This window comes from Haliotis rubra, unplaced genomic scaffold (genome assembly GCF_003918875.1).
Source record: "Haliotis rubra isolate DU_JTF1 unplaced genomic scaffold, ASM391887v1 Scf6, whole genome shotgun sequence".
NCBI classification, from domain to species: Eukaryota; Metazoa; Mollusca; class Gastropoda; order Lepetellida; family Haliotidae; genus Haliotis; species Haliotis rubra.
In genome coordinates, this window is record NW_025767301.1 from 3,376,841 (window position 1) to 3,639,358 (window position 262,518).

The following is a 262,518-nucleotide window of genomic DNA, read 5'->3' on the forward strand; positions in this document are numbered from 1 at the left end:
ATAAGGTCACTCAAATTGAACATGTTTGTACTGATGCATATCAGCTTAGCTGGTAAAAAGATATCCTTTCAAATGTTATGTGTTTAAAGGCAAAACTTGTCATCCTATGACAGATTAAACAGAGTAATTTATAAAAAGTGGGTGTTGCTATATATATGTAGCTGTCTTCCATAGACTGATGTAGTGATGTTGTAATGACTGATTATTAAGCTCACAAAAACTCCAGTGATCCATCAAAAATCTCCATAATCTGTTGTCAGGAATGTTTTACTTAAAGAGTTCAATCAGTCTGTGATGTAATTTTTATTTAATAAATTAAATCAAACAGAATTAAGAAATAAGCAAATTAAAAATACTAGAAACATCTTAATCTATCTTTCAACCTTAATGCAAAGGGATTAGATGCATTAAATTAATTATAAAAATTAAAATGCTCCCCATGCTCCATATTGTAGTCTGAATACAGATATTGGAATACAATCTTAAAAACTTATTTAAATAAGTCTGAAGCTCTTAATCAAGTAGGCCTAGATTCTACCTGAATCTCCCATTTCACTAGAGCTTGTTTTCAAGTTAAATTTAGTTTGTTTTCGTAATCTAAACTCGTCAGTACCGGCTGATTGAAGCCTGTCCAAATGCAGAGACATGTACAACAATACTGGTGATGTAAGATAAGAAAACAGTTTAGATAATAGGGGTTTTTTGTAAAGCAGAAGGAAAGTTGATAAGATATCAAAAACTATTATGAAAGACTATTAAACAGATAGAGATCGATAGCCTGATAGAGTGATAATGATCTCGAAACCATTTCTACAACTACAGTGTCACAGCGGGTCTAAATGAATGTGTTGCTGGAAGCTATGTTTGTTGGGTATAGCTATATAATTGACATGAGATTAGTGTCATGATTGGAACACTGTCACGGAGATGATAGCCGCATGTCACCCCAGGCATGTCATGTCCATCAACCATGACGGGACGAGTAGCAGTCCCATGGGTACTATAAGGACTAAACTTGCCAAAGTTTGTCAGGAAATGTTTATTTGTACAAACAAATTCTGAGATTATTTAAATAATCAAAACATGTTGTCCCTACAAACAAAAACAGGTGTCCTTATTGTCGACTTATCGTAATGTCCATCAAATGTAAACAAATAGAATTACTATATATCCATGGATATTCAGCACAGCCTTGCAGTAAAGCAATACAGACACCTATGAGTGAGTGAGTGAGTCACATACTTCACATTGAAATTGGGGCTGAATTCAACACGTAATTTATTCATAGGAAATTAGTAATGAGTGACTTAGTTTAATGCTGCTTTGAGGTATGGTGTATATACTGCGGAACCTGCTGATACTGGGATATAGCTGTCCCAGACCCCCCGAGAATACATTGAAAAAGCAATGCAACTCAAGTCAAGAATGACCTGTCATGTCTAGACTACTTCAGCTCTGAAATGAACAGTTGTTCTGGTGACCTATTGTATTCTATTTTAGAGATATATATATTTTAAATGGGATAACTTTATTTCTTTCTCATTAGGCCAGACCAGTTTTATTTCTTGTTTTACGGATCCGTCGACCGTATAAAAAGTTAATTTTCCCTGCTCAAAAAACAAAATTCTATGTTTTTATTATCCAAAAATGTAATCTTACAAGAAATTGTTGGGAGATTTTGGGGATTTTTGGTTTTCTGAGGACAAAAATCTGTAAAACAAGAAATAAAATTGGTCTGGCCTTATGGTAGTATATTTCTTGGATTGTGTGAAGTCAAGTTGAAAAAGCTTTGATTACTTTTCTGTTATATCAAAGCTTTGTATTGTCCTGTTCAGTTTAACTAATGTTAGGTTGCTGAAATGAGTGAGTGAGTGAATTGGGTTTAATGCCTCTTTGAAAATTATTCCAGTCATATCACAGCATGTCTGCTTGATGGGGCAGGAAAAACTGAAGTCAGTCAGGTCTTTTGCACTTTGGTGAACCCCACGAGCATTTATATGGTACGGACAGACCTAGAAACGAAACCTGGAAACAGGTGTCTGCCATACCTAAGGGAAAGAACTCTGCACAGTGAGCTGTGGCACCTGAGAAACCTCGGCAACACCTGACCGAGAGAGCTAGAAGAATATATTTGTTGTGGCAGTTCTAGTTTGTAAACCTTTCGGACCAAGTTACACCCAATTTAATACTTTTTAATTTTGTGTTAATCTTTAGAACCGAGGTATCAAAGACAAGAACAAATTTGCTTTGTTTGAAATATGTGGTTTAGACTTAGGTGACTTGTAAAACATACAGCTTTCAATTCTATAAAGATATAACAAAAGAAAATAAAAATCTTTTTTTTTCACCTGGGTACTAAGATAACTTTAGTTTCACAAAAGCATGATCCAGGTTTTCTACTAGACTAACGCTTAGTCTCTGAATATATAATTTTGATTGTAACAAACCCATTTAAATTGAAAAGGATCCCAAGGGAGACCAGAGATTCAGATCTAGACATGCTTCATTTAGGGCTTTAGCATTGCAGAGAGGGCTAGGCAATAGGGAAAATAATGTGGTTCAGGGACTGTGAGACAGACTAGTTTTTTACTATCATGATTTGGGGCGGTGGGGTAACCTAATGGTTAAAGCGTTTGCTCGTCACGTCGAAGACCCGGGTTCGATTCCCCACATGGGTACAATGTGTGAAGCTCATTTCTGGTGTCCCCCGCCGTGATATTGCTGGAATATTGCTAAAAGCGGCATAAAACCAAACTCACTCACTCACTATCATGATTTATTGGAATGGATCAGAAAAACATTTTCTTCTCAAGAAGGTACATAATGCAGCCTATGGCAGCAGGCTGGGAGAACACATTTAATATAGTCCGGGATAAAATATGTGAAATTCTTTGTGTTCCCCTATCATGATACCGGAAGAATTTTGCTGAAATCAATGAAAAAACCACAACCTGCCTACACTCTGCAGTCTGCAACCTAAGCAATTCTCTTGAGACCTAAGGCGAGTTTTGTTAAGGTCGTAGCTTTGCTTGTAAGGTCAACATAGTAATGCAGCAATATGCTGAAAATATAGCTGTTGTACTTGTGAATCCAAAACAGACAAGGATAAGGCAGTTCAGTTCACCACTGGGTAAGAATGAATGTGTGTGGCATCAAGAACCCTCCCTAAAAACTGTTCCATGGATTAAATATGTCTCAATCAAAATATACAATATGCATTGAAAGTACATGCCAATCGGATACCATATTATTGATGTGATCAAGTGTCATAATACTCAGAACGAATTTCCACTACCTAATTGTTCAGTCGAGCGGGTATTTTCATAGGCTATTTCTAAACAAGTTCCAACACATTAAGTCATAACAAGTGCTTTTGTAAACCACCCCTTCACTACATCATAATCCCTGGCACTAAAGCCATTGTTTGGGTAGTTATTATAGGCATAGCAATCTCTCATTATTTTGTAAACAAAGTGACAGCTGTAATGGGTGTTTATTTACTGGACAAATCCAGGTTGTGTAAATGTCTGTAATATCATATATATCTGGGCAGCATGATTCTTGTTATGTGGAGTGGGACAAGGTGAAGACTGGCACATTGAGGCTGGAATATTGGGCATAATGGCATGACACATTAATGACAAGGATAATTCTAGATAAGTTCTTGGGCGGTGGGGTAGCCTAGTGGTTAAAGCGTTCGCTCATCATGCTGAAGACCTGGGTTCAATTCCCCGCATGGGTACAATGTGTGAAGCTCATTTCTGGTTTCCTTCGCCATGATATTTCTGGAATATTGCTAAAAGTGGCATAAAACCCAACTCACTCACTCATTCTTGTATGTGGACTGGGACAAGGTGAAGACTAACATTGAGGGTGGAATATTAGACTTATAACGTGACACTTTGATGACAAGGTCTGGTATTTAGGATAGTTCTAGATTAGTCCTCTATGGAAGTTTTGATCAGTAATCACGAATGTTCCCGCTTTATCAAGTTAGCCTGTAAACATATAATGTGGGTCGGAAATGGGTACAATGTGTGAAGCCCATTTCTGGTGTCCCCCGCCGTGATATTGCTGGAATATTGCTAAAAGCGGCGTAAAACTAAACTAACTACCTCACTCACTCACTGTGGGTCGGAAAACCAGGTGTTGATAGCATGAACAACAGTCCACACTGTTGAGGGTCAGTGCCACACATATCTGCTTATAGGTATTTAAACCACTCCTCGTGTTCATATCTTACACCAAGCATTTGACTTCAGTGGGTGGAAGGATATCACTTATAGGAATAAATATTAAACATATTTCTATTATGTATAAGAGCTTGATATCAGTTTAAAGAACAAAAGCAGCATTGAACCTCGTTCACTCACTCACTCACTCACTCACTCACTCACTCACTCACTTCAACATAAACAGGTGCTTTCTTTTCTTCTTGACGCACACAAAACCAAACAAGTCTACAGGGAAAGCATATGTGATTGTTGGTTTTTTTTCAAAAATGCAAGGAATATGTAATTCTCTTTCAGTTCAACAGGGACTTCAGGAAATTGAAACAAGAACATTATATTTGTCCATTGAGATGAAACTGAAACTAATATACAACAAGCAAAATAAATTAATTTTATTAGTAATATTCAGATGGTTTAATTATGAGGAACCGTTGAACAAGTTAGAAACTGAAGTGTGGGGTGTTGGGGGCTGACTAGACCAACACTGAGTCTCTAAATATCTATAAATTGATAGTAACAAATAAACCCATTTAAATTGAAAAGGAGCCCCAGTGAGATGGTAGATCCTGAACCTGAGGAAATCTAGACTTGCTCCATTTAGAGCTTTAGCATTGCAGAGAGGGCTAGGCAGTAGGGAAGATAATGTGGCTCAGAGACAGTGAAACTGTCTAGGGGTTGACTTGCAGGGTGGTGCTTGTGTATGCTTCAGGAAATGTGAGAGTCTGTATGGGACCAAACAGTGAAGACACCTTGACATTCATCTATTTTCAACTTTCTGTAACATGTCTAGCTCTATTCCTGTAACATGATACTCTGAAAACTGAATTTTCACGGACACTATCAGACCCCCAACCAGCGAGACTGGCTGAATACATTAAATATCAATAATCAAATAATTATCGCAAAACATGAAATATGTCTTTGATGAGTTTTTAGCCTTGCCACAAAAAAAGAAAAAAAAGCTTTTGAACCTTATCTCTAAATAGAAAATATATCCTTGAGTTTTGGAATTTAGCACAGAACAGAAAATGTATGTTTAAGTTTTAAACTTTTGTAAGACAGATGGGCTAGAACTAAGATGCGGGATATTCAAGTATTTGTTAAGGCAAATCTATTCCATTCATTGTATAGAGCTGTGTAAGCCTTGCCTCAAGCCTATTAAATAAAGTGATGGTTTCCATGGAAACAAATTCCTGTAAAGTGTCATGTATTTGTCCTGTTTCTGCAAGAGATTTTTATAGCAACTATATTTAAACCCCATTTGCAATATTATACTGAGAGAAATAACTTCTCGTACTATGGAACGGAATTTACAGAAGTATTGACAAAAAGTAATAAATACTTTGATAAGTTGCCAGACCAATTTTGTCCTCTTGAAAACCTAAAGGCAGGAGGGAAAAAATCCAAAAAAAAAATCACTAGTCAAAACAAATTTTTCTTTTAAATGCTGAAAGAATTTATTTTATTTTTTGCAATTTATGAAGTTTTATATGGTGCAAAAAACAACCTAAAAATATTATTTTTTGTAAGTTTACATTTTTGGCCAATAAAAACATGAGGATTTTAATTTTTGATTGGGGAAAATTAATTTTTATTTTTTTTCTTATTCTTGAAAAATAATACCGGTGGATCTGTAAAACAAGAAATAAAAGTAACTTGCCTTTTGACCAGAAAACATATCCAAAAGGGTGTATCTTCACTTCTTCAGTTAGTATCACATGTTATATTTGGAATTCCACTTTCTCAGTAAAGTACAGGTTCTAGAACTTTTGCAGTTGAGTCATCTGGGATTCGAACCCACACTCTCAGATTGAGGCACCTAATTGCCAGCACACAAAATCAGCTATCTAACCCACTCAGCCACCATGGCTTCCACATAAATGGATGACTGCCAGTCTTGATCCCATGTTTTATGGACCTCTCTGACAAGTGTAAATTGGCATTTGGCCCATGGCCTATATCTATGAATGTAGAATGCCTTTTAGAAAGTGGACAAATGTCACATATATATTGGCATTATACTTTATTAGTTAAAGGACTTTCTGAAAGGCATTATGTATTCACATTCTTCAGTTAAAAACTAAACAGTAGTTTATTTTCCCTTTTGATCAAACTGACAAAATTATTTTTTCATATTCCTGCTTGCATAAAATAATTCTATGAACTAAACACATCTGACAATTTCAAGCTTTACTTGGTTTGTTTCTTCCTTGAAATCACTTCATAAGGACTACGTGTTTTGAAGTGTTTATCATCAGATTTTATCAAACGTGATAAATATTCAAAGAAGTCTTTCAAGTCAGAATTTCTTTGGAAGTAATAGTTTAAATAAACATTCTTATGAACAGTGGACTTCAACAGGAAATGTTATTGGTTTGGTTGGTTTACTCAACTGCATTGTTAGAGATTTGCATATTGAAACGAATAAGCAATGAACAACTATACTTCCTTTTGAATAGAAATAGAAATCTACTTTCCGTTACATTTTAAGAATGATTTGAATAATCCAGTCATTTTCAGTATGACATGCATGAAAACAAGTACATCATTAAGTTCAGTATGAACTGCTGTGAAGTTAATTATCTTTTTATATTTTATTTATACTTATGAATAGTGAATACACTATGATGAAGGTATGTTTTTTATTATTAAGTATACGGATAGATATTAAAAAATACTTTTAAAAGGCATTGTGGTTAGGAGTCTTTTGTACAACATTTGTGTGGAACCCAAGTCTAGAAACAAATTCATTATAATGAGTCTGAAGTAGGCTAGCTACATTAGCAGGGCTGTTTGACACGGATCTGATTGTGCTGCTGTAGCTCGTGGTTTTGTGTAACAGATATTACGTCATCCACTCAGCACTTATGATAGCTGTTACACAACGCAGATCATCAGAGGTCTGAGGCATTGCACACGCTTGAACATGGGATGTTGCCATGTGCATCCTTCATTACACAGCGACTAACTGGATTGGGTGGTCAGGCTTGCTGGCTTGGTTGACACTTGTCATCGGTTCCCAGTTGCGCAGATCGATGCTCATGCTGTTGATCACTGGATTGTCTGGTCCAGACTCGATTATTTACAGACAGCCGCCATATAGCTGGAATATTGCTGAGTGCGGCGTAAAACTAAACTCACTCACTTCATTACGCTACCTGTCCTATCTCCATTCAGTTTTTTAAGTACCCATTACTCAAGAATACAAAATCCTGGATGGGACTCAACCCAACAAAAGTACTAGAATCTGTAATAAATTGAGAAAGAGTAATCCGAAAATATCATGTGTTACACTGGACCCATTTGCCAACATAGATTCATTTTGTTAGTGACATTAGCACCTCAAATGCTGTCTGTCACTCTTGATTGTGAGAATGATTTGATTTGCTGATCAGGCTCAAATACAAACTGAATCTTTGGGTGCAGTGTTTGTCATTATATGGCAGAACAATAAATCACTGGAAATATGAGGATATGTCATTGACTCAGAGATTAACAGAAATTTGTGTCTTATCATTGTGGAGAGTGTTACAAGGGTAAAGCAATGCAATAACAATAATCAGATTCATAATACAGTAAAACCTAGGATGATGTACACTATATTCAATGACGTTGAAGATGTAAATAATGGACTCAACAGAAATTTGTGTCTTGTCATTGTGGAGAGTGTTACAAGGGTAAAGCAATGCAATAACAATAATCAGATTCATAATACAGTAAACCTATGATCAGGGGTTCAATTTGTTTTTAAAAGCCACTTGCCACAGGGCAAGTGACTTTAAGAAAGTAACTTGTCCTGACTAATTTTCCACTTGCCCTGATTTTATGACATAATTATGATGATGTAATTATGAAAAAAGAAATCAACATGGTATTTGATGTTAATGTTTACTGGACTATTTATTGAAAAGTGATAAATAGCAAAGAAAGATAACTCTACTTTATTATCATTGCAAAATTTAATAGGTACATTTTGAGCAGATATGAAATTAAATCAAAGTTTATTTGCAGTTTGAAACCATAAGTGGAAATTATCTAGTAGCCCACGGACAAGTAAGATACCATTATTTGATTGCCTGAAATGAAAACTGACTTGTCCCAGGCGTCGGGCGATGGGATTTTTGAACCCCTGATGATGATATACACTATATTCAATGACATTGAAGATGTAAATAATTGACTCAACAGAAATTTTGAGTTTTATAATAAAATATACAATGACAGTGTTTTAAGCTATATCATCATAATAATATATACTATTACATTGATACAACTGCAGAAAATATGCAACATATAAAGTTATATAAATAGCAATACCATTACTTATGAACTGCATGCACAAATAAAATAAGGGGACTCTCAAGTAAGTTGTTATCTTTCTTAATTCAATTATATTTATTTATGAAAGTTTCAAAGGGCAGGGAAAATACCTGGAACAATAAAACCAACCTTCACAGGATCTTTGTTGTCTGTGATTATTTTAGTTTCAAGGAGAAATATTTGAGTTTATTCATTTCACAAGAGTAGAATTTTCAGGATCTTATTTACAGTAATAACATGCTTTATCCCTCATTATGGTAAATATTCATGTAAAACAACAGCTCTCTCATGTTCCGTGGGCTAAACAAATTTACTGTCACTTTCAAACAGCAAAACAGCCCCAGGTATTGAATCAGCGTGATGTGTGCTTGCTTCATAAAGTTGGGCACAGGACTAATAGATAACAAATTCAATTGACACACTTTCAAATTAGATAGATTTCCAGGTGTGATTGGATTAAGGACTTAAACAGCAAGAATTTACGTGTCATAGTCTATTTCAGCCATCATGAAACTTTGATTGGCGAAATACTGGTACAGTAATAGACTCACAATGAACAACCATTATGTGGATTTTCAGCTTTGCAGTATTTAGAGAGCACATTTCAATTACGAAAGCCTGGGGCTCGTCATGATCTAGCCTTGGGCAGGATTGAGCTTTGGTTAAGTCTATCAATATTCATTATCACTGTCCACAGCGTACCCACTTGGCAACAGAGAGAGTTACCACCATGTACTGTGCTAGGAAGATACCAAGTGGATGATGCCAGTTCTTGTCTTGTGTGTGTGTTGTGGAGGAGTAGAAAGATTGTCTTGTGAGACCTGCAACTAGATTCATGGCGTGACTCACTGAGGTCTATGGATTTATCAATGGAGAATTCTAAAGATGACTTTTTGAGGACAGCTGATATTAATAACCCTCCAAGCTGCCTGTGTGGTTTAGAGAGAGACAAACCTGTTGATAGGTGGACTGCTGAACAGCTGGGGAATAGCAGTCAGGTCAGAACTGAGAATCCTGCTCATGATGGTGCAGAAACATTACAGTCTGAGGATGTGAGTAGTGCTGGTGCAACAGAAATCAGTGAAAGATGTGGTGGAAAGGATGAGGTGGAAATGTCAGTGGAATTAAATCCAACTGCAAACTCATTTACCGAACATGGTCAAAATTTGTTAGAGCAAAAGACGCAATGTGATTCGCAGCAGATGACAAATTTTGTTCCAGCTGTTGAGAAGAATATGCTTGTTGGAGAGAAGAAACCTGGCAAGTGCTGTAAACGTCTAAGGGATAACAATATGGCTAATGTGACCCTACTGACGGTCGAAAGACATTCGAATAACAACGAAGTCTTCAAAAGGACAGTAATCAAAGTCATCTTATTTCTGCAAGTGACGATGCAGAAAGTGATCAAGTAGACGAGTTTCAAGAGAGATCACCTCTCCCCAACAAACTTTCCCCAAGACTGTCGTCTATAGCTGAGGATCAACTACTGAGTAATCTGGATACTGAAAATGAAAATTATGCTGTCAATGTTGAGTTTAATCCTGATTCCACGGTGTCTGTGGAGCTTCCCCCCTGCGACTGTGATATGTGTGTTCTCACAGAGGGAGAAGTCAGTGCACAAAAGAAAGGGATCACCATGCTTAAGAGGGTAATTGTTTTTTCCTTTCAGAAAGTTCCAGTTGCCAATTTTTACTATATTATCAATTTGCATTGTAGAGAAATCATCAAGGGAACATGTTCAATTTCCTTCCTGAAAGCAAATCTAATCTAGTCAGTTTTACATTTCAGGATAGACATAAATCATATTTTTTGTAAGGCAGAAAATATTAGTTTCTAGAATTGCTGAAAGGCATAGAGAAAGTTCTTTGTGCAAAAAGTTGCAAATGGATTCAGAAACATGTCAAGTCTTGGCTGATTCCAAAAAATTTCCTCAACAGAAAATAATAACATGCATTAAAGTGTTATGTCAAGTGATAGTTAGCCCCAAATCATCATGTGACCTATATGTCTCATTTTACCCCCCTGCACAGATAAAAATACCATACAAAGATAAAACAGTCCATGATACCACAACATTGTTGGACCTCCTAATGACAGAAGTTGGCATACTTTTGTCTCAACGTCAATCCTCAAACTCTAGAGGGAGGTCTTACTAAAGGTTTGAGGTTCATATCAGATTTTGTTCTCGGTGCCCTATGCGTTAGGGCTTGGATGAGTTTCCCAAACCCTTATTTCCCAACCTTACTGGTTCATCTGAATTTACTACCTGGTGCCAAACCCCTTTTTGCAAAAGCCGACCCTAAGCTGTGTAGGTCACAAGAGTTGAGTACAACGCGTCTGAATTGTTTTTATTGAGCCCAAACCAAAACAGTGTACATATCATGTAAAATAATGCAATGAACTCTACTGAAACTTTACACTGAAATGTTTACTCAAACATATAAAAGTCAGAAGGAATGGTGCAGTCAGAAACAAATGCAAACATTAATGAATTGTGATGTAGCCAAGGATGTTTTATTGTGATTATCATCAGAAATATATCACGTGTCATCATGTGTCTGGGACGTCAAGTGGATACCAGGGTGTTACTCAGATCTCGATCAAGTACCACTTTACCGTGTCATGACTACCATGTGTGTTGTAAAAGACCAAATTTGTGTTGATTACCCTATTCATGAGACGACTATGCAATGCTGTTGAAGCCATTACAAGCGACCTGTCTGACTGTGTACCATCGTATCGTGACGGTTAGACTGTTGCTAATGCACACACCTGAATTGTTTACCCGTCAGACTCTTTACTGGCTGAGGGGCGGTGGGGTAGCCCAGTGGTTAAATCGTTTGCTCACCAACCTGAAACCCAGGTTCTATTCCCTACATGGGTACAATGTGTGAAGCCCATTTCTGGTGTCCCCGTCCCGTTATTGCCGGAATATTGCTAAAAGCGGCGTAAAACTAAACTCACTTTACTGGCTGATGATATAGCCAGAACTACTGCAGCAGAAAACAATATTCACTCACTCAGGCAAAGGGAAATATAATCACTGATCGTCAAAACAACCAGGTGAATGAGTCCATGTATTTTGTAGCCTCAGCAATATTCCAGCTGTATCGGGGTGTTGGGGTAGCCTAGTGGTTACGGTGTTCGCTCATCACGTTGAAGACCCGTGTTTCATTCCCCATATGGATATTTCTCATGTCCCCCGATGAAATCTTGCTGGAATATTTTAAGTGTCGTAAAACTAAATTCACTCACTCACACCTGTATCACACCTGATCACAGATTTAGACAGTTGTGAAACGATGACACACTGTCACACAGGTCACAGATTTAGACAGTTGTGAAATGATGACACACTGTCACACAGACACACTGTCACACAGGTCACAGATTTAGACAGTTGTGAAATGATGACACACTGTCACACAGGTCACAGATTTAGACAGATTTAGACAGTTGTGAAACGATGACACACTGACACGATGACACTGTCACAGGATGATTTATGATGACACACTGACAGTTGTGAAATGATGACACACTGTCACAGGTCACAGATTTAGACAGTTGTGAAATGATGACACACTGTCACAGGTCACAGATTTAGACAGTTGTGAAACGATGCGGACTGTCACACAGGTCACAGATTATCGTCACTGGATATTACGATATCAGCTGTTACACCATGGAGACTATATAACATCTGACCTCGAATATCAGCCCATAAATCTCTAACTGGTTGAACTTTATTCAAATTTCTGGAGCATAAACTACATTGAAGACTCAGATTAATAATTTTTAGATTTTGGCATTCATCACATGTATGTATGTTTCTCATAGAATCAATAAGATAGATGAGGTTTGTCCATGTTTGTGGAGCACGGTGGTGTAGTGGTTAGCTTGCTGGCCTCTCACGCCAAAGGCCCGGGTTCGAATCCCGGTGGAGACACCAACATTTGTGACCTGGGTCTCATACTGTGTTGTGTCCCTGGGCAAGGCACCTCGTCCACATTGTACTCAGTCCACCCAGCTGTTCAAAATGGGTACCTGAAAAGCAGATGTACGGACCTATACGGTCGCGCTTAGCGCTTAGTAGCAGCTTTGAAAGTACAATTCCGTCAGGGTAATAATGTAACGCCAGAGAACAGCATCGCGTTGGATTCTAGGAGCTAAAATTAGCATTATTATTTATTATTATGTTGAGAGGAGAGCTTGACGGAGTAATACAGGTTATATGTGGATCCCAGTCACATCAACCAATAACACTCTATAAATGGTTTCAACATATCAGCCTTGACAGGGTTTTGCTATTTCTGTCGTCATGATTACTTATCACTTGGTAGGTGTAAACTGTTTCTAAGACTGTATTACCTAGTGCTAAATATACTGCTCAGTTCATGACAGGGATATTTGGAGTGCTGGATGTCATACAAATCAGATGATATCGCCATAGAACTAATCCGTTTCCGGTTTCATTTGTGTTTACAATAATAATAATAAGCTGATTTCCATAGTGTGTGAAGCTTCATATCCTTTTCAAAGTGGTTTCTTTGTGAGCCAGAAAAAGTTTTAAAAATGCAAGCGTACATTTCAATCTGATCTTTATCGCCAAACATGCTGTTTCAGATCCATGAATGGGGTTGAACATGTCAAGGGCGAGAGATGAATATTTTTGACTTGAGTATTCGTGTAACGGAATCTTCTCTGTATGCTCTGCAATCCTTACTGTCTTTACCTGTCAACATTATTCTGAGGAAGATTATTTTCCTCATACCCATTCAGGACCCCAAGTCTTGCCTTCAGCCGACTATAAAGGGTGATCACAAAGATCCCTGGCTTTGCAATGACTTGGATCTTGGCTTGTGGTGGCAAGCCCTGGTTCACTTCACCCAGAATCCCGTAATCAAGAATCTCATCATCGATAATCTCTCCATCCAAAAATCAGCCTCAATATACTCTTCACCCTGAAGTCCATCACCTAGAATCCCATCATATAGAATCCCAATATCTAGAATCTCACCCACCACATCTGACCAACCTCAATCCCATCACCAAGACCCAATTTTACAGAATCTCATATTACAGAATCCCAGGATCCAAAATCCCATCAGGATGGTTCAATAAAGATGTGATATTACTAACAATTAAAATAACTTTCCCTTACTCAGATGGTCCTGCGATATGGCTTGCATATTGCTGAGTGTGGCATTAAACAACAAAGTAAAATGCTCGCTCAAATGGTGACAATCATAGCCCATGAATGTTACTTCCTATTATCTTACAATGGGTACAATGTGTGAAGCCCTTTACTGGGCCATGATATTGCTGGAATATTGCTAAAAGTAAAACTAAACTCTCACTCACTCACTCACTACTCACTGCAATGTGTGAAGCCCATTTTTGGTGTCCCCCGCCATGATATTGCTGGAATATTGCTAAAAGCGGCGTAAAACTAAACTCACTCACTCACTCACTACTCACTACAATGTGTGAAGCCCTTTTCTGGTGTCCCCTGCCATAATATTGCTGGAATATTGCTAAAAGCGGCATAAAACTAAACTCACTCACTACTCACTACAATGTGTAAAGCCCATTTCTGGTGTCCCCTGCCATGATATTGCTGGAATATTGCTAAAAGCGGCCTAAAACCAAACTCACTCACTCACTCACTACTCACTAATGCCAACAGTCACATGCTTACCAGCTTAGCAGACTTTCAGACCTATGGAGGTATCGTCCTCAGATATTAGTGCAGAGATGTTGTATAAAAATAAACAATAATCATATTTTTATGATATCGTTATCCGATAGAATTCAAGATAATGCAATGTTATTTGACAGGTTGCCAGTAAGACATGACAATCTCATATCTGTAAACAGCTGGATGTAGGTTCTCGTGGCTTGTTCCAGGAAATTGTATAACGTTTTTATGATTACTGAAGATTTAGATTTGAAAGGAGGGCTGATTATTTATTCAATATCATATTTGACTGACAGGGAGGAATGGTAGTATTTACATAATTTTGGCCTTAAAATGAAGACATGTAGATCATAGTCTCTGACAGCTTTCCTGGGTGGTTGTCCTGGTTCAAGATTCCTCTAATCACCATGGTAACCAGGACTTCCTTGTGTTATTTTGACCCTTTCAGTTACAAGTGTCACATGTCCTACCATTTATTGACAGGTTGTAGATGATAGGTCTAAGGTTGTATTCTGCAAATTTCAACTCTGCACCTGTTCATGCACGGGTCATTTCAGAAAAAGGATTTTATATTCGCGAAAGATCTGTGTCTTATTTCATGGATCATAAAAGAACTCTGACACCACATGAAATGAAACAGGATATCTTTGTTGATCAATATCAATATACTAGAGAAACTGGGTCAGGTTTATTAGGGAAATACATCTTCAAATATCGGTAGCACTTTCGTTTACATAGCTGACATAAATACTTTCAGTGGGTATTGGACAATGTTCTAGTGTTATGATAAGGACACGGATGTTTCAATCAAATCATGGGAGGTTCTCTTATTAATTGGAGGTTTTGTAAGATGAGCACTTAGAAAATTTCCAAATTTCCAAATTCTTTTCAGTGGTTCGTTACTAAATTCATTTACATCTCAATTGGTGACCAACAATTTTCCATTTATTGGACAGTACAGTTTTTCGTTGAAGGAACGAACAATTTTGAATGTCCTTAATATAAGATTCTTGAGAGGCATTTAGAAGTTGGTGAATATGTAAGATGAGTACATGTATATGGATGGCAACTTCTTGTTTATTGTATAACACAACGTTTCTGGGCTACTTCTTGCCCCTTCTTCAGGTGATTGAATCTTCAGGGCAAGAAGTAGCCCAGAAATGTTGTGTTATACAATAAACAAGAAGTTGCCATCCATATACTCATCCTTAATATATATTTTTCTTGCCATTAAAATATTTTGGTACAGGTAGGATTTGTTTTTGACATTGAGAGAGCCATGCTAACATTCAACTGAGAAAGTGAAAAGACTTTCAACAGAAGAGTGGTAAAATACAGACATACTGTTTTGCTTACATAATATTTTGGCTTATTTTAATCATATAATGTAATCTTTCATTGACATTTCTTGAAATAATCTCTGTTGGTAGTCCATGTAAGCTTGTCGATCAACATTATGACAAAATACTTGTATTTTAAAAAAAGTCCACATTTTTGTGATTCATCTGGTTACAGTATCACTTTTCTTCCATCTGAAGTCAACAATAGCTTCCCTTCTTTTGTTTTATTGCCTTGAACTTGAAGTCAATACCTTCTCAGCAAATGACATGCCTATTATTGTTATGTCTGTATTGTAGGGTCTGTTACACAATTTACCTGTCAGACAAACTTGTTTTTGTTGTGAAGTGAGAAGTCAAGAGACACTTGATATTACAACTGTTTCTTATTTACAGTACATCCTAGAATAAACAGCTGATGCCAGGTCCAGCGACCTTCTATCTTGAATATATTCCTGCCTTCAGTGAAGGCCATATTTGAGGGCCACAAAATTTAATGCTCCATTTAAAGCATCAGTTTGAGGTATGGACAGTGAGAAAAACACAAGGTTTTGATGTAAGCATACCCTTTGGGAAAAAATTAATGCTTTCCTTGTATTAGACTGACATTCTCAGGGTTTTACATGGCGCACAAATGTGCGTTCAGTACGCACAAATGTAGAGAATGGACGCAGGAAAAAATCCATTGTGTCCTAAGGGATGCACAGTATTATTGACTGTACCCACAACACATCTGTGACTCTGGAAAGTGTTTGATTGTTTCTTTCAGAGCAGTTATGTGCATCATTTCATCCACCAGCTCGTACGATCATTCCAGGCTCTAAAGAAATTATCAAAACGTAAAGCTCTCTACACCGTTACTTCACAGGACCCACACATTGCCTGCAAGGACACCCAGGGCTCAATTTAAAGAAATGAAACCTACTTGCACCCGGTGCAACCTTAGGTAGAAACCTTGTTGCATCAGATAAAAACAGGTTGCACCTGCTGCTCAATATAAAATCTTGTATAAAATATGATGCTTGAGTTTTGGTAATGATAGTTTAGAACATTATAAAAAAAGAAATCTGGGACTGATAATATTAGTTATCTTAAATTACTTCCTAAAATTTCATGAACAGTAAGTCCTTCAGTCACTGCTCATACAGTCATTAGAGTCACTCTTCAAGGTCAGTTCCTCATTCTGTTTTCCAGCTGAAGTTTCAAAACTGCTGCAAGTTAGACTAATAACTAGGTTGCATTTTGTAATATTGGATTGCACCAAACAAAGCACTAAATCGAGCCCTGACCCCTGAAACTAATAATTGGGGATCCTCATATTTTTGAGTCGAGGTAAAACCCTGAATTCTTATTTTGAAATGTATATCTACATATAAAAACATCCGAAGGGAGCCTAGTACAATTCTTAAATCTTAGAGTTCAGGCAACCTGGACTTGCTCAGTCATTCTTGACTTGAGGTGGATTCCTGTTTGAATATATCCCCTGTGGTATTAATACTAATATATCCCCTGTCTCAGACAGTTCCTGAATAAACATTGGGTCTTGGGGCCTTCGAGAATAAATATATGTTGGGTGTTCATTCAGTTATTTATAGTATTCCCCACACAAGGAAACTGTTTCTTCATTGTCTTACTGCAAATTGTTTTGGAAAATTCCCACACGTTTATCAGATCATTACAAGATTATTTTGAACAAAAGGAAAGTGCAACTGTCACGAAGTGTATTGTTCCAGTATGTCAGTTTTCCCTTTGTCTAATCATCATGGAAAATCACAATCTTTACAACAGGGATGTAACTTTGTAACTTGATCAACAAGGGCTTCATCAAGGAGACACTTCTATTACGAATCTGAGTGGGGTCAAGGTCAATCTGCATTGTTTAAAGGAGAATACGAACGAAAACAAAACTTTTGATATATTGTAAAGGATATTCTAAAAGTCACATTCCGTGATTAAAATTGAACAAAAAGTTGTAAAATAGCAATAAAAACACAAAAACGTACTCATATTTCCCGAAACACCCGACAGTTAATGAGCAGAGGGGGTATCACATGACATGACGTCATAAGTGCCTGTTGTTGATGGCTTTCTCTTTGATTTTACCTCACAACTTAACAGTGTCCGTGGATTCTGAAGCAGTAAAAGCTGTTCCTGGTGTCATTTCTGAAATGGATGTTAGACCGTATCAATACGATCCGATTTACATCTTGCAAAACAATCTTCCACTGAAGATGAAGAAGAAGAATCAAGCGAAACGGAGGCACCGCTTGAGGTCAAAATAAATTTTAGAATAGACCATATCATTTAACAAGATTACTATTTGTCAGCAAAATGTCATACAGTTCCAGCCAGCAAACTCACCCCTATAAATATATGACCAGTCACTAAGAATTTTTTTTTTTTAAATGTGATTACAGTTCATTTTGTGTCAAATTGGTGACTGTAGGGTGTCTGGGATTTAAAAACAAAATAGTTATGCTTCAGACGAGGGAAAATAAAAATTATCTGCTTCAAAAATTACACTGGAATTATCTTGTTGAAAAAAATTAGGATCCTAGTTCTCATTAATAACGTATCAAGTCTCGATACAAGATCCCAGCCTGGTCGAGGAGAGATAATATTTGCGACGCAGATAAGTTATTCCCCAAAAACTGGTGAATTATGAAATACTAGTCAGGACAACGTATGTTTCCCCATTGTTTGGTTATGGAAATAGTTATGGTACTCGGTCATAGCCTTAGAATGGCATCTTGTCAGCCAATGAGAATACAGAACACCTTTCACGGCACACACTACTGACAAATAGCGAGTCTGATGCCGACGTGCGTAATTGGACAAAATGGAAAAATATGAAAGCAACAAGTACTTCATGATTTGCCGTTGTATTCGGCAATGTTTCGAGTTGACTGCATCATTTAGGGCTCCAAACCGAAAAGAACGTTATAGCGAAACATTTTCAAGCTCATGTGAAATCACTTACTGATTTTGATAATATATATCTCATGTGTACCAGTCGAACTGCCCCAGCAAATTTGGTCATTCATTCTAATTTGTTCAAATTTATTTATAGTGATTGAATATATGCCGTAAATGCATAGTTTTTGTCAACTTATTATGATATTATGTTCTTCATATAAAAGTTATTAGGAAGTAATATTTCTGGTAAATGTTTCATTAGTAAACTCATAACTATGTATATACTTTTGTATGAAGAACATAATATCAAAGTTGACAAAACTATGCATTTATGGCCTATGTTTATTCATTTTAAATAAATTGGGGCATTTTGACTACCCCACTGGGGCAATTTGACCAAATTTGATGGGTCATTTTGTAGCTGGGGCAATTCGACTGGCAACCGGACTTGATTTAATTTATGTTAAAAAATACCACTGACAGTAAGTTGTTACAGGGAATGATGGAGTATAAATGAATCTCGTGGATACTTTTTCCTTCTTCAGCCTAGCTTGGGGATTTCCATACCCCATGCGTGCATGTCTCTTTCATATGCGTCCGCCTCAGAATGATCGGCGCATTTTTCCTGCCGAAATCTGTCTTTTCACTTGGAAAACGGAAGAAATGGTGGTTCTTTCCCATGTTCGATGATGCCGTGCATGTCCAGGCAACGCAATACACCATCGTACCATTTAAAAGAACGACAGAAACAACATGATTTGTACTACTGTAGCGCTTGGTCTTTGGCAATATGGCGGACTCCAGGCACATTTGACGTCACGAGTGGAAAGGTCACCTGGGTTCCAGCGAAATATGCATATGGCCGAAGCTGAGATTTACAGAAACTGTTTTCGCTATTAAAACATAATTATACATAATTTTTAATTGAAAATTTGGGAATATGTTTCTGATGACTTTATCCTTCACCCAGCAACTTATTGCAATTCACTCGTATTCTCCTTTAAGCTCATTTGACATTCCACAATATCCCAAATACATGTATTACCCCACCATGTACTAATGTCATGGAAGTTTTAACAAAGGGTCATTAGATCAATTTGAACTGATTGTTCGTGAGAGAACATGATGAATTTTGGAATTGAGGCTGTGAATTGGAGGGGTTTTTTGGTGGCTGATACACAAGAAATACAATACTGACATATTGACACGATGATGCGCTAATTTATGTTAATTTCACTCACAGTCACAGTCACAGTCAAAGTCACGATGTGTTTGTTCTTCGTCGTCAGCCAGCAGCTGTTTTTGTTTGTGATTTTCAAAAGCGCATGGCGGTCCAAGGGAGATAACCCTTTTTTATGCTCATAGCATACCACCACAAATAAACAAGTCTCTTCACAACCTGGCAATTGTAGATTATGCCTCCACATATCAGGAAATGGCACAATGAAGATACTGGATCTGGGAAGTGTTCTACTACAGTGTGTGACACATTTGCTATGCTGTGCATGAGACAGTGTCACTGTATGGAGCTTGTGGAAATGTGTGTACACACATAATTTACATCGGTGTCAGTCATAAATTTGGTTGATGTATTTAACATGCCATTTAACATTTTTGGATTGTGTGTAAGTATATAATTTCCTAGCAACTTCATTGTAAGAGGATTGGGGGTTAGAATCAGAGGCCAGCTTGATTGCATCTTACTGTATCCCAACTGTATATATGGAATATGTCTGTGTATATCTATATCTTTGTACCTACTATGTTTATATCTGTAGTTTATAGAATATTGCCACTGTTCCTTCATGGAATGCTATACCCGTGAAGGTCTGGGTTAGAATATTGATCTTCAGTAACCCATGCTTGTCATAAGAGGCGACTAACGGGATCGGGTGGTCAGGCTCGCTGACTTGGTTGACACATGTCATTGTGCAGATCGATGCTCATGCTGTTGATCACTGGATTGTCTGGTCCAGACTCCATTATTTACAGACCTTATAGCTGGAATATTGCTGAGTGCGGCGTAATACTAAACTCACTCACTCACTCATGGAATGCTATGCAATAAATATCTGTGTTGGTATGCATATATCTTATCTATCTTATCTTATATTGATGCTCATGGCATCAGTCACTGGATTTTCTGAGTGGCATTTATGAAACTGACAAACAAAACTGAAAGTAGCAAATTTAAAATCCAGGGTCCTGCTCAGTTTTGGTTATCTTGAGTGGCCTGGCTTGTTGGCATGTGATTTTGTACACAATATCAATCACAGGTTTGTCTGGTCCTGACTCCATTATTTCAAGCCTTCCAGTGGATAGAATATTGCTGAATGGCCATCAAACAACAAACCTAACCATACCACAAAACCTAACTTTCGACTACCATTAAACTCAATATTTATTCCCAAATATGAAGTTTTAATGTGAGATATCTTTGTTGCTATGTACATATCATTAGTATTTAGATTCAATATAGAGCAAAAGTAGGTTATTTAAATCTATCCTATATTGAATCTCAATATAAAATCTTCAAATTCAAAGTTGAAACTATCTGAATGTAATGAAAAGTTGCATGGGCATCATCCAGTGTGATCAAACCGATAGGGGGAACAATACCACAGAAATGTTTTCCTTAACTGTTCATCGTTTCTTCGGGTAAAAGAGAAATAATCTAATTGGATCTCCTTCATCAAGGGAAAAGAAACAACCTTCAATTTAGAATAATGTGGTCTTTAAGAAGATTTACGATCGCTACATCCAGAAATCAATATCATGAGTGAAGAATTCTGCAATACGAAAAAGCTTTGGAGAACATTTCTATACACTTGAGAAAAACACTGAACTACAATTCTTAATTTTATATAGATTGTATCTATGTGTTTTCCAGTTTCATAACAATAGGAATGCATCAAAGCTGAGTAGTGAATGCTTTTAACTTTTGGAAAAGCTATTTAGGTTTGTGGTCAAGAAAAGGTTCCAGCTATTAAGGAATTAATGGAAAATGTGAAAGTGCTGACACTTCCATTGTTTACAGCCAAAGAAAGTGACAGGTTATTAGATAAAGATAGAGGATGAACAAGCAGCCCAGCAGACTTTCTGCAGCAATTTGTGTCAGGTTAGAGATAGCCTTTGTGCAGATGCAAGGGACAATCCTTCAAAGCAATTGAAGATTATTTTGCAAGTGTGAACTTTTACAAAACCATGTGGATGAGCTCTGTCAAAGTGGAAACAGGAAAATGATTTCTAAGATATTTGTGACAGGAGTCTTAAGGTATTGTGGATGACCTTGGTATTATGGCTGACCTTGAGTGGTCTAAGAGGCTGCAAATTGCATCCCTTAGATGCCAAGATTCCTGGCCATGGTTCCGGACTTGTCCTGATTATTGTCCTAAGTCTGTGAACACTATTACATTGCTCCTGAGATCCATCAAAGTGGTAAATGTCTGTGACCAGCGTCTCCATGGGCTTCCTATATATAGGCTTCCTCCCACATTAGGCAGTCAGACTGTGATAACACACAGATACTGCAGCACTGTTATCTTTTCTGCCTCTGGTTTCTTATCCCCCTTTTATATGAAAAACATGTGAGAAATACTCGCCCCTGCCAGATATATTTCTTCTGCTAGTTATGTGTCAGAATACACCCATTTACCATTGTCTATTGTTGCATACTCTGTACAGACCTTGAAACAAAACTATCCAAAACGTCAAAGCAAGTTTTCAAATGTTTGGTAAATATAGATTTCCTAAAGAGGTTTGCTGTGGTCATTTTTCTTTTATATACTGGTCAATGATTTGACAATAAACAAATCTTAAAATATACTACTTAAATAAATATAAGTTAATCTGTCAAGGCTTGCGGGTATTGCAACATGGCCTGTTCTTAAGCTTATTTTGAGTATTATTTATTTATTTAATAATGATAATAATAGTGTGTGTACTTACTAACATACACAAGGTGTTTGCTCAAAGCGCTAACAATATTACCCCAATCAATGAATCAGTATGTACTACAACCCAAGCTGCCTGTAAGGTATGAGAAGGTTAATATTCATATGATCATCTGATCTCATCCCACCGGGTACCCATTGTGCTTCGTTCTGGATCAGGATTGAAGTCCTAGAAACTCTACCTGCTAAATAGGGTCAACCATCCAACAACTTTCACACTGTTGATCCAAGTTACTTCACTTCAACTTATTTGTTGAGCTGTGTATTTGTTTCAGAGACTAATGCTCAGAAGAAATTCTTTAACTGGAGCTTACTTGGAATTTCAGTTCCCTAAATTGTCAAATCTGTTTGTGAGAGCCTGATTGAGGTATCTTTACCTTATTGGCACCAGGTTTGACACCTGTGAAGATCTGGGTGAGAATTGCTCTTCAGCAACTGATGCTTGATGTTGCGACTAACGGGATCGGGTGGTCAGGCTCGCTGACTTGGTTGACACATGTCATCAGTTCCCAATTGCATAGACCGATGCTCATGCTGTTGATCACTGGATTGTCATGTCCAGACTCGATTATTAACAAGCTTCTGCCCTATACTGAGTGCAACGCTAAGCAACAAACAAACCTGGTTTGACAATTTCCTTGACTAATCTTTTATCTGGGATCATTGTTACATTCTGTTAAAATATTTCATATTTTACTGTCATGATGTTATGGATAATTGATAATGTGAAGTCAGTAATTGGAGTAATTGAGGTGCTACCAAACCTGACCTTGTGAGTAGTCAGTGCTTTTTTGAGGCATGAGTTTCAGCAAACCCAATCTGTTTTCTATTCTGTGCGTTCTTTTATTGATGAAACAAGCACTGGTTTTCGTCAAAACGGAATCAAAGTTTGTCCACCTCAAACACCTGTTAACTAAAACAACAAAATGAAAGACAAATTGATTTTCTGATTAGAATATAAAATACCTCACAGGCACATTGTTTGAAAGAAGGGCAGAGTTGGGGAAGATTTTGTTTCTCGCTCAAATAAACAATTGTGTGGCTTGGAGGCTGTTACCTCACTTCACATTGTGGCCTTTACAACCCGCACCCTGAACATTTCATTAATTGTCAGAACTTCAGTCTGGGTGTATCAGCAATACAAATCTCGACCTTGACCTTGACCTTGACCTAGGGGCTATGAGGTAGCCTAGTGCTTAAAGTGGTCGCTCACAATTATGAAGACCCTGGTTCATTTCTCCACATGACTAAAATATGTGAAACCTGTTATTGGTGTCTCTCCTTCTCTCTCTTTATCTCTTTTACACACACACACCCACACACCCACCCAACACACAAACACACCCGATGCGATATTGTTAAAAGCATTGTTTTTAATCAATTCTCTCTCACTCATCTTGACCTTGAAAAATCAACATTCTCATGTCAAATTGATGAGTTTGATTCAAAAGGGAAAAGATACGTTTTGACTATTTGTTTGGTATGGTAGATTTGATGTAGGATATGTATGTATGGCTGTTGAGGTCAATGTTGATGGTTTGTCGACTAGATGATAAAATGTAGTGTTAGAATGTTGTTTGAAAAATGCATAGAAATTGCCCTTGTTTTACACTTATATAGTGAGACTGAGTGAACTTTACGCCACGCTCAGCAATATCCCAGCTATATGGCAGCGGTCTGTAAATAATCAAGCCTGTACCAGAAAATCCAGTTATCAACATCATGAGCATCGCTCTACACATTTGGGATATGATGACATGTGTCAATCAAGTTACCGTGTCTGACTACCCGATCCTGTTAGTTGCCTCTAACGACAAGCATGGGTTACTGAAGATCATATCCGTGAAGGTCTGGGTTAGAATGAACCTTCAGTAACCCATGCTTGTCGTAAGAGGCGACTAAGGGGATCGGGTGGTCAGGCTTGCTGACTTGGTTGACACATGTCATCGGTTCCCAATTGCGCAGATCGATGCTCATGTTGTTGATCACTGGATTGTCTGGTCCAGACTCACTATTTACAAACCGCCGCCATATAGCTGGAATATTGCTGAGTGCAGCGTGAAACTAAACTCACTCGCTAACTGAAGATCAATTCTAACCTGGATCTTCACGGGTATATAGTGACTGAGTTAAGATTTCAAATCACATCAGCAATATTTGCAGCCATATTTGTAATAACACAGTGGTTGTAGAGCAACAACTGATCATGGACAAACTAATTCCTCCGTCCCAAGGAAGAATCTGCTTTTCAAGGCTGCTACAAGTCAGTTTCCTACCATTTCCGAATAAATATTCCTGTCACTAGCTGGATAACCCACTTTATGGATAACAACTTAATTAATGTACAAAGTTGTCTGTCAATTGTGTCTACTTTGTCATCCTTTCTATGGAATGTCTATGGAACAACTCAATCAATGGAGTTCTGACATTGATAACTGTAAATATCTGTTTTGTTCCTATGAAAGTATTTACATGCTAACCCCTATACCGTCAGCATGTTCATGTGCTAATTTTCTCGATAGGCCGACTTTAGCATGACAGTGATGCATTAAATATATTTTCATGAATCGGGACAAACATTTCAGCCATAATCAGAAGTACTCACTCATAGTATATGAGTTGGATCGTCTAATGTTCTCTATAGTTCTGTAGAAGTTTATAAAATAGTGAATGCTTTCATTGTTGTTGCCAAACGTGATTTCACTGTTCCTTTCAACATTTGATGTGTATGTACTATTATAACATCAAAAAGATAGCGTTTTATAGTATTTCATCCATTTCATACCTTTATGTCATTCAATGAAATGAACAAAATTACTTTATTGTGCTCCCTATCAGGGATTTATTCTTCCATCAAGGTATATTCACAGACGTCTGTCTGTCCTTCCAACCTCACTAGCAGTGTGATGATAAGGCCAGACCAATTATATTTCTTGTTTTACGGATTGATTTCCTCAGAAAACCTAATGGCAGAGGGTTTGTTCATATCAACTAAAAATAATTTGAGTGAGTTTAAGTTTCACACTGATTTCAAGATTATTTCACGTATATCACATTAACATTAGGATTTTTTTTTTTGAGCGGGGAAAATCGTTTATTTATTTTTTCTTATTCTTGAAAAAATACGACCGGCCGATCTGTAAACAGCCTATAGAATTAGTCTGTCCTAACCTTGAAAAGTCAATTATGTGTAAACCTCATTCTGGTAAAAAAAAATCAAACTTTATTGTATATGATATATATAACAGAGAAGAAAGTAATTGATTATAAACCCTTTGTTGAGGGTTTGTGATGATATTATCATTGCCGAGGTTGACTGAAATTGAATGAGAAAGGTATGCTGTAGCAATAACATTTGTAAATGTTCAGGGAAACATGCTGTGTTATATCAGATGATGGTGCATGAATTGCATACAGTGTAAGGATTGTTTGTAGTGTCTATATGCGTGCTTGGCGCTATGACAGTCTGACAGTACACTTGTGTTGGGAATTGGTTTAAATCTCACAATTGATGATTGGTTCATTGCAACCGATCAATCATCGAAAATAATTGGTTAGCGTCATTTATGAAATGCTCATGGTTATGTTTGTTAATGTACCTAAAATATAGAAAAAACATGAAGTTCTTTCGTTTTTTTGCAAATTGCACAAAATACATTTACAAATTTCTCATCTTAAAGGATGACTAGTATGTTAGGAACATAAACTTCCTGGAGTCTTTAAGATAAATTCAATCATGACTTTGAATGAGCTTGTAGTGCATATGAAATGTAACTGACAAAACCTGAACCTTGTGAAAAATGTTGCTGATGCAAATAGGTGTTCTAAAATTGTTTGTGTTCGATTATGAGAAAACATGATCGATTGCTTGGTCGTTTAGTCATTGCAACCAATCTTGAATTATTTCAATTAATCGGACCACCACTACAATATACTAATTTTCATGGAGACTTCCCATGGTTTTAGTTGACTGAGTGGATAGAGTGTCTGCATAATGAGCAGAAGGTTGATGGTTCAATCCCACTGGATGATACAAAATGACATTAAGACCTGCTTAGCATTTGGGGAGCATCAAGGAGATGGTTAACCATGTGAGAGGGGAACGTCTGTTAAAGTGTGACAGTTTTTAAAATTTTAAAACATTAAGAGGCAGAAAACAAAAATTCCTAATGCCTTTTCAAGAAATCTAATTTAGTGTAATGTACGTCTATCTCACATTCACTCCTCACGCCGAAGATCTGGGTTTGATTCCCCACATGGGTACAAAGTGTGAAGCCCATTTCTGGTGTCCCTTACCATGATGTTGCTGGAGTATTGCTAAAAGCCGCGTAAAACTGAACTCACTCACTCACCCAGATCTGATGACACCATTCTGTGTCAGACTATCTTGTTGCCAAAGTGAGTATTTATGCTGATATGGTTTGTAATATTTTATGACTGCTTCATTGTATTGAATGTTCGAAAAGTGAATGACAAGGTTCATTATTAGTTCATGAAGAGTTGTGTCCCTTGTGCTGAGACATTTAACACTGCAGAACAATGTGTAATAAACTGTGTGATGGTTTATCTGGACCTCCTCAAACATCTCAAGTCTGCCTTAAATGATCGTGAAAATTCTCATACTGGAATTACAAATTAACAGTTCATGTAACATATGTTATATATGGGATTATACTTGTTCAGTAAAGTGCAGATTCGAGTACTTGCCTTAGGTTGAATCCCATCCGGGATTCGAACCCACACTCTGAGAGTCAGGCACCTAATCAGATCTCTAATCACCAGAACACTAAGTCAGCGATCTAACCCACAAATTCATGTCATGTAGAAATAACTAATGCTGTGGTCTTGTATAGGTGATTTCCCCCCAAATGTCTGCCAACAGCTCATGTTATAGAGTCCTAGATAAATCCCTGGTGAGTTTCTAAGGTATGCATGTAATTTCTTATGTTGACTGACCAGAGTGATCTTGAAGAGGGCCATATTCACTTGACTGGTATCCTGTCTATGTAAATAAATAGACAGACAGTGACTGATTTCTCTCAGTAGACTGCGATTGAACAACACTTCACATTACATCCACCTGTCCTGAAAACAATCTATGGACTGCCTGAAATTTGGGGTGAAGTAAACAATTTTTCAACAAATTAACTTCAGAAGAACAGTTCATTGTCATTTATGTCACCCCAAACAAAATTTTGATATGTTGACTTTTCACATTCGCAATTAAGATTGCAATTGAAACATCAGTAACCAGATATGGTACAGATTTGTTCCATGTTTTTGTTGTTCTAATCTATCGCTTTGATATTGGTCGATATTATTTCGAAATAATTCCAGAACTTTAATTAGTTGACTTGAAGAGTATGAAATTGGTGTTATTGAAAATATTCTTGACTCTGAAGAGTTGGCCAAATATGACTCATTATACTGTGTCTGTATAATGTAAGTAAAACGTACTGTTTATCAGTCTCAGAAATAAGTTTCTAACATCTTGTATATGTGCAAGTAGTATCATACCAGTTTTGCCTTGCAAAATGTAAAAAATTGGTAATTTGAACACATCTCATTTCTAACGTTATACTTTCAATAGATTTTTATTATCATACCCAAAGTAAATCCTGATAATTGTTTGGGGAGGTAGATGACAAAGAAACACACCTAGAGATCTACGTCACTTGATAAAGATTCACGTGTATGTTTTTCAGAAATTGAGATGGTAGTGACGTACAAAGAATAAAAATACTTGCTGTGACATCATGTTGCCATATGGAGACCATGCCTTGTCCAGTCTGTTTGTGTGGAGGAAGCTATTTTGGAACACACAGGTGGAAGTGTTGATTTTAGTGTGTATGACAAGACTATACTACAATTGTGAATCATTGATCGGTAGTGTGTGGGGTACCATTTTCTAAAAAATGATTGATTATTTTTATTATAAATATTTCAGATAATGCAGTCCTTATGATTATGCTGAAGACATTTGCAGTCGTGACATGCATAAATCTGGTCTTAAATGTAACCCAATTTGTTACAGGTGAAGTCAAGTGTTCATTAGCAAAAGAGCTTGTTACATTATTATTGTTATGTTATGTTATAAACTTGTTTTTTATCCCCCGCAACGCCTTTTGGGGGGGTATTAAAATGGACTCCGTCCGTCTGTATGTGCGTCCGTGCACATTTGTTTTTTCCGGAGCATAACTCTAAAACCTTTCAATATTTCTTCACCAAACTTGGCTCATAGATAGATCTGGTGGTCTACTGGTGCCTTTTGGTAGTTTTGGATTTCTGAATAAAATATTTTTTGCGTTTCCATGGCAACAAGTTTGACTTAGACTGAAATTGGTGGTAAAGTACTGTCGGAAATAGAAAAAAAACTATTTTCTCATTTATATCTACAATTTATGTAGTTGATGTGTGAAAGTGTGAAATATCTGTTAAACTAAGTTCGGCCTAACTACAGTCTCAGTGGTAGGGAGATAGGAAACGTAGAAAAAGGACTTTACTGAAGAGAGATTAGTACAGAAATGAACAATGTGTTTTTTTCTAAGTCCAAAACGACTTCTTTGGAACAGACCATGGCTTTATGCAAATTAGTGTGCGACGATATTGTATTACAAAGGACACTTTTTAAATGCCCAATTTGAAATTAGACGTAGCTTCATTATAAACGATTGCCGACGTAAAAACTAATAACTTTCATGCTGAAACTATTAAGGATGTAGCTACCATGGGGTCTCAGTCACTATAAAAAGAAACAGATAGGAGGGGTCGTCTCAAAAGCAAAAGCTGGACGGGTGCCGCAGACGATCGTTGGGGTCGGGCTGGGGGATAGAAATATCAGCTAAGATAAGATACTCCTTTAGGGCAGTTATACTGGGGAAGTACATAGCATGTCATAACAATTTACAAATAATATCCAGTCCTGTCGATCTTCGGGTGGTCATGCCACCCATATATTTTGAGACATTTAATACGATGCGTTTCTATGGTTATCAGGTATCATACTCTATTACATATCTCAACAAACTTTATGAAAGACAGACACGTAAGATGTTAATAAATAGATAAGACATAGTCAAGACACATGAAAAAGCACAAAATATCTTTGAGAAGACCCCTTGTACCCGTAGGCAGCACATGTATTTCATGCTAGGTGAGTCGACGGTCCGTCGTCATACCTGGCTGAGCGACCTAATTGTCATCTATAGTCTGATCTATTGTTTTCAGCAGCTATTCGTATTTTTTCTAAGTTTTGCCCGATTTTACATGTAAACATGCTTTTCTGGATATCCTATTACGCATCCCACTGAATGCCAAGTTAGGCCAAAGTGGGTTATTTCGACATATGCTATATGCAGTTGTGTAAATTTTAGGGATACAGAGTAACAGCCTAAAAACAGTTTTTTTCTATTTCTGACAGTACTTTAGTACTCTTTTCCGGAGCAGAACTCTTAAACCGTTCAATGTTTCTTCACCAAACTTGGCACATAGATAGATCTGGTGGTCTACTGGTGCCTTTTGGTAGTTTTGGATTTCTGAATAAAATATTTTTGGTGTTTCCATGACAACAAGTTTGACTTAGACTGAAATTGGTGGTAGTGCTCTTTTCCGGAGCAGAACTTTAAAACTGTTCACTGTTTCATCACCGAATTTCATACATAGGTAGATCTAGTGGTGAACTGGTGCCTTTTTGTAGTTTTGGATTTCTGCATAAAATAAAAAAAATTGTGTTTCCATGGCAACACTTTTGACTTCAACTGAATTTGATGGTAGTGCTCCTTTCTGGAGCAGAACTTTGAAACCTTTCAGTACTCTCCTTCCACTTATCTATATACACGCCAACACATTTGACATAACTCGTAGACATATTCATTATGAGTATTTTGCCACTGCGGGGGATATTGATGACTTTGTCTTCTTGTTAAATTTTCAAGGCCACATTTTGAATCCAAGATTTTGTATGGGCTCACCTTTAACCAGATATGGTACAGATATGTACTCATTCAAGGATGTATCTGATGCCAAGTAGTATTCATATGATGATGATGATGATGATGATGATGATGATGCTTCCAATGATTATGATAATGATATGGATAACTGCATTTGCTGACAATATTATGATAACTAACAATGGTAAAGGAATTAATATACCCCCATTTCTTTCTGAGTGCTATAGGAGCGGTGGGGTAGCCTAGTGGTTAAGGCGTTGGCTCGTCATGCCGAACACCCCGGGTTCGATTCCCCACATGGGTACAATGTGTGAAGCCCATTTCTGGTGTTCCCCGCCGTGATATTGCTGGAATATTACTAAAAGCGGCGTAAAACCAAACTCACTCACTCACTCACTCTGAGTGCTATAGTTAATCAGAGTCTTACCTGACAGATTGACCTTACCAATATGAAAGAATCAGGATTGTTTAACTTGTTTGGTATAGTATATATTGTTATGCCCAACAGCAAGTTCCTGGTTATATTGGCGTCAGTAAGTGGTTCAGGAAGTTCCATTCTCAGCTTCCTTGGGAGTATTCAAGCAAATATGTTTGTTAGTTACAAATTCACTGCACTATCTCACTCTATTGGGATCCCTTTTGCTGCTGGGGAAACCGTGTAGTAACTAGTAGAATGTTTTCTTTCTGATGAAATACCACATGTCATTTAACAACACAAAGTGTGAAGGCCATTTCTGGTGTCCCCAGCCGTGATACTGATCCAATATTGCTAAAAGCGGCGTAAAACCATACTCATTGACTCACTCTTCGAGCTTTTGGTGTAACTCACTGACTGTCTTTAGCTGCACCTGATTTGGGATCCATGCACGACTTATTCTACCTTCTTTTACTGATAGGATTGAATATTATGATGATGTATATTCAAGCAAGCACCTTTGTGACTGTTGCCATGGCAGCGTACACATGTCTGTAGTATTGCTGTAAGCAAGAGGTTTACGATATATGATATATCTCTTGAGATGTCAGGGTAAGTGTGAGGCTTATAGTTCCTTGTAGATACCTGTGTCATTGTATATATACAGGGCTGGGTATAAATCTTCCCTCACAGCACTGCTGTTGTTGAAGTCAGTGTGAATGTGTTTGTAGGTGGAGTGGGTGAAATTTTCACAACATTTTATGACCCTGTGCACTGTATATCATCACACAGCCCCAACCACCTTGTGTACTGTATATTATCAGACACCACCTTGTACACAGTATATCATCACGACCTTGTACACAATATATTATCACTCACCACCTTGTACACAGTATATCATCACCACCTTGTACACAATATATTATCACACACCACCTTGTACACAGTATATCATCACGACCTTGTACACAATATATTATCACTCACCACCTTGTACACAGTATATCATCACCACCTTGTACACAATATATTATCACACACCACCTTGTACACAGTATATCATCACCACCTTGTACACAATATATTATCACACACCACCTTGTACACAGTATATCATCACACACCACCTTGTACACAGTATATCATCACACACCACCTTGTACACAGTATATCATCACACGCCACCTTGTACACAGTATATCATCACCACCTTGTACACAATATATTATCACACACCACCTTGTACACAGTATATCATCACCACCTTGTACACAATATATTATCACACACCACCTTGTACACAGTATATCATCACACACCACCTTGTACACAGTATATCATCACTACCTTGTGTACAGTATATCATCATGCCCCACCTTGTACACAATGTATCATCACACACCACCTTGTACACAGTATATCATCACCACCTTGTACACAATATATTATCACACACCACCTTGTACACAGTATATCATCATGCTCCACCTTGTACACAGTATATCATCATGCTCCACCTTGTACACAGTTTATCATCACACACCACCTTGTACACAGTATATCATCACCACCACCAGTTATCATCACACACCACCTTGTACACAGTATATCATCACACCACCTTGTACACAGTATATCATCATGCTCCACCTTGTACACAGTATATCATCAAGCCCCACCTTGTACACAGTATATCATCACACACCACCTTGTACACAGTATATCATCAAGCCCCAACTTGTACACAATGTATCATCACACACCACCTTGTACACAGTATATCATCAAGCCCCACCTTGTATACAATATATCATCACACACCACCTTGTACACAGTATATCATCACCACCTTGTGCACTTTATATTATCACACACCACCTTGTACACAGTATATCATCACTACCTTGTGTACAGTATATCATCATGCCCCACCTTGTACACAATGTATCATCACACACCACCTTGTATGCAGTATATCATCACCACCTTGTACACAGTATATCATCATCCTCCACCTTGTACACAGTATATCATCATCCTCCACCTTGTACACAGTATATCATCAAGCCCCACCTTGTACACAGTATATCATCACACACCACCTTGTACACAGTATATCATCAAGCCCCACCTTGTACACAATGTATCATCACACACCACCTTGTACACAGTATATGCCATGATCACACACCACCTTGTACACAATATATCATCAAGCCCCCCCTTTATACAGTATATCATCATGCTCCACCTTGAACACAGTATATCATCATGCCCCACCTTGTACACAATGTATCATCACACACCACCTTGTCCACAGTATATCATCACTCAGCCCCACCTTGTACACAGTATATCATCACACACCACCTTGTACACAGTATATCATCACACACCACCTTGTACACAGTATATCATCACACACCACCTTGTACACAGTATATCATCAATCCCCACCTTGTACACAGTATATCATCACACACCACCTTGTACACAGTATATCATCACACACCACCTTGTACACAGTATATTATCACACACCACCTTGTACACAGTATATCATCAAGCCCCACCTTGTACACAGTATATCATCACACGACACCTTGTACACAGTATATCATCAAGCCCCCACCTTGTACACAATGTATCATCACACGACAGTATATCATCATGTACAATGTATCATCACACACCACCTTGTACACAGTATATCATCAAGCCCCACCTTGTATACAGTATATCATCACACACCACCTTGTATACAGTATATCATCACACCCCATCTTGTATACAATATATCATCACACACCACCTTGTATACAGTATATCATCACACACCACCTTGTATACAGTATATCATCACACCCCACCTTGTACACAGTATATCATCATGCCCCACCTTGTACACAGTATATCATCATGCCCCACCTTGTATACAGTATATCATCACACACCACCTTGTATACAGTACATGTGATGATCACACCCCACCTTGTACACGGTATATCATCACGTCCCATCTCAGCATGTACTATCAGTACGCAGTAGGTATGCACTTCAGATATTTGTGGTTTGTAGTGAAGGCCTGTAAACATGACCTATTAATGTAAGAGCGATAAAGACAAGGCTAGCTATTTGACAACTATAAATTACACTTCCCTTCACAAGAGCATTGTGTCACTGTCAGTGTTATCTTGTCCCGGAGCGTGGGCTTCTCCTTCCAGTTCACAGAGGACAGTGGTCACCCATCATGGCGTCCTGATTTCCTGATCTATCAGACCTTTACTAAATATATTAAATGTATGAATTCTACGTTTCTTGGTGTTAAATTTCCTTACTTCTATTTTTTAGTTGATTTCAAGGCTTGAACACAACTTGACAATGATTTATGACCAAACTGTGTCACACCCTCACACTATTTGTATAATGTGTGGTACTTGCATTTGCAATTATATGTTTGTTGTTAAACACTGCAGTCAGCAAAACTCTAGCCATATGACAGCAGTCTGTAAATGATCAAGTCTAGACCGAACAATCCAGTGATATGGGTTGCTGAAGACCAATTCTAAGCCAGATTCTCATGGTATGTGTCATCCAAAGCAATAAGCCTTTATACCACCCAATATTGTTAGGTTGCCTCCATGGCTCCTGCATGTTAGTCATGCATATGTGGATGAATACAGACACCTTATACATATCAATCAATATCAAACACTAACTATTCAGGCGTCACATTCCAGAGATGCTTGTTGATATTTCATTGCAAACATTTCTACCTGTCAGTGTGTTACTGATGGCATCTTTCTGAAAGGTCAAGGTCAAATCCCATCAAACTTCATCAACTAAAATAGTATTTGCCTTGTATACTGATATATTTTAGCTTACATCAACACCAAAATATTCAATAATTTATCATGTCATGTATGTTTTTCACAATCTGAGATAATGGAATGGTCTAATGGCTGGTGTGTTAGCTCTTTATGTTACGGACCGCCCCCGTGGTGTAGTGGTTAGAGCGTCCCCCCGGAGAGCGGAAGGACGCGGATTCGATCCCCGACCGCGTCATACCAAAAGACGTTAAAATATGGTACTTTTTGGTCCCTGCCTGATGCTCGGCATTAATGGGTACAACAAGGACTGGTCGGCTCGGAGTCAGTATAATGTGTCTGAGTGGGGTATTCATGCTTCACTGCGGCATGGTATCTCAGTGGGCTAGCACTATAAAACCAGCTTAAGTCTGGGCTAGTACAAGCAGCTGCAAATACACACATGCACGCCGGATATGAGCGAAATATTCTCAAGTACGACGTTAAACCCAATTTCACCTCACCTTTATGTTACGATGTATCAATGTCTTTCATTACTTGATCCTTCTGTCTGTTTTATGTCCTATAGGAGTTCACAGGTCAGAACAGGTTCCCAGCAATAGTGTTTGGTATAATTAATCTGGGTCCCCATCCACAAAGTGTTCGTAATGTTATGATATGTCGTAACTCTATCGTTTACTATAGGCTTACGATATGTCGTAACTCTATCGTTTACTATAGGCTCACGAATGTCGTAGCCCTACAAACTTTTTGTGGATCGGGACCTAGGCACTCAGTCTCAGACTGAGCATGGAGCATATCACATAGGAGGAAGGTGTGGTTTGGTGCTCATAATATCTATCATTGGTTTGTCTGATACAGATTTTATCAATAATTACTCATCATCATATGGTTTGAACTTTGCTGATGTGGAATTAACCAAGAACCACACAAACCTAATGCTGTGATTTGTTTATTAACCATTGATTTTTCATTCATACAACAAGATTTCACAGGGGCATTTGATTAGGCTAGTGGTGATAGTACTGGCACATCAAGCTAAAGGCCCGAGTTCTATTTTCAGGATGGGTACAGCATGTGTTTGCCATCTGTGGTGCTCCCCAACAGTTGTTAAAATATGTTAAAGATACTCACATCTTCCTTTTTCTGCTTTAATCTCTTATTCTGGGCAGTGGGTGGCCAAGTGGTTGAAGCATTTTCACATCACACCAAAGACCCAGGTTTAAATCACCACATAGGTACAATTTGTGAAGCCCATTTCTGGTGTTCCAGTCTTTGATATTACTAAAATATTGCTAAAAGTGGCATAAAACCATAATTACTCACTGATCATATTTCATTCTAGACAGCCATTGCTATTTTGTATTTTTCGAAAGACAGGGCACATTTTTCAACAGATACTTTCTTGCACACTGTCCCATGTATGAAGCACGTCAGTTGCAGCCTGGCCCAGCCAGATGATGATTATGACACTAGCTGATCTGTTTTCACCAAACAGGCATGGCCACATTCCTTTCCAACAACCTACAACCAACATCAGCATTTTCCTTTCAAGCAGACGCCAAAGTCAGTCCAGCCCTTTATCTCAGTGTGCTAAGTAGTGGAGGTGATATTACTTCTCAGGCCATATTTTACAGTTTTATTGCTATTGTAAGTAAACTGGATAGTTTACTGAGGTCAGCGTGTAAATACCTCACCAACATGAATACAGGAATTTTTTAATAAGGTTCTGAATTAATCTTTGGCTCAACTCACTGAACATCAAGTCATTTATTTGGTGTCCGTATTTGAATTTTGACCATGACACTTATTATGACCTGTCCTCAGCTGTTTCCTTTAAAATTGTGAAGATAGTTTGTGTAGCAGCACTCCAGACTGGCTGTATATCTCTGTAATATTCACATAAAAAAATCAAAGAACATTTTGAAGTATGTTTTGGAATACATTGTTACTTCTTCATCGAGGGAATGAAGGAGTAAGAACGCATTCCAAAACATTGTGTTCCTCATACTGCAGAAGTTGACATCCATGAATTTTCCCCTTTAGGCCAGACCAATTTTATTTCTTGTTTTACGGATCCGCCTGTCATATATTTTCAAGAATAAGAAAAAAAAACCCATTTATTTTCCCCACTGAAAAAATAAAATCCTAATGTTTTTATTGGCCAGTAATGTAAACTTACAAGAAATTTGTTTTAGGTTGTTTTTGTCCCATATACACCTCATAAATTGCCAAAAGTAACATACTTTGAGTATTTAGAAGGAATATTACTTGGACTGGTGATTTTATATTTATTTTTTTTGTCCCTCCTGCCTTTAGGTTTTCTGAGGACCAAAATCCGTAAAACAAGAAATAAAATTGGTTTGGCCTTATGAGTAAATTTACTTCTGAATGCCATTCATCGACTACAAGAACTTTTGATTTGTATGTGCACCTGATTACATGATAATTTACCCAAACCCAACTGGTAAACAATTCTATACGTTAATATCAGGGTACAGTATTTTACATGATTCATGAATGTTTGCCCATCAAGTTGAAAGTATTCTATAATAGTTTACTCTACTACAGGGTCTATTACTCTGTAGTGCTACCTCTTGCATGAGTAATCAGAGTTAGATCAGTGTCAGGAGTTTAGATCTCATCACATGATTTCCTGTTTTGTAAGCATGTGTGATGAAAAAATGGCAACATGCTTCAGTTGAAATCTTCAGTGATGATAAAGATTAATATTTCACAAAAGAATAATTTTTTCTGCCTGTAAAGGGAGAAGTAAGTAAATGGCAACATGCTTAAGTTGAAATCTTCAGTGATGATAAAGATTAATGTTTCACAAAAGAATAATTTTTCTGCCTGTAAAGGGAGAAGTAAGTAAATGGCAACATGCTTAAGTTGAAATCTTCAGTGATGATAAAGATTAATGTTTCACAAAAGAATCATTTTTCTGCCTGTAAAGGGAGTAGTAAGTAAAGCTGTTCTATTTGCTAGATTCGTTACTGACAATATTCTGTAACATGTGCTATATTGAGGATCAAACTTTTTGAGTAAAGTACAGATTCAAGTACTTTTGTCAGGTTGAGTTCCATCCAGGATTTGAACCCTTACTCTCAGGCATGATTAGGTGTGAGTGGAGGAAACAAGGAAGGTCCGGGCTAGAATTGATCTTCAGTAACTCATGCTTGTTGTAGGGTAGACTAAGGCTTAGTCTCTGAAAATATATAGTTTTGATAGTAACAAACAAGCCCATTTATATTGAAAAGGAGCCCTAGGGAGACCAGAGATTCAGAACCTGAGGAAATCTAGACTTGCTTTATTTAGGGCTTTAGCACTGCAGAGATGGCTTGGCAGTAGGGAAATTAATGTGGTTCAGGGACTGTGAGACAGACTAGTTGTAGGGCAACTAACAGGATCAGGTGGTCAGGCTCGCTGACTTGGTTGACACATGTCATCATATCCCAACTGCATAGATTGATGTTCATGCTGTTGATCACTGGATTGTCTGGTCCAGACTTGATTATTTACAGACCACCACCATTTGCTGCAATATTGCTGAGTGCAGCGTTAGTCAACAAACCAACCAATCAATGTCATTGGCAGATCCAAGGGGGATGGGGGCGGTGGGGTATTTGAATGTTCTGGATTTCTCTCTCTCCTCCCCCTTTTTTTTGAAAATTCCTGGATCCGCCCATGAATGTAGTGAATGTTTATATACAAGTACAGTAATCAATGAAGAGACCTTGTTCTCAATATATCAATATAGGACTCATGGTTACTGACAGTGGTCAGGAGATAATTGATTCAGGCTATAAATGACGTAATATATACAATGGTAATTAGCAAGAAGTCGTACCATGAGTAGTCCAAGTGGTTGCACAAATGCTGCTTGTAAAAGACTTTATGATTATAAGGATTGGCAATTGAGATCAGCATCATATGAAGGCAAATACTTCATGAGACATGGATATCTTGTAATTGGCCTTTGGAATTAAGTGTTCAATCAGACTGATTATTCTGCATCATTTACATTATCTTATATCAGTGAGCATGGTGAGAGATAAGTCTCTTAAGTTTAATAGTGAATGTTACTTTAGTCTGTAACTTTGAGTTGAAAACGTCTTCTAAAGATGACTATTTTTAAACATTTTCTGAATTTCAGAATCAACTTCTGTCACGTGTTGACTATGAATAGAACAGTTTACATTGCCATGTAGGATCAGAATAGAGTGTTTTGAGAAAACTGAGGATGATTTGAAGGATGGTTACATAGCTACTGTTTCGGTAATGACGTGCGTTGTTGTTTGCTTAGGCTGTCTTACAGATCCTGAAACAAATATATCCAAGAAAGCCTATGCAAGTCTAGAATATGGCAAGTCTAGATTCCCACTGTTTTTGAACATGAAGAAAGTCCCTAGGCTCCCTCTCAGAATATTTCATGATTATAATTTCTGTAAAATATGTTCATTTATAGACTAGATGTTTTTGTACTGTTTGCTGTATGAAACAGTTATTTATACTGACATTTAGAGTTTGAAATAACATTAATTAAAAATACCCAGTTCAAATTAATACGAATAAAAAAATAGGGTTTCTCAATCAAATATCCAATCAGATTGCATAGAAGCATCCCAAACAAGATTACCAGGAGGGTTGGTTTCTCTGTTCATGGCACGGGGTGCAGTATTAGGATCTTAATGAATGAAAAATCAAATTGTATTGAGGCAAGAATGTAAACTTCCCTGAGCCCCATCAATTCCCGCTTTCCATATTAATGCAGGTTCATTCCGTTACTTGATGATCGCTGTTAATTTGACGTCATCTGAGCTGTGTCTATATGAGTACCTGTGAAATTTATTACCATGGCACCTGAAGAGTCCAACTGCTAAAACTGTGAAAACAGTCAGCAGCATCACTGAAGTGTGGATTATTTCTTAGTACACCTGAGAAGAAGTTTTCAGGAAGTTCCCTTCTCTGTGTGGTGAAAAACTGACGATCCTCGTTGATCATCTTCAAATCCCCATCACAGGCAATCATCATTCACCTAGCGTACATGGTCAGATACAGGTAGAAGTGAATATCTGTGGTTAATTACATGCAACAGCAACGAGGTGACGGTATAAACAGCCGAATGGTGAACCTGATTGCTCTCAGCCATGTCAATGTGGAGAGAGATCCGCAGGCCATTGCTTAGCTGAATACCACACAAAGCTGCAGGTAGACTTGTAGCCATTGTAGTGAAGCTTACAATACAGGACTTATAACAGGTGTGTGTGTGTGTCCGTCGAGGTGGAAGAGATTACCACCAAGCCGTCTGGTCAGTCAATGCTGAGGGACTGTCAAGTATTTGGAGCCAGGGTTGTGTCGTGGGTGTACAGAAGATCACTGTTATGAAACTGGTGTTCAGCCTATAGCTGTGTACAGCCGACCAGCCATGTGACTCGACAGACGGAGCAGCCCACGCTTACCACTACCCAGTTGTGTTTACATTTCATGATAGTGGGTATTACCTGAACAGATTTATCCTGAGCTATGTTGTAGCTGCAGAAATACACACTTGCTGATTTATATTGTCTTCCATGGAATAAATTCCCCATCTGCAGATTTGGCTGTACGATGGTACAGTGAGTTGTTCATCCCGGATTCATTTGTGAGTGAGTTTTTCTGTGTGGTGTTGTAATGGAGAGTCAAACTGTGACCCTCCCAAAGACCAAACCCTCAGCTTCCTCACATGCGGTGTCCAGGCATCACCTGTGTGTGATGGACACACGGACAGGGGATGCTACAGACGATGACCTCAGCGACTGGGATGCACCTGTTGAGGTTGATCTAGCTGCACCACCCACACCACGCACAAATGATCAGGTAGTTACTGTACTTATACACAACTTGTCTACAATGTCAGTTACAGTATTTATATACAACTTGTGTACAATGTCAGTTACAGTATTTATATACAACTTGTCTACAATGTCAGTTACAGTATTTATACACAACTTGTGTACAATGTCAGTTACAGTATTTATATACAACTTGTCTACAATGTCAGTTACAGTATTTATACACAACTTGTGTACAATGTCAGTTACAGTATTTATATACAACTTGTGTACAATGTCAGTTACAGTATTTATATACAACTTGTTTACAATGTCAGTTACAGTATTTATACACAACTTGTGTACAATGTCAGTTACTGTACTTATACACCACTTGTCTACAATGTCAGTTACTGTACTTATACACATCTTGTTGATAATGTCAGTTACGGTATTTATACACCACCTGTCTACAATGTCAGTTACAGTATTTATATACAACTTGTGTACAATGTCCGTTACAGTATTTATACACAACTTGTGTACAATGTCAGTTACAGTATTTATACACAACTTGTGTACAATGTCAGTTACAGTATTTATACACCACCTGTCTACAATGTCAGTTACAGTATTTATACACAACTTGTGTACAATGTCAGTTACAATATTTATACACAACTTGTGTACAATGTCAGTTACAGTATTTGTCTACAATGTCAGTTACAGTATTTATGCAATAGTATTTATAGTCTACTATGTGCTGTTGATAACAACTGTCAGTGTACCTTGTCATGACGTATTTGTCAAACTTGCCTCCAGCAGTCACTGAAAAGATAAACATTCCAAAGAAATACCTGTTGTCATAAATGTTTTGGTAATCAAATATTTCAGATACAGTGCAATATGCACATATGATTTCTGTGTCATACATATAAGATGTTGCCAAGATTTTATTACCGTTATGATTTATTACTAGGTAAAAGATAAGGAGAAATAAAGGGTGTATCCAATAATTCCTGTAATGGCCACAAAGTATCTTTTCCAGAGCCCTAATTATGGAATAATCAATTTCTAATTCTATGCTGTACATGTTGTTTTTCCACAGATTATGGAGGTTTGCTAAGCAGATCAATAGTATCTGAAATCTGTCTTAGGATATATTATATAACGGCCTTCACAAGTTCAGTGTATGACAGGTGCTGATAGCTACACACATCTTTACTCCGATGCTTGGACAGAGATTGTTCTGGAATGTCATAGGCACCATTATTCTTGTCATGGATCAGCTGGGAAATGTTGCATTTTTTATTTGAAGTTTTCACTGCGTTGAAGCTGTGATGAAGTTGAAGGAGCGTTGAGCAAAATGTCGTTAGTGTAAAGTTCAAGCTAATGTCATGAGGATAAAAAAGTAGTTAATATCATCTGTGTGTAAAACTCAAACTAATGTCATTAGTTTAAAGCACTAACGAGGCAGGTGTTAAATACCATTATAGAGCGTGGGGAAATCCTGCTGCAGTTTTGGAGCGTTGGGTACACCATCAACTCTAAATCGGCAGTGTTAAGAGATTTTGTGTTTGTGCCCCAGGGCACCTCAGGGCATGTCAAGGCACCACTCTGTACCTGACGGACTAGTGTTGTTGTTGATTGTGTACAATGAGTACGACCTGAATCTCCACAGCTATTGTTGATGTGGCATTGTTTTCCCCAGTTAACATCCCGTACCAGATCTTACATCTCGACTCATTTCCATTTAGTTTATGGACTTGCTTAACCCCAAAAGCTGTAAAACAGATTGATTGTGGGTTTAAGGAATTGTTGTTGGTAGCATTGTAGTTAGTGAGTTTAGTTCTACATCGATTTTAACAATATCACGGCACGGGGACACCAGAAATTGGCTTCACACAATGTACTCATGCAGGGAATCAAACCTGGGACTTCACCATAACAAGCAGATGCTTTAACCACTAGGCTACCTCACCGGCCACATTGTAGGTGGCCAAACAAAAATACATTCACAAGGGGCATGAAAGTCTGTCGTACAGACCCTGAGGCAAATATATCCAAGAAAGCCCACGCAAGTCTAGAAAATGTGGCAAGTCTAGATTTCCTCAGCTTCAGGAAATGAAGAAAGTCTCAGGGCTCCTTTTCATTAATTTTTTTTTCATTTCAGAGACTAGTTGTTAGTCTAGGGGCATGATTGTTGCTATTTTCCCACTTAAACATATGTCACATGAAGTTGTTGTAATTATCTGCCATCTCCATCACTTCAGACTCAGCAGTAAACACTTCAGTATGATTTGTTTTGTATTTTGCAATGAATCCTCTTCTGAACAAGAATCAGAGTGATATTTCATGTAAACATATAATTTTATTTCTAGTTTTATACCATTAGAGTCAGCAGTATTAAATATCACAAGAGTATTTGGAATCATTTTGCTTTTGTTTTTGTTGTCAGATTCATACTCAAACAAAATTTAAATTCCATCACTTAAGCTTTCATCTACCAATATGCTTGTATACCAGGAAGTAGTCTGGTCGAACCTTTGTCATCGGTGTGATGAGCGAAAAGTTGAACCACTAGGTGACCCGTAAAGACCATTGGATGTGAGTATTGTAGGTCAGCTTGACAAACAGCACGGGGGAGAACCACCTTCTTCAGATATTTTCATTGTCATTCCCCACTGTTGTCTGTTGAAACTGATTCTAATTCAGTTGCATAATGCCCGCAGGCAGTGTCCTGATCCTTGTCTAGGTGACGGACATCCCAGCAGGTGAAACACTGTCAAGTATGTACATCAGACAATAAGGGCGGTATTGATCTCAGCTGTGTTAATCAGCTGCTATGCTTAGAGATAAGAATTATCTCGGTGGTCTGGAGGTTGTGGAAGAGTTTGTTAAAATAATTGATTGCTTGTTGTAGAGTTCGTTGGTAAAGGATTGCGGATGCCTCTTGTATATGGATGTAGTCCTGATTGATCTGGTATGGTGGGGGGTGGTGAGATAGCTGGTCTGGTTGATGTAGTGGTCTGTCATACTTGTCTTGATGAAGTGGTGAGATTTAGCTGGATGGAGTGGTCTGTCAATGTGATCATCTAATGAGGTAGTGAAATTTAGCTGGATGGAGTGGTCTGTCATACTTGTCTTGATGAAGTGGTGAGATTTAGCTGGATGGAGTGGTCTGTCAATATGTTCATCTAATGAGGTGGTGAGATTTAGCTGGATGGAGTGGTCTGTCAATGTGTTCATCTAATGAGGTGGTGAGATTTAGCTGGATGGAGTGGTCTGTCAATGTGTTCATCTAATGAGGTGGTGAGATTTAGCTGGATGGAGTGGTCTGTCAATGTGTTCATCTAATGAGGTGGTGAGATTTAGCTGGATGGAGTGGTCTGTCAATGTGTTCATCTAATGAGGGTGAGATTTAGCTGGATGGAGTGGTCTGTCAATGTGTTCATCAAATGAGGGTGAGATTTAGCTGGATGGAGTGGTCTGTCAATGTGTTCATCAAATGAGGGTGAGATTTAGCTGGATGGAGTGGTCTGTCAATGTGTTCATCTAATGAGGAGGGTGAGATGAGCTGGTGAGATTTAGCTAGATGGAGTGTTCATCTAATGAGGGTGAGATTTAGCTGGATGGAGTGGTCTGTCAATGTGTTCATCTAATGAGGGTGAGATTTAGCTGGATGGAGTGGTGGGTGAGATTTAATGAGATGGAGTGGTCTGGAGTGGTCTGTCAATGTGTTCATCTAATGAGGGGTGAGATTTAGCTGGATGGAGTGGTCTGTCAATGTGTCTAATGATGAGATTTAGGTGAGATTTAGCTGGATGGAGTGGTCTGTCAATGTGTTCATCTGATTTAGCTGGATGGAGAGTCTGTGAGATTTAGCTGGATGGAGTGGTCTGCCAATGTGTTCATCTAATGAGGTGGTGAGATTTAGCTGGATGGAGTGGTCTATGAGATTTAGCTGGATGGAGTGGTCTGTGAGATTTAGCTGGATGGAGTGGTCTGTGAGATTTAGCTGGATGGAGTGGTCTGTGAGATTTAGCTGGATGGAGTGGTCTGTGAGATTTAGCTGGATGGAGTGGTATGTCAATGTTGTAGTCGTAGTTGTGTTGTGTTGTGTCAGACGTCAAGTGAAGATCTGGTTTAGAATTGGTCCTCAGTAATCCATGCTTGTCCTAAGAGGGCAACTCATGGGATCGGGTGGTCAGGCTCACTGCCTTGGGTGACATGTCATCGTATCCCAAGTGTGTAGATCAGTGCTCATGTTGTTGATCACTGGATTGTCTGGTCCAGATTCGATTATTACAGACCACTGCGATATAGTTGAAATATTGCTGAGTGTTGCATTTTAATAAACAACAAACAAAGTTTAGCTCTACAAATATATAATTCTTAAAAATTCTTGATGGATCCAAATAACTCCATTTAAATTGAAAAGGAGCCCCATTGAGATGAGATGTTCGGAACCTGATGTTAATCTAAATTTGCTTTATTTATCAATAGAACTTTGGCATTGCAGAAATTGCCAGACAGAGGGGCAGCACAATGGTGCAGGGATTGTAGACTGACTAGCCCCATTCAGTAATAATGTACACACACAAAAGAAACTGTTCAGTTGAGTTTGTTTGACAATACATTCAGAACACAATAACAGAATTCTGTTTATGAAATGTGTTTTGACAACAATGTTTAGTTGAACCCAGATTATGGTAATGTGGACAAAATACAAAACCAGATATCACTGTATGAATCTGACACCGGTTGTCTGTGGCCATACAATGCCCCAGAAAGGTTTGCTCAGGGGCTTAATCATTATGCTATAACTCAAATATTTGCCATCAAAAGGTGAGCAAATATTGAACGGCTGTTTGATACCTCACTGTATCCCATTGCAAATATATATTCCTTATATATTATAGTATTATCAACTTGAAAGTAAACTTTTAACCCGAAATAGTAGTATTAGATTTTCATGCATATATTGCAAAACATTAAGTAGACAAAATAATAAAATTCCACCTATCTGTTTATGTTTGCTCATATTCTTATTGCTTCAGACTCAAGAAGGGGCTGTGAGGGTAGCCTTGTGGTTAAAGTGTTCACCTGTGATGCTGTAGGCTCGGGTTCAATTCCTCACTTGGGTACATGTGTGAAGCCCATTTCTGGTGGTTTTACTGTGATATTGCTTGATTATTGCTACAAGAGGCTTAAAACCAAGACTATAAGAAAGTATATACGGTGGTAATAATGTAGCGACAATAGGAGGAAGCCAATAGGCCAATAGGCTTCCTCTTATTGTCACTACATTATTACCACCGTGCCTTGTTGTTGTTAATCCCTTGATTCATACCTACATGTTGTTATTACTTAATCCCTGTTCATGTATATAAGTCTGTTCTGTGCTGTAGTACTTCACACTTGCTTGACAACAGTATAAGAATCCATACCGAAACGTCGCATCATATATAATAAAAGAAGTTGTTATCCATAAACAATCTTACTTTGTTATTAGTCACTAACTTCTAAATGCCAATCAAACAGATAATCAAGACTATACTTGATTAATCACGAAAACTTGTTTTTAATTCCATACATGAGTGATTCCTATTTTTTGTATCCCCTCTTTGATATGGAATAGACAATGTTAATACCAAACTTGATACCTTCAACTTCCGACAACTGGTAGTCTAATAATGTCATGAATTGAAACGGAATCTAATGCAACTCTGTGAACGAAATGAAGAACGAACATTTATCTACTGATGAATCCTGTCTATGTGTTAGGAATGGAGTGAGTGAGTGAGTGAGTTGGGTTTGACGCCGCTTTTAGCAATATTTTAGCAATATCATGGTCGGGAACACCAGAAATGGACTTCACACATTGTACCCATGAGGGAAATCGAACCCAGGCCTTCAGCATGATGAGCAAATGCTTTCACAGCTGGGCTACCTCACTGCCCTGTTAGGAATGGGAGGTGACCAAACATGTGTACATAGATGTGAAGTATTCTAAACAGTACATACAACCAGATGAACACATATAGGCTCTGTTTGAACAACATTGTGGTTTGGGGTGTTAGAGGGTACGGGTGGAGGGGGTTGAGGAGATGCCGACTTGGAGTAGTGGGATGTGATATCAGGGAGCAATATTGAGCCTCTCATACTTTGATAGCTGTTTGAACAGCAGGGAATATGTTGGTTAACCAATACAGGGTACATACTCCAGAGCACCTCTCTGGACATCTCATATAAAGGTTTTGTTTGTGTCACGCTCGGCTATTTTACCCAAGGTGAAATGTAAAGTTGTGGGCGGGTGATGTAAATGGTGTACTTTTGATGATGACAGGTGCTTGGTTGCCATGTTTACTTCAAGCATGACACATCGTGACGTGTGAATATTGTTGATGCTATGTTTGCATGAGATATTGAAACATCCAGGATCTGTTGCTTACCTGTAGTATATAAATACTTATTATATAAAACGTTATTGTGAGTCATTATTGTCCTATCATTTTTGCAAGATGTTTTTAAATACTTTAGGTCATATGGTCGTCAAATTTTCATCTTTATATTCATTCACATGTACAAGTTACTATGCACTAAAACCACCAAACATCTTGCGTAGAATTAGCGATACATAAGGGGCGATGGGGTAGTTTTGTGGTTAAAGCGTTTGCTCATCACACCGAAGACCTGGCTTTGATTCCCCATATGGGTACAATGTGTGAAGCCCATTTCTGGAATCCATTCTGTAATATTGCTGGAATATTGCTTAAAGTGGCTTAAACTTAAACTCACTCACTGTTTCAAGAACCTGAAGAAAATCATGCCAACTTAAGAAACAGTAAACCTTCTTTTAATTCAAATGACACTTGAATGCTACTTCAGTGGCTTATGTGTACCTGCACAGAGCCAGATGGTCAGCCCTTAATCCGCTGCAAATGGCAGTAAACATTCCAATTGGGAATTACCGGTAAGCCTCTCCTGTTCATGTTGACGGGGTTGTGACTATAGTCTGTTTGTAGTGAAAACGTACCGATGAATTTCACTCTAAACAAAAAAGTAAATCAATTAAAGCGAAATTAAGATTGCGAATCCTCATAATTTTACCTTGCAAATTGAACATTCAAATTCAATTCAACTTAGGATAAAAGTTGTTTAACAAACGATCATAGATTCAAATCGCTATTATTGGTTTGTATTACAAGGGGGTATGCACATTAAATGAAACACCGAGAACAAGTATGGCTGGTCTAAGTTAACGCTCATCACGTACAGCACGTGCATTTGTTTCACTGTTCCATCTACTGCACTTATACAAACCAATAATAGCGATTTGAATCTATGATCGTTTGTTAAACAACTTTTATCCTAAGTTGAATAAAATTCAGAGATTTAGATGTTCATTTGGCAAGGTAAAATTATGGCGATTCGCAATCTTAATTTCTCTTAATTTGTTTTACTTTTTTGTTTAAAGTGAAATTCATCGGTATGTTTTCACTGCAAACAGACTATAATGAGACGGCAAGGTCAGGGTGACTTGCATTTCATTGATAACAGAAGCAATAAAGAGAGGGAATGCTTCATTTGACTTGATTGCATGGAATACAAAGTTAGGATGCAATGTGAAAATACCTCTGATGATAAGAAATACCAATTCCTAACAAAATAATTTATTCTGAATATGCCTGCCAGACCAAAGACCATTCAGTACATGGTCTTAGCCAAACCAAGCCAGTGGAAGATGAGCAGGTTAGAATCACAGACAGGTTGTATTCCCTCGATAAGCTGTTATCTGGACCAAACTGATCAGCTGTTTAATGCACCTTGTCAGGCAGTGGACAGAAGTGAGTGGTGGAAGCTCCAAAGCAGGTGGTATCTGCATGCTTCATTTCCACATACTTCAGCCATTTAATGAAAGTACAGGTGTGTTGAAATAGCCAATGCATAGTTTGATGAAGTCACTGGCTGTTTTCTTTGAATTCGTTTCGGATGAAATAACATCCATTGATCTATATACTCCAGTGCAAATCAAACAAAATATCTGAAGGATCTTGTTTTAAAATACACCAGTCAAGAAGCTTTGGTCAGCAGACTTTCCCAGCTTCCTCCCCCACAGACATTAGCATCATATATCTACAAACAAATGGGCGGTGGGGTAGCCTTGTGGTTAAAGCGTTCACTCGTCATGCCGAAGACCCGGGTTCGATTCCCCACATGGGTACAATGTGTGAAGCCCATTTCTGGTGTCCCCCGCCGTGATATTGCTGGAATATTGCTAAGAAGTGGCGTAAAACCATACTCACTCACTCTATAAACAAATAAATCTTTCTGTCTAAAGTATAAGAGGAGCAAAGTTTGCATCACAACATGTTCTTCTCCAAGGTCAGAGTTAAGGTGTTTTGTATGTCCTGTGACAAAGCTTTGCAGTGGAAGGGCGGACACCAGGGTATCAGATTATCTCTCACAGTCCCTGAACCCTGCTGTTTTCCTTTTCTCCATGTCCTTACTGTAATCCTATAGCACAAAATAAAGCAAGTTGAGATTTCCACATTTCTGAATCTTCAATCATTTGGGACTCATTTTCAGTTTATTTAGATATTGAGTTTTGTTTTTGTTTATTTCAATTATATATATATTCTTATTTGGGTGTAGTGTTTGTTACTATCAAAATGGTTAGTTTGATAGACGAGGCATTAGTGTCAGGTACTTAGATTACTTGAGTTTCACACGCTTTCTGAGATTATTCATACCCACTCATGTGGCTTGATGAGCAGAATGTGGTCTGTGTTAGGAATGCAGTGAAATCACACGGTGAACCAAGGTCAGGGTTGATGGATGTGGAGCTGACACAGTAATCATCCCTCACCTCCATGACCGACAGCTATAGACATTTTCCCCAGGGCATGCTATGATGGCCAGGATGCCATGTGTTGAAGACCCTGGGGTCATCCTGCTGTAATATTTCGTCCAAGAAATATCTTTATCGTATTTATGAATATATATCCAAACCATGTAATATATTAAAAATTTGATTGAGGACAAAGCTTATCTTGATTTCCCAAATCATTTTAGACTAGGGTTGGGTGCGTTTCATAATTTAATCTGTTAGATGCGGGAGAGGTGACTTGTTGTGATACCTGCTTAATAGCAGATCCACTATATTTGCTTCATTGTGCTTTTCCGATGATGTTTGCCCAACTGCACAGATCGATGCCTATGCTGTTGATCACTGGATTGTCTGCTCCAGACTCAATTATTTACAGACCGCTGCTATATAGCTGGAATATTGCTGAGTGTGGCGTAAAACTAAACTCACTCACTCACTCCGATGATATTTGACAAGATTGAATGAGTTTAATTTTACGCCACACTCAGCAATATTCCAGCTATATGGCAGCGGTGGGGGACACCAGAATTGGGCTTCTCGGAGTATACCCATGTGGAGAATTGAACCAGGGTCTTCTGATTCCACTCTTTTCCTTAGGTTTAGAATATTGCCTTACCCACTGCATAGGAAATTTTCTCATATTCATCTGACCTCTTTTGACTGCATTCCCTTTTGTTATGTCCAGACATACTCTTACACACTGAAACTGGCATAATCTAGAGTTGCTTCCCTTTGTTCAAGGGAAATCACTCTGTCTGTCGAGCCGATAGATTGCCAAAATAAACGTCACCACCAATGTTTTTTGTGTTTTTAAAACAGTCTTTAAAAGCTTCTTTGCCTATGTGTAGTTACACAAGTTTAAAAACAAGTTTCTGTTGGAATTTTATTGCCTGTTTTCTCTTTTTATCTGACTAATCACCGAACTTGTGATGTCTTACATTAATTCATACATTCCAGGAAAACTTGCAGTGATTAGGTACTGTTTTCAGCGAAAATCATTTCACTACTTAGACATATACAAAGTTTCCTCACCTTGGTTGTCATATTAGAAATGTACACTTTGTTATACTGTATATTTACCATCCCAAAAAACATAATGGCACCTTTCTTCCTCACAATATATTTTAAGATTTGAAATGATTACAACATGAATCAAATGATTATCAGTGCTAGTGTTATTAAATGGCAATTCAAATACAGCGTACACCTTTAAAGTAAATCATTAACAGGATCCTGATCCACAAAGCGTTCGTAGCGCTACAACATTCGTAAGACTATGGTAAACAGTAGAGTTACGACAGGTCGTAACGTTACGAATGTTTTGTGGAACAGGGCCCAGGACATTTTAAAGCATATTCCTAACAACAGTGTGTATTTTTTTATAGTTATTATGGGATATTTATATAGCGCACATATCCACGCACTAGTGCATGCTCAAGGCGCTGGTATTTTTTGATAAAAAATACTTTCATTTTAATAAATGTGTACGTTAGCCATCATGCAACTTGCAGACGTATGTATTTTTATGTATAATTCTTCAAATGTCTGTGTTATGTACAACATATACAACAGGTTCTGTTCACCACTGCTGGTGCATGTCAATGGGTACAAGATTGGACAAACGTTTCATTGTGTGTTCCAACATAACAGAGATTTATGTTCATAGCTAATAAAATGGTTTGTGTGTACTACAAAGTTATTGTGCAGTTAAATGAACAGTCCTTATGGTTATATCGTGTGCATCGATGCATGATGAATGGGTGCTCGGGTTCACCAGTATCTGAGGCACCATATTTAGCTGTGCAGAGTTATGTCCCTTGGTCTTGCAAGGATATGATGATTGTGAGTTGACTGCCATCTGGCATAACTGGTTGCTGAAAATAGGCATAATCTGCCGTAGAATATTGATAAGATTTTTCCACAGGATACTTGTATCATTTATCAGAGAACTTCACGTTATTTTATCTCCAACATTTGGGCATTCAAAAAGAATATGGACATTATACATGCCATTACATTGCTTAAATATTGCTGTTATGCTGCCTGAGTATTGTTGTTAACATGATGGAATATTGTCATGTTGCAGGAATATTGCTGTTACATTCAGGGGTGGAAATAACTTTAAAATTAATAGTGTACTCCGGTACAATGGCACATGTAAAATCACTTGCCTTGATAATTTTTCCACTATACCGTCCGTTTTCTTGTTGATTTTTTAAAATAAACAACATCATTAACATTGGAAAGTCAACTGGACACCGGTACAGTGTGATATACAAATTTGCTTGCCCGACAGAAAAAAACACTGGACTCGGACGTCGGGCAATGGGTTATTTTCACCCCTGACATTAATTGAATATTATTGTTTTGTTGCTGGAATATTGCAATTACATTAGGTGAATATTGTTGTGTTCCTATAATATTACTGTGGCCCTAATTGAATTTTTGTCACATTTCTGGATTATTGCTGTGGCCTTATTTGTTCTTACAGTGCTGGATTATTGCTGTGGCCCACATTGAATTTTTTTGTTCCATTGCTGGATTATTGCTGTGGCCCTAATTAATTTTTCTTGTCACATTTCTGGATTATTGCTGTGGCCTTATTTGAATTTTGTTCTTACAGTGCTATATTATTTCTGTGGCCCATATTGAATTTTGTTCTTACAGTGCTGGATTATTGCTGTGGCCCTAATTGAATATTGCTGTTCCGTTGTTAGATTATTGTTGTGGCCTTATTCGAATATTGTTGTTCTGTTGTTAGATTATTGCTGTGACCTTATTCAAATATTGTTGTTCCATTGTTAGATTATTGTTGTGGTCTTATTAGAATATTGTTGTTCTGTTGCTGGTACACTGTCATCGTGTTCCTGAAAATAATGCTGGCTGCAGCAGAAGCCACGTTATCTGTGTGTCTAAGTATAGACAGCGTAGTCTGTTCAGGGTATTTTCTAGTCCATTTAACCTCTTCACCAGTAGCTGAGTATCTTATAATTCTGTATTTCTGCTTTATTCCTTCTGCTTGGGGGGCGGTGGGGTAGCCTAGTGGTTAAAGCGTTCACTCGTGACGCCGAAGGTCCAGGTTCGATTCCCCACATGGGTACAACTTGTGAAGCCCATTTCTAGTGTCCCCCGCCATGATATTGCTGAAATATTGCTAAAAACAGCGTAAACCATACTCAGCCAGCCTTCTGTTTGGATACCGCCGTTGTTGGTGGGGTGGCCCATTTAGTAAGCATTGATTCGTCACAGACCAAGGATCACCACAAGGGTAGATGTTTGATGTGCTACCTTGGTGTTCCTTGCTGGTTTATTGCTAGACCTTTGCTAGGTCTGCATAAGTCCCCCACAAAATCTTATAATTATGCTAACGGCATTAGATTACAGTACTTCATGACCTGAATGAGAGCAGTCACCTGTTTTTCCAATTATATCTTATTACAGCAGACATTGTAACATGATGTATTAGTTTTGGCAATTAAATTAATCATATTGAATCATTCCTTTTCAGCAAAGTTCATGGAAGATAATCCGCAGTATCGTGAGATGGTCGCCCTTTGTTCAAGTGTTCAAGAAAAACAAGTATCCTTGGATTCAGCTGGCTGGCCACCAAGGTGAGTTGGTTCAATGTTACTGTAGCTCAGTTGCCTGGATAAATACTCATGACGTCAATCTCTGGATTATCTGGTACAAACCAGATCACCTGCAGACCATCATCATATAGCTGGAATATTTCTGACTGTGCCATTAAATAACAAATGAACCTACTGTCCATGTACAGTCTATATTTGACTGGTGGTGGGGTAGCCTAGTGGTTAAAGGGTTCCCTCATCACACCGAAGACCGGGTTTAATTCCCCACATGGGTACAATGTGTGAAGCCCATTTCTGGTGTTGCCGCCATGATATTGCTGGAATATTGCTAAAAGAGGCATAAAAGCTAAACTTCACTCACTCGCTCACTGTATTTGACTGTATAAACTACCCGTCTGTCTGTGTGTCTGTGTCTAGGAAACTTCCAGGCAGGTGAAGCTGGTGCCGTGTTGAAAAAGCTGGACAGTCGTGAGAAACAGTGCTACCTCAAGCTGATGTCGGACTCACTCAAACCATTCGTGCCCGAATACCGGGGTGATACAGAGAAAGCTGGCGACAGTATCCTTTGTCAAAGGCTATATTTTGTATCATGATACAACCAAATCATTACGTATTGTAATTGATGAATTTGTAATTCTTTCATCTCACATCCAAATGCTATCTTCAACACCATATTCTAAATCAAGTTGACTTTCATTTAAAGTGTACCGGTACATTGAAAATGCATGTCACTGAGAGCAGATAAGAAATTAAAGATCTCATATCTAGATTATTCCTGTGAATGCAAAAACTCTATTACATTGTTGCCATCAATTACCTATTTTGGTTGTCATCACACTGTAAAATATGTTCAACAGATGTCCTCTTTACTGTCACGTATCTGTAATTAGTTGTGCATGTAATAGTCTCAGTATGGGTTGTCAGTGTGTTAGCTTGTTACAGCATAAACCTGTTCTATTCTGACAGCAGTATTTACCATGAAGCACATGTTTTTACATACTTGTGACATGACTGCAAGCGTGTTGAGAGTGTGTGATCCCAAGTCCTATGTGTATTTTGCCTTAAGTGAGCTACAGAATATATCCAGCTGCAGGATCTGCTGTGTGAGTTCAACACACCTTGTGTGATGGACATCAAGATGGGTTGTCGGACCTACCTGGAGGAGGAGCTCGAGAAGGCTCGCAGCAAGCCCACTCTGAGAAAGGTACGATCCCATTGGTTGATGAAGGTGACGATGGATGACGTCAACTCGCATTGACAAACTGTAATCTCATTGATATAACTGCAGCTGTTATCTCAGTAGTATAACATGAAGTCCTGTCTGACTGGTGTGGTTTAACATCAACTCTCCTAACTGGTCCATTATAAACACAGCAACTGAAATACAACAGTAATACAACATAGTGAGGTGAGGTGAAATTGGGTTTAATGTCGTGCTTGAGAATATTTCGCTCATATGACGACGTGCATGTATATGTATGTGTATGTGCGGCTGCTTGTACTAGCCCAGACTTAAGCTGGTTTTATAGTGCTAGCCCACTGAGTGAAGTGAAGTGCCGCAGTGAAGCATGTATATCCCACTCAGACACATAATACTGACTCCGAGCCGACCAGTCCTTGTTGTACCCATTAATGCCGAGCGCCAGGCAGGGACCAACAAGTACCATATTTTAACGGACGGTCGCTCTAACCACTACACCACGGAGGCGGTCAATACAACATAGTATTAATAATAATATTTAAGTGTGTGGGACCCTATTTTTGTGGTCCAGGACCCCTGAAAACTAAGTGTATGAGTCCCAGAGACCCTGAAGTACAGGACTTGAGGTCAAACCCTGGGCAACACTCCTTATTCCTTGCTACATCTCTACCAGTCTCATTTTAATAACAACAGACTTAAAGATCAGTCTGATTTAGACAAAGCTTCATTACACAGATCTGAAAAGTTACAGCCATCTATTGTGGATGTTATAAAATACTGCCTGTTTAAAGACCTCTACAGAAAATACTGCACAATTTTTGCCTGATTTCATTTTAAATAAGCCTATAAAGTTGTGTGACTAAGATTAAGTATGTCAGGTTAGACAGGTCGCAGCTCAATGCTCCTGCACGTCATTGTGTCATTTAAGCTTTGAAACCTGTTTGGTTGTTACCGTGACGTCAATGAGAATAGTGAGGTTAGCGTCACAGAGCATTCAACAGACAGGATTTTCCAGTCCATGCAATATATGTCACGACGAAACTGTACCCAGTCACATGATACGAAAATGCATTAAAATAGATAATGTAGGAGAGCATCATGGCTGGAGGATTAAGAACACAAAGGGTCGTTGTTAGACAGCAGAGATGCAATACTAGGATAGATCTCAGAGTCATTACATTGGAACAGCCAACATGTGTAGGTCCGGGTGTGAAGGCCCTGAGTGACAGTCAGTCATGATACCAGGCCCCGATTTCTCGAAACAAACTTAAGTTTTTACTCAAATTTCAAACTGATTTTGACAATTTGAAACAGCTGAATTTGTAACTCAACTGCATTTTTAAAATAAAAAAGCCCAAACAATTTAAGTAATCTTTCCACCAAACTCAAATTGTGTACTGTGTTTGAGTTAAACATTGATTTCTGGGAAATGCAGTTTCCTCCTTTTTCTCAAATTTGAGTAAAAACTCTAATTTAAGTCAAAACTCAGACTTAAGTTTTTTGAGAAATTGGGGCCTGGTGTAGAGATATATGAATACATAATGAGTTAGGACTGGAGACATTTGAAACAGTGGTCTTTAAAGATATAATACTCACTGTAACGAGTCATGACATAAGCATATATTCCTGGGTTTGAATCCCATCTTGGATTGGTTATGTTTCTAGTTTTACCTGTTTCATCCCATGTTTGTTAGTTTCATGTAATTGGTAAATATCAGAGATCTGCATCATTTTGTGCATTCCTACTGCTAACACGCCATGACATCACTGAAATACTGTTCAAAGCTGCTTTAGACCAAACTCACTCACTCACTCTGTCTCTCTGTTATGACACAGCTGATAAATAATGCAAGCAAGATGTGACAAGTAAGCCCCAAAATATGTGATTTCATGTCCCAATCTATTCTTTTGTAGTTCATACTTTTACAAATGGCACCATTCAGGAAATAGCTAATTTTGTTATATATTTTCCCCACTTCTTACTATCTTAGGATCAGCTGAATTAGTAAGCTATTTGCACACAGTCCTAGACATATTGGATTTTTTCATCATGTGAAATATCTTTCAACTGGGTTGGGCATAATCCCCTGCTCAGGACGTCATCCTGGCTTGAAGAAAAACTCCTTTCAAGGGCGAATATTGATTCATCGATTGATTCTCCAGATTACCAGCTACCGAGATATGGCAAGCATATGATGTTGTTGACATGGTTACGCAGATAATCTGGAAGTTGCCTGAGGTTCGTTACAGAGTTGTTGCCAATAATGAGCAAAACTTCCTGAATGCAGAAGTCTTCTGGGCTGTGTGGACATTGGGAGATTATTCTTTTGTCCTACAGTTTGTAAAGTATGACCAACAATAACTCAGAGGACATGATCAGTTGGGGATAAGCATAAGAAAATAATAATATATAATACAAGAAATGTTTATCAGCTATGTTCAGCTATGAATAATTGCCTTTGGTTGACCTTTGAAAAAGTCTTGTACTTGCTTGTGAAAAAGCTCATCAGAATTTTGAAATGAAATGGACATATGTTACATAAGGAAGAAGGGTCTATATGACATCAAGACATGTTATATACTTTTATCGTCCTATGATAAATCACAATGTAAAAGCTTATTAGCAGTTAGCCTGTGTATGCCAGTCATACCCGTGTTCATGGGTTTCAAAAAACGTGATAAACATGCATGAAATTCTAGATGTCCTCACACATCAGAGAAACATAAGACAAAGTAATATGTTTCATGGTTCATGGGATGTTGACTCAGAGACACCCACAGGGATAGTCTCACCGTATTGGAATCAAACCCAGGTCTGAGGCATACCAAGCAAACACTTTCCTACTGAGCTACCAACATACTTCAGCATTATAAGTTTTATGCACCGTGTAGTCAAGCTAACGTGATGATATCATATTAAGAACATTTGTTGTACTGTCTGCAGGGAAACATGTCCTTTATCACAAAGCTATTTGTGTGTTAATGACAGTAACACTCGGGGCAGTCCCTGGAGGTTCAGAAATGGGAAGGAAGTATAGGGAGAGTTCAACAACACCACAATGGAAGTGAAACTGAGATATGGCTTGACACACATTTCATTTTCCCCTGTGACTCTATTAGAATGGCTGATATGTCAAACACTTACACCGCAAAGAACAAACAGTGTTGGGTAGTTCACATGTCATTTTAACAAAGCTGTTTTGTACAGATGTAATATCCTCAGTGAATAATAGGGGGAAGTAGTAGAGTATATTTTTCATTTGTAAATAGTGAAACAAATAGTTTGTAACTTAAAACAGGAAATAATGGTCTTCAATATATGTTATGAAAATGAAAGGGAAAATCAGGGATGTGTTTCATAATAGGAACTAATGAAAGTATAATCGTTTTTGCTTTTAAAAAATGTCAGTGGCATCAACAGATTTCATATCAGATTAATAGCCTTGTGACCTCAGTTATGTTTGTGTTTGTTGTGTTGGGTAAATGGAGGGCTACATGAGTACAGTAACATCCACTCTGACCTACAAGCGCCATGGGGGCGGTGGGGTAGCCTAGTGGTTAAAGCGTTGGCTCGTCACGCCGAAGACCCGGGTTCAAATCCCCACATGGGTACAATGTGTGAAGCCCATTTCTGGTGTCCCCCGCCGTGATGTTGCTGGAATATTGCTAAAAGCGGCGTAAAACTAAACTCAGTCAGTCAGTACAAGCGCCATGGGGGCAGATCAGCTGATTGCTTCCTTGCTTACAGTAATATCTGGTTGAATGATGCAAAAATCATTTCAAAAATAATAAATAGACATAACTTGTTTTCAGAATAGGATGTGGCTGCTTTAAAACCTGTTCTAAGAGCAGAGGTCATTGATATCCGGATATGCTGGCTAGGATTAATTGAGACGTACATACCTGCAGGTTTGATATAATGAAAATAGTGGTCAGACATTATACTGGTAACACATCAAACCTCTACTATAATTATGATTCATGGGTTTCCCTTCCTTCCTACACCCCATCTGCCCCCTGTGTCCCTCAAGCTAATGCCCATACTCCCCATCTGCCCCTTGTGTCCCTCAAGCTAACGCCCCTACTTCCAATGTTCCCTGACTCCTCATGTTGGTCAAGTTGCTTTTAAAGCTATGCCTTGGTTGATAATGTGTGTCACTGTTATCCATTGTGTTTCAGGTGGATACAATGTGTGAAGTCCATTTGTAATGTACCCAAACCATGATATTTCTGGAATATTGCTAAAAGCAGTGTAAAGCCATACTTACTCACTCAAAGGTTTCATCAAAACAGTAAACATCCGAGACCTGCAACAATTGGGCTTTTTTCAAAATCATTCTGTTGAAAATGGCATCAAAGCAGAACAAAACAAAATAAAATCACTCACTCACTCACACACACAACCACCCACTCACTCACCCACCCACACAACCACCCACTCATTCACTCACTCATTCACTCACTCACTCACTCACACACACACAACCACACACCCACTCACTCACCCACTCTAGCCAACGTGTACATAAAACAACATGCGCTCACACTGATACACCCATAACCTGATTCCACCAATTCAATAATTTATTATGGCATATATCACATCATAACAACTGTATGAAAGTTCAACATACTTGAAATACTTCACCTGACAAATTCATCATAGGTTCTCATTTATGTACAAAGTACTCCCTGATGTCTCTAAACCTGTAATAGATTTGTAAGTACCACATCAATCACTTCAAGTCATGTTTTCTTTACCATTAACACATCCAAGAGCTCTTTGTTCAATAGACTTCTACTTCAGTTCATTTCGTTTGTAATGAAATTGATTATCATCAAAGACAACGTCAGTGAACCCACTCAGTAAGGCTGATTATACAAGCCCTGTTATCTGACCAGCCACGCTGTGGTCTTGTCTCATCATTGCTAAGGTTTGAATTAGGTGGTAGGTATACATGCCGTGTATACAGGTGATATCATCACTCATGGGGGTGTCTAATTCCTTGTTGACAGATCTTCGCGATTTCCTGTCAATGATATTGTCAATAATATTTCTAGGGTCATGATTACACACAAATATACCCAAGGTACCATTCTCAAAACACAAATATACACCAGGTACCTTTCTGTACACACAAATATACCCCCACGTACCTTTCTGCATGCACAAATATACCCCAGGTACCTTTCTGTATACACACATATACCCCAGGTACCTTTCTGTATACACACATATACCCAAGGTACCTTTCTGTATACACAAATATACACCAGGCACCTTTCTGTATACACAAATATACACCAGGAACCTTTCTGTATACACAAATATACACCAGGCACCTTTCTGTATACACAAATATACACCAGATACCTTTCTGTATACACATATATACCCCAGGGACCTTTCTGTATACATAAATATACCCCAGGTACCTTTATGTGTACACAAATATATCCCAGGTACCCTTCTGTGTATAAACATCTGTCTGTGTAAACACAAATGTACCACTGATCCTTTATGTATACACAAATGTACCACTGATCCTTTTTGTATACACAAATGTACACTGATCCCTTATGTATACACAAATGTACCCCCTGATCCCTTTATGTATACACAAATGTACCACCGATCCTTTATGTATACACAAATGTTCCACTGATCCTTTTTGTATACACAAATGTACACTGATCCCTTATGTATACACAAATGTACCACTGATCCCTTATGTATACACAAATGTACCAATGATCCTTTATGTATACGCAAATGTACCAATGATCCTTTATGTATACAAAATGTACCACTGATCCCTTATGTATACATAAATGTACCACTGATGCCTTATGTATACACAAATGTACCACTGATCCCTTTATGTATACGCAAATGTACCAATGATCCTTTATGTATACACAAATGTACCACTGATCCCTTATGTATACACAAATGTACCATTGATCCCTTATGTATACACAAATGTACCACTGAATGTTGGTGTGCAGAACAAGAAAGTTTTTTTATGGACAAACAACTTCTTTAGCACAACTGAGGCAACATTCTTTTACTTGCTGGTTGAAGATGTTAGAAACTACACCAAAATTTATAAATAATTGTAATGATTTAAACATATTTTTATTCATGAAGATGAATTGGGATTGGTGAACAAGCATTACTGCTTATATTAACACCGCCACATGCAACATATAATACAACATGAAAATGGAGGATTTGACGTCATCAATACTGACCATTGCATAAATATAATATTTTTAGAATGTATAAATATATACAGATTACATGAAATACAACTATTCTCTAAGTAGTCATAAGTTAGAGAGTTACAGTTGTGTGTAATTGTAATATGAATGTTGTCAATACAGAAGACCATGTCCCTGCTTATACTGTCATATCATCTGACATGAAATTCATCTAGAACATTACACACCGTATCCCCCCACCATGTGACTGCATTCCTGGTAATCTGATTGGAGAAAAGGATCTGTTCCCATCAAGCTGTGTCTGGTAATGATGGAGTGAGGGTTGTACCTAGCTGCTGATCTTTGACCTGTCACACCGCAATTGACGTCATACCTTTCATGTCCTCCATAATAATGTTAAATATAGCTCTGGATTGATAACTTGCTATTTTGATAGGAAGACAAGGTCAGTAACTTGAAAAGGGGAATGGTAGTATTTGGTCGTTACAGCTCATAGTTTTGTAAATCTTGAACTGCTACGCTTCAGTGCTTTATTACAGTCTGGATTGTCTTTTGAAGTTTTTTTTGAATGGCATCTATCTCCTTGCAGTATACAAAACACTGTTTATGTTTTATTTAGGGCAGAATTATCGTGATGGCACACATAGATAATGATGAAGATAATTTTTCTGTATCTGGCTCCAGTCTCTCTGTGCAGTGGTTTGATGGATTTTGTTATTTGCTAAAGGCTATATGTGACTTTGGTGAATAAAAAGTTTGGGTTTTGTTTATGTTGCGTTACTCAGGTGTGGAAGGTTTTCAAGAGAATTTGATTATTAGGGAACACTTGTATACATATCCCCTTCAACTGTGAAAAATCTTTGAGTCAGATCAGTGTGTGAAGAAGACATAGGCATTGCATGGTTATCTTAACTCTGACTGTAGGCAAGTTTAGGGATCAAATAAGTTCAGGGATCATAAATATTGTTGGTATTTTTTTATGAAATTATGCATTCAGTCTTTGCTAGAAAAAAAACCTATCCCCCAATATTTTCATGATCTGTAATATTTTTTGTTTAGTTTGTTTCAACTTCTGTGGAATAATTGCATTCAATCATTTTAAAACAGAAAAAGGGATGGATCTGGTCTAGAATTGATTATTTGCAGTTCGCCATTATATTGCTGAGTGCAGCAAAAAATGAAATTCTATGAATGACATCCTTTAAGACAGGAAAAGTCGAACATATCTAATCACTCTTGCTGATGACCTGGGAGAGTTTCACCACATGGACACAATGATATTACTGGAATATTGCTGAAAGGGGCTCACTATACTAAAATTAAAGCACTCACTCACTCTATCACAGGCAATAACTTTCAAAGCCTCATACTACCACAGAAAAATTCAACTCCTATTTAGAAATAATGAACCAAATAGTATAGAAATAATATGGTACCATATGTACAACTTTAAACAAATATAGAACATCTCTAGATTGTCTTAGGCCATTATTATACAAATTTGTATTATTATATGTTTTGTTACTCTGATTCATTATATATGTTGTTTATGTAGTTTATAGAATATTGTCACTGTTTCTGCATGGAACGTTTGAGCAATAAATATCATATCTATGACACAGGTCCTGTTAGTGTCAGTTGTGGGACCCAGCCACCAATTACTGCTTCAACCATGACACATTGCCTGATAACCTTGGACGTGACACGCACGGATTAGTTGATAGATATTCAAGGACATGGAATGTTCCTGACAACTATTTCATACATGTCACATTGATGTATCGATCTTTTGGATTACATGCACTCTCGCTGACAGATATGTCAAAAATGAATTTTTATCTGACAGTTATGTCCCTGAAAATAGTTCTTGTGTTTTGTGTGAAAACTGGTTTGGAGCGGTGGGGTAGCCTAGTGGTTAAAAGCGTTGGCTCGTCACGCCGAAGACCCGGGTTCGATTCCCCACATGGGCACAATGTGTGAAGCCCATTTCTGGTGTCCCCCGCCGTGATATTGCCGGAATATTGCTAAAAGCGGCGTGAAACTAAAACTCAGTCAGTCAGTCAGTCAGTCAGTCAGACTGGTTTCTTGTACAGAGAGCTACCATCTGCAAATGAACATATTTTTATAAGTTATATTTATGCTGTGTTTCTTTGATCATTCATCTATCATAAGCAGCTAGAACTAAACAAGGTTCGCAACCAGTGATCACTTTCCAATTGGTTCAAAACATTTGAATCTAATTTTCAGTTGGCCTCCCTGTTTATGGCCATTACTCAGCCATTTTCATTCAATATAGAATGGAATTTGGAGCAAGTAGTATATCAAGTTTTTGGCAATATTTTTTATTTTAACCTTGTTTATAAATTCTGTAAAAGTATATTTGATTTTAAGGTTTGTTTAAAGCCTCAAGTAATTGTTATGCAGAGAATACTTTTGAATATCAAGGCATACAACCAGTGTGTTTTTGACTGTTGATAACAAATGCAGGTGAACTACAGTACCTGTGGAACTAGTTTGAATCCAAGTTAATTAAGTTGCCTACCTCTGGGTATATTGTCTAAACAGATTAGTTTCTAGCATTTGTATGTTAAATATACCTCAGCAATATATCAGAACACTCTGTGGTCATCAAACATTGTTCTGACTGTGATCCGCTTATATCATATCAGACCGTCTGTGGTGTTCTGAGTAGATTGTCAGCCTGGAGAGGTGAAGGGTGGTGGCTGGATCACCTGGTCAGGTCACCCAATAGATGATAAATTGTACATTCAGTGGATAAATAGAGGACTGATCGGCTCAGAGTCAATATACCGTCTGAGTGGATATACCTGTTAAACAGCAACATGGTATCTCAGTTTTAGATATGTCCTGTCCACACTGCTGTGTACAAAACTCTGTGGTACACAAGACAGTATGGACTGTCATGTTCATTTTATATCTGACTATAGGGCACATTAAAAATTAAAAATTGATTCAGGGGTTGACAAGGGGGCATCTTTGGGTCTGTGATATGGTGAATATGCAGTAGAATGGACTGTGATATTGTGAATACGGCAATAGAATGGACTGTGATATGGTGAATATGGCAACAGAATGGACTGTGATATGGTGAATACGACAATAGAATGGACTGTGATATGGTGAATACGGCAGTAGAATGGACTGTAATATGGTGAGTATGTGGCAATAGAATGGACTGTGATATGGTGAATATATGGCAATAGAATGGACTGTGATATGGTGAATACGGCAATAGAATGGACTGTGATATGGTGAATACGGCAATAGAATGGACTGTGATATGGTGAATATATGGCAATAGAATGGACTGTGATATGGTGAATATATGGCAATAGAATGGACTGTGATATGGTGAATAAAATGGCAATAGAATGGACTGTGATATGGTGAATAATGGCAGTAGAATGGACTGTGATATGGTGAATAAGGCAATAGAATGGACTGTGATATATAGGTGAAGCTGAATGGACTGTGGCAGTAGAATGGACTGTGATATGGTGAATATGGCAATAGAATGGACTGTGATATGGTGAATATGGCAATAGAATGGACTGTGATATGGTGAATACGGCAATAGAATGGACTGTGATATGGTGAATATATGGCAATAGAATGGACTGTGATATGGTGAAATATGGCAGTAGAATGGACTGTGATATGGTGAATATATGGCAATAGAATGGACTGTGATATGGTGAATATGGCAATAGAATGGACTGTGATATGGTGAATATGGCAGTAGAATGGACTGTGATATGGTGAATACGGCAATAGAATGGACTGTGATATGGTGAATATGGCAACAGAATGGACTGTGATATGGTGAATATGGCAATAGAATGGACTGTGATATGGTGAATATGGCAATAGAATGGACTGTGATATGGTGAATACGGCAATAGAATGGACTGTGATATGGTGAATATATGGCAATAGAATGGACTGTGATATGGTGAATACGGCAATAGAATGGACCGTGATATGGTGAATATGGCAATAGAATGGACTGTGATATGGTGAATACGGCAATAGAATGGACTGTGATATGGTGAATACGGCAGTAGAATGGACTGTAATATGGTGAGTATGTGGCAATAGAATGGACTGTGATATGGTGAATACGACAATAGAATGGACTGTGATATGGTGAATACGGCAGTAGAATGGACTGTAATATGGTGAGTATGTGGCAATAGAATGGACTGTGATATGGTGAATATATGGCAATAGAATGGACTGTGATATGGTGAATAGGGCAATAGAATGGACTGTGATATGGTGAATAATCCGGCAGTAGAATGGACTGTGATATGGTGAATACGGCAATAGAATGGACTGTGATATGATGAATATATGGCAGTAGAATAGACTGTGATATGGTAATAAAAGGCAATAAAATGGACTGTGATATGGTGAATACGGCAGTAGAATGGACTGTGATATGGTGAATAAGGCAGTAGAATGGACTGTGACAAGCTGAATACGGTAGTAGAATGGACTGTGATATGGTGAATACAGCAATAGAATGTACTGTTATATGGTGAATATGGCAGTAGCATGGACTGTGATATGGTGAATACGGCAATAGAATGGACTGTGATATGGTGAATATATGGCAATAGAATGGACTGATATGGTGAATACGGCAGTAGAATGGACTGTGATATGGTGAATACGGCAATAGAATGGACTGTGATATGGTGAATATATGGCAATAGAATGGACTGATATGGTGAATATGCAGTAGAATGGACTGTGATATGGTGAATACGGCAATAGAATGGACTGTGATATGGTGAATATGGCAGTAGAATGGACTGTGATATGGTGAATATGGCAATAGAATGGACTGTGATATGGTGAATATGGCAATAGAATGGACTGTGATATGGTGAATACAGCAATAGAATGGACTGTGATATGGTGAATATATGGCAGTAGAATGGACTGTGATATGGTGAATACGGCAGTAGAATGGACTGTGATATGGTGAATATGGCAATAGAATGGACTGTGATATGGTGAATACGGCAATAGAATGGACTGTGATATGGTGAATACGGCAGTAGAATGGACTGTAATATGGTGAGTATGTGGCAATAGAATGGACTGTGATATGGTGAATACGACAATAGAATGGACTGTGATATGGTGAATACGGCAGTAGAATGGACTGTAATATGGTGAGTATGTGGCAATAGAATGGACTGTGATATGGTGAATATATGGCAATAGAATGGACTGTGATATGGTGAATACGGCAATAGAATGGACTGTGATATGGTGAATACGGCAGTAGAATGGACTGTGATATGGTGAATACGGCAATAGAATGGACTGTGATATGATGAATATATGGCAGTAGAATAGACTGTGATATGGTAATAAAAGGCAATAAAATGGACTGTGATATGGTGAATACGGCAGTAGAATGGACTGTGATATGGTGAATAAGGCAGTAGAATGGACTGTGACAAGCTGAATACAGTAGTAGAATGGACTGTGATATGGTGAATACAGCAATAGAATGTACTGTGATATGGTGAATACGGCAATAGAATGAACTGTGAAATGGTGAATACGGCAATAGAATGAACTGTGAAATGGTGAATACGGCAATAGAATGGACTGTGATATGGTGAATACGACAATAGAATGGACTGTGATATGGTGAATACGGCAATAGAATGGAATGTAATATGGTGAGTATGTGGCAATAGAATGGACTGTGATATGGTGAATACGACAATAGAATGGACTGTGATATGGTGAATACGGCAATAGAATGAACTGTGAAATGGTGAATACTGGCAATAGAATGAACTGTGAAATGGTGAATACGGCAATAGAATGGACTGTGATATGGTGAATACGACAATAGAATGGACTGTGATATGGTGAATACGGCAATAGAATGGAATGTAACATGGTGAATAAGGCAGTAGAATTGACTGTGACAAGCTGAATACGGTAGTAGAATGGACTGTGATATGGTGAATACAGCAATAGAATGGACTGTAGCATGTGAATACAATAATAAAATGTACTGTTATATGGTGAATACGGTAGTAGATATGACCTGTGATATGGTGATTACAGTAATAGAATGGAATAGAATGGACAATTATATAAACACCATCCAGAGCGCCCTGGAATTAGGCTTTCTTTATAAGAGGTTCACACTTACACTGGTCATCTGTTATTTCAGGATATGTACAAGAAAATGACGGAGGTGGACCCCAACACCCCCACACCTGAGGAACGAGAGAAGGAAGGAGTGACAAAGGCAAGGTATCTACAGTGGAGGGATGAGATGAGCTCTTCTGTCACTCTCGGCTTCAGAATTGAGGGCATTAAGGTAAGACTGTCCAAATCATCACCTGACATCTCACGTTAGTGTTGTATCATAGTCTGTCTCACAGTAACTTAAACACAGTATTTTCTCCACTGACCAACCCTTTCAGTACATAGAGAGAGATGTATTTTTGTCAGCTGATCATTGAACGACATTTAGCAAATTGTGATGTTATGACTTTGAATCAATATTCTTTTTATAAGTAACTTAAACACATTATTTTCCCAGCTATCTCTGCAATGCAAACGGCATAGATGAAGCAAGTCTAGATTTTCTCAGGTTCTGAATCTCCTTCTAGGGAATCTCCCGCTCTCACTAGGGCACATTTTCAATTTAAATTGAGTTATTTGTTTCTATCAGAATTATATGTTTTCAGAGACTGTAAATAGCAAATGAACATATAGGATAAACTGCTACTTTTGGGTACATAGAGGAGAGAGGATCTATTTTGGTCAGCTGATCTTTGAACGAGGATATTTAGTAAATTTTGATATTATGATGTTTTTATTAGAATGTTATTGATTCCAGTCTTAATTTCAAAATAAAAAATAGCAAAATTGAATGATTTTGGAAAATATTCAATATTTAACTTTGTCAATATCAAAACAATTCATCTGTTGTGTCGATGAAGTTCATTTATTTCAAGTATTAACAGCCAGGATCGGTGTGTTTGATTATTGATGGATGTTTATTTCCAGAGAAGTGACGGCTCATCAAGCAAGGACTTCAAGAAAACTAAAACACGAGAGCATGTCCTGGAAAAACTGAAGTCCTTTTGTCGGGGAAAACAAAAACATTGTGGTCAGTTCATAACAAAATAGTACAACAGTATATATAGTTCCAAAGGATGCCTTGGGCGGAATAAAGTAATATATCTCCCAGCTGATATCTGAAGAGATATTGCAGGAACCAGATTGCATCACAATGCTGTGCAGGCCTTTTTGACATTATTGGTTAACATGATGTCACAAACAAATGACATCACTAATCTTTCAGGTGCTGAAGATGGTTGGTTGTACTTTTTACACCCACACACAAATATATTTCATTATGATTTTGGATGATATAGTTTCTGGTGTCCCCCGCCGTGATGTTGCTGGAATATTGCTAAAAGCGGCGTAAAACCAAACTCAGTCAGTCAGTCAGTTGGATTGATGATATAGAGAATCTTACACTGCAATATGAAAAAATTAAAAAAACAAATATTCATTGTCACAAAACTAGTAACTACCTTTGTAATAATACTTGATATGATGAACAGAGTGCAGTCATCTGATGCTAAATCATCATGTTACCTGGTAGAAACATGGCCCTGGGTTTGTCCAGGTTGTCAGCACCAAACCCATGTTTATTGCTTTCATAAAGTGGTAAACGTCCGAGACCTGCATCCCTGCGGGCTCTCCTCTCACATTAAGCTGGCACTTAATAACAAATGGATATTTCTTGTGCGCCATAGTCCATCCAGAGCATGCAAAGAGCTACAGATAAAAGTCACTAGATTTAATGTGGAAATATATGACAGTTTGTCAAAGAGACCATCAGAATATTTGGCAGTTATTGTTTGTAGAATATTTTGAAGAAGTAGGTTTGAGTCCTGACTTGAATGCTTCTAAGGGCGGTGTGGTTGGCTAGTGGTTAAAACGTTCGTTCTTGATGCCGAAGTCCCGGGTTCGGTTCCCCACATGGGTACAACGTGTGAGGCTCATTTCTGGTGATATACTGGAATATTGCTAAAAGTGGCAAAAAAAACCATACTCAGTAAGTCAGTGAACGCTTCTAAAGATCAAGATGAGAGAAGGAAGACTGTTCCACAGGGTTAGTGGCTTAGTGCTGCAAATTTGAATGATCTATGTCCAAAGTGTTTGAGATGGACGTGGGGATCTGAGAGAAGATCTTGATTCTTGGAGTGGAGAGAAAGGGCATATAAGTTAACACTTGTACGGATTTGCTGTGTAAATTTTGTTTTCATTACGGTATGAATTAAAAAACCGATGTGCAAACTGTATGAATGGAGGATTTACATTGAACACAATACAGATTGAATTATTGTGAATACTGTTTAGCATTAACCCGTAGTAAGAATGGAGTATATACGCAGCTGATAGAGGAACATAAATCGGACACAATGACCAGATTATGCAGGGGTTGATTCAGATTGAGAAGGGGCGGTGGGGTAGCCTAATGGTTAAAGCGTTGGCTCATCACGCCGAAGACCCGGGGTTCGAATCCCCACATGGGCACAATGTGTGAAGCCCATTTCTGGTGTCCCCCGCCGTGATGTTGCTGGAATATTGCTGAAAGCGGCGTAAAACCAAACTCAGTCAGTCAGTCAGTCAGATTGAGAAAACATCCTAAATTATGACAAGGACTTTTTGTTTTCCATTTCCAATAACTAAATGATTTCTTCCGGTGAAGCGTATCCTTGAATCTTGATTGATTGAATTCAGATTGTGTAATTTACAATTTGATTTCCATGCAACTGACCAAGCTTCCATTGTTGACAGGAACAGTACATTGAGAGGTTAAAGGCTGTATGTGATGCGCAGGAAGCCTCAGAATTCTTCAACAGACATGAGGTAAGGGGAGATGATAAGCTTCTACAAGGGAAAGTGAGAGAGTGAGTTGAGTTTTACGCCGCACTCAGCAATATTCCAGCTATGTGGAGGCAGTCTGTAAATAATCGAGTCTGGACCAGACAATCCAGTGATCAATAGCATGAGCATCGATCTGTGCAATTGGGAACCGATGACATGTGTCAACCAAGTCAGCAAGCCTGACCACCCGATCCCGTTAGTCGCCTCTTACGACAAGCTTGGGTTACTGAAGATCAATATTCTAACCCAGACCTTCACGGGTTCTACAAGGACAAGGGTCAACATGATAAAGAGAACGTTACAAAAACATTTACAGTGGTAGATGAGGACAATTTTTATGAATATACAACTTCTTTATTCTGTATAGGCAACGTTTCGACAGATTCTAAACATCACCTATACAGAATAAAGAAGTTGCATATCCATAAAAATTGTCCTCGTCCTCATCTCAACTTCTGGAATGCCAATCAAAGAAGTCATTTACAGTAGTAGCCTAGATTAAAATAAAATATTTGCTTCTAGCTCCAGGGTCCCGGTATTAACCAGACTCACATTATTTTGTAATGTATCTTAATGTATTTTACTTTTTTGCCCAGGTGATCAGCAGTTCATTGTTGTTCGTCCATGATGCTGAGAAGGCCAATATATGGATGATTGACTTCGGTAAGACGGAGCCCCTCCCAACGATGGTGCATGTAGATCATCGTACAGAGTGGCAGGAAGGGAACCATGAGGACGGCTACCTTGCCGGCATTGACAGACTCATCTCCATCTTTGTTGACCTTTTGACCCAGACATGACCTTACGACCTTGGAAATGGTCATGTGACAAACTCTAAATGAAATGCTGTCGACGTCAGAAGCAGTATTTGTGTACGCAATAGTGTTCATTGGATGCCAAGACTGTCTTGGGTGAAATGCAAAGGGTTGTGTGAATTTGGTCTAAGTGAGTCTGTGATGAAGTACGGAAGAGGTATTTTCGTCATATTCACCTGAACAAAATGGACACTCAGTGGAAGCCGATCTGATTTTATTGACAAAGATATCTGGAATCTCTTCTCAAGCTCACTCCTGAACATGTAACATAATAACAGTTTGAAAATGAAACAGCATTTGGAATCTCTCAACACCTCATGTCATTGTCTTCACTGGTCTACATTTTGGAGGATAGAACAAAGGGAGATAACTCAAACTGCACACAAATGACTACTAATTTCATGGAAGGAATTAGGATCAGTGCATTATTACAAGGGTATTTGATGTTCTAATGTATTGATAGTAACCTCTTTATTTCTTGTCATGTTCTTAATTGACCTTTTTTAATTCTTGAACGTTTTTTTTCAAAACCCTATCCAAAAAGCAATATATATATTTTATTGTAATTCTTAAAATTTCCTTTTTGTTCTTGACCCTCCTCAAATATGTGTATAATTATTTGTTATGACCTTCCCCTAGAGATCATTGGTTTTTTAAGGGGGTGACATTTTCCTGGCCCTCCCCATATAAAATTACACACCCCTAATTTTAATAGATCGAAACAGTGGACATTGGACTTCTTATCGGTTAGGGAAGACAAATTGTCTGGAGAGTGTGGAAACATCAATCATGCATTCTCATGTACATCTTCTTGTGAAACCCAAATCTCACTGATGATGCTGTTTACGTGTCAAACAAGTGAAGTTTTACTCCTGACCTACTGTGGACAGAATCTCACATTTCCTGGATGTGTTCAAGGGAGATAACTCTTTCATTTTTAACTCCCCAGTTGAAACACAAATTAGACTTTACATATTTCTCGAATGTTTGTGTTTCCAAAACGTGCAGACTTTTAAGGAGGAACATTCTTCATTTCAAAGCCCGCTTCAATGTTTGTTGTAGGCCAATTCTTCATTCTTACAAACCCTAGAACATTTCTTCTGCTGGCATGTCTTGTAAACAAAAGCTCTTGTGGCAAGTTCCTAGGCCTCTTTCGGACTAGTTTTAGACTCCTTGATGTTGTCACTGCCTCATGGTCAGCTATTAGGTGTACCTTGGTTGTTTCCAAGTACTGACTAGTCTTACAGATATACATGCTCATATCGGCTGGATAGTGTCCATGTGAATCATTACTGCTTTCTAATTCTCCATCCTTGACTGGGACCAATTTTACAACTTTGTGATTACTGTTATCATCTTTGACAAATTTCTATTTTAAGAGGTTTTTTCTCTCACATCAGCATATTTTTATGTGAATGAGATGTGTTTTACTGTGTTGAGGAAATAAATTGCCTTTGTTTAAAGGGGGAGCTCACTCAGGAAAGATGGCAGATCCAGTGCATTTCAGGCCATTCAAAAACCAATTTATTTGTTGTCAGAGTTAAATTTCAGACGTAAACAGTTTAGCAGTTAGTGATCAGCCAATTAAGATAATGTTTAGTGCATGGTACAAATAAAGACTTCAGATAGAGACTTGAAATATGAACTTTACCACCATTAGTAGTACTTCATGGAGTAGTATACACTTTGTTCCTTCATCACCCATAAATACATATGGATGTTTTGTGTGTCGAGGCTAATTTCAACCACCAAATCAAGCGTCAGCTGGTTCATCCTAGAAGGAATCAGCATGTGATCCGACCAATGAACATTCAGATTACAATGAACAAATGAAAAAAATACCTCCTTCTGCAACAGAACCACGGCCATCCTTACTACACACTGCTCATCTCTCACACACACACACACACACACACAGAGAGAGAGAGAGAGAGACACACACACACACACAGAGACACACACACACACACAGAGAGAAGAGAGAGAACCACGGCCATCCCTACTACACACTGCCTATCACACACACACACACAGAGAGGGAGGGGTGTTACGCCGCTTTTAGCAATATTCCAGCAACATCACAGGGGGAACACCAGAAATGGGCATCACACATTGTGCCCATTTTCAGAATCAAACCCGAGTCTTTGGCATGACGAGCAAACACCTTAATGTGGTAAAAACATGACTGTGCTGTTTATCATATGTTGGTTGGTGTTGAATGCCGCACTAAAATATTCCAGCAATATGGCGGCAGTCTGTATATAATCGAGTCTGGAGCAGACAATTCAGTGATCAACAGCATGAGCATCGATCTACACAATTGGGATATGATAACGTGTCAACCAAGTCCGCGAAGCTGACCACTTGATCCCGCTAGTCGCTTCTTACGACTAGCTAGCATGGGTTACTGAAGACCAATTCTATCTCAGGTCTTCACGGGTCTTATCATCCATATGTATTCAAGGAGGAACATAGTGTACATCAGTGACTGTTCTATTACCAATTCTGTAATAAAGACTGTGGACAGAATATTTCCTGACCATGGTTTATATGAAAACTAGTTGTAAAAGGGTTGTAGTCCACGAACAATCCTATATTTCTAACTCAAGGCCAATGTATAACTTGTAGCAGTGTCACTCAGGGTTTGATGGGTGTCCCACTCATTCTAAAACCCATATGATGCTGCTACCGTGAGAATGTCTTGTCATCATATTTATATCTTGCATTGTAATAGAATTAAAACGAATTAAAAATTGGTAGAAAACGGTCGTTTGATTGAATTGAGGTCAACCTGTGTCACATGACTTTCGCTGATTCATAAGCAGTATGTAGCAGAGAATCGCGGAACCAGAAACTCTTCTCAGCCTGTTTCTTCATGATATAATTTATTCTTTTGCTCAGAGATATACTTCCCTCCCAGGCGATATATATATGGTATTATATCACGTTTCTGGGAAACAGTCAGATCTCCACATTCTGACATATAGGTTAAAAAGATTAGCATGCTGTTATGAACGTGTTATGTGGTTAAAATAAATGCCTACATATTCACACATATATTAGTGTGAAAAATAGAGAATATGTTTGAGAATGTCATGAAATATCCTTTCTGAAGCAATATGGTTTTCATGTTGAAAGTCTTACTTGGACATTCTTTAACTTAGACATTCCTGTATCTTGCTAACAAACTTAGGACACAATTCTCATCATGTAGTTATTCCTTACCTCTCCCCATTATTTAGTATTTTAGTATAATTCTTAAGACATCATTTTCTGAATACTGGTTTATTATGATTATATATATATATTATATTTTCTTATGTATTATCTATTACACTGGCGTTTCATGAGTTAGAATAATATTCGGCTGCTATTGAACAATTGTTGTTTATCTATTGAAATATTGGGATCAAGTTAGAAATTCTTTACATTTTTAGTTAGTAATTGATATTTTTCAGTAACATATTTCACATTGCTTGAATAAAAGCTAAATATTTTGTTTTTAACATTTTGCATTTTGATGTAAGATATATATAGATGTAGTATTTTAAACCAGTTTCTAGTTTAGGAACTCTAAAGTTGGAGGTAATATTTTTAATAGATTTAGAGTTACATTTTGGATTTGCTCCCCTTAGAAACAGTAATTCCAACACATGTGAGTGAGTGAATTGGGTTTGGCACTGCTTTGAACATAATTGAAGGTTTATCATAACGTGTCAGCTTAATGTTAGGAGAGAGTTTGAAATGATGGAATATTAATAAAAGTGGAATAAAACCATACTCACTCACTCACCCAGTGTAAACATGCAGCAATCCTGAAGTTTAAAGTTAATGGTACAATTGATTATCATTATGATGTGTGAAAGATTATGCCATTCAAAGTTAATAACATCCATTCCTATGAAATATATTTACCCAATACGATGTTAATGACCAATTGCTTCTTTCATATTACTGGGGCGGTGGGGTAGCCTAGTGGTTAAAGCGTTGGCTCATCACTCCGAAGACCCGGGTTCGAATCCCCACATGGGTACAATGTGTGAAGCCCATTTCTGGTGTCCCCCGCCGTGATGTTGCTGGAATATTGCTAAAAGCGGCATAAAAACCGAACTCAGTCAGTCAGTCTTTCATATTACTGTACTTAATCTTATTGAAAGAATTAGATTGTCCTTAAGTTTAATTTTTGTAGTACAGGATAGCTATTGTCGAAACGTCCGTAGCCCTAACACGAACTTCTTAAGCCCATTCTTAACACATTGGCTACAATCAAAGTTAAGAATTCTTAGGGCTACAAACGTTTCGAGAATAAAGGGGCCTGGTGAATAAGTCAAGTGTAAGTAGGTTGTCTTTGCATATTTGAAAGTTTCAGCATAATATTTGAAACTAATAATTTTGAAATGATGATGAAAATATGTGCAAGTAACTGCATTTACAGTAGGTTGATATACCGTAATCAATGGTTATAACAAACGTTTTTATTTTAGTTTGTTATAACCATAGTTAGTTATAATCATTGTTTACTATCGTAGCAAACATCAATATTTTCCAAAAATTAGAATAATGCAGATATTTTACTGTTTGATGCAAAGTGTTAAGCTCTTATTTTTCCGCTCTCTCCGTATGGACTTAACCTGTGCAATCGAGATCTATTTATATGTAAAATAGATGTTTAATACATCATAACATTTTGTTTCCGCTGTCTGTACATATGATTTTATGCCAGCAATTAGTGAAATGTTTCTTTGAATAATGATTTACATAATTGTAGCAAATTGTTAATCAGTGAACTAAGGATATTCTATTTCATATTTTGTATCATATTAATGTTTAACTCTGTGAAGTAAAAAATGCCAATACAAACATATTCTTGTGATTTTTTTTGCATTATCAGCTTGTCTACTTTATGCTGCTGGGCGGTGGGGTAGCCTAGTGGTTAAAGCATCCGCTCGTCACGCCAAAGACCCGGGTTGATTCCCCACATGGGTACAATGTGTGAAGCCCATTTCTGATGTCCCCACTGTGATATTGCTGGAATATTGCTAAAAGCAGCATCAAACCATACTCACTCGCTCTTTCACTTTACGCTGCTTCCTTGTAGGCCTCAGATTGTGTGGGTCCTGAGGAGGTCCCTTTTACCCACAGGACCACTCTGATCTATGGTTAGTCACGTGATACACTGTTATATGACAGTAACGGTTAGTCATGTGATATATTGTTGAAAGACAGTAACAGTAACAGTCACGTGATATATTGTTTAATGACAGTAATGGTTAGTCATGTGATATATTGTTTAAAGACAGTAACAGTCATGTGATATATTGTTTAATGACAGTAACAGTAACAGTCATGTGATATATTGTTTAATGACAGTAACAGTTAGTCATGTGATATATTGTTTAATGACAGTAACAGTCACATGATATATTGTTTAATGACAGTAATGGTTAGTCATGTGATATATTGTTGAAAGACAGTAACAGTCATGTGATATATTGTTTAATGACAGTAACAGTCATGTGATATATTGTTGAAAGACAGTAACAGTTACAGTCACTTGATACATTGTTTAATGACAGTAACAGTAACAGTCACATGATACATTGTTTAATGACAGTAACAGTAACAGTCACATGATATATTGTTTAATGACAGTAACAGTAACAGTCACATGATATATTGTTTAATGACAGTAACAGTTAGTCATGTGATATATTGTTTAATGACAGTAACAGTCATGTGATATATTATTTAATGACAGTAACAGTTAGTCATGTGATATATCAGTCAATGACAGCAACAATATAACTCCATGATTACATTACAAGTCACTTATGTTCTTTCACCCAGAACTTATGTCCTGCTACCTTCTTTCTGACCAATCTATAGCCTGTTTCTATAATGTGTATGATATATGAATGTATTAGTCACAATATTACTTCCATATGTTTAAGTGAATACGATTCTTCAGTGTATGATCACATTTTTCTAAACCTGTATCTAAATTGTTTTGGGGTTCTAGAGGAGTTAAGGAATATTCATAGATGTACTGTATACAAATATTTTAGGGTGGAGGACAGGGAATGTTGAATTTAATGGTATGATGAAAAGGTGATCTTAATTCTTTTCAGTGGATTCCCAACATAAATACATTTACACATGGAACTTAATTAAACACCCCCGTTGTTTTCATATTGACATGAAATTGAGCAACCATTACCATTAGTATGTATACTGGAAAGCTTAAACTCCATTGTTTCCTGAAAGTTGACATTTTGGACTAAACAATAACAACAAAATCATGAAAATTTGCAATATTTTCATTTACAAAATGACATGAAAACGGCAACGATGTTTTGTCAACAAAATGTATCCCTGTACAACTATGGGGCTGCAGAGTTCTAAGATGGGAGAGGTGAGTGTTTCTCAATCTGAAAATGTTCCCTGTCATCTTCAGACAACAAATCACAAGAATAATGCTAATAGCATGCATATCCACCTTGTGCACGGATGACTGCTTTGACCCTCCTCATGGTTGTCGTGAGTCTCTGGATTCGCTCCAGAGGCAGTTGCTGTTACTCCCGGCGCAAAGCTGCTTCCAAACATGCCAGATCTTGTACAGGCGGATCCAGTGCTTGCACTCGGCGTCCCAGAATGCCCCAGACAGGCTCCAATGGGTTCAGATCCGGGCTCATAGCAGGCCATGGAAGTCTGGTTACGGCGTTGTTGGAAGAAAAACTGTCACAAGTCGGAAACGATGTGGTCGGTCGTTGTCATCCATAAATACAGGGCGAGTGGCTAATGGGTGGTTATCAAAATGTGGCACAAGAAAAGGATCCAGAACGTCCCGGATGTCGTGGTCGCCATTGAGATTTCCACGAACAGTTATCAAGTCCAGTGTACAATCATGGGAGAGACAACCCCAGACCATGACAGATCCACTGCCGTAAGGAAGTGATGCTCTCATAGGCTCATATAGGCCCTGTTCTTGGTCCTCCTGACTCGCTGGCGCTCGTCTGTGACGTGCAATAAAAAGTGACTCTCATCCGACCAATGCACCTTTCCTTCATGACGTCAAATTCCAATGACGTCGGGGTAAACACCACTCCAAATGAGCTCCCTTGAGAAGATTGGTCATGGCTGGACGCTTGATCGCCCGACACAGTGTAAGAAACCGCATAAAGACACATGCGATGAGGGCAAGAAGGGCGATCTTGAAAGCGTTACAGTCATATTGCACAGACGTCTGTTGGGGAGCCATAGGTGCTTCAGGACGCCATTTGTAGTGAAAGGCTGACCTCTCACAAGGCTTGCTAAATCCCGATCCTCAACTTGAGACGTCTTTCGGGGTTGACCTGGCCTTGGTCAGTCCTTAACCTTGTTGGTTTGAGGGTGTTTTTTGAACAAGTCGACGTATGACGGTGTGGTAAATGTCAAGCTGTCGCCCATTACCCCTGCATGACATCCCGGTGTCGTGCATTCCAATAATTTGCCATCTTCTTGCTTCTGGTAGTCTCCTTCGTACCATTGTGACAGATGCTGGTAAAATCATTAAACATTTTGGCGTTTTATACAGTTAGCCGCATTGAGTTAATAGTCCTTTTTCAAACAATCGTGGACAGTGTGCTTCAACTGCATATTGGGATGTCTTTTGACGATTGATTTAGAACATAGCATAACATAGAATGTGTTTCAGTATCCCCCACAAAAGGCACTCGGCACACAAGTTATCCTGAAATTGATAGAAACGTCCATAGAATCACTACTCCCTTGTCAGTAAAGACCAGCAACACTGTTAAAACTGTTTGCCACCAACGCCTAGGATAAAATAAAACATAGAATTGTGAACATGTGTAAAATAGGTTATATTCTTCATATTTATCGCGAGTAATCATTCAAGTCGTGTTTAAAGGTCACATGCAACCAAACAAACATAATTAAAACACAATTATCATTTATTCATGACATATAATAAACATTGCTGATTATGAAAAAACAAATAAACAAAATGATAAGCGTACAATCGCAAATCAAAAGTGCAATATTTTGTACTTGGGTTTACTTCCCCCCGAAACGAAGCACCCGGGATACCGAACCCATCCTGAGCGGGTGGGCGTGCGCTTAAGTGTAACGAAGACTTTCATTGGTTGGTTCATTTGCTGATACACTCAGGGCTCTTTGTGTGTGCATAGAGATGTTGGGTTTTGTAAATACATGCTCATTTTTTATGCATAACATTTTGCAATCAACAGACATCATAGCATATCATGTATACAAGAATTACACCTACCTGTCTGTGTAATTACATAATGTGACAGAGACAGAACTCGGGGTGCATGAGCCATAAATCAATGCGTTTTGTTTATGGTGTATAGCCTGATAGGTGTTAAGTTCAAATTGCATGTGGTCAATGATCGAAGTTGTGTATTGCATATTGTCATTAGCAGACAGGCAGGCAGGCAGGCAGGCAGACACATAGGTGTCAATAAAACAGACATTGAGTTTTGTTTGTGACAGAGGCATATCTATATCACAGTTAGAAATTCTGACAATGCTAAATAATGACGTTGCTTTCAAGCATCGAACTGAGAAAGTGACTCGGTAAGAAGAACGTGTGGTGAAATAGTCAAATGAAATTATATATACAGTTAAGTCGGTAATCTACTGTCATAACATATAAAAAGCTCGCGCCTGTGAAATATTAAAAAAACATTAGAAAAATAGCTGGCATCAAAGCCTACTCCAAAGCGAAGGTTTTCCGTCTTGAAATGTCGAACGCCTCACTGGTTGACACATAGCTGAGTAGATCTAGATCCTTAACAAGGTTCTTTTATGTAACGAGTAGATTATTTACTATTTGTTGTTTGCGTACACAACCAATATAAGACTACTCCTGCTCATGACCTTACATCCCGCTTCCAAGCTGCGCGAATCTATTCACTGCGCATGCGCCATGAGTGCAGCTGTTGAAACCACTTTTCACCCCAGCTGGGGTGAATTTAGTGAATCGTTTGAACTCTGATTTTGCGGGGGGTTTTCATCGCGTTATCTTTCAACTTTATAAGTTGAATTTGCATTTTTGATAATTTGTTACTGTAAGTCCAAACCGAAAGGTATCAGAATCTGCAAAGTTATGTTTTACGTTGCATGTAACCTTTAAGTATGTATAGCGTAACGTCTTATAACAATTCCAATCGACATTTCCAGCGAATACAGAGGCGGTGGGGTAGCCCAGTGGTTAAAGCGTTGGTCACGCCGAAGACCCGGTTTCGATGCCCATGGCTACAATGAATGAAGCCCATTTCTGGTGTCCCTCGCCGTGATATTCCTGGAATATTTCTAAAAGTGGCGTAAAGCTAAACTCACTCCAGCGAACACCAAAAAGTATTCTTTGATTAAATGGGCCCGAGTCTATTATACAAATATTTTAGGGTGGTGAACAGGGAATGTTGAATTTAATGGTATGATGAAAAGGTGCTCTTGATTCTTTTCAGTGGATTCCCAACATAAGTATATTTGCACATTGAACTTAATTAAACACCCCGTTGTTTTCATATTGCCATGAAACTGAGCAACCATTACCATTAGTATGTATACTGGAAAGCTTAAACGCCATTGTTTCCTGAAAGTTGACATTTTGGACTAAACAATAACAACAAAATCATGAAAATTTGCAATATTTTAATTTACAAAATGACATGAAAACAGCAACGATGTTTTGTCAACAAAATGTATCCCTGTACAACTATGGGGCTGCAGAGTTCCAAGATGGGAGAGGTGAGTGTCTCTCAGACTGAAAATGTTCCCTGTCCTCTTCAGACAACAAATCACATGAATAATGCTAATAGCATGCATATCCACCTTTGTGCACGGATGACTGCTTTGACCCTCCTCATGCTTGTCGTGAGTCTCTGGATTCGCTCCAGAGGCAGTTGCTGTCACTCCCGGCGCAAAGCTGCTTCCAAACATGCCAGATCTTGGACAGGCGGATCCAGTACTTGCACTCTCGGCGTCCCAGAATGCCCCAGACAGGCTCAATGGGTTCAGATCCGGGCTCATAGCAGGCCATGGAAGTCTGGTTACGGCGTTGTTGGAGAAAAACTGTCACAAGTCGGAAACGATGTGGTCGGTCGTTGTCATCCATAAATACATGCAGTGGCTAATGGGTGGTTATCAAAATGTGGCACAAGAAAAGGATCCAGAACGTCCCGGATGTCGTGGTCGCCATTGAGATTTCCACGAACAGTTATCAAGTCTTTACAATCATGGGAGAGACAACCCCAGACCATGACAGATCCACTACCGTAAGGTATGCTCTCATAGGCTCATATAGGCCCTGTTCTTGGTCCTCCTGACTCGCTGGCGCTCGTCTGTGACGTGCAATAAAAAGTGACTCTCATCCGACCAATGCACCTTCCTTCATGACGTCAAATTCCAATGACGTCGGGGTAAACACCACTCCAAATGAGCTCCCTTGTCAAGATTGGTCATGGCTGGACGCTTGATCGCCCGACACAGTGTAAGAAACCGCATAAAGACACATGGGATGAGGGGCAAGAAGGGCGATCTTGAAAGCGTTACAGTCCTATTGCACAGACGTCTGTTGGGGAGCCATAGGTGCTTCAGGCTGACCTCTCACAAGGCTTGCTAAATCCCGATCCTCAACTTGAGACCACAGGCCCCCACTGTGGGTCAGATTCATCCAGCCCCCTAACTAAACTAAGCCCTGGTTTACTATCCAGCCCCCAACTATATGTACATATTATCGATTTTGGACCCCGCAGTGGGGCCTGTGCTTGAGACGTCTTTCGGGGTTGACCTGGCCTTGGTCAGTCCTTAACCTTGTTGGTTTGAGGGTGTTTTTGAACAAGTCGACTTATGACGGTGTGGTGAATGTCAAGCTGTCGCCCAATAGCCCTGCATGACATCCTGGTGTCGTGCATTCCAATAATTTGCCATCTTCTTGCTTCTGGTAGTCTCCTTCGTGCCATTGTGACAGATGCTGGTAAAATTATTAAATGTTTTGGCGTTTTATACAGTAAGCTGCATTGAGTTAATAGTGATTTTTGAAACAATCGTGGACAGTTTGCTTCAACTGCATATTGGGATGTGTTTTGACGATTGATGTAGCAAAACCCTTAAACAATATTGAAAGGGAATACAGTTCAAATAATAGTCCTCGTTACAATTCAAGATTTATCATTAGGTAAGTCAGCAACTTAAAATATGTTAGGGGGTGCTTAATTAAGTTCCATGTGTAATATTTAGAGAAAGTTTTAACTCCAAGTGTTATACCAACCAAAGTTAAATATGTTTGTGAAGGGAAGAAATATTAATCTAAAAGACTGTTAATCTAAACGTCACAGTGTATTAATTTTGTCAACCCAAATTAAGGACAGTAACACTGTGCAATCAAAATATAGCTGGTTTTGAAGGAACATTACATAGAATGTGTTTGAGTATCCCCCACTAAAGGCACTCGGCACATAAGTTATCCTGAAATTGATAGAAACGTCCATAGAATCACTACTCCCTTGTCAGTAAAGACCAGCAACACTGTTAAAACTGTTTGCCACCAACGCCTAGGATAAAATAAAACATAGAATTGTGAACATGTGTAAAATAGGTTAGATTTTTCATAATTTATCGCGAGTGATCATTCAAGTCGTGTTTAAAGGTCACATGCAACCAACCAAACAAACATAATTAAAACACAATTATCATTTATTCATGACATATAATAAACATTGCTGATTATGAAAAAACAAATAAACAAAATTATAAGCGTACAATCGCAAATCAAAAGTGCAATATTTTGTACTTGGGTTTACTTCCCCCGAAACGAAGCACCTGGGATACCGAACCCAGTCAGAGCGGGTGGGCGTGCACTTAAGTGTAACGAAGGCTTTCATTGGCTGGTTCATTTGCCGATACACTCAGGGCTCTTTGTGTGTGCATAGAGATGTTGGGTTTTGTAAATACATGCTCATTTTTTATGTATAGCATTTTGCAATCAACAGACATCATTATATGTCATGTATACAAGAATCACACCTGAGTGTCTGTGTAATTACATAATGTGACAGAGACAGAACTCGGGGTGCATGAGCCATAAATCAATGCGTTTTGTTTATGGTGTATAGCCTGATAGGTGTTATGTTCAAATTGCATGTGGTCAATGATCGAAGTTGTGTATTGCATATTGTCATTAGCAGACAGGCAGGCAGGCAGGCAGGCAGACACATAGGTGTCAATAAAACAGACATTGAGTTTTGTCTGTGACAGAGGCATATCTATATCACAGTTAGAAATTCTGACAATGCTAAATAATGACGTTGCTTTCAAGCATCGAACTGAGAAAGTGACTCGGTAAGAAGAACGTGTGGTGAAATAGTCAAATGAAATTATATATACAGTTAAGTCGGTAATCTACTGTCATAACATATAAAAAGCTCGCGCCTGTGAAATATCAAAAACATTAGGAAAAATAGCTGGCATCAAACCTTCTCCGAGTACTCACCGCTAGCGAAGGTTTTCCGTCTTGAAATGTCGAACGCCTCACTGGTTGACACATAGCTGAGTAGATCTAGATCCTTAACAAGGTTCTTTTATGTAACGAGTAGATTATTTACTATTTGTTGTTTGCGTACACAACCAATATAAGACTACTCCTGCTCATGACCTTACATCCCGCTTCCAAGCGAATCTATTCACTGCGCATGCGCCATGAACGCAGTGCAGCACAGCTGTTGAAACCACTTTTCACCCCAGCTGGGGTGAATTTAGTGAATCGTTTGAACTCTGATTTTGCGGGGTGTTTTCATCGCGTTATTTTTCAACTTTATAAGTTGAATTTGCATTTTTGATCATTTGTTACTGTAAGTCCAAACCGAAAGGTATCAGAATCTGCAAAGTTATGTTTTACGTTGCATGTCACCTTTAACTATGTATAGCGTAACGTCTTATAACAATTCCAATTTAATCGACATTTCCAGCGAATACAGAGGCGGTGGGGTAGCCTAGTGGTTAAAGCGCTGGTCACGCCTGAAGACCCGGTTTCGATGCCCATGGCTACAATGAATGAAGCCCATTTCTGGTGTCCCTCTTCGTGATATTCCTGGAATATTTCTAAAAGTGGCGTAAAGCTAAACTCTAAATTCTAACCCGCTGCTGCACGGGTCTCCAAAGAGGCTCTCTCCACTAGACATGGGCCGGGTCAATATCTCCCATATAGACCAGCCACAAACGCTTTGCCAAGATCACTTCGTGGAAGTCCATGCTTGTATATAATTTCATCCGAACGCTTGTGGGGAGAGTCAGGGGCAGTCAAGGGTGGGTCACGGAAAATTGGCAATCTTGAGGGCCATACAAATATACAAATATCTGTTTATGAGAATAGTGAATAATAACAACATGGGGCGGGTCTTCCAAAGATATGTCAAACATTTGGGGAGGGTATTATGTTTTCCGTTGATTTGTTCATCATCACCTCTGACCCACCACCCCCTAATGAATTCCAGTATAAGTTACGTGTTATTCATGCCATGTCATTGGAACTAGACCGAAACGACTTATGAACTAACACTAACTGGACAGAGGACATGTAGTAAAATATCATCTCTGATGTAGCGTACAAGGTTTGTAGCAATGTAGCAATCTTGTAAGTAGCAGATGTATTGGGTGAATGAGTGAGTGAGTTTGGGTTTTACGCCGCTTTTAGGAATACTCAAGCAATATCACGGCGGGGGACACTAGAAATGGGCTTCACACATTGTACCCATGTGTGGAATCGAACCCGGGACTTCGGCGCGACGAACGCTTTAACCACTAGGCTACCCCACCTCCCCCAGAACATTTCTCAGCGAGTATAGGTTGTCCATAATGTATTTTGGAGTCATTTACCATCTCATGACATTTGACTTATTTAATTTTGACAGCAACTGTCGCCCTTCCAGTTGATGGAATTATTTAATCATTCAAAACTTACATGCCGCCCTATCTGGAACTATATAGGGTATATGTTACATGTGTAGCGACCAGACAATTTCCGAGTCCCGTACCAGGATTCAAACCACGGACATTCTGATCCGAAGTCGGACGCCTTGTCCACATGACCAAAGTGGTTAATCCCGTCTGCAAACTGACAAAGTACGCATGTCATCTATGGGATGACTCCACGTCCTGTGTACCCAGCACGATTGGCACAATATAGTGAGGTGAAATATTGCTGAAAGATTATTACCCAGCACGATTTTATTGCGGTGATTGCTGAAAGATTATTATATTTATATAGTGAACCCGCGCGTTCTACCCGCATGGATACCCGCAATCAGGCACAGTTTACTATATCCTAACCACCGACTGCCGCTCTCCAGGCAAATTGGTTGGTTTGTTGTTGAACGCCGCACTCGGCAGTATTCCAGCTATATCGCTTCGGTCTGTAAATTATCGAATCTGGACCAGACAATTCAGTGATCAACATCATGATCTACGCTATTGGAATACGATGACATGTGTCAACCAAGTCAGCGAGCCTGACCAACCGATCCCGTTAATCGCCTCTTTCGACAAGCATGGTTTGCTGAAGACAAATTCTAACCCGGTGCTTCACGGGTCTCCATGCAGAGACTCTAGACATCCACTAGTCCCAGTCTGCACAGAATATCACTTGCTTGCGACAACGGCAGCTCCCAAGTCCCAGTGTGCTTTTGTCAAGTTAGAAATATCATAATATGGCAAACACATTTCACATTTTATTGAGTGGGGCATCCATACTTAACTGCGACACGGTAACCCTATGGGCTGGCACTATAAACCGTCAATAGTCTGGGTGCCGTTGTACAAAGCGATCTTAGCGCTAAGGTGACCGTACCTACCAGGCCTTAGCTTAGGCATGGATATATATATGCGGGGTACAAATATATTCTTATCAAAAAACATGTTATGTTTACACAGTGCTATTTAGAAAGTGGTAAATGTGATTCTGAGGGTGTGGGTTCGAATCCCGGATGAGACTCAAACAAAAGTACTAGAATCTGTACTTTACAAAGAAAGTGTAATCCCAAAAATAACATATGTTAAACAAAAACATGTTATTTTGGACATAGACTTTAGGTACAACGGCACCCTGGACGTGACTAAGCGTGCATGTATATATATACACACACACGTCGGCCATACGTCATTGAAACTGAAATCAGATCGAGGGATAACGTTTCCTTCCGTGTTTGAGATTGATCCACCAGTACAGGTATCCTTAACGTAGGGGTGACTATTGAGGGAGAAACAACTATTGCGATAGCGATAGTCTATTGCAAGTTACTATTGCGACCAACTATTGCAATACTATTGCAATAAATTTTTCTCTCCTTGAATTGTCTCATTTGAAGTCATTTCCCAAATGAATGTATAGTTTATATAACATACTAACACGCTGAAGTAGTCTCGGTCTCTATATATAACTGACAAGAAACGTCAAACCCAGATCAAGTTTGTTTGAGAGGTAACAGGGGCGGATAACTTTAAATCAAAGAGAACGAATCTGGTACTTCCTGTGTTTTATGAAATACACAATGCCATTTTAGAAAGTGGTCAAATGTAACATATGTTATAGTTGGGATTACACTTTCTCAGTAAAGGTACTGACTCCTGTGTTTTGCGCTGCGCATTTATCAACGGAAGTCAATTGCTAAACTATCGATAGCCACTCATACTATCGATGCATCGATAGTTTTTCGTTTTTACCATCGATTAGTTGCTATCGGAGACTCAACAATTGCAATCCATCGATAGTTCGATGCATCGTTACACCCCTACTAAAACGTCACTGTATGGGTGTTATAAACTATTAAAGCTAAATTCAACTTCACATAACAGTTAAAATGTGATGGGCATCAATCTACGCAATTGGGATGACGTGTCAACCAAGTCAGCGAGCCTGACCACCCGATCCTGTTAGTCGCCTGTTACGACAAGCATGGGTTACTGAAGGCCAATTCTAACCCGGATCTTCACAAGTATACATATATATATATATATTTTCACAAGTATATTACATAAAACACAGGGTTTAATTAATAGATATGACACTCTAATAAAGCGATAACTATGCAGCTATACACGTATAAGATGAATTAATTTGTCAGTGTTATCTGAGATGTTTGGATTCAATATCCAACTTCACGTTTTGTATTTTTAACTGACTTTGACAAACGGTCACCAAACAGAACTCGAGGTAATATGATCAGATTTAAGTTTGGCTCCCTCCACAGTTTGGCATTGTCATTTTGATTTATCATGGAGTTTCTCTTCGCCCACTCTCGTGTTGTCACCTCTGAATTAATGTTTCTTGATAATCAGACCACGACCGTTAGCCGTACAAAATGATGATTCAAAGATGAAAAATGGCAAGTTTTTAGTTTCATGTTATTTTGAAATGACGACGAGCAATGGAGTCAGTCAGTCTCATAATCCCTGTACAATATTTCTCCCCTTTCTCTCAGATTTTGCTGCAAAAGTTCTAAATGAAGTGAGTCCAGATTTTCCAAAGGAACAGTTTTCAATCTCCCATCTCTCTTGGACTCCTTTTCAATTTAAATTGCTATACATGCATTCATTTCTGTCAAAGTTATATTTTTAGAGACCAAACTTTGGTCGATCATGGCAGTGCGATATCGTAAAACCCACTCGCCCACTCCTTTCATTTCAATTACAGTCTCACCTTCACAATGTATAATGTAACTATCAACGACATAACGTGATAACGAGAAATTGCGTGGTTGTAACACGTGATGAAGAACGTGAATCGTCAGATATTCAGGAGGCGCCGCCAAACCACACGTATCCCTGCCCGAAGGTTACGCACATAATCACAGTCAAACAAACTCGACACACAAAGAGCCCATGATGAACAAGGCCATTGACAAACACACGAGACCAAATGTACAGACAAAGCCCAGTCGTTTGTTGACGAGACGTTAATGCACCCAGTGACCTCTGTTAGACAAACTAAACTGCTGTTGTTCTGATTTGTCCTGATTTCTCTCTCTCTCTACGAGAGAGCCCCACGTGAATAAAGTACGGAGTATTTAATTGTTCTATGGATTTAAAACTCAGTGTTGTTGTGGAACGTTGCTATATTTTTTCCGCTTCTCCGTTACACGTCAATCACCTTTCATAACATTTGCTAAAGATATTGAAATATTAACAAATAACAAATAATACTAGACCTCTCTGCAGTGTTCACTAATCTCTAGTAGGCGTGACACGATGGATCACAGCTAGATCACATTTAGGTCACATGGGGGTCACACGAGGTATCCTTGTCAGTTCTCCTTCCAGTAGGGGCGGTGGGGTAGCCTAGTGGTTAAAATGTTCGCTCGACACGCCAAAGGTTCGAATCCCCACATGGGTTCAATGTGTAATGCCAATTTCTGGTGCCCCCCGCCGTAATATTGCTGGAATATTGCTAAAAGCGGCGTAAAACTCAACTCACTCGCTCACCTTCCAGTAATACAGTTGACACATTTAGGATCATTAAATGTTAATCAATGTATGTATTTCTAAATCATAAAAACAGACATGTGCTAGTGGTTGATAGCATCAGTCAGGTCACTCAGTTTGACCACCCAGTTATATTATTAGTCAGTCCAAGCCAGGATTTGAACATTAGACATTTGAACCAGGTGAATCAAGCTTAGAGGGGCATTTAGTCCTTGAAATAATGTTATCTTATTTAGAAACAAAATCAACACACTAAAAATTGAAAGAAAATCATAAAACCCAAAGACAGCCCATAATAGTAATAGTAATAGTCCGCTTATATGGCGCTCATATCCAGGCGCATTGCCTGCTCACGGCGCTACGTACATTACTATCCACGGTCATAGGACACTATCGTACTTTCCGATACTTTTTCAACTCCCTGGGGATCATACAGCCATGCTGCCTGTTAGGCGCAATGAACTTAACACTCACATTGCCAGCACATCCTCACGGGTACCCATTTTACAGCTGGGTGAACTGAGACAATGTGGATCTAAGTATCTTGTCCAAGGATACTACGCAAATGTGCCCACCTCGGGACCCGAACCTAGGTGCCTCCACCGGGGATCGAACCCGGGCCTTCAGCGTGATAGACAGACGCCTTACCACTGCACTACTGCGCTCGACATAAGGGGCACGTTTGTCTCACACTCCCTGGACTGTGATAACTACATTTCCTGACAGCCCCTACTGTAATGCTAAGCAAGTCGGATTTACCACAGGTTCTCAATGTCCCTTCCCTCTTCGGTTCCTTTAGTTGTGTTGTTTTTGTTTTATGTAACTGCTTGTTTCTGTCAAAACATGTATTTTCAGAGACTAAGCGTTAGTTTAAAATGGGACGTGTCAACACAGTAAGCATTCAAATGCCAAGCCAGATCTATTCAGTGTATATCACAGACAGCCATGTTGGCATGGTAGCCCTTGATGATTGAACTTTGAAAGACGTCATTCATGATACTGTGAATATATTTACAACACAAATCTATTTCCTACCGCCACGATGTACGGCAGGGATGTGTCACAAAGCCTGCTGACGTTAAAGATGACCGACTTTGTCTTTGGAGTCTTAGCATTTGTATGTTTGTGATCAACATGTTTCAAAATGTCTGTCACCTTTCAACGCTCTTCTAATTCGATTATGCTTGTCGTAACTGGCGACTAACGGGATCGGGTGGTCAGGCTCGCTGACTTGGCCGATGAATGCCATCGTATCACAAATACGTAGATCGATCCCCATGATTTCAATCATGCACTGACCTTCACGGGTCTACAGGTGAGTAAGGTAGTATAGATTCGGTTGCTGATCAACCTGAATGCTGCCAAGGGTATCGCTCGTGCAGGTAACCGGTGGCCTGTCAGTCCCTCCTATCATTAATTTGCTGCTGGCGTCTCTCTCAAGTGATCAAGTTATTAATGTGATAAAGCGTTTGTCTTTGATGTTTTTGTGGCATGGATAATTTCCGTATATAAATTGTCTTCGTCCTTACATGCAATGCTATGTTTAAACCATTTGGTTTTAGTCAGAATATTGGACAACCGAAATGCTACAGGGAATACCTACAACCCACCAGTACAAGGGTATTGTTTCCTGAAAATGTTCCAGAAATCGTGTTTATTATGCTTTTACTGTTTGTCAATCTACAAAAGGTGGCATCAACGCCAGGCCAGGCATCTATTGTAACAAAGACTCGCAGTGAATGTTGGTACACCGACACCGTATCAGTTCTGGTTGTTTTCAACAAAGTGGAATACGCCTGTGACCTGCAATATTATATCGATAGCTATATCTCACGTTGAGCGAATCATAGAGAATTACAGCATCCCATTCAGCTCCTTATACTTATTAAAAGAGTTAATTTCTTAACAAATATTCGATTTGGGGGCATAATGGCCAGAAAAAAAGATTAACTTGTTCTGAAGATTTAGGCACAACAATGACGTTGAACGGATTTGAATATCATTCGGTCTCACGTGGAGACATATCTTTTCCGATTGCGAGTTAAAGTTAGTGGTGCCTTGATAACACTGTTTTGTATTGTTTACGTATTACATGTGCTGTTATACCAAAATGTATACACCACCAGTGGTTTCATAAGAAGTAAGTATCAGGGCCTAGATTATCGAAGCTCTCTTAGCGCTAAGGGGGCGGTGGGGTAGCCTAGTGGTTAAAGCGCCCGCTCGTCACGCCGAAGACCCGGGTTCTATTCCCCATATGGGTACAATGTGTGAAGCCCATTTCTGGTGTCTCCCGCCGTGATGTTTCTGGAATATTGCTAAAAGCGGCGTAAAATCATATTCTCTCACTCACTGGCTCACTCTTAGCGCTAAGATAGTCGTAAGTGCCATACATTAACATTAACTTACGACTATCTTAGCGCTAAGAGAGCTTCGAAAATGAAGGCCCAGAATCAGATGACTCCATGTTCTGGATGGGTGGCGTTCTACGTCAGTTAACCGACACCGCCCACATTTACGACTGTAAACACTGGGAGTTATTTATACCTCACAGCCCAGTTGATTATAACCAGTACAGCTGGTTGCGGCGGGACACAGGTATACTTCTGTAAAGTGTATGTTAACGCACTCTACCGCATCTGCTGCTTTGATCTGTGACAGCTGCAGTTAAGATGGCGAGCACAGGCAGCTCTGATGACGATCTCAGCGATTGGGAAGGTCCTGTGGACGTTGACTTAGACGATCCCCCTAGTAAACAGGTAGATACTTGCGTTTACCTTCTTCAGGTGTATCTCATGCCACGGTTATTCAATGGACTGTAATTCATTGTTACGTCATGTATGTTTATTGCATGTACATGTCACATTCCACCCCCTTCACTGGGTCAAGGCAGGTAGATGTCCGTGTACATTGCACGTAGATTTCAAACAGGTTTCATAAATGTTATATGTCATTGATACCGGGTATGTCATGTGCACACTGTCTTTGAAACCCAAGAGCACCTGTCTAAGACTTCGGCCTATTTAGGTTTGCCTTCAATGCTAATCGTTTGAATTATGTTAATTGTATTGACAAGTTACGCATGCTGGCTGCACAACAGCTCTCGCGATATTTATGTTACAGTAGCCTTGTTCCATACGACTGTCACACTCATAGACGCACAACCTCGTCCTTGTTTTATGGCGAAATGAAGACATGTAAATCTGAACTAGACTTTAGAGAGACTTGACAACTATCCTGCCCCGATAATACTCTCAGATACATGAACTTACACAAGCCAAATGGTCTCCAGAAAGAGGCTTACATACACTCTAAAATATATTGTCTCACCTCGCATCTCACCAGTGTGTTCATCTTGTTAACTATCAAAATACGCATATGTAAATGTTGCTAACTTACACACAGCGTATCTGCATAATGTATACAATAAATACAGCCCATTTTGACATACAATTGTAAGACAAGTGGTACAGGTGTTGTGTACATGCTGTGACCTACTTCTACCTCAGGGACGACGTAAATCAGAATTGACAGGTTACGTTTCTAGTTGAAAGGCTCTGTGGCGACGCAACTGTTGTCATTCTTGCAGTAAATATTGAAATATCTATAAATTGGTTCTAACGCTTTTGTCCATATATATAGGCTTACCCGGACTTTGCTCTGACAACTGCATGTGTCACCACTCTAGTTAGGCAAATTCATTTGGTCATCATAAGTCGGGAAACATCTGTCTGTACATACATTTAAACCTGATACAGAACTAGAATTATACTTATGTTGTACGAGGAACATGGATGAAGATAAATAATTCATAAGCATAAAAAATTCCAGAAACAGTCATGATAGACAGCGGAGGTAATAGAGAGAGAGAGAGAGAGAGAGAGAGAGAGAGAGAGAGAGAGAGAGAGAGAGAGAGAGAGAGAGAGAGAGTACCTCTCTCTGTACATATATATATATATATCATATTCTATGAATGAATACACTAAACGCTAAACGCCAAAAGAGTGAGTGAGTTTAGTTTTACGCCGCTTTCAGCAATATTCCAGCAATATCACGGCGGGGGACACCAGAAATGGGCTTAACACATTGTACCCATGTGGGGAATCGAACCCGGATCTTCGGCATGACGAGAACACGCTTAACTGCTAGAGTACCCCACCGCCCCTAAACGCCAAAAGAAACGTTACCCTCCTTCCTTGATGAATTTATTAAAATCTATTCAAGTGATGATGAAACCTTCTGCTGCATTTTAGCCAAACAATATGAATCAAATGATCACTAAAAGCTGTGTTATTAAGCATTCTTGTAAACTAATACCTTCTGAAATATCTTTGATAGTTTTTGAGTAATTCATAAAGGTAGGAGGGTAACGTATCTTTTGGCGATTAGAGTATATCATTGACTACAAATCACTGTAAATAGCTCCAGGTCATTTTGTATGTGAGGCCTGAGTCATCATCTGAATAGCTCCATGAAGGACTGGGGTCAAACCTTGGTCTCGGTACCAGTATGGCAGTACTATTCCCCTGGACGGCAATGTTCCTCAAACTAGTACACTGCCGCCTCTAAATCGGTTAACCTCACGAACATAACTCCGTACGTGACGTTACCCCTCATCCCCCTAACCCGTACGTGACGTTAGCCCTCACCCCCCTAACCCGTACGTGACGTTAGCCCTCATCCCCCTAACCCGTACGTGACGTTACCCCTCATCCCCCTAACCCGTACGTGACGTTACCCCTCATCCCCTAACCCGTACGTGACGTTACCCCTCACCCCCTAATCCGTACGTGACGTTACCCCTCATCCCCTCACCCGTACGTGAGGTTATCCCTCATCCCCTAACCCGTACGTGACGTTACCCCTCCCCCTAACCCGTACGTGACGTTACCCTCATCCCCTAACCCGTACGTGACGTTACCCCTCATCCCCTAACCCGTACGTGACGTTACCCCTCACCCCACGTGACGTGACCCTCATCCCCTAACCCGTACGTGAGGTTATCCTCATCCCCTAACCCGTACGTGACGTTACCCCTCACCCCTAACCCATACGTGACGTTACCCCTCATCCCCTAACCCGTACGTGACGTTACCCCTCACCCCTAACCCGTACGTGACGTTACCCTTCATTCCCCTAACCCGTACGTGACGTTATTCCTCATCCCCCAAACCCGTACGTGACGTTACTCCTCACTCCCCTAACCCGTACGCGACGTTACCCCTCATCCCCCTAACCCGTACGTGACGTTACTCCTCATCCCCCTAACCCGTACGTGTCATCGGCTAAGGGCAGTTTGCAGCGTGACTCGTCAATGAATCTAATCTTGTTCCACTGTTGAATTCTGGAAAAACTGCGTCAGAATAGTTCCTATGTACGGTCGTGTTGCTCGGATAGTCGTGGTGCGCAGTCGATTCCTGATGGTCTGTCCTGACTCTACCTCTGCACAAGAACAAAGTTTATGGATGAACAATTTCTTTATTTAGGTGACGCGACGTTTCGACACAGATCCTTGTATCGTTGTCAAGCAAGCAGTATACGGGTCATTCTCAAAAGTTGCAGCTATTTGGTGTACAAAAGACAACATAATTGAAATACAAAATCGTCAATCTTTATTTTCACAAATGGCAAGATACGTTGTTAAGGTTCACATATCAATAGTATTTGAGGCTTAATTATGTTCCATATTTTTATGAAGACTAATTAAACTAATTAGGACGAAAACACAATGTCTCTCCTGTAACAACAGTAATATTCACATTTTCTTAAAAATACATTGATATGTAAAGATATTTCATTGTAAAATTCTAAAATTTCTAAAATTGTATTTTTATTACATAAACCTGTTCTATACTATGTCAGATGAAAATGTGAAATCTGTTTCAGATTATGACACATTAACTTTAGATAGGAAACTAGATGTTAACACTTTGATGGTTTTGCAGACTGATCATTACGATGTCATATTTATTATAGTCACAGTCACACACTGTCTTTCAAATAACAGTCTTTAAAAAAGTGCACAAAAGCATTCAAAGTTTCTAGAACAGACTTCTTTGTGAAGCATAAGGTAATCTTATCTCATATATTTGATGCTCATCTGAATGAATCAGGAAAGAAAGACAAAAATGAAAGATAATTAGTATTAAACTGTCTTTGCAGTTACAACATAAGTCTTTTAAGTAACAGCGTTTTTTGAAAGACATATAGCATACAACCTTTTAGGGAAAATATGAATTGTTACTCAAAATATAATCTTAAAGGTCCTAATATGAGCACATAGCAAATCTAGATGAACAAGGACCTACCAGAGATAATGTTTATTTTCAAATTTGTATTAAATTGTCTTTGCAGTTACGGAATTTGTCTTTCCAATAACGACCTTTGACAAAAATTAGTATGATTGCATTCAGACAAGAAAGTGTAAAACATGTTTCAGCCTCAGCATACATAGACCTTAGATCATTACAACAAGTCAACTGTTAATGACATTGACATTAACATAAAATAAATATGTGACAAATCAATATTGATGTTTCTTTGAAGTAACTCTGAAGGTCTTTCCAATAACAAAATAGCTGTTACAGAAAAGACTGGTTATATGAAAGACAAATTGTAAGAGTAAATTAAGAGAAAAATAATGACCAGTCCCTTTCCCATTTCAGACAACATTCTTATGTTATAATTATGGTTCCAAATGCAAAGAGAAAAACATACTTGTGGGAAATTGGGTATTTTTTTGATAATTGGTGTTATCTAAAAGACACCGATGAAAAATACTCGCAAATGCTGACCAATTTAAACTTTATTTTCTTTCAAAATTTTGTCTTGAACACAACACCACATGTTCATCACTCTCAACCAGAAGTTGTTAATAAGCATAACATGTAGTTCCACTTTCACAGGATGAGGGATCATTAATTATTTCATAATTCTATGGAACTGTTGCAGCAGAGACCATATAATAGATATAATCTATTATATGGTCTCTGGTTACAGGAAAGACATTTTTCTTGTATACAAGAGAAAAAGGTTGTTTTTTATATCAAAATTCAGCTTGAAAATCATGAACATCTACCAGGAATGGGAAAAAGGTCTATTCTTTTCAACCACTCCAGAAACAATACCTTCTTAAATAAAATTTAGTGCACAGGAGACACATGATGTTAGGTTTTTGCACCTGGATACATGACAAAATGCATGTCCCTCGTTAAAAAAAAGGAAAAAATAAATATTATTTGGTCCTTTTGTTTGTGATAAAAAATTCCCAAGTAAGATTAGATATTGGCAATGAAGGAGAAATCAGATTTTTAACACACTGATAAAATTTGACGGTTTTATTGAGGTTTTAATCCTGATACGGGAAAAAGCTGCATCTTTTGAGAATGACTCATACCTGCCTGACAACGATAAAAGAATCTCACTCTCCAACTTCTAAAAATGCCACTCAAAGAAGAAACTTGAGTTTACGTCATCTTGGTGTGACGTACTGTTGCTGTGGTTCTGAGACTGCGCATTGTCTTACGGCCACAGCCCAGGGTTTGAGCAACTGCTGCAACGAACGGTACCCAACGAACTACCCAATATAAGCCTGCCCATTGCACGCTCACGTTGCTCATTTTAGTAGACTTACAATTTTAACGTGTCCTCCTGTTTATAAACGTCTGCGTGTCTGCATCCCAACGTACGTGCAGTCGCTAAGCTGATCACGCGATTGTTGTTCACGCTTTTTCATCAAGGCCATGATGAAAACGCACACAAATTATTGCAGTGTGTGTGACACGATAGGTGACTGAAAAGAATTTCCCTTCACATGCGTCGTTGAGTATATTGCCAATGTACAAGCCCGAGGTTATCCGATCCGATTCGCTGATTGATGCGTGTCGTATTCCCATTTGAACGTCGAGGACTTAACTGTGTAAATTTCACAAGCTGCTGTCATGAAGCATTAGAGTGAGTGAGTGAGTGAGTGAGTGAGTTTAGGTTTACGCCGCACTCAGCAATATTCCAGCTATATGGCGGCGGTCTGTAAATAATCGAGTCTGGACCAGACAATCCAGTGATCAACAGCGATCAACAGTGATCCAGTGAGTATCGATCTTCGCAATTGGGCACCGATGACATGTGTCAACCAAGTCAGCGAGTGAAGCATTAGAGAATCTGTTACTAAATATTCAGCATTCAGCCACAAACAGTTACCTTGCAACAGCTGCTATACTATTGTACCCTGAAGTTACAATGAAATTTGGCGGAATACAATTTTTTGTGGTTCCGATTACATGTCTTTAAAATTTAGGGTAGGTAAGTGGATTTTTATTTTATTTTTCACATTGTTTTTTGAAGTAAATTGTTTATTCAATCAAGCTTGAGGCCATCATGTCCACTTTCTCTATCAGAATGACCAATGTCCGTTGGTGCCGGGGAAAAAACAATGGTATCTGAAAGCTTATTCTATTCATACCGCTTAAAACAATAGGGTCGGCACCAGAATTCAAGGGTCGGTCGGGTAATCGGAACCACAACATTTCTTTTAGGCCTTTACGTGACGACAACCAAGTCACAATGACAAGCTGCCTTTCAAATAGCAATACACTGATATTTTCAAAAACAGCAGAAAAAGATAGACAGTTTCACATGCCATCTATGTGGAAAAGCAATATGAACATCGGGGCGTGTACATTATTTCGGATGTTTTTATACTAGGTATGAAGGGAAATGCCATTATTAAAATGTCTCCATAGTGAACCCAACATCCTCGATAACACACGCACACACACACGTGTGGAATAAGTGAGGGTTGCCTACTTGTGTGTGGTACAAAATAATTTAATTTGAGCAAGACTACCAAGTCATCATAGAAGCCTCGACCCTCTTCTTCAGTGCGCGACGACCCGTGAAGATCCGGGGTAGAATAGGTCTTCAGCAACCCATTCTTGTCATAAAAGGCGACTATGCTTGTCGTAAGAGGCGACTAACGGGATCGGGTGGTCAGGCTCGCTGACTTGGTTGACACATGTCATCGGTTCCCAATTGCGCAGATCGATGCTCATGCTGTTGATCACTGGATTGTCTGGTCCAGACTCGATTATTTACAGACCGCCGCCATATGGCTGGAATATTGCTGAGTGCGGCGTAAAACTAAACTCACTCACTCACTCAGTGCGTCGACACATCGACATGGTGTAATATCCACCCTTCAAAAAGCGGCCCTTATGACATGCATGAGACATGGGGAACAAATGCTGGTGAACCTAGTACGTATAGGTATACAGCAATTTCTTGAAAAGGAAACGGTGTACATGTGTACATGAAAGAGCTTTTCAAACGATCAGCACGCTTTATAACATATACTTAACCGAGTACGTTCCGACAACGGTTATGTCGTCTTCTCCCTGAATACCCAAACTGGTAAACTGTCTTGACAGCAGAGCGTAACCCTGGTATCTTTTATCCACGTGCTGATAATAAACATATACATTCCTTTACCTGATGAGTAATAAACTGATGTTTTAACTGCACGCGCGGAATATAAACCTGATTTTACTTATACACATGCATTGTCATGTCATTGAAACTGTCAGATAAAAGGAACAAGTCATTTGAAACTTGCTGTAACAACATATTGCACACTTTATTAAAAAATATTAGGCTGAAAACAATCGCCAAAACATTGCAAAGGTAAGGTAAAAACACAGCTATGATACGCGTATAAAATTCATTACCATCGGATATGAATGTTTTGTTGCAATATTAGCCGCCCTAAACATGGATGTGTACTTTCATCTGCCAGGAAGGTAATTGGTGGTCATTCAGCACTCATCGGCAACTGTTTCAGATGAACCCATGGAGCGTGGTGACTGGAGTGACAAAATGGATTGGGCTCGGTAAAAGCAAGAAGCTGTGGACACAGCTCGCTGGACACCAAGGTGCTGATAATACAATAGAGTGAGTGAGTGAGTGAGTGAGTGATATTAACTGTAAAAGTGCAATATACTGACAATACGCTGTTCCTGTGTATTCCAGGCAGTTTCCAGGCAGGAGAATCCCAGACTGTCCTAAAGAAGTTGCTAGACCGGGAGCGACAAGCCTACGTTAAAATACAGAGTGATCCCCTTAAAGACTTCACCCCTGGATATAGGGGGGAAGTTCAAAAACAAGGGGAAAGTATCCTTCTGCTGTGTTGATGAGCAAGTGATAGATCCGGCCAACTGCACATTTGTATCCAGTAAGACGTCTTAAATGTGACAACATCATTGCTAATAGTTTAGGACATTTCTGAGTGAGTGAGTGGTTGCTTGGGTCGACTCCGTTTCTAGCGATGTACCAGCAGCCAGGTTTCAGTGTACCAGTGAAGGCTGTTACTACTGAGCTGCCCCATCCCGGTCGTATTAGTTCGACAAATTCGGGAGTGAAATTAAACTGAACTAAATATGTGTCCGTACGGTATGTCTATAGTGTTTAACTCAATCTCGCTAAAGTAGGGACGGATACAGGGTTTTCAGAAAGGGGTGGTGCACATTTCATTTTTACCCGTTTTCTCGAGAGTTTCAATGGTCATTTAATAAACTTTCAGGACAAAGAGGGGTGGGAGGGAAGGGATGGGTGTCTGTGTGTGCGCACCCTTGCAAACCACCAATCACCCACCCCAACCCCCTTTTCTGGATCCGCCTACGCAAAGTGATACAAACCTATTTTCCGGGAGGAATATGTGTTTGGTGCATCATTTTAAAATGTCCAGAATTGATTTTTTTAAATGTGGAGTGCCCACATCATTACATCACCATACCAGTCCACCTTGATGGTCCCCAGCTTATATTCAGCTGCAGGACCTACTGAGTGGGTTCACCTGCCCGTGTGTGATGGACGTGAAGATGGGCTGCCGCACCTACCACGAGGTGGAGTTGAAGAAAGCCAGGGAAAACCCGGTTTTAAGAAAGGTAATTTCAACACCTTTTAACAAGCGCTGTCTGAAATTTACGCCCAGACACCTGACGCGTCGAAAAAATTAAACTACACATATTAATGTCATGCATTTGTGGGTGAGGGATTGGAAACTGTAAGCTTTGAATAGCGGCAGCGCCGCGATGTCAGCTCCATACACGAAAGTTACTTTCAACACGTTTTTAACAAGAGCCTGTCTGAAAATAGCAACCAGTCAACCGACACGTTGGAGTAATGAAACTACACATGTTAAGGCCATGGGCCGACGCACTGTCAGGTGAGTTATTTGAAATTGTAAGTTGCATCGGTCACGCAGCGTTGTCAGTTCCATACGTGAAAAACACATTACGCCTTTCTATAAATGTCGCAAGTGAGGCTACTCATTTCGATGTCACTCGTGAACGGTTACGCCTTTGCGTAACTGTCATGCCTAACTGTTAGGCCGCGCTGTCAGTCCCACAGAAGAACAGTTATATGTATATTATAGGCCCAAGACTCAGATATTCGAAGCTCTCTTAGTGCTAAGATAGTCGTAAGTGCCATACATTGACATTAACGTACGACTATCTTAGCGCTAAGAGAGCTTCGAAATTCTAGGCACAGCTACGCATTTCCATATTAACGTCACACGTGAATGGTTACGTAATTGCGTAAATGTCATGCTGGGACGGTGTCGCCATATTCTCATTGTCATACGGGAATGGTTACGCCTTTTGTCAAAGTCATGCATAAAATGTAAGGAACTTTATTCCAATGTTGGGTCAGGCTTCGGTCAGGGAGACATTAGTTCCACGATCAGCGCATGACTAAAAACGTGATTCATTTAGTCTCTATTTCGTCATTGCTCGTACATATATATGTTTCATTTCCTGTTGTTTTACCTTAAGGACATTTACAAGAAGATGACTAACATAGACCCAGATGCACCAACGCAAGAGGAGAGAGAAAAACAAGGCGTGACCAAGGCCAGGTATCTGAGATGGAGGGATGAGATGAGTTCCTCGGTCAACCTCTCCTTCCGCATCGAGGGAATCCGGGTACGATATTGTTTTTAAAGTGTGCATGGGTACGTTGAAATAATGGTTTACTGGATGTGAATAAAATATGGATGAAATGGTGATAAATGAATATGTAAATGAACGAAATCATCATCGTTGTCGTCGTTTTTCTTTTAATTATTATAACAAGCATTGATAGTATCCACGTATAGAGTTGCTTCCCTTAGTTTTGCCAGAATCCTGTGGTTTAAAGCCCAGATTTGCCCGAATATGAATTTTGGCAGTTCAAAGTCCATCCGTTTAAAGTGGTTAGCATATCTTTACTGCAGTACTTTACTATCACACTATGTTTACAGTGTACGTTGTAAATGAAATGATAGTATTCAACGCCCATGAAGATCCGTCAGTAACCCATGCTTATCGTAAGAGGCGACTAACGGGATCGGGTGGTCAGGCTCTCTGACTTGGTTGACACATGTCATCGTATCCCAATTGCATACATTGATGCTGTTTATCACTGGATTGTCTGGTCCAGACTTGATTATTTACAGACCACCGGTGGAATATTGCCCAGTGCGGCGTAAAACTAAACGCACGTGGCTTTACAGCCAATTAGTACACTATATCAAATGATCCTTAAGTGTTCACACTATCAGTTTTTTATGGACTCTTGCAGAAAGATGACGGCAGTTCCAGTAAGGGCTTTAAACAAGTGCATCTGCGGGACGAAGTTCGAGAGAAGTTTAGGTTCTTTCTTGGAGGAAATAAAATCGCCTTGGTAAGATGACGTTAGATCGTTGTACTGGTGGGGGAGGTTGATACGGTCTTTAACCTGTGTTTGATGGCTTGATTTGGGCGTTGTATGGGAGGCGTTAATATGACGGTACAGGGAAGGCTTAATAAGGGTCATCCTGGACAATGGTTAAAGTGACCAGTTGTCTGGTGTGGGAGGGGTTAGCGTGGCCAGTTGTCTGGCGTTGTACTTGGGTGGGAGGGACTGATATGGTGTTGTACTTGTGAGAGAGGGTTTGATATGGTGTTATACTTGTGAGAGAGGGGATGATATGGTGTTGTACTTGTGTGGGATGGGATGATATGGTGTTGTACTTGTGTGGGAGGGGATGATATGGTGTTGTACTTGTGTGGGAGGGGATGATATGGTGTTGTACTTGTGTGGGAGGGGATGATAGGTGCGTACTCTATTTGTTCATTTCTAACGTGTTTATGACGGTGTATTTACAGGAGACGTACGTTAAGCGGCTGGAGGCCATCAAAGCTGCTGAAGAATCGTCGGAGTTTTTCAGTAAACATGAGGTGCGGCGCTAGTTGTTTATGGTGTTGGAATATGTCTTACCATTGTTGATCACTCGCGAACAAAACTGTTAAACGATGGTGTAACCATAAAAACCCGTTTCATCTTGTATGTGCGTGTTGATGTCGTTATGAGTGTGAATGTATGTGTTGATGTCGTGAGTGTGGACGTCACTGTCAGTGTGGTAACCTAAGGCTTAGACCCTGAATATATATAATTTTGACAGTCACAAATAAACCAATTTATGTTGAAAAGGAGCCCCAGTGAGTTGGGAAATTCTCCTGAAGCTGGGGAAATCTAGACTTACTTCAATTAGGGCTTTAGCATTGCAAGGAGGGCGAAGCAGAATAATAATATGGTTCAGGGACTGTGAGACAGACTATGAGTGTGTTGTTGTTGAGAGCTGGCAGTGGAGATTAATAAAATATAATGAACGGGAGTATATAACGCCAAGCTTGCCCCTTGGTAACCGTTGATTTCACTCACACTTGTTTCAGTTGGTCGGGAGTTCCCTGCTCTTTGTACACGATTCTGAGAAAGCCAACATATGGGTCATAGATTTCGGGAAGACTCAAGCCCTGCCGGAGGGAGTGAAGATTGACCACCGATCTCCGTGGGTTGAGGGCAATCACGAGGACCAATACCTTCAGGGCCTGGATAATCTCATTGCCATCTTCACAGAACTGGCCAATGACACATAGAGGTCATGAGAGAGACATCTCGTTACCCTGTACAAACCGATAGCCAGCTTATTTCCCAATGTATTTCAGAATGGGACCGTACCTAAGTAATCTACACATCTACATATCGCCTTCTCGAATACCAATGGCCACCGGATCTTTTACTTAATGTACATTTATTTTCTAGAAATACCCTAATTCTGACTTGGTCTCTTAATGAATACGAACAAATTGTTAGAAGAAGGTATGGAAAAACGTTATTATCAATATTTGTAAAAATACTGTTTGAAGACACAGATGTACCTATTAAATTGAGCTTCTAACAAAAGAGTGAGTGAGTGTGGTTTTACGCCGCTTTTAGCAATGTTCCAGCAATGAACACCAAAAATGGACTTCACACATTCTAACAAAATAAGCATACATGAAGTTAAACTAGTAAACGAATATTGCATTCGAACAAGTACTTCGTATTCACGCTATCAGTAATAGTTCTCTCAAGTTTCAGGGAAAATAGGGGTTCACGGGTGATTGTATAGGCATTATTTGGATTTCAAATTTTGTCCACAATTGTATTTTCGTTCATTTCATCGCTGTATTTTTTATGAACATATTTTACAAATTATAGTTATTTTGTTAGTTGTCCCGTTTTATATTTAATAAATCCCCTCAAACCATAAAGCGTTTCGGAATTTTTGTCACAATAACGCGAGGAAGACATTGAAACATTATGTGCGTTCCGAATGCTGCCTGGTCTGTACAGCGCCTCGGATTGTTGACCCCAACCAGCAAAACAGTTTTATATTCTGAATGTCAGTTGATATAACATTGTATCGAAATTTGTTTGTCGTAGTAGTTTTATAATATTGAAATTTGAATTTACAATGTAAGTGTGCGCTTTTATGAGTAATAGAATACAAATCACATGCATTTCAGGATGCAGACACAGAGAATCTCAGAGATGTGTGTGGTCTCTGGTTAAACAAATGTCAGAACGTTCAAGACGTCTTTCTCAGCTGTAAACGATCACCAGTTCGTGTTATAAATCAATGTAACTTAGAGAGACATTGACACTATATCATTTGCTTTTTTGTCAACAGAAGACATTATGTTACTGTAAATAGAAACATATATACACAAAGCACCCCCTGTATTTTTGCAGGGATAGGTTTTCAACACGTACATAAATCTTCTCGTGGTGACCAGTTTTTCTGCCCCTTATAATCCTTTGACTCATAAAAAAACGACAAAATTACTGGAATCCTTGCTGATTTTATGATAATTTCTCATTTCTATGTCTGTACAAGTATGGCCCTGGGATGTTTAATGTTTAATTTATCGGTGAATGTGAACATTCAAAATGTCATTTTCCGTGTCTTAAACGATTCAAGGTCAAGAGTGTAACCTCCACGTGACTGTATAACAGCCAGCACTCTCCTCCTCATACCCGTCATCCTCTGAAGGGGCAGTCTACGCCATTCCTCGTCTAAAGCAGCTTCCAATTGGACCAGCTTCTGTACAGGATGATCCCTTTGTTCACACGTCGACCAGTCATGTCCCAGATATGCTCCAAAGGGTTAAGATCGGGGCTCATTCAATCGTGAGATATGTCAGGGGTGCTTAACTAAGTTCTTTGTGTAATTATAAACTTGTTGCTTGACTGCTAACCTTGACATATTTCATAAACGACTCATTTGCCAATATTCGAGTCAATATTGAATTATTCGGTCTGTAATAAATCAAGTCTGGAACAGACAAATGGTTAGTGACATCAAGGACATCGATTCAGACAGCTGGGATGACCCGGATCAACCTTGTCAACAGTCCCGACCACACGGTCCCGTAAGTCTTACAACAAGCATGGGTTGCTGAGGAACTATCATAACACGTATCTTCACGGGTAAATCAGGTGCATCACGGACAATCAAGTCTTAACGACCCTAAGCACATGATCGATTTACACCACTCTCTCAGAGAAGATCTAGAGTTGCTTGGAACGAATATTCCTACACGGATGTCGCGAGTTTTTCAACATGTCATTCACAGATATTATAAAGTCTCATTGAGAGATACGGGAATCGCAATGTGCTGTTCTGTGTTGAAAAAGCAATACATGCATTATTCTCGACCAGCATCAAATTGACATGCTTGCAAGTAAATAAAATACTGTTCAAAGGCTTTACAGTCATTCTCAACTATTCTCTAATGTGTGGTCGACCTCCATGGACTAGTGGCTTCAGCGTCTGCCCGCTTAGTCCCTGAATATGTATAAGTTTGATTGTAGTGAGTGAGTGAGTTTAGTTTTACGCCGCACTCAGCAATATTCCAGCTATATGGCGGCGGTCTGTAAATAATCGAGTCTGGACCAGACAATCCAGTGATCAACAGCATGAGCATCGATCTGCGCAACTGGGAAGCGATGACATGTGTCAACCAAGTCAGCGAGCCTGACCACCCGATCCCGTTAGTCGCCTCTTACGACAAGCATAGTCGCCTTTTACGACAAGCATGGGTTACTGAAGACCAATTCTAACCCGGGACCCTCACGGGTTAAGTTTGATTGTAACAAATACACCCATACATATTGAAAAGGAGCCCCAGTGAGTTAGGAGATTCCCCCTAACCTTGGGAAATCTAGACTTGCTTCATTTCGAGTTTTAGCATTGCAGGGAGGGCTAGGCATTAGGGGTAAAAAGTGGTTCAGGGACTGTGAAACAGACTAGTTTTCGATTCCCCAGCCGCGTCATACGAAATGACGTCATAAGACCTGATGTTACCTAAGCTGGTTCACGAACCCCCTTGCCCGCGCCAATCTGTATGTTGCGATATGCGAACGGGGCCCACTCAAACTGTTTTGGGGCATTATGGGGATAGAGCAAGGAGTGGTCGGCTCGGAGTCAACATACTGTGTCTGACTAGGGTATCCATGTGCGTTGCCATTTAAGTGAAATAACGCGATGTTAACACCCATCTCACACGTGGATCCCTCACGCACGCACACAAAATCTGGGCATATTCTGCAATAACACAACATTTTTACTGAAATGTTTTATTCATTATTGTCAACAGTGAAAACATTTTGTTCAAATATCATCAAAATGCTATCCTTAAGACCCAGAAGGGAAAGAGACTGAAACATAACAATGGGCAGCTGGTGAAAATCCCCTAGCACCTGCATGTTGCTCATCTCGGGATACTTTCAATGTCTATGGTTGTTGTTCATTATGAAGTGGCCAATTACATAACCAGCTCTTAGTCTAGTTTAGGGCCAGCCTCCTTCAAATATACACATGACAACAGTATTCACTACACCAACATTACATCACATACATCCTATACATGTATACACCACTCTAAATGTTTAGGGACACACTATTATTTCATATTACTACAGGTAATCCCTAATATGAATGAAAAAGGCGTTTCAACACCTTTTTCCTAAAAATACATTTCCTGAAAGAATACAACAGTTTTTACAGTTCCTTGAAGAACGATCAAGGTGCATGTTGCAAGATGGACGGTAATTCTACTAGTGCCACCGATTTCATCTTGTCTTACAGATCAGTCATACATTTTGAAAATGTAATGTATTATTTAAATACTATTTAAAGATTCATTACACAAAGCATAATTCGAAATAATACCTGTTAAAAATTTTAATGAGGGAAACAAACAAAAAAGTATGAAATTAGCCACATCGTCCATGATTGACGTTGCTGGCATTGCTCTGTCCTGTCATTTCATATTCTTAGGAAAGTGGGGTTCGTCCCAGAAGAATGCGTTGGAAAATAGTCAGGTTGCAGATGGAAAAAGGTAACGGACTGCAACTGAAAACACATTCTCATTAATCTTTTGTCTTAAACAAAAAATTAGTTTCACTATATAACACATCTGTTTTTACAGCTTCTTCTGCCTCCATACTTAATCTTTTCTATCCAAAAACACAACAGCAAATTATCCTTCCCTAATAACATTCGACATGTGGCTTCTATTGTTGGGAATTGATTAAAATCTCATAATTGATGATTGGTCCATTACAACCGATCAATCATCGAAAATAATTGGTTAGCGTCTTTTATCAAATTGTCCTGGCTATGTTTGTTAATGCACAAAAAATAATGAAAAAAACCATGCAGTTCTTTTGGGGGTTTTTTCTTTCAAATTTCACGTCTTTAAAGGATGACTATTATGTTTGGAACATAAATTTCTTGGAGTCTTCAAGATAAATTTAATCACGACTTGGAACGAGCTTGTAGTGCTTATGAAACGTAACATTAAAAAAACCCTTGTGATAAATAATGTTAATGCAAACAAGTATTCCAAAATTGCTTGTGTTCGATTATGACAAAACATGATTGATTGCTTGGTCGTTTAGTCATTGCGACCAATCTTCGATTATTTCAATTAATTGGACCACCACTAGTGGCTTCAATAGTCATAAATGACTAAAGATCTGTAAAACAAGAAATATAACTTGTCTGGCACAAAAATTAAAATAGATACTGCACAAAACATAATATATTCACATTTAAGGTGAGTGAGTGAGTGAATGTGAGTGAACGCTGCATCAGCAATCATGTAACGACATCAGTTGAAGACATAGTATCACATGACAATAAATAAGAAACATTCAACCCAGCAATTAAACAAAGTAAATGTTTTAGGAGTTTACAGGAATACACCAATCTGACATAAAAAAAATTATCTTTAGGGAATCTCATTAAAATCAGACCTTAGTTCTCTGTCAGAAAACAAGGAACGCATTACAAGTCACCTCAGAACCAACATTTGTGCACTTTGACACACCAATAAATTGATTCACAAGAAGCTGACTAAAGAAGACAAAAAGCAGGTTTCTTGAATTTGACAGCACTAGTATGAAACTGGTAACTACTCCCTGAAAATCTGGTTTACCAGAATGGCAGATAATGGGTGGTAGTTGTATCTTCAGCACATTCACAAACATTATGAAGGGTAATAAGTGGTCCCCAAAGGGCTAAAATAGAAAATTAAGGGTCCCAAAGATAGAAAATAAAGGCTTCCAAAGGGCAAAGATAGAACATCACGGATCAACCAATAGCTTAGATAGAAAATTGAAGGTCCCAAAGATAAAAGATAGAAAATCCAGTGTCCACAAAGTGCTCAGGTGGATAATTAAAGGATTCTCAAAGTTTAACATGATTAATAATCACAAAATGGTATGACCTCTAAGTATCATCTGACATCTGTAGAGAGTGAATTTGGTTTTATGCCAATTTTTAGTAATATTCCAGCAATTTCACAGAGGGGGACACTAGAAATGCGCTTCACACATTGTACCCATGTGTGGAATCGAACTCAGGTTTGACGACTTTGAGAAGCGAATGCTTTAATCACTAGGCTACCCCACTGTCCCCCCTGACATCTGTATGATATTGTATGACAATAAGAAGGTAACTAGCACTCAGCGTGAGTCCCAATGATGTGCCTCCACAACAGTAAGTGAATAATAAATGAAGTGGTATCACTAGGTAGCTAAACTAGGGCTACACTAAGACTTAACACGAAGGACAATTGTGAACTAATTTAAACATCTACTGTACCATGAATTTCTTGAAAACTTACTGATATAAGGTATGTTTAATATTAGTAGCATTAATATAAGGAAGGATAACAATATATGGATGAACGACTTTATTACAGCCTGAGCAGCATTTTGGTGTAGGTTCTAACACCATTATCATCACTTGCTTGATATTCTTATCCTTCCTTACTGCTAAACTTCTAAATGCCTCTCAAAGTAGTAGTTTTATAATACAGGCATTCACAACAAAGTATGTTTGTCAGTTTCAGTGAATAGGAACTCTGAAAGTACTTTCCAAAACATGGATCATCATTGACTAAAGCCAAGTACAGCAACAGTCCACTAGCAGTTTATTGATTAATGTCCCGACATTCAACTCCATATTTTGTTGCTATGAGTCTTGTCACAAAATCTATAAACATGGGAAATAGATATTGAATGTTAACTTGTGAGAAGTCTTCCCAAACTGGACATACCAATATTATTTCTTGTTGCAACACCTGTAAACTTTACCATCACTGATCCTTCATGAGGAGAGCAAAGTATCAGTGTGGGTGGGGCTGTTGAAGCTGGTTACCTGAGGTTAATACCGGTACAGCGGGTACTAATGAGGGCAGAGCTCATAAAGTGGGGTACCCATGGGAAAGGGAGGGGCTGTTCAAGGGGGTTTACAGGTGTGGGAGGGGTCAATAAAGTGGGGTACCAATGTGGGAGGGAGGGGCTGTTGAAGCCGGTTTCCTGAGATTAATACAGCGGGCACTAGCGTGGGTGGAGCTCATAAAGTGGGGTACGCATGGGAAAGGGAGGTGCTGTTTAAGGGGGTTACAGGTGTGGGAGGAGTCGATAAAGTATAAAGTGGGGTATCGATGTGAGAGGGAAGGGCTGTTTAAGGGGGTTACAGGTGTGGGAGGGGTCGATAAAGTGGGGTACCGATATGAGAGGGAAGGGCTGTTTAAGGGGGTTACAGGTGTAGTAGAGGTCGATAAAGTGGGTACCGATGTGAGAGGGAGGGGCTGTTGAAGCAGGTTACATGTGTGAGAGGGGTCGATAAAGTGGGGTATTGATGTGGGAGGGAAGGGCTGTTTAAGGGGGTTACATGTGTGGGAGGGGTCTATAAAGTAGGGTAACTTTGTGGGAGGGAAGGGCTTTTTAAGGGGGTTACAGGTGTGGGAGGGGTCGATAAAGTGGTGTACTGATGTGAGAGGGAGGGGCTGTTTAAGGGGTAACAGGTGTGGGATACCGATGTGGGATGAACTGTTGAAATGGGGGTGGGAGGGGCCGATAAAGTAGGGTACCAGTGTGGGACATGTAAATATTAATTATCTTTCCGGGTATTTTGAAAAGATAACGAATCAGATTTCATAACTGAATAAGAAAAATCATGTTAACAAAATGCCAATTCATAAATTGAAAAGTCACAGCAATCAAAATATTTAAAAAGCTTCATGTACCAGTGTGATGAATGTATTTTTGAAAAAATCATGGAGGTGGGGTGGCATGCTGACATAATTAACAAAAAGCATAAATACAATCAAAATTTACAACAGTTGAAAGATTATGTACATCTCAAACTTGAACATATTCAAACAAAACAAGTCTGTTCAGATCCTACAAAGGTGGACTCTCACACATACTATGAAAACAGATATAGATATCTACAAACGCCCAGTGATGTGGTAATGGTATGCAAATGATATGCAAATGAAGGTGAATAGAGAACTGAGACAAATGCCAATCAAGAAGATTTGATAGAAATATTGTGATTCTCAAAGGACTTGTGTTTACGGGCATAAAACTGTGCCTGCATAGTGAGGAGAGCCTGTTTCAAACTTGTATTTTCAGGATTTTTCAACACATTTCGCATCAGCTGCTTTGATTCTTGTCTCAGTTCGGTCAACTCCTGCTGAAGTGCCCGATTCTGGATAATCATTTCGCCAGTCCTCATTGCGATCTCCCACAAGCCCAGCTTCTTCAAAGCTTCAGTTGTCCGAGCAAAACGCTTCTTCTTCTCAGTCTGTACAGAATCATCCAGATGAATCTGCTTTGGACTGGAACTGGATGCGGACTCCATCTTGCTCAATGAATACTTCCTCTTGAGCAAGTTGCGGTCTCTGTGGTCACAACTGTCCTGGTAGTTAATGTCAATGGCGTCAGTCACACACTGGACTGGCAAGGGAACACATGACACTCCTGTAGCTGGGGCCGAAGTAACAGGCAGGCTCTGTTCATCCACAAGTCCTGAAGATGATGGTGTGGAGATAGCTTTACCTCTTGCTGCACTCTGAAGCATAGAATATGAACTGTATTAAATCACCTTAAGTGAGATAACTATAATATTAATATTACTATATTAACTGCCATTTATAAAGCGCCTGTTTCCACATGCTTCTGCATGCTCCAAGCTATCAAATCTTGTCTTTTTCTTGTCTAATCATGCAAATTCAAAACATACCAAAAAGCTTTGAAAATGGACAGTTGAATTTTTGTAATATTTGGCAAAATGAACAAATATGTCCGAAAAGATTGTCCTGTGTATTTAGGCATGAAGAAATTAAACACATCAATGTCATCGTTCTGCGTAGAATGTCATGAATGATGCTTGAAAAACATTTTCATTAAGACTATAGGAGTCATTAGCTTTAAGCAATATTCCAGCAATATCACAGCTGGGGACACCAGAAATATGCTTCAGACATTGTACCGATGTGGGGAATTGAACCTGGGTCTTCAGCATGATGAGTGTATGCTTTCACCACTAGGCTACCCCATCACCACTCATTACATGTCAGTTCCAGAACGGAAGTGACAAACATGTTTAACAGATATTTTAGCTGACAAATTCCATTATTTTGACAAAATACATACCATGCTCCTTGAATGTGCATTGCTGTGATGAAGAGAATCAACCTCTGAATAGCTGGAGCTATCTGTTCAGGAGTAGAAAGGCTGTGTAAGTACATATGCTATCATTGTGCATTATGATAATGGTGATGATGATGATGATAGTAATAATGGCTATTTATAAAGCACCTGTTTCCACGCACTTGTGCATGCTCAAGGTGCGAACACAATATTACCCTGGATAACACAAGCTGTGAAGGCACTAGAAGGTAAACATTCATATGGCTTATCCCACTGGGTACCCACTCACTGCTGGGTGAACAGGCAATTTATGAATAAATTCACTTGCCTAGGGTGAGACCACATGTGTCACGTGTGAAGACACGTTGTACATGGTCTGAAGGACACATTTAAAATGGGGAAATGACAATTTATGAAAAAAGTTACATAATCATTATAAAACTACATAATCTACCCTTGAAATCAACTATCTATGAACATGTGACTAATACAACAAGATACAACGGAATTATCCAGATAATCATCAAATACATCAACAAGTATTACATGTAAAACAAAAAGTCAAATCTAAACATCCACTCTCTGATTTGGTTACTTGGTAACTTGTTTGACACAATTGGTATCCCAATTACGTAGATCAATGCTTATGCTGTTGATCACTTGATTGTTTGGACCAGACTCGATTATTTATTTTTTTATAATTATTATATATCACTCATGATTTGGCCCAGCCAAAGTCGTGTTCTCCCAGCACCTTGTTATGTGACATAAACCACTGAATTGAACTAAGCTCAGGACAAGATGGTGTTTTGGTTCTTTCCCTCTCAAACACATTCACCTCATCCCCTCCTCTCCTTATGTATCCGAGGTTCCAGCTGACCTCAATCTGGAGCCCCAGAGTATAACCGTACATAATTGTATATATTTTCCGCCACAAGTGTAATAAGCTGCCTTTCACACTGAATTAACAGTAATTATCTTCATGTAAGAGCATGGTCAGCTAGAACCCTGTTTTTCACAAATTGTACCAAAGCTTAATTATTTTTCCCATACTGTCCATATATCGGGCCATTAATTAATTTTGCTTCACCAAAGAAGCAAGTTACTCTCTTCATACGAAGGAAGGTTTTGCTGACATACTGCGAATTAAAGTTTTGAAAAAACCACAATACTGCAAGTGATAAAACCAACAAAATTTAGGGGGCATACCTGTAGAAGCTTCCCCTCCACTGAATGCTGGACCCTCCCGCAGTAAGGAGGACATGCTTGAAGGGTTCAGCCATGAGGACGACTGCGACAACAAATGCTGCTGCTGCTGCTGCTGTTGCTGGTGAAGGATGTTGAGCACCTGCTGGGTGGGGTGGCGAGGTGAGTACTCCTGACTGGGCCAGCCTATCCGATGGTATCCTATCCAAGGTTCTGAAGAAGAAGAAGAACTGATATTTTACCATATTGGCAATAGACAACAATTGGCAACAGCTACCAGCACAGTATTATTCCTATGACGACAACAACTTGAGGAAAACACATCATGTCAGTATGAGCAAGTGTACATACCAGGGCAATAAATGATTTGGTGAAGGGCGGTGGGATAGCCTAGTGGTTAAAGTGCTCCCTCGTCATGCCGAAGACCTGGGTTTGATTTCCCACATAGGTACAATCATGTGTGAAGCCCATTTCTGGTGTCCCCACCCTGATATTACTGGTGTTACCAACTAGGTTAGCCAAACGCCTCCAATACAGCAATAAGCATGAAGAGTTGTTGGCCTTACATTATATTTACCCTCAAGGAGTTACATTAACCCTAACGCAAGCACAGCAAGGGTGGAAATAACTTTAAAATTGCACATGTACTCCGGGACAGTGGCAGTGACAGTGTAGAATCCCTTGCCCTGATATTTTTTTGCACTATACCGGCCAATTTTCTTGTTGATTTTTTAAATAAACAACATAATTAACATTGGAAAGTCAACTGGACACCGATACAGCGTGATATACAAATTTGCTTGCCCGACAGAAAAAAACACTGGACTGGGACGTCGGGCAATGGGTTATTTTCACCCCTGCACTGGGAATTCCAAAGTCAAGTTGACGAACATGGTCACCCATCCAAGGACGCTCCACAACAAAGGTTGCTTATCGTCACTGGATCTGCATCCTGGGAGCTGTACAAATTGTCCTAAAACCATACTATACTAATTTGTACCATCAAACACCAGCATATGACACAGTGACTTTTCACTGACAATTCCATATTGAAGGATGTTTGATGAGAGATGCTGATGTGAGACACCATATTGAGTAGGGCTGGAGGTATTGATCAAATAAGGAGTTAACCAACAGATCTTGTGTCCATCAGCGACTATCGATTTGCTCTGGGAGACTAATAAAATGAAACAAATGACTAAATCGAGCGTAAGTATCAATGCCACACAAACATCTTCATAGTGGGAACACTTTCAACAATTTCAACCTTCGGTCATTTCTGAACATAATCAAGTACACTATAGTTAGGGTTCAACAATATATACATATACAGCTTTGCTTGAATAAGTCATTCAATGTATCAGAAGACGCATGGAAAATTTTATGCATTCTGGTGACCTTGACCTTTCACAACAGCCAACCATATTCTTGCCTTATTAGCATAAGTCATAAGAGCAAACTTGATGAAAAATGTCAACACATCACATTTGTTCAGCAGTATATAGGATATAGGTTATTACAAATACTGACTTATTGGTGCGAACAGTGCACAACACTACTGATAATATTAATGAGTCACAAAACACTCAAATGAACATTTATAATTGCCTATAGCATTGTGTTGTAAGTATGTATCAATGTGTTAATCAAAACCTAAGTCATCATGGTTCTTGCATGTATAGTGACCACCAATGACATATCTGGAAGACATTTATTACCTCCCTAACAACATCTGTAGCAATGTATGAATCTTTGAAATAAAGGATGGATTACCAGATTACCCTTAACAGCATCGGTAGCAATTTGAATCTTTGAAATAGTGGATGCATTACCTAGGTAACAACATCTGTGGCAATGTATCAATCTTGTAAGTAGCAGATGTATTGGGTGAGTGCATGAGTGAGTAAGTTGGGTTTACGCCACTTTTTGCAACATTCCAGAAATATCACGGCAGGAGAAACCAGAAATGGGCTTCACACATTGTGTCTATGTGGGGAATCAAACCCGGGCCTTCGACGTGACAAGCAAACACTTTAACCACTAAGCTACCCCACCAGCCCAGATGTATTGGGATGTAAGAGGCAATGAGAAACTTGCAACTGAGATTTTGGTATCATGATAGCATTGATGATTTTAATAGTTATCACACTCACACACAACAAACAAACAACAAACAAACACACTCACTGCGAAGACTGACTGACTGAGTTTGGTTTTATGCCACTTTTAGCAATATTCCAGCAACATCACGGCAGGGGACACCAGAAATGGGCTTCACACATTGTACCCATGTGGGGATTCGAACCCGGGTCTTCGGTGTGACGAGCCAACGCTTTAACCACTAGGCTACTCCACCGCCCCCTCACTGCGAAGAAACACCCTTACTAACAACCAGCAAAAACCCTGTCTTACAATTACAAGGATAACCTAAAAACAATCACCCTCAATTTAAAACTGCACTCATCAAACATGTCAAATGTTTCCACAAGAACCCCTACTGATAAACATCTTAAACAAAAAGAACTAGATTCTGTACTTTATTAAGAAAGTGTAATCCCAAATATAACATATGTTACATTTGACCACTTTCTAAAATGGCATTGTGTATTTCAAAAGAACTAATCTTATTCCAAGTTACACCAAACCTAAATGCCCTTCAAAGATTTACACCAAACCTGATTGTACAACAAAACATTTTTCAACAGAAATATAATGAATGTTCAAGAGTTCAAGGGTACCACCTCCTGGCTTGTACTGCAGACCTCTGTGCTCAGATACACACACATCCTGGATTCCAGGTAATATCACATGTTGGATAATATCCACCAACTGTTGGATACAGACTGCAGTGCCATTCTTAGGAGTCGTCGTGTCCGCCTCAGCAACTTCAACTTTCATTGTAACTGTCTTATTTGTCTTCCAATATCTTCCACTGTTTGTAGCCCCGTACTGTGGACTGTGGTAATAGGCTGTTCCTGGTTGACAACTTTCAGTATATATTCTGTTTCAGACTTAAACTACATGGGAACCATCCACGGGCATATCATGTTTTCACTTATCCATCCAGAAAAGAGACTGTTCAAACAATTAAATCCACCAGGTTAATCATTTCAGTAATTTTTCAAACATTGTTCAACACACTTATATTGACTTGTACGAAAACCCTTCTTCACATAATCACAGTATGTACTCCATCTGGTCAATCAATGTATCACAGAAACAAGGATATCCATGGCAACACTTTCAGAAAACTTATCCTTATACTGTAGGAAAAACCTGCAATCAATCTTGGCTTGAATCCTCCAAATTTTCCAAAAGCAGACTTTCAAAATCTTAAATGCTTCTCAATATCATCTCCTAATAAATTCATTTTCACACAGAACTTGTCAGAAGAAAACTCAGTTGTCATCCTCAAAGCTCGCACTGGCACTAGCTGCTCATGAACTGAGATCTCCCTGGCACGATCCCCACTACTTGAAGTTCAGGGTCAGACTTCATCATGCCGAGCAAAGCTCAGTGTTTTATCACTGCACATTTTACGATCCCAGTGTTTGTTTTCAGAGAAACAATATTTACGATCAGCTCACAAACAGCAGCCAATGACAGCGAGCCTCAATCCCCGAGGCCAACTCAATGTGACAATGTGCTCCTGGCCACCAAGCACACAACGTGAGCCCACTTAATCTGTTACATGCAGTTTGCCCACGTGAAAGATCAGTCCCCATACCAGCTTCTAGACATTTGAAATGGCTATGAAATAATTAACATATACTATACATATCATTACAGTCACTGCAAAAATTCATTCAAAACAAATAGTCATTTATAAACGATTGCACATGGCTCCTAAACATGGGAGTCACCTTGACTCACTCTTTGTCATAGAATAAGGGTTCTAAGACAGTGTCAGTAGGTTTCTGTTTATATTACTTAGGCCAAATAAAACAGATGTTGTGGTTCCCATTACACTCTTTAAAATTTAGGGTAGGTAGGTTGGAATTATTTTTTTCACATATTTTTTTTAGAAGTAAAGTACAAACTAATAACACATTTATCAATGTGTAATTGTTTATTCAATCAAGCTTGCAGCCAGCATATTGACTTTATCTATCAGAATGACCGATATCTGTTGGTGCTGGGAAAAAAACAATGGTATCTGAAATCTTATTTTATTCATTCCACTGACATAAAATAGGGTTGGCACCAGAATTCAAGGGTCGGTCGGGTAATCGGAACCACAACATTTTTTTAGGCCCTATCATGAGAATCGAGTGCATCAATGGACCGATCAGCAAAATGATGATGTCAATTATTAAGGTGTTAAAAGTCTGTCCACAAACATTTCGTGATATTTATTATCTCTTGTCACACGAAGATCGCTATTAAAAAATGATAACAGCATTGGGCAAAAGAGTTAGGATCCATTACAATACAAATCATGAAAAGTAACATTTAATATCTTCAATTACCACACATCACACCAATTCTGACTGATGTGAATTTCACTACTGATATTTGGCAGGGCCAGTGAAGTATGATGTGGGCTAGCAACATATTTACTTAACTGGCCGTCCTGGCCTGTGACTTTTCAAAATTATTTCATACACTGGGTACATCTTGGACTAGAAATAACAAACCTGTAAATCTAACAGTACAAAGGCACCATACAGGCACTAACCCTTTCTTAAAACCCTGGCAGGTGTTTTCAACACTGCTGTTTAAATACAGCACAGCAAAATAAATTATATGTAGAAGGTCTGAAAATAATCAATTACAGAGAGCTTGAATATGGCAGTGATATCAGTTCGAGCACTTAACTTATGTCTTATGAATACATGTACTCTGAAATTTGAGCATCAAAGTTATTCATATGTTTCATATATTGTTGAGGTCTGTCATAAAATATCAATTTCAAACCAAAACGAACATAAAGAATGCTAAAATAATAACTTCAAAATGCTATTTCAAGACATAGAAGTATCAACAACTCCATACAACTTTGTCTGGCACATGAACACACTTTCTAGCTTTAAAATGGTTCCAAATTTTCCCTGCATTCAAATCAGGAGAAAAAGGTTATCAAAAAGCTCATCCCTACCTGAATCTTGCTCCTTTCTCCCTGTCTTGTGTTGGCCAGTGTAGACATTAGTCCGCCTGACAATACACAGATCTTCTTTGTTGTCTGGTGTGGAGCACCTAGAAATGCTTGGCCCATTATCAATCATACTTCCTTCAATTCCCTCTGTGACAGCATCGTCATCTAATTCTTGATGATGTATAGGACCCATATTAGTCATATGTCACTGAAAACAAGAGAAAAACTGTTAAGAATCCTCTAGAACTAGAACAAAAGACATTCAGGAACTCTGTTCCCCCATATTGTTTTTGTAATAGATTAACAGAGGTAACGTAACGTGGTTCGACCCTATATATTGTAATTAATTTAGGGGCTTTTAGATATTTTTGTGAGTTCTCAACGTAATTGTTGTGTTACGGGTTTTTTAATAATTTTAGCATATATTAATTTATAAATATTATTTGGTATGGGGGAGCGGGAAGAACTCTTATCGTCATTCAAAGAAGTTATATGTTGTTACTCTGCATACCCTGTTACCTGGCAACTCACCCTAGTCAATACTACGCCTTACAACCATACAGAAATTATTGGATGAATCACGTTACCACTCATCAACCATTAATTCTTTGTTGGATATAATACAAGCCAACACTTGTTTGATAGTGAAATGTACAACAAGGTTATTTTCTGAAACAGACCATATATACTTTGCATAAATAAAAAATTTTAAGTCAGTGAACAAACAGAGTTACTTCCCTTGTCCAAACGGGCTGCATTGCCAGAAATTATGAAAATATTACAGTCAAGCAATGTTGTTTAACAAGGACGGTAGAATAAGATGGAATACTGAAACAATTATCAGAAAAAATAACTGCAAAATATTTTTGGCAGAATCAATTTCACATTAAGCGCATGAAAACAGACATAGTCTGAAAAGAAGAGATGAGACGCACGCGAATTATCACTAGTCTTTTCCTTCCCACTGACCCAAGGGTTACGAACAGGATTGGGGGTACCATAAGCTTATTTTAACACAAATAGTCCTGTGGCTCGAAGAGGCATTTTCCGGTACTAGCTATTATTTTCGTGCGACATATTTTGTTTTATGACACTAATGAGAGGTAGACGGCTTCTAAAATCACGCCTTCTGGCATTCCGTCCGTCAGGTTTCTGATCTAAAGCAACGTTTTCAAAAGAGGAAGCACAAACTTACCTCTCATCCGTATGTAAATTGATATTCCGATTCACAACAAACATGTACTTAAGCAAAAGCAGCAGAGTAAATTCCCGAAATCACGTCTGCTGTGGATAGACTTTACAGGCAAGCACACTCCCCGACACGTGAGGCAGTGTTATTGATTTGTTGTTGAACAAGCTCGCGTTTTGATTGGCTGTATTCTGAGCAAGCGATTTCGTCACGTGTTTGATAGCTTTTCGCCACGCCGTACAATCCTCAGCTCAATCCCATTGTTAAAAGGGCTCGATTGACAAATGTGATGTTTTGCAACCCGTTTTAAGGCACATGAACATCACGTTTTAAAATATTGAATATATAATATTTCTCTCTCTTTCCAAGAATACTGTTATTGTTACGAACGAGCGCGCGAATTTATATAGCTTCAGAGATGAATTATATATGTGTCTACAGATGTGAAACCAGCGTTTGAAATTAACGTCGGTCCTTAAGCCCGAAGCCGACTGAAAACAACCCGGACCCACAGCTTTTGTTTTGTGCAGGTCCTTATGGCCGAGACCTTCTCCGTGGTGTAGTGGTTAAATAGTACTTGTTGGTCCCTGCCTGACGCTCGGCATTAATGGGTACAGCAAGGACTGGTCGGCTCGGAGTCAGTATAATGTGTCTGAGTGGGGTATTCATGCTTCACTGCGGCATGGTATCTCAGTTGGCTAGCACTATAAAACCAGCTTCAGTCTGGGCTAGTACAAGCAGTCGCACATACACATACCAGGGGCGGATACAGCTTTTTGAGAAAGGGGTGGGTGGTGGGTGGGGTGTGCACACTATTGAGAAAAGGAGGGGTGCACACTTCATTTTCACCCGAGTTTCAATTCAATGGTCATTTAATAAACTTTCAGGACAAAAGGTGTCCACCCTCCTCTGTATCCACCTATGCATATGAAATATTCTCAAGCACGACGTTAAACCCAATATCACCTCACCTCACCATTTGGCCGACAGCTTTTTTATCCCCTAAGGGCAAACACTGTGTGAAACGGTTCAAAATCGGACATGCAGAGGACATTAAAGTGGCCATATGAAATATTATTCGCTGAATATGCCTTCAATCTGGATACGAAAATATACAGCTCAGCTGCTCATCTTCCATCACAGTGGGAGTTTGTGCCTGCAACTTCATGTGAGGTGAGTGAGTGAGTGAGTTTAGTTTTACGCCGCTTTTAGCAATATTCCAGCAATATCACGGCGGGGGACACCAGAAATGGACTTAACACATTGTGCCCATGTGGGGAATCGAACCCGGGTTTCGGCGTGACGAACGAACGCCTTAACCACTAAGCTACCCCACCGCCCCTGAGGTGAGGTGAGGTGAAATGGGGTTTAACGTCGTACTTGAGAATATTTTGCTCATATGACGACGTACATGCGTGTATATGTGTATGTGCGGCTGCTTGTACTAGCCCAGAATAAAGCTGGTTTTATAGTGCTAGCCCACTGAGATACCACGCCGCAGTGAAGCATGAATACCCCACTCATACACATTATACTGACTCCGAGCCGACCAGTCATTGTTGTACCCATTAATGCCGAGCGCCAGGCAGGGACCAACAAGTACCACATTTTAACGTCTTTTGGTATGACGCGGCCGGGGACCGAACCCGCGACCTTCCACTCTCCGGGCGGACGCTCTAACCACTACACCACGGAGGCGGTGCCTGCAACTTGAAGTTAATGTTGAATGTATAAATGCAATCGGCAATGAAAACAGGTTAAATGTACAGAAAGACCTTGAAACTCAGTATGACGCCCCACAACAAATCACGTAAATCACGGAGTGATCACTAGATTACGTAATAACGACGGCAGCTTGTTGTTATAATCGCTCCCAGGGACACAGATCGATATATTGGGATCTCCACCGGGTCGCCGCACTCAACACTGTAGGCCTATTTGTCACTAGCTCGATTATTTACAGACCGCCGCCATATAGCTGGAATATTGCCGAGTGCGGCGTAAAACTCAACTCACTCACTCACGGAAAGAGGATATTTAGGAGATAATTTAATCGATGCATCGGTAGGTTGTTTGGTGTCCGCCATGATAGTGGGCAGGCAAAAATAGTGCATTACCGTAAACCATGTATGATTGCGCACGGAAAACAGAGACCTGTATAACGTGATTATATACCTCTGAATGACTTTAATTAACCAATCACAATCCAGTGTTTACTGAAGTCATTGTAGAATGTGGTTTAAACATATTTTTATTCAATTTAAATTGAATAGGGAACGGTGAACAAGCTGTAAGCTTATATGAACACCTCTCCCTTACAATAACAAATAATAATGACATAGTTTTGCTGTTAGTCATGTATACGCTGTACATAGTCCAAAAGAAGAGAGGTATGTCAACATCATAGGTTGAGAGTAAACAATCATTATCTGGGAGAAAAGGGCGTCAAATCTGCCTGATTTTACGATATATAAATGAACAGATTCAAGAATCTACATATTTACAGGTGCAGTTGCATGGACATTTCCGAATAATACTGAGTCTAATGTATATCCTTTTTGGTAAAAGTACATGTTATTTCGCGAGTTACAGTATATATTGGACAAGTAAAGAAAAAGTGAAAACTCTCCTCATTTGCTAGTCCACATGAGCATATCGGACTTTCTAAAATGTATCTTTCATATTTTTGTCAGCAGTTCACTGCAGCCGAGTCGCAGGCGGGATATTGTCATTTGTGGGAGCATGCAGGATACGCGAAACGTTTGGGATGCTAATACAGTTAGCCAATTTCTGAATAAAACCCTCCTTTTGACAAAAATCGCAGCGTTGCGAGCACTTGGGTTTCTGGTGAAATCGGCACGGAATGCTTGGTGTCTCTTTGAAGGTAGGGACGAGTGATATTAATTAGCTCAAAACGAGACGCCCTGTCCAGTGCTACGAGAAAATTTACGAGATCTTAGGCTTACGAGAGCTTCGTGAAGCGGGCGCTCGATTGGTCACTCGATGTGGACAATGATCTCCTGTGGAATCTGATTTCATTGCCTACGTCACTATAAGGTTACATATCATAAATATAGGCGGATCCAGAAGGATGTGGTGTGTGTGTGTGTGTGTGTGTGTGTGTGTGTGTGTGTGTGTGTGTGTGTGTGTGTGTGTGTGTGTGTGTGTGTGTGTGTGTGTGTGTGTGTGTGTGTGTGTGTGTGTGTGTGCACGGGTGCGCACCCCTTCCTTTGTCAGGAAAGTTGATTAAATGACCGTTGAAACTCTCGTGAAAATGAAGTGCGCACACCACCCCCCTCTCAAGAGTGTGCAACAACCCCCACCCCTCTCAAAAAGCTGCATCCGGCCCTGATAGAGACATTATCTCTGCTTCGGTGAAAAGTACTGAAACCCAATTCCATTATCTTAATGTTTGTTAATCATTTTATAATACTGTTATTTTAATATACCTTTAGTGCTAATGTTCCTCAACATAGTCTTTGTCATGTCGCCTCTATAGTTCTAAATCTTTAAGTATATTATTATTTATTCATCATTTATCTTTACCTAATATATTGGGCGTTGTTGCTAGCTATTTAAGTAATATTTCACATGTGTATGGGTGTTTTTGTGGTCTTATGTATATATATCTTTAGTTGTATTGTATATGTTTTCAATGTTAACTTTGTACAGCAAATTCCCTTCAGGATAAAAAAACCCATTATCTATCTATCTCCAACTGACATGATCTGCACAACCCAATCCCAAAGCACCTGTCTGTGCTGTAATTGTTGTTAAGCAATGTCACTATTTACATGTGGTGTCGACCACCTGTATATAACGCTTGGCATGATTCAAACGCCTGCTACTGGTTCCTGACATCAAAGTGAGAGGGCCTTCAGGTGTATTAGTCCTTTTTCTGATTAGCGATAAACAATGCTAAACGACTGGTCATTCCTTGGCTTAAATCCGTTATAAACTGGGATGGCGTACACGTGCACGTGTCAACGCTCACATATTCCCTTATCGATCAACACATTCCAGGTGGTGAGGTGAAAAGGGGTGTAACGTAGTACTTAAGAATATTTCGCTCATATGACTACGTGCAGGCGTGTGCATGTGTGGCTGCTTAAGCTGTTTTTATAGTGCTACCCCACTGAGATACCATGCCGCAGTGAAGCATGAATACCCCACTCAGACACATTATACTGACTCCGAGCCGACCAGTCCTTGCTGTACCCATTAATGCCGAGCGTCAGGCAGGGACCAACAAGTACTATTTAACCACTACACCACGGAGGTCTCGGCCATAAGGACCTGCACATTTGATCTACAATTTGCCTGTGGCTATACCGACTCCGACCTATTTTTGTATACTTCTGGCACAGCAACTCGGGCTTTGGCGATTTTATAAAAAACATCAAATGCATCCCCACGGAAAGCGCATGCGCACACACACACACACACACACACACACACACATCGGAGACATGGAAAAGAGCTTGTGATACTTGCACAGGAACCCGTTATCGGCATGTAGGTTAAACATAGACCATAGAACTACACGCACGTCACATATATAAATAGAGTACATATGTGACGTGCGTGTAGATCTATAGTCTATTTTTAACCTACATGCCGATAACGGGTTCCTGTGGATACTTGTGGGACCTTTAAAATGCGATATATTCATTGACGTGTGCGTAATTGTCCGGTTTTCGATCATGTCACCAAATTTCTGTGATGAACCTTTACATATTATATAGTAGGTGTGTGGATACTAAACCGGGGCTTAGTTTATCGATTTTTTTACCCGCAGTGGGGGTCTATGAGGAACCGGTGTCTTTGGTATGACCACGAGCTACCTGCTCACGTATAGCACTGCCATAATGACTGTTTCACTTGAGGCTGAACGTTCATAGCACTTCGCATCACCTCAATCGATGCAGCGTATAGCTTGACTGGTTGCTAAACGAAACGGCTGGCGAGACATACTGTGTGTTGAACACCACCGTTGTGGACGACGATTGTTGCGACCAGAACTGGGATACGACCAGAACTGGGATAACTAATATGGAGAATTATACGTCTTACTGTCAACTATGTATTTAATCGACAAACAATTATTAAGATCAATAGGAAACGACTCTGACAGTGACGTTTGAGTGAGTGAGTGAGTATTGTTTTTACGCCGCTTTTAGCAATATTCCAGCTAAATCACGGCAGAGGACATCGGAAATGTCCTCACCCATTGTACCCATGTGAGGAATCGAACCCGGGCCTTTGGCATGCAGAGACTTGTGAGATCATCAGATTTCATCACTATCGCCACGCCGATGTCAGGGTTGGTGGACCCGTGAAGATCCGGGTTAGAATTGATCTTCAGTAATCCATGCTTGTCGTAAGAGGCGACTAACGGTATCGGGTGGTCAGGCTTGCTGACTTGGTTCACACATGTCATCGTATCCCATTTGCGTAGTTCGATGTACATGGTATTCCGAATGTTACAGGGTGTTCAACAGATGGGATAAACATTTCAAAGGGAAAGGTGAGTGATAGAGTAGTTTAGTTTTACGCCGCTTTTAACAATATTCCAGCAATACCACGGCGGGGGTCACCAGAAATGGGCTTCACATATTGTACCCATGTCACCGCTTAGTGACCGTTCATAATTCATGGCTAGAGGGGGTGGTGATTCATGGCTAGAGGTGGCTAGAGGGGTGGTGATTCATGGCTAGAGGGGGGATTCATGGCTTTCATGGCTAGAGGGGGTGGTGATTCATGGCTAGAGGGGTGGTGCTAGAGGGGGTGGTGATTCATGGCTGAGGGGGTGGTGATTCATGGCTAGAGGGGTTTTGTGAGTTGTTTTGTTTTTTTGTTGTTTTGTTTTTTTTTTGGGGGCATCAATTTGGTACATACAAATATTAGAAAATTATGCTTACGTCACAGGCCGGGGTATGGGAATGGGGGGTTCACTTACTTTGTACATACACTGGTGGTGGTGGTGGGGCATTCACATTGCATATGCTTCTCCAAAAACATCAGCATCTACCTCCCTTGCCAATAAATATGAACGGTCCCTTACTTTCTGAATATATATAATTTCTATAAACAATTCCCTCCATTTAATTTAATAAAGAACCCACCCCAGTGAGTTGGGGATTAACCGGACTTGCTTCATTTAGGGCTTTATCATTGTAGGAGGGGCTAAACGGAAGGGAAAATAACAGTTCAGGGACTGTCAGACAAGTGGGAGAAGTAACTGTGCTTAAACTAAAGTGCTTAGTGGCAAAAATCATAATAGTTGACCTGATCAATGAATTCATTGACAAAACCCATACCTGGTAATAGGCGAAAGAAAATGGGCACAGTGTTGGGCGGTATCATAATAGTTGGACATCATAATTAAACCTATCATGAACATCATATTGCAGTTATTAATCACAACATTCCTTAAAGCCTATGAAAAAGCCCACACGTTCGGTCATCTCCGTAAAGTTTCCTCATCTCGCCGAACATGGAGGCTTGTGAAAAGTAGGCGTGGAAATGGAGCGAGTAGCGGTAATCTTAGCCTGGCTCCAAGGCTGTACTGAATGCAAAGCCCATGGATGTATAGTTATTATATCCTCTACAGAGGCAAGTCTAGATAACGGACAGTACAAGGTGTAAGGACGCCAGTCTGTTAGAGGTACATTTATATTTCTTAGAAATTATCATTAAACTATTAATTATTACCTTAGAGACTTGTGCAAGTCTACTATAATCTCTGCAGTTGTACATTTTGGTTTTCTCGGATCCCCCCATTCTCTTCCCACAGAGGTTACTTGTCATATCTTCCTACGAACCTCTGTTCTAATACGGCCATATTTCCCGGTTCTCGTAAAATCCCCTAGCGGCAAAATATCGCAACACGAATGATCTCCCTTCTTTCTATCCAATCAGAACACGTGTTACATCGACTTAGATTCAACTTGACTAACACAGGCAAATGTGGGGCCACAGAATTTCCCCCATCTGCCGGGGACTTGTGTTGATGTTACACACAAGACGTTTAATGGCTAGCTTGTCCGTTGTCAACGAGGACGATGGAGACGCCACTGATCTGCCATAACATGACTGAGTTCTGTCTAGAAGAAACGTTTGCGCATCGCGCAGGGGAAGGTTTAGTTTTTCTCGAAGCATACGGAAATTACCGAGGCCTTGCGAATGATCACTTTTGAAACAACGTCGCTGATTACAACTAAATCTGATTGCCTCCAATCACGAGTCTTGAACGCTCACACCATGAAAGGGCCGTATTAGAACAGAGGTTACGTAGGAAGATATGACAGGAGTAACGTCTGTGGGAAGAGAATGGACTGAGTTCTGTCTAGAAGAAACGTTTGCGCATCGCGCAGGGGAAGAGGTTTAGTTTTCTCGAAGCATACGGAAATTACCGAGGCCTTGCGAATGATCACTTTTGAAACAACGTCGCTGATTGCACAACTAAATCTGATTGCCTCCAATCACGAGTCTTGAACGCTCACACCATGAAAGGGCCGTATTAGAACAGAGGTTACGTAGGAAGATATGACAGGAGTAACCTCTGTGGGAAGAGAATGGGATCCCCCAGGGAAATCAAGATTTACTTGAGGTGTCGTTTAGATAGGAGGACTTTTAAAAGAAAAGAGAGGCATTGTTACTGGACAAGAAAGACCAAACCAATATAAACACTTACCAAAGCAACGGGGACCAAAATCTAGAAACACAAAACAGTTATTGAAAGTCACAAACTCAGTGACACGTCGTTGTCGAGAGATGGCTCGGGAAGTTTGTGGCATCGTGGCAGTGTTCTAGTTCTTATGCACGGTCGCATGACGTGGGTGTGTGTGGTGGGGGGTGTTTTAGAGCGGAAGTTTTCACACCACACCTATAATTAAAAGAAAATAATAAAACTGTTTTTCACAATTATACATGTATCTACCATTTATGTAGACTTTAATGTCAATGTGGGAGTCATTTTCAAAAGTGGTGTGTGTGTGTGTGTGTGTGTGTGTGTGTGTGTGTGTGTGTGTGTGTGTGTGTGTGTGTGTGTGTGTGTGTGTGTGTGTGTGTGTGTGTGTGTGTGTGTGTGTGTGTGTGTGTGTGTGTGTGTGTGTGTGTGTGTGTGTGTGTGTGTGTGTGTGTGTGTGTGTGTGTGTGTGTGTGTGTGTCCACCCCCAGGATCCGCCAATTTGTACAGTCTCAGTGGTACGGAGTTGAAACGTAAAAAAAGGATTTTACTGAGGAGAATTGAGTGCAGAAATGAAACTGTGCAGAAGCCCAAAGCGGCTTATTTGGAACAGACCATGGCTTTATGCAAATTAGTGTCCCAGAATGTTGTATTACAAACGATACTTTTTAAATGCCCATTTTGAAATTAGACTTAGCTTCATTATAAACAATAGCTGACGTAAGCAATAACAACTTTAATATTGAAACTATTACGGATGTAGCTACCCTGGAGTCTCACTATCACTATATTTTACACTGCGTGTAATCACAAGCATGGCTCTTGATATGGATACGCTGATTGCTAATGTTTACAAGTATTTTTGTGGAGGAGAGGGACAGGGGAAAACCACTCTTGAGATATGATATGACATGGTATATCATAGAATTAGTGCAGCCCTGGGCCTGCCATATGGAAAGGTGCATTTAGTAGTTAATAAAAACAAATAGGTAGGAGGGGTTGTCTCAAAAGCAGAACCAGGACGCAAGCACAAATTTGATAGCTTTGATAAGGAGAGCAGTATATAAGTTGTATCGCAGGAAGATACCACCAACCTTCCGTACCATCAGGGAAGAGATCAATGATACCATTAATGCATCTAGAACAACTCTTATCTTTATGTATAAAGCATGGTGGGATGATCGTGGAGTGTTTGGTGACAAGTATTCAATCCTCACCCTCAGGTCAAACTATCTCAGAAGCATCGCCGAATACCGGGAGTTGGGTTTTCAGATAGTATACCTCGATGAGTTCTGGGTGAACAAGAATCACTCCACGGATGACATATGGCTACCGCCAGATGGTACATGCAACAAAGCCCCAACCATTCCATCTGGTAATGCAGAAACCAAAGTACAGCTCATGGAGAAAATCAGACAGCACAGCTACAAATCAGACACGTTATCACAGCAGCATGGCCTTGTTGTCTTACGGACTCCAGTGAGACATAGTGAGCTGAATCCGATTGAGCGATTCTGGGCTCTGTAGCCAATCACAACATGTCCTTTCGAATGTCAAAGATCTTGTCTATACATCTTTTGCAAGAATTACACCAGTGGTATGGCAAAAGGCAGAGGACCATGTAATGGACATCTAGGCAGCCTATCGGCAGCGTGATGGCGTCGACGTCGGTCGTGTCACCGTTTCCACGTCGGAGTCTGACTCCAGTGGTTCAGAGGTTGATGACACCTGAACATTACCGGCCATGTTAGAACATAACTAATCTGTTATATGTTGAGGGGTGTCGCAGACGGTGCTAGGGTCGGGCAGGGGGATAGAGATGTCAGCTAAGATAAGATAATCCTTTAGGTGAACTAACCTGGAAAAGTAAACTGAATGTCTTAACAATTTACAAATAATATCCAGTCCTGTCGATCTTCGGGTGGTCATGCCACCTATATATATTTTGAGACATTTAATACGATTGTTGATTTAAGCTTTTCTATGGGTATCATACTCTTTTACATGTTTCAACATAAACTTTATGAAAGAAAGACTCGTAAGATGTTAATCCATAAATGAGACATAATTCAACACACATGTAAAAGCATAAAATATCCTTGAGATGACCACTTGTGCCTGAAGGCAGCACATGCATTCCATGCAAACCTCAAACCTCAGAAACGTGTTTCTATAAACAAACCAGTTGAGCCCTGCCCGAGTGTGCGTAAATGCGTTAGGGTTTCAGTGCACAAGTACATACTGAGCTGCACTGGGAAGGTTACAAGATTATACTTTTCCATTAAGCTTAGGTTAAAAATCCTTACGAATATTTGCTCTCCTTTCATCCGTAATCGTTTAAGACGGAAATATAGTAAAATGGCCAAGAGAGACACTAATGAAAACAAAAGAAACAATCACAGACACGGACATTCAGGCTTCCATTTGTTTGTACGTACACTCCTAATAACTGTACAGTTATGCCCATTATAAGAGCAAATCACAACACTTTATACTCGGTGGTTGATATAGCTTCCGACAAAATGCATATAAAAAATGCACCTCTTAGATAGATTTACTCAAGACTTGAAGTTAAGTTGTTCATATTTCACATACTCTTTTCATATTTAACCGTAACTCATAATTGTAAACTATTTCCGGGAATATTTATAACGTTGAGATTTCAAAAGTGAATATTATCGGTCTTGTGAACCACAGATACTCTCCAAGCTGAGCGTGCCTGACGGTGACATGGAAGTATAAAGCATTTGGGGTATCGCTCGCAACTGGTTACCTTCAGTTCTGCGACTCACTGCTCTCATCCCAGGGATTATCCGAGCTGGTATTGTGGCAGTTTGGTGTCACTTCAGTTGATGCACAGACTAAACCTGATTGTTTAGCTACGTGACGTCACACGAGGACGACCGGCCCAAGGAAAGTCACGGAGGTTGCCCTGCTATATATCACGTTTAAATATGTCCGGGATATTCACGTAAAACTTTAATTAAACTGTTGTAAAAACACAGTAGAATACACGTAATAGTATATTTAAACCAAATTAAAATACAGCAGCACATGTATGTTTTATTCCAAACCGAAACATGAGTCTCATTAACCTATTCAGACAATGACCTACGTTTCAGCCGATCCAAAATTTTCTCGTGTGAAAGTGAAAATAGACATCACAAACAACTATGGCTACACTGAATTCCAATTCCTTGTTTCAAAAGAAAATGGTATTTACAAATGAATTTTAATTTTAAACTTTAATAACATCGTATTTCTATATTTTATGGCGAGGTGTATTTTTTTTTTATAGGCAGCATGACTTTAACTAATAAAAAGCGTTTACATGACACGTTTACCTCCGGGGGTATATTTACCCTACCTTTTGACCTGGGGCAAATTTTGCCTCATTACCCCCCATGGGGTAAATATTTACCCCCTGCATGTACCGTTTACATGACGAAATTTGCCCCCTTGGGGCACATTTGCCCCCCGGGGGTAAACGGTGCATGTAAACGCGGCTTAAGACGTCACAGACTGCCCTGTTTGATGAGGTCATAAAATGATTCACAATGCATCTGGCTCACTGGTTACACCTGTCATGTGATTTTTTGCGCTTATTCAGTGTAGTTCTGTAACACACAATGTGATTGATTTAATATCAATTCTGTACCAGGCCGCCTTTTCTAGCGACAGAGCCTCCTTTTGAGATTTCCAGGTTTCCGTTTGTCAGAGCACGCTGTACGACAGAGCACGCTGCACGACGTGTTTGCAAGGATTAGAAGGAGCGTAGTGGTGCAATATACAAGTGCTTAAATGTATCAAATAATACTGATTAATATTTATGTATCCAGTTAAATGAATTGTTATTGTACCAAGTTGCGCAACAGGACGGAACCCAGTCAACAGGAAAGGAGACTGTTGTATAATCAATTTTTTGACTTGTATGTGTGAAATCAGCCAGGTTTATAATTTATGGCCAGGGGGTCGATGATGTTTAGTATGGAGAAGCATGTACAATGATTTTCCGCCCCCCTCTCCCCAAACTGAATTTTATGTACAAAGTAATGGAAACCCCCTACCCCACCCCTCCTCTCTTGCATGTCATGTTGTCATCTACAAAATCAGGGATTCTCTACAGGGTCACTCCTCGGAAAGCCACTTAGCGTATGCCTCGGCTCGTCACGTGACCAGTGTAGCCAATATAGCGGAAGCATAGTTTTTAAGATTGAGCCCGGTTTATTTTCAACAACTGATTACATACGCTGAGTGTTGTGACAACTGAAAACCTACATGTAGAAGATAAGTTACCTATTCTGTCACTTCATTTTAAGTCAAATAATTGTTATTAGTGTCAGTATTAGTACAGTAGATTTGTAGTAAAGTTTCAAGTCGACATGTTGTAGCTCACTGGCTTCAATTCTCAGTTGGGTAAAATGTGTGAAGCCCGTTTCTGGTGTCCCCCGCCGTGATGTTGCTGGAATATTGCTAAAAGCGGCGTAAAACCAAACTCAGTCAGTCAGTCAATTCTCAGTACACAGCGAAGAAAGACTAAATTATATCGCTAAAAACTTCTTTCACATATTCGTTTAATCTTTAGAAGGGAAATATACCTTTAGTTGAAAGGTGTTTGCAAGTAATAGTGATAGTTTTAAAACTACAAAAAATTTGTTAGGGTGTATTTGAGGTGTGTGAAAAATATGACATATCGCCGATCTGCCATTGAAATACTACAGGGCGTTGTTTGAGTGTTTCTAGTTATTGTTCTAAAACATCTTTCACATACACCTTTAATTTTTATGAGGGGAATATACCATCTGGTGAAAGATGTTTGCAAGTAATAGTTATAGTTTTATAATTTTAAAAAATGTGTTAGGGTGTTTTTGAGGTGTGTGAAAAATATGAAATATCCCCGATCTGCCATTGAAATACTACAGGGCGTTAGTTTGAGTGTTTCTAGTTATTGTTCTAAAACATCTTTCACATACACCTTCAATTTTTATGAGGAGATTATACCATCACGTGAAAGGTGTTTGCAAGTAATAGTGATAGTTTTATAATTTTAATTTTTTTTGTTAGGGTGTATTTGATGTGTGTGAAAAATAAGACATATCGCCGATCTGTTCTGATACGCCATTGATGCTTGTGATGCTTGAGTGTTATAGTTCTAAAACGTCTTTCTTTCTTGTTGATCTTAGTATGTGACAAAACTGGAAAGGTGTTTACAACGCTTTGTGATAGTTCTAAACTTTCTGTTTTTGAGGGGTCTGTGACAGTGTTAGTTAACATTCTGTCAATGTCCATGCCATTCCACACGTGCAATAAGATATCTGAATTAGTTACTAATGTAAAAAAATGTCTCAAAGTAGATTTTTATAAAAAGGACAGCTGATGTTAACACGTGTTCTACCGATAGTTTTGCGTTCTTTAACATGTTTGGGGAGGGATGGCCGTGGTGTATCATTTATTCTTTCATTCATTCACATATGTATTTCTTTCTTTTGTTCTTTTTCTTTATTTCTTTCATTCATTCACATATAATTCTTGCTCTTAATTAATTAATTCATTCATTGTAAAATTCCGACTGATACAATACACTGGCTGAAGTACTGTTAAACGCAGCCGAAGTTGCGCTGGGAACGAAACAAGTCACTGTGGGCGTTGGAGCATGACTCATCTAGAACCAATGGGCTGTTTATGAGACTGTAGCTCTCACAATTTCCTTTGCCGGCGCACCTTCTCGGCATGGGCCATGGGCTTGCGTCGAGTTTAGACTTATTCATTAATGTCATTGGCCCTCCTCGGTCTTTCAGGTGTTGGACAAGCCTTCAGTTAACCGTTGGTCAACTAAAAACCGTTAATATCCCCGATGCTGACATGACATACATTCGTCATCCATGTCAATAACTTGTCATTTTCCGGAAGTCTACGACTTGTGTCTAGAAAAGTTAATGTTTAGTACTCAAGTCTTTTATATCAGTTCAGAGTGCACATACTGCAATTTTGAAATATACACCCCAATGTGCCAATGTACCCCATGAACCTGTGACCCACTGCGTTTGATATATTGTGTGAAGCATGTGCTTATGATGGCCTGTTTAGACCAAGTTTTAAATTGCCCTTGGATTGAGGTGGTGCTTAATGAACTCTCATGTGTGTACTTAAAAATAGTTACGACACGCGTATGTGCTACAGATGTTAATAAGCTGTTTGTCAAAGGACTTGAAAGATGTGTACGATCGCCTAAACTTTTCAGACCGATAAAGCGATGGCCTGAATCAGCCTACATATCAGTCTGTTACAAAATATGACATAAGTCCTTTAGACTGCACCTGAATAAGTCGTGTTGACAAAATCTGAACTGACATCACTTCCATCTTGACTATAACACTTGAAATGAAAGTTGTGATTGACCCTTAGTACACCGACGGAAAACGATCACGTATAGAATTGCGGGCCTCACAATAGGGTTTGTTTGTTTAACGCCGCACTCGGCAATATTCCAGCTGAATGAAGGTCTGTAAATAATTATAATCGAGTCTAGACAAGACAATCCAGTGATCAACATGAGCATCGATGACATGTGTCAACCAATTCAGCGATCCTAACCACCCGTTACCACAAGCATGGGTACACGTGCGTTGCTAAAGACCAATTCTAAAACGGATTTTCACGGGTCACCACGATAGGGCTTGTCATAGGATTTGAACGCGCAAAAGATAAAATGGAAGGCTGCCAAGGGCCATTACAAACATCTGTTTGAATTGTATAATGTCCAGAACCATTTTCAAAAACGTCTCTTAAATCCTGTAATGTAGAGTTTCAACACTTCTGATCTTTTGATTTATGGCCTAGTGCTCTTTTAGTTGGAGACCTTTATTGCGTATTTCAACTTGAAGTAAAGACATTAATTAGCAAAAACGACCTGTTTCATTTGAGTAAGTGAGTTTAGTTTTACGCCGCACTCAGCAATATTCCAGCTATATGGCGGCGGTCTGTAAATAATCGAGTCTGGACCAGACAATCCAGAGATCAACAGCATGAGCATCGATCTGCGCAATTGGGAACCGATGACATGCGTCAACCAAGACAGCGAACCTGACCACCCGATCCCGTTAGTCGCCTCTTACCACAAGCATAGTCGCCTTTCGTAGCAAGCATGGGTTGCTGAAGACCTATTCTACCCCGGATCTTCACAGGTCTGTTTCATTTGAAGGACACAAATGTGTTGACACTGCCTTACATGTATTACAAACCCGTGAAGATCCGGGTTAGAATATTGATCTTCAGTAGCCCATGCTTGTCGTAAGAGGCCACTAACGGGATCGGGTGCTCAGAATCGCTGACTTGGTTGACACATGTCATCGGTTCCCATGCAATTGCGCAGATCGATGCCCATGTTGTTGATCACTGGATTGTCTGGTCCAGACTTGATTATTTACAGACCGCTGCCATATAGCTGTGTGCGGTGTAAAACTAAACTCACTCACATGTATTACATACTGAACGGGTTGTGATTATTACTGTAAATTACAAAACTATCATTCTCGCAGACCAGTCTAAGTAAACTTAGGCTCAGTATTATTCGTTACACTGCTATACTGAGTCTAACAAAACCTTGTGGAAGGTCGCGTCAGGTAACCTTTGAGCGACCTATGACCGTTCAATCAAACGCGAGACGGCCGAACGGATTTAACCAATCACACAACGGCTGCTAATTAGGGTTTGGCGGGACTTACAAAATGGATTTTCTCTTCCCTGGTCCCCAAAACTGATCTCATAACAAATGAAAACCCGCATAAAACACAGATACATGACCCGCAGAATATATGCTTTTGGGTTTCTGTTGACATGGCTATCATTAGCTAATATTTCCACAAGCTGACAAAAGTTCAAAAGGTATGTGTGAATATCACCCGTTTAACTGTAATCACTTCTCCCTGAAGATAAAAGTGAATCATGTTGGAGAAGATCCGTGTATATATATATATATAGATATATATATATAGATATAGATAGATACATACATACACACACACACACACACATATATATATATATATATAAGTTATATCACAGATTATCAGCTTTTTATGCGAGGAAAGACCGAAGTATGACCATTTGTAGCATCTTAGACAACAGTGCTGACTAGACTTAACCCTGGATGTGTTTTCAAATTTAGACATCAAGAACAATTTATCAGTAACATATATCCTTTATTCAAACACATTTTACATTATTACAAGGCAATAAATCTTGGCACCAAAATGTAAGAGCAACAATCAAACATTTGCTTTCATACCTCCACATAACCAAATGTACTGTTCTAGACACATACCCAAGTTATCATTCAGAAACCATCCATTAACTGACCTGTCCTATTCTGTACTGTACTACAGTAGAAAATAACTTGAAAATTAAGTAAGACAAGTTTGATACAATGACTATCACAAACAGAATTGTAATTGTGTTGTATATTTTAGTGACAGCTTCATAAAATTGGAGGTGTAAAAATATGTTGATTAACTAGATTAAGTAATAGTCAAAGACCATAGCTGGGCCAAAAATTAAAACACTAAACAGAAATGTATTCACTATTATCTAATGAAATAAGCTATTTCAAAAGTGATATGTACATAATTGGCAATCAGCCATAGTGACATTTTGTATAGGAGTACCATGGCATTGTCTTAAATCATGTTAGAATTCCTTGGGCATGTAATTAGAGACACAAATCTTCAGGTTTATAAGCTCATAGGCTTCAAAGATGTCAATACAGCAGAATAATAAGGCCACTGGCCATGGTTGCACCCAAACAAGAAAATACGCCAATATTCTGTTAAAATCACATGGCCTTATGACACAGTAATAGTCTGTATCCTATTTGATTAATATGCATGTATATGCAAAGAAATGACCGAGTTATTGGTAAAAGTTCCAATACAAATGCATTGCTGCCATTTTTACAATTACTGAGGAATGGTTGTTTCAGAAGGGATGTTATTAAAGTTAATGATGGAAGGTGTAAAAATGCTCCATGCACACCTTGAATGTTCAGGTAAGCTAGAAATGGGGAAATTCTGTTGAGGATCCTGTTCAAAACACAAAGTGAGTGGTGGACATTTTAATGCATTTATCACTGGAGAAAAATAACAGTATCTGTAATTCCTAGGGTGAACCAATCCTTTAAAATATACATGAAATGAGTTCTACCCCAAAATTCAATACATAAATGGCCTTATGTAACAATCCAAAAGTCACTGAACTCAGGTAAATATTAGCCAAAACTTGGTCAAATAAGGGCCTCCTTTCATGATTCTGAACTATCAAAGATATATTGTTACCTACAGAAAGGATGCTAGGCCAAACAGCTGCAACATCTGTGCACCAGATCAAACACAGATGACAGAAATGCATTGTCTACCCTGTGACTTGCATTACTTCATACATAACCCCCAGATGTGGCATTAAACAACAAACAAACTTCACACATAAAAGCAGTGAAGCAACAGTGCTGGTCATAGAAATGGAACCATGTCAAGCACCTTAATGTTGTCACTCAAACTGGATTGGCTAAAATAGACCATACTTTGCTCATACTGCACTAAGGGCATAAACAAAATTGCCACACACACTATCACAGGCTTAAATCAAGTTGAAATCATCAGACAGTAAACAGTCAGAATGGACACAATAGAAACAGTTGTTTAGCATTGATTGGTGTTTGTTTTTTAATGGTGAAATGGTAATAAGTTGGCATATAAATAATCAAGTCTTGATCAGACAAACAAGTGGTTGATATCACGAGCACCTGGCAATCATACTAGCCACATGGCCTGACTATCCAATTTATTTAGTTGTCCCTTACAACAAGCAATTAAAACAACAGTTGGGCAAAACACTGCTTTCAAAAGTAATTTATTTGTAGTACGGCATGTCAGCTTAATGTGAGATTAAAGCCTAAACAGATGCAGCTATCAGTTACTTAACACTATGGCAACATAATCAGTACAAAGCACATCCACAGATATCTGGCAAGGGACACATCTCTGCAAGGTGTTTTGCAGTGGCTTAGATGTGAGAGGAAAGCCCAAGCAGATGCAGATATCAGACACTTAACACTTCAGTGAATATATATGGCACTTAGTAAGCTAACAACAAAATCAGGAAGCAGCAGGATCCAAACCAAGAACTCAGCAAGGTGAATTGCAGTGACTTAGATGATTGGGCCACCCGTTCCTTTATAAATGCAGATAAATGTTAGATAATGGTAGCACTGTACCCACCTCTGCCTTGATTTCTTAATACAGATATCAATGAATCAGCAGTAAAAAATGTATATAGTTCCTGAGGCTCCAACTTCAATGGTACTTGACCAGCAAATACCAGATTCAAATATATTGCACAAGTATTAGCTCAATATGTGAAGACCTGTTACTCAGTCTATTATATATCATGCCAGAAAATCATCTTTCACAAAAGAACTGCTCAAGTCTTGGCTTACTATGTGAAGAACTACTTCTCAACCATTATTTCAAACCAGTAAATCTATGTAGGATTCCAGCATATTTCAGACTTGTGTCGTGATATTTAGATTCCATACTTCAATTGAGGTACAGGTGGTAATACAGGCATCCCTCGTAATAACACCACATGCAATATCGTGGATTCAGTTAAACCACAGGGTAAAGCATGGCTCCCGAAAAGTTCCTGTGATTACATGCTGCGCAATGAGAGCACAGCTGTGATTTCATACACTGTTTATTACAACCATTGTAGAACATTACCCTGAGAGTAGTCATGCCCACCTTCTCTTGACAGTGTCTCATAGGGTGCCATTAGCAACATTTGTGTTTTGGGGGTAACCATTAACAACTGGATTGATCTAATAAAATATGAGTCAACAGATACTGAATTTGTGATGACATGAATTGAGAATTGAGAAGAGCCCTGTTTACCTTATAAGCTGTTAACCCATAACCTGTCCTCCCTAAAAGCATATGCATTAGATAAAAACTCTTAACATGTAGTTCCTATAACAGATTTATCTCATAACAAGAAACAGTTTGACATTGCACACTATTCAGCCACAACATTGATTACTGCAAATAAATTCAGTGGTGAATGTTCTCTGGATTAGCTCAAAGCGAGGTAATGCCATTGTTGTGTATCTTTGTGAGGACAAAATATTAATGTGACCAAATTTATCTGTGTATTACAGTCAGCTACTACTGTGATCTAGTAACGTGTTTATTTTCTATAAATTGCAAGTTCATCATAGCCGGTCTCAAGGTCATCTTCTCGTTCGAACTTTGCCCCTGTGCATTCACCAATTACAACCTCAGCAGTTGTGTAAACAATGAGGTCACCAACAACATGACCTCCAATCACATGACCTTCAGGATCACTCAATGATATATGAAGATGTCCATTTTCGCCACCAGAAAGCGTGCCAACAAGGGAGACAATCTCAAAATGACCAGTCAGCTCCTTGATCTATGGAAATAAGTTAAAGATTTTAAGAACTTAATCCAGTTAACAATGTCAGCATGTAATGGGATCTTGAAGTTACATGAATACAAATTTTAGCCATATTCCAGCCATATCAAAGGAGAACAAACTAGAACAGAGCATCAGAATATTGTTCCAATGTACTATCAAGTCCCATTATGAATATTACCGTTGCGGAATCTGCCATCCTCAGCTTGGCCTTGGTAACACTACCACAACAAGTCATCACAAAGGCAGCCTTAAGTCCATTCATCTTCACAAAGTCCAGCATGGCCTGCTGTATGTCTTGTTTGGGTCGTAGTCGGATAGGGTAGCAGGTTAGAGGACTTGCTATGGCCTAAAAGGCACCTTAGATGTCTTAGTAGATGTTTTCATACAGATATGGAACACTTAAATTCATGGCCTTTCCAAGATGTTTTGTTAAAGCCTTCAACTGTCATTTTGAAGTTTTTCAATTTGGGTTACTGCCTTGCTCCATCAGTATTTGTCTTTAAATCCAACAAACTATATCTTAGTAGTAAGAGCATGATTATCCCAAAGTTTCCAAAAAGATATATTTTCACAACCAACCTCATATAATTAAGTTTCTCATGAATTTTAACAATTTTATAACAAATGTATGTACCTGTGTACAAATGCAAGGTTTTTGAAACTATTTCAGCGATTTTGAAGGCTTTTAATGGTTGACTCCAAATATAGAGGGCTTTTCTAAAGTGACTTTAAATGCAAGGCCTTTTCAAGCATGTATGAATCGTGGTGTTTCTATCACAGAATACAATTCAATCTGAACACATTGTTAAAGGAATAAAGGGGCACTGATCCAGAGCGATTAATGTTTCTCGCCATCAGTCTAATTATGAAACCTAGCTGCAAACTTGTCAGCCCCTGCTCCCTCGACGGACACAGACACAGGGCTGGGCTACTGTCCACCTTAGCAGAATTACTTCAACCTAAACAGTGGGACACAAGGAAGGGTGGATGTCCATCAGATGCTGTCACTTCAAAACATCCCAGGTAGTTCTTGTCTGATTGTAATAAATGTAATAAAGTGCCCAGCAGTGGAGGCTTTTCAGATTTTCTAATGCCTGGATGGTATAGTGACTGATCCAATTTGATCCTATTTCTGTGTTTTTTACCTCGATATTTAATCATATCATGTAAAAATATTCTGTCTATTACCTATTAACAACACACATTTGATTTATTTGAATCCGTAAACTAAACAACCCCTCTTTGCCATTGCTAGAAAATTCTGAAAATTTACTTAGGTAAATAGTTATATAGTTTTTAACACAGCAAATGCTTATATGTATTTCTTATGCCACAATGAAGTTCTGTTCATATCCTCAAAACAATGTCGGCCCATAAGTTTTTTCAGGCAATTAAAATTGCATGCAATACAGCGATTACTACTCCCTTGCTGTAACCTGTGTTTGGTGGTATAAACCTACAAATGTTATTGTCATCATTCACTTGACAGTCAGTTAATGAATTTATAACAGGTATAATTAGTGGTAATACCACTCAGATTACCGGACAAAGGTCCCCATTTGGCATTACTCGTGTCTAGAGTAAATACTCAACATCATAAATTAAGGTCTGATGTGGCAAATGTATTACATATGTAATATGCGCATGGAAGTGCAGCAAGAGGAATTATCAGCTGAGTTACAAAAACAAACATCCATCAAAGGATTAACCGATAACATGCTGATTTTTTAATTACTTTTATCTTGCACAGCGGATTTCTCAAAAGGTAGTGTTTATGCATGTAGATTTACTAATCTATACTGAATACACCCTGTCGTAAAGTGCCTGTGTAAAAACAATGTCCTTCCTTCAAAGGATTAACTGCCAATACGTGGATTGATTGCTCATTATTGGCTAACTAAATTACTTTTTAAAAGAATGGCAGACATCATGCAATTAGTTGCCAGGGGTGCTATCTTGGGTGACCAATGAGACTATATACCAGGGCTCCAGATAAATTTTCAACATCAGGAGTACGTACTCCCTATTTTTTGAATATAGGAGTACTGGAAAAAAACTTAAGAATTCATTCAGAGTACTGAATGGAATTTAATGTAGAATCAGTAATCTTGTGTTTCGTTTCATATATGCACCACAACATTGCTCTCTTGTGTAAACAGGTCAATAAACAATAAAACAATACTTTTTCAGATAAGTACGGCTGTAAATGATTCTAAGACCGTACACCATTGCTGTGGTGCGTATGTGCTACATTTCCTAATTTATTTCCTACCGTATCGTGCATATTTTTTATCCGTACATACGCCGATACGGCCCTTATCTGGAGCCCTGATATACCAATGTGAAAAACCTGAAACGATGCATAACTTTTACTCATATTAGACTGTTTAAAGACACATAGCCTGACAGTGTTGCTTTAACTTTAGTCTCTTTTTATTTTGATATTTGCATTTTGTTTTTATTCATTTGTGGTAGCATTCAACAGAATCAATTTTTTCGCTGTGAAGTGTGATGAGACAGACAGCATACACTAAGTCGCACTTAGGGCGTGTGTGTGAAATACGATTCACGTTAGCAATCAATAAAATGTCTAGATATTACCCGTCATGTTATAAATGCACTATAAGTATAAGCAGATCGTGTGCATTTTATTAAGTTTCAAGATGCATACAAATATGATAATTAACTAACTAGGATTATTAGACAAAATATAAAGATGTACATTGACTGCGTTATTTTTCAGTCCTAACATTTTTTACCACTGACAGATGGTTCAACTTCAAACTGTTTTCATTTCTTATCATAATAATGAAGATGGAGGTCACGAACCATTCAAGAATTCTGGGATATCATCCGGGTACTCAGGGGAGAAAAACAATAACAAAAGCAACAACCAGTCCACAGAAATTGCCCTGGATCAGTGCCCCTTTAAAATCTAGATCTAACTTATCAGGATGAAATTGAAAATGTTTCCTGAGTATACCAAACTCAAGGCAATTGGATTATACTGTTGGATTATAGATTTTTAGATATCGCATGTGTTCAGACGACACTGCTTACTGTGGTTATAATGAGGGATGACGCATCATTCAGACACAGCAATTTATTGAATGGTGGCTTGTGTTAAGGAAAATATTTCCAAAGACCCATAATACTATGATAGATATTTTATCAGTTTACAGAGGAGAGATTTCAATAAAAGTCACAATATGATAATGATATTGTATTTCCTCCTAACGTTTCATTTCTCCTGTGTGTTAAGAGATGACATTAACATTTTCAAAATCCTTATTTTCACCTTCTTACAAAAATACTGACAACCCTGGTCATCTGACCTAAACATGAACCCGCGAAAGCTTCTGTATATGCATCGATAGCGAGAAGAAGAGCTATTTTCAGATATGTTTACATGACTAGATGAGTCAGTCAACACATAAATATAGACATCAAACTGCGGATGTTTTGATTATGTGCTAACAACATGTCTGCCGTTTGTGAATTATTCACTGTTGGCAATGGTATGCCGCTGCAAGTAAGAGCAAGCGTAGCAGATGAAACCCTATAGAAATGCTAAAATGTATTATATCAACAACAAAATCACACCAGTGTTCCTTATGACACACCTGCATTTTAAAATAAAGAAGCTTCGATCAGTGGTTTTGGTCGTCTGATGAATGACAGGGCAGAAATTCAAGAGTGACCTCCCCTTTCCCGCGTTCCTCGCAATGATCATTTATTGCGTAGGAGTGGAAGAGGTCAGAAACTTGATTTTCACGGTACTTTTATGCTCTTTAACAGCCTATATTTCATGCACTTACTATGTATTACTATGTATAATTTTCTCTTTACACAGAATATCCAAGTTCCTTATGTGAAATCTAAGGCCATATACTTACATGGATGCTCCCTTGTGCTTCCTGTTGCAAGTAAACACAAATTTTACTTTTATCAGACAAAATGTCAGAAAAGCCTGAATCAAGCGGAAAGGCAGACGCTGAAGACACTGGTGTATCTATGGTGGATATTCTAGAGGAAGAAGAACGACTTGAGGCTGATGCAAACGCCGTTCTAGGAGACAGCGACGACAAAAATTGCACTTATCCTACGGTGACGTTTAGTTTTATTTAGGCAGTGGATAACTTGTAGAGAGTTTGTCATTTCGTAGAAAGCAAAATGAACAAGATGTTTCAAAAATGAATTGTTGGACATGATGAGAACACGACAGCCCCTTCAAGGAGAGATCCTGAAAAATATCACCATCTTCTCATTTTCTCATGTTTCTACCACTTTCAAATGTATTCTGCATCTATTCTGTAAACTCGAAAATTAATACCGATTGACGACTGGAAAAAACGCCATTAACAAATACTGATAACGTCACAGTATAATCCTCGCTCTGCTTGTGACTGTTCAGAATGTCACAGATCATGCATGGCAACACTATCTTCATAATGATTTATAACTTAAGTACTCGGTTTGACACGACCGTTATTTCATTAGTAAAAATCTTAGTGCACATTTTGAAAGACAGCTTTTTACAATACCCAAATCTAGTTGTGTTGGATAAACTACAGTTTTATGACTGACAGTTGATTATTTGATTTTACTCAAGGAGTCTGAACTGTTGAATTTTTTAATCATCAGAATTTTCCGACTTTTATGTACTTTCATTTGGATGAGACCAAATATTCTGACTTATTATGATTTATCAGTACTTATTATTATATATTTAGAGACCCTATAATAAACCTTTATCATATGGTCTCTGGTGTAATTGAGGCTTTCCCAAGGGCCATATGAATTGCAGCATGGAAGTATATTGTGTCACCAAATCTAAATGTCAGCAAGATTGTGTACATGATATAAGAATAGCTATATATTCTAATGACATATCATTATAAACTCTGCTACCTTCATTTATGTTCTTATACCAAATTATTTCCTTGGAATCTTCGAATTTAAATAAATAAAATCTCAGTCAGTTATTCGTGTGCTAAATGTTGTATTATTATTTCAGGGCTACGTAAAGCGTCAGGCATTGTATTCCTGCAGCACATGTAAAGCAGCAGGGGCGGAGCCTTCTGGTGTGTGTCTCGCATGTAGTTATGAGTGTCACGAAGGACATGACCTCATTGAGCTGTATACCAAGAGGTACATGTTTTTACAAACTTGAGAAATGACAGCGAAATGTGATCCTGGAAACTACTTATATAAATCAAAAGGTCCAGATAGCTCATGATGATGCACATGCTTGAAGAATCCCTTACAAAAGTATTGGTTAAATTAACACTGCTGAAAAATGTTTACCATATTTACTAGTGGATTACTAGTCTTAAATGATAATTATCAACTAAAAACTGTTGATTACGGTAGATATTTCTTTTCATGTATTTGGATACGAGTTTGGTAATAGTATATAAACAAGATTAATTCTCTGTCAGTAATGCCCTTGATGTATATTATTGTTGACATCTGAAATATGCTTAGCACTTTGGAAAGGTTAATTCAAATTTTGCTGTTTGATACCATTCTTTACGGGACACACTGACTAGTGTTTGTTTTCAATGAAAGTCCGGCATTAATGAGTACATCAAGGATTGGGCGGCTCGGAGTCAGTATAATATGTCTGAATGGGGTATTCATGCTTCACTGCGGCATGGTATCTCAGTATGCTAGCACTATAAAACCAGCTTCACTCTGGGCTAGTACAAGCAGCCGCACAGGCATGTTCTCTTTTTGCCTACATCCCAATTCGCCTACAGTCTTAAAACAACATTTCATGGTCTGTTGACTGTTGATTACGCAATAGTAAACTAGTGGCACCCCTATGATCTAAAAGTGCACTGTTCTAGTTGAAGTAGTTAAAGGACAAAAAGACATTTTTAAAAAAAATTATTTCTGTTATTTGTCTGTTATTTATTTACACTGTTAATTGTCCATTTTCCGATCACAATGGTATTGACATCATATAACATCATATTACATATGCTTAGTGTTAAGGATGTTTACTTGTGCGGATGTCCATTCTCACTTCATCACGAACACATTGTCTCAGTCTGGTGAGGAGTCTGGTCTCTTCTTCATTCATCAGAGGAGGGTGCTTGTGCTCTGTGACGGAAGATACGTGGTCACCAATGGTACTGCACTAACCTTTACATTTATCTATGACGCACTTCCAGTGTGTGGCTACCTGTCTCACAACATTCAGTCGATACTTGTGGCCATCATGTAGTTCCTGTCTTCCTCCTCTCTGAGACAAGATGAACTCTGCCCTCTGCAGGTTAGGGGCGGTGGGGTAGCCTAGTGGGTAAAGCGTTGACTCGTCACGCCGAAGACCCGGGTTCGATTCCCCACTTGGGTACAATGTGTGAAGCCCATTTCTGGTGTCCCCTGCCGTGATGTTGCTGGAATATTGCTAAAAGCGGCGTTAAACCAAACTCACTCACTCACTCACTCACTCACTCACTCACTCACTCTGCAGGTTAGCCATTGTGACTCACAGTGCTTGGCGAACGCTCCATTTTATATGGTTAAGTTGGTTTAAAGCATATTAGTAGCAGAGAACTGGGTATTTTATTATAACCTTGTTTGAACTTCTTAGTGGATGCACCAATCCTCTTTACTCAACTACATATCCTTATAACAACAGTATTTTACAGTGAGAAATTAACTACATATCATCATTGCTTTTACAATTTAGCGTGTGCATTAATCCCTTTCATTTTATGTTAACTGAACTAAACTGAACTTTATTTCAACTCAGGCCGCAGACAGCGGCATATGAGGTTACAAATATGTTACAATTAAATAATATTCATATAGTTATATACAATGTATGTGCAGTCGAGTATTTCATATATACAGATGAATAAGTAATGCATTATATATATAGATAGATTGCAAATCTATCTGCAAAAAGATTGCATAAAGATATTAGAAATATTTAGATGGAGTATTTTTACCGAAGATTCTTAAAAACATTTGTTTTTGTATGCGAAATGGGATGTAAGCGAAATCAATGGAGACTAAACTGCCGCACATACGCATACATACGCATGCACACCTGTCATATGAGCGAAATATTCTCAAGCACGACGTTAAACCCAATTTCACCTCACCTCACGCCAGTCATATGAGTGAAATATTCTCAAGCACAACGTTAAACCCATTTTCACCTCACCTCAGTGAAAGTCCCTCAAACATTGAACAAGGTCAAGAAACTTTATGGATTGGGTGTCTGGTGACTTATATGATTGCCTGTCATTGTATCCAGATTGTTCAATGACTGGTTCATCTGGTTCGGAATTGGTTATTACAAGTTGTGTAATGAACCTGTAATGAAGCTGAAATATTGCTGATCCAGCCAGTCTTTCATGCGAAGCTTTTACAATCATTTTTCTTGTTTTCTAGATTTTTCCGCTGTGATTGTGGAAATTCTAGATTTCCTAACCAAAAGTGCAAACTGTATCCTGTAAGTGTTTATTAGTTTCTTGTAGTATCTTTTCATACATTCGTCTGTGGATTATGTTTATTGACCAGTTGAGTTGATATGAGTGTTACTTTCCAAACCTCAGTCTTTCGTAACATGACCTTCTCACATGCTCAGAGGCATTAATTTAGTACAATTTATGGCAGTAATTTGACTTCTGTACTTCTCACATCTGGGACTGGACTTCCAAACAAACTGCAAGTGTCTGACATGGAACCCAACACATTAGGTTCTATGCTGAGGACAATCGCCAGTCATAGGAAGTCAAATTTAAATCTTTTACTGTTTGACACATGTCATCAAATCACAGTTTTGTAGATCGATGCTCATTCTGTTGATCACTGGATTGTTACAATTTTTGTCTGGTCTAGACTCGATTATTTACAAACCATCGCCATATAGCTTGAATATTGTTGTGTGTGGTGTTTAACAACAAACTAGCATCACACAGGACGCTCATGTTTGTTTTGGATCGGAACTTTGAAAACAGGGTTGTTTAGGGTTTGTGGAACAATGCCACTCTGCACTGTTGCTTATCATGGTAATTTGGTAAATATATCTTCTGTTTTTGTTGTTTAGGATAAAAAGAGTGTTAATCCATCCAATAAGTACAACCATAACTTCAGTGGTTTGTACTGCATTTGTAGTCGACCCTACCCAGACCCTGATGATGAGGTAAGTATGCTCCACCATCCTGAATGGTTCATTGAACGTTCGTAATTTAGCAGTTGCATTTTTTGTGTAATTGACAAGCATTATATTTTAAACCAGGGGTCCTTCGTTTTTACCTGGACATCAGTTTGGGGGACTATTTGACAATGACAAAAAAATTTCTTTACATTAAGCTGAACCTTTTCAAAGCAGCATTAAACGCAGCTGACACGCTCTACATTTTCTGTTACTAGGTAGATGATGAGATGATCCAGTGTGTGATATGTGAGGACTGGTACCATGGACGGGTAAGTTGGAGAGCGGGGAAAATAATCATTAATGTTACCGCTAAAAAAGCAAAAAACAAAAGTTATATTGTCAACATAGCCTGTAAATGAGTGATAGTTATGTTAAATGATCATTTTCTTTCTAAATGAATGTGGGGCAATGGTGGCCTAGCCTACTAAGGTGAGACAAGATTCTGTACAGAGTGATGTCTCACTGGCAGGTCAGAAACCTATGACCTTGGGTTCGAATCCAAATTCACCCAGATTATGTTTCTGGGTTTGTTAGCAGTGCGCTATACTCATGCTTGTGTGTTGCTCCAAGGTGGTTCACTCCTTGAAATCTGCATCATTTTGAGTGTTCCTTTCACATTAAGCTCCCATGTAATGATATAACTGTTGAAAGCTGCTTTAAAATAAACTTACTTAAAGTGGCGTTAATTCAGACGTACTAACTTGTGTATAAAGACCTCCATTGTTTCTGCAACTAAGGGCTGTGGTGATGTTTGTCCAAAAGTGAAGGTGTTGTTTTAGAGTTGTTTTCTAGGGCTGTAACGATGCATCAAACTATCGATGGATTGCAATTGTTGAGTTTTGATAGCAGTTAATCGATGGTAGAGATGAAATACTATCAATGCATCGATAGTATGTGTGACTTTAAATAGTTTAGTTATTGTCTTCCGTTGAAGTGCGCAGTGCAAAATACAGGAAGTACCAGATTTGTTCACTTTGATTTAGAGTTTTCCGCCCGTTATCTCTTAAACAAACATGACTGTTTACTTGATCTGTGTTTCAAGTGTCTTGTCAGTTATTAAAAGGGACTGAAACTAATTCAGTCTGTTTTCATTTCATGTATACTATACATTCATTGGGAAATGACTTCAAATGAGACAATCGAGAAAAAACTATTGCAATAGTATTGCAATAATTGGTCGCAATAGACAATCGCTATCGCAATAGTTGTTTCCCCCTCACTAGTCACCCCTAATGACAACTATCCTGATTGGCTGGTACTATGTGTTTTGAAAAACTGAAGGTGCAGTGGTAGAGTTGTATCCCGTTGTTGGTGTTGATAGGTATCACAATACAGCTGATGTGAATCACACTGCCAACTGCTCTGATTGGCTGGTATGTTTCAGCATCTGGGTACAACAGTCCCTGACAACCAGGATTATGGCGAGGTGGTGTGCACGGACTGTATGAAGAGGCATGACTTCCTCTGGGCCTACACACTAACATCTCAAGGTGACCACTTTAATAATTAACTTAGCCACATTGACAATGTTGTTTTCTGTCCATTCTTCTTCTATTTCGCCTATCATTTTGATATTTGATATTGAGAATGTGCTATGCAGTAAGTACTGGTATGTGATGTACAGTAAGTTTCACTGCTGTGTATTGTGGTGTTTGGCACTATCTCAACCTTCTACCAATGTGGGAGTGATGGGGTAGCCAAGTGGTTAAAGCGTTCACTCGTCACACCAGAGACCCGGATTCAATTCCCAACATGGGTACAATGTGTGAAGCCCATGTCTGGTGTCCCCTGCCGTGATATTGCTGGAATATTGCAAAAAGCAGCGTAAAACTAAGCGGCACGCTCGCTCGCTCACTCACTCACTCACAGGTTCATTTCTTAAGTGGCTGTGTCTCTCTGTTCTCAGAAAACCAATGCTTGAATTTAGCAGTTACTGACCATCTCATTTAAAAGAGCTGCCTTTTTCCTGACATATTTATTCCTGTTTGTTAATCTACTGCTACTGTTGTAGTTTATCTTGCCTCTCACTGTGATTCACGGGTCGAACATTGTTTTGATGCTACTCTTTCTTAATTGACTACTGACTTTGTGGGTGTGTCAAGTTATGTGTAGAAATTAAACAATCACCTGATACACATCATTCCACAGTATGTGTTCCTTTGTAATTGTCCCCCGCTGCAACACGGAATGCGGGACTATGCATTCAGCAGCGTCCGTATATGTCCTGTTTCTTGTTAACGTGATATCTCATGAAATGTTGTACCCAATGTCTTCAAATATTGTGACAGCCTACATTGGGAGATTACTCAGACACCAGTCCATTTGGGTGACCTTGACCTGATTTTCAAGGTCACCACAACACTTTGACCACTTTTAAAACTGTTGTTACCGTGATATCTCATGCACTGTTGTACCCATTGTCTTCAAATTTGGTGACAGCCTACATTGGGGGATTATGCAGACACCAGTCTATCCTGGTGACCTTGACCTTATTTTCAAGGTCACCATGACACTTTGATCACTTTTGAAACTCTTCTTAACGCGACATCTCATGGACTGTTGTACCTAATGTCTTCAAATTTGGTGACAGCCTACATTGGGGGATTATGCAGACACCAGTTTAAGTGCACTCACGAAGTAAAGAAGTTGTTATCCATAAAGTTTGTCTATATGTACTTCCCAGCTACTAAAATAATACTCAAAGAAGTTAGATGAATGCTGTAAGTACACTCACGAAGTAAAGAAGGTGTTATCCATAAAGTTTGTCTACATTGTACTTCCCAGCTTCTAAAATAATACTCAAAGAATTTAGATGCTGTAAGTACACTCACGAAGTAAAGAAGGTGTTATCCATCAAGTTTGTCTACATTGTACTTCCCAGCTTCTAATATAATACTCAAAGAAGTTAGATGAATGCTGTAAGTATCACTCACGAGTAAAGAAGTTGTTATCCATAAAGTTTGTCTACATTGTACTTCCCAGCTTCTAAAATAATACTCAAAGAAGTTAGATGCTGTAAGTACACTCACGAAGTAAAGAAGGTGTTATCCATCAAGTTTGTCTACATTGTACTTCCCAGCTTCTAAAATAATACTCAAAGAAGTAAGATGAATGCTGTAAGTCCTGAGTCGGAAGGACTTCATAGCTTGTTTTGTTTTCTACATACAATATACCTACTGTATGATTCCTGTAGTACAGTGACCTCAAGATACCCCTTGCTGAACATTTCAGCCACCATGATGAAGAAGGAGGAAAGTAACACAGAAGTTGATGTGTTGGCCAGTGACAGTTCCGACCAGGCCAGTTACAGCATGAGCGCTGGCACCAGCAGCCTTGAAGCTAGTGCCTCCAACGTCAGCTTGGGCAACCTCTCCGGTAACAGTGACGACCCTGACTGGTCTAGTAATGACCCTAGGTTTGCAGCTATTACCAAGAAATATCCAGCCAGGTCTGAAGGTGCTTCTGGCTCAGAGAGGGTAAGGGTGTGTCCAGCAATGACTGAGCTTTCATATCCTCCATGATGGATTTTCGCTTTTGAAATAATTATCTGAATTGGTGTGCTGTAATAATTCATGTGAATTCATGACAATGTTTATGGATAACATCTTACCTGTTTGTCAAGTGAATACTCTAAAATGAGAGGCGTGTTGAGTTAATATTTTTCCCAGCCTACATATTGATATGTTTACACAAGTTACAGTTAGTTAGTATTAAAGCAAAGATACTTGTGTGTGAGTGAGAGAGTGTGTGTGTGTGTGCATGAGAGAGTTAGTTAGGTACTTAGCTATATGTGTACAGTTTTATGTGATGCTATTCAACAGATGTGGCAGGCTTCCATTACAATTTAATTATATGTCTAGAGCGGTTAAATATTGGTGTAGGTTAATTCAGTTAGAATCACATCGACTCCCATTTCAGGGTTATAATATGTTGAAATCGGTTTAGGTATACAAAATAAAAAAACTATCTGTCACAGGATTTGGGTGATAGCAAGCTGTCACAGGATGTCGGTGATAGCAAGGCATTTATGAAGCAGTTTAAACTTCGGCTTTCAGATAATCTCAAACAATCATGGTCTGCCACTGTTCATAACCTTTCAGATTCTTTTGCCTACAAACGCTTTAAATCATTATTGCATGTGAAAAGCTACCTATCATTATCTATCTCTCCCTATTTAAAATCTCTTCTAGCAAAGTTCAGGTGTAGCAATTTTGGGTTAGGTAAAGAGGTAGGAAAATATAATGACATACCAATGGCTGACAGTCTTTTCTTACTGTAAATTAGATAATATGAACTGTATTGAAGATGAAACTCATGTCCTTTTTGATTGTAAATTATATAATGATGCTAGAAATAGGTTTATTACTCCATTTTTGTATAATACTGCCAGCAAACAAAACTTAATACACATACTTAACAGTACAGATAAAAATACTATCATAAATGTTTGTAAATTTTTGAAATGTATACATAAAACTAGAGCTGCAACTGTGAAAACACTTTTATGTGCGCTTATTTCAACTAATTTATTTTGTATTATGGGCCTTTGGCCTTTATACTGAATAAAAATGTCTGTATTCAACAGAGCCAGCCATCTGTGGACACATGTCTTCTGAAAGATCTCAAGTCTCGCAAGTATGACGTGAGAGAACATGCCATTTTTTTGCCAGGAGGTTGGAGGCAGAAGCTCTGTCAGTGTGTGGAATGTATGGTAAGGCCAACATAACAAGACAAATAGATAGGTGTTGGGCTGTAACGATGCAAAATACAGGATGTTTTAACTGTTTACTTGATCTGGATTTCAAGTTTCTTGTCAGTTATTAAAAGAGACTGAAACGACTTTAACTTGTTTTTATCTTGTATAAACTATATTTGGGAAATGACTTCATAAGAGATAATTCAAGGGAAAAAAACCTATTCCAATGGTATTGCAATGACTGGTCGCAGTAGTATGTTGCACTAGACTATCGCCTCAATAATCACCGTAGATAGGTGTATGTATGCATACTTTGATTTTTTTCTTTTCAAAATAAAAACACTGTGTTAAAACGTCCCTGAATTTAAGAAAATAGGCACAAAATATCAGTTTCTTGCTGAATTTGCTGGCTTCGGTCCTGCATTTTAGTATCCTTTATAAATCCTTGTGTATGTCAGTTTAGTCTGCTTCCACATGGCCATAGAAACTGGGTTATCTATAGTAAAACACTACACAAACGCATGCACACACTTCCTACCTTTAAAAAATCCCTGTTGCTTTTTCTGTATGGTGCCCAGCCCTGGTTTCTCAGACAAATCGGACGTATCAGTATGTCATTTCACTACCTTCCGCATTCTGTCCACATGAAGCATTGTCCAGAGAGAGACAGACACCTAACCAACTAAAGTGAGAATCTCAAAGGCCAAAACAAAGTTATTTTCATGTAAGTTGAGAGCTGTAGGATAGGATGGTGTATATTTGGATTGGCTATTGATACATAAAGAGATTGATAATTGTTAACTAAATGTCAATTGATTGTTGATATACCAGAGAATTACCTTTGGAAATAATGTCAAAATCAGTCTTTTACTTCTCTAGTGACTGGTACCATATCTCTGTATGATTTACAAACAAAAACAGCATTCTGAACCCAATTTAGAAGTTGCCCCAGAATACAGATGCCACTTTCCACTATATCTCGGTTTAAGGGAGAGAGAAGCAACTAGTACGAGTCAGGATAAGCATTACAAAATAGTTTTACTCTGAGAATGCATATAGTTCTTACCATCAATGGACCGCCTCCGTGGTGTAGTGGTTAGAGCGTCCGCCCGGAGAGTGGAAGGTCGCGGGTTCGATCCCCGACCGCGTCATACCAAAAGACGTTAAAGTATGGTAATTGTTGGTCCCTGCCAGGCGCTCGGCATCAATGGGTACAACAAGGACTGGTCAGCTTGGAGTCAGTATAATGTGTCTGAGTGGGGTATTCATGCTTCACTGCGGCATGGTATCTCAGTGGGCTAGCACTATGAAACCAATTTCACTCTGGGCTAGTACAAGCAGCCACACCTACACATACACACGCATGCCTGTCGTCATATGAGCGAAATATTCTCCAGTGCGACGTTGAACCCAATTTCACCTCACCTCACCTCACCATCAATGATATTTCTTATGTCAGTCTTTGTAGCCAGCACTTGTGTCTAAGCCTTACAATTATATATTCACAACAATTTGACCATGTCTGATTTCTGTAGACCATGTACAAGGACAAAGAGATCCTGTTTCTGACTGATGACCATGATACTGTACAGTCCTATGAAGAGCGTGGACGTCAGAACCATGTGCTGGTCTCGCAGCATGACAAGGAAGTCAATGCTTTGTCACAGATGAACCGGATACAACAGGTGGAGTTACTCCAAGGTGAGGATCTGGAATAGATGTTGTACGATGTGTTCAGATGGCATGAAGCTGTAAAACCCGATGCTCACGTAAAACCTTGGTCTGGAGGAAATTAGAAAGTCATTTGAATGACACAGTTTATATCAGTAATGCGTATTGTTTCAGGTTTCAATGATATGAAGTCCCAGCTGAGTGATTATCTGAAGAAGTTTGCTGAAAATGGAAAGGTGGGTTGCTCAGTTTCAGGCTTTACAGATGACGGACACAGATTTAACATTTATGAGACACAGAAATCAGCCTTCTGTACACAACAAAACATTTCCAGAATACAAAAGAATGTTTAAGACTATTGTGAGTTGGATATAAAGTGGTTCAACACCGCCTGATTGTTTCTTAGTGGTATAGTGTATCAGCCATGCCATAACTGATGGTCTAGAGTAATATTAACTTATCATCTCCATGTCTCCAATTGGGCACTTGGCAGTGGGGTAGCCAAAAGGTTAAAGCATCCACTCATCACACTGCAAACTGGGTTTGATTCCCCACATGGGTTCAATGTGTGAAGCCCATTTCTGGTGTCCCCACCATGATATTGCTAGAATATTGCTAAAAGCAGCGTAAAACTAAACACACACTCACTCCAGCTTGGTACAGAATTTCGATCATGGGAGTAATTTGATTGGACAGTAGTCCTTAGCCCCGTGGAGTACACTGTGAAACAGCAAATACACGATCCTAGCTGTATGCCATTCAAATGAGGTGAATAGCTAGCCATCATCCACCCTTTTGTTCATCAATTGTATGCCATTCAAATGAGGTGAATACCAAGCTATCATCCACCCTTTTGTTCATCAGTTGTATGCCATTCAAATGAGGTGAATACCAAGCTATCATCCACCCTTTTGTTCATCAATTAGACTCAGTTGGCTTCTATCTTACTAGTATATATATCCTGTATATCTGTTAGTTAGCATTCACCTGACGAAGGGGCAAGGAAAAGCTCAGAAACGTTGTGTATACAATAAAGAAGAAGTTGACATCCATAATATTTTGTCTCATACAAGCTATTGTGTGAATAATTCCTTAACATGTATCTGAATACAGTAAAGAAATGATGCACTAGATAATATCAAGAGGTAAAGGGAGCTAACTCTGTTTGTCTTCTGTCCAGGTTGTGAGAGAGGAAGACATCAAAGAGTTCTTCTCCAATATGCAAGCAAGGAAGAGGCAGAAAACAGAAGAGGGCTTTCAGTACAATTGTAAATGAAGACTTCACCGTCAAGAATATGTTGAAAGTCAAGATGACAGCAATCCATTGAACAAAGATATTTTTAGACAGTCTACAGCCTAAGGAGACATTGAAGGTGTATTGGATTATGTTGTATTCAGTTGGGATTTTATGTCTGACTCATTATACATCTCATACAGATTTGTTTTAAGATGTGCTTGCTCATTAGGTGTTTCTTCCCATAGGAACTCAAACTCTTTTTATGTTACCTACTGAGACTTTAGATTTTAGGATGAATGTGTTTTCAGTTTCATCTTTAGGTGCAGATGATTCATTTAGATGGCATTCTGTTGCACTACAGCATTACATTATTTTACACTGGCCCAGTACAGGAGACCTTGGTTGACTGGAATTACGAATATTTTAATAAAACACTATGTTTCATTTATCTGGAAACTTGTTTTTTCTGAAATTTTTAACTGAAACTGATTCAAGTTCAATCAGGTTTCACTACAACATAAGAGATTTTTGTTCTCCAAATTCATTTAAATTCTGATAAAAGAGCATATTATGATTTTTCAGTTTTATCTTTAATTTTTAAAATGTCTTAGTTATCCAGCTGTTAAAATTAAGAATAATTTGAGTGCATCAGTTCAAAGATTATTCACAAGGTGTATTTCCTGTTATTTATTAACTAATTAAGTATACATTTAACAATACCATACATTTTAGTTAGTGTACATATAATTATTGTTTTATCAGATTGTACACAATGTACCATCTCTGTTGTACATCATGGTATTCATCTCTGCTACTGTTTGATTTAATTGTTTGCATTGCTGCAAGTTGTTGAGCATTTAATCATTACAGTTACCTTAACAAATGTTATTACTGCTGTTTGTTCAGTGTTAAGAATGATCAAAACTGTTTCTGAACTTTTCTGTATTTGATTCTGTTCACAATTATTCAGATTTATCAGTTTATGTTAAACCTCTGATTATATGTTTCGGTTTTCTCGATCGAAGCTTTGTAGGATAAGAGCTTGAATAATTTTTAGATTTGTCATGTCGGTGGTAATTTTTATATTAATTTGAACAAAGCAGAAAATACAATTGCAAAAATAATTAAGATTGAAAATCATTTTCTGCTTTTCAGTGCCTGTTGATTATATAGGAATAGTCTTGAATTGATTTGAAACAAACTTTGAATATGTTTTAATAAACCTTTAGTGAAATATAACATTTGTTTCAGTGTCTTGTCAAAAGCAAGATTTTATGGATGTCGACTTCTTTATTGTGAATAACACTCAATTTTCCATATAGAAACAGACTGACTTGACCAGGCCCATAGAATACACTCAAAATTGACATTTCAAATAAAATTCCTGTTTATCATGTGATTTAAAAATATTAAGGAATATGTTACTTCCCTTTGGTCCAGTTTTTTATTTTAATGTATGCATGTAAAATTATTAAGATGAAATATATTCCACAGGAAGCAAATCCTGCAAATAATTGGGTTGCCGGGGTCGCCTATCGGTTAAAGTTTTCACTCGTCATGCCATAGACCCAGGTTCAGTTCCCCACATGTGTACAATGTGAACCCCATTTCTGGGGTCCTCCATTGTGATATTGCTAAAAACAGCGAAAAAACTAAACTCGCTCACTCCTACAAATAATTAACAGTTGCTGAAAGACTGTATCTGTGACTTGTCTCAATTTTTGTTATTTGCTGTTCAATGTCAACATTCCGTCCTTGAGATGTCCATACCCCTCTGTATTCAACAAACATCCTGTCATGTGGGAACCCTCTTCTTGCCTCCCTCCCTTCATTCATAAGATATCACATGATCTTACCTTTTGCAACGGGCGGTGGGGTAGCCTAGTGGTTAAAGCGTTCGCTCGTCACGCTGAAGACCTGGGTTCGATTCCCCACATAGGTACAGTGTGTGAAGCCCATTTCTGGTGTCCCCTGCCATGATATTGCTGGAATATTGCTAAAAGCGGAGTAAAACCATACTCACTCAATACCTTTTGCAAAATAGAAAATTGATATCCTTTGAATTTCATTCAGACTTGTAAAGTAGGTACATGATTTAAGCATTGCCTCAGAATTCATGGAACAAAGCGTATTCATTCACCATTGTTTGTTACTTGAATAATATTGTCATAATTGTGACTATCCCATTGAGCAGTGTTTTTGGGTGAAGTGTATTTGAGCTTTAAGGGTGAATGTGGACAGTGACTAATGATGGTCTGTCGTGTTTGTGTGCTGACAAGTGATGGAGTTGATGTTTTTGAAAGATTGACCATTTTACTGTTACTATACACACCTTGTACAGATGTTGGTGTTTTTATGTTCAGTGATGGTGCAAGTGACTCATTAATAAAATCTATGGTTAACTTCAATTGTTGTTATTGTGTGCCAATTGCTTGTAAAGAACTTGATTTTTTCATTGGTTTAGTGATCATTTGATCCCAAAAATGAAAAAAGGGAATAGAAATCTGATAGCACTATTTCAAATTGCGAGATGTTCAAGCTTTGGTGTCCACCATGAAAACATTTTCATACAATGTTTGTTGCAGAGACCCAGAACATCAGGTTAACCAACAGCAGTGCCAGAATAATAGGGTAACTTTTTGAAAAACATTTATCTGTAAACCAAAATTGGCCTTAAGTTCACAGGATTTTCAAACTTTTTTTATTCATCCCATGGCATGTACAGACATTGAATATGAATATAATACACATGAATGTAGTTGTAATAGTTATGCATATTCGTATGGTAATAGTATAATATTTGTCAAGAAAGGCTTGGCATTTACATGTACCTAGGGTGAATATGATACACATGAGTATCTTGGTAATACTTGCTCATATTCAGATAGTGATGGCACCACATGGATTGTCAGGGTTGAAAAAGGCCTCGGTTCCTCATGCTCTGGTATGACTGGACAATTAACAACCTGGTACAAACACTGTCAGCTGGCAGGGCAAGGTCGTTGTGTGATTTAGGGTGGATATGTGTTCATGCTGTCAACCTCTGGTTTGCTTCGCCAAAAATCACTTCCAGACCACCCAGACAAAACTGGAAGACTGCTGTGTGAAGAGTAAAACAGCTTTTGTAGATTCGGGTAACCATGTTTATATTTGATTTATTCCACAAAGAATACTGCAACTATGCAGATAACATGCAAAAAGTCAGACAAGTCGTTTGAGTTATGGTGAAATTGCCCTAATCTGTCACTATGATTGTCACTATTGATTACCATAGCCTCTAAGAGAAGCTCCTTGACCAGTAAGTCCATCATCAGTCTGTCCTTGAACCACCTTGGAAACCTGGCAGTGCAATAAAAAGTACAAAATGGCCTTCATACTTGAAACCGAATGCTTTTGATTTACTCAGTTCTGAAAGGCTGACAGGTAAATATGGTTTAATATATGCATTTTAATATCACTGACTGAGTAAGAAAGTTTTGTTTTAAAAAAGTCAAATACTCTCGTAAATTAGTCTTCGTCCTTGTCAACCTGTCAGATCAACGTTGGAAGTGAATCGCACATAAAATATCATCAATAATTTGTCGTGAATGTACGGCAGGGACAAATATTGGCAAGTTTGTGTTTAGGATGTGTTTTTTTTACCCTCTTGCGTAATATCAGAAAGTGAAAGGCAATGGAAGCGACACTCGCGGAGGGGTAGTTTTTTACTAATATGTTGGTCTTGGTGATGAAACGAACGGGACTAGTCAAAACGTTCACGGCACAATTCTAGTTTTAATTAATGGAACCTCCGAATTGATAAATTCTGAACCTTTTGGTATTCACGGGACAGAACAGATCTCAGTAATTGGCGACAAACTGGATCGGGTGATGAGACTGAGTGACTGCGTTTTCGTACACCAGTCAAATGTCTGACCTCCTGTTCCACCGACCCGTGAAGGTCTGGGTTAGAATTGATCTTCAGCAACCCATGCTTGTCGTAAGAGGCGACTAACGGGATCGGGTGGTCAGGCTCGCTGACTGGGTTGACACATGTCATCGTATTCGTATCCCAATTGCGTAGATCGATGTTCATGCTGTTGATCCTTGGATTGTCTGGTTCAGACTCGATTATTTACAGACCGCCGCCATATAGCTGGAATATTGCTGAGTGCGGCGTAAAACTAACCTCACTCAGTCCTGTTCCACCAAGTCGCCCCTTACGGGAATCCCCATAGCTCTCTGATCATCGCTAAGATGTACGACATTATCCGTTGGGATTTCTTACGTCGTGATTTGTGTAAGGGATCATTGTGTGCTCGGGCAAGTCAGTCTCCCAGATCCTGTTGAAAAATTTAAGCAACAAGTATTTGCAGTGTAATATCTTTATCAATCTCGACAGCGCTTTTTGCCGACATGTTACTGAAAGGTAAATATTCCAAGAATACATAACCTTTTGTGACTGTCAAATTGAGTTATCTGATCATTGACAATTTGTGACTGTCAAATTGATTTATCTGATCATTGACAGCATCACCCGAACACAACCAACCTCAAAAACAACATGCAAAATGTGTGGCATGAATGTGCTCCACTCTTCACACATGCACCCTGATCGGTGTAAACCTACCTGTAATCATTCCTCTGCTACATCAAGCGGGTCCTAACTTCATTTGTTAATAGTTGTTAACAGAGTTGTTAACGATGTTGTTTAGATCATGACACATACGGACTGGCCTGCAATGTCACCTGATCGTAATCCCACTGGACATGCTTGTGGCATTACTGGAAGTCGTATTTACCGTCTCCATGTTCACCACTAGACTCTGGATGACCTTGAGCAGGCGTTACAGAGAGAATGGTAAAACATTCCACAACAGCAACTTTAAAGTCTCATTCGGTCAATGCAAAGAAGAAGAAGCTTGCATTCGTGCTCATGGTGGTCATACGCGTTACTGAACACTGCTTCACTGTCCAAAACTGACTTGAACTTTAATGTTAACATTTTGCTCCATCAAAGCAGCACATTTTGCACGACTGTTTCACGGGTACATGCTTTTGATGGTTTGTAAGTCTATTATTGCTCAATACCATTTCATTTCATTTTGGTAATCGTGTGTACATATGTTTCTCCTTTCTATTGCATCATTCCATGATTTGCAATTTCAATAAATGAAAATGTAATGAGACTAAAATTTGTGTTGCTTAACTTTTTGTGAGGAGTATGATTAATAATCCATCTCAAGTCAAGAATACTTTAGCTTTGTGGCTCCATGGGGTTCTGGTGTACTGTTGATCCATTCGTCTCAAGTGCCTCAATTCGTTCTGCAGAGTTGCGTCTTCTGGGCACTCCAGAAATCCATGCTTGATCTGTCAATAGAAACTGTAAAGGTCTGAGACCTGTATCACGTCGGGCATTCCTCTCACAATAAGCTGACACTCCGTGATATAGCTGTAATACTGTTAAAATAGGCGCTAAACCCAGCTCACTCACGTACTCTCGTCTCCATTTTGAATTTGTTGCCTGTACATGTCTTTTTTTAAATTTGTCAGATAACTGTTTCTGACACTAAATGGTATAGTCAAATCCCTTGCAGGCGTCTCCATGACGACACACTGAGGCAACTATGTGCTTATCAACAGCTTTTCTCAAACCCTAGAAATACTCTTCAAGTGTAACGGAAGGTTTAAACATGTAATTGAATACCTGTGTTTTGTGTTTGATCAAGACATTGGTTGCCCGTAGCAACAGAGCCACAGGTAACCGTGTCACACACTATAGATAGATACCTGCGTGAGAAGGAAACAATGACAGTGATGTATCTCTGTCCGGGAAGACGAATGAAAATGAACATTGAACGAAGACTCTTGGTCTCTGTATGGCTTCCAAGAAGAAACATTCTCGTATATTTGCGCTGGCGCTTCCGTTCTCACAAAAACAAGCAAAAGTATTGACTAAAGCGTGACAAATTTTGAAATTGGGACCATTTGTCTTAATGTCGCTTTGATGGCAGGCTTTGAATGATAATTTTGATTATAACCAAAGGGTGATAATGTGATATCGCGAAATGTAAAAGTAAAGAAATGTTCTATCGCATTGTCGCCCATCTATCATTCACAAACAGGAGTTTAAAATGACCATTAACATGTTGATTGTCGCCTTGTGCATTAATGGCGCTCACGTGTTGCGAGTGAATTAATCTGCGCAAGCACAGATCTGTTATACTCTCGATTTCCTTTTCCTTCCGTGATTCTGAAACGGAAGACATGGGAAATACTAATGGGAATAAGGCTGGCTTTTCTTAAAATGAAATAGTTTCAGATATTGTTATTGTTATCGGCGTCATTTTCATGGGCCAACCTGTTTTGACAGAAAAACCCAAACTCTTTGTATTTATTTTTATTCTATTCCGGTCTCCAGCTACTTGAGGGAAGGTCTGACAGAGTCGACGTCGTAGAGTTTGGCTCAGTTCGCTGTTCAACCCTATGGCGTGCCACACAACTACTATGGACCGGCACTTCACACATGCCTTACTTCGGGCTTTCCTCCCACACGAAGCTGACACGCAGTGAAATAACTGAAATACGTCAGATCTTCAGAGAACACACTCAATTGAAACCATGAGAGTCCTTATGATTGCGTTTGTTTGTTGTTAAACAAGACACTCAGCAATATTCCAGCTGTATGGCGGAGGTCTGTAAATAATCGGGTCTGGACCAGACAATCCGGCGATCGACATCATGAGCATCGATCTCCACAGTTGGGATACGATGACTTGTGTCAACCATGTCAGCGAGCCTGACCACCCAATCCCGTTAATCGACTCTTACGACATGCATGGACTGACAACTTCTTTGCTGCAATGGATGCGGCGTTCCAGTGTACATGTTAACACTGACTGACTGACTGACTGAGTTTGGTTTTACGCCGCTTTTTGCAATATTCCAGCAATATCACGGCGGGGGACGGCAGAAATGGGCTTCACACATTGTACCCATGTGGGGATTCGAACCCGGGTCTTCGGCGTGACGAGCCAACGCTTTAACCACTAGACTACCCCACCGCCCCGTACATGTTAACACTGGTATCATGCAAGTTATGTTTAAGAAATGTAAGCGTCCTCGTGCTTTAACTATAATAGTTCAGGGCTAAAGTGTGCTTTATTACACTATACATGGTGGTAGAGCGAACTGTATTTCTTTTCTAAGATGCCAAATTTAATACTTTCTAAGGATAATTACGATTAATTTAAGGCAGAAAACAAACGGTGTCGGTGACCTAAATTAAGAATCCTCGCACAGGGCTAACTGGCGCGCTGTTCTATTGATGTGTCTGCCCCCCTACGTTAAGACGAACGTTACCAGAAAATAAAAATGATAAACAGTTTGATGACGGTTTACGTTCGGATTAAATATCTTCTCTAAATTATTTCAATTACATCTGTGATTAACGTAAACCATATGGGGCACTATGAACGTCGCATTTCTACTACCAACATACGTTTAGATCAGTACATCAAGATGAAGCTGAGTAGTCAAGCGACATTCAACGATTGCATTGTGGGAATGTAAACATTGCGAACGTTGCCGTGTCGCTGAAAACATGTGAGTCGAATTGAGACATTTTAACCGACGGAAAAGAAAAACGTAATGAATCCATCAGTGATGTTATCTGCGTGAAGCAACTGCAAACCAAGAAACTGGATGCAACGGAGTAGTTTGCTGTAGGAAGGCGTTTCCTATTCTCGCGGTACTTACGGATATCGGCTGAAAAAAATAACACAAACAATTCTTATCGTATGATTCGGTCATCAACAGTTTCAGAGTTGAGGATTATGGATTATCAGATCATAAAGGCATATTCTGTGAACTGAAGTTAACTAAACCGCGACCGCCAAGGGTTAAATTAACCTACAGAAAGACAAGGTCAATAGATGCTGCCTCTGTCAATGAGGATATTAACAACAGCAAGCTTCATCAACTCATGGAGGATATCAACCAAGAAGGCAAAACTGAGTTGAAGACTCAACTGTATAACAGCACACTGGAGAGACTGCTGGACAACCATGCCCCTCTCATGACACGCAACATCACCATCAGACCTACATCCGACTGGATGACAGATGAAGTTTTTTAAAGCCAAGCACTATCGACGTTCTGCTGAACGTATATGGAGATCAAGCAAACTTGAGGTAGACAGACAGATTTACCAAACTGCCAGAAATGAAGTCAACAACCTCATCAAGAAAGCAAAACTAGATCACATTTCTAAAAAGATTGAAGAAAGTAAAGGAAACAGCAGACAGTTAATCGCTCTTACAAAGAGACTAACAGAACCACAAACATCGACTGTCATACCTTCTCGAGAGGAGTCCAGTCTACGTGCAGAGGAGTTTGCAGAATTCTTCATTACGAAAGTGAAGAACATTCGTGAAGACATAGCTAAACGTCAGTGCTGCAGCAACAATCCCCTGGAACAAGACCAACCATTTTGCGGCACTCAACTTGTCGTATTTGAACCAGCAGAGATCCAAGAGATTACAGATACAATCAAATCTGCGCCTTGTAAATCCTGTGAATTGGATCCAGTACCATCTTGGCTACTCAGAAACTGTCTAGAATCATGCAAATATCTTACTTCATCAGTCATCAATTCCTCTCTCCAAGAGGGCTCAGTACCGGCATCTTTAAAAGAAGCCATCATTAGACCACTACTGAAGAATAACAATCTTGATCCATGTGTACCCAAAATTACAGACCTGTTTCCAACTTGTCTTTTCTATCAAAGGTGTTGGAGAAGGTTGTTCTCAGACGATTGAAGAGTCATATGAACTTGCATCATCTGAATGAAATTTTTCAGTCAGCTTACAAGGAAAAGCACAGCACTGAAACAGCTCTTCTCAGAGTTCAGAATGACATATTGACTCATATGGACAAGCAAGAGGTTGTGCTGCTAGTACTACTCGACCTTTCAGCGGCTTTCGACACCGTGGACCATACCATTCTACTGCAGAGGTTAGAGCACACTATTGGCATCACAGGAACGGCATTACAATGGTTCCAGTCATACTTGTCAAATAGAACAATGAGAGTCAAGGTCCATAATGTGACTTCATCCATCAGAGAAATCCACTTTGGTGTAGCACATGGCTCTGTGCTTGGTCTGATTTTGTTTTCACTGTACATTCTTCCAATAGGTAATATCATCCGAAGTCACAACAAAAAATTCCATGGTTATGCAGATGATAACCAACTGTACATAGGAATTATACCAGCTAATGTTGGACACGCAAAAGATGTTATGGAGAGCTGTATCGCTAACATCAAGATATGGATGACAAACAACTTTCTGAAACTCAACGACGACAAATCTGAGTTCATGAGCATTGGAACTAGGCAGCAGCTTCGCAAAATAGGCGAGTGTAGTCTCACAGTTGGAGATCAGTCTATCTGCCCTGTGCCCCAGGTGAAGAATCTTGGTGTTGTTTTCCGTCCTTCAATGTCACCAGAATCACAAGCCTTTACAGCAGCAATCCAACATCTCCAGCTTGTACAAAACAGAGCTGCCAGGATCATATCCAGGACAAAATGTCAGGAACACATCACCCCTGTGCTGAGGTCGTTGCACTGGCTCCCAGTAAAGAGGAGAATACAGTACAAAATAATTTGCATCACCTACTCAACCCTCTATGACATCAATTCACCAGCTTACCTCAAAGACATCATCGAAATCTATCGTCCAACTCGTGTCTTAGGTCTGAGAAAAGAGGCAGCCTGAAAATGCAAGCTACAAAAACATCCATGGGAGACAGAGCTTTCAGTGCTGCTGCACCAGCTTTGTGGAACTCTCTGCCAGTTGAACTGAGATCAGTATCTTCCCTGGAAGCATTTAGGAGCCAACTAAAAACTCATCTCTTTCTAGCTACCTACTAGTTTCTCCACTTTCTCTGCACAGCGCCACTGAGCAGCACTGGTTGGACATTAGGCGCTTAAACAAATGCATTATTATTATTATTATTATTATTAATGCTTGTTGTTTTTAAATGAAGGGCCTTCTCCTCTAACATCTACATCTATCAGCTGCTAGATCCATCAGGTGAATTAGCACTCGTGAGCCCGGTGATAAACAATTCCATCCACCATTGACGAAACGAGGCTTCTCCCATTCTCGCAGTATTACCAGAAATTAACGTTATTGAGTGTATGTAAGAGCAATCCTGCCGGAAAGGGCGGGAAAAGTAATGATATGTCCAAGTTGGTATAAACTCCCCAATATTCGTGACACTGCAAGATTTTGATCACTTACAGACTTGGTCCACTTCCTAGTTACCAGTCGGTGATGTAAACAACCGGTAAGTGTCGCTCATCGGCGATTTCGGCAGAAAACGTGTTTACCGCGAGAATATAGGAAACCCACGAGAATAGGAGACGGACCTATACGAAGCGATGACAACTGACTTGCATCGTGACGTCGCTTACATTGTGACGTAATGCAAAAGTGTTCGATTACGAGGGGGCAGACTAGAATGGCGCAGTGACGCCATTACATTGTGACGTAATGCAAAAAGTGCACATTATCGTGCGTTCTCACGGTGCGACTTGTAGTAACAACTTGTAGCATGCAACACAGTTGCAATCGTAATTTGAAATCGCATACGACTAGTTGCAACCGAGTTGAAAGACATAGGACTTGTCCCAATTCCTACTACAAGTCGCAAGCTCTCGACCAATCAAATCGCTGAGATCTGTGTCCACCTCAGAGTGACGTCCACTTTGTTTATGTTGACATCATGTCGGAGCCACGCCAGGAAAAGATCGACCTCACCAGGGAAGAAACCTAGCGGTTTATATGTTTCTACTTGTCCCAGGAATGCCTATGGAATGTTCAACATGCCACATATTCCAAAAGGGAAAACCGACTCGCCGCGCAGTCAATGATCGCGGAAAAGATGTACTGCCACGGGAGAGAAATGACAGGTGAGCACGAGCAGACGACATTTGTCTATTATTTACACGCTAGTTGTATATTTTCTCCGCGACTAAAATAGTAAAGACATTATAATTAGCAAGTTATTACAGTAATTTTCACCTGCTTCATCTCTGCTATTGTGTGTTTCAGTGGAACAAGTTGCGGCAAAAATCGCAAGTATATACGGTCTTATTATGGCCGGGAACTTAGGAAAATCCCGCCCAGTCAGAGAAAAGTGGTGCAGGGGTGGATGACCTGTACCATTCATCGTGGGAGTTTTTCGCAGTCCTGGGACTCTTCTTGAAATGCCATGTACAGCAGAGGCCTTCTACTAACAATCTGGTAAATGAAAACATTTAAAATTACAATATAAAATTATGGTGCTTATAAATTTCTGTTTCTAATGTTGGATTTATTTAATTTTGAGTGAAGGTAGCAATTACTGCATTGGCTGATTTTGTGAATAAAGGCGAGTGGAATTTTTTTTTTATTGATTCATGGGGTGATTCTGCTGAGATGTGTGATGGTTGAGTTTACATCACCAATTGAAAAAGAATATAAATAATAGACAAGACATGAAATGACATTTGAGTTTCAGTTGTATTATTCCTTGCAAAGTACAAACAATGATTTAAGTATTTCATATGGTTTGTCAGATGTTCATGAATGAGAACATTTATCATCATGTTGCCAAATACCCATTTGTGTTAGTTAATAAAATGTACCTTTCTTTCAGACCAGGGAACCCATTTCTAATAGCAGTAGAGCAGCACCCATCATGATTACTGATGACAATGAATGCACAGGGAGCATTGAGTGCACCATGGATTCCACTGACAATGGCTGCAGTCAAGAAGTTAGTAATTGCTATCTAAAATTATAGTTCCTGAGTCACTGATTTGTCATCTGTGAATACTTATTATATGTATACATAAATTCAGTTGATGTCCTTCCACATTTTACATTTCACATAAGTAATGTCACTTTTGAAATTTTATATCACCATATCCCACTGCCAATCAACTTGACCTTCTGTCATAAAATAAAATACTCAGCCAGCTCATCTCGTACTTCTCTTGCATTGCTGGCATTTCTGTTCCCTCCCTGCTATATGAAACCATGGTTTACACTGTGTACATTAACTTCATCATTAGTGTTATAGATTGGGTCAGAGTTTGATTTGAGAAAGTTATGTAATGCAACACTTGCCAAGACAACTGAATTGGCAACGTCTGGTGATACTTGTAGAGGTTTTTGAAAGATGCAGAATCTGTTGACCAGAAGGCCAAATGCATTTTCAGATACTTTCCGTGCTCTTGACAGCCTGTAATTAAAAATTCTTTTCTCATAAGATAAATCCCTCATAGGATAAGGCTTCATCAAGTGAGGCTATACACACAACAACGCTAGGCACTAGTTCGTGTCGGCCGTTCAAGGGAGTTGGTTGTGGAGTATTTAATGTGTTATGCTGTAGAGCATGGGAAAGCTGGGAATTAGCATACACTGCTGCATCTCCAGCTCTGCCATTGGCTCCCACATCTACAAATATAAATTTGCAATTTGCATCCACCAATGCCAATAGGATGATACTGAAAAATTTCTTGTAGTTGAAGAATACAGATCCTGTATTGTTGGGTGCCCAAATTGCAATATGCTTGCCATCAATTGCATCAATCCAGTGGGGGAACTGCCACTTTGCCATGAATTCGTCCTGAATGTTGCACCAGTCACGTTCAGTAGTAGGAACCTGAAAATAATATTATCAAATAATGTATATCTTTGTCTTGTTTAACTCTATTAAACATATAAAACTTATAAAGTTTAACATCTTGTCAAGCATGTAAAAGATTGCATCTGACTTGTTTTCATAGAACTAACTCCTGACAACATATTTTTCAGACATCACACTGCAGTGGTTATGCAGAATCTATGCCTGTTACAAAAACAGACAAGGCTCAACCACACCCCAGGAAGAGGAGGAATCAAGCAACAGGAAGTCCTGAATTAAAAAATCTAATGTACAGGACATTGGAAATGATATCTCAAAAGAAAGCCAAAAGTGACACAATGATTGTGACATTTTGTTTGGTCAGCAGGTTGGGCTCTAGCTTAAAAAAATTGAAAACCTAAGAAAGAGAACTGAAACTGAAAATCTATTCACTGATTTTGGAAAATCAGTTTGAAAATGAGGCCTAAATATCAAATGATTTTAAGGGAGGGGGGTGTCAGCAATTTTGTAAATAGAAATATTAAAATGTTATGCTTGAAAAAAATAAGGGAGGTGGGGGTCATTGATTTTGTACATGACATGCAAGGGGATCACTTACTTTGTACATAAATTCCAGGGGGGTGACATTTACATTGTACATACTTCTCCATAAAAATCATCATCACTGCCCCCTAGCCTTAAATATGAACATTCCGTAACATATGTAAAATATAGCTCTCTTTAGCTGAAAATAGATGTTTCCACCTATTTATATGTTTAAAATACTTCCATCAAATAATAAACATTCATGTATCATGTAATCCTTGTCTGTTTTATGTCCATACATCTTTTTTACATAGCTGAAACCTATTTTAAACTTTCATTCATCCCTGACAAATTCTTAAGTGTGGTTTTTGCACTGATTTTCAAGAAGATCTGTAATGATATCTAAAACTGTTCAACAAATTTTAAAGTATTTTATTGAAAATTGGTGTTTGTACGTTTTATTGATTTGTGAAGAATGTGGTACCTGCAAGTAGTCTTGTTGAAGTACATCATAGATGGCTTTACAGACACAAGGAACAAAGTTGCAGATGGTATTCCTTGGCACCCCGTACAGGAACTCAAGGGAGCTGTAACTGTCACCTGTGGGTGAAAAAAGTAATATTTCAAAACACCATTCCCAACATTAAACGCTTTCGTTTGCATGAACATTTACATAAATGTTTCAATTTATATCTACATTTGCTAAATTTATATCCCACGTCTTGTACTCATTTGAATAATCCAGAGGTTCACTAATGACACTCATTTTATGATGCTTCGCTCACTCAAGAACATCTACTGATTATCCCCCCTCCTACTTGATGCAGAGTGCTCTTTCCTTAGTTCAAGGTGGTCAACACGCGAATGTAGGAATTGCCGTGTCTTTTGATAATATTTTGTGCTGATAACTACTTGAAACCTAACAGAATAGTTGGATTCTTTGCGAAATGAAACGGCAGTATCTGTGCTTCATTTACACACCACCTAACTTACCGTTTGCTCCAACGGGAATACTGTTTCTCATGGGGGTACACTTCTTCTCGATGAATGGAGAAATTTTCCCCAACAAAACGTCAAAATTTGCCTTGTCCATACGGAGAAATTCTTCAGTGACCTTGGATCTTCCTGTTCAAGCTCTCGAAGAAGCGAATTATACGCTCCAGCCGTGTTCCGCCGAAGAATCCAGTTACGGACCCACACCGATTTAGGCTTTATCTTCTTTTTTTTTAGCAACTGTGATATGTAGACCGACATTATCATGGCTAGCGTTTCTTCTTCACTCGACGAATCCATGTTGCAGAGTCATACGTGAGAATCTCGCGAGATACGAGTTGTATACGACTTAAAAAGTACACAAATGGCAAAGTCGTTACGATCTTTGTTGTTATTACAAGTCGTATGCTACAAGTTGTTACTACAAGTCGCACCGTGAGAACGCACCTTTGATCTTTCACCGAAACATCTTAGAAAGAGGGACAAATTATATAATTGACTGCAACTTCTTTTCTGCAATGGGTGGGATCATGAAGAGTCATATGAACTTGCATCATCTGAATGAAATTTTTCAGTCAGCTTACAAGGAAAAGCACAGCACTGAAACAGCCCTTCTCAGAGTTCAGAATGACATATTGACTCATATGGACAAGCAAGAGGTTGTGCTGCTAGTACTACTCGACCTTTCAGCAGCTTTCGACACCGTGGACCATACCATTCTACTGCAGAGTTAAGAGCACACTATTGGCATCACAGGAACGGCATTACAATGGTTCCAGTCCTACTTGTCAAATAGAACAATGAGAGTCAAGGTCCATAATGCGACTTCATCCATCAGAGAAATCCACTTTGGTGTAGCACAAGGCTCTGTGCCTGGTCTGATTTTGTTTTCACTGTACATTCTTCCAATAGGTAATATCATCCGAAGTCACAACATAAAATTCCATGGTTATGCAGATGATAACCAACTCTACGTAGGAATTATACCAGCTAATGTTGGACACGCAAAAGATGTTATGGAGAGCTGTATCGCTAACATCAAGATATGGATGACAAACAACTTTCTGAAACTGATCATTGGAACTAGGCAGCAGCTTCGCAAAATAGGCGAGTGTAGTCTCACAGTTGGAGATCAGTCTATCTGCCCTGTGCCCCAGGTGAAGAATCTTGGTGTTGTTTTCCGTTCTTCAATGTCACCAGAATCACAAGCTGCAGCAGCAATCCAACATCTCCAGCTTGTACAAAACAGAGCTGCCAGGATCATATCCAGGACAAAATGTCAGGAACACATCACCCCTGTGCTGAGGTCGTTGCACTGGCTCCCAGTAAAGAGGAGAATACAGTACAAAATAATTTGCATCACCTACTCAACCCTCTATGACATCAATTCACCAGCTTACCTCAAAGACATCATCGAAATCTATCGTCCAACTCGTGTCTTAGGTCTGAGAAAAGAGGCAGCCTGAAAATGCCAGCTACAAAAACATCCATGGGAGACAGAGCTTTCAGTGCTGCTGCACCAGCTTTGTGGAACTCTCTGCCAGTTGAACTGAGATCAGTATCTTCCCTGGAAGCATTTAGGAGCCAACTAAAAACTCATCTCTTTCTAGCTACCTACTAGTTTCTCCACTTTCTCTGCACAGCGCCACTGAGCAGCACTGGTTGGACATTAGGCGCTTAAACAAATGCATTATTATTATTATTATTATTAATGCTTGTTGTTTTTAAATGAAGGGCCTTCTCCTCTAACATCTACATCTATCAGCTGCTAGATCCATCAGGTGAATTAGCACTCGTGAGCCCGGTGATAAACAATTCCATCCACCATTGACGAAACGAGGCTTCTCCCATTCTCGCAGTATTACCAGAAATTAACGTTTTTGAGTGTATGTAAGAGCAATCCTGCCGGAAAGGGCGGGAAAAAGTAATGATATGTCCAAGTTGGTATAAACTCCCCAATATTCGTGACACTGCAAGATTTTGATCACTTACAGACTTGGTCCACTTCCTAGTTACCAGTCGGTGATGTAAACAACCGGTAAGTGTCGCTCATCGGCGATTTCGGCAGAAAACGTGTTTACCGCGAGAATATAGGAAACCCACGAGAATAGGAGACGGACCTATACGAAGCGATGACAACTGACTTGCATCGTGACGTCGCTTACATTGTGACGTAATGCAAAAGTGTTCGATTACGAGGGGGCAGACTAGAATGGCGCAGTGACGCCATTACATTGTGACGTAATGCAAAAAGTGCACATTATCGTGCGTTCTCACGGTGCGACTTGTAGTAACAACTTGTAGCATGCAACACAGTTGCAATCGTAATTTGAAATCGCATACGACTAGTTGCAACCGAGTTGAAAGACATAGGACTTGTCCCAATTCCTACTACAAGTCGCAAAGCTCGACCAATCAAATCGCTGAGATCTGTGTCCACCTCAGAGTGACGTCCACTTTGTTTATGTTGACATCATGTCGGAGCCACGCCAGGAAAAGATCGACCTCACCAGGGAAGAAACCTAGCGGTTTATATGTTTCTACTTGTCCCAGGAATGCCTATGGAATGTTCAACATGCCACATATTCCAAAAGGGAAAACCGACTCGCCGCGCAGTCAATGATCGCGGAAAAGATGTACTGCCACGGGAGAGAAATGACAGGTGAGCACGAGCAGACGACATTTGTCTATTATTTACACGCTAGTTGTATATTTTCTCCGCGACTAAAATAGTAAAGACATTATAATTAGCAAGTTATTACAGTAATTTTCACCTGCTTCATCTCTGCTATTGTGTGTTTCAGTGGAACAAGTTGCGGCAAAAATCGCAAGTATATACGGTCTTATTATGGCCGGGAACTTAGGAAAATCCCGCCCAGTCAGAGAAAAGTGGTGCAGGGGTGGATGACCTGTACCATTCATCGTGGGAGTTTTTCGCAGTCCTGGGACTCTTCTTGAAATGCCATGTACAGCAGAGGCCTTCTACTAACAATCTGGTAAATGAAAACATTTAAAATTACAATATAAAATTATGGTGCTTATAAATTTCTGTTTCTAATGTTGGATTTATTCAATTTTGAGTGAAGGTAGCAATTACTGCATTGGCTGATTTTGTGAATAAAGGAGAGTGGAATATTTTTTTATTGATTCATGGGGTGATTCTGCTGAGATGTGTGATGGTTGAGTTTACATCACCAATTGAAAAAGAATATAAATAATAGACAAGACATGAAATGACATTTGAGTTTCAGTTGTATTATTCCTTGCAAAGTACAAACAATGATTTAAGTATTTCATATGGTTTGTCAGATGTTCATGAATGAGAACATTTATCATCATGTTGCCAAATACCCATTTGTGTTAGTTAATAAAATGTACATTTCTTTCAGACCAGGGAACCCATTTCTAATAGCAGTAGAGCAGCACCCATCATGATTACTGATGACAATGAATGCACAGGGAGCATTGAGTGCACCATGGATTCCACTGACAATGGCTGCAGTCAAGAAGTTAGTAATTGCTATCTAAAATTATAGTTCCCGAGTCACTGATTTGTCATCTGTGAATACTTATTATATGTATACATAAATTCAGTTGATGTCCTTCCACATTTTACATTTCACATAAGTAATGTCACTTTTGAAATTTTATATCACCATATCCCACTGCCAATCAACTTGACCTTCTGTCATAAAATAATCAGCCAGCTCATCTCGTACTTCTCTTGCATTGCTGGCATTTCTGTTCCCTCCCTGCTGTATGAAACCATGGTTTACACTGTGTACATTAACTTCATCATTAGTGTTATAGATTGGGTCAGAGTTTGATTTGAGAAAGTTATGTAATGCAACACTTGCCAAGACAACTGAATTGGCAATGTCTGGTGATACTTGTAGAGGTTTTTGAAAGATGCAGAATCTGTTGACCAGAAGGCCAAATGCATTTTCAGATACTTTCCGTGCTCTTGACAGCCTGTAATTAAATATTTTTTTCTCATAAGTTAAATCCCTCATAGGATAAAGCTTCATCAAGTGAGGCTATACACACAACAACTCTAGGCACTAGTTCATGTCGGCCCTTCAAGGGAGTTGGTTGTGGAGTATTTAATGTGTTATGCTGTAGAGCATGGGAAAGCTGGGAATTAGCATACACTGCTGCATCTCCAGCTCTGCCATTGGCTCCCACATCTACAAATATAAATTTGCAATTTGCATCCACCAATGCCAATAGGATGATACTGAAAAATTTCTTGTAGTTGAAGAATACAGATCCTGTATTGTTGGGTGCCCGAATTGCAATATGCTTGCCATCAATTGCATCAATCCAGTGGGGGAACTGCCACTTTGCCATGAATTCGTCCTGAATGTTGCACCAGTCACGTTCAGTAGTAGGAACCTGAAAATAATATTATCAAATAATGTATATCGTTGTCTTGTTTAACTCTATTAAACATATAAAACTTATAAAGTTTAACATCTTGTCAAGCATGTAAAAGATTGCATCTGACTTGTTTTCATAGAACTAACTCCTGACAACATATTTTTCAGACATAATACTGCAGTGGTTATGCAGAATCTATGCCTGTTCAAAAAACAGACAAGGCTCAACCACACCCCAGGAAGAGGAGGAATCAAGCAACAGGAAGTCCTGAATTAAAAAATCTAATGTACAGGACATTGGAAATGATATCTCAAAAGAAAGCCAAAAGTGACACAATGATTGTGACATTTTGTTTGGTCAGCAGGTTGGGCTCTAGCTTAAAAAAATTGAAAACCTAAGAAAGAGAGAAGAACTGAAACTGAAAATCTATTCACTGATTTTGGAAAATCAGTTCGAAAATGAGGCCTAAATATCAAATGATTTTAAGGGAGGGGGGTGTCAGCAATTTTGTAAATAGAAATATTAAAATGTTATGCTTGAAAAAAATAAGGGAGGTGGGGGTCATTGATTTTGTACATGACATGCAAGGGGATCACTTACTTTGTACATAAATTCCAGGGGGGTGACATTTACATTGTACATACTTCTCCATAAAAATCATCATCACTGCCCCCTCGCCTTAAATATGAACAATCCGTAACATATGTAAAATATAGCTCTCTTTAGCTGAAAATAGATGTTTCCACCTATTTATGTGTTTAAAATACTTCCATCAAATAATAAACATTCATGTATCATGTAATCCTTGTCTGTTTTATGTCTATAAAAAAATTTTACATAGCTGAAACCTATTTTAAACTTTCATTCATCCCTGACAAATTCTGAAGTGTGGTTTTTGCACTGATTTTCAAGAAGATCTGTAATGATATCCGAAACTGTTCAACAAATTTTAAAGTATTTTATTGAAAATTGGTGTTTGTACGTTTTATTGATTTGTGAAGAATGTGGTACCTGCAAGTAGTCTTGTTGAAGTACATCATAGATGGCTTTACAGACACAAGGAACAAAGTTGCAGATGGTATTCCTTGGCACCCCGTACAGGAACTCAAGGGAGCTGTAACTGTCACCTGTGGGTGAAAAAAGTAATATTTCAAAACACCATTCCCAACATTAAACGCTTTCGTTTGCATAAACATTTACATAAATGTTTCAATTTATATCTACATTTGCTAAATTTATATCCCACGTCTTGTACTCATTTGAATAATCCAGAGGTTCACTAATGACACTCATTTTATGATGCTTCGCTCACTCAAGAACATCTACTGATTATCCCCCCTCCTACTTGATGCAGAGTGCTCTTTCCTTAGTTCAAGGTGGTCAACACGCGGATGTAGGAATTGCCGTGTCTTTTGATAATATTTTGTACTGATAACTATTTGAAACCTAACAGAATAGTTTGGATTCTTTGCGAAATGAAACGGCAGTATCTGTGCTTCATTTACACACCACATAACTTACCGTTTGCTCCAACGGGAATACTGTTTCTCATGGGGGTACACTTCTTCTCGCTGAATGGAGAAATTTTCTCCAACAAAACGTCAAAATTTGCCTTGTCCATACGGAGAAATTCTTCAGTGACCTTGGATCTTCCTGTTCAAGCTCTCGAAGAAGCGAATTATACGCTCCAGCCGTGTTCCACCGAAGAATCCAGTTACGGACCCACACCGATTTAGGCTTTATCTTCTTTTTTAGCGACTGGGATATGTAGACCGACATTATCATGGCTAGCGTTTCTTCTTCTCTCGACGAATCCATGTTGCAGAGTCATACGTGAGAATCTCGCGAGATACGAGTTGTATACGACTTAAAAAGTACACAAATGGCAAAGTCGTTACGATCTTTGTTGTTATTACAAGTCGTATGCTACAAGTTGTTACTACAAGTCGCACCGTGAGAACGCACCTTTGATCTTTCACCGAAACATCTTAGAAAGAGGGACAAATCATACTATTGACTGCAACTTCTTTTCTGCAATGGGTGGGATCAGCCTCGTACAGCCTCCTACAGTAAACTACTGCGTTGCATCCCGTTTCTTGGTTTGTAGTTGCTTCACTCACCTAACATCACTGGTGGAAACATTACGTTTATGTTTTCTGACGCTTAAGTTAAAATGTCTCAATTCGACTCACAAGTTTTCAGCGACACGGTAACGTTCGCAATGTTTACATTCCCACAATGCAATCGTGGAATGTCGCTTGACTACTCAGCTTCGTCTGGATGTACTGATCTAAACATACGTTGGTAGTAGAAATGCGACGTTCACATGGTTTACGTTAATCACAGATGTAATTAAAATAATTTAGAGAAGATATTTAATCCGAACGTAAACCGTCATCAAACGGTTTATCGTTTGTTTTTCTGGTAACGTTCGACTTAACGTAGGGGGGGGCAGACACATCAATAGAACAGTTAGCCCTGTGCGAGGATTCTTAATTTAGGTCACCGACACCGTCGTGTGTATTCTGCCTTAAATTAATCGTAATTATCCTTAGAAAGTATTAAATTTGGCATCTTAGAAAAGAAATACAGTTCGCTCTACCACCATCTATAGTGTAATAAAGCACACTTTCGCCATGAACTATTATGACGTTAAAGCACTCGGACGCAAGCGAACTGTATTTCTTAATTAATTGATTGTGTTGGGACTAGTTCGTCCATTAATAAAGTCTGAGTTTAAGGTTTATCTTTCCAACGTGTTGTTTTCGACATATGGATATTTATATACAAGGTCACCGTCACATGCCTCTGGGGTTGTCAACAGAAATACAGTTGTAATAAATGGCCAGTTACAGAAGCTGATCTTCCAGCCTTTGGCGATAAAACATTACTTTCTTTCGTGTCATCGCTGATTTTCAGCTTTCCATTGCTATAGATATCGATCACTAATTTTTCGTCTTGCCTCTAGGCCTGAAGACTTTTTCTCTGAAGATGGTCTTTTCTATTTCAATGATCTGAACACCTAAAGCAGAGGGGCGGGAGTTGTGGGGAAGATGGATACTGTCCTGACGTTCAGACGTAATTATAACGAGAAACGTACATTGTGCAAGTTTAATAAATATGAACTAACATACTAATACGTTGTTTTATACTCAAATTTTAGTTGTGTTCATTGTAATTCCTGCATTCTGATTGGCTGAAATGGTCACGTGTTATTGTATTTATTATGCCAATGAATGTAAAGAAATTAAGCCACGCCCACCAAACAGGACTACTTTCACCTCAACGGATTGTCTGAGAATCTCACCTGCAGTGTCCATTCGTCACCACTCGCCCCTTTCCGTAACCTCCAAGAACATTCGAGACCAGCTTGTGTTATTCCAGGACAGTCCGAATAGCGACTCGTGCCCTTATGAGGATTTTGACACCAGAACTATAGTTTGGCATGAAATGCATGTGGACCCGGTTTTTTGTAAATATCTCTTCATCCAATGACCCAATCGATCTCAAACTGTGCAAGTGGATGTTTTGTCAGACAACCTAATCACATTGTAAATCACCGATTTTATGCATTTGTATTAAAGAATCTGTCTATGTAACTGTCAACAAAATAAACAGCAGAACGCAGAAGGCTTGCAGAGGGAGGGAGCCAATGACCTGTAACAGCGGCAGTGTTGGGTCATAAAGATCAACGTTCGTCAATGTAGGTCAGCCTTGCTGATGACCCTGATGTCAAAAGAATCTAACTTTGGATGCCTACCTTTTTTTACAAGGTTTTGTTTATTGGTTGTTGGTTTATTTTTCACAATTGTTAGCACGATATTCAAAGTTGTACGTTTCATGTAATCCGACACCTTATAAATCGGTTTGCTATGTTTTGCTCTCTTTTTAAAAAAAATTCAACACATTTCTAATTAAACGTTTAGCATCATCTGAATAAGCTTTCATGATGACAGCTAGAAGTAGTCAATGTGAATGATCCAAACGTTCTATCACTGTGCAGTGCACAGGTAACTATCATGAGCTGCACGTGCATTTACCTTTATGACCCAACACTACCGCTGTTACAGGTCATTGGCTCCCTCCCTCTGCAAGCCTTCAATAGTGCACAATAGTGCACATATGTATATTCAGTGTAAATTTACTTTTTAAAATTTCCCTGATATTTAATAATCGGAGATGTAATCATTTTACTTTGAAAAGGGAACTACAATAATATTTTTAGATGTAATATGTCCAAAATACAGGAACACATTTGTCAAAAGAAGATCAAATTTCAGTATTTTTAATTGTTTTTAGATTTACTACTTTTATTTCCATAAAACAATTCTGCCAGCATGTATTGTTTTTGTGGTTTCATAAATAAAGTTACCTTTAACAGTAAAATATTCAGAATTAGAATACCGGGGTGTTGTTTCATGTGCCATTGCGTATATACACTTAAATACAAATGAATCACAATCCCATTATTCCGATATTTCACTTTCGTTTCATTCTCTCATCATTCATAATATTCGCTTATAAGCAGACTATGAACGATTCAATGGCTAAATAATGCAGGTCATGTAAAATAATCAATAACTTGTAATTGTATCCATCCCTGATGAAATCTGAAGCACGTACGGCTTCGCACACATCCTGGGAAAATATGGACGAGCATGTCAAAACACCTCTTACTTGCCCTGTTTCCTTTCGTTTGGGCGACACCATTTCAGGGTGTAGGGGTGGCAGGTCGCCATTATTTTGAGTTGGTATTTCACGGCGCTTCGGCAATGTTAAAGCCATCAGCAGCGAACATTGAATGATTCCTTTAAAGATAAAACAGAAATGAGAACATTTTCCCAATAAACTTTTATTTCACAAACAAGAATGTTATCATAAATACAACATTTCAACACGATTTCAAGATTTGCAGCCACTGTACCTTTTATAATGACATGTTGAATGTTCTACACTCAAAACAAATGTCATTACTATACAGTTGAATTAAACTAGAAATGATGTATTTTTTGTTATAAAAAGTACCAATATCCGAATATACACCCGTCTAGTCTATATCATATAAACTAAGACCCAAATGACGTCTTGCACTTGGACCATTTGACTAATCAATCACCATATTTCTATGTAGCTTGGAGAGGATTTCACCCACGTTTTACAGAATAAAATGAATTACATTTTAACTGCACGAAATTTAATATAATAAATCTAAATTCTCTTAGTTCAAACTACACCAGAAATAGTGACATATTACTAATTCTAACCACACAAATATCTGCATCAAATCCTTCAGTGAAATAGCTTCTACAGGCAAACGATTTTCCCAAAAAGAAAAATGTATAATCTATATTGAAACTAACACCTTACCGAAATCTGTCGGCATTCATCTCAAAACAATGAGAGTACATGACTGGTCATGTATTAAATCACGTCACTGAACTGAAAGTGATATTTTTCATACATTTTATCAAAGCATTATGTATCTGCACATCTGTGTACAAACTTGTCACTCTAGATATAACTATATTACATCCGCCTCAAAAACCATATTTGACAAATGAAATGACCATAAAACAGAAACAGCTGATGATAGTATCCGAATGTAGTCACAATTGCTGACCACTATCCAATGATAACCAAAGGAAAAAGTCACTACTGCTTACATGAGCGTTGGTTGTGTCCAACAAGTTGGCACTTGTCACATTTCTTATCACACCCCCTTCTTTTAGACCTTGTCAGGTATTCAAGTCTGTTTTGTTCAAGCATTATCTGTTTAAAAGCTTCTCTACCCCTGTGTGAGGTAGAACGAAAGTACCACTTGGTAGCATAGTCGTTCAGTTTCTCAAAACCTTGCTGAGAGAAAGTAATAAGATTACCATGGAGTTTGATCATTTCAGGAACATGAAAAGCTAAGATATGCATGTACGGAGTAACATCCTTACTTTGATACACATCCGAAAACGTTCTGAGCCAGTTCCTACATTTGTCACCTAATACTTGATATTCACTTGCCTGAAATGATTCTTTTGAGAGAAGCTGAGATATTTGTGACAACTCGGACCACAAAAAAGTAATATGATATATCTTAGGGTGATCCGGTATGAACTCTGACACCTTAAGACTTTCAGAAATCGTTCTATGCTCCGGTCCAGTAAAGTCCCTGAAAGTAAACCTTCCAGTTTGTTTATCATTCCTGAAACGAAATTCAATCCCTAAAGTTTGTACAAAATTCTCGAGACATTTCCACACTTTGACCTGTCATATTTTCCATTACACCTTTGAATGTTGTCCCTCGTTCTAAGCTCAGTGATGAGGTGTTTCACCAGCTGGTCAGATACTCGAAGATATACATGTAGCAAATCTGGTACTACTTTGGTTAAGGCAATAAAACTGAATAGAGGTGGATGAAGACAGTTGAAATTCTTATTTTTTTTGTTAGACATTGTCGAAATTTCCTCTACTGTCCTGGCGCCTTTCTGAACATCAACAAGTGACCACTCTCTACTCATATCATGTCTGTCAAACATTTGCACCAAACACAGCTGTAAGTGCAGGAACATGACGCAAGACCACACATCATGTTTAGAAACTTTAAGTCTCCACCTAGGAAATATGTAACATGAACCAGGGTACCTCCAATGTTCAAAGTGTTTAATGCCTTTGCTTCTGTGACTATATCTTCTAGAGCTTTTCTGATATTATCATAAGTTTCATTACCTGTAAACATGGCTAACAAATAGTTTCCTGTGACTGAAGTACATAGGTCTTCACCCAATATAGTAAAACCAAAATTTATTACTTTTTTCTCCTGCCTAGTTCAGTGCCATCACCCGTGCGTTTAACATTGACAGATTGCTTCGAAAGTATAGCCTGACCCTTCCCTGATGCAACAATGTTAGATACACAGTTAGTAAGTCGATCTCGCAGAGACTTCTGAACACCAACAGTATCATTTGGTGTGTCCCTGATCTTTACATCAACATTGATTTCCTTAGCTCTTTTGACAACTGAATGTAACCGTGGCATGTCTGGTACAACCATTGATAATTCATGATAAGCTTTGTTCGATATGTTTTCAGAATCCTTAACATACAATAGTGCATCTAAATCAGTGACAGAGCCATTCTCTTCTTTAACGTCTGAAGCTGAATTCTTATCCAGAGATAAACGTAACTGTTTGCCATCTTCCTGTCTACCCTCTACAGAGACTGCTTCCATGTTGTACCTCCCGACAAATGCCAAAGACTTCCTACAGTCACCCAATAACATCTTTTTTCTTTTATGTATCTGAGATCTAGACAAACATGTATTAGATTCTAAAACTCTCAAAGGTCTGACTGATTTACTGTTTTGTTTTGCAATAACATGCAATATAATTTTTGAATCTTTTACGCAACACATTTTTTGAGTCTGGAGTTTCTTTGCCTGGTGAACAACTGAACGGTATCTTTTGAACATAATCTTCTTCAATTTTCTTTCCTGTAACAAACGCTTCTGCACAGCCGGAAGATATGCCTCAGAGACATCAACTGTCAAAATATACTTTTCATCTTTCCAGTCTTCAAATAATTGCCTATACTTTGAGCTAAAGGTTAAACAATATCATCATAATTGAAACAAAAGCAAAAGCTGAAAGTCAGCTGTCAGAACAGAGGACATCACATCTTAGTGCCTTAGGGTAACCCTGAGAAGGTTGAGATCGAACCTGTTTCCCTTTTCTCGAACAAATTTGATTTTGAACATGAAACCTCTATGACTAAGTCTCTTTCTCAGGTCTAGAGTATATTCCTCTCGTGGCTTTCTTTCCTAGTACCTGAAAATGATGGTCTCGCGGTTTTTGTATACAAAGTCACCAGTCTGGTTTATTATCCTGACCCACCATTCATCACCGAACAAAATATCCGGACTGTGTACATCAAGGAACTTAAAACTCTGCTCCTGGGGTGGACCCATTCCATGACCTAACCTCTCTTGACAGATCTAGAATGTCCCTAGCTATCTCAGGCGAAGATATTGGGATCTTTATAGTAACCAGAGAGTCTACCCCTCTCCAACAATGCAGCTGATCTCTTAAAGATGATAACAGCTGAAATTTGAAGATGTCATTTTGACAAGAACTAGACAGACATGACCTTGTAACGATATTACTATCACTGACCCATTGGTCATATTCCTTGGTCCACCCCACATAATGTACCAAGCTTTGCTGTACCCCATCTACCACACTAGTTTCCAACACTTCCACGTCAAACAACAGCTGGTCATTCCAACCTGGCGATCTAGTCCGCAGCTGTGCGCTGAAAGTTTGTCGAGGAGGTCTGTAATCTGGCCTATGTCCACTGTCCACTGCTACTGCATTAAAACCCCTATATATGGCCATGTTGTAAAATCTTGCAGAAATATTGCAATTTATTAAAGCTGAAGACAGTTGGATCATAATAAACAATCCTATAATAAGAAGGTAATCAACATATAATTTATTGAGTGCTTTTATACACCGTACACCTTTGACTGAGCTTCCTCTCGGTGTTCTAACTTATCCAATCCAAAGGTAATTTTCAATTCTAGCATTAAAGTGTTCAAGCTCTCGAGTGAAAACTGTACATATATTTGAAAGAATTTTATCAAATTAATATAAACCCACCAATATGAAAAGCCTCAGTTCAGCTATCAAGGGTAGTGCTACTGAAACGATGAACAAAATATGATTATTGCATTATTACAAGAATAAATAATAACAAGTTGACATTATAATCAAATAGAACTGACCATCTTTAGATCACAGTGGAAAACCCTGTCATGAAAGATATGTAAATTATATCTTAAATTATAGATAGACTGATTTAATTCAAAACTATCAAAATCAGAGATTAATTAAACATGAATAAAAAACACATAGCAATCTGTAGTGCGGAAAAGGTTTAATTTTCATGAGCCCAGAAGCAAAACACTAGCCCGAGTTTAAACTAAACTTTAGACTACAATGTACAAGCAAGTTGAAAGTCTGTTAAAAGACAGGTTATCCTAATAATTATTCAGAATTCCACATTGCTGTTGGTCAAAAATAGAAAACTCTACTAATGTTTGGTTACAGTCAGGAATTCTTTACAAGCCCCCAGGGCTAGCATTCTCCGAATTTCATTAGCCCTAGACAATTTTGACTACCCTCGGGGCTACGGTCTAGCATATTAATTTCTACCCCTGAAACTATACAATGAACACACATTTATTAATTCTATTCAAACTTTCAAAGGGATAATTACGTATATTTCAAGTAAATATATTCAATAAGAATATACCAATTTGAAAAGTCGTTTTTTCAATACAATAAAGTACAAAAGTATTTTGATACTATTTATTATTATGATAATAGAATCTTCTGAAAACAAAAATAAAATATAAGATCATGAATGTATCTTGATGGAAATTATTATGTTTTGATTACTTTAGTAAATTTGCTATTGATGAAAACATACCACTTGTAGCAAAAACTGTACAGTACGACGCTGCACTAGTCAGACTTCAACAAGACAGCAAGCTGAAACAAACAATATAACTCAATCTGTCTTCTGCAGAGTATACAAGCCTAGCAGTTTATAAATCATAATTTGGAAGGGCCCATTCAAGAATGTCATTTGAATATCGAAAATAATATTTTAGGTATATTGTTGAGCTTTTTGAAAAGTGTAGGAAATGATGTCTGAAACCTGAACCAAGTATAACCAGACAACCACGACATATTGTGGTATTTTAAGAGCGCTTCGAAGAGAGCAGTCGAGGCGTCGTAGCCTATCACACATTACAATTGCACCAAAGCTATTTACGACACTGATATTAGTTTGTTTTATCTAGTGTAAATAAAACACACACCAAGTTTTAAGTTAGTTTTCAGTGTAACCAGTAACCAAATATATTTTGCAAGTTTTAAATGGAGAGGATAATATGAGATTCGTGAAAGTAGGTCACGCTCACAATATGGCCAATGAAAATGTGATTTGGTTTGTCGTAACTACCAGCGATAAACTTCCAGAATAGATTCGAATTCCCGAGCACTGCAAAATTAATTACGTTAGTTTAATCACTTTTCCAAGTTAATGCTAATTGACCTTGGTATCGGCTGCAGTTGCCTTTCATCCTTTGTTAAAAAAATTCTTTGCAATATTGTCGCCGGCTTCCGCGGTCGATGAAATTCAAATAACTTTTTGTACATATATATATATATACTCTATATCAAATATATATTATATGTTCGTTTGTTGAAATTAAACATCGATTACAAAGCATTAACTTGACAATCCTTAGCATATATTCCATGCAGTTATCTTTATATATACATGTTGAATTTTGTCAAATCTTTTGTCAGAAACTGGCCAGTGTGGAGACGGGTGGTAGGTTGGGAGCCAATTATGCTTTCATTAGGTCCTGATAGGCAAGCCTAATAACTGCATTATCCTTGATCTCTGGTGATACTTAATACTATCTTGGAAGGATATTTTCTATTTACAGAAAGTATCTGAGCCCCACGGAATTAATACCAAGCGGATTTTAAGAAACGCAAACAACTAAGGGTTTGCTTAAATGTTTGCAATATTAGAAACGGATTACATTTCTGTCAAAATAATTTGAACTTTCATCGTTGTACACCTATGTCCCACACGACAAAGGGTTGTGCGGTAGCCCAGAGGTTAATGCGTTCGCTCGTCACGACGATGACCTGGTTCCATTCCCGACAAGGTTACAACGTGTGAAGCCCATTTCTGGTGTCCCTCCACCTTGATATTGCTGGAATATTGCTGAAAGCAGCGTAACATTAAACGCACCTTGTTTGCACGACTGCATGCCGAACTCTAACTATAGCTTATTCATTATTTATTATACTCCATCTCACACGCCGTCACTTTGCCATCTGTGTTGTTCTGTTCGGTATATCAAACATGGCCTTGTAATTTGCAAATGAGTGAAATAGACACTAACGACACGTTGACACCGTTTCCCGCGGGCCTGGCGTCAGCACGTGGATGGTATGCACATGCTGCAATCAATGTACTGAAGATGTTGACCTCAGGAAAGCCTTCAAACATCTCGAGCCAACACGATGTGTTCAAACTGTACACCGGAACCTAAGCACAACAACACAAATAAATAAAGACAGTTCTCATAATCTTTGATGCAAATAAAACTGTCAATAACCTCTTTGAAATCACATGGGCGGTTTCTGTTTGTGCACGTATTGATATTTAGGAATGTAGCCACCATTCTACGGTAATTTAGTTCCTTCCCCATTTTAATTGGGAAAATAATAATAATAATAATAATAAAAATAATAATAATGTGTCCATTTATATAGCGCCAAACTCCGCACTAGGTAAGCTCATAGCGCTAACAATCAAGGCACAGCACATTATTACCCCGGATAACCCAAGCTGCCTGTTAGGCGCTAGAAGGTTATAGTCATATGACTTTTTCCACCGGGTTATTATTTTGCTACTTTTTAAGTTCACTAAAAATACTTCCATGTGTTTACCTCGTTCAGACTTGATAACTTACATACACATATACTCCGAAAGGCGTTCCTCATAATAAAGAAGTTGACATAAAAAAGCCAGGATTTTATTATATGCACTCTCTCCAAAAAGCAATGCATAGGTTAACTTGTAAATTTACTGTGTCCAATTAAAATTGCATATTTCATTTAATTTGATTGATACAAATGATGCATCTCAGCGCGGTCAGTTGTAATGGTAAGACTCACTGTCCTGTCAAATGATGCACCTCAGCGCGGTCAGTTGTAATGGTAAGACTCATTGTCCTGTCAAATGATGCACCTCAGCATGGTCAGGTGTAATGGTAAGACTCATTGTCCTGTCAAATGATGCACCTCAGCATGGTCAGGTGTAATGGTAAGACTCATTGTCCTGTCAAATGATGCACCTCAGCATGGTCAGGTGTAATGGTAAGACTCATTGTCCTGTCAAATGATGCACCTCAGCATGGTCAGGTGTAATGGTAAGACTCATTGTCCTGTCAAATGATGCACCTCAGCATGGTCAGGTGTAATGGTAAGACTCACTGTCCTGTCATGATGCACCTCCATGGTCAGGTGTAATGGTAAGACTCACTGTCCTGTCAAATGATGCCTCAGCATGGTCAGGTGTAATGGTAAGACTCATTGTCCTGTCAAATGATGCACCTCAGCATGGTCAGTAATGTGTAGACTCACTGTCCTGTATGATGCACCTCAGCATGGTCAGGTGTAATGGTAAGACTCACTGTCCTGTCAAATGATGCACCTCAGCATGGTCAGGTGTAATGGTAAGACTCATTGTCCTGTCAAATGATGCACCTCAGCATGGTCAGGTGTAATGGTAAGACTCACTGTCCTGTCAAATGATGCACCTCAGCATGGTCAGGTGTAATGGTAAGACTCACTGTCCTGTAAGACTCACTGTCCAAATGATGCACCTCAGCATGGTCAGGTGTAATATGATGCACCTCAGCATGGTCAGGTGTAATGGTAAGACTCACTGTCCTGTCATCAAATGATGCACCTCAGCATGGTCAGGTGTAATGGTAAGACTCATGGTAAGACTCAGCATGGTCACTTGTCCTGTCAAATGATGCACCTCAGCATGGTCAGGTGTAATGGTAAGACTCATTGTCCTGTCAAATGATGCACCTCAGCATGGTCAGGTGTAATGGTAAGACTCACTGTCCTGTCATATGATGCACCTCAGCATGGTCACCTGCACCTCAGCATGGTCAGGTGTAATGGTAAGACTCATTGTCCTGTCAAATGATGCACCTCAGCATGGTCAGGTGTAATGGTAAGACTCACTGTCCTGTCAAATGATGCACCTCAGCATGGTCAGGTGTAATGGTAAGACTCATTGTCCTGTCAAATGATGCACCTCAGCATGGTCAGGTGTAATGGTAAGACTCACTGTCCTGTCAAATGATGCACCTCAGCACGGTCAGGTGTAATGGTAAGACTCACTGTCCTGTCAAATGATGCACCTCAGCATGGTCAGGTGTAATGGTAAGACTCACTGTCCTGTCAAATGATGCACCTCAGCATGGTCAGGTGTAATGGTAAGACTCACTGTCCTGTCAAATGATGCACCTCAGCATGGTCAGGTGTAATGGTAAGAGTCATTGTCCTGTCAAATGATGCACCTCAGCATGGTCAGGTGTAATGGTAAGACTCATTGTCCTGTCATATGATGCACCTCAGCATGGTCAGGTGTAATGGTAAGACTCACTGTCCTGTCAAATGATGCACCTCAGCATGGTCAGGTGTAATGATAAGACTCACTGTCCTGTCATATGATGCACCTCAGCACGGTCAGGTGTAATGGTAAGACTCACTCACTGTCCTGTCATATGATGCTGTCCTCAGCATGGTCAGGTGTAATGGTAAGACTCACTGTCCTGTCATATGATGCACCTCAGCATGGTCATGTGTAATGGTAAGACTCCTGTCACTGTCCTGTCAAATGATGCACCTCAGCATGGTCAGGTGTAATGGTAAGACTCATTGTCCTGTCAAATGATGCACCTCAGCATGGTCAGGTGTAATGGTAAGACTCACTGTCCTGTCAAATGATGCACCTCAGCATGGTCAGGTGTAATGGTAAGACTCACTGTCCTGTCATATGATGCACCTCAGCATGGTCATGGTAAGGTGTAATGGTAAGACTCACTGTCCTGTCAAATGATGCACCTCAGCATGGTCAGGTGTAATGGTAAGACTCACTGTCCTGTCATATGATGCACCTCAGCATGGTCAGGTGTAATGGTAAGACTCACTGTCCTGTCAGCATGGTATGATGCACCTCAGCATGGTCATGTGTAATGGTAAGACTCACTGTCCTGTCAAATGATGCACCTCAGCATGGTCAGGTGTAATGGTAAGGCTCATTGTCCTGTCAAATGATGCACCTCAGCATGGTCAGGTGTAATGGTAAGACTCACTGTCCTGTCATATGATGCACCTCAGCATGGTCATGTGTAATGGTAAGACTCACTGTCCTGTCAAATGATGCACCTCAGCATGGTCATGTGTAATGGTAAGACTCATTGTCCTGTCAAATGATGCACCTCAGCATGGTCAGGTGTAATGGTAAGGCTCATTGTCCTGTCAAATGATGCACCTCAGCATGGTCATGTGTAATGGTAAGGCTCGTTGTCTTATAAAGACGTTCTAAAAATCTACATTATAAAACGGTTAACACCAGTTACCGGACACGTGACTAACATCGTTCAGTAAAAGCAATACTACATTTGTATTGAATTAATGAATAAACTAAATCAGCAGTCTCATTTTTGTCTAAACGGGTTTTTCGTTGCTTTCGTGAGTTTTTTTTGTTTTATTTTTTCTTCTTTTTTTTAAATTATGAACCGAGTAGTTGCAGTAGTTTTGACAGTGGCGTTAAACGCCAATTACACACTCACACCATGATCACACTAAACGCAATCATTCCCGCAACCTCCACCCAATAACATCCTGTAAATAGTAAACAGTAAATGTTAGTAAGATTATCACTAAGATAATCAATGAACAGTAAAGGCATTAAAGTTATAGAGGAGATCTGTCATGTAAAAAACGAAAGTTGAGTAATACATGTTTTCTAGTATCCCGGAAATTGCTGGAATATCGATAAAGTTGCCATACCCACTCATTCACTTAGGGATAAACATCATGGCCAATTTGGTTATTTCCGGGAATTCATTTGGTTATTTGAGTATTTGAAGCACGGGAAGTCATTTGGAACCGACGGCGTTAGCCGGAGGTTTCAAATGGAATATTCACGTGCTTCAAATACTCAATAACACCCGGAAATTGGCCAACACATGATGTTTATCCCCTAAGTGAATGAGTGGGTATGGCAACTTTCTAACACCAACTATAAATCACCTTAAGATCAAAACAAAAAGAATGTTTTATTGAAAGAAACTTAAATTTGTAAAAAGTCACAATAAGCACTTTTTTAGAAACAAGTACAAAATAAATATAACATGATACTGTTATAAACAGAAAACATAGATCAAAACATAATAAATATCTGCATGTTGCTGGATGCTGTCACTGCAGTCACATAATAAAATGAATTTTGTGCTGATTTTAAAAAAAGTATATTTCGACAGACATCGCGATTCGGTCATATTCAAAGTTAAACATCGATATATTTGACGTATGGTATCGGGATATACGACAATGCAAAACTTTGTATCGGTTCACTGTATTGGCGGCCCATGGATCGATGCGGATCGATGCGTATCGATGAAGCGTCACACCACTAGTAAATAATGGTCAATTACATATAAGGAATCTTTGATGATCCCAAGCTGAGTCATTTGCGCATAGGGATTGTTGAACGATACATAGATCATTTTGGTCATGGAACCATTTTCCATTTAAGGCATAGAAGACATATCAAGCAGAAGCAACCTATGTCAAAACCTCACGGCAGAACATGGTTGAAAGTTACCATAGATGTACAACATCCTAATATGGTATTACCTGGGATTATGGTCATCAGAAGGACTAGGTCCCTTTGTTGGTTGGCCGCTTCCTCTTCCGCTGGCGTAAACATGGATTTGAAGAGGGAGGTTGAGTCAATGGTAATGTTGGCATTCTTCTTGTTTAGTTCATGTATCATCTTATTTCTTCCGCCATGGCCAGCAGCTACATGTGCTACATTTGATGGTGTCGTGTGTATCTTCAATGGTCACGAAGTACAATGGAGCTTCTTCTGATGACTTACGTCGTTTTATCAGCTTATCAATGTCGCCACATTTCAGTATTTCATACTTCTTCAGAAGTATAGGTGTCATGCCTTCTTTGTGGTACCTGAAGCTGAGGCTTCTAGCAAGTCGGTGATGGATTTCAAGTAGACACTTGCTTCTGTTTGCTTCTCATTCATACTGAGACACATTGATCTCGAATCTCATTTGAAAACTCAAGAATATGCTTCCAGTAAACAAGTATAATTTTCCCTGTTTGATTTCAGTGATTATGTGTAATTACTGAAATTTTCCTTACCTAGACATTACCACTGAGTGAAACATGCATTATACATAATCACTGAAGATTATACTTGTTTCCTGTAACATATATACCTAAATACAGGTAAATTGAAATACAGATTGAATTTGCTAGGACTCAATGCAGAGCAACTTAGTTCCATGCCTCTTGCTATCCTGAAAACAAGCCATAAGCACGTCCTTGTAAACAGTATCCGGGATGGTAAAACACATGCGAAAAGCATTCTTTGAACCAGTCCAATACATAAACAGTTCCTTTCACTTCCGGGTTAATACTTCACATCCGGTTTGCGAGCACGCGTGGTCAATATAACATTACAACAGAAGGTCCCATGCATACATCCGGCTGAATCACAATATCTAAATTTAATTATTTATGTAGCACTGTATATGGCATGTATTGTCAGCAACAGGTAGCAATACCATTCAATCGGTCAAACATTTTTCCTATGGCTATGAATGAAAGATAAGTTATGCATGTGCGATGCCCATGTGGTTTTGAAGAGAAATTCTCCTAATCAAGTGCAGGCAAAACCTTACGGCATCCCTATTTACAAATAGGGATTACTTGATTATTCAACTATGCTTTAACTATCAGTTTAATATTGTTTTATGATAAAGGACCTAAACCGATAGGCCTCTTCTGTTTTTGACATTTGCAGCCCACGACCATGACATTTAAAGCAGTAATAGACCGATCCAGTTTGTCAATCAAAACTGGCGCATGCGTCAATTTTGGCCAATCAGCAGGTCGGGCGCGCTTTGTGGATTTGTCAGACTTATTTCCGGGGTCAAACGATGCCTCCAAAGCGATGTGCTTCGAATTATGCAATTGACACTCGCTATATCTATTACATATTGCTGCGATTTCATGTGTACCTTTAACACAACCATTACGATCAAGACAAAAGATTTGAGGCGGATCAAGTAGTGCGATAGGTCTCGCGATCAGTTAAATGTCGGCATATATCGTTCACGAAACCTACGTCTGCTCAAAGATGAGAATTTGCACGAATTTCCACACTTTTGCACACGTGCAAAATCATTACCAATGAATGACAACAAATATCAGTTTAAGTCTTTGCAAGTGTTATAAACACGGACAATTTTTGTAACTACAAAAATGTTTTTGCTTAACGTTTTCAGTCAATACTGGGCATTGAGTTGGTACGCCATAAAGCTGAAATGAGACAGGCGAGAAAGCCGTGACACAATGTAAACAAATCTGACAGCGATCTGATTTCTCGGTTAGGATCGACCGAAATAGCAAAACTTGTTACATTAAAGGACAATGTGGTGGATATTGTTGCCTTCGCTCTTAGATATTCTTAAATTTGTCACAGATTTTTTGGATGTTTTATAGTTTCACAAGCACAATCTGAAGGCCTACTGACTATCTGGTAATAGTGCAAAATATTCGAGGAGTAATATTGTTTTAGTGTCAGTGTCAGCAGTTGCCTATCCAAATATAAAAATTAATTCAAATGAGTGTCTATAAAAGTATGCCTTAAATGTTTTAGAATTTCTTTAAAGAGATGGGACCTTGAATTGAATTATACCTTACTCCTTGTGGATTGGAGACGAAAACTATGTGAGAAGAATAGTGACTTTCTGGAATATTAAACGGAGTGAAATTAAAGTATATTTCTTAACTATGAGAACATTATTTGTTTGGATTTTTGTTACAACATAATGTTTTCACATGTCGGGGAGGTATATTGGTACATTTTAGGAGTAATAACAGAACTGTCTTTTTAATTAATTCACTGGACATGATAGCAAGGTATGTTTTAAGAATCTTGCGTCCTTTAGTAAACGTGGAAAGGTAATAAAAGAAATAATAATCTAATCAATTATAAATAATTACTTAATTGACTGACATATCAGATTCATGTGATTTTACTGACTGACTGACTGAGTTTGGTTTTACGCTGCTTTTAGCAATATTCCAGCAACATCACGGCGGGGGGACACCAGAAATGGGCTTCACACATTGTGCCCATGTGGGAATTCGAACCCGGGTCTTCGGCGTGACGAGCCAACGCTTTAACCATTAGGCTACCCCACCGCCCCTCATGTGATTTTAAGGCAGAAATAGGCAAACAACTTAAGCACTATATACATATCATGTCAGAACAGTCACTTGGTACTAACTAACTTGTTGACTCTTGCTTTAAGATATCTTTGTTTTTTCAAATGATATATTTACTAATAAAATTATTCTGAAAGTGATTACTAGTATCATAACTCGTAATAAAGTTATTTCAACATCGAGAAAATTTGAAAAAAAGACTACGTTTTGGTCACACCCTGGTCAGGCATTATTCAATCTTGAAAAAGAATAAGTTACAAAATTCTCAGTTGACTTTTCATGTAAGTGGAATGAATTTTGAAACATACATTTAACCCAGATTTGATGTAATACTTCTTAGAAATCATCAGCTTTTGAGGAATTACCAATATTTGAAGACTGAGCCAAAGTAGTGTTTATTAAGATGTTGATTTTGGACACATTGTTCAAGGTTTGTTGATGGTTATTTGGAAAATGAGCTTCATATTTAATTGCACAATGGTTTGAAGGAGGTGAAAGCTTCAGGACACTTTCATGTCTGTTTTCCTATACATTTCTTATGACTTTTATCAAATTTTGAAACAACTTTAATATATTTTTTGACACTGGTAAGTATCCCAGAAAAGGACATAGATCAAACTCAGTGTTATGTCCCTTAGGGATATGGTCTCAGACGTAATAAAACAAAGATTATCATTGTTTAAGAAACAATAATGTCAATATGTACTTTTATTGACAAAAAGCTTTGAACATAGGATATATTCATAATTCTTTGCGTCTTATTTACATTAGTAGTTAGCAGTTAAATATCTCTGAAGAAAAGGCAGTATATTTGTATTTTGTGTAACATTCTATTTCAATCCTAGTTAATTGTTTGGATAACTGTGGATCCTCTGTTCAAAGATTTTGCATCAAAGGTTTCCTATTTCTGGAAGATGGGTCAGTGTACAGGTGCAGACTGTATCCTGGATCTTCTTTGTGTTCTGGTGCTGTAACGTACCTGTACATAAACGCTGGCAGGTCATGAAGTCAAGTATTGTGGAAGTTTGTAAATTAAGGTTCTACAACAAAGTACACATAGAAAAAAAATTGGAAAGGATTTCCTTATATTCAGTGTCATTTCAGGATGGTGTACATATTTTGAAGAGGGAAATTTTACTGAGAATTGCTGCAGATTAGCTGCTGAATATTTGCGTCTTGGTATGTCAGATACATCCACGGAAACATAATGTTTACAAGCCCAATCACCTTTTCCAGATTCCCCAAAAAGATCAATATAGGTTATGCTGTGATTGATTTGTTTACATTAATATATACAGACAAATAAGGTGCACGAAGTAGTAGACGGGAAATATTTTTCTGCTTTGTTCATTAAAAGGTAGAACCCATGTTTTCACATTATTGATGTAACTAAATTTGAACAACGGATAAATGAATGCACGCGCACTGTTGACAATCTATTTATAGATACCGAAACAATCTGCAACTTGAACATGTGGCTGTGTTCAGAGATTTTCTAAACTTACGATGGGAATGTTTGAGAAAAACAAACAAACAAGTGTTTGCCACTGATGTGGCAATGTCCCCATATCTATATTTACTACTTTTTATTTTTGGGTCACATACAAGATGCCTGAAATGACTGGTGTCTGCATAATCACCCAATGTAGGCTGTCAACATACTTGAAAACATTGAGTGCAATGTTTTATGAGATATCGCCTTTAAAAAGCGGTCAAAGTATCGTGGTGACCTTGAAGATAAGGTCAAGGTCACCCAAAATCAACTGGCGTCTGCGTAATCCCCCAATGTAGGCTGTCACCAAATTTGAAGACACTGGGTACAACAGTGCATGAGAAATCGCGTTAACAAGAGTTAAGATTGTGAAAAGTGTCGTGGTGACCTTGAAAATAAGGTCAAGGTCACCTAAATAAACTGGTGTCTGCGTAATCCCCCAATGTAGGCTGTCACCAAATTTGAAGACACTGGATACAACAGTGCATGAGATATCACGTTAGCAACAGTTTGAAAAGTGGTCAGTGTCGTGGTGACCTTGAAAACAAGGTCAAGGTCACCCAAATCGACTGGTGTCTGCATAATCCCCCAATGTAGGCTGTCACCAGATTTGAAGACATTGGGTGCAACAGTTCATGAGATATCGCGTTAACAAGAATCGGGACGTACGTACGTACGGACGGACGTACGGACGCCGCTGAATACATAGTCCCCCGTTCCGCGTTGCGGCGGGGGACAATAGCATAATTCAGTTACCCCTCCCCTGCTAATATCTTATACTTAGACGGACGTGAATTGCCAGATAGAGTATTTGGTTCGAAAGAAAATACGTTTCGGGGCAGGAGCAGCAGCTGGCCGAGACGATTTTTCATCGGGCATGTAACTCATTTTCACTCGCCAATTGCAATCTGTCAACTAAAATCTATTAAAAATAATTACGTATAACTTGCCTCTTTAAACATCATTCACAAACGACGGATACCAAAGTACCAGAAGCATAATTCATCAACAGCGTTCTCAATCACGTACGTTTCACCGGCGGTGACGCCATTGTGATTAGTCCGTGGTTGTCCCCCCTAACGTCAAAAACGAAGTGGGCGGGGCTTATCGGCCGGGACTGGATCGGTCTATTATGGTCCCTGAGAAGAACGCTAACGTCTTGTGAATAGCTTCCCTGACTACCAGCTCACGTGCGGTGACGTCAAACGGCAGACGGCATTCAAAACCAAACCCGTTTGCAATTCAGGAATCGGTTTCCGTGTACGATGAGATGAACTCGATGCAACTGGACGGGAATTTGGAGGGGAATACGGTTAATTGATCGCAGCCATAAGAGCTGAGGCGAAATTGTAATGAACGTCAACCTTCTGGACGAAGCGCCTCTCTTTGAAACGTCTGAATCTGCTCTCATTTCGCATACGGACACTTCCAGACGGTACTAGTAGTACAACAGTTCTGGTTTTAGGAGGACAAGGGCTAGGCTAGGTCGTTAGGGAGAATAACGGCATGTCCACAAGGGCACTGTCCAGTCCTACGGAAATTTACTAACTCAGGTGACGTTGGCAGGAAGCTTCCGTTTTCGGCAATAATGTTCTCAGTGGAGTTAGAAAATACTGTTGCATCACTCACCCGACCAGGCCAGCCAATGTTCAAAGACATCTGAATCGGTGTTTGCCATCACACAGCGTGCATATTGAGTATCAACCTTTTCTGTTGATAATCTCATCTTGATATACATGTCTTTGAAAATCGCTCAGTAGTTGGATGAAGGTGAACACTGTTCTGTGGCTCCATGTAGGTGAACACTGTTTTGTGGCTGCATGAAGGTGAACACTCTTCTGTAGTAGCTGCATGTACGTGAACACTGTTCTGTAGCTGCATCAAGGTGAACACTGTTCAGTAGCTGCATGTAGCTGAACACTGTTCTGTTGCTGCATGTAGGTGAACACTGTTCTGTAGCTGCATGTAGGTAAACACTATTCTGTAGTAGCTGCATGTAGATGAACACTATTCTGTAGTAGCTGCATGTAGGTGAACACTGTTCTGTAGTAGCTGCATGAAGGTGTACACTATTCTGTAGTAGCTGCATGTACGTGAACACTGTTCTGTAGCTGCATGAAGGTGAACACTGTTCTGTAGCTGCATGTAGGTGAACACTATTCTGTAGTAGCTGCATGTAGGTGACCACTGTTCTGTAGTAGCTGCATGAAGGTGTACACTGTTCTGTAGTAGCTGCATGTACGTGAACACTGTTCTGTAGCTGCATGAAGGTGAACACTGTTCTGTGGCTCCATGTAGGTGAACACTGTTTTGTGGCTGCATGAAGGTGAACACTCTTCTGTAGTAGCTGCATGTACGTGAACACTGTTCTGTAGCTGCATGAAGGTGAACACTGTTCTGTAGCTGCATGTAGGTGAACACTGTTCTGTAGTAGCTGCATGTAGATGAACACTGTCCTGTAGTAGCTGCATGTAGGTGAATACTGTTCTGTAGTAGCTGCATGTAGGTGAACACTGTTCTGTAGTAGCTGCATGTACGTGAACACTGTTCTGTTGCTGCATGAAGGTGAACACTGTTCTGTAGCTGCATGTAGGTGAACACTGTTCTATAGTAGCTGCATGTAGGTGAACTGTTCTGTAGCTGCATGGAGGTGAACACTGTCCTGTAGTAGCTGCATGTACGTGAACACTGTTCTGTGGCTGCATGGAGGTGAACACTGTTCTGTACTAGGTGCATGGAGGTGAACACTGTTCTGTGGCTCCATGTAGATGAGAACTGTTCTGAAGCTGCATGTAGGTGAACACTGTTCTGTAGCTGCATGTAGGTGAACACTGTTCTGTAGTAGCTGCATGTAGGTGAACACTGTCCTGTAGTAGCTGCATGTAGGTGAACACTGTTCTATAGTAGCTGCATGTAGGTGACCACTGTTCTGTAGTAGCTGCATGAAGGTGTACACTGTCCTGTAGTAGCTGCATGTACGTGAACACTGTTCTGTAGCTGCATGTAGGTGAACACTGTTCTGTAGTAGGTGCATGGAGGTGAACACTGTTCTCTAGTAGCTGCATGTAGGTGAACACTGTTCTGTAGCTGCATGTAGGTGAACACTGTTCTGTGGCTCCATGTAGATGAGAACTGTTCTGAAGCTGCATGTAGGTGAACACTGTTCTGTAGCTGCATGTAGGTGAACACTGTTCTGTAGTAGGTGCATGGAGGTGAACACTGTTCTCTAGTAGCTGCATGTAGGTGAACACTGTTCTGTAGCTGCATGTAGGTGAACACTGTTCTGTGGCTCCATGTAGATGAGAACTGTTCTGTAGCTGCATGTAGGTGGACACTGTTCTGTAGTAGCTGCATGTAGGTGAACACTGTTCTGTAGTAGCTGCATGTAGGTGAACACTGTCCTGTAGTAGCTGCATGTAGGTGAACACTGTTCTATAGTAGCTGCATGTAGGTGAACACTGTGCTATAGTAGCTGCATGTAGGTGAACACTATTCTGTAGTAGCTGCATGTAGGTGAACACTGTCCTGTAGTATCTGCATGTAGGTGAACACTGTTCTGTAGTAGCTGCATGTAGGTGAACACTGTTCTATAGTAGCTGCATGTAGGTGAACTATTCTGTAGCTGCATGTACGTGAACACTGTTCTATAGTAGCTGCATGTAGGTGAAAACTGTTCTGTAGCTGCATGTAGGTGAACACTGTCCTGTAGTAGCTGCATGTAGGTGAACACTGTTCTCTAGTAGCTGCATGTAGGTGAACACTGTTCTGTAGCTATATGTAGGTGAACACTATTCTGTAGTAGCTGCATGTAGGTGAACACTGTTCTGTAGTAGCTGCATGTAGGTGAACACTGTTCTGTAGTAGCTGCATGTAGGTGAACACTGTTCTATAGTAGCTGCATGTAGGTGAACACTGTTCTGTAACTCTCTAACATATGACTACTTAGAGAATAGTTGTATTTCATGTAATCTGTATATATTTATATATTTTAAATATATTATATTTATGCAGTGGTCAGTATCGATGACGTCAAATCCTCCATTTTCATGTTGTATTATATGTTGCATTGGAGCTGTGTTAATATAAGCAGTAATGCTTGTTCACCAATCCCAATTCATCTTCATGAATAAAAATATGTTTAAATCACACTGTTCTGTAGTTGCATGTAGGTGAACACTGTTCTGTAGCTGCATGTAGGTGAACACTGTTCTGTAGTAGCTGCATGAAGGTGAACACTGTCCTGTAGTAGCTGCATGTAGGTGAACTGTTCTGTAGCTGCATGAAGGTGACCAATGTTCTGTAGCTGCATGTAGGTGAACACTATTCTGTAGCTGCATGTAGGTGAACACTATTCTGTAGCTGCATGTAGGTGAACACTATTCTGTAGCTGCATGTAGGTGAACACTATTCTGTAGCTGCATGTAGGTGAACACTGTTCTGTAACTGCATGTAGGTGAACACTGTTCTGTAGTAGCTGCATGAAGGTGAACACTGTCTGTAGTAGCTGCATGTACGTGAACACTGTTCTGTAGTAGCTGCATGTACGTGAACACTGTTCTATAGTAGCTGCATGTACGTGAACACTGTTCTGTAGCTACATGTAGGTGAACACTGTTCTATAGTAGCTGCATATAGGTGAACACTGTTCTGTAGCTACATGTAGGTGAACACTGTTCTATAGTAGCTGCATATAGGTGAACACTGTTCTGTAGTAGCTGCATGTACGTGAACACTGTTCTGTAGCTACATGTAGGTGAACACTGTTCTGAAGTTCACAACCCAGTGGTCAACATCATGGGCATCGATCAACGCAATTGCGGTACGATGACATGTGTCAACCAAGTCAGCGAGCCTGACCATCCGATCCCTTTTACGACAAACATTGGCTGCTGATATCCAATTCTAACCCGAATCTTCACGAGTTTTGGATACATGTTGGAAAAGCAAAAGCTTTGCTGAGGAAAGCCGGAAACTCTAAACTGATGTATTCCAACTTTAAGATGTCAATAATCGAGTAAAGTGGTGTTTGAAGGTGAAAATACAGGCAACGTTTAAAATATTCAAACGGTTGTCAAAAATTATTTATGCAGCTGTGTCCGTGGTTGGCATCACTAAACGAAACATTCAGCGAATAAAAAACAATCGATTTTGCTCAGATATATATTCTTTTTGCATATTTCTGAAATCACATGATGATCAAAACATGCTATTTTGAAAGTTTCTAATTCGGGATATTTATTGGAGGATGTTTGTTTTCAAACATATGCACGACTTTCAACTGAGCAGTCAGCTTTGATGAACAGTCGGGTTTCTTTACAGAAAAAATACAACAACCTTAGTGGATATCTCAGCTTAGACTGAGGTCATTGCGTCGATTTGGCTTCAGCCATTAAACGAGAAGCATACTTCTTGTGATGTCTTCCTGACCTCGCAGCCTTAAGCAGACAATGGTGAGAACGACAGAGCACCACTTGCCAATTCACATGCAATGCCAACACGTGCTGTAATGACCGAATGGTGACCTCGGTAAATACCTGGAGCGCTCCATGCGGACCATCATGATTGGTCTTCCATTGATTGGAGTGATATTCGACAGAAGCGCTCATAAAATGGTAAAATCGATACAAAAAGTAAACACTGTTCATGCTGACACTGAACAGTGATTCTTTTAACTGGCAGCTGATAGAAATTCGAAGAGTAATATAAACCTTGGAGATACCAGAAATGGGCTTCACACATTTCCCCCATGTCAGTAGCCTTGCTCCAAGGCTGCACTGAAGGCTAGGCCCGAGGATATATAGTAACTCTGTCCTGTAAAGAGGCAAGTCTAGACAAACGGACAGCACAAGGACGCCAGTCTGTTAGAGGGATATCTATAATACTTTTTTTAGAAGTTATCATTTAAATTAGTAATTGTTGCCTTAGAGACTGGTGCAAGTCTACCATATGAGGAACAGAACCAGGGACTTCACCGTGAGGTGTGAACACTTTAACACCATCGCCCCTCTAACTGCTGAAAGAAAGTGTTATCATAATTATACATCATGTATTGGGTGAGTAAGTGAGTGTTATTTCTGTTTTAACACTACAGCAAATACAAAGAGTTTGTTGCTGTATGCAGTAATATCTGAGGAGAAGGGTGGTAATAGTGTGAGAGCAGTCTGTGTCGAGAGCTGCCAAAAGAGGAGCTATATTAATGGTCGTTATTTATGCTTTCAACTGTTGAAGTATAATAAAAGAAAGAAAGATATTTGTATCAACTTTGTTTTGGAAAACATCTATTTAGGCGCATAGGTTTAATTAAAATTATATGGTTTTGAAGTTGTCAGTGAAATTATATTTTGCCTCCATTCAACGTGATTATCCAGTGTTAAGTGGTATCGATTACTGCCTTCCTCGTCAACGAGATTGTCGCTATTTTCACCATCACACACGATACACACTACTGAAAAGACAATCGTCGGTTATTTGTTTCTGTTGACAGGTGGTAAATCTGCAGAAATACATTTTGAAAAGTTCAAGTGCGTGAATGGACAGTATTCCGGTATGTGTAGGCGTAGTATCACGTGTTATGTCCGACACGCCGAGGGCAGGCACGTGATGAAGACCACAATGTGGTATTGTGTACAGTAATTAATTGCCTGGAATAAAACATGCACAGTCTCAGCCAGCGATTGGCTGATTTCATATAGGTGGCCATGTGTATCCCACTTCCGGTATCCCCCGTCGTGATATAGCTGGAACATTGCTAAAAGCGGCTTAAAACCATACTCACTCACCGAAAGAAAATGTACAGCAGTTACCTCAAGAAGCTTATAATATCATGTGAGAACATATTTTGTACAAGAAACTGATCGACAATTACCCGTGAAGATCCGGGTTAGAATTGGCCTTCAGCAACCCATGCTTGTCGTAAGAGGCATCGGGTGGTCAGGCTCGGTTGACACATGTATCGTATCGTATCTCAATTGCGTAGATCGATGTTCATGATGTTGATCCCTGGATTGTCTGGTCCAGACTTGATTATCTACAGACTGACGCCATATTGCTGGAATATTGCTGAGTGCGGCGTTAAACAACAAGCCAGCCAACCAACCAACATGTATCATGACACTATTTACGGATAACAACAACTTGTTCACAAGGGGGTGACCTTGTTGTTAGAGCGACCCCTTGTAACCGAGTTACCGTTTGTCAGTAATGGTTGGTTGACCCTTCCCTCCCTTGACTCGTCAGGTACCAAAAAAACAAGTGACAGAGGGTATGCACGGGTGATGGAGGGCCGGAGTGTTTGCATATCCGTGAAGTATCCGTGTTCATTCACATTAAGTGTAACAAATTGACAGTTACAATCCAGAAAATATTTCATGATGGCCATTTCACGATTTTAGAAATATGATTTGCAAACCGGTTCTATTTTCACTCATAATTGATAGGTTGATAAAAACGAAATGCCTTTAAATAACGAAACTCAAGGACACGTTTTTAATATAAGCACACGCGAGCTAGTGGATTATGTATTCCAAAGGTCGTTTCGTTTCTGTGAAGTGAATGAAACGTTATAGTTTTTAAGAGAACCCTGCAAGCTCTGTAACTGTAAGCCTGGCTGGATATTGATATGCCGTCTCAAATCAAGATAACGGGGTCACTAAGACTGTTTCGTTGGCATGGCAACCGCGTCTGTTATTGCCGCCTTCAGGTATAATTTGTTCCTACCAGGAAACTGGCTCTGTTATGAGAAAATAAACAGTCCAAGAGACCCGAGGTGATTTTTGCTTCGTTTAATGATGTTTTTTACGCGACATTGTCTATTTATGGATAATAATAATAATGTGTTCATTTATATAGCGCCAAACTCCACACTAGGTATGCTCATAGCGCTAACAATCAAGGCACAGCACATTATTACCCCGGATAACCCAAGATGCCTGTTAGGCGCTAGAAGGTTATAGTCATATGACTTTTCCACCGGGTACCCATTTTCCTGCTGGGTGAACAGAGACAATTTTGAACAAACTCACTTGCCTAAGATGAGACCACATGTGTCACACGTGCTTCGTTGTGGGGCAGGATTCAAGTCCTAGAAACTCTCAGGAGTCAAGCTGCCAAACACGGTCACCCACCCAAAGACTCTCCGAGCTCGACGCTGCTTAACTTCACCGATTTGTGACCTGAGCTTTGAGCACAGGACCACGCGCCGTTGTGTGGATGCACAACACGTGTCGCTGACATAGTAAACGGAGTGGGAAAAGAGACTATACCTCCCAATTGCTTAATCAAATGTTTGAATTTTTTACTTAACATAAAGGATACTACATCCCCAAAAGAACCGTACTTCGTTAGCACTCAAAGAATACTTTCTAAAGGTTTGAGTTTTTAAAAAATAATAATTTGACTTTAATCTTTTAAACACTTTTAATTTTTGTGTTTAAATGCTGTAACCCACACATATTATTTTTAATTATGAAATCGATAAATTAGCGGGTTTTAGGCATAAATTTTTTTTTTCAAACATTGTTAGGGTGAAGTGGTTGCATATACATGATGATGGTGGAATAAACACAGTCAAAATTTCCAACAGTATGAAAAACACAGTATGTATACAGTATGAAAAACACAGTATGTATACAATGGCAAAACCATATTTTAGGCAGAATGCTGGTCAGAAGGTTTTAAACACTACAACAGTACGAGGCTTCTACCAGCGGGGGATATATAACTGGCAGATCAGATGAAACAAGTGCGTAGAACCGAATGCTGAAGCAAACAACGAACGGGAATCAGTGGTAAACGTTTACTGCCGTGAATGGAAGGGGTGTGTCAAGCTATGGAAACGATCACCAGTCCATAAGAACAGCACACCTGGCATGCTGCAGTTGCTATCCCTCCTCGAAAATGATCCCCTTCTCGAACACATGGCTTTATGTAACGTTCACCTGTGAGCCTGTGGACACTAGTGGTGGTATCGATTAATTGAAATAATCGAAGATTGGTCGCAGTGACTAAACGACCAAGCAATCGATCATGTTTTCTCATAATCGAACACAAACAATTCTGGAACACTTGTTTTCATTAACAATATTTTTCACAAGGTTGGTTTTGTCTGTTACATTTCATCAGCACTAAAAGCTCGTTTCAAGTCATCATTGAATTCATCTTAAAGACTCCAAGAAATTTATGTTCCTAACAAACTATAGCTAGTCATCATTTAAAGATGTGAAATTTTGCCAAAAACCCAAAAGAACTACATGTTTTTTCCTTATTTTTATGTGCATTAAAAAAATTTCATTAATGACGCTAACCAATTATTTTCGATGATTGATCGGTTGTAATGAACCAATCATCAATTATGAGATGTTAACCAATTCCCAACACTAGTGGACACTAGTCTTGCGTTCAGTTCGATGGAAAAGGAAACGGGAATCATGGGTGAAGAGAATTCTTCCCCACTCACCTGATAGGGCCCGTAAGTAGGTCACGGCACTTCGCGAGACCTTGCGTTGTTTAGTACTTCCGGTGACAAACAACGTTTCATACCTTTTCGAATGGTCTCATGGTTGTCAGCTGACAGTAAGGAACCGATACTCCTTGAAGGAATAACAAATTTCCGATCTAACCATCCCCAAATCAGCCAACTATTACGACTGTCAACAGCTGTGGCAGCCAAGCATGGTTGTGCACTTGGTCCGGCCTAGTAAAGTCATATTTGGCGGTCGCGCAATTTGGAACCAGAACTGGTACCGGAAGTAAGCTGAGCCTCGTCTCGCATATCGCAAGTTGGCGCTCGCAAACGGAGCCGGGAACCAGCCGAGTACCGGAAGTAGCGCCTCGCGAGACTTACAGACCTTATTCCCAACGCAAGGTTTTTTTGTTCCACTCGAGACGTTGACGTCGATGTTCTGGAGTCGGACTGGGCGTCTTGCACGGATACAGTAGACACGTAGACCTCATTGAACTACTACACCTCTGTTGCCAGGTTGTTGCTGGAACCTGCGTCGGGGATGTGTGGTTCGAATCCATCGGTCTTGACGTGGGGTCGTTACTGGTTGGCGGTCACTACGGGAAGGTATACAACGTGATTGTTTTGCTGAAAACCTCGCCATAAGTGTTTCTGTGGACGTTGCATCGATGGGCAACGTCACGCTCTGTGGAACCAAACTGAAGTATTAACTCTTAACATTGTCATTGCTTCGTTTTGACTGGTATGTTCTGTGACTGGCTTTAAATAATTAGCATATATTGGCCCAGAGACCATATGATAGATATTGTCTCTGATTGGCCCATCCTCCTGTTTTCATTGCAAATTAAGAAAAAACTTCAAATCAGGAAATTTGTAAGTTTTCTGAAAATTTCTGGAAATTTGTATATTTACTGAGTGAATCGAGAAATGTACACATTTCCTAAATATTCCAGGAATTTACACATTTCCTGATTTGACACATTCACTGTAACATATATATGCCTCAAATTCCTGAAAAGGAAATAAAGTATTATTATCATTATTAGTTATAGCTCTCCATCTCCATGTCGAACCTGTTCAAGAGTTCTTTTGTCTGACATCTGCACTTACGACTGCAGTAAAAGAGGAAATATTAAGCGTCTGATTGTCTGGCATTTTAAACTGAACATCGCAACAACATTGAAGATATCTCGAATCGAGAAAATTATAGATATCTGCAATAAATTTGATGATGTCGCGAAATGAATTAAGTATATGATGAATGATATCTTGAAAAAATGCTGACATCTGGAATTGAATTATAGATATCTTGAAATGAGTTGAAAGATATGTCAAACAGGGATAATGTATTGGAACATTACTGGTATCTTAAATTGTTTTAAAGATATCTTGAATTGAATTTGAGATATCTTGATATGAATTGAAGATATCTTGAACAGAATTATTCAAAATGATTTCCAAATATCTTCAAATACTTCCGGCTCCATATCCGTAAACACTTCCAGAACATGGCGGGTGATGATGTACACCTCGTACTAGCCAAGAGCCGCGGCCCTATACAGTCTAGACATGACGCTGCATCGCGGCCGAGAACACCATCTTCATAAAGCCTACTCAGATTCGTCGCTATATGGCTGAAATAATGCCGATACGACGCAAACTCAACTCAACCCTATTCAGAATCTAGTGTCAGATTACACCTCGAAATTTCTTGAGATTTTTCAGAAATATTTCCTGTGGGGTTTTGACTGAAATGTTGATATCGATTTGTCGTACTGATATCCCTTGTACATACATGTAACTGCCATATTTGTATGACTATAAATCTAGATAATAATAGGCCGGTAACCCGTTCAATTCTTGTATCAACGGTAGCGATTTGACATGTTGTGCACATGCGCCAAATTTCTATAGACCGTTTTTGAGGATGTTCTTCATTAGCGGTATGCAATACTCTTTCTTGCCTTTAATTCTATTTTAGATATCAGATATAGCAAGAATTGAAACTAGCTATAATCGAATTAAAGATATCTCTAATTGAATTGAAGATATCTGTAATGCATCTGTGGACATCAAGATAATAAATCTTGAATTGAAGATATGACATCTTGAATTAAGTTCTAATACAATTATGTACACTATGATCGTAACTGTTTTATTGATATCTTAAACACGTTCAGAGAAATCACGAAATACGTTCTTGATATGTCAATAACATTTTGAGATATCAGTAATTATATTTGGATATTAGAAATTAATTAAAGATTTCTTCAAGTATTTACCGATATCTTTAAAACATTATTGATACCTTTAAATAGAATGAGATATATTTAAAACAATTAAACACATGTTTATTTTCTTAATAAATGTGAAAACGGCTTGCCATACGCTTGCGTTGTTCAGTTGTGTGGCATGGCTTTCCAGTGGTGCTTCTTATTTTATCAGTGCAGCAGTCTCACATGCCGTCTGTATCTCTCAGTAACCTATATCCACGTGGCACATGTAGTTTCGGCGTCCCAAGCGGACGTGTTTTACAGTTTTTAGCATTTTCTACACACAAACAAACGTGCAATGGACGTGTATAACTTTCAGCATGGATAATTGTTGCGTTTGGACTGCGTTTTAATTGGATTTTGTTTGAACTTGTGTTTTATATTTTTCAATTCATGTTTCTAGTGGTACAGTTTGTTTTGCCATCAGTGTATTCCAATACATGCCCTTGTTATCCAATGGGGCGGTGGGGGTAGCCGAGTGGTTAAAGCGTCCGCTCATCACGCCGAAGACCCAGGTTCGATTCAGCACATGAGTACAATGTGTGAAGCCCACATCTCGTGTCCCTTGCTGTGATATTGCTGGAATATTGCTAAAAGTGGCGTAGATAGTCGCTCACTCACTCAGTGTTATCCAAAATGAGACAAAACGTTCAAATGCTCAAAGATTGATAGTTTCCTTCCCATGCAAATGCTTGTATTTCAAACCCTTGTAAATTTGGAAAATATCAACAAAATTGTGAACATACAACAATCAACAGATATATATTTGAATTATACTGTGAGCAAGAAGTCACCTCGGTATCGACCCCGGAAGTTATGTTTGGATATTTCTGCAAATCCGGTCATTCATTACAGTGGATCATGTGCTTATATTTTCTATTTGATAGAAACACCCAAAATTAGTTAACGTTTTTGCCAACTGTGTTTTCGTTTGTTTCGTAAGTGTAAAATACGGTTCTTTGTCCCGTGTACAACTGTGAATGAGAAGGTGAGGTGAGCTGAGCTGAAAAATGGGTTTAAATAACGCCGTACTTGAGAATATTTCGCTCATATGACGACGTGCATGCGTGTGTATGTGTATGCGCGGCTGCTTGTACTAGCCCAGACTTAAGCTGGTTTTATAGTGCTAGCCCACTGAGATACCATGCCACAGTGAAGCATGAATACCCCACTCAGACACATTATACTGACTCCGAGCCGACCAGTCCTTGTTGTACCCATTAATGCTGAGCGCCAGGCAGGGACCAACAAGTACCATATTTTAACGTCTTTTGGTATGAGACGGGGATCGAACCCGCGACCTTCCGCTCTCCGGACGGACGCTCTAACCACTACACCACGGAGGCGGTCTGTGAATGAGGAAGGTGATCTAGAGCTGAATTACCTGGAACGACGGATCGATACGAGCAATACTGCCTTGAGCCAGTTTAGTCTTTAGAATATATTGGCACACATTTCTGGTGGCGCTGGATGGAGTCTTAGAAATGGTACCAAACATGTAGACAAGCCTGTCAAATGGTTTCACCGGCCATGTGAAGGAAACGTTGAGACTGCACTTACCAAGTTACGCCAGTGACCGAAGCCAACAAAGGCTGGAGCTGCATGAATGTTGCAAGACATAATTGGAAGGTTGACTATTAGAAACTTGAAGTCATAACGTCTAGTGGAAGTGTTTTGTCATTATAAGTCTGCATGGATTGATATAAACATTAAACAGATGATTCGTTTATTTCTATCTCTGTCCTAATTCTGTTTATATTTCAAGCGGGTAAATCAGGTATTTGATTATCATAAAATGTTTCAAATAATCGACTTACCTAAAACTTAAACTACTCGGTCAAAGTGTCTTATTTCGACTTTGCCAGTCCAATTTTGCAAATACATCCGACACATTTCTACATTTGACTACAGTACAAAAATCCCCATACACACTGCTCAGCAAGATCATACTCACCATGCCTAAATGTAGGGTGCCGTTCCACAAAGTTATTTAAGAGTTAAGACATTGGTCAAATTATGCCAGCTCTTTGTGCTGTGATCGGTTTGTACAAGTGGATCTATTCTCAGAAGAGCGAGGGACCCGTGAAGATCCGGGTTATAATTGATCTTCAGCAGCCCCTGCTTGTCGTTAGAGGCGACTAACGGGATCGGGTGGTCAGGCTGGCTGACTTGTTTGACACATATCATCGTATCCCCGTTGCGTAGATTGATGCTTATGCTGTCGTTGATCACCGGATTGTCTGGTCCAGCCTCCATTACACACGCACGCACGCACGCACGCACACGCACACACGCACACGCACACAACACGACTATACCAACTCAAACTCTTTAATGATTGATGACAGCTATGCGATAGTTGATTTTATTGATTTTCAGTGATCCAATTAATAATTTTTACATTCCGTCTTTCGAAAATGCCGAATCTGTTTCTGTAGATGACTAATCAGAGAGAGAGTAATCATTGTTTGGCGCTGAGGTTTTATACATCCTGCAAACTAAATGTTTCTTGCTCTTATGGCCATAACTATGAGGTCTATGTTCATCTTTTCAAGTACTCTTTACAGCGATATACGTCATTTAACAGGCAGTTTTAATTCAAAATATTTTGTGTGTATGTTACATAATGTTTAACAATGATTGGCGTTAGTTTTCGTTTTATGTAACATTTATTTATCATTCACATTGTATATTCATCATGACATGTTTACTGTTCCATTGTATCCAGGTCGGTGGGGTAGCCTTGTAGCCTAGTGGTTAGCTCGTCATGCCAATAACTCGGGTTCGATTCCCCTCTTGGGTACAATGTGTGAAGCCGATTTCTGGTGTCCCCCGCCGTGATATTGCTGGAATATTGTTAAAAGCGGCGTAAAACTAAACTCACTCACTCACTCCATTGTATCCCGGAGCGGTATTCACATAAGATTGTGCTTGTTTACCAATCCGGTTCCTTTCATTGAAAATATATATGTTTAAATCAACTGTACCTTTGCTTGTGCAGTATTGTACTGTCTCTCTGTGTGAAGTGTAGAACCATGAGTCACACGTGTAATGTTATACGACTGGAGAGAGTTTAATTGGATAAAACGTAATAACTAACAGGCTTACAGACTTCCAACTACCTAGTAGTGTTACCAAGGTAACCAATAGCTTGAAGAGTTCCTCACGTGGATAGCATGTGTTTGCTTCCTATTGTGTGTTCAATGAATCCCATTTCATTTCCGTAATCATATCAATGGAACTTTATTAAAAAGCGGCGTAAAACCATATTCACCCACTCGCTGGTATCACTACGTGGAAAAATAGATAGAAACATATTTCCTACTGAACCTAGTGAATGGTTGGTATCGCGGAATAGTTTTTTAGTTACCCTGCGCCTTCAGCTTCATGTGGACGGAAAACCTAAAATGATGCAGGGCCTATCATTAACGATTTAACTTTAATTAATCATAATAGCCAAATATGCATTTAATAATCCAAAAATATGTTCCAAGCAAGCGGAATGTCGACTCGACTTTGTAGATAGGAATCACATTCAACCAGGTCAAAATATGTGTTTTCCTTCTTTGTCCCGATCTCCTCGCTGCTGAGGCTGGCTGTAGCAATTGCCATAAGATAACCCGCCGCTTTTTCCTGTGTTAGACATGTCATGCAACTGCTGACGAACAGATCTTTTTCAGGACATTTAAGTTTAAACTTAATACAGTCATATTTTATCTTTTTCGACACACACCTCCCCCAAGCCCAAACCCCCAACCCCCCAACCTACCCCGGCCACCCTTAGATGTCACTCACTGCTTGCACATGCTGTCCAACCGTCTAGCCTTCCATTGTAGGGCAAGGAGCTGCAAATTTCGCTGCGTGCTAACATTGATATTGATGAAGACGTCGGTGTGTATGGTTGATAATCGAAGGCCACCTGTTAGCCTTCAACTCGCCAAGGACATTTGAGAACTGGGACGTTAATGTGGTCGAAGTTGCAGGTACACGTGCACTCAACACGTGTCCTGGGAGACTCGTGTTAGAAGTATATGTCAGATTGCAAGTAATTGCATTCATTACTTTTAGGTAATATGCATTCGTCTGAATTTCTAATGCCAATGGTTTGGCACAGTTGTCAAACAAAACCCAGCAATGTTGCACACGAGGTGTGTGAGCTAAACGTTCAGCGAATGGACGGTTCACTCTCACTTAGCCAGAGTCTAACCAAAAGGGTCTTGTTAAGACAACATTGCACTATGGATAGGTGAGAGATGCGAGCCAGGTAATTAGCACTAGCCACTGAAGCCTGAGCCTTTCTTTAAGGGCTATAGTCTATATCTACAATGCGACACGATTTAAAGGGCGGTGGGGTAGTCTTGTGGTTAAAGCGTTGGCTCGTCACGCCGAAGACCCGGGTTCGAATCCCCACATGGGTACAATGTGTGAAGCCCATTTCTGGTGTCCCCCGACATGATATTGCTGGAATATTGCTAAAAGCGGCGTAAAACCAAACTCAGTCAGTCAGACACGATTTAAGAAGTATGCACGCGTGTGTACGTTTGTTTGTAATATGAAAATTCGGTTTAAACATATTTATTTCTGATATATTGTTCAGAAACTGGATCGGCAAACAAGCAAAAAATTGATATTAATGCCTCTCCAGACAAAATAACATTTATGCGACTTGCATTTCATAACCTTATTACAAAAGAACGTGATATCATAAATAACATTAAGCATACAAAATACCTGAATATAAACAACCATACAGCAAAAATACTTTTAGTTCTGTAAAGGGCCAGATGAAAACTTAAGATTGATTATTAGACACCGTATGGACACCTATCGCCATCAAGTAAAGAATGCGTAGCTGCTAAAGCCTGTTTTATAACATTGCTTGCGCGTGTCATTAGTAAAGAATACGGTGTTTTCATTCCGTTCCAATTTGCAGTAAAGCTAAGAGAACTGGTTTAGAATTTTAACCCCCAAATGCTGCTTGTCAATGAGAAGATACTCACTGAAGTTTTAAGTGTCCGTGGCTCAAGCAGTAGCCTCGGGCTATTTCGAAGGCAACCGATTCCATTACTCACAGTACGCCTGTACTTTCAGGATGAAACTTTCATGAGGTATATATAGTTTGCTATACCACTCGTCACTGCTAGTATACACCTAATTGTGTCACAAGGGCATGCCCCCGGCGTGATATTGCTAGAATATTGCTAAAAGCGGCGTAAAACTAAACTCACTCACTCAGAAATACTCTCGCCTTTATGTATGCCTCGCTGATTATATCATAAGCTCACTTTGCATATTGCAGAGAAATACACTCGCCAGTATGTATGCCTCTCTGATTATATCATAAGCTCACTTTGCACACAGAAATACACTCGCCAGTATGTATGCCTCTCTGATTATATCATAAGCTCAGTTTGCATATTGCATTTGCAGAAATACACTCGCCAGTATGTATGACTCTCTGATTATATCATAAGTTGACTTTGCACTTAGAAATACACTCGCCAGTATGTATGACTCTCTGATTATATCATAACCTGACTTTGCACACAGAAATACTCTCGGCAGTATGTATGACTCTCTGATTATATCATAACCTGACTTTGCACACAGAAATACACTCGCCAGTATGTATGACTCTCTGATTATATCATAAGCTGACTTTGCACACAGAAATACTCTCGGCAGTATGTATGGCTCTCTGATTATATCATAACCTGACTTTTGAAATACACTCGCCAGTATGTATGACTTTCAGAAATGCACACTCGCCAGTCTGTATGACTCTCTGATTATATCATAACCTGACTTTGCACACTTTGCATCATAACTGACTTTGCACACAAATACACTCGGCATGTATGTATGGCTCTCTGATTATATCATTAACCTGACTTTGCACACAGAAATACTCTCGCCAGTATGTATGACTCTCTGATTATATCATAACCTGACTTTGCACACAGAAATAAGTATGTATGGCTCTACTGACTTTGCACATATTGTTTGCAGAAATACTCTCGCCAGTCTGTATGACTCTCTGATTATATCATAACCTGACTCTCTCGCCAGTCTGTATACTCTCTGATTACATAAAATGACTTTGCACACAGTATTATGGCTCTCTGATTATATCATAACATTACTTTGCACACAGAAATACTCTCGGCAGTATGTATGACTCTCTGATTATATCATAAGCTCACTTTGCACATTACCTTTGCAGAAATACACTAGCCAGTCTGTATGACTTTCTGATTACATCATAACCTTACTTTGCACACAGAAATACTCTCGGCAGTATGTATGGCTCTCTGATTATATCATAACATTACTTTGCATACAGAAATACTCTCGGCAGTATCTATGACTTTCTGATTATATCATAACCTGACTTTGCATACAGAAATACTCTCGGCAGTATCTATGACTCTCTGATTACATCATAACCTGACTTTGCACACAGAAATACTCTCCGCAGTATGTATGGCTCTCTGATTTTATCATAACTTCACTTTGCACACAGAAATATACTCGCCAGTATGTATGTATATCTGATAATGTCATAAGCTGAGTTTGCACATAGTGTTTGTAGAAATACACTCGCCAGTATGTACAGATTTCTGATTATGTCAAATGCTGACTTTTCACATAGTGTTTACAGAAATACACTCGCCAATATGTATGGCTCTCTGATTATGTCAAAACCTGACTTTACACACAGAAATACTATCGCCAGTGTGTATGACTCTCTGATTGTATCATAATCTGACTTTGCTCACAGAAATACACTTCCCAGTCTGCACAACTCTCTCACTTTATTATAAGTTGACTTTGCACACATTCTTTGCAGAAATACACTCGCCAAAATGTATGACTCTCTGATTCTGTCAAACGCTGACTTTGCACATAGGAATACACTCGTCAGTCTGTTCTCATTATGTTATAAGCTGACTTTGCACACAGAAATACTCTCGCCACTATGTATGACTCTCTGATTTTGTCAAAAGGTAATTTTGCACACAGAAATACACTCTCCAGTATGTACAACTCACAGCTTGTGTCATAACTTGATATTTCACACAGAAATACAGTCGCCAGTATGTATGACTCTCTGGTTATGTCTAAAGGTAATTTTGCACATAGGAATACATTCGCCAGTCTGCTCACCTCTCTGATTACGTTATAACTTGACTTTGCACACAGGAATACTCTCGCCAGTATGTATGGCTCTCTTATTATATCATAAGCTAAATTTCACACAGTGCTGCAGAAATATTATCGTCAGCATGTATGACTCTCTGATTATGTTATAAAAAAATGACTTTGCACACAGAAATACACTCGCCAGTATGTATGACTCTCTGATTATGTCATAAGCTGAAAACACACAGTGTTTGAGAGATATACTATCGCAAGTATGTATGACTCTCTGATTATATTATAACCTGACTTTGCACACAGAAATACTCTCTCCAGTATGTATGACTCTCTGATTATATCATAACCTGACTTTGCACACAGAAATACACTCTCCAGTCTGTATTACTATCTGATTATATCATAGGCTGATTTTGCACACAGAAATACAACACTCGCCAGAGTGCACAACTCTCTGATTATATTATAGCTTGACTTTGCATACAGAAATATACTCGCCAGTCTGCAGAAGTGTCTGATTATGTCATAACCCGACCTTGCACACAGAAATACTCTCGCCAGTATGTACAAATCTCTGATTATATCATAACCTGACTTTGCACACAGAAATACACTCGCCAGTATGTACAACTCTATCATTATGTTATAAGCTGACTTTGCACACAGAAATACACTCGCCAGTCTGTATAACTCTCTGATTATATCATAACCTGACTTTGCACACAGAAATACTCTCGCCACTATGTATGACTCTCTGATTTTGTCAAAAGGTAATTTTGCACACAGAAATACACTCTCCAGTATGTACAACTCACAGCTTGTGTCATAACTTGATATTTCACACAGAAATACAGTCGCCAGTATGTATGACTCTCTGGTTATGTCTAAAGGTAATTTTGCACATAGGAATACATTCGCCAGTCTGCTCACCTCTCTGATTACGTTATAACTTGACTTTGCACACAGGAATACTCTCGCCAGTATGTATGGCTCTCTTATTATATCATAAGCTAAATTTCACACAGTGCTGCAGAAATATTATCGTCAGCATGTATGACTCTCTGATTATGTTATAAAAAAATGACTTTGCACACAGAAATACACTCGCCGGTATGTATGACTCTCTGATTATGTCATAAGCTGAAACACACAGTGTTTGAAGATATACTATCGCAAGCATGTATGACTCTCTGATTATGTTATAACTTGACAGTGCACACAGAAATACTCTCTCCAGTATGTATGACTCTCTGATTATATCATAACCTGACTTTGCACACAGAAATACATTCTCCAGTCTGTATTACTATCCGATTATATCATAGGCTGATTTTGGACACAGAAATACAATCGCCAGAGTGCACAACTCTCTGATTCTGTTATAGCTTGACTTTGCATACAGAAATACTCTCGCCAGTCTGCAGAAGTGTCTGATTATGTCATAACCCGACCTTGCACACAGAAATACTCTCGCCAGTATGTACAAATCTCTGATTATATCATAACCTGACTTTGCACACAGAAATACACTCGCCAGTATGTACAACTCTATCATTATATTATAAGCTGACTTTGCACACAGAAATACACTCGCCAGTCTGTATAACTCTCTGATTATATCATAACCTGACTTTGCACACAGAAATACAATCGCCAGTATGTACAACTCACTGCTTGTGTCATAACTGGACTTTCCACACAGAAATACAATCGCCAGTCTTTATAACCCTCTGATTATGTTATAACCTGACTTTGCACACAGAAATACACTCGCCAGTATGTACAAATTTCTGATTATGTCAAATGCTGACTTTTCACATAGTGTTTGCAGAAATACACTCGCCAGTATGTACAACTCACTGCTTGTGTCATAACTGTACTTTTCACACAGAAATACTCTCGCCAGTATGTATGACTCTCTCATTATATCTTAAGCTCACTTTGCACATTACTTTTGCAGAAATACACTAGCCAGTCTGTATGGTTCTCTGATTATAACATAACCTTGTTTTGCACACAGAAATACACTCGCCAGTCCGTATAACTCTCCGATTATATCATAGGCTGATTTTGGACACAGAAACACAATCGCCAGAGTGCACAACTCTCTGATTCTGTCATAACCTGACTTTGCACACAGAAATACTCTCGCCAGTCTGTAGAACTCTCTGATTACGTCATAACCTGACTTTGCACACAGAAATACTCTCGCCAGTATGTATGGCTCTCTGATTATGTCATAACCTGACTTTGCACACAGATATACTCTCGTTAGTATGTACAACTCTATGATTATGTTATAAGCAAACTTTTCACACAGAAATACACTCACCAGTCAGTATAACTCTGTGATTATATCATAAGTTGACTTTGCACATATTGTTTGCAGAAATACACTCGCCAGTCGGTATGACTCTCTGATTATATCATAACCTGACTTTTCACACAGAAATACACTCGCCAGTATGTATAACTCTCTGATTATATCATAACCTGACTTTGCACACAGAAATACACTCGCCAATCTGTATAACTCTCTGATTATATCATAACCTTACTTTTCACACAGAAATACCCTCGCCAGTATGTATAACTCTCTGATTATATCATAACCTGACTTTGCACACAGAAATACACTCGCCAGTCTGTATAACTCTCTGATTATATCATAACCTGACTTTGCACACAGAAATACACTCGCCAGTATGCATGAATATCTGATTATGTCATAACCTGACTTTGCACATACAGAAATACACTCGCCAGTATGTATAAATTTCTGATTATGTCAAATGCTGACTTTTCACATAGTGTTTGCAGAAATACACTCGCCAATATGTATGGCGCTCTCATTATGTCAAAAACCTGACTTTGCACACAGAAATACTATCGCCAGTGGGTATGACTTTCTGATTGTATCATAATCTGACTTTGCTCACAGAAATACACTCCCCAGTCTGCACAACTCTCTCACTATATTATAAGCTGACTTTGCACACAGAAATACACTCGCCAGTCTGTATAACTCTCTGATTATATCATAACCTGACTTTGCACACAGAAATACACTCGCCAGTATGTATAACTCTCTGATTATATCATAACCTGACTTTGCACACAGAAATACACTCGCCAGTCTGTATAACTCTCTGATTATATCATAACCTGACTTTGCACACAGAAATACACTCGCCAGTATGCATGAATATCTGATTATGTCATAAGCTGACTTTGCACATAGTGTTTGTAGAAATACACTCGCCAGTATGTACAAATTTCTGATTATGTCAAATGCTGACTTTTCACATAGTGTTTGCAGAAATACACTCGCCAATATGTATGGCGCTCTCATTATGTCAAAAACCTGACTTTGCACACAGAAATACTATCGCCAGTGGGTATGACTTTCTGATTGTATCATAATCTGACTTTGCTCACAGAAATACACTCCCCAGTCTGCACAACTCTCTCACTATATTATAAGATGACTTTGCACACATTGTTTGCAGAAATACACTCGTCAATATGTATGACTCTCTGATTATGTCAAAAGGTAATTTTGCACACAGGAATACATTCGCCAGTCTGCGCACCTCTCTGATTATGTTATAACTTGACTTTTCACACAGGAATACACTCGCCAGTATGTATGGCTCTCTGATTATATCATAAGCTGATTTTCACACAGTGTTTGTAGAAATACTATCGCCAGCATGTGTGACTCTCTAATTATGCTATAACTTGACTTTGAACACAGAAATACTCTCGCCGGTGTTTATAACTCTCCGATTATATCATAGGCTGATTTTGAATACAGAAATACAATCGCCAGAGTGCACAACTCTCTGATTCTGTTATAGCTTGACTTTGCACACAGAAATACTCTCGTCGGTCTGCAAAATTCTCTCATTGTGTCATAACCTGACTTTGCACACACAAATGCTTTCGCCAGTATGTACAAATCTCTGATTATATCACAAGCTGACTTTGCACATTGTGTTCACAGAAATACATTCGACAGAATATATGACTCTCTGATCATGTCATACGTTGACTTTGCACATAGAAATACACTAGCCAGTATGTTTAACTCTCTGATTATATCATAAGCTGACTTTGCACATTGTGTTTGTAGAAATACATGAAGAAAATACAATAACAAGTATGTACAAATCTCTGATTATGTTATAAGCTGACTTTGTGCATGGTGTTTGCAGAAATACAGTCGTAAGTATGTTTGACTCTCTTATTATGTCATAAGCTGAGTTTGTACATAGTGTTTGCAGAAATACACTCGGCAGCATGTATGGTTCTCTGATTATGTCATAACCTGACTTTGCACACAGATATACTCTCGCTAGTATGTACAAATCTATGATTATCTTATAAGTTGACTTTGCTCACAGAAATACACTCCCCAGTCTGTATAACTCTCTGAAAATATCATAAGTTTACTTTGGACATATAGTTTGCAGAAATACACTCGCCAGTCTGTATGCTCTCTGATTATATCATAACCTGACTTTTCACACAGAAATACACTCGCCAGTATGTATGACTCTCTGATTATATCATAACTTTACTTTGCACACAGAAATACTCTCGGCAGTATGTATGACCCTCTGATTATATCATAACTTTACTTTGCACACAGAAATACTCTCGGCAGTATGTATGGCTCTCTGATTACATCATAACCTGACTTTGCACACAGAAATACTCTCGGCAGTATGTATGGCTCTCTGATTATATCATAACCTTACTTTGTACTCTCGGCTCTCTGATTATATCATAACCTGACTTTGCACACAGAAATACTCTCGGCAGTATGTATGGCTCTCTGATTATATCATAACTTTGACTTTGCACACAGAAATACTCTCGGCAGTATGTATGTCTGATTATATCATCTGACTTTATATCAGTATGTATGACTCTCTGATTGCATAACACTTTGCACACAGAAATATGTATGGCTCTCTGATTATATCATAACCTGACAGTATGTTTCTGATTATATCATAACCTGACTTTGCACACACAGAAATACTCTCCGGCAGTATGTATGGCTCTCTGATTATATCATCATAACTTGACTTTGCACAAACTCTCTGATTATGGCTCTCTGATTATATCATAACCTGACTTTGCACACAGAAATACTCGGCAGTATGTATGACTCTCTGATTATATCATAACCTGACTTTGCACACAGAAATACTCTCGGCAGTATGTATGACTCTCTGATTATATCATAACCTGACTTTGCACACAGAAATACTCTCGGCAGTATGTATGGCTCTCTGATTATATCATAACCTGACTTTGCACACAGAAATACTCTCGGCAGTATGTATGGCTCTCTGATTATATCATAACTTGACTTTGCACACAGAAATACTCTCGGCAGTATGTATGACTCTCTGATTATATCATAACCTGACTTTGCACACAGAAATACTCTCGGCAGTATGTATGACTCTCTGATTATATCATAACCTGACTTTGCACACAGAAATACTCGGCAGTATGTATGGCTCTCTGATTATATCATAACCTGACTTTGCACACAGAAATACTCTCGGCAGTATGTATGACTCTCTGATTACATCATAACCTGACTTTGCACACAGAAATACTCTCGGCAGTATGTATGACTCTCTGATTATACATCATAACCTGACTTTGCACACAGAAATACTCTCGGCAGTATGTATGGCTCTCTGATTATATCATAACCTGACTTTGCACACAGAAATACTCTCGGCAGTATGTATGGCTCTCTGATTATATCATAACCTGACTTTGCACACAGAAATATGACTCTCGGCAGTATGTATGGACTCTCTGATTATATCATAACCTGACTTTGCACACAGAAATACTCTCGGCAGTATGTATGGCTCTCTGATTATATCATAACCTGACTTTGCACACAGAAATACTCTCGGCAGTATGTATGGCTCTCTGATTATATCATAACCTGACTTTGCACACAGAAATACTCTCGGCAGTATGTATGGCTCTCTGATTATATCATAACCTGACTTTGCACACAGAAATACTCTCGGCAGTATGTATGGCTCTCTGATTATATCATAACCTGACTTTTTGCACACAGAAATACCTTACTCGGCAGTATGTATGTATGATCTCTGATTATATCATAACCTGACTTTGCACACAGAAATACTCTCTCGGCAGTATGTAACTCTGATTATATCATAACCTGACTTTGCACACAGAAATACTCTCGGCAGTATGTATGACTCTCTGATTATATCATAACCTGACTTTGCACACAGAAATACTCTCGGCAGTATGTATGGCTCTCTGATTATATCATAACTTTACTTTGCACACAGAAATACTCTCGGCAGTATGTATGACTCTCTGATTATATCATAACCTGACTTTGCACACAGAAATACTCTCGGCAGTATGTATGGCTCTCTGATTATATCATAACCTGACTTTGCACACAGAAATACTCTCGGCAGTATGTATGGCTCTCTGATTACATCATAACCTGACTTTGCACACAGAAATACTCTCGGCAGTATGTATGACTCTCTGATTATATCATAACCTGACTTTGCACACAGAAATACTCGGCAGTATGTATGGCTCTCTGATTATATCATAACCTGACTTTGCACACAGAAATACTCTCGGCAGTATGTATGGCTCTCTGATTATCATCATAACCTGACTTTGCACACAGAAATACTTTCGGCAGTATGTATGGCTCTCTGATTATATCATAACCTGACTTTGCACACAGAAATACTCTCGGCAGTATGTATGACTCTCTGATTATATCATAACCTGACTTTGCACACAGAAATACTCTCGGCAGTATGTATGGCTCTCTGATTATATCATAACCTGACTTTGCACACAGAAATACTCTCGGCAGTATGTATGACTCTCTGATTATATCATAACTTTACTTTGCACACAGAAATACTCTCGGCAGTATGTATGGCTCTCTGATTATATCATAACTTTACTTTGCACACAGAAATACACTCGGCAGTATGTATGGCTCTCTGATTATATCATAACTTTACTTTGCACACAGAAATACTCTCGGCAGTATGTATGGCTCTCTGATTATATCATAATATGCAATATTTAACACTATTGTGTCCAGTGAACCCTCTGACTATAAACATAACACTATTGTGTTAAGTGACCCTTCAGACCATGCAATAATAACAATATTTTGTCCAGTGAACCCTCTGACTATAAAATAACACTATTGTGCTAAGTGACCCTTCAGATTATGAAATGACGTTATTCTGTCTTGACTGACGCTATGTATCATTTTGATAGAAATAAATAATTCCTTCGAAATTGAAAAGGAGCCCTAGTGTGTTGGCAGATTCAGATTCCTGAACCTGAGAAAATCTAGACTTGCTTCATTTAGGGCTTTAGCATTGCAGACAGGGTTCCTTCGAAATTGAAAAGGAGACCCAGTGAGTTGGCTGATTCAGATTCCTGAACCTGAGAAAATCTAGACTTGCTTCATTTAGGGCTTTAGCATTGCAGACAGGGTAGGAGCGCACATATCTACATTAAAAGTACTTTTAAACTGCCTCTCAGTATTTAAATAACGGTCATTAACAAGACCTTTACTATAACCATGTGTCATTAGCAATGCTTAAATGACTTTCCCGCATTATTTTGCAATGAATATTCTTCTGCAGATAATCGAGAGTCACAGTAGCTTTATGATACAACATGAGTTTTGTCTATATTTTTGCTCAGAGACTTGACCATAGGTTGGTTCAGATCTAACGGTGCCACGTTGTCTCTTTGAAGGATTAATCAATCTTTTTTTTCTTTGTAGTGGAGGCCATAGGCCAAGGCTACATTTCAGGATTTCAGAGCGGTACATATGTGCATATATAGTTAAAAAGACAATAAGTCAAATTACAAAATATACAAAAGGAAATATGATATTATTGGCATAGGTGTGAATCTCCAAGTTTCATTGCATTGTGTATATAAATAGCTAGGTTTTTTCCAATATCTGGATTGCCAGTTGACATGAGAATATTAAACGTTTGAATAGTGGGATTTGAATAGAATTTATGTGGTAAACACAAACATCTCAGATCCATTTTCAATAATGTTATATTTACATACAAAACATAATCTTTTTGTTCTGGGTTGATTAATATATCGACCGGTTTCAATTTGGAGGCGGTGTGAAGAACATCTGAATTTAGCAAGGGCCAATCGGAATTTTGAAATGGATAAATAATTTTTGCAAAATTCAACATTTAGTGGCATTTTAAAACGAGAATAAAGTGAAATTTTAGGACTGTTTACAAGTGACGTGTGCCATTTGTGTTCATAACTTGCTCTTAGTCTAAAACAAATTCTGATATGAATTTATCAACATTACATACATTTTGCTGCTGTTCCCACATATAGCCAAATCTATAGAGTAAAGAATATTTTTCTTCTTTTTTTTTTATGCCCAGTTTGTTTTACCATTTACAGAGTCTAAAACTAACATTTTATAACATTTCTTTACAAATCTAGAATCGGGCATTTTACATATTTTACGCCAATATTTAACAACTTTTTTTCATATATACATATATACATTGAAGGAAGATACCTCACACAGGCCAAGGTAAATACCTCTTCAAGTTCTCGAGTAGTGCCTATACCAGAATCACACTGCAGTTATTCAGCTCAAAGATGAATGTGTTTTAAACAATCCATCAAGTCTCGAATTGTGATATGTTTGAAAACGTCCATCTATACAATATATGTTTATATTCATATAAGGTCTATCGGCAAAGACAAATTTCATCGATGTTTTTTCTTCGACATGCAATCCAATCTTTCACTGGACTGCTGGGGGTGCTACAGCAAATGTGATAAACTATGTTTTTGCTTTCTCCCTTTTTAAAAACAACATTGCTTGAATTAATGACCGAAAAATACCTGTTTCAAACGAAAAACGAGTGCCTTGACCAAGATACGAAATGGTGACCAGGAAACGCCATGAAAAATCTTCGGCACGGGCGAACATACACGTGATTCTCAGTTTGCCAAATTAATGCATTAGTAGCTACACAGCGTCACCACAACATCAGCCCCTAAAACCCACTAACTATTGAACACAGTCGACCAAGTTGCACACTATATGGATGTGTGTATGGTGGTAGTGGGGGTTTTGAGAGGGAAGGGGGTCTGTGTGCACCTGAATTCTGAAGTCGGGGGAAATGATCCTCAGGAAAGATTTGTTTCTAGGGAGAGGGTGGGGGTTGGGGTGCCCCTGGATGTTGCACTTCTAATTGTGTCACTATCCAATGGTATTGGCAAAGCAGCACATCAGCCTTTTATACACGTGCAATCCCCCAATATACAACCCTTCTATTAAATCCTATTTAACACACATGAACTACTTCTATAGAGCTACTGGTCAAGTCAGTTATGATATAATATACTTAAATATACGATACCTTTAATGCTAGTCACATACTTTCCCCGGTGTTACAACCGTCTCTTGGCACATGTCACTGCTAAGAACATAACGCCACTTAACTGGTTTAATGTTTTATTACTGTGTGAAATATTATGGGATATTCTCTAATTCTGTTCAACATTGGAATAGCTCACCATGAAGAAGATATGAATGAACTCAGCGTCTGAAAGGGCAGGGTACTGTGTGTGCGTAGCCGCTTGCCGTAATGCCCCTGAAAATCAATAATGAAATCATTAAAGCAGGATCGTCTGCGAGATGGTTGGATGAAGGGGGACGGGCACGTGCGGTGTTGCACGTGATGAACGGTTTCGTGGGATTCCGTTAATGTCCGCAATGTCTCTCCAATCAATGTTGTATTCGGGCGAAGTGATTTCGCTTTGTCTGTGTTCTTGGCTTGTATGGTAATGTTATTTTCGGCACATGGAGCTGTTCCATATTAGTAATATTCCGGGGGTGAAAATATGCAACATCAGGGCTCATTTTACTGTCAAAACATTGCCGTTTTGTTTTATCAAGAGCAGTGTTTGCGGGTGTCGGGGAACATTGTCACATTCGCTCGAACACATCATAATAACCGACACGTGTCCCCCAAACGCATTTTTCTAGCTTGAACGTTGTATCATGTTTGTCAACGGTGCCATGTGAAACAGTGCACGTGTGTTAGGTATAGGACCTGATACATATGCTGATCTAACCTTTCTATTTGTGGATATGGACCGATTAGTATTAGGCTATATCTGGTCGTGTCAGACGTACATACCAAGTTATTCCATTGCACGGCACTTCAAAGTAAGATTGTGATAAGATAAAATAATGATAATAACTGATAATAAACTATTAGTCTAGGGCATGTTCATGGCCACGTGACCGGCGTATGTGTTGACATAAATGCGTGCATCGCGTTCCCATTCCCCGTCAGTTCCCCTCTGTTTCAGAATGGGCATTCCCTGAAATCAGATGTTATTTATGCAAGGTAGATCAAGACAATGTATAAAACTTCAACGTCATTCATCTGGGTGAGGAAGAGATGTCACGACGTTTGCTGCTGCAGACCCAAGGTAAGAGTTACCCATCTAATGCTTTATCTTACCTGAGAATAGCCTAGTGGACTTTATTTCTTTAACTTAATTCATGTTAGCATCTTCATGCAGCACTTGTGATGAAACAGATGCACTTCCTAACTTTGCAGAAGTTTGATAGTTTGGACTGGTACCTTCCACCATTGGTGTTTGTTGCAGTATGTAAAAAGGAAGGACATTTTTTGTGTGCTTGTTTTCGTATGTTTCTTTCAGGTTTGCGTGTTTGACTTTATTTCATTAAAGCCTTCCCTCTTCTGCAGCTCTCAATTGTATAAATTTCCCCTTCTAACCAGAGCTCTCTTAGGTGCAGCTTTCCTGATCTATCCAGAGCTCTCACTGGTATTGAGTTTCATGATTTAACCAGTGCGCTCACTGAATTTAACAAGTGCTCAAATGGGTATAGAGCTTGTTGATTACACGGGCACTGTGACTGGTAATGCTTTGTTCAATGTGACCGTTACTTAAGTTTTGCTGAATTTTACCAAAGCTCTCATTGGTATTGTGATGGTGATTTAACCAGTACATTTTTGGTATAGCTTCGCGGAATTTGACAAGTGCTTTCATTGGTATAGTGTTCCTGGATATAGCCAGTGTTCTCATCGGTATGGCATTGGTGAATTAAAACCATGTTCTCACTGGTATGGCTTTGCTGAAGTTGAATAGTGCTCTTATTGGTATTATTCTGCTAACTGAGCCAGCATAGCTTATTATAACCAAAGCTCTCGCATAACAATGGTATCATTCATTTCTGGACTTCTTCAGCTTTGATTAACATGCATGCATATTAAAATTATATAATGCTTAGAATATTTAATTATAAAATTAAACTATATTAATATTGTATGCATATTTAGAAACACGTTGTGTCGGAGTTAAAACAAGGTAAGCTATAACGCTACCGTGTAGTATGGTTTTTTTTATTGCTCCTACATTTTATTTGAAAGATGCAAAAATGTACAGCGATATCGCGAGGGCCACAAAATATTGTAAGGCTTTGGGGAAGGTCAATCTTTTCACAACAATAGTGCACCAAGAACCTCAGACTCCCCAACCACCCCACTCTCTCACCCCTCCTGTAATAAATGGCCGCTCCCTTGATCTTTAGCCCACCAATAAATCACTTCAGTATTTGTCTTCTGGGTTGCCCTAAACTAACACTCGTCATAGTGAACTTGTGATCACTGATCAGCTGATCTTTCCTTGACCTTATGCTGAACTTGTCACTGTTACTTGTATTACAAGAGTACTTATTCATATATGCAAGGAAAACAACAAATGACCAGCGTAACCTTTGTTTGCTGCTATGCCTCTGATCCCCCTGAGCCACGTGGCGCGGGGCACGTGACATCGCTGTACAGTTCAACATACCATCACTTGTCGATAACTGCTGAGAGCATTTCTCCCTTGTTGGAACCATGGGCAGACATGATGCATACCACAGATCTACATATCGAGTTCAACAGAATGTAGTAGTTATTTCATTCTGACCGCTGACTGGTTATTGACGGCAACGTCCTTGGCTACTGGGCATCATTAATATGCTCACACCTAAAGAATGGATTATTCGCAAATTATCGTGTCAATAATTAGGGGCCTACAGGGATTTTCATGTTATCTCATATCGCCTCACAGCTCCTGGTCAGGTGCGAGAGATGGGGAATGGTGGGGGAGATGATGATGATGATGATGCTGATGCTGCTGATGATGATGGCGGCGACGATGGTGCTCTTGGTGGTGTTGATGTGGGTGGGGTGGCACATTGACCGAGTCTCAGGCACAATTCGCTGGAGAGAGTTGCGGCCCTTTGGCTCGCCAGGAACTAATGTTCTAATCCTCGTTCATCTGGATTATGTATTTAGGTTTATCTTGACCGTATCCATGCTCGTGGATTGTAACCTGTCATATTTCAGGAATATTGTTAAAATCAGCGGAAACCACACTTACGCATTTCGGTCCTTCCTCCCGCATTAAACAGACCGACATACTGATCCATCGTTAAATCAAACCCACTCACTCACAAGATCAGTTAATTCAGAAATACCTGATGTAATTAACATAACATACTTGCCACGCAGATGAACAGAGATCTGCCTGTTGGGAATCATCCCCATCGGTCCCTTATACTAGAATAATGGCCTAAAATTTCAGGTAAAATATAATATATTCCTCTTTAGCCGCTCGAGCGAATGATTCACACCCATTCCTTTGTTTCCGAATTATAATGCTGTCATAAACAAGTAAACACTTCTCTCAAGCTTATTGCACTTACGTCACAATGACATAGGCGTGTCCGAATATCCTATGTAATAACACTCTTTTAACGTCACTGCAGGGGATTTGCTATTAACAGGTAATGATCCTATGATCCTACTATAGTACCCCCACAATGGATATAGAAAGACACGGTGGTGTCTCGTGTGGATCAATGTGAATGTTTGTTATTAATAGTTTGGCTACGATCAGCTGATATATTGAGTGTCACCAATAGCAGCTGGTCAGTGTCATGCAGCGGGCTGACATCGATCTGTACATAACGGTAAACACTGGGACTATACATATGACGGATGCTCCCCCTCTCTCTCTCTCTCTCTCTCTCTCTCTCTCTCCCCCTCTCTCTCATGGATACTCAGGGTTTTTTTTATCTATATGTATATAGACGATATTATGATATTTATTACGATATTTAGGCACGAGTGTCGTAAACATAGTATGATATGGGCACGAATATAATATTCTGTTTATTACCATTACCCGCAGTAGCCGCATGTAGAACGCAACGTCACAGAAGAAACGTGACGTCATAGCCTTGTTCATGACGTCACGTCACCATGTCAATGTGATATTTTGCCCTAGGGCATCGTATGAAAAATATGAACCCCGATATGTTCGACCTCGTAAGTAATAAAATGTAATCCCTCTCTCTCTCTCTCTTGGATACTTAGGATTTTATATTTATATGTATAATGTAATCTCTCTCTCCCCCATGAATACTCATGATTTTACATTTATATTTATGATATAATCAATATCTTTCTGTCTCTCTCTGTGTTTTTCTCTCTCCCTCATGAATACTCAGGATTTTATATTATATTTATGATATAATCAATCTCTCTCTGTCTCTGTGTGTGTGTGTTTCTCTCTGTCTCTCATGAATACTCAGGATTATATATTTATATTTTTAATATAATCACTAATCCCCTAGAACCGATCTGGAAACAGAACCCTTACTTCCTTCCTCCGTGATAGGATATTGTTCAAGAAATCAGATGTACAATTCAGGAATATAGGCCTACTTGCTCATCGTATGTAAACAGAACCTGATTGGAACGCTCAAAGTGCAAACGAACCAGTGAATGTGTATTACTGTATCGACGAACGGCCACGCAGACTAAAGCCAGGTCGACAGTAATGCTACATGCATGCCGCGGACGGATTACCCGCTGTAATATACGTGTCTATCTCCAGTATGAGACACATCGATATGTTCCAGATGACTCAGTGTACTCGGCGGCGGGGTATTGATCGGGGATGAACGTCGGCCGGAAGTAGTCGCATCAATTAACTCTGTAAATCTAAGTGTGCTTTTATCATATGTGTGTAACGCCGAAAAGTTATTATGCAACTTATGCTTCCCTTCAATAAGCAAAACCTAGAGGGATTGAACTATACCTTAGTCATCATAACTCTATGATGTTATGCCAGAGTATGTATTGTTTAGCTTTCATGGTTGTTAGTGGTAGCAAATTTAATGAAAAACTCATATAATGGTCTGATAACCTATGGTGTTACTTAACCGCTTCCCTTCCATAAGCAAAATCTAGAGGGGTTACAAATATACCTCAGTCATCATAACTTTATGATGTTATGCCAGAGTATGTATTGCTTAGCTTTCATGGTTGTTAGTGGTAGCAAATTTAATGAAAACCCATATAATGGTCTGCTAACCCATGGTGATACTCAAACAGCAGCTCATATATAGTTGCCTCTCTTAACTGTTTATTGTACAATCTCCTTCCAAGAGCTTGACACCTTGGTTACCGTCCCTGGATGCTTCAAGGAGCCTAGTTACAGGCTTGTTGACAGTTATCGACATTTGCTCCACTACACAGTTCAATACGTTCCGTGAAGGCTTGCTGTACATATGGCGAGTTAGACGAGGTCCAACTGAGGCCTCCTTCTCCGACGTGATCTATGATTACTCTACTTGCCCAGCGCTAACAGCTGCATACATACACATACCCACCCAGAAACATATACACACACTCCCACACAGACATACGTACACACACATTTTGGTTTACATATTTTATTATTTGCATGCACACCACGCACGCACATAAAACACACACACACAGGATACACACACACATACATCTACATACATACATACACACATACATACATACATACATACATACATACATACATACATACATACATACATACATACATACATACATACATACATACATACATACATTGGGACACGATGACATGTGTCAACCAAGTCAGCGAGCCTGACCACATGATCCCGTTCTCGCCTCTTACGACAAGCATGGGTTACTGAAGATCAATATTCTAACGCGGATCTTCACGGGTCAGTATATATAGGACTTGATTCCCTGACTGGGATTCATGTACCCAGAGTTTAGGTCATCAGTAAAATGTAATTTGAAAGGACACCGCCTGGAATACCGAGTGTCCACTGCAGTAATACATATATGTCATACATGCATGCACGCACAAACAAACAAACAAACAAACAAACAAACATGAGGTGAGGTGAAATTGGGTTTAACGGGTTTAACGTCGCTCATATGACGACGTGCATGCGTGTATACGTGTATGTGCGGCTGCTTGTACTAGCCCAGACTTAAGCTGGTTTTAAAGTGCTAACCCACTGAGATACCATGCCGCAGTGAAGCATGAATACCCCACTCAGACACATTATACTGACTCCGAGCCGACCAGTCCTTGTTGTACCCATTAATGCCGAGCGCCAGGCAGGGACCAGCAAGTACCATATTTTAACGTCTTTTGGTTTGACGCGGTCGGGGATCGAACCCGCGACCTTCCGCTCTCCGGGCGGACGCTCTAACCATTAGGCAGTGAGAGAAACACGGTGGGCATAGGTGTGTGGAGAAGACGAAGCTGTTTGATAGGTAGTGTTTGTCGTAGGAGGTTCAAGAGTTTAGACGTTGATGCAGCTGTTTTTGTTTGGAGATTTGTGAATGTTGTGATGGAGACCTATTGGACGAACAGGAGGCAGACAAGTTACAACAGGCTGCAACATTGGAAGATCGTTTCTCGGTTCATCACAGAGTACGGTTATTGTCTCAGGAATGGTCAGGGCACTGCAGGCCAGTAACTCAGGTCAAGAAAGGCCAGCTACATCCGTCCAGGCTGGTTCAACCCCAGCTAGGTCACAGAGTACGGTTATTGTCTCAGGAATGGTCAGGGCACTTCAGGCCAGTAACTCAGGTCAAGAAAGGCCAGCTACATCCGTCCAGGCTGGTTCAACCCCAGCTAGATCCCAGAGTACGGTTATTGTCTCAGGAATGGTCAGGGCACTTCAGGCCAGTTATTGTCTCAGGAATGGTCAGGGCACTTCAGGCCAGTAACTCAGGTCAAGAAAGGCCAGCTACATCCGTCCAGGTTGGTTCAACCCCAGCTAGATCCCAGAGTACGGTTATTGTCTCAGGAATGGTCAGGGCACTTCAGGCCAGTAACTCAGGTCAAGAAAGGCCAGCTACATCCGTCCAGGCTGGTTCAACCCCAGCTAGATCCCAGAGTACGGTTATTGTCTCAGGAATGGTCAGGGCACTTCAGGCCAGTAACTCAGGTCAAGAAAGGCCAGCTACATCCGTCCAGGCTGGTTCAACCCCAGCTAGATCCAAGAGTACGGTTATTGTCTCAGGAATGGTCAGGGCACTTTAGGCCAGTAACTCAGGTCAAGAAAGGCCAGCTACATCCGTCCAGGCTGGTTCAACCCCAGCTAGGTCATTTCCTAGGAAATGAGATTCCGCAGGTGTGTTATAACGCTCTTTGAAATCTTCTTAAAAAGAGCTGCTGGAGCTGTTGGAATATTGCTCGACACGAATGGAAAGTTGTCTATTTGAAAACTGAAATCGTCCCGTTTGTCAAACAGACTTGTGTACTCAGTAGAGTTTTTGTCACTCTGAATCTTTATGCAGAGGCAGTTGCGGCGCTGTCACTTGTCTCCTTAATCAAGGATTGTTGGGGGATTGGGATTGTTATGTTCATTACGCTTATTTACGTTTTATGACCAAATGTTTCACGTCGGGCGCCAAGACCACGTTCAAACTGCTTTCATTTCATGTATATGGCAAGAAACGTAAAAGAATTACCATCCTCACAGGTACTACCACAATGTGGGTATCAGTTTTCTGATTCTGTTGAGTATATCTGGTTTTTCTCAATGTATTCCGCCCCGTCCAATAGCCATATAGTGCATTACTGACAGGCGAAGTGTTCAAAAAAAATACTTGTTTTCGGCGGTTGACTCATGCTGTTTAGATGTACTGTTTACACATGAACTGTTGTATTGTAAAACAAATTCGTAACATTGAAAGGATTATTGTCATGAGTTCAATAAATGATGAAACTATGTGAAAATTGGCGAATTCCTAACAAAATTTTACACCAAAATGCGGCTGTTCACATGCACGATATTTGCACATGCTTTTCAGCAATTTGATGCATGATCCTCGTGCAATTCATCTACATAAGGTTTGTAGTTGGTTCCCCAAATTAGTGGAGAAATTTATCTTCGATGTAACCACATATATATACATAACATATAGTGAGTGTTTTAAGTGAGTCTAAACTTTAGATGGGTAGTATATTTAACTTCATTGGGATATTTTAGTTTGATGAGTTGATCTATATATTTTATATGTTTCAAAATTCCAACAAGGTTAAGCCACTAAGCCAGGGGTCACATACAATTTTCAGTCAACTGGACAAGCGCCCTTTTGATTTTGTACTGGCAAAGATATACCTATATTAGGACTTGTGACAGAGGTGAACAAATATGGAAGCAAAATGATTCACACAGGGAAATGTGAGGAAGTTAATTTGCATAAACATTCAAATATTGTCTGTAACCGCATTTAGAAATAAACATTAGGTAATACACGATGGACAGCTCAGAATAATTGCGTTAGTATGTTTTCCACGGTTACTCAGAGGCAAAAGTTAGTATAACATGGAATTTCTTCATTAGTAATCATGTGAAGGACTGTTTAGATTTGAACCAGAGAAAGGCTGTTTTAAAATACTCGAAGTAAAGTTGTTGTTGGCAATGCACGAAATGTGCAAGAAACACGACCTATTCGAGAAAATGGCCATCAATGTTCAGTTTTCAGACAACCAAACGCTTATCGTTTTCACCCAATGCAGTGTTAACTAAAGCAAAAACACCCACCTCTATTCATAGTTCTGGAACAAATGATAGTCTCATATCTCGCCGATTCAACGTCCTCAGATACATCATTTGGCACTTATGGCGATTGTTTTTTCGCAAAACAAACAAGTTATAGACCGTTTCAGTAATTGCTTCTCATCAGTAACGTCCCCAAGTTAAGACTGATGGTTTCGAACCACGCATCTCCGACACAGGTTCCAGTCAGCAACCCTTACAGTCCGTACAGCCAATTCTGACACCAAAACATCAACATATTGTTAACAACACCTGTTTGAGCTGCTATCTTATTCAGAACAATGCTCAAGAACGCATAAACTTGGGTTTTTGGTACTCTTTTAACCATTACATATGAAAGACTTGTCGTTAGTCTTAAGTGGAACACCAAATTCATACTTAAAAAAACTTGTAATTAATCAATACCGAGCGATTAATAGTTGCCAAAAGTCGTCTGCTTCACTCTCGCCCGCCAACGAAACCACAGACAGGTTACGTAACTCTGTCGCCAGAGGCACCGCAGCGAACCAGCAGTGACGTTTGGTGAGGAAGGATTTTCAGTTAGATGTATATAAAGTGTGTAACAAGCTCGTAAGTTTTCTGATTTCTCGACGTATTCGTCGAGTCAGAAAATCAAAACTACATACTAGTTGGAGTAAAATATGTGTATGATTGATGAGCAAAAGGATTTTGAATGACACAACTTGTAACATAACGATTTCTTCCTCGGAAGTGAGGTTGTGGTCGAAGTGAAAATAATATTGAAGTAGTATTATATTGACACCCACCTCGCTTCCAAGAGAGAAATGCAAAATCCTACTGGCCATCAATCAAGTACATGTTTTACTACCAGTAAAAAGTAGTTTTGATCTTGTAACTCGGTGAAAACAAACCTCCCAGATTGTATCACCTATTTCAGCACGGCTCCCTTGGGAGCTGCATAAATCGCCTTACACGCGCATGCTGCGTGTCCTTGGATAGCTGGATCCTGGAGCTACACGGAGAATGTTTCCGTTTGTTTTTATGCAAATGTATAGCCGAGCAATTAAGGTTTCTGTGATTTTAAGCTGTGTGTTTTTCTTCCACGTAGGTCCCGGTGGAAAAAGATTGTTCCACCCAGCCTCCGTCGGAAGTCGCCCGCATTTTGGAAGCCTTGCACTTGTCATATCTATGCATGTTATACATTGTTTGAAACCCGAGGAAACGCTCTCTCCAAATATGCAAACGTGAAAATTATGCTGCCCCTGGTAATCAGTTGTAATAGCATTTATTCTCAGACTGGCAGATTTTTAAAAGACGGGCTAAAGTATGTTCGAGAATCAATGAGATTATGGTTTGTTTTCATCAAGTTAAATAATAAAAACTACTTTCTACTCGTAGTTAGATATGTATTTGAATCATGACCAAAAAGATTTTGCATGACACAACTTGTAACATAATGATTTTTCCACGGAAGCGAGGTGGGAGTCGAAGTGACAATATTGCGCGCTAAATTTCTTGCTACATTCACGTGGTTAACGTCCACTCACCACTATGTAGGTACTAGTCGATCTTCTTTCTGTAACCATGATGAGCGAGGCTGATCATCGTTTTCACTAATACAAGCGTCTGGCTTGAACAAAAAGGCCTAGCGATTGTTTCTTCATTGAAGATTGAATGGAAAGATTGTCGCTGTCTGAATTACTTCCGGTCATGTAAGAGTCTGCTTTGTTCCGAAATGCCAACCAACTGAATTGACCATATTTATATCACTTGACATAAATTTTTAACACCCGAGTAAATTGGGAAACAAAAGCCAGACCTAGCTAACAGGTGACTTTATGATAACAAGCGATTTTGACAGATTCGTCCGTGAAAACAAGCTGTAACTCGGAAGCTAGGCAAAGCAGGCGACAAGATTAAATGACAGTAGAAAACATAAAGCTTGCATATTTCACAACAACTGTCACAATTTCAGGTTTAGACAAACCTGTAAACAAGATAATTTACCCTCGGAAATGTACATGGATTCTACAGCGCCCCTCACATGCATACCCCACATTACGTCATGGAGACGCGCCCCTCTGATTGGTTGAAAGTTCGTTCGCGGGAGAGAATTGTGCACTGTTGTCAAAAAGGTCGATTTAAGTTAATTAAATGTTGAAATGAGCAGTGTTAATGAGGGGGTTTCATTTATAACAATGCCAATAAATGATTTATGTATTTCTACCCCCCTAGAGTATATGTGGTCTTTAATGTGTTACCATGGCCCGCAAGATCCCCTGATTTGTCACCATTTGAACACGTCCAGGATGAAATGGAACAATGCTTACGACATCATCCGAATCATCAAAAATGCTGCAAGAACTCAGCCAAATCCTTCCTCGGATGTGGGCTGATCTTCCCCAGGACCTAGTGACCTCAATGAGGCGAAGGTGCCGGGCCTGCGTCTATATACAAGGTGAGCACACTGCCTGTGAGATCTTGCTTGTGAACCCTCTCCTGTGGCTCATTTACATGTGTCAGGCGGGCTGTTCTTATAGACTGTTGACACATTTCATTCGCGGCATTAAAAGTTAAATACTGATTCTGCTTGTTGTTTGCCTTTTTGTATATCATTTACAGATTAATATCAAAATCGCAAAGAGGGTTCGGGTGATCCTGACACAGTCAGCCTGTTTATATTCATCACCACCTCAGGACCCCTGCACTCATTGCCCAGACAGTGAAAGAACTTCACACATAACTTTGAACTTTGAAAATTCATATTCTAGTGTAAAAGCTAGCTTTATTTATTAAACCCTCTAACAAAAACAATAAATGCTGATAGAATGGGTTTATGGAAATACAAGTAGTAAATCTAAAAGATTTGAATTATAAAACTTGATACTGATATTTGATTGTGTATTGGTAAATATGTTCCAGTATTTGGACATATCACATCTAAAAAATGTTATTGTAATTCCCTAGTCAAAGAAAAATGATTTTATCTGTGATTCTGAAGTGTCAGGGAAATTTGAAGAGATTGATTTACACTGAATAGACATATCGTACTCTTTAAAACTTTAAAATTTCGTTTTTGAAATGCAGCAATATGCGAGTGTTATAATTATTGGAATTACACAGAAACAGAGTAATTGTTCTTGTTTGAAGTTGTTCAAGTGTTCATGCGCCAACATAAAGTCCTTCTTAAGGGGTTCGGGTCGATATTCGACTTACATCGGAATAACACGAATTGATCACGATTGGGTACGTACAGGCCTGACCTTCGACGGGATGGTTAATAACTCCTCCCCAAAGTAAAGGGACTCATCCTGCCTCTTCTATCTTGTACAGTTCAGATGAAGAATGTTGCAATTAACGAGCCCTAAGGACATATCAATGTTATAGGAAAAGGACTCGACAAGCAGAATCTGTTTTTCCATTGTGGATTCTCCCTTACCAATAAGTTCAAGATCGTCCTTGTCAAGATGAGTAAGAGGTGTTGGGGAGGTCCGTGATAATAACTTTCCTCCTTGGGGAGGTCCGTGATAATAACTTTCCTCCTTGTTAAGAAACTAGTGTTAAGGCTTTTAACAGAAAAGCAAAGGACTTAAAGAATCGCCCTGAAATACTCCTCTTCTAAGAGAAATTGGTCAGTAATCGATCAGGTAGGTCAGAGGATTCCAGTAATATCAAAATGCATTCATGAGGTACAGAATCATAAGCATTTATGTAGTCTTTCCAACATATTGAGAGTTTATGACAGTAAGTGTTTGCTGATATGGATAAATATTGCCGATGTGACTAAATATCTTAACTCACATAATGCTTTTAAAGGATCATGTTTTAACCAACAATAGATCCTCGCAACCTCAACATCCCTTTCTGGGCCATTTTGCTAAATTTTGTTTATATCAATGGAGGTGCCGTATGATGACACAATACCCGTAATACACCCGTAAACATTTTGTATTGTGTATTCAGACATGAAATGGGTTGGGAGTTTTGGGATCAGTCAAATCCCCTTTCTTTCGGAGAAGTATTGTTCGACATTTGCAAACCCAAGGCGGAACGTCCCCAGTATCCAAACGAGAATTGAAACATAAAAGGCGTTTGGACTCAAGGGAACAGTTTCCAGTAGCGTGATTGAGTTTTACGCCGTTGTTAGCAGTATTCCAGCAATATTACGAGGATACCAGAAATGGGTTTCACACATTGTACCTATGTGGGGAATCGAACCCGGGTCTTAAGCGTGACGAGCGAACGCTTTAACCACTAGGCTATCCCACCGCCCCGTTTCCAATACCGGAAATCAGGTGTAACCAATGGCGACATGCCATGTGCATTATCATTGTTATCTACTACTCATGGTTCCTGGAGGCTGCAGTAGCAAGTGCTTCCAACACGGTGTAAGGGGGTAATAAATGACCTAATCATACCCCTTAAGGTACTATGCTCATGCCGGCATCGCTGGGTTTCCACTGACAAGGACATTAAATTCATTGCAGAATCTGCATTTCATATTTACATTTGGAGGCCAAATCACAAACTGCTGGTTACGAGCAGGAAGTGACTGGTCTTGAGCAGCAAACAGAGAGCCATTCACTGCACTCAGTGCAGCGGTGGATCAATAATATATAAATACATTTACATCAGACTAGCTCTGTGATGTTTATTTCTACTGGAATTAAACTGAAAACAAGTTATCGTTCTTGTTTAAAATAGTTTTTGTTCCTACATCAATATGAATTCTTCTAGAGGGACACGGGTCGCTTTTCGGCTTGTCCTTGAACAATACGAAGAGTTCACGAAAATTATCCGGCCTTTGTTTGACTAATTGTTACTCGTTTTACCTGATTTTTCATTTGTACTGTACAGTTGTTTACAGAACAAAGCACTACCCGAGCTGTATGACGGCAGCCAGTAATTAACCGTGTCTAACGTGGACAGTCCAATGATTGATAACATGAGCAACTGCACAATCATCCAAGTCTCCGAGCCTGGCCACGTGCTCCATAAAGCCGTTCCTGACGACATAGGTATGGTCGCAACCAAGGTGAGCTACAGCACCCAGGCTCTATATTCTAACATTAGGGACCCTTCATAATTTATTCTGACATTAGGGACCCTTCATAATTTATTCTGACATAATTTATTCTGACATTAGGGACCGTTCATAATTTATTCTGACATTAGGGGCCGTTCATAATTTTTTCACCCAGTTCTAGTACATTAATTGATCTTATTTTTGTTTCAAGTGTTAGCGCTGTACTAAAATCGGGTGTTCTATATCCTGTATGTAGCGATCATTGCCCTGCATATGTCACCATCAATGAGTCGATTGCAAAATCGATTAATTACAAGATGAAAATACATAATTATACTCTAGCTGATTTTGACGGTATTAAAAATGCCTTATATACTCTTGATTGGCATGCTATCTTTGCCTCTGAAAATATTAATTGTATCGCAAGCGACTTGACTGGTGCAATTCTTGAATTATGCGATAGTTATATTCCTAATAAAGTCGTTACTATAAGGCCATGGGACGCCCCCTGGATGAATAATGAGGTACGTAAATTGATTCGTAAACGCAATCGCCATCATAAAATCGCGAAAAGGCGTAACTCATCATCTGACAGGGCAAGTTTTAGACTGAGCAGAAATAAAGTTATATCCGCGGTAAGAAATGCAAAGAAGATGTACATGAATAAAATTGATGAATAAATAAACAATGAACACGGTACAAAATCATGGTGGCGTTTAGTTAAGAATTATATAAAAAGTAAACACACCACCTATATTAATACTTTTCCCTCGATAAACCATAACGATAAACTATATGATGATAGTGCTGAAACAGCAAACATTATGAACGATTTCTTTGCAGATCAGGCAAGAGTAGCTGCTCCTAATAGGGATATTCCTGAAATTCGTTCAGAGGTAGATAACCCATTATGTGACTTAACACTCAGTCCGCAAGAAATCCATGATATTCTCTTCTCTGTTGATATCACTAAAGCAATAGGCCTAGATGGTATTGACAATAAATTTCTGAAAATGAATGCAAGACAATTAGCAGTTCCCTTATTTGAAGTTTTTAATTTATCATTAAAGAATAACGCGTTTCCTGATATCTGGAAGGAGGCATCAGTTGTTCCTATACACAAAAAGGCAGTATAAATGAATGTTCTAACTATCGACCAATCGCACTAACAAGGTGTGTAGCAAAGAATTTCGAAAAATGCATTTTTAAACATGTATTTAATTATTTTAGGGATAATGAAATACTTACAAACTTACAATCCGGTTTCATGCCAGGCGATTCAACGGTAAATCATTTAACGTACCTGTATGACTTTATAGCGCGTGCATTAGATAGGAGGTAAGGAAATTAGGGCTGTATTTTGTGACGTAAGTAAGGCTTTTGACAAGGTCTGGCATAAAGGTATTATACATAAGCTAAGAAGTTATGGTATCGGGGGTAACTTGTTGAAATGGTTTGAGAGTTATCTAGACAATAGAGTTCAGCGAGTTGTTATAAATGGTTACACGTCTGATCAAAGATCAATCTTAGCCGGGGTTCCCCAAGGCTCTGTCTTAGGACCCCTATTGTTTATAGTTTATATCAACGACATCGTTGAAGGAATTAACAGCAATATCCGTCTCTTCGCAGATGACACATCACTTTATGCTATAATAGATGATCCTGATGAAACTGCTCTTTCTCTTAGCAATGTATCTACGTAACATTTCTGATTGGGCTGACAAATGGCAAGTTACATTTAATCCTAATAAAACAGATTCTATACAATTCTCTCGTAAAGTACAGCCCAGCCCAAAACGAAACTTAACAATGAAGGATAGTAATATTAAAGACGTTAATAGCCATAAACATTTGGGACTTACTTTACAGCACGATTGCTCCTGGACTGACCATGTTAACGGTATCGCCAAAAAGGTTGCACCCATGGTAAACTGTCTTAGAGGTTTAAAATATAGTTTCTCGCGTAAAACTTTACAAACAATGTTCAAACAATTTATTTTACCTATTTTAGACGATTGTTGTCACATCTGGGACAATTCTACCAAAAAGCAAGCACTAACACTAGAAAAACTTAATCTTGATGCACTTAGAACTATTTGCGGTGCTGTTCGCGGTACGAGTCATAACAAAATATATGATGAGACAAATTTCCAACCACTATGTACTCGAAGACACATCCCAAAACTAACATTTTTTATAAAATGGTTAATAATTTAACTCCAAAATATTTGAGCAATCTCGTCCCTCCTAAGGTATCTGACACTACAAACTACAGTTTCCGAGACCGTTTGAAGCTCCAAACTATCGATAGTAAAAGTGCAAATTATGCCAAGTCATTTCTCCCAGATACAGTAAGATTGTGGAATTCTTTGTCTACCGATTATAAAGAATCGGCTACTTTGGGTAGTTTTAAGAAACAGATTAATGTGTCAAATAATAATAGTCAAAACTACTTCAATTTAAACTCTGGATCAAGATTCTGTCAGATTATCCATTCACGCCTCAGGCTCGGTTGCAGCGATTTAAACGCACATAAATATCAACGATTTATATCTTCAAATCCCTCTTGTTCTTGTGGCTATTGTTACGAAGATCCAATTCACTATTTCTTTTCGTGCGTTAATTACTCTGACATAAGACATAAAATGCACTTCTATACTAAAGGATATGACATCAAATCAATACTATACGGCCACTCTAATGGATCTACTAAAGGTAATCTTGAATTATTAGAATCTATCCATTCTTTCATTGTACTGTCAGGCAGATTTGTGTTGTAATAGTAAAACCGAAATTGCACTTACTATTAAATATTTTCCGATAATAATGGTTCTAATGTTATAAGCGGCTATATTACAGTTTTGGATTGTTACATTTCCAGAAAGTTATTGTTTATTGTTTGTTAATATCATGCTTTTCTCCTCACGATTGTTATATCTATAATTTATCTGTATTCCGGAGCGGTATTCAGATAAGCAACATACTGCTTGTTTACCAATCCGGTTCCTCTTTTGGAAATAAATATGGTTAAACAAAAAAAATAATTTATTCTGACATTAGGGATATTTCATAATTTATCCTGATATTAGGGACCGTTCATAATTTATTCTGACATTAGGGATCGTTCATAATTTATGGCTAGGGGGGTGGGGTGGGGGTGGGGTTAGATGATGACTTTTATGGAGACGCATGTGCAATGTGAATGACCCCTCCCCAACCCCTAAATTGTATGTAAGTAAGTGAACACCCCCTTACCCCGCATTTCCTGCGCAAATTCAATGAACCCCTTCATAATTAAGCATAATTGTTATTACATTCATGACCCCCTACCTCCCCAGAACATAAATGGTGATCCCCCTTAAAATCATCATCACCCCTCCCGAGCCATAAATGATAAACCTATCTAGTTATCAGCTGATTCGATGAACTGTCGTAGCATTGTAAGCAATGATGTGTTTGGATTGGGTTCTTTAAAGAAAAACATCCATTTTGGATTTGGAACGAATAAAGTTCCTGTGTCCGCGTAAAGATAACATGATATAAATGGTCAAGCTGACTTCCACGTCAGACTATATGATTATACATTTGATGCATAATAACGAGTGAAATTCGTGACAATCTGCGATATCATTCCGGTGACAATTGATCAAAATTATATTTCCATAATAATGAGACAATTTTCTTCGTCAAAGATGGCGGCTACTGCAACTGGAAACGTGTATATCTTCGAATTTGCGAACATGTGAAAACGAAAGGTGCCTACCTCATTTTACAACCATACGTCGCCGGGTTCTCGTATTAGGAACAATTCACCTTCATATGGTTCAGTGTGAGCACTGTAAACAACGAAATGAGGTATCCGAAGCATAGCGCATGGATACAGTGGGATGCTTTTCTGTGTGATTACACCTTTCCCAGAAGCACTTTTCACCGTCTTATAGTGACGCCGATAGATGTGGATTAATAGCTTTTGTCATTGCTAGTTCCGTATAAATCTGTTAATAGAAAGGCCGCTGCTTAAACTTTGGTTGGTTCATCAGAAGTAGAAAAAGTACCTCAATCAAAAGCCCTCAATAAAGGAACGTGGATCTACTGATCTCTTTATTTCGTGGACCATACAAGTGTTCTAGAAGCGTACCTAAAATCTCTACACCAATATTTGCCCTGATCTGAAAAGTTGAAATGAGATCAAATGTACAAATATCAAGCTAATGTGTTTTGAAACTACACTTGAAACTAGTTGGACCCCGTTGCACAAACCGATCTTAGCGTTAAGGCAACCGTAAGTCTATGTTAAAGAATGGAAGTTACGATGATTTATATGATGCAGAGTGAGTATTGTATCAGTGTTGCAGTAGAAAATGCGAAAATCCACCTTCAGTTAACGAACTTTGTACAATGTCATCGATTGACAATCTTGCACCGAGCTGATGTTGTTTAAATCACTACCTACATTGCAGTCTGATGAAAGCAGCATCATGTACACGAAGCGCATGTAAAAGGTTCCTTGTATCAACGGAAGCAAATTATTCCATGGAGGGACCTTCGATATCACGGTAGTAATAGGAGTAGTAGAAGCAGTAGCCGTGATATTATTGGTTGTGGTAGTAGTAGTGATAATGGTGGATTAAATAGTAAGTAGTAATAGCAGCAGTAGTAGTAGCAGCAGTAGTAGTAGTAGTAACAGCGATAGTAGTAGTAGTAGCAGTACTGATAGTAGTAACAGCAGGAGGAACAGTATTACCAGCGACAGCAGTAGCAGTAGGAGTAACACCGACAGTATTAGTAGCAGTAGAAGTAGTTGTAGTAGTAGTAGTAGTAGTAGTAGTAGTAGTAGTAGATGTAGATGTAGTAGCAGTAACAGTAAGAGGGGCAGTAGTATTTGTAGCAGTGGTAGTAGTAACAACAACAGGGGCCGTATTAGAAGCAGTAGCAGTAGGAGGAGTAGTAGTAGTAGCAGTGGTAGTAGCAGTAAGAGGAGTGGTAGTAGTAGTAGCAGTAGTAGTAGCAGTAAGAGTAGTAGTAGTAGCAGCAGCAGTAGTAGTAGTAGCAGTGGTAGTAGCAGCAGCAGCAATAGTAGTAGTAGTACTAGGAGCAGCAGCAGTAATGGTAGTAGCAGCAGTAGTAGTAGTAGCAGCAGCAGTAGTAGTAGTCGTAGTAGTAGCAGCAGCAGTAGCAGTAGCAGCAGCAGTAGTAGTAGTAGTACCAGCAGTAGTAGTAGTAGTACCAGCAGCAGTAGTAGTAGTCGTCGTAGTAGTAGCAGCAGCAGTAGTAGAAGTAGCAGTAGCAGTAGCAGAGTAACAGCAAAGTAGTAGTAGTAGTAGTAGTCGTGGTAGTAGTGACAGTAGTAGCAGCAAGAGGGACAGTATTAGAAGCAGCAGCATCAGTGATAGTAGTAGCAGTAGCAGTAGTAGTAGCAGTGGTAGTAGCAGCAGCAGCAGCAATAGTAGTAGTAGTAGCAGCAGCAGTAATGGTAGTAGCAGCAGTAGCAGCAGTAGTAGTTAGTAGTAGCAGCAGCAGTAGTAGTAGCAGTAGTAGCAGTAGCAGCAGCAGTAGTAGCAGCAGTAGTAGTAGCAGTAATAGTAGCAGTAGTAGTAGTAGCAGTAGCAGTAATATTAGTAAGAGCAGTAGCAGTAGTAGTAGCAGTAATATTAGTAGCAGTAGCAGTAGTAGTAGCAGTAATAGTAGTAGTAGCAGTAATATAAGTAGTAGTAGCAGCAGCAGCAGTAGTAGTAGTAGCAGCAGCAGTAGCAGCAGCAGTAGTAGGAGCAGCAGTAGCAGTAGTAGTAGCACTAATAGTAGTAGTAGCAGTAGTAGTAGCAGCAGCAGTAGCAGTAGTAATAGTAGTAGCAGCAGTAGTAGTAGCAGCAGCAGTAGCAGTAGTAATAGTAGTAGCAGCAGCAGTAGTAGTAGCAGCAGCAGTAGTAGTAGCAGCAGCAGTAGTAATAGTAGTAGCAGCAGCAGCAGTAGTAGCAGTAGTAGCAGCAGCAGTGGTAGTAGCAGCAGCAGTAACAGTAGTAGTAGCAGTAATAGTAGTAGTAGCAGTAGTAGTAGCGGTAATAGTAGCAGTAGTAGTAGTAGCAGTAATAGTAGTAGTAACAGTGATAGTAGCAGTAATAGTAGTAGTAGCAGTAGTAGTAGCAGTAATAGTAGCAGTAATAGTAGTAGTAGCAGTAGCAGCGGCAGTAGCAGTAGTAGTAGCAGTAGCAGCAGCAGTAGCAGTAGTAATAGTAGTAGCAGCAGCAGTAGCAGTAGTAATAGTAGTAGCAGCAGCAGTAGCAGTAGTAGTAGCAGCAGTAGTAGTAGCAGCAGTAACAGTAGTAGTAGCAGCAGCGGTAGCAGTAATAGTAGTAGTAGCAGCAGTAGTAGTAGTAGTTGTAGTAGTAGTAGTAGTACTGTAGTAGTTGTAGTAGTAGACGTCGTATATGTTTCGGTAGCCGGGGGTAGCTTTAGTCGTTAGTACTGAGTGGATGCACCGAGGCTGATGTACCGATGCTGATATACATCCAAATCAGAAGCTACTATGATCGTTAAACAGCTTAACCGTGTGGTAGTCAAGTCGTCATTCATGCAGTCTCATCACAGCTGTTAATCTCACACTGCTTGCTCCGATATCTGGCCTGTCCACCTGGTCCGTTCATTCACTCGTGTTGTCTGTTCATTACTTCATTTATTCATTGGACTACGCAAAGACGTAAATACATGCACGTCTTTGGTCCACGTGAATGTATACTTCTATTGGTCCCCCGTTCGGCGTATAACCACTTGGCATTTCAGGTTATCGTTCACAACACGTGTATTTTTCGCATCAAGCCCCAACATGCCCGTCTCAGCAACAGTTAACGGTTTATCTTCGCCCAATCGAATGGTATTCTGTAGCCATACGCCAGATGTTTGAGCGTAAATAATTCACGTGTCAGGCCAAACGTCACGCTATTCCGCGGTAATTGATAACGCAAAATTCGGAAAGTCCGCTCATAAAACATTTACCGTTGATCAATGAATTCTCGTGCTGTTTCCCCAATTTATAGCTTGAAACAATGGAAGGAGGCATGTCTGAGGTTACACGCTTTGTGTTCCATTGTAACCGACACCCTAATTTCCCTGAGGTACATGAAGCCATATGTTACACTGTTTGATTCGTGTCGGTTCTAAATTAGGTGCATGGTATCAGTTGTTGGTGCTGAGGTATGCTGTGTGTGCGTGGGTTCAGGTAGCGTTAGGCGTTAGTAACTGGGTAGACGTCGGGTATGTTGTATGTGTAGTGATGGGGTTAGTGTGAGACGTTAGTTACTGGGTAGACGTCGGGTATGTTGTATGTGTAGTGGTGGGGTTAGTGTGAGACGTTAGTTACTGGGTAGACGTCGGGTATGTTGTATGTGTAGTGATGGGGGTAGCGTTAGACGTTAGTAACTGGGTAGACGTCGGGTATGTTGTATGTGTAGTGATGGGGTTAGTGTTACACGTAAGGTACTGGGTAGACGCCGGGTATGTTGTATGTGTAGTGGTGGGGGTAGCGTTAGACGTTAGGTATTGGGTAGACATCGGGTATGTTGTATGTGTAGTGGTGGGGGTAGCGTTAGACGTTAGTTACTGGGTAGACGTCGGGCATGTTGTATGTGTAGTGATGGGGGTAGCGTTAGACGTTAGTAACTGGGTAGACGTCGGGTATGTTGTATGTGTAGTGATGGGGTTAGTGTTACACGTAAGGTACTGGGTAGACGCCGGGTATGTTGTATGTGTAGTGATGGGGTTATTGTTACACGTAAGGTACTGGGTAGACGTCGGGTATGTTGTATGTGTAGTGATGGGGTTAGTGTTACACGTAAGGTACTGGGTAGACGTCGGGTATGTTGTATGTGTAGTGATGGGGTTAGTGTGACACGTAGACATCGGGTAAGGTACTGGGTAGACGCCGGGTATGTTGTATGTGTAGTGATGGGGTTATTGTTACACGTAAGGTACTGGGTAGACGCCGGGTATGTTGTATGTGTAGTGATGGGGTTAGTGTTACACGTAAGGTACTGGGTAGACGTCGGGTATGTTGTATGTGTAGTGATGGGGTTAGTGTGAGACGTTAGTTACTGGGTAGACGTCGGGTATGTTGTATGTGTAGTGATGGGGTTAGTGTTACACGTAAGGTACTGGGTAGACGTCGGGTATGTTGTATGTGTAGTGATGGGGTTAGTGTGAGACGTTAGTTACTGGGTAGACATCGGGTATGTTGTATGTGTAGTGGTGGGGTTAGTGTGAGACGTTAGTTACTTGGTAGACATCGGGTATGTTGTATGTGTAGTGATGGGGGTAGCGTTAGACGTTAGTTACTGGGTAGACATCGGGTAGACATCGGGTATGTTGTATGTGTAGTGATGGGGGTAGCGTTAGACGTTAGGTATTGGGTAGACATCGGGTATGTTGTATGTGTAGTGGTGGGGGTAGCGTTAGACGTTAGTTACTGGGTAGACATCGGGTATGTTGTATGTGTAGTGGTGGGGGTAGCGTTAGACGTTAGTTACTGGGTAGGCATCGGGTATGTTGTATGTGTAGTGGTGGGGTTAGTGTTAGACGTTAGTTACTGGGTAGACGTCGGGTATGTTGTATGTGTAGTGATGGGGTTAGTGTTAGACGTAAGGTACTGGGTAGACGTCGGGTATGTTGTATGTGTAGTGATGGGGTTAGTGTTAGACGTAAGGTACTGGGTAGACGTCGGGTATGTTGTATGTGTAGTGGTGGGGGTAGCGTTAGACGTAAGGTACTGGGTAGACATCGGGTATGTTGTAGTTGAGGGTAGGAGGGGTAGGTTAGAGAGAGAGAGAGAGAGAGAGAGAGTTCTTTAGAGAGAGAGAGAGAAATCAGAGAGAGAGAGAGATTATTGGTACAGAGAATTCAATCAAACATACAACACATTAGTATTTCAAACATACAACACATTAGTATTTACATAAAGGACAATGTTATTCATAGTTGACAATTGATATGTATGTACAGAAACATTCACAAAAGGATGGCATCACTTGTGCCTCCATTAAAATACAAACTCAAGTTATTGTTTCAAATGATAGACATAGTTTACAAAGTTTATAATGACAGCATGTTATGTGTGTATGGTGCGAAGGTGTTAGGGTGACAGCATTTCGGTCGTGGTCTAAGGGTTGACATCCAGTATGTTATGTGTGTATGTGTAGGGTATCGTGGTGTTGACAGGTGTTATGTGTGTATGGTGCGAGGTCTAAGGGTTGGTCATGACATACAGTATGTTATGTGTGTATGGTGCGAGGTGTTAGGGTAGGTCGTGGTCTAAGGGTTGACATCCAGTATGTTATGTGTGTATGGTGCGAGGTGTTAGGGGTCGTGGTCTAAGGGTTGACATCCAGTATGTTATGTGTGTATGGTGCGAGGTGTGTTAGGGTGGGTCGTGGTCTAAGGGTTGACATGACAGTATGTTATGTGTGTATGGTGCGAGGTGTTAGGGTAGGTCCTGGTCTAAGGGTTGACATCCAGTATGTTATGTGTGTATGGTGCGAGGTGTTAGGGTAGGTCCTGGTCTAAGGGTTGACATCCAGTATGTTATGTGTGTATGGTGCGAGGTGTTAGGGTAGGTCGTGGTCTAAGGGTTGACATCCAGTATGTTATGTGTGTATGGTGCGAGGTGTTAGGGTAGGTCCTGGTCTAAGGGTTGACATCCAGTATGTTATGTGTGTATGGTGGTTGACATCCAGGTGTTAGGGGGTCGAGGTGTTGGTCTAAGGGTTGACATCCAGTATGTTATGTGTGTATGGTGCGCAGGTGTTAGGGTAGGTCGTGGTCTAAGGGTTGACATCCAGTATGTTATGTGTGTATGGTGCGAGGTGTTAGGGTAGGTCGTGGTCTAAGGGTTGACATCCAGTATGTTATGTGTGTATGGTCTAGTATTGGTGTGACATCCAGGTGTTAGGGTAGGGTGGTCTAGTCTAAAGGGTTGACATCCAGTATGTTATGTGTGTATGGTGCGAGGTGTTAGGGTAGGTCGTGGTCTAAGGGTTGACATCCAGTATGTTATGTGTGTATGGTGCGAGGTGTTAGGGTAGGTCGTGGTCTAAGGGTTGACATCCAGTATGTTATGTGTGTATGGTGCGAGGTGTTAGGGTAGGTCGTGGTCTAAGGGTTGACATCCAGTATGTTATGTGTGTATGGTGCCAGGTGTTAGGGTAGGTTGTGGTCTATGGGTTGACATTGCAGTATGTTATGTGTGTATGGTGCGAGGTGTTAGGGTAGGTCGTGGTCTAAGGGTTGACATCCAGTATGTTATGTGTGTATGGTGCGAGGTGTTAGGGTAGGTCGTGGTCTAAGGGTTGACATCCAGTATGTTATGTGTGTATGGTGCGAGGTGTTAGGGTAGGTCGTGGTCTAAGGGTTGACATCCAGTATGTTATGTGTGTATGGTGCGAGGTGTTAGGGTAGGTCGTGGTCTAAGGGTTGACATCCAGTATGTTATGTGTGTATGGTGCGAGGTGTTAGGGTAGGTCGTGGTCTAAGGGTTGACATCCAGTATGTTATGTGTGTATGGTGCGAGGTGTTAGGGTAGGTCGTGGTCTAAGGGTTGACATCCAGTATGTTATGTGTGTATGGTGCGAGGTGTTAGGGTAGGTCGTGGTCTAAGGGTTGACATCCAGTATGTTATGTGTGTATGGTGCGAGGTGTTAGGGTAGGTCGTGGTCTAAGGGTTGACATCCAGTATGTTATGTGTGTATGGTGCGAGGTGTTAGGGTAGGTCGTGGTCTAAGGGTTGACATCCAGTATGTTATGTGTGTATGGTGCGAGGTGTTAGGGTAGGTCGTGGTCTAAGGGTTGACATCCAGTATGTTATGTGTGTATGGTGCCAGGTGTTAGGGGTCGTGGTCTAAGGGTTGACATCCAGTATGTTATGTGTGTATGGTGCGAGGTGTTAGGGTAGGTCGTGGTCTAAGGGTTGACATCCAGTATGTTATGTGTGTATGGTGCGAGGTGTTAGGGGTCGTGGTCTAAGGGTTGACATACAGTATGTTATGTGTGTATGGTGCCAGGTGTTAGGGTAGGTCGTGGTCTAAGGGTTGACATCCAGTATGTTATGTGTGTATGGTGCGAGGTGTTAGGGGTTGTGGTCTAAGGGTTGACATCCAGTATGTTATGTGTGTATAGTGCCAGGTGTTAGGGGTTGTGGTCTAAGGGTTGACATCCAGTATGTTATGTGTGTATAGTGCGAGGTGTTAGGGGTCGTGGTCTAAGGGTTGACATCCAGTATGTTATGTGTGTATGGTGCGAGGTGTTAGGGTAGGTCGTGGTCTAAGGGTTGACATTCAGTATGTTATGTGTGTATAGTGCGAGGTGTTAGGGGTCGTGGTCTAAGGGTTGACATTCAGTATGTTATGTGTGTATAGTGCCAGGTGTTAGGGGTTGTGGTCTAAGGGTTGACATTCAGTATGTTATGTGTGTATAGTGCCAGGTGTTAGTGTAGCTTGTGGTCTATGGGTTGCATTGCAGTATGTTATGTGTGTATGTTGCCAGGTGTTAGTGTAGCTTGTGGTCTATGGGTTGCATTGCAGTATGTTATGTGTGTATGGTGCGAGGTGTTAGGGTAGGTCGTGGTCTAAGGATTGACATACAGTATGTTATGTGTGTATGGTGCGAGGTGTTAGGGTAGGTCATGGTTTAAGGGTTGACATCCAGTATATTATGTGTGTTTAGTGTGAGGTGTTAGGGTAGGTCGTGGTCTAAGGGTTGACATCCAGTATGTTATGTGTGTATGGTGCGAGGTGTTAGGGTAGGTCGTGGTCTAAGGGTTGACATCCAGTATATTATGTGTGTTTAGTGTGGTGCTAGGGTAGGTCCTGGTCTAAGGGTTCACATCCAGTATGTTATGTGTGTATGGTGAAAGGTGTTAGAGTAGGTCGTGGTCTAAGGGTTGACATCCAGTATGTTATGTGTGCATTGTGCAAGGTGTTAGGGGTCCTGGTCTAAGGGTTGACATCCAGTATGTTATGTGTGTATGATGCGAGGTGTTAGGGTAGGTCGTGGTCTAAGGGTTGACATCCAGTATGTTATGTGTGTATCGTGCGAGGTGTTAGGGGTCGTGGTCTAAGGGTTGACATACAGTATGTTATGTGTGTATAGTGCCAGGTGTAAGGGGTTGTGGTCTAAGGGCTAACATTCAGTATGTTATGTGTGTATAGTGCCAGGTGTTAGGGGTTGTGGTCTAAGGGTTGACATCCAGTATGTTATGTGTGTATAGTGCCAGGTGTTAGGGGTTGTGGTCTAAGGGTTGACATTCAGTATGTTATGTGTGTATAGTGCGAGGTGTTAGGGGACGTGGTCTAAGGGTTGACATTCAGTATGTTATGTGTGTATAGTGCGAGGTGTTAGGGGTTGTGGTCTAAGGGTTGAGATTCAATATATTATGTGTGTATAGTACCAGGTGTTAGGGGTTGTGGTCTAAGGGTTGACATTCAGTATGTTATGTGTGTATGGTGCGAGGTGTTGGTAGGTCGTGGTCTAAGGGTTGACATCCAGTATGTTATGTGTGTATGGTGCGAGGTGTTAGGGTAGGTCGTGGTCTAAGGGTTGACATCCAGTATGTTATGTGTGTATGTATGGTGCGAGGTGTTAGGGTAGGTCGTGGTCTAAGGGTTGACATCCAGTATGTTATGTGTGTATGGTGCGAGGTGTTAGGGTAGGTCGTGGTCTAAGGGTTGACATCCAGTATGTTATGTGTGTATGGTGCGAGGTGTTAGGGTAGGTCGTGGTCTAAGGGTTGACATCCAGTATATTATGTGTGTTTAGTGTGAGGTGTTAGGGTAGGTCGTGGTCTAAGGGTTGACATCCAGTATGTTATGTGTGTATGGTGCGAGGTGTTAGGGTAGGTCGTGGTCTAAGGGTTGACATCCAGTATGTTATGTGTGTATGGTGCGAGGTGTTAGGGTAGGTCTGGTCTAAGGGTGGTCTAAGGGTTGACATCCAGTATGTTGTGTGTATGGTGCGTATGTTATGTGTGTGTTAGGTGTAGGTCGTGGTCTAAGGGTTGACATCCAGTATGTTATGTGTGTATGGTGCCAGGTGTTAGGGTAGGTCGTGGTCTAAGGGTTGACATCCAGTATGTTATGTGTGTATGGTGCGAGGTGTTAGGGTAGGTCGTGGTCTAAGGGTTGACATCCAGTATGTTATGTGTGTATGGTGCGAGGTGTTAGGGGGTCGTGGTCTAAGGTTCGTGGTCTAAGGGTGTGTATAGTGACATCCAGTATGTTGGTCTGTGTGTATTCAGTATGTATGTGAGGTGTGTTAGGGGGGGTGGTCTAAGGGTTGTGGTGTGTAAGGGTTGACATCAGTATGTTCTAGGTGTGTCATGGTGTGTATATGGCCAGGTGTTATGTGGTCTAAGGGTTGACATCCAGTATGTTATGTGTGTATGGTGTTAGGGAGGTGTTAGGACATCCAGTAGTTATGTGTGTATGGGTCTAAGGGTTGACATTGCAGTATGTTATGTGTGTATGGTGCGAGGTGTTAGGGTAGGTTGTGGTCTATGGGTTGCATTGCAGTATGTTATGTGTGTATGGTGCGAGGTGTTAGGGTAGGTCGTGGTCTATGGGTTGCATTGCAGTATGTCATGTGTGTATGGTGCGAGGTGTTAGGGTAGGTCGTGGTCTATGGGTTGCATTGCAGTATGTTATTTGTGTATGGTGTTAGGGTAGGTCGTGGCCTTAGCGAGGTCTTGCTTGTCTATCAATGATCATGGCCTACACTGGATGTAGGTTCAGCTTGGATGTAAGGGTGGTTGCACAAGCATTATAGGGATGTATCTAGGGTGTCTAGGAAGTTTCGGGTTGACTTCGGGTTGTTTGTATACAGTGGTGAGTTACCGGTATGGCTTTAGGGGAAATGTTTCGGGGTTGATGTACATGTGATGTGTGGTGGGGATACTCAAGCTACACCAGCTACATCACACCAGAAACTAACTTCACACGTTGTTATCGTGTAGGGCACCAAACCCGTGTGTTCGGCGTCAAATCTTTATCCACTAGACTAACCCACTATCCGACGACGGCGTGCAAATGAACAAATTCATTTCAATTAAACACGACCTTGTGATAATTCTAAATTATCTAAACGGTTTTTTTTCTGGTTCACTGATCACCTGATTGTCTGGTTTGTTTACAGGACGCCGTCGCTTAGGCATATTGTGTGAATGGAAATGCCTTCCCTTTTCGCGAACACCAGGTGTCATGACTGATTTTCAAAGTCAATTCGTATGCTGTCCACAGCTATTTTCCCGTTTACACCAAACATAATTATTCTGGGTATTCTGTACAGTGATGTTTGTATCTGATTATAGTGCGATAGTAGGCCACTTGTAAATATGTATCCCAAGTTCCAGTTTAAATTAATGCCTGTCAGTGCAACAGGGATGGTGATAGAGGTTGGGTTACATGTCGGGTGTACGGGTGGATATCCAAATAGGGCACATTTCCAATGTACATCAGTTAGGGTCATAGGTTATACTTCACCCTATAACTTTCAAATTAAAATCCATGTTTAGCAATATTCCAGCAATATCACGGCGGGGGACACACATTTTGTACCCATGTGGGGAATCAAACCCCGGGTTTTAGGCTGACGAGCGAACGAATTGACCACTAGGCTACCCCCACCGCCCCGTAATCCCACAACGAGGCTTATATTGCCATATATATATAGCTTCAACTTGGTTTTTCTTCTGCAAATGAGTCCCTCGTGGTAGCTACGGTACTGGTCACCAGTACAGATAGGTAATCGTGGAGTTTGTAGGTCACGTGTTGCTTCCAGTCGCCGATCGCTGACTTCCTTAATACATGTATATGTGACAGTTAGACATATTTTCTTACGGAGGCAATGCAGGTGTTAATCTATGCTGAAAATGATATGTTCGGCGTATGTATGTTAATCTGTGTGTATATATATATCAACATAATATGCTATAGACCACTTGTCTGCAACTGGGCGTGAGCGGGTTGTGGTGTATGTGATTACACGGCGACATGCGTATTGCTGGAACACATAGCAGTACATCACATAGCATCATAGAGGAGGCGACGGGTAGCCTTGTGGATAAAGTGTTCACGCCGAAGACTGGGTTCAATTCCCCAAATGGGTACAACGTGTAAAGCCCATTTATTGTGTCCCCTGCCATGATATTGCTGGAATATTGCTAAAAACGTCATAAAACCAAACTCACCCACTCACTCATCCTAGCATAACCTGCATCACATGCTTTAACACACAACCTGTGTAGGATAATCACCACCAGGGTACAATCGCTTCACGAAATCTTCATGTTGTATAAGAGAGTTAGGGTAGTTGGTCAAGCGTTTGCTCTGCAGGCTAGATTCAGGTTCGATTCTTGCATGAATGCAATGTGTGTGGCCCAGTTTTGCTGTCCCCACGCTCAACCCTCCTCCATGATGTTGCTGAAATGTTGCGAAAAGCAACATAAATCCATACTCACTCTCCACCTACCCATCCACTCACGCGCACAGTCGCCATTACCTGCCCCTGAAACAAACAACCGTGTAACGCGGTACCTGCTATGTACATGCATCATTAACTTTGAATATACATTAAGCCTGAAATTGACATGAAACACGACATCGATATGGACAAGGTGGCACTCGGGACTCTGTCATAGCAACTTGCAGCGCGCATGCGTTGAAACATCCGTCGTTGCATCACCGACATGTCATTGACTTGCTGATTTGTGCCTGTGTCAATATTGACAACCGATGGCACTCCGCGACTAGGGCAACTGATATCGATTACAATATGTACTCAGGTCGTTTTGTCGTTCCGTACTGCGGGCATAATACACAAAACTCTAGAAATATTGTATTAATAGTCTAGAAATATTGTATTAATAGTCTAGAAATACTGTATTAATAGTCTAGAAATATTGTATTAATAATCTAGAAATAATGTATTAATGCTCTAGAAATATTGTATCGTGACAATGTGTATATTGATTATAGTCCGTGGTTAAATTGTTGCTTATTTCAAAGGACCTTTTGTGTTCAGGGTAATTAAATGGTACTTAATTACATCTCAAATGCATAGTTTGTGAAAATGGCTTTTCAGTATTAATTATGAATAATTTTGGCAAGTTTACACATGTTCTAGAAGCGATTTATATCGATGTCACAGCTTCGTCTCCTGGGGTGCGAGAGCCCTGTGATTGTGAAGGAATTCCAATTTCACTCTGATTTTGGTAGCTGGTGTGTCTGCATGCACTGCAACAACTTTCATCCCACGTCTATCAAGCCGAGATAATTGGAATGCACGTACATACATAAACCCTCGATTTCAAAATTAGAATTTCGTTTTAGTTTCTCAGTCCACTTGATCAAGTGATACAAAATTCCTTCAGTAACGTCTTATCATGAAACAGGTATGTCATATACGCTTCAGGGTAAAATTCTAATTTTACAAGACTTTAATTACTCAAAAAAATGTGAACCATACGTGTGAATACCCACAGGCAAACAGTAAGAGACGGATATCTGAAACCCAGTTCCTTTTACCTCTATCATCCAGTTCTTTCAACATGTTGTAACATTGATGTGGATATCTGTTTACACCCATTCTAACCAATTTAATCCATCTGTGTCTACTTAAAACAAACATATTGGTACGACCAATTTCGCCTAATATTGCCTTATTCGATGCGAATTTCCCAACACACAGGAAACGTTTGAAATAGGATGTTTGCACCTTTTCAATACAGTCATGGTATTTAAGGCCCCATATTTCCGATGCATACAACAAATTAGGTGCAATTTTACCATCGGAGATATTACATCGAAAAGGACAAGAACTTGTTGTTATAAAACAGTCTGTATACAAGTGCCACGTGACGCTATACTTAGAATAGCTAACTTAGACTGTTAACGCTTCAATATCTATCTCACATTGGTCTCCTCAAATATAGTTCATGATATTTCGACGACCAAGTGGTGCAATGGTGATAAATTGTACTTTTGAATTTTATACAAGTTCATTCATTAAACTGGATGAAGTGCACTCGAGCCGTTTGATGATAGGTCGCGCAACGTGAATGTGTATTGGTGCACGTGTACTTAGACAACGTGCTGAAAAACTGTGTTTCGCTATTTATGGAAGAGAAGGATTGACTCCATGACGCATACAAACTACAGACACAATATCTACAGTTCTGTCTTAATGAATACTTGCAGGTAAAGGCGACACGCCTACGAGACAGGAAAAGTCAAAGGTAGAGGTAGCTGGAATATAAAGTTATTTGCACTGGCTTACTTCAACGCTGGGGGCGGTGGAGTAGCCTAGTGGTTAAAGCGTTCGCTCATCACGCCGAAGACCTGGGTTCGATTCCCCACATGGGTACAATGTGGGAAGCCCATTTCTGGTGCCCCCCTCCGTGATATTGCTGGAAGATTGCTAAAAGCGGCGCAACAAAGAAAATTTACCTGTCTTTCTATATGCGAGCAAAGCGAGCAAAGGTTGGCAAAATATTTTTTTAAGCGAGGGCAGTAAGTGGCAACCTTTACTCTCTTCGCTCGCATATATGAAGACTGGTCATTTTCTCTTTGTTGCGCAACCGTATTTGCGCTACAGTTTGCCTGTGAGCTAACTCACTCACTCAACGCTGGTTCCTACCAAGTGAAAGTTTACATGTTTCGTCTGGAAGAAGAATGTGTACACACAAGAAGTGGTTATAGGGAGGTGATGTATCTGCTACGGCTATCATAGATGCATTTTGGATCTTAGGTTTGGAATGTGTCAGGTAGGGTAATAACATTTGTAATATTTTGCCACATCCAATTTTCAGTTGTATACTTTCTTTGGGAGTAAATGAGTAACTATGGTTTTACGCTGCTTTTGCATCATTATCAAGGCGGAGGACACAGACATCGGCCTCACATCTTTTACGCATGTGAGAAATCGAACCCGGTATTCTGCGTGACGAGCGGACGCTTTAACCACTAGGCTATCCCACCGCCCCATTCTTTCTTTGATCAGCAGTTTATAACAGTATTTTCTTCCTTAACTATCGACAGGATAGAATCTGTCAGCTGTTATCAAACCATCAGATCGTTCATTATTAACTCTACTAAGTGGTCGTATGATTGACTCTTGAGTGTCGTGAGTGAGTTAGAGAGAGTTGTTTCACGTCCCCTTTTCACAATTTCCATGCAATATCATGGTGGTGGAAAACAGGAGGGACCTTCGAGTTTCGACATATAAGTTAACACATAAGCAGAGGCGGATCCAGGAATTTTCAATGTTATGTGTGTATGGTTCGTTAGGGTAGGTAGTGGTCTAAGGGTTGACATCCAGTATGTTATGTGTGTATGGTGCGAGGTGTTAGGGGTCGTGGTCTAAGGGTTGACATCCAGTGTGTTATGTCTGTATGGTGCGAGATGTTAGGGTAGGTTGTGGCCTAAGGGTTGACATCCAGTATGTTATGTGTGTATGGTTCGAGGTGTTAGGAGTAGTGGCCTAAGGGTTGACATCCAGTATGTTATGTGTGTATGGTTCAAGGTGTTAGGAGTAGTGGTCTAAGGGTTGACATCCAGTATGGTTCAAGGTGTTAGGAGTCGTGGTCTAAGGGTTGACATCCAGTATGTTATGTGTGTATGGTGCCAGGTGTTAGGTAGGTCCTGGTTTAAGGGTTGACATACAGAATGTTATGTGTGTATGGTGCGAGGTGTTAGGAGTCGTGGTCTAAGGGTTGACATCCAGTATATTATGTGTGTATGGTGCCAGGTGTTAGGGGTTGTGGTCTAAGGGTTGACATCCAGTATGTTATGTGTGTATGGTGCGAGGTGTTAGGGTAGGTCGTGGTCTAAGGGTTGACATCCAGTGTGTTATGTGTGTATGGTGCGAGGTGTTAGGGTCGTGGTCTAAGTGTTGACATCCAGTATATTATGTGTGTATAGAGCGAGGTGTTAGGGTCGTGGTCTAAGGGTTGACATCCAGTATATTATGTGTGTATAGTGCGAGGTGTTAGGGTCGTGGTCTAAGGGTTGACATACAGTATATTATGTGTGTATAGTGCGAGGTGTTAGTGTCGTGGTCTAAGGGTTGACATCCAGTATGTTATGTGTGTATAGTGCGAGGTGTTAGGGGTCGTGGTCTAAGGGTTGACATCCAGTATGTTATGTGTGTATGGTGCGAGGTGTTAGGTAGGTCGTGGTCTAAGGGTTGACATACAGTATGTTATGTGTGTATAGTGCGAGGTGTTAGGGGTCGTGGTCTAAGGGTTGACATACAGTATGTTATGTGTGTATGGTTCGAGATGTTAGGGGTCGTGGTCTAAAGGTTGACATCCAGTATGGTATGTGTGTATAGTGCGAGGTGTTAGGGTAGGTCGTGGTCTAAAGGTTGACATCCAGTATGGTATGTGTGTATAGTGCGAGGTGTTAGGGTAGGTCGTGGTCTAAGGGCTGACCTCCAGTATGTTATGTGTATATAGTGCGAGGTGTTAGGGTAGGTCGTGGTCTAAGGGTTGACATCCAGTGTGTTATGTGTATAGTGCGAGGTGTTAGGGTAGGTTGTGGTCTAAGGGTTGACATCCAGTATGTTATGTGTATATAGTGCGAGGTGTTAGGGTAGGTCGTGGTCTAAGGGTTGACATCCAGTGTGTTATGTGTATGGTGCGGGGTGTTAGGGTAGGTCGTGGTCCGAGGGAGGACTTGATTGTCTTCCATTGATCATTTCTTATTTTGGGTGTAGGTTGAGCTTGGATGTAGGGTTTGTTGTACATGCATTGTAGGGGCTTATGTAGGGTGTTAGGGGAAGCTTCAGGTTTAAGGGTACACTTCGGGTTGTTTGTATACAGTGGTGAGTTACCGGTATGGCTTTAGGGGAAAGGTTTCGGGGTTGATGTACATGTGATGTGTGGTGGGGATACACCAGCTACATATGGGGAGTTGTCAGGGAAACCCCGAACCACCCCTGTGGATCCGCGAATGATAAGTCGGCCTTAACCACGTGTTTAAGGCATTCATGCACAGACAGTTAGCACAGATGTGAAGATGCATCGTCGACACGTGATGACGTACACAGTTCGATATTATCAAAAACATATCTTGTCAAAATCTTCACCTACAAAACTGGAACTCAATAATCAGCTCGGCACGGCACCACTCCCTGTGTATGCGCCCGTTTTAATAACTGTCCGGGAAAACGGTTAACAGGAGTATGGAGTGGTGCCCTTTTATATACATGTATACTTCCTGAAAGAGACGATCTTAAGTGAAGAGGGTTTACTGGGCGGGGTCGAGGTATTTAGTCGAGGTGGGGTCGTCCTGCTAAGACAATAACTTGTGTTTGCCGAAGTCAAGGGATATAAAGTAGGTGTAAATTGGACTGTGAGACAGGTAACGATACTTCAGAGGACAAGTCTCTTAAAGTGGGGAAGGGGTCACTGCTATATTGCAATAATAAGGTAAACGTTATAAATCCACGTGTTTCTCTCACTCTCAAACAAAAGGTGTTAGCGAGCTCTAAAATTGTTTTCAAGTCCAACAAGTTCTGTAGACATTCGCGAATAATTTCGACTAGGCTCTTGAATTCGATGTTCACTCGTTCAGAACATATGGAATATCAAGAAAAACTACAGAACTTGGAATCGAAGAAAAATACAAAATATCTGACTGTATTAAAAAACCCACTCGCGGAAAAAAGCCGAAAAGGAAATTCCTTCCTAGAATACTTTAGAATAAAATATGGAAATGTTAATTTCAGTTAAAGGCATACATGAATACAATCACAAGTATATAGATATCGTTATTCTTCAAAAAGGTTGTAGCATGGTAAAGTGGTAATCGTTTAAATTTGAAAAAGATGTAGAAAATGCCTTTTAATATTGAAATATTCATAGCAAAGACGGGTAAATATGACCCAAATATTAGTTACTGTTATTCTGTTCTCAGACGTTGTGAGCATATGATGTCAGCACAGTACAGTTATACAAACAAATACTTCTGAGCAAAGGAAAGTATTCAATATAAATTACAAATGTTGTTGAAACGTTACTAGGCTGAAACAGTCGCCGAAATACTGCAAACCTTGTCCGAAACGCAACCAGGATACCCATAACACCATCCAATAATATTTTCTGGTTTGTTTACTATTTTATCCACCAAAAATTGTTTTATACGTTCATTTGCCCTGCACTTTAGAAAACAAGGGGAAAATGTAAAGCGCTTTCAGGTGTAGGCTGAACGCCGGACCTTACAAATTACAGCCATACCCGCACGCACGGCCGTGTACCGAACACACAAATCACAAGCACATTTCAGCTGCCTCTTACAATGGCCGGCACACAAGAGCCGTGGAGCAGGACGTGGTGGTTCTATAACGTCGACCCCGAAATACCGGACCCTGTAAATTAGAAACTAATCTATTTCTCGTGTTTGACTTAGGATTTTGACATAAGTTTAGAAAAATGGACAGAGGATGTAGTTGTAGAATATAGAAGGAATTAAAATATAATGACAAGGAACCCTGAGACTGACACTTGCATGGGCTTTCTTGGATATATTTGTTTCAGGGTCTGTATGACAGACTATTACCAACTGTGCTCTTTTAGATGTTATCTCAAGTACTGATGGAAACATGATCTGCCATAATTGAGGGAGTCTTTGGTTTCGCAGCTTTTATCAATATTCCACCAACGTAACCGCGGTGGGTTGAGCGGGACCACAACTTGTAGCAGTAATGGACGTGGCGGACGCTATAACTACTGTGCTGCCCACTGCACCCAAAGAGAGAGATATATGACAATGACTCCGGAGATTGTGTACAACATGCACTTGAATTACATTATCCCCAGGCGATACATACATTGTATGGTGATTGTGCGTCTACACTCTGCGCTGGACTATAATGGACCCTTGTTAAACCGGACAGTGTTGTTTATGATTAAATCCTCTTGATTCTCGTATGTGGAATCAGGGACCATATAATAGACTCTGGTGTAATGGGGTATTTTCTGCCCCTGCTTATCTATTTTTAGCTTCTTGACGATTATATGTATCAATAAACTTCAGGACGTGTTTTTCCAAAGTTCGCTATTCTGCCATCTTTTCACTTCGCACATGCGATGTGCATGTTGCTGATGAACATCAGAAGATGCTGTACAGACATGCGCAGACTGACCCTATCGACCGGAGCCTGCTCCACGCGCCTGAAATAGACATGCGGAGATCGTACAGCACCAGTCATGAGTGACGGCTGACGTGCCTCCTACCATCTCAACTCGCTCTGTACTTCGGAGGCCACACTCCGTAGGGTTAGAATAACGCGACCTCTTGAGCATCATAAACTGTTGGTAGCGAGTTTGTGAGGGTCCAGGGAGCTGTATGTTATTGTTGACAGGTGTGAGCTGTGGAGGTACATACAGTTATACTCCTGTCGAGAAATGAGAGCCGGCAGATGAAGGGGATATAGCGTAACGGGGCGGAGAAGAGAGAAGGCTTGATTTCAGTGTGTCGTCTGCTCGGCAAAGTTTGGATGAACTTTTCTAGGTGAGAATGACCCTTCTCCGATACACCTACACCCACGCCTCAGCTCATTCTGTGTAGACATTGGCATGTACATGCACGAATATAGAAGACATATTCATTGATACCCGGGCGTGTCTACAGTTTGATTCAAAGATTGACATTTGAAGATCTGTTATTGAAACGAGTACGCTCGACTTTACACCTTGTGCGTTTACGTTTTTGTGAAGCGAGACACAACTGCCCTGCTATATTGTTAGATATGTTTGCAATGAAACGTTTGTTGCTGAGCTGTGCTACACCGGCAGTTGGGAGAGAGGCATACAAATCCCAGTGGTGAGGAAACCGGTGAAGAGTGAAATATCCTGATCTCTCATGGATCGGACGGAAGCGAGTTACACAGCGAATTAATCTCACCTGGATCTCACCTGGGACGGGTAATTCGATTTGTAGTTGTACAATGGTGGAAATTGACCGAAGGATATAGGATTTGTGTCCAAGGCTCAACGGAACCGTGCAGGTATTACAGAATGCATGCAGATTGATCGCAAAGCTACACATGTAATCAGAGACCAACCGTTTACATGTTGGTTTTGATAGACTGGGTGGCTTTTCTGATTGAATAGAAGACGGGACGAGGCCTCCGGACGATGTGATGTAGGGATCAGCGGTGTGGTAAATGCGGATAGTTTGCACAGAGAATTGTGTTTGCTGTGGAAATTGAGAGGGATTCGTTGACGGTGTGTGTGTCAAAGGTCAGAACGGTTCGGAAGAATAGGAATCATGGGTTACAGTATCAACAAGTTCGTCAGTGCGGTCGATCCTAACTTGATATGCGGTATTTGCGGCTGTGTTTTGCAAGACGCTGTGTTGACCCCGTGTGGTCATACATTTTGTTGTCTGTGTCTGGACACCTGGCTCACCAGACCCGGGACGGACACCTGTCCGGAATGTCGGACTCACGTCGGGGACGACGGGGGCAGCCCCGTCCACTCTCTGCGGAACCTCATCAACGGCTTCGAGGTGGAATGCGACCAGGCAGAGAGGGGTTGTAAAGTTGTTCTTAAGCTGGACCGTCTCAAGTCTCATCTTGACACGTGTGCGTACTTCCCCGTGGAATGCGCAGGATGCGATGAAGTGATCAACAGGTTTGAACTGGCCAGTCATCAGATCCAGTGCGTGGGGATCGCGGCTTCCGTGGAGGAGGGGGAGGTGGACACAACGTGGATTGACCGGATGAGGCGACGAAGAGCCACAGAAGCGATCAACAACGCAGAGATAACCGAACTTCTATGCAGGATTAGCTCCCTTGAAATGCAAGTCGCCAAATTTAAACGGGATATTGAGCTCGCTAATGCCAAAAACAGGATGATAGAGAAAGAATACATTAAGGTGAAGGAGGAACTGAACTGTACCAGACACGAGGTGGTTGAGCTCCAATCCTCTGACTACGACCCTAAGTACGACTATGGCCACACGCCTCAAAGCATGGCCCGGCTGTCACTACTGATAGCCAAGTACCTACTCCAGAGGCCCAGACATATAGACAGTGACTACATCTTCTCCGCCGTCAAGAAGTGCTACGAGCAGTACTTCCGCTGCAACAGCGACTTCGAACACGACGTCCATATGCTCCTGGCGACTGCGTTTGCCAGCAACTGGTTCACGCCGTCTCAGAGATTGAGCCTTGGATGCTGGCTGCAGTGCATTGCCAGATACCGCCATGATACTCGGGATTCAGCCAGGTACAGCCCGATAGTGATGGTTCGCTGAAGATGAAGATGCAGATCAAGAGGCCATTGTCACCTAGGAACATTGTGTTGATGACTGTGAATGTGCTGTTACTGACGGAGGTTCCAAGATTCTGACCTGTTATATGACTGCTGAAATTGGTACAGAGGTCATGTGACTGGCTAAGGTAGCTGCTGAAATAGGTCCATGACATCTGGACTTTTGACCATTGCCGGTCAGGTACAGCGAGCATCTCTCGAGTATGGTGAGATGAATTCAGGGATAGGAACAGGTAAAGATGGGAAACGGATCGGCTGGAAATGACCAGAATGTAGTGAAGCCGATCCAACGAGTCTAATAAAGGGGAATCAGGGATGACAGATGGCGATTCAGGAACGTATCACTGTTCCTCGTGCTGAACTCACAGATGACTCACATTCACGAAAGACCCACACTGGAGTGGGCAGGCTGCTTGGGTCTCAACAAATGGCCCAAGACGGCACTGATCCAGCTGTTGAACGAGCTTCAAAGATGAGTACGCGGAACAAAAGATTTACTTGACACGTCCTTCTTCCAACACAGGAACCACAGAGCCAAAAGTCCAGTCAGTGATAGACAGTCGCTCCTCTGATACTGATTAGCGTTGTTTATGTTTCAACTTGAAGATTTTGTATCTTGCCATTTCATTTATATGCACGTAACTCACATATAATTGCAATACAATTAAACCTCGTCAATCTGGACAGTCTGTTTTTGTGATCAAAGTGATATAACTCGTATCGGTGGTGTTTGATTCCGTAAATGTGATTATCCGGATTTTAAAAAGTCCAGATTAGCGGGGTTTCACTGTATATACTAGTAGTTCATTTCGTTGTGTTAAACGTAAACAATCTAGACATGATATTTGGCTCAGCCAAGCCTCAAAAGTCGTAGTGTACAGGTAAACGCTAGTATATCATTAAACCACAATGTATCCAACCGTTAGTTGTTTAGAAAGTATTAGATCACTGATATGATCAGTTGTCTAGGAAATATCATATCGCTTTAAACTGCTGAGATCGCTGAAGCTGCTTAGACCAGCTTAATCTGTTAACCCAGCGCACAATGGAGCTTATGTTTTATTTATCGGTTGAATAAGTGCAATATTATTTATTATTCTTTGGTTGTGAGTTTACCATTGACGGCATGCTAGTGTACTTACCCATTAATGCTGTATACTAGGTTTTGTCTTAATCTACTTACAATGTTAAGAAACAGTGAGTGTGATCGATAACTAATCGATACTTAATCGGTTGTAACTGATGTATGGTGTTTACGCTTCGGGGACCAGTCAACTCACAATGTCACAGAATGCACGAGTGTTTATAAGCTTCCCTGGATACTGTCATTAGCAGTAAAGCCACGATTTATATAGCGACCTGGTTCGTTCTTTGTTTGGATTATTTGTGTGTCTGTGCGTATGCTCCTTATAATTAAGACTAAAAAGAAGATACTAGATTAAAGTAGTACACAAGGGTCCTCGTGCTTTAACTATAATAGTTCAGGGCGAAAGTGTGCTTTATTACACTATACATGGTGGTAGAGCGAACTGTAATTGTTAAGTATTTTTTCCTCCAATATTGTTCCTTGGCTTTGATGGATGTCCTGCACAAGTAACTTAAGAGTCACTCGTAAATATATCATTTTACGATACAATATTTTTTGCTGTATCTAGGTTTTTTAATAATATTTTCGGCAGAGATACTATTATCGTACCACTACTGATAGCTGTCTCCGCCAACTCGTGCGGTTTCGAGTTAGAAATGGTCTTCAGCAATCCACGCTTATAAGAGGAGACTAACGGGATCGGGCGATCTCTCTGTGACTTGGTTGATACTGTGACATCGTATCTCGATGTAGTAAGCAATTGTTTACCTCTGGATTGTCTGGTCCAGATTTGATTATTTACAGACCGCCCTCACGCAGATGGAATATTGCCGAGTGACACGCTAATCACACTCACGCATGCCTACAAAGACACACGTGTAGATCACAGCTTTGGGACAAATGCAACAAGGTATATCTCGAATTGAACATTTTCAACGCAGGACTTCAAAAATATTATTAGGGGAAAAGTCGGTAAAGTCTTTCATGGATCTTGATGGTTGTAAAACCCAACTACAAATGCATCCAGGAATATAATCAATGAATAATGATGTATTCGTTTGCCCACAACAGAGCATAATCGCCATACACAGCTGTCAGATTAGCATCAAACGTGATATGAATCAATAGTACATGAGTACATCTCTTAAATATTGCTATAGGACAAGGATTACACAGTATACTGCTTCCCACACGTAACGGGTCGAGAGTGAAAGAAAATGTTGCTACATTAGTCTCATTAATTATCGATTTACCTCACTGACTACAAGCTTTATTCTTACGTTGACAAAGACGGTGTCGTCAAGTCAATATTCCCAGTAGCCGTTTGAGACAGTGTTGTGCATAATGTTGTTTGAACGGGACGTGTCGTGATATATGTCATGTACACGGGTGAATAGTCTTGACGAGTGGTTTCTTCAAAAAGGTGGATTTACGGAGACTCGTTAGAGATCATATTCACTGAAGAGACTAAAGATCTCTTTAGTGATATGTGTTGGTTCACTAAGGGTCTATACAAGCCTGAGGTTCTGTGTCAGGGGTAGGCCATGAGCCGGTTTCACATACAGATGTCCATTATGTTGGGTGGTATGTCGTACATCGGGTTAACATATATATGTGACTTTGTCAGAGGGAGGGTATGATAGTTCATTGACTCTGTTGACACAGTTGGGAACAACACATATATTACAAGTTTGTAACATGTTCTCACCACCATGTGGATCATTAAAATGCATAAAAACTACATGCATGATTTGACTCGTCGATAATTGATGCTTTTGCTGGTAAAATATTCAGATTTTGAACTAAGAGTTACCTTTCCGTGCCCAAACCTTGACTCTATGGCTGTTGAATGTTTCTACATTTAACTGAGGGATAAAGGTATACAGAAATGGAATGTTGATAATTCCGCACGTGCTGTTTTATAGTCGGAGAGCCTCTTTAAGATCAGTATTCGTGTGTGTTTAATGTTGCACACTGCTGTGTAGTGTACACGTTGGAATAGTCTCATTTCGGTTAAGTCAGGGCTGAAGGTAGTCTGTCATACAGACCCTGAAGTAAATATATCCAAGAAAGTTCTACTAGAATCAAGTCTAGATTATGTGGCAAGTCTACATTGCCACAGTTTCAGGTTTCTGAGAATGAACATAGACTCTGGGCTCCATTTTATTATAGTTTATGAAAATAATTTAGGAACTTTTTTTTCGTAATGTGTTCATTTCCGAAACTAGATGTTAGTCTGAGCTGAAGGGCGAAGTCCGAATTGTCGAAGGTGGTAGCCATTGCGACCTTCACGTGTATACTGGGTGCGCTACGGGAGCAACCATTTCAGGACGGTCTCTAAACATTATCACTAACATTATACTGACAGAAAAATACATACATTAAGTTGGCATTGTTGGACAAACTAATATAGTTCGTTATATAGATATATTTGATTTGAATTGCAATTTAAACGTGAACATATTTACAACTGATCGAACTCCTATTTGTGTTGGAAGAAATATACGAGATCAAAACTTTTCAAAATGCTCTCACAAACCAACATTTTCTGAAAATGAAATGGTTGCTGCCTAACGCACTATAAGTAATTTTCGGGGATAAATCCTGTATTCAAAGCCAAGAACAGCGAAATCAGACAGCTAGGTTGCACTTCTGAAGGTCACGTGTATATATATGATCAGCTGCTTATATTGCTGTCCACTATGTGGGTCAGGTGACCTGATCAATCTTTCGAAACGACACAATGGGGTGATATTCCGAAACATTATCAAATGGGAAACGATTTAATCTCACGCAACATTGTTTTCATTAACCGTGCTTGTCAATTAATTGCTTGATTGATTGCTTAATAAATGCCCCGCGGGTAAGGTTAGAGCAGCAGAAGCCACAGCTATGGCAATGAACGGGGTATTGACAAGAAATGAACACATAAACACAAGTGTTTGTTCTATAAGATATATTATACCCATGCTAAATCAACCTGCGTGACAGTCAGTATTGAATTCTTAAGATTCTAGTATAAATATTGATTCCTATACAAGAACATTTAATTAAGTTGTGTAAATAACTGCTAGAGATTTAATGGCAGATGAAAACAATTGCTAGGCGCTTTTATGAGGTTCAAAATATAGGCAGCTGCTTAGGAATGAACACTTACAAGCTCACATGTTATTGCAAAAATACAATATACAGTGTCAAGTATGTAGTGGTTATTTGGGAGATAGACCAAATAGACTTTCAAAAATGTATTATATTTTTAGAATAAGCATTTTCAAACTTGTTAATTCACATTCTGCTTATCAATGTTTGTCTCACATCGAGAACATCGTTATATCTGACTATTTGTACACGTTACCAAGTATGTAAAGGAAATATAATCTGAAGGGTCATTTTCTTTATTACTCTAATACGCATAAATAACGACATGAAGCCGCCATGGATCGACTTGCACAAAGCGATCTTAGCGCTTTACGATGATTGTTACTCCCTAACTCTAACACAGACGTAAGATAATCGTAGTGCAAAAATCGCTCGGTGCAAGCAGCCCCTGGCTTGTTGAGTCTTTAATTATATAAATGACTAGTTTTGAAGCTACAAAGTCCATAAGATAAATTATTACATATTTATTGTCATGAATAAATTGATTTGACCACAGTAGCTGTGAGCTTTCCAGGTACGGATATATATCCCGGCATCTTATCGCAAGAGGCACCTAAATCAGGTGTTCAGGCTCGGGCACTTGGTTCATTTCGATGCTCATGATGTCAATCACCGGGATATCACATCCAGACTCGATTATTTACAGGACACCATCATATAGCTGGACTATTTCAGCGAGGTCTTAAAGAAACAGACAATGATGTGTGCATTACGTTTGTGATGAGTATATATGATTACTCAGGTAAAATGCTCGAACACTGCAGTAAGTAACTAGGGCGTTACATGCAGTTACAATTATAAGGAGGACATTTTAAGGCCGCTTCACAAACTAACATTAAAGCTGGTGCATGTCGTTTGTTATGTAGCCAGTCCATTGATCACAAATATGAGTGTACTGTGCTAAATCTTTGAAACCCACTGGTATTCGTGGTAGGCCAACACGCTGCCAGACAAGGCCACCCAAAACAGCCTGTCAGTTTTGGTCGGTGCAGAAAGAATGAATTCATCAACACATTCTATATTTTCTGCCTTTTCATTGTGTGTTGTTTATTGTCACAATCAGAAATAACCGAGCTCAGTATGACAACCTGTAATTAACCGAGCTCTACATGACAACCTGTAAATAACCGAGCTCTACATGACAACCTGTAAATAACCGAGCTCTACATGACAACCTGTAAATAACCGAGCTCTATATGACAACCTGTAAATAACCGAGCTCTATATGACAACCTGTAAATAATGAGCTCTATATGAACCTGTAAATAACCGAGGCTCTACATGACAACCTGTAAATAACCGAGCTCTACATGACAACCTGTAAATAACCGAGCTCTACGCTAACCTGTAAATAACCGAGCTCTATG

At 39.6% G+C, this 262,518-nt stretch overlaps 6 protein-coding genes and 5 long non-coding RNA genes across 12 annotated transcripts; 7 read left to right on the forward strand and 4 right to left on the reverse strand.

The window, feature by feature from the left end:
- Positions 1-39,655: 39,655 nt before the first annotated feature.
- LOC124255353 (inositol-trisphosphate 3-kinase B-like) lies at positions 39,656-70,471 on the forward strand. The gene is made up of 9 exons (XM_046689250.1): positions 39,656-40,515; positions 52,871-52,973; positions 53,370-53,510; positions 54,029-54,156; positions 66,608-66,757; positions 67,453-67,555; positions 68,322-68,377; positions 69,259-69,330; positions 69,945-70,471. Exons 1-9 carry the CDS (start codon positions 40,330-40,332, stop codon positions 70,146-70,148), a joined length of 1,143 nt encoding a protein of 380 aa, XP_046545206.1. The 5' UTR covers positions 39,656-40,329; the 3' UTR covers positions 70,149-70,471.
- A 6,336-nt stretch (positions 70,472-76,807) lies between these two features.
- LOC124255257 lies at positions 76,808-81,119 on the reverse strand. Its single transcript, XR_006892658.1, has 2 exons — positions 81,029-81,119; positions 76,808-76,871 (listed from the first exon to the last, which is right to left on the reverse strand). It is a non-coding gene; the product is annotated as an uncharacterized LOC124255257 (long non-coding RNA).
- A 9,123-nt stretch (positions 81,120-90,242) lies between these two features.
- Positions 90,243-102,268, forward strand: LOC124255256 (inositol-trisphosphate 3-kinase A-like). Its single transcript, XM_046689115.1, has 8 exons — positions 90,243-90,418; positions 97,495-97,585; positions 97,683-97,823; positions 98,469-98,596; positions 99,488-99,637; positions 100,275-100,376; positions 100,841-100,912; positions 101,408-102,268. The coding sequence occupies exons 1-8, from the start codon at positions 90,332-90,334 to the stop codon at positions 101,609-101,611; spliced, it is 975 nt and encodes a 324-aa protein (XP_046545071.1). The 5' UTR covers positions 90,243-90,331; the 3' UTR covers positions 101,612-102,268.
- Positions 102,269-105,919: 3,651 nt separating this feature from the next.
- Positions 105,920-117,658, reverse strand: LOC124255255. The gene is made up of 5 exons (XM_046689114.1): positions 117,509-117,658; positions 116,317-116,521; positions 111,222-111,431; positions 110,016-110,077; positions 105,920-109,431 (listed from the first exon to the last, which is right to left on the reverse strand). Exons 2-5 carry the CDS (start codon positions 116,513-116,515, stop codon positions 108,886-108,888), a joined length of 1,017 nt encoding a protein of 338 aa, XP_046545070.1. The 5' UTR covers positions 116,516-116,521; positions 117,509-117,658; the 3' UTR covers positions 105,920-108,885.
- A 15,714-nt stretch (positions 117,659-133,372) lies between these two features.
- On the reverse strand, positions 133,373-140,384 carry LOC124255288 (bifunctional protein GlmU-like). The gene is made up of 3 exons (XM_046689161.1): positions 140,303-140,384; positions 136,858-137,025; positions 133,373-136,673 (listed from the first exon to the last, which is right to left on the reverse strand). The coding sequence occupies exons 1-3, from the start codon at positions 140,306-140,308 to the stop codon at positions 136,428-136,430; spliced, it is 420 nt and encodes a 139-aa protein (XP_046545117.1). The 5' UTR covers positions 140,309-140,384; the 3' UTR covers positions 133,373-136,427.
- LOC124255287 (putative E3 ubiquitin-protein ligase UBR7) lies at positions 140,368-154,376 on the forward strand. 2 transcript variants are annotated; one of them, XM_046689159.1, is made up of 12 exons: positions 140,368-140,434; positions 140,632-140,786; positions 141,697-141,830; positions 144,090-144,150; positions 144,748-144,843; positions 145,074-145,127; positions 146,243-146,348; positions 148,090-148,334; positions 149,444-149,569; positions 151,090-151,255; positions 151,400-151,461; positions 152,406-154,376. In XM_046689159.1, the coding sequence occupies exons 2-12, from the start codon at positions 140,637-140,639 to the stop codon at positions 152,499-152,501; spliced, it is 1,296 nt and encodes a 431-aa protein (XP_046545115.1). In that variant the 5' UTR covers positions 140,368-140,434; positions 140,632-140,636; the 3' UTR covers positions 152,502-154,376. The 2 variants fall into 2 exon arrangements, with proteins under 2 accessions (XP_046545115.1, XP_046545116.1); XM_046689160.1 differs by having other exon boundaries at positions 140,398-140,455.
- Positions 142,606-143,310, forward strand: LOC124255289. Its single transcript, XR_006892665.1, has 3 exons — positions 142,606-142,738; positions 143,242-143,247; positions 143,281-143,310. It is a non-coding gene; the product is annotated as an uncharacterized LOC124255289 (long non-coding RNA).
- Positions 154,377-163,510: 9,134 nt separating the features above from the next.
- On the forward strand, positions 163,511-165,488 carry LOC124255382. The gene is made up of 3 exons (XR_006892677.1): positions 163,511-163,752; positions 164,147-164,270; positions 165,310-165,488. It is a non-coding gene; the product is annotated as an uncharacterized LOC124255382 (long non-coding RNA).
- Positions 165,489-167,734: 2,246 nt separating this feature from the next.
- Positions 167,735-176,852, forward strand: LOC124255376. The gene is made up of 3 exons (XR_006892674.1): positions 167,735-168,374; positions 174,407-174,411; positions 176,842-176,852. It is a non-coding gene; the product is annotated as an uncharacterized LOC124255376 (long non-coding RNA).
- Positions 170,739-236,460, reverse strand: LOC124255377. Its single transcript, XR_006892675.1, has 3 exons — positions 236,359-236,460; positions 172,049-172,164; positions 170,739-171,052 (listed from the first exon to the last, which is right to left on the reverse strand). It is a non-coding gene; the product is annotated as an uncharacterized LOC124255377 (long non-coding RNA).
- An 18,359-nt stretch (positions 236,461-254,819) lies between these two features.
- LOC124255364 (RING finger protein 151-like) lies at positions 254,820-258,260 on the forward strand. Its single transcript, XM_046689259.1, has one exon. The coding sequence runs from the start codon at positions 255,899-255,901 to the stop codon at positions 256,886-256,888; it is 990 nt and encodes a 329-aa protein (XP_046545215.1). The 5' UTR covers positions 254,820-255,898; the 3' UTR covers positions 256,889-258,260.
- The last annotated feature ends 4,258 nt before the right edge of the window (positions 258,261-262,518 follow it).

What these genes read in the sequence shown, in the direction of transcription:
- LOC124255364 (XM_046689259.1), top strand. Translation starts at nt 255,899, where the DNA reads ATGGGTTACAGTATCAACAAGTTCGTCAGTGCGGTCGATCCTAACTTG.
- LOC124255353 (XM_046689250.1), top strand. Translation starts at nt 40,330, where the DNA reads ATGGAGAGTCAAACTGTGACCCTCCCAAAGACCAAACCCTCAGCTTCC. An exon ending in TCAGCTGGCTGGCCACCAAG is followed by an intron (nt 52,974 to 53,369) that starts GTGAGTTGGTTC and finishes GTCTGTGTCTAG; the next exon opens with GAAACTTCCAGGCAGGTGAA. An exon ending in GCAAGCCCACTCTGAGAAAG is followed by an intron (nt 54,157 to 66,607) that starts GTACGATCCCAT and finishes CTGTTATTTCAG; the next exon opens with GATATGTACAAGAAAATGAC.
- LOC124255255 (XM_046689114.1), bottom strand. Translation starts at nt 116,515, where the DNA reads ATGACTAATATGGGTCCTATACATCATCAAGAATTAGATGACGATGCT. An exon ending in GAGAAAGGAGCAAGATTCAG is followed by an intron (nt 111,432 to 116,316) that starts GTAGGGATGAGC and finishes CTTCTTCTTCAG; the next exon opens with AACCTTGGATAGGATACCAT. An exon ending in TGGAGGGGAAGCTTCTACAG is followed by an intron (nt 110,078 to 111,221) that starts GTATGCCCCCTA and finishes ACTCCTGAACAG; the next exon opens with ATAGCTCCAGCTATTCAGAG.
- LOC124255256 (XM_046689115.1), top strand. Translation starts at nt 90,332, where the DNA reads ATGGCGAGCACAGGCAGCTCTGATGACGATCTCAGCGATTGGGAAGGT. An exon ending in AGTTCAAAAACAAGGGGAAA is followed by an intron (nt 97,824 to 98,468) that starts GTATCCTTCTGC and finishes GATGGTCCCCAG; the next exon opens with CTTATATTCAGCTGCAGGAC. An exon ending in AGTTTTTCAGTAAACATGAG is followed by an intron (nt 100,913 to 101,407) that starts GTGCGGCGCTAG and finishes CACTTGTTTCAG; the next exon opens with TTGGTCGGGAGTTCCCTGCT.
- LOC124255287 (XM_046689159.1), top strand. Translation starts at nt 140,637, where the DNA reads ATGTCAGAAAAGCCTGAATCAAGCGGAAAGGCAGACGCTGAAGACACT. An exon ending in ACCCAGACCCTGATGATGAG is followed by an intron (nt 144,844 to 145,073) that starts GTAAGTATGCTC and finishes TTCTGTTACTAG; the next exon opens with GTAGATGATGAGATGATCCA. An exon ending in ACAGGTGGAGTTACTCCAAG is followed by an intron (nt 151,256 to 151,399) that starts GTGAGGATCTGG and finishes GTATTGTTTCAG; the next exon opens with GTTTCAATGATATGAAGTCC.
- LOC124255288 (XM_046689161.1), bottom strand. An exon ending in GGATGGCAGATTCCGCAACG is followed by an intron (nt 136,674 to 136,857) that starts GTAATATTCATA and finishes TTATTTCCATAG; the next exon opens with ATCAAGGAGCTGACTGGTCA.